The 238,494-nt window shown below is 46.8% G+C and overlaps 7 protein-coding genes and 1 long non-coding RNA gene across 43 annotated transcripts; 4 read left to right on the plus strand and 4 right to left on the minus strand.

The window, feature by feature from the left end:
• Nucleotides 1-2,913: 2,913 nt before the first annotated feature.
• Nucleotides 2,914-118,756, minus strand: RGS3 (regulator of G protein signaling 3). 12 transcript variants are annotated; one of them, XM_017648763.3, is made up of 23 exons: nucleotides 117,083-117,302; nucleotides 107,480-107,530; nucleotides 105,565-105,623; nucleotides 104,416-104,510; nucleotides 102,935-103,003; nucleotides 95,140-95,200; nucleotides 93,867-93,957; nucleotides 93,166-93,224; nucleotides 86,990-87,071; nucleotides 86,062-86,167; nucleotides 84,973-85,324; nucleotides 84,054-84,093; nucleotides 78,908-79,104; nucleotides 76,563-76,646; nucleotides 70,320-70,431; nucleotides 64,007-64,050; nucleotides 57,704-57,826; nucleotides 17,406-18,383; nucleotides 9,722-9,786; nucleotides 5,867-5,968; nucleotides 5,461-5,522; nucleotides 4,681-4,847; nucleotides 2,914-3,881 (listed from the first exon to the last, which is right to left on the minus strand). In XM_017648763.3, the coding sequence occupies exons 1-23, from the start codon at nucleotides 117,159-117,161 to the stop codon at nucleotides 3,696-3,698; spliced, it is 3,264 nt and encodes a 1,087-aa protein (XP_017504252.3). In that variant the 5' UTR covers nucleotides 117,162-117,302; the 3' UTR covers nucleotides 2,914-3,695. The 12 variants fall into 12 exon arrangements, with proteins under 12 accessions (XP_017504252.3, XP_017504253.3, XP_036846441.2 ...); XM_017648764.3 differs by having other exon boundaries at nucleotides 85,132-85,324; nucleotides 117,083-117,301; XM_036990546.2 differs by lacking the exon at nucleotides 76,563-76,646.
• Nucleotides 118,757-135,821: 17,065 nt separating this feature from the next.
• On the minus strand, nucleotides 135,822-150,361 carry C2H9orf43 (chromosome 2 C9orf43 homolog). Of its 7 annotated transcripts, none has more exons than XM_017648774.3 (14): nucleotides 149,893-150,360; nucleotides 148,237-148,432; nucleotides 147,987-148,137; nucleotides 145,617-145,674; nucleotides 143,934-144,034; nucleotides 142,657-142,723; nucleotides 141,255-141,427; nucleotides 140,466-140,616; nucleotides 140,041-140,101; nucleotides 139,689-139,756; nucleotides 139,379-139,466; nucleotides 137,245-137,318; nucleotides 136,520-136,586; nucleotides 135,822-136,313 (listed from the first exon to the last, which is right to left on the minus strand). In XM_017648774.3, exons 2-14 carry the CDS (start codon nucleotides 148,385-148,387, stop codon nucleotides 136,087-136,089), a joined length of 1,437 nt encoding a protein of 478 aa, XP_017504263.3. In that variant the 5' UTR covers nucleotides 148,388-148,432; nucleotides 149,893-150,360; the 3' UTR covers nucleotides 135,822-136,086. The 7 variants fall into 7 exon arrangements, with proteins under 7 accessions (XP_017504263.3, XP_017504262.3, XP_073081932.1 ...); XM_017648773.3 differs by having other exon boundaries at nucleotides 148,237-148,435; XM_073225831.1 differs by having other exon boundaries at nucleotides 148,237-148,435; nucleotides 149,771-150,360.
• POLE3 (DNA polymerase epsilon 3, accessory subunit) lies at nucleotides 150,354-152,951 on the plus strand. The gene is made up of 4 exons (XM_017648778.3): nucleotides 150,354-150,587; nucleotides 150,679-150,764; nucleotides 151,027-151,145; nucleotides 151,407-152,951. The coding sequence occupies exons 1-4, from the start codon at nucleotides 150,522-150,524 to the stop codon at nucleotides 151,577-151,579; spliced, it is 444 nt and encodes a 147-aa protein (XP_017504267.1). The 5' UTR covers nucleotides 150,354-150,521; the 3' UTR covers nucleotides 151,580-152,951.
• Nucleotides 152,952-157,833: 4,882 nt separating this feature from the next.
• Nucleotides 157,834-167,729, plus strand: ALAD (aminolevulinate dehydratase). 4 transcript variants are annotated; one of them, XM_037027454.2, is made up of 12 exons: nucleotides 157,834-157,983; nucleotides 163,051-163,229; nucleotides 164,212-164,262; nucleotides 164,769-164,865; nucleotides 165,216-165,351; nucleotides 165,471-165,554; nucleotides 165,653-165,741; nucleotides 166,031-166,086; nucleotides 166,173-166,260; nucleotides 166,348-166,434; nucleotides 166,793-166,922; nucleotides 167,572-167,729. In XM_037027454.2, the coding sequence occupies exons 2-12, from the start codon at nucleotides 163,117-163,119 to the stop codon at nucleotides 167,631-167,633; spliced, it is 993 nt and encodes a 330-aa protein (XP_036883349.1). In that variant the 5' UTR covers nucleotides 157,834-157,983; nucleotides 163,051-163,116; the 3' UTR covers nucleotides 167,634-167,729. The 4 variants fall into 4 exon arrangements, with proteins under 4 accessions (XP_036883349.1, XP_036883348.1, XP_036883351.1 ...); XM_037027453.2 differs by having other exon boundaries at nucleotides 157,841-157,974; XM_037027455.2 differs by lacking the exon at nucleotides 157,834-157,983 and adding an exon at nucleotides 158,078-158,281.
• Nucleotides 167,730-175,567: 7,838 nt separating this feature from the next.
• Nucleotides 175,568-176,737, minus strand: LOC140847055 (uncharacterized). The gene is made up of 3 exons (XR_012126657.1): nucleotides 176,610-176,737; nucleotides 176,423-176,518; nucleotides 175,568-175,810 (listed from the first exon to the last, which is right to left on the minus strand). It is a non-coding gene; the product is annotated as an uncharacterized lncRNA (long non-coding RNA).
• Nucleotides 175,815-179,546, plus strand: HDHD3 (haloacid dehalogenase like hydrolase domain containing 3). Of its 6 annotated transcripts, none has more exons than XM_037027461.2 (2): nucleotides 175,815-175,868; nucleotides 177,789-179,546. In XM_037027461.2, the coding sequence occupies exon 2, from the start codon at nucleotides 177,954-177,956 to the stop codon at nucleotides 178,707-178,709; it is 756 nt and encodes a 251-aa protein (XP_036883356.2). In that variant the 5' UTR covers nucleotides 175,815-175,868; nucleotides 177,789-177,953; the 3' UTR covers nucleotides 178,710-179,546. The 6 variants fall into 6 exon arrangements, with proteins under 6 accessions (XP_036883356.2, XP_036883355.2, XP_036883354.2 ...); XM_037027460.2 differs by having other exon boundaries at nucleotides 175,854-175,907; XM_037027459.2 differs by lacking the exon at nucleotides 175,815-175,868 and adding an exon at nucleotides 175,983-176,259.
• A 1,345-nt stretch (nucleotides 179,547-180,891) lies between these two features.
• On the minus strand, nucleotides 180,892-201,675 carry BSPRY (B-box and SPRY domain containing). Of its 2 annotated transcripts, none has more exons than XM_037027458.2 (6): nucleotides 201,414-201,675; nucleotides 197,966-198,064; nucleotides 189,099-189,329; nucleotides 187,941-187,963; nucleotides 183,531-183,655; nucleotides 180,892-182,317 (listed from the first exon to the last, which is right to left on the minus strand). In XM_037027458.2, the coding sequence occupies exons 1-6, from the start codon at nucleotides 201,606-201,608 to the stop codon at nucleotides 181,791-181,793; spliced, it is 1,200 nt and encodes a 399-aa protein (XP_036883353.2). In that variant the 5' UTR covers nucleotides 201,609-201,675; the 3' UTR covers nucleotides 180,892-181,790. The 2 variants fall into 2 exon arrangements, with proteins under 2 accessions (XP_036883353.2, XP_036883352.2); XM_037027457.2 differs by having other exon boundaries at nucleotides 187,941-187,966; nucleotides 201,414-201,672.
• Nucleotides 201,676-208,468: 6,793 nt separating this feature from the next.
• On the plus strand, nucleotides 208,469-223,224 carry WDR31 (WD repeat domain 31). Of its 10 annotated transcripts, none has more exons than XM_073225900.1 (12): nucleotides 208,638-208,821; nucleotides 210,426-210,521; nucleotides 211,520-211,577; nucleotides 213,243-213,386; nucleotides 213,832-213,964; nucleotides 215,453-215,527; nucleotides 216,217-216,361; nucleotides 216,446-216,546; nucleotides 217,753-217,820; nucleotides 218,818-218,959; nucleotides 220,636-220,798; nucleotides 222,290-223,224. In XM_073225900.1, the coding sequence occupies exons 4-12, from the start codon at nucleotides 213,340-213,342 to the stop codon at nucleotides 222,448-222,450; spliced, it is 1,035 nt and encodes a 344-aa protein (XP_073082001.1). In that variant the 5' UTR covers nucleotides 208,638-208,821; nucleotides 210,426-210,521; nucleotides 211,520-211,577; nucleotides 213,243-213,339; the 3' UTR covers nucleotides 222,451-223,224. The 10 variants fall into 10 exon arrangements, with proteins under 10 accessions (XP_073082031.1, XP_073082001.1, XP_073082012.1 ...); XM_073225911.1 differs by having other exon boundaries at nucleotides 211,520-211,571; XM_073225909.1 differs by lacking the exon at nucleotides 211,520-211,577.
• Nucleotides 223,225-238,494: the final 15,270 nt, after the last annotated feature.

The following is a 238,494-nucleotide window of genomic DNA, read 5'->3' on the forward strand; positions in this document are numbered from 1 at the left end:
GAGTGAAACCAGAAAATGGGGCAAGCCTATGGGGGCTGCCTGGCAGAAAATCTCTGGGGTCTATGGCTGACCACCTCCATTGCCCCTCCCCACCCCAGGACTCCAACTTCAGGGAGAAAGAATTTTGGTACCCCTGAGAGTTTCCCAGGCCCTTCTGATAAGCTATGGGAGATAATGAGCTCCCTGTCACAGAAGGGATGCAAACAGAAGGGAGCCAAGCACCCGGCAAAAGTTTGGGCCAGAAGGTCTCTTCCAGGCTGGAGAGTCCAGGAGGTCATATCTACGCCAAGCCAGACCAAGAGTCCAAAAGCGTGAGGGGCCTCGCCTGTCCCTGAAGGACTCTGCTGAAGTTGGCACCGGCAGGCCAAAGCTGAATTCACTCCCACTGGTATGTGAGTTGCATGACTGTGTCCTGTCCCCTTTCCACCCTGACACCCTATTTGCCAGCTGACCCCAACTGCTTCAGCCAGGCCACCACTGGGCAGCAGTGTGGGGACAGGCTGTTTCTGACTTACTCCCTGGAGCAAAACTGTTCCTGGAAGGACAGCGATCTGAGGTCTGAGACTCAAGGCTCCCTGTCCACGCTGATCAGTAAGAGCCCAGGCCTGGACAACTGGAGAACCAGTTTGCCACCTCCCTGTGACCCTGGATAATGTCACTAACAGCAGCTCGTGTTGAAGGAGCACATACACTAAGCTAAACTTGCCACAGGCACAACCTGACATAATCATTGTGACTCTGGGGTAGGTGAATTTATAGGTGAAAAAAACTGAGGCAAATTGCAGTCACATGATTCCTACAAAGATTTGTAGCTAAGTAGTAATTAGTGAAGTCAAGGGCTGAGTCCTAGAGCCCGACGCCAGGGCCTGGGCCTGTCACCTCTGCACAGTGGGGCTTCCTCCCCCGACCTCAGTCTTCCCCTCTGCGGTCGCAAAGGGACCTGGACATACTGCCTTCACAGCTCCCAGATCCCACACTGACCAGACTGAATCTGCCAGACAGAGATCAAGAAGAGGCCTGTCCCTTCCTCACATGGGGAAGAAAAATGGGGAGCCACCCCAGCACTGTCCAGGCGAGCGGACTGAGGCCTCGGGGATGAGGGCTGTGCTAAGGTCCCCAGGGAGCCCAGGCGGGGCCCAGAGCAGGAGGACGCGGGCACCTTTCCAGCCTGCTCTCCAGCTGCTCCACTCAGCCGAAGCTGCTCTGCTCAGCCGAAGCTGCTCTGAGGCCAAGGGACCCGGGTGTGAGTAATGGAAACCAGGCAGTGGGCCTTCGGAAATGGGAATTCCATCTGCCTGACTTTGTTCTTCTGGACTTTGGTTTCCATGGCAACTTGGGGGTGAGAAGGTAAAGGGGCTGGCATGCCATGAAATCCCTGGAACCTAAAGAAAGGGGAAGGTGAGTCTCCTCATAGGCGTGGGGTCTCCTCCAAGTGGATGACATCACAGAGGCCAGGCTGGGACCCAAAGTCTCAGACTCTGTCACCAGCTCTGCCACTAGCCATTCTGGGGGGAACGGGGGTGGTATTGCACTCTTCTCTAGGCCTCAGTTTTCCCAGCTGTCAGGTCCCAGATCTCAGGGTTGGACAACACCAGAGAGGTGCCCCTGCTCCAGATTAGGAGTACATCTCTGCTTCCCCACCCTTCTAACCTCATCAAGGCACTGGCAGCTGCCCTTCACTGTTTGCAAAGCCCAACAGGGCTCACTGGCCAGGCCCCTAGCACGTAGAAGAAGACCCAGTCCCACTCCTAGAAGAGCTCATACTCCAGTGCTTTAGGGAAAAGGCTTTAACAGTGATTGAATACCTACTGTATGCCTGGCTCCAGGCTGGGCCTCCAGAGGTCATCATTTCTGATGCTCTCCTTGTGCAGGGTGACACACAGAGGTGGCCTTGCCAGGGAGACCAGTGAGGGCAAGCAGGGAGGAAGGTGGCTCTGCAGGCCCATGTCCTTTTCATCTCCTAGGGCCTGGTGGGAAGACCTGAACCCAGGATCCCAGGCAGGGACCAAGATCGAAGAGGATGGTGCTCAGCCCCTCCTGCACCAGTTCCTTCCAGCTTCATCTAAGTCAGTCCAGTCGAGCCAGTCCCCCCACCAGCCCTGCCCTGGCCTCTACCCCTGGACCCTGGAAGGTTATGTATGTGGGCATCAGAGACTAGCTTTGGCTTCAGCTTGGCCTGGGTTCTGGGCTCTCTTCCACCCTCTTCAGGCAACTGGTCCAGGGCCTCCCCTGAAGTACGGCTTTGGACCAGATCTTCTCTAAATTTGTATCTGCTGTTAGGTACAGGAAAGGAAGCCTTCCCCAGGGCCACAGAAAGACTCTCTGTAAGCCCTAGTCCCTGTCACTTGCCCAGTTCTTCCTTCTGTCCTGGAGGCCTTTGAGGGCCTGCCCATCAGTAGCCACTGCCATGCCTGAGATGCTGGCCTCATCCACCAACCAGCCCTAGGCCACCTGAAAGTTCCACTAGAATCTCAGGGTGTAGCAAGGCAGAAAACAAAGAAACTTGCTGAAGGTCATATAGCCAGTTGATGGCCAGGCCAAGACTCCAGTCTGTAGCTGGTAGAGGAGGGCAATCCAGGGTATAGGCTTCACAGCCAGTAAAGCTTGAGCTGAACCCTGACTCTGCCACTTGCCGGCTGTGTGACCTTGGACAAGCCACCTTACCTGCCTGTGCTTTACTCTCCTCACCTGTAAAATGGAGAGAACCCCCTCTTCCTAGGCTTGTGGTGATGAGATGATGGAAGGAGGACCGTGGCTGAGCACCTGGCATAGAGGCAGCAGTTCTCCCTGGTGTATGGTGCATACGGCTCCGGCATGGGAGGCAGGTGACGGCAAGAGAAGCTGGACCGACAGCCCCACTACCAACCCTGCCAGGCCCTGGGAAGGCTCAAAGCCAGAAATACGCAGAAAGGGTTAAGAACAAGAAATAACACAGGCCTTTTATTTGCTCTAGAACTTGGCCACTGTGTGGTCTGACGGTGCCATGCTTTCCTGGATCCCCTGAGGGACACCTCACTCAGGGGGTGCTGATTTCTGCACGAGGTGAGACTACAGCGCCCACCCCTCCAGGCCTCATCAGTCCACAAGGCCCAGCAGCCCACCACTGATGCCCAGGACCAGCAAATCCCCTGCAACTGGGAAATGGTGTCCACCTTCTCTGCAAGGTGGCTTTTCACAAGGCGTTGGTTAAAATATTGCACTTGTAAATTAGGAAAACTGAGGAGGCAAAGGTTTCCTAGTACAGGACGACGTGCCAGGCATCCAACTACTGTTTAAATAAATAAAACTCACAGCAGGGGTCTGAGCTGCGAGCCCCAGTGGCCCCCCTGGAGAGCGCTGGAGCTCACAAATGGCCCCCTGCCCCAACAGCCAGTTCTTCAAGAACTTGGTCAATGCCAAGTCTCCACAGCAGAGAGCAACAGCTCCAAATCTGGCTCAACCAGGGCCCCTGACCTGCCAGGGCCCGTGGGCCCCCTCGTACCGGGGCAGTGGGGACCCAGCAGGGCCAGTCCTTCTATGCCTCCAGGGGCATGGGCCTCTCTTGGTCCAGGCCTCTCATCCAAATGTCCGTCTGTCTGTCTGGAGACGCAGCCTCCAGGGGCTTGCTTGCCCCCTCCATCACAGCAGGGAGGGAGGCAGGTGGGGAGTGGGCCCAGCCCGCCTGGTGTGAATGCTGAGCTCTACTCTAGTTGCCCCTAAAGTGGGGGACTCATCTTCTTTTGGTTAATGAGGTCCAGGTAGAGGTCAGAGCGGAGGAAGCGTGGGTATGAGTCCTTTTCCATAAGCCCAAAGATGCGCTTCTGCGCCAAATCAAAGCAACCCCGTGTGACGCTCTGCAGGTTGTCCTTGGTGTGCTCCCGTGTGTACGAGTCCAAATTCACCTGCAGAGGCAGAGGGCGTATAGTCAGGGCTGCCTGCAGGTGCCTGACCCTGGAGCCAGGAGCCAGGAATGGGACTTACCCAGCCTTCCCCCTTCCAAGCCCTCTGATCCATGTCTTAAGGTTCAGAATAGAGGCCCTCAGGTCAGCAGACTCAGTCCTGGCTCGGCCATTTACTGCAAGGGTGGTAGAGTTTATAGTGCCTAAAACACCACCTCTGAGTTCAGTCTGTCTGGTGTGAATCCCAGCAGGGTCATACCTAGGTGTGTGACCTTAAGTAAATCACTTACATGCTCTGAGTCTCACTGTCTTATCTATAGGCTAGGAATCACAGCACATCCCTCAAAGAGTAGGGAAGTAAGCAAGATCAAGCACATTAAACAGATGTGGATTAAATCAACAGACCGTCTACTGTGACTTTGCACACAGTTCCTGTCACTCAGTAGGCACACAATAGTTGTCAGCTACTATGATTAGGCTCTCTGAGACTGTCCTCATTTTTAACATGAAGTTAATGTTAAAAACCTATTTTACAGGTTGTCATGAGAATTAAATATGAGAGTGCATGCACAAAGTGCTCAGCACATACCTGGCACACAGTGCCTCCACAGTGGCCATTCTGTTACCAATGGAATTCTGTTCTTCCTTGGGCACCAGCTTGCTTCCTCTCCACCCTGGGCACATGGTCCCTAAGAGTCACTCTGGCCTCTCCCCTTCCTAAACATCTCCTTGAGGCTTCCAGGTACCCACAATCCCTGAGAGACCACTGGGCATGGGGACCACTATATGCCTGAGGCCATACCTCCTTGCATGCCTGGATTGCAATGTACTCAGCGAAGATCTTCTTGGCCTTGGCTGCCATCTTGGACTGTGACTTGACCTTCTTGAAGTCTTCACATGCCAGCCAGAATTCCAGGTTCTCCTCACTAAACTCAGTGCGAAGGAAGGCCTGGAACACTGCTAAGCCATCTGTGAGGAGAAGCCCAGACCCTGGGGTGAGAGACAGAAGCAGCAGCCTCCACCCTCTGGACCCCCAGCCTCCTGGAGGCCTCCAGGGTGCAGATGCTGAAAGCTTCTTAAGACGCCCCCTCCCGAGAGCCAGGAGCCCTGCGACGCAGTCCCACCCCTGCTGTTGCCTGTTTGTGGGCCTTGGCTAGTTCTCTACCTTATCTCGGCCTTAGTTTTCTCACTTGTAAAATGGGGATCATCTGCCCATCTCCTGGAGCCCTGGGAGGATCAGAGGGATCCTTCCTGAGCGTAAGGGCACATCTGGCCCAGCCTAAGCTCTCAGTACATGGAAATGTTTATTGTTATTCTGGGAATGTGGCTCTGAGCACACAGGTCCCAAAGGCCTCTAGCAGGCACTGCCAGCTCCCGTGGACAGGGCGGGGCTGCCAGAAGTGGACTCCAAGGCCAGACCAAGGCCTTGCCTCTCCCAACAGCAGGGACATCTGACTGGGCCCAGGAAGGAGGGAAAGGCAACCTCCCAGGACCAGATGCATTCTCTGGGCCTGGGAGAGCAGGAAAGGAGAGAGGGAGAAAGAGAACACAGGGAGGGAAACAGGCTACTGGCCCCACTTACATTTGTGAAGCAGCAGCTTCTCCAAGGACTCACCCCACTTGAGGGCTTCCTCCGAGGTGGGCCTGAGGGGCAAGGGAAGGGGCACTGTGAGGCACCAAAGGGGTTCGGAAAAGTGGGTAGCTGGGGCTGGGTGGTCTCTGTTAGTAGCCCTTAGCCCAGGCAGTGGCCGGGCAGGTTGGGGAGCCCAGGACCTGTACCCCCTTTCTTGAGGCTGGCATTTCCAGCCCCTACCTCCACCCTGCCTGGCTGCAGCTTGCCAGGTCCAGGACTCCCTCAAGGGGGCCTCCATCCAACCCAGAGCTGGATGGAGCCAACAAAATCCCTTTCCACTCGACCCCACCGCCAGGTCTGTGCACCCCTGCCCTCCAGGTGCCTGAGGGGTCCCATGGGTGCTGGGAGGACCTACTTGAATGACTTCGTCATTTTGTCTGCCTTGCCGGTTGGCTGGGCCCCAGGGGACTCGTTCCGCCGCCTAAAGATGCCCAGCTTGTTCTTCATGTCCTTGGCTCTGGGGGCAGAAGCAGAGAAGGGGGTTGGTCAGCCTGGCACAGTGGGCCCTGCAAATCCAGGGTGGAGAGGATGTGCGCTGGGACGAGGGGCACCTACTCCTTCATCGTGTGCCGCCTCTGTAGGTTTCCGTTGCGTGTGAGGTACATGCCTCGGAGCATCTCTGTAGGGCGCCCCACAGAGGGAGCACCAACGCTCCCAAGCTCCGGCTGCCCACCCCGCGTCCCGGGCAGAGAGCAGCAATGGTGCCGCAGCCCGGCGCTCGCTAGGATCCCAGCCGGACGACTGCACTCCCCGGTCGGGCGGCGGGGACTCACACTGGAGAAGCCAGGAAATGGGAGGGGCCAGGATGGAGAGCAGAAAAAAATTTCCCTCTCGGCCAACCCTGCGAGGGAGCCCGTGAAAGGGGCATGTGTCTGCGAGGGGCAGCCTCTGGGGCCCGCCCCGGCAGAAAGCCAAACCCAGTTATTTGTGACCGGCCTCTCTGTTGCCATGGCAGCGCCCAGGGGAAGGAGGAGAAAACAAGTCAAAAAATTGCTGGTACAGAGGGAGGAGAGGCTCTGCCCACCGGAGTGGCAGGCCTGGTTATTTTTAGCCCAGAACCGTTTTTAGCTTTGCCACTCCCCCAGAATGCAGCAGATTTCAGCACTGGCCGAAGGATTTGGCAAGAAAGGGGTTAAATCTCCCGTGCTCACCTTCGTCACCCCTTTGTCCTAGACCCTCTACACTGGGCACCTCCAGAGAATAGCTCCTGGCAGCTGGCTTCAGCCTCAGCGATTGGCTTTGGGGACAAGCATCCTTGAATATGCAGGATGTCCCAAAAATCTTAGTACGATTTTAAGTTTGAATAACTTCAGCAGTGCAAGTCTTACAAACTTTCAAAGACATCATTTGAAGGTTGAGTTACTTTCTCTCTGCACATTTAGTTCTGTGATTTTTGAATGATTAATTCTTTATTTTTTGGTCTCTGTCCTGATTAAAGATGAAAAATGCTGTCTGAAACCAAAAGTTAAAAGTGTATTATCAAAAATCACAAAGCTAAATGACTGTAAAAGAAATTTTACTGATTTAACTTTAATATGTGTTTTAAGTTTGTAGCATTTATACTCCTGAAGTTACTCAGCTTAAAGCAGCACTGAGACCTACAGGGACACCTATATAAGTCCAGCTGACCCCGAGCAACATGGGTTTGAACCACGTGGGGCCACTTACACGTGGATTTTTCTCCATAAATATATTGGAAAATTATTTGGAGATGTGTGGCCATTTGAAAAAACTTACAGACAAACTTCATAGCCTAAAAATATTGAAAAAATTAAGAAAAGATTGGATATGTCATAAATGTATAAAATATATGTAGATACTAGTCTATTTTATCATTTGCCACCATAAAATCAATAGTAGTCTATTAGCAGTTAAATTTCGAGGGAGTCAAAAGTTTTAAGAGGATTTTCAAATGTGTAAGGGCTCAGCACCCCAACCCCTGCTTTGCTCAAGAGTCAGCTGTAATGAAAGGAAGTGGTACCTGGTGGAGGTTAGGAGGGAGGCTCTGGAGCCAGACAGCCTCAAGCTCAAATCCCAGCTCCAGCTGTTACCAACTGTGTGCCCTTTGTCAAGTTACCTAACCTCTCTGAACGTGCAAAGTTTTCTCATCTGTCAAACTGGAAAGGTAACAGCACCTACCATCTGCTGGGGGTGGTTGTGGGAACAAGGAGAAAGTGTATATAAAGCTTCAACACAGTGCCTTGGGCAAAAGTGCTCAGGCTTAGGAGCTGAGATCCACATGGGGCTCTGGGGCAGCTGCCCAGGGAAGGGAGCCCTGTTCTAGCAGGTTCCAAGGCAATGAGATAAGGTCAAGAAGTCCAGGGATTGGCAGCCGTCTGGTTGAGGACTGGGACCCTCGGAAAGCCCTGGGATGGCTGGGAGTGAGCGTACCAGCTTCCTGGGGCAACTGCTCTGTCTGAGAGCCCTGGCTCCAGGCCCACCATCCAGGTAAGGATACAGAAGCCTAGAAGGGAGGGGGGAGCTTGCCTGCAGCCCAACCTGCAGGTTTCATCCATCCACCTGGGCTCCTTGGCTGCTCAGAACCAAGCCTTTCCTCCCAGATGCACAGCTTGAGAGGTCCTTGGAAGTCCCTGATTGCCACTTGGGCAACTCAAGAAAGGATAGCAGGGTCAGAGGGGACCCGTGTGTCCCCAAAGGACAGAATAGGGACCCACAAGAAGCTAAAGGAGCTCTTTCCTCCAACCAGAAATATGAAAAGATGGAATGAGTGGCCTCTGGGGAATGGGCTCCTATCACTAGGGCTCCCAGGCTACTTATCAGGAGTGCTGTGAACCTCCTTCAGAGTGTTTTGCACCAATCTTAAAATTAACAGGCTCTGAAGAAAAAAATAAATATTTATATATTTATATTTTTTAGTACCAGCATGGCAGCTTTCAGATCTTGGCTCTACCATTTAGTTGCTATGTGACCTTGGACAGTTAACTTCTTTCTGCCTCAGTTGACTCATTTGTTAAACAGAGTAAATAAGAAAAAAAGGAAATGCAAAATAATGCTAAAGATTAAATTAGATTTTATATGCAATTACACACAGAACAGTGCCTAGCACAAAAAATATATTTTTTTGTTATTATGCCAGATGCTAAGAATCATCAACTCAGCTTTTAAGAATGTGAGTTTAACATTCAAAAGGCAGCACCCACTCTGAAAGGAAGCTGGAGTTGGTGGACCAGGGGATGCCTGCCCTCCACTGCTCAACCCTGGGAGTGCTGTCCACAGCAGCTGTGATGCTGCCTGGACTTCATGGTCGGTGCAAAGGACTATTTCTCGGCGTTTCATCTTCCCTAGAAAGTGTGACTGCTCCTGGCTGCACAGTGAGAGAAGCCATCAGTAGCCGTGGGAAACAGGACAGGCAGCCAAGCCTGGAAGAGAGTTTCTAGGGTACTGGACCCCAGCAAAGTCCAGGCCAGGGAAAAAGTTGCAGAAGGCATCTGGGAAGGACTCCAGTCCTCCTCCCCAGGCCCAATTTGTGCATAACGGTGGGCACTACAGGACCCGAAGGACAGGGGCTTCCCCCTGGAAGGAGAGCCACCGTGGACCTACTGCCATCTCTCCATCCCTCCCCAGAGTGGGGCCAGAGGTAGAGGGAGACTCAAGGAGAACTCACAGACACCCTGCTAATATAATTGGCAGTTCTGACAAACATCCAACACCGAAGTTAAAGGGGCCCTAAGCTAGGTTCAGAAACGCTGGGGAGTGTGGGATATGCTACCTGGGCCAGCAGCGCCCCCTCCTGGCGATGCCTGAGAGAGACAGCATTTAAGAGCTTGGGAAATGGGAACCGGGTAACTGTGGGTTCAGACCTTTCTCAAAGGAAGCAAGTAGCTTGACAAGGCCACTGGCTACTGCTTGGCTCAGACACTGGACCAGGGCCAGGACAACCTGGCTGGTTACCTCTGCTTGGTTCCCTATGGCTTCCAGGTACTGAATGAGTGCCTTGCCTCACTGCATGGATGCTGAGAGCAATGCCAGGTGCTCAGGACCCTGGCAACCCCCCTTTCCCTCTGATGCCACTGCTAAGTCCTAAGATCCTGTTGTTCACTGGTGCCTGTCTGGGACAGGATAACACACAGCCCTTCTCCCTACCTATACCCCTGAAGAAGAGACAGCCCAAGGGCAGAAGAGGAAGAGGGGGACAGGGGGCCTCCCTGATCACAAGGTGAGGTGAGGGCTATGGATCATTCCAACATACAGGTTTTTGCTCTTTCTCTTCTGGGAGGCTTCATCATCATCCCCAACCGTGTCGGCCCCACTCATCTGTGGAGGAAAGACAGACAGGTTGCAGTCTGGGCATCCAGGGGCTGCTGCCTCAGCAAAGAGAGGCTCAGGATCCAAGAGCAACTGCAAACCAGCCCACCTCCACCCCACCAAAGCTCCCCCCACTCACAGAACAGGGGAGGGAGGGAGATCTGCTACTGGGGACAGCCTGTCCGTGGAACCCGGCTAGCTTGGCAGAGCCTCCAGCCAAAGGAGTCTCCTCCTGATGCAACTGGGAACCGGCTTGCAGGGGAGAAGCCAGAGACACATCACTAACGGCAGAGGCCTCACTGCAGGCAGTTGGGCAGGTCAAAAGCAGGGTTCCAGCTGGGTTCCATAGTGTGACACAGCCAATCACTGTCCCTCTCTGAGCCTCTATTCCTTAATTTCCAAATCGAGAGTATAATGACTGACTTAGGATTCTGAGGTTTGAAGGAGACCTGGGATTGGTCAGCAGTATGTAGAGAGAATTATTACACAGGCTGAGAGCACCTCTTTTGCCTTAAAGCTTTTTATAACTCCCTAGTGCCTGAAGGATAATATCCAAACTCCATAACATGATTTACAGCATCTCCCATGTTAGGATTTGGGCAGAAAGTCCCATTTTAACATAGTTAAAACACCTTCAGCTATCTCTCCAGCCTGACCTCTGCTCCAGCAACTTCCTCCAACCGAACCAAATGTCTTCACCTGAGCTGTCCCCTTACCTCAGGCTTTTGCACATGCTTTTGTGATTCTCCCATCTCCCTTTCCTCTTGAGACGCAGCCTCAAAAAAGACCTAGACCTTGGGTAAGCCGTTTAGATGCCCTCTTACCTGGGAAGCACTCCCTGACCCCTCATCCAAGGTTGTATCCCTTTACCTCTTTTGAGGTCCCCACCACATCCAACATAGCTTGTTCCAAATACATTCCTCTGCTTGACTGTGAGTTCTCAAAAGCAAGGCCTCTGTCTCTCTGGGTCACCTTCATGAGGCCTGGAGCATTAGGAGCTCAGTAAATATTTGTTGAATGAATGTGAACGTATGACCAAATGAATGAATGAATGAAGAGAGGGAAAGCAGACTGGGAAAGATTAGACCCTTACTTAGGAAAAGCAGGCCTTTACTGCTTGACTCAAGGCTTGTAACTCCAGCCCCCAGGGCTCCCCCGCAGCCCACAGAGCCCGTGCTGCCGTGCCCTCCTCTTCTTCCTTGGCCTGTGTTTTGCCCCTTTCTTGGAAGGCCCCCTTCTCTTCTGCCCAGTTTCCTTCCCCTACCAGTCTGCTCCTCCTTTCCTCCAGACCGCTCCAGACTCCCACCATCTCTAGTAGGGCTGCCCTCTGTTTCCCTAGCCCTGTCTGTGCTTGCCTGTCCTCCTCCAGGGGAAACCCAGGGCCCCAGCAGTGCCACCCCAGAACAGGAGCCCAGGAAACACTCCGAGATGGCAGAGGAGCTAGAGCTCAGAGTAGGCTGGCTATGGAGACACTCGGTCCCAAGACAAGACAGACCACCACCAGATCTCAGCTCTGATTCCTCATCAGACCTACCCTGGACCTCAGTTTCCTCATTTGTAAAATAAAGACGGGCTAACCCTTAAGATGCTGTGCTCTTAATCCTGGAAAGTGGCCTTATTCCATATATAGTCAGCAGGAGGAGCTGTGAGTCTCAGTGGGGCAGCCACCCACAATGAATGGATAGATGATGGATGGAATGGAATAGGTGGGTGAATTATAGCTTTATTTTTGGACCTTGTGTCAAAGGCCAGACCTGAAATGGGCATCACTGAGATTCTATCTCATTAATCTTTAAAGTAAGTTCATAAAAGTAAACAGAGGCTCAGAGAAGTTAAGTCACTTGCCCCAAGACCCCAGAGTTTAAGTGACAACTGGAATCAAGGTCTGTTTGAATTCAGGCCTGTGTTTCTCCACCAGAGGATGTTGCCTCTCAAATGCAAGGACAGGGCACATCTGGAATGTGTTCAGTGAAAGACTCAGGGGAAATACCACCTCCTTCCTGAGAAGGCTGCCCCACCAGGGCTGTAAACACGTGTGTGTACGTGCGTACAAAGGCACACACCCATCTGTGGTGTCCAGAGCTCGGGTGTGCAGGAAGCAGGTAGAGATCTTGCTTCCACCAACTTTGGAGAAATCTCCTAGCCTCTCAGCTTCAGGTCAGCAACAGCAGAGGTGTGGTGACAGCCACCCACCTGGATGTTGGAAGATTCACCAGGATGAAGTTTGAACCCCTGTGGCCCAATCCTGTCACCAGGGGATGTGGGTGTTCACTGCCCAGTGAGTGCTACTGTTGTCCCCCCATTGCACACACAGGCTGAGGTAGCACTGGCCAGGCTAGGCAGTACCCAAAGCCCCCACCCGTGGGAAAGGGCCTTGGGCGCTGGGCTTCCTCCCATTCTAACCTCAGCTTCCGCACTTTATCGGGCCCACACAATGGACCTGGGGGCCACTCCCGGCCCACCCGCCACCCTCAGCCTCTGCACTGCTGGGAAATGGGCTCTTCCTTCCACTACTGGGAGGGGGTCATCTTTGGCTGGGACCGGCCCACACCAATTGCCTGATGGAGGTGCTGAGCAGCTCTAGCTCTGGGAGTCAGCCCCCAGACTAGCCAGGGAAACCCAGGCACCGGGGAGTGGGTCGGGGGGCAGCAGGCCAGAAAGAGAAGAAACTGAGACCGGAAGTCTGGGTTCTGATTTCCAGCTGCAAAGTGGCCCCAAGGCTCCTGTCTGCAGGAGCTTCAGCGAGGCCTGCCCAGGGTCCAGCATGCAGAGACATTCCTTCCCATCTGCTCCCCGAGGAGGCTTGCTATACCCTGTGACCCTCCCTGCTGAAAGGCAACTGGGGGTGACCCAAAGCCACCCAGCCCTCCCTTCACTCCAGGCAGGAACCTCTGGGGCCTGTCCAGCCCCACCCAGCCACCTCCAGGGACTGGGAGCACACAGCCTCTTGGAATAATAATTATAATTCTTATTGTAATTACAACTATAGCAACAGTCGTGGTTAGGAGTGTAGATTGTAAACTACCTGGATTTGAATCTTAGCTCAGCCACTTACTAGCTAATTGATCTTAGCCAAATTACATACCCTTTCTGTGCCTCAGTTTCTTTATTCATAAAATGAGAATAATAATAATAAGACCTGCCTCGTAGGGCCGTTGTAAGAATTAAGTGAACACACGTGAAGTGCTCGGCACAGTGCCTGGTACATGAAAGTCACCAATAACTATCAGCTACTGTGTTTATTGCTAGTATGTACTGAGCGCTCACCATGCCAGGGACTATGCTAAAGTGCTTTAGCATATTTCATCTAATTTAATCGTCACAATATTCTAAGAGCTATTCACTGTTACTGGCCCCAGTGTACTTCTGAGGAGAAGGGCCCACAGCAGTCCAGTAACTTGCCTGAGCTCTCCGAACTGTGAGTAGCAGAGAATTTCAGGTCTGGCTCCAGAGTCCACCCATGACTGAGAGCTCTCCTGTGAGCAGGGCCTTACCTGGTTCCCCCATTGGTCCTGACCTGACCTCTGGGGCTGGCTGGCTATGCCTGGCTGCTCTCTCTGACCTGGACCAGCCTGGCAGACCCCATGGAACCTTGTGGGAATACTGGATCTAAACTCTACACTTACTCGTTTAGACATAAGAAATAATTCTTCTTGAGGCTTTTTTTTAAAACAAATACATGGAAGGTGTTACTATAGTTTAGAGCTGGAAAGCATCTTAGACGCTCTCAAGACCTCTGGCCTAGGCGGGAAGCTTAGTGAGGCAGGGCAGACACCCGCCTCCCGCTGACAAGCCACTGCCCAAGCCAGTCGCCTGCAGAAAGGGAGAAGGAAGCACAGCTAGAAGGGCCACAGCCTCTATCTTCTCACTGTTAAAGAATGACCTGTGATCCCGGGCTGAGCCAGGCCTAGCTGGGGTAGAATTCAAAGGCAGCATCCTGAACCCAGACACAGACACTCTCAGGGCTTCCCCTGCTCCCAGGATAAGGGCAGACACGGGCCTGTGGATCTGCCCGCAGGTCTCCAGGGAGCAGCAGCAAGGTAAGGGTCTGGCAGCAGAGGGCACTGTGACACAACTCAACTCAGCACAGGAGCCGGCCCAGGGAAGACCCACGGAATAACTTGGGGTGCTCTCCTCCTCTCTGGACCTCAGGCAGCCTGCTGGAAGATGACCAGGGCTGAGCAGACCATCTTCAGGTCTGTCTGGTTCAGACAGTCCTACTCACAGCAGAAATTGCTCAGTGCACAAGAGGGTAGGGTGACAGGCATGGGGAAGGGTAACATAGGGACTGTCACCTGTGACAGGAAGCATGCATTCCAGGCAGCCTCATCTTAGCCACACAGTAGCACAACTACCAGCCTGAGGCCACACCAGCTCTGTCTGGCCCTCCTGGGTCTCATCATCACAGGATCACTGCCATGGGCATGGAGATTTCTACATACTACAATCTTCTTGAACCTCTGGGACATGTCTGTAAACACTTGGCACTCCCATTTTATGAGAAAAAAATGAAGCTCAGAGAAAAGATATCACTTGGCCAAGTTCTCAGGACCAGGAATTAGGAGGCTGGGCCGAGACTTGAGCACAGGTCTGTCTGACTCCAAAGCCTGAAGGCTTCACCCCTCTCCTCTTCACCTCTTACGTGGCCCTGCCTGGAAATGGTGGCCTGTGGGCATCAGCTGACCCTTCCAGGAAAGCGAAGCCCAAGTCAGGAAGATGGAATTCACGGGAGAATCCACTGCCTCTCCTGGCTGTCAGGGCCCCATCTCCTGCCCCTCACCAGCGTGAGGTGTGCAGGGCCTGGGGTAGAGCCAGAAGGAACTGGACAAGCACGAGGCCACTGTCCAGCTCCATGATTATGCACAGTGTGGCCTGGGATGAAACGCTTCTCCTGGGGCCTCAGGCTCCCACTGTAAGATGAGTACAACTGGTCCCACCTTGCAGCAGCGCTGTGAAGGCTAGGAAAGGGGGCTGGAGGCACTTTGTGAAGGCTGGGATACCAGTCACCAGTGTGGCTTCTGTGATCCTCCTCCTCTTCCTCTTCCCATCGTCATCAACATGATTCCCATTTATGGAGCGCCCACCAGGTGCCTGTGCGCCAGGGACTGCCCTAAATACTTTACCTGAGTCGGGCTATCTAATCCTCTCAGCAACCCTACAGATTACCCCTTCCACTGATGAGGAAACTGAGTCTCAGAGAAGGGCAGGGACTTGCCCGAGGCCCACTACCTGTGAGGGCTGGAGTGCAACTAGGGTGTTTGTCCAACCTAGACTTCAAGGTAGGGTTCTTCCTGAAGCCAGCTGGCTGGAAGGAGCAGGGTATGAATGACGATGAAGGACTCAAGGCTTAGTAAGTGGAAGCCATCTAGAGGGGTAGCTACCACGGCGCTTGGGGCAGCCTCTGAGGCCTCTGCCAGCTCAGTCACTCAAGCCCAAGAAAGGAAGCAACAGGCCAAAAGAGGGAAGGGAAGGGGGATGCCAGTGGGAACCCTGAGCTCCAAAGGAGGAAGCTGAGACAGTAGAGAGCTGGTCCAGGCCTCTGGTCTCCCAGGCAGAAGTATCTGCCCTGAAATAGGAGCTGAGATCAACTGATTTGGGGAAACAGAAGTGTATGCATGAATGTGGGTGAACTTATCTGTGCATCAATATTTGTATTGGAGCAAGGTAGGGGTGGGGGGACAGAATTTGGAAGGGTCTGGTGGGGCATCAGGACTGGGAGGCCCAAGGCAGGCCCTTAGACTTCAGTGCCCTCCAGAGAGGAATGCGCAGGCCTGACTTAAGTGAGCCTGAGCCTTCATCTTGGTAGGACAGAGTTCCAGACTCTTTCTTGTAACAGCTGCATTAAGAAATGGCCTAAGATGGGGGACACTCAAACTATGGGGAATATCACAATCCCTGGGGACTTGTTTAAAATGCAGGGTCTGGGCACTACCCCCTGGGAATTCTGATTCCAGAAGTCTAAGACTAGGACTTAGAATTCTATGTATTAAAAACCTCCTCCTGGTGATTTTGGAGCACAGCAAAGTTTGAGATCCACACGTGTTTACAGATGAGGAAGCGGATCCAGTCCTTTGGGGTTTAGTTCTAATTCCTGGGCCCAAAGTTTAAGGCCCTTTTCTGGACGACTCCCACCTGCCCTTCTAGCCCAACCACCTTTTAGCAGAAGGTGTCCTCCCAAGGGCCGTGTCAGCCTTATTGTTAGTGGCCGAGAAGCTAAGAAGGTTTCCGAGGCTTTGTCCTGACTCACTCAGTGGGGAAGCGTGCTGGAATCCATTAGTCATGTCTGCCATGGGTTTGAAGGCAGGAACAGCAGCATGAGTGCCATGCCCCGGCCATCCCTGCACTTCAGGAACTCTCTACTCTGGCCAAACGCGCGTCCACACTTTTGCCCAGGTCAGGTCCTCTTTCACAGAATGCTTCCTCTTCCTCTCTGTTTGTTCTAAACCTGCTCAACCTGTGAGTCAAGCCGAGGGGCACCTTTCTCTAGAAGCCTTCCTTGATGGCCATAGGCCCTGGGGTTTCTCCTCTCTGAACTCCCAGGTCTCTGAGGGTCAGTGGCCTTCCAGGGGCACTGACCAGCTGCACCTGCCTAGTCTCACAGCAGCTGTCATGACAATCCTTCAAACAGCACTGGCTGTTAGCGCCTCAGCAGCATTCGCCTGGCATCTCCACTAATGTCACCCAGCACCAGGCTCTTCGGCTTCATCCTCAACCACCATGGGACATGAGTGCTTTTAATCTCTGCTTTTCAGAGGACACCAAGGCTCAGAGGAGCTGAGTGACTCACCCACGGCCACACAGTAAGCAAGGGACAGAGCCCAAACTCAAGCTGGCTAATGGGCTTCAAGGCCATGGCACCTTTTTGCTGCTAGGCCACCTTCCTGGCCCACACAAATAACTCATTCCTCACAGGCTGAGATCAGCCTCATATATTTCTGTGGCCTCTGCTATGGCACAGAGCACAGGCCTGGCACACAGCAGGAAATCAATAAACATGTATTCATCTATTTATAAATATTTGCAAGAGGCAAATAGCATGGTGGTTACAAGCTCCAGCCCTGGAGCCAGAAGCTAATTACAGTTCAGACTTTTATAAACTGTGCAAACTGGTACAAGTGAGATAACCTCTCAGTGCCTCAGTTTCCTCAGCTGTAGGGAACAATAATAGTATGTGCTTCATAGGGCTGTCATGAGAATCGATGAGCTAATGTAAATTGCTTAGGATAATTTCAGCCCAGAGTAAATATGTGTTGTCACTGCTTTTGATTGATGGATTTCTAGTCTGGCTAGGCCAGGATCAAGTCAAAATTTTAACTATTTCTCTAGCTACCATCTCAGATCTCTTAGATTCAGGTACACAGTGTCCTGGGCTAGGCCACACCTGCTCTATTATGTGGGGATCCTGTACAGCAGAACTATAAGAACACAGCATCTGGAGTCATAAAGTCATGGGTTTAAGTCCAGGTTCTGCCTTCTTGGCTCCTCCATACCTGTTTTATTCTCTGTCAAACTGGCAGAAGGCAGGGGTGGGTCAAAGTGAATGCTCATTCTCTGCAGCTCCTAGCCACCCCCAGCCTCCACCCAATCATCTCATGTACCCACTCCCCCTCCACCCTTGGCCTTCTCACCTTCCTGTGTCCTGTGAAAAAGAGGGAAAGGTGGTGCATTGAGCCACCATTCCGGCCCAGTTCCTTCTTGAGGGTGCGGGGTGAAGGCACAGTCCAGGGGGATGCAGTGCCCTCTCCATCCGAGCAGTGCAAGGTGGTGTCGGAGGCGAAGCAGGGCCCGCGGGTCTCCTGCAGCAGGCTGCCCTCACTGTGTGTCCGGCGCCGCAGCGAGTTCTGCACCCGCAGCGAGAGGCCGCTCTCAGCACCCGAGCCTGTCTCGATCATGCTGCTGCGCTTGGCCTCACTGCGCTCTCCATAGTTGTCATCACTCGTGTCCTCATCCTCCTCTTCCTCGCCCTCGTCCCCCTCATCCCCTTCCTCAGCCTCTTCTGCATCCCCCTCGTCGCCTGAGCTGCCCCCTTCCGCCCCTGCCTTCTGGCTGTAGGCGCTATCCAGCCGGACTTCAGGGATCACAAAGGTGGGCCTGGAGGCCGTGGGCGGGTCCCTGGTGGCTGTTGGTGGGTCCCCAGAGCTCACAGCCTCTTCAGCAAGGGCCTCAGCTGGCAGGGGGACCTGGCTGGGGGGCAGGGCTTGACAGGGCGGCAGGTCCTGGGCCGGGGGATCCTGGATGGCAGGGAGGTCTTGGCTGAGTAGAGGGTCTTGGCTGTGAGAGGGTACTTGCGTAACAGGAAGGTCCTGGCAGGGAGGGAGGGCTGGGGCTGCAGGGGGTTCCTGGCATGATGGGGAGTCTTCGCTTGGCAAGGGCTCCTGGCCCAGAGAGGGTTCCTTCCTGGAAGGTGAGTCTTTGCAGAACAGTGATTCTTGGCCAGGAGAAGGTTCTGGGCCAGAACAGGAGTCCTTGTTGGGAGGAAGGTCTTGTCCTTGAGGAGGCTCCTGGCCAGGGGAGAGGTCTTTGGTGGGTGGGGGGTCCTCAGCACCCAGCCCCTTCCCTTCCTCCATGGACATCTTCCGCTTCTCATCTGCCTCCGAATCAAACATCTGGGAAACAAAAACAAAAAACAGGAAAGGTTCAGAAGAGGAGGTTACAAGATGCCAGCTACTGTACACAAGCTGGTGTCACAGACCTGAAATAAAATCAAGCAGTGGCCTGAACCCCACACACCACACACCACAGTCTGAAAACTGAAGCACCAGATGGAAAGCTGAACATCCTTTTGGTTTAGCTGTATACAGTTCCCACCCTTATCTCCTTGCTTGAATTTTCTTTCTGCCCCATCAAAAACATGGTTGGTCATTTAGGAGAGAAGTGGGAGAGGTAACCACCATTATCTGGCTCCTGTTGTGTGTTGGGGACATGCAGATTAAACCCGCCTCTTACAGAATCTTCCCAATGGCTCTCTGAGGGAAGTGTCACGGTCCCTCTGTAAGTTCCCTCTGTAAGTAAACGAAGAGCCAGGCAGTCTCTGAGACCATGGACCAGAACCAAACCAAGCCTCAAGCCCGAGCAGTCGCAAAGTGGAAAAATCTTAGCCCTGGCCAGAGGGTATCTTCTATGTGAATCAAAGTTTTTTAAAAATCCTAGTGGATCACTCAAACAAAAACTTCAAAATATGGTCCACACCTGGACTAAAAAGATGTCAGACACATGTAACCTCACTGAGGGATCATCCACCCAGTGATTTTTAAACTGTGTTTGGAGGAACCTCAGGAGTTTCACACACATGAAAGAAAGCATTTCCCACCTGGCAGGCAAACCTCAGGACCCTGCAAGTTTTTGCTGGGTTCCTACAGATTTCATTTGCAAAGGGGAAAACAGTGCCCTTGATGAAGTCTTGAAAAGCAGCCATCTCACATGAAGACAGGGGTTCAGGGATGGTCGGGAGTGTCCACAGTGCCACAGCCACACGGGGCAGGCAGGTCTCAACCTGGGCCAGGTCCTGTGTCACACTCAAGGACTTGGAATGCTGGAACTAGAACTCTTTGGAGTCCAAGTTTTGCCCATCAAGAGGCCATGCCACTAATGAAAGAGAAAGTCGCCATGCATAGCCAGGAACTGTACAGACACGTGGGAATGTGCATGTGTACACACACTGGCTGGGAATTTCAGTGGCGAGTACCCCCAGAATATAGGTTAAGAGCTCTTGCTCTAAAGATCATTAATGTCCATCTGGCAGATGAAAAAGCTGAGCCCAAAGAGCAGGGATGTACCCATTACTGCACAGCTGCCCAGAGACTGAAAGGCTATGCCTGAAACTGTGAAATCTTTGAAACCCTGGGGAGTCTGTGATGGTGAAGCCCCAGCCAGGCCTCACAGCTGGAAGTAAGTGGCCCAGCCATGGTTTGGGGTAGCTGTAGGGTGCTACACACACATGTCAGGGGACACACTGGCATCTGGAAGCACTGGAGAAGATGTGAAAGCACGTGTGGGTAAAAGCCACCACCTGGGAGCATGAAAGTGAAAGCCCCCCACCCCTAGCCCAGCAGAGAGAATAGCTGAGAAGGGAGAGGATACCTCAGAGAACTCTACAATGGTGTGGCCAAGATCTGGTTCATGGGCACAAAAGACAGGTGTCACTTCACCTATGAACTCCCTATCTGGAGATCCTACCTGCCGCTGAGAGGCACCTTCACCCAGGGAGCCCTCAGGCTTCACGGCCTCAGACCTGAAACATCAGTGGTCCCAGCTCCCCACTGCACAGAGGGGAAGGCGGAGGCCCAGAAAGCGGCAGGAGGGCAACTGAGAACCACATGGTGGGGCTAGGGAGAGCCATTCACTAAACCTTCTGGGCCTCAAGGTCTCCACCTATTAAATGGGATAACCACTGTGTCCAAGGGACAAGCCAGGAGAATATACTATCAGAGGTATAAAACTCTTAAATAGGATAATGGAGGTGGTGGTAGCTGTGGTGATTCAAAAGTGGTTGGAGAGGGAAATGCTGAAGTGACCCACCTCAAACATCAGCATGTCTTTCTTGGGGACCCTGGAAGCAAACTCGTTCAAATACCCAGAATCAAAGTTGGCGATTGTGATGCGAGGCCGCCCCAATCCAGAAATCTTATCTGGAACCCAAGGTCTGTGCTTCAGCCCGGTCAGGCTGTTCCCCAGGAGACAGAGAGACCTCCGCCAAACTGACAGGATTGAGGGCCCAGGTTAGACCCAGACCTAGAAATGCCCGAAGGCAGCAGCACCAATCAGGGCTAGCCTGCAGTGAGCCTCCCTTCCTTCTTCCTAAGCCTTCCTCTACCTCAGTGACAAGAGGTGCCCGATCCCCCACCCGCTGCCCCACGCTCCATGGAGTGTTCTCAAGGAAAACAACAGGCGCAGCCAGCTCCCTGGGGCCGCACACTCACTCACCCTTCCCTCTGACAGACCCCCAAACCTGGAAGGACTGAGGAAGGGAAGGAAGCAGAACCCAGAGCCCTCAGGGCCTGGCATGAGTGGCTCTGAGAGGGGAGCAGGCAGCATTTCCCCTTTCCTGGGAGTGGGGTGGGGGTGGGGGTGGGGGCAGGGGTGGGGCCCAGGCCGTTCCAGCTCTGACAGCCACCTGAGCCCGCCCCCCTCCGGTAAGTGCAGCAACAGGCCCCAAACCAGAAATGCAAGTCAGCCTGCTCTAAAGTGAGGCCAAACCAAACAAGGCCAGGAGGGGAAGTGCCACTGTCCCCAGAGCGCCCCTGCCCCAGTGGCCAAGAAACCACCCAGGTCTGAAAGGCTCTCAGTGCGCAGGGCTCCACGTGCAGATGCCCAAGTTGGACTTTGGTTTTCACCCCAGTGGTGTCTCCTCCAGCTGTGCACGCTGGCCATGCCTCCCAAACTCTTAGAGCCCTATTTCCTCACCTAGAACTGAGTCCCTATACCACTCTGGACTCACACGACTATCCTCAGTGTCCCCCACAGGGTCTGGCCTAGGAGATGCAATTGTTAAAATGGAGGCTATTATTAGTCTAGTCTTACTTTAGAGTTGGGGAAACTGAGACCCCAGAAGCTAAGGGATACCTAATGCAGTAGTAGAACTCATGAATCCTGGCCAAAAGTTCCTGCTAGCTTCCTTGGGCCATTACACACAAGGGCTTGGGAGCCCTGGGGGCCTAGAGGGAGAGGCCACCTGAGGCCTCTCACAAACAAGGACCAGAGCTCTGGTTCTTTTCCTGTGCTCCTGGACAAGGCCTGTGTGAGCACCTGGGCAGGTTCGGTCAGGCTGTTTCCTGGGAGAGCTGGGGCTGGGGGTGTCTTGTAGGGAGGGAGCCTCTGAAGCAAATACAGGAAACCTCAGAAATCTGTGGGGAGGGCTGGCAAGTGAGAGAATTAGAACAGGAAAGGAGATAAAGATGAGAGCACATCACAGAATGGATGCCAGGCATGGGGTTGGCCTGCTAGCCACAGAATGACACATGCAGAGCCAAGCTACGTCAAAAGTACTCTGGGCAGTATGAGCAGGACAGAGACTTGCATGCGTGAATACATACATGGATTCCTTCATTCTCCAGGTACCAAGTGAGGCCCTGGGGGATAGCAGAGGACAAGTCAGACACACAATCCCTGCCCTCAGCTGAGCAGAAAAAACAGAGGTTTGGACAATTGATCTTGATGAATGTGGTGAGTGCTCTGATGGAGGAGGTGCAGGCAGCTGGGGCACACACAGTTAGGCAGCTGTTGCAACAGGTTGGGGTGACCGGGAATCCAGCCAAGGCACCCCAGACAGCCCAGCCTGCTCTCTCAGGGCCTTGGGTCCAGAGTGCTCTATGCAGCTGCCCCCTTCCTCGGGGGAGTGTATCCTGCCCATCCACCACGCCTTTGGCTTGCCTGGACCAGGGTTAATTCTGTCCACGTCTCGCCTACGAGAAGCACACAGGAAATGAACCAGGCCCTCTAAATGGAGCTGCTGTTTAGGATCTAATAAAATCCTCTCCCCAACCCAATTCAGAGCTCAGAACAGGCTGGGAAGGGTGGCAAGTATAACACCCACAGCACCTGCCCGCACCAGCTGGGGCTCCTGGGTTACAGACCTCCACCTGCTATTGGGGTTTGGGGTGACAGTGAGCTATAGGAAGTGACTTGCCCAATGTCACACAGCTACTAAATGTGGAGCCAGGTCTGCTGACCCCAGAGTTAACCTGCTGCGCTCACTCTGAGATGACTCATCACATCTACCACAGATGCCAGCTCTGCATTTGCCCTCAAAAACCACTTCCTGCGCTGGGGGTGGGGTGGGGGATTGGAGAGGAGGTGGGGGGTGTGAACTGGGGTTTGCTCCTACCTCAGGAGGGCCCTTATACAGCTAGGATTTTACAGAAATAGCACTGGTCATAAAGCCAGAGACCTGGGCTGGATTCTCACCCCATCATTTGCTAGCTGAGTGATCCCAGGCTATCACTTCTGATTTTCTCTCCTGTTCCAGAAACCTAAGGCACCAAGTCTGTGAAAGGACAGGAAAGCACCCTGTGAACTGGAAAACTGTCCAACAAAGGGAGAGGCCATTAGAGTTCATGCCCAGGGGTTGCACCTCCAGCCTTGCCTTTTGAGATGGGGTTGCTCCTTCAGTCCGACATATTCTGGGTCCCTGCGCAGCTTCTAGGTCCCTGGCCCCACACTGGCTTCCAGAACCTCAGCTGCTTGGCTGACACTTAGCTTCCCCAGGCCAGCTCCGTCCAGTTCCTCAGTCTGGCTTCTTGATAACCAGAGGCTGGAGCCAACCCCCCGCCTCTGCCACCATCTCAGGATCTCCAGACGGCTCTCCTCCTCCCCTGCCCACAATATGACAAGTTTGGCAAAGACCAGGAGAATGGAGGCAGCACCTTACAGGGGTGAGAGTTCTGGAGATCGACCCCACTTAACGGCCACTGGCTGGGTGACCTTGGGTGTCACCTCCCTGTGCCTCAGTTTCCTCAGCCATAATATGAGATTAATGATAGTTCATCACAGTGTCGTGGGAGGAGTGACTGAGCTTATGTGCATCCAGAGCTCAGCACCATTTTGGCACATGAAGCACTCAGCAGCCTGACCGCCACAGTGTAGCCTGGCTTCAACATCCCCCTCCTGGATTTCTTCCCACCAATCCAATGATCCCTTCTCCACCCATCATGGGCCTCTCCTGTTCATCGCAGCCTGTCCCAGGGCCCTGCCCTCTCAGTCCTGCTCACTCCCCTGTGCACTCATCTGCTCCCCAGGCTACAATCCCCATCTGTACCAGCTGGCCGCCAACAATGCCCAGTCCACAGTGCCAGCCCAGACCTGTCTCCTGAGTCTAGATCCCGGAGGCAGATGTTCACCAAGTACTCATGGGGCAGCACTGCTCCCAAACACCGCTCCAGGCTCTGGGGATACAGTAGTGAATGAGAAAGACTCCATCCCCTTCCCAGCAGAGCTCACCAGCCAGAGAGAGGAAGGACCGCCATTAACCAAGTCCTTGCCCGTAGAAACATGCAATGAATATAAACTGTGGTCTGCAATGTGAAGGAAAACTATCAGGTGCCATGAGAGAGAACAAAGGGGCGTGTGGGAAAGGCCACCCGCTGGGATGACACTGAGCCTGGAATCTGCTCAGTGGGCAGAAAGGGACTCACTGGGGAAGAAACAGCATATACAAAGGCCCTGAGCCAAGAAGGCTAGCACACACTGTGGAAAAGACAGCGTACCCATGTGGCTGGAGCCAAGGCGCAAAGATGGAGGCCTCCTTCTGGAAAACCCACTGTGCCCCCAACTCAAACTGCCCCAAGCTGAATGCATGAACCTCCCTGGAGTCCATTCCTCCTCTCAGAGTCTCTGTATCAATAATGCCACCATCAGTTACCCAAACCAGGGACCTGAATATCATTTTCTCTTCCTTTCCCTTCACTACCTGCCAATTGCCAAGTCCTCCTGATTGTTCCTAAGAATCATTCCACTAGGGGAGGTTATGGATGAGTAGAGACAGGGGAGTATAGGGAACTCTCTGTACTTTTCTCTGAAATTCTAAAACTGCTCTAAAAAAATCTAGTTTATTAATTTAAAAAAATAACCTTTCCACGCTCCATCTCTACTACCACCACCTCCCTCTAGACCACTGTCATCCCCCCTCAGGATAGATGCCCACCTCCCAGTGGCAATCCGGACCCCTCTGGCCATTCTCTGTGCCATACCAGGGGAGACTTCTAAATGCAAATCTACTCTTTCACTTCTCTGCTTAAAACCTTGACATGGCTCCCCAGTGCCCTCCAGAAGAAGTCCAAGTTCTGTAGCCCTGGAAAACTCCAGGCTCTATTTCTACCTCTGGCCTCACCTCTCACCACTCCCATGTTAAGTGTTTGATGAATGAATGAATGAATGAATGGGCAATCCAATGAACTTCATAGGACCATCTACACTCTTACTACTCAAAGTGCAGCCCATGAACTCTTAGGACAAAGCCAACATGCAAGAAAGAGGAACCCTTGAGGAGTGAGAAGGAAGGAGACCCCTCTTAGAAGCCTTCCCTACTCTGGGCACTGCCACCTGGCTAAGCCAGAAGGACATGCCCTCAGGGCTGGCCTTCAGAGCTGGTGCGATGTCCCACCACCCTCTGGATGCCTACCTTCTCACTGGGCAGATAGAGGCAGCTGCCAAGCTCAGGTTCCCAGCTCTGAGCTCCCTGTCAACACTCTGCCAAGACCTTCTCCTCTTCGGGGCTCAGACACCACTGCTTCAAGGTACATGGTGGAGGCCTGGACTTGCAGTCTCTGTCCACTACCGCACAGCCCTAAAGACCCTTCCACACCTCCAACTCTCTTCTCTTCTGGAAGGCACGAGAGTTGAGAGCAGGGGTTTCACCATCCTCTTCCTGTCCCTGTGGAAACTGATGTCTTCATCAGAAAGAGAGTCCCAGGCCCCATGGGCCTCTCCTGTCCCACCTCTGGGCTGTCTGCTCGGGAACCAGCTCACTTGTGGGCTCTGCCAGCCCTCCTCTTCCCACCTGGCACTGTCTTCTCCTCCTGATCTGTGCGTGTACACTATCTCATTTCCCTGTTATCTTTACTCCTCACGTCCATTTCCTGCCCATCCCTTGGAGCCCAGCTAAATGCTCCCTGGGATGCCTGGCTAGAGGGCTCTCTGCTCTCCTGCCAATGCCCAGCCTGCCCTATTCTCATGGCCCTGGGCAGGCCCTGCTTGGGCTCCTCAGGATTATGACCCTGGCTTTTTCACCCCCACTCCTACCCCCCAGAGTTCCTAAGCAAATAGCTAAGGGGCCCTAGCCACAGGCCAGGACATGTGTTGGGCCCTGGAGGCAAATAGTGGCATGATACATCCCCTTCCCTGAAGGTGCTAGGTCTATGGGGGAGAACCAGGCAAAGGGCCCAAACCAATCTCCCACCCACCCACCACCGTCCCAGGGGCTATGGAAGCACAAAGGCAGCTGGAAAGGCTGGGGTGGCTCTTGGAGGAGGTAATGGGAAAGGGGATGGAAAGGATTCCAGGCTGAAGCCAGGGACAGCATGGAACATTCAAGGAGGCGCTGGTGGTTCCATGGAACAGAAGCATGGATATGTTAAGGAATCTGCTTTACCATGAAAGCAGTGTTTGCCTGTTGCTGTAGCGATAGGGAAGGTGGAGCTAGAGATGGTGGAAACAGAAAACAATGAGAGAGATGGGGAGGGAGAAGGAGACAGAAACCATTACTTGAGTGTCCACTAAACACCAGGCATAGTGACCACTGCTTTGCATACACTCTCTCACTTCCAGCAACCTTATGTGGTCAGGATCATTGGCCCATTTTGTAAATAAGGAAACTGGGACTCAGAGAGGTTAAGTAACTTGTGCAAGATCAAAAAGCAAGTAAGGAGGGGAGGTGAATTGAAACTACCAGTTGGCCTGGCTCCAAAGTGCTGCTCTTTCTACTACCCCGTGAGCTCCTTTCCCGCCCCTCTCACTGCCTTTCCTCATCCCTCCCTGCCTCCCCTCCTTCAAAAGACCTTACCAGGCAGCCACTCAGAGCCAGGCACCAGGCTAGGCATGCACAAAACCGGATGCAGGGTCCGGGCTCTTACCCAGCATTGTTGGAGATTGAGGGGCAGGTGTCTGACTTGCCTGCCTGGTGGGTCGGGGGGTGGGGTGGGTGCAGAATTCCATACACCTGGTGACCTTCCCAAACTGTCTCCCTCCAGGGACCACTTCATGGGCAGGGAGAACCAGAAGCAAATGGCTTCTCTGTGATGTTCCAGGATTTGGAATCCAGCAGACCAGGGGAATCTCACTTCCCTAACCATGTGGCTGAAGCAGCATGGCCCCTCCCTTGTGGGACTGCCACCGCACAGGAGGGAGGGCCTACTGCCTAGCAGGCTCAGCCCTGGGGTGCCCTGCCTCTCCCCACTTAACTAACCTCACAGCAGGCACCAGGGACCAGCCCCAAATCTGAGGCTTAACTCCAACCAAGAGCCCAGAGATCAGGGAGCACTTCCAGAGCCGGGGGAGGTAGAGGGAAGCTTATTGCTGGTGAAGAACTGGGGTCTGGAGAGAGACAAACCTAGGTTCAAATCCTGGCTCTGCCACCTTCCAGCTCAGTGTCCTTAAACAGGCTGTTTAACCTCTTCAGAGTTCCATTTTCTTATCTGTGAAATGGACTGACATTACTGCATTCTTGGGAGATATCCACATAAAGGGGCATGACACCTAGTACGTGCTCCGTAACATTTGAAATTCCCATAATCACACTTATTATTCTCATTATCATCACTGATATCATCAGTCCCCTCCACCACATCCCACCCTGGGAGAGGGTACAAGACACATTCTGACAGAAGTCTGAGATGGGGACATTATTATCTGCATATTTCAGGGGAGGAAACTGAGGCCAATGCCAAAGGCCCTGGGGGTTAGAGCAGTAGCTGAGCATGTGCCCAGCTTCCCCTAGGCCACACGGGTCCAGCTCACTGCGTGGACTGTGTCAAGTGACTCCGCTCTCTAGGCTGCTCTCTCCTGGAGGGGGTCTGCCCAGCACTGAATCTTGGCCAGCCTAGAGGGGTCAGATCTCAGGACCTAAAGGGATCACCAGGTTTCCTCATGGTATATCAATAGCAGGAAACTCAGAAAGCACTCCCTTTCCAGAGGTACCCCTGCCTGTTGTCTGCTCCAGTTCCTAAAATATTCCTCCTTTGGGGCTGCATGCTGGGGGAGGCTCTTTCACTCAAGGACACTAAAGTGGATATCTGGCCACTGGACTCAGCCATAACCCTGTGGCCAAAGGTCACCCTCCAAGGCTCCAGACACACTGTTACCTCCACCTCTGCCTCCCTGAAGCAGACAAACTCTCTCTCTGCTAAGGGGTGATGGTAAGGTGGGTTTGTCTGAGTTTACAGTCAGCTCCAAACTCATCTCCTATCATCCTCCTGTCGTGGGACTTTCTCTCATTCCCCTGACACAACCTATGTTCCTCTCCTGCTTAAAACCCTTCCAAACCTCTGCGATAGTCCCAGCAACTTAACCCTGTGTGTTCCACCCCTATCAACTGGCCTCTCCACCATATCATTTTCTTCCCTCTTCCTTCCAGCCAGTCTGAACTATCTGTAGCTCCCAAACATATTCCACCTTCAGGAGCCTCTAGCCCTGTGTTCACTGTACTTCCTGCCTAGAACACCCTCCCCTCCCTTGTCTACCTGGTGAACTCCTACTAACTCTTCAAAACTTAGCTCAACTATACTTGTATCACCTCTTGATTTCTGACAAAGGCAATACTGCCCTACAATGAGAAAAGATGGCCTTTTTAATAAATTGGATATCTACCCAGAGGCAATGAGTCTTGACCACTATATATCTGTATGTAAGAATCTATTTCAAGTGGATTTTAAAACTAAATATGAAACATAAAACTATAAAACCTCTAGAAGATAACACAGGAGAATATATCCACAATCTTGTAATAAGCAAAGAAACAGGATTAAAGAAGCACTCCCCATAAAGAGAAAGACTTGCGACAAGTTGGACTGCATTAAAATGAAAAATTGTCTACGGAAGATACCCTGAAAAAAGTACAAAGGCAGCCACAGAGTGGGAAGAGATAGTGGCAATGTCTATACCCGACAATAAACACGTTTCCAGAATATTTTTTAAGCTCCCACAAACCAATAAGAAGAGAAACAATCCCATAGAAAACTGGGGAAAAGGCTTACAGGCACTTCACAAAAAAGTTACCCAAATGGCCAATCAACAGATGAAAAGGTGCTGAACCTCATTAGTCATCAAGGAAATGCAAATCAAAAGCACAATTAGATCACAATGTCTAACACAAATAATGTTGGTGAGGCTGTGGAGTAACAGGTGTTCTCACACACTGCTTGACGAGGGTGTGCTGGCATCACACTTTGGAAAATTATGTGATGGTATCTACAAAAGCTAATTATATACAACTTTATGACTCAGTAACCACAGGCCTTAGGTACGTACTCAACAGAAGAGTATAGATAGCACATCAAAGGACAGGTTGGAAAACATGCATAGCAATATCGTCCATTATCACCTCCACCTGGCAACGACTCAAATGTCCATCAAGAGTAGATGGGATAAACTGAGGTATACTCACAATGAAATACTGTGCAGCAAAGAGAACAGACGAAATAAAACTTCATACTGTAACACTGACAAGTCTCACCATCAAAATGCGGATCCACAGAAGTCAGCATGAAAAAACTTATACTCAATGATTCCATTACCAATTCAAAAACAGGCAAAGCCTCACAATGAGAGAAGTCCCCACAGAGGTTTCCTTTGAGGTGGTATCGTGGCGGGTATTCCCCAGCATACGAGGATGGTCTATTTCTTGACCTGGGAAGTTTGTTCACTTTATGCTTCTGATCTTTCCATAAGTGTGGTTACGGAATTTAAATTTAGAAACAAAAGCCCTCATCGCAGAGCCTCCTCTGCTCCATGGGCTGAGTGGCTCCTTCCTCCATGAGACCCTCTCCTTTGTACGCATCTCTGACAGCACATGCCAACTCATCCTCCTGAGAAAAGCTGCATACACCACCCACTTTCTGAATGCCTACTGTGTCAGACCCCCTGCCAAGCACCTCCCTTCACCCACATCCTCTCATTTGATAAGGGCCACCACCTGGGAGGCAAGGTGCTGGTGGCACTCTGCTGCCTCCATGACTCCATGTCAATGCACGCAAAGCACGTCATGTACGTGTATCATCTCATGTAATCCAATGAGACTGGGCCCTTGCCTGAGGAAATGGAGGCACCAAGAGGTTCACTGTCTTGCCCAAGGGCACGCAGCTGTAAAGTGGGAGAGCCTGCCCTCAAGTGCAGAGCCCGTGCATGCACCTACACACATCTATTATATGGCCTCCCCTGGGATAAGCAGGAATATGTGGCTGGATACATACATGCAATTTCTATGGTCAGGCAGGAATTACGTCTACACCACAAAGGGGTGGATGGACCAGGATAGAGATCTGTTCCTTTGATGGAGAAGCATCCAGATTCAGGTTAACCTCCTGCAGGAGGCTCTGCTGAGGCTCCCAGGCTGGATTGGAGGCTTCCCCAGGGATCCCCTTCTCTGAATCTCCCCATCATAGCTGTGTTGTTACCATCCATCTCATGCCAGTTCCTGGCACCAGATTAAAGATTGGGCCTTTTATGTCTGTACCTCCAGTACCTGCCTAGTACATTTTACATAGTAGGTATTTAACTCATGTGGAAGGAAGGAGAGGAGGAAGGGAGGCAGAAAGGGCAAGTACAGAGCACTCTTTGGATCAGCCAGAAACTCCACTAGTCGAGGTCTGAGCAGTGAGGGTTTCAGTGTCCTGGATGTACTCTGGTTACAACCCTTGACATGAGGAGTTGCAAGACCACGCCGCCTGCCATTCTCTGGTCTACCCCTGGCTGTCTCTAGCCCTTTTCCAAGGTTGTGGCCAGCCATCTGGCTCCCAGAAGCTCTGCCCAGCTCTTTCTCTGCCTCTCCCCATGTCTCCCACCCTCTGCCACCCAACCCAAGTGCCTGAGTTCTGCTATTAGCCTGAGACTAAACCTACCAAGAGGTAACTGAGGACATCAGGGAGAGCCCTGGCTACATGGGGAAAAACATGCCCAGTTCCAAATGACTTACTACACCCCCCACCTTTCTAAGTTGGGAGCTGCTGACAGTTCTCCGGCAGCAGCCTGAGCCACAGTGCCAGGTGCAAACAGGCTGGCCCATGCCTGGCAGGGAGAGGGGACAAGCCCGGGGCCATCTGGAGCAGAGAGCACACCTGGCAGCTATCCACACATCTTGAATGATGACCGAGGCCCATTGTCAGAGGAAGAGGACATCCTGAGACCCTTTCCCCTCTCCTCTGTGCCTGGAAGTGCCAATCTCCCAAGTGGCTTATGGCCCCAGTACCCTTCTCCCAAATCCCATCCCTCCCCCTCCCCATCCCCAATCCTGGTGCAGCTGGTTATGCAGGGATAAAGTGGTGGCTCCCTGGGGCTGAGCCTGGCTCGCCTGCTGTGAGTGGCTCCAGCCTCTCTGGGCTTAGCAAACGGAACCATAAGCAGGCTTGTTTATCCCTGGGAGGAATGATCATTTTCCCTGAGCAATGACATCTTGGAAACGGCCTGGCTCTGCAAACAACAAACCTCCCAGCCTCAGCCTGCGCTCCAGCTTGCACGACAAGCTTTCTGATCAGGAGGGCCTGAGTACCAGGTTAGGGACTGCTTCCTTGCTGAGCCAGACCCTGGTCTTGACTAATAAATCTTGGAACCCAGGAAGAGGACAGAGTCTGCTGAAAACTGAAGAATCAGATGGCTGGAAGGGTCCTGGCAATATCTGGTCTAGTCCCTGATTGCTACAAAGGGGAAACTGAGCCAAAGAATAAAACGTATTTGCTTGAGCCCAGATCCAGTGAACAGGGACTAGAATGTGCCTTGGTGTCCACCCCAATGACCATACAAGGGCTTTCTCTATTGTATGCACTGTTTTTTCAGAGATAGCCCAGGTTCCAGCCAGAAAGCCCTAGGGGTCCTAAAAGGGAGCAAGATGAAAGCTGGGTACCCTGAGTCAACCAGTTGGTGTAATGGACAGAGACCTGGCTGGGGGAACCCAGACATGTGGGTTCTCGTGCCCTCTTTGCTGCATGTAAGTTCAGGCAGGTCCATCCTCTCCAGCTTTAGCCCCAGAAGGCAAACTCTCAACCTTCTCCAGGGCCTTGGGAGACTGAACGGGTAGAAGCTCTAAGCCCGGATTGACCTCCCTAGTTGGTACCATCCCAAGGTTTATCCAGGCTGAGCTCCAAGCCACAGTAGTCTGTGCAAAGGACCATCAGCACTGCATTTTCAAACTACCCGGGGCTGCCCCTTCCCCACTCTGTGGCTACCGCCATGATGTAGACACCACACAGCAGCAAGACCCCGCATGGGCTCTCACTGTGGCCTCAACCAGACTGAAGCCAAGATTCTCCATGCTTCACTCCTGTCAAATCCTACTGGACCCCTTGGCCCTATAGAAGCACCCCTTACAAGAAGAAACTAGGGCCCCTTCAAAGGGACTCCTCATCAGGCCCTCAAGCTGTTAGTGCCCTCTCTGCCAGGCAGACAAGGAGATGGGGAGAAAGAGCTGGCCTGAACGTCAGTGTCTGTCCTCAAGCAAAACCTATCCTAGCCCTCTCCTACCCATGCCCTGGGCCCTCAGGAGCAAGGGATGAACAAGGCCTAGATCCCACACAAAGACTACGTGAAGCAGTTACCATGGGTGCCACCACCAATGGACAGACAGATTCCAATTGGAATATCAAACTCCAGTCTTAGAAATTTGGGTAGAATTAAGACCTAGAGAGAAGAGAAGAGACAGGCTTTCCAGGCAGTGGGAACAGCACGTCTAAAGGCAAGAAAGCTGGGGATGCGGTGGTTTCGTGGATACCAAGCACTACCATCAGAAACCCCATCAGTGATTTTTGATTCAAAGCCCTGGAGACTTCCCAACAGGGGCTCACTTGCCTCTGTGACCTCCTTCAGCAGCCCCTGCTGCTTCAGACTCCAGGCAGCCCTGCTGTGGAACTTGGCTCCCCAAAGGGCCCGCCCTGGGCTAAGCCATGCCACGTGCTAGGGCTGGGGAATAGGGAGGTGCCCCTTGGCTGGGCACAGAGGACTCAAGGGGCCCCAGTGGAAACTTTGAGTGTGGCTGCAGTGCCTGGCTGGGATCCCATGGCATTGGTGGTGCAGACACTGCATGTCCTCCTTCCAGGACATATACCCACTCCATCTTGAAAGGGGAACCAGAAAGCCCCCAGTCAAAAGGCCTGAGGGCAGCAGGATGTGGAACATTTTCAATGAGGGGCCTAGTGGCCCTATACTTAGTACATGTCTCAAGTCAGGAGTGCCAGATGCAGAGCCGAATTACATAGCCCAGCTTGGGGCAATGGAACCCAGGCATCCTGTCCTCACTGTTCCAGGCAGCAGAAGTCCTCCACCCGGGTCCCAGCCAGAGACCTGCTGTGTGAACTTGGACACGACCCCTCCCCTCTCTGGACCCAGGCTCTTTGTCAGCCCTGAGGTCCCACAACATTCTTCCTGGATACCTCAGGACAGGAGTAGAGACATGGAGCCTCTGAGTTGACAAAAGAATTGGCCTCTGTCCACTCAGAGTGGCTAGCTTGTGAATGGGGATGAACCATTACCCCCTTCCTTATGGGGCTCAGCTGGAGTCAAGCAAGCAGGTTCAAGACCTTTCCCAGGGAGCTCAGGAGGCACAGCATCTGTTCCCAGTGGCCATTTCAGTAGAAGTCTTAGGGTCAGAGGCAACCCCTGAGACCAGCCCCTGAGACCACCTCCTTCCCTGACCTGGAACTAGGCAAGAGCGGCCATCCATGGTGCCTGGCATCAGCTGGTACGGTCAGCATCTCTGACCAGATCACCCCAATCCTGCTGGCTGAGCATTCCTCCCCATGCAGAGTCCCCACTTCTAGTCACCAAACATTCCTTTCTCCCAAAAGGAAAAGACATCTGACAAGCCTAAAAGTGGGGAGCAGCACACAGTGGAAGTGTGCCTTTCCCCTGCAGGTCACCCACCCCCTCACTCACACACACACACACACACACACACACACACAGCTATCTGAGAGCAGAACACACACAGTTTGGTTGCAACATGTCTATCAATGGCTGCCCTGGGGAAGAAACAATAGAAACCGGGGCACGGGGTAGCCTGGACAAGAGCCCCCCACCCAGCACACACACACCCTGTCACTGAGGCACCTACCCAGCACACTCCAGCAGAGACCCAGGCGACTCCTGGCTGCCCTTCCTGCCAGCCCGCCCGCCCGGGTCTCCGCCTGGCTGCTCCTGCAGGCGGGCAGGCGGGCGGGCGGCCGTGGTTGTGGCAGCTCCTGGAGGCCGTGGCAAGCGGCTGCCTTCCCCAGACAGAGCTCCTTTGTGTCAGCAGAGCTATTTATGGACTTACCCAAGTTCCCTAGGGGAGCGATACCTGCTGGGAAAAGCAGAACCAAATGACCAGGTTCCACCTCCCACATCTAGGTAGCATTTTCAAAACCCTTGCATCACTTGTCCCTCCTCTTCCTCCTCCTCCTTCAGCACCCTTTCCAAACACACACCCTGTCCAGCGGGCCACCACCACTCTGCAGAGAGGCTGAATTTCTTTCTTCCATCAAATAGAAAACTCTGTGATTTCCCAAGCCACTTTCCTCTGAGAAGGCGTCTGGGATGTCTCGAGGAAGAGTCCTCAGCCAGCCCGTCCTTCAGCCTGCAAGGGCTGGCTGGCTCCGGGGTTACGCGCTCACACACTCCCTCGCGCGGGCCCTGGCGCCCCTGCTGCCTGCCCCGGGGGCCCCGGCTGGCCCCTGAAGTGCTGCTCTGGAGAGAGAGGCGTCCATCGCTCTCAGCGGCATCCCCTGGCCCTGGGACTGCGAGCTGACTGCACCCCACACACATCCTGAGGGCTCCACCGGCTGGGGCAGTGCAAAGCCAACACCACCTCCCTGGCAGGACAGAGCCAATCACCGAGGCTTCCTGTCACACCCCCACCCCCACACTGCTCACATCCCAGTGGGCGGCTTCAATTTAACCCAGGGTCCTGCAGCCAACACACACGGATCTGAGAATGCAACCACCCCGGGGAGGGGGAGCGCCTGCTGCAGTCCCCGCCCAGGAGCGACATCAGCGCAGAAGGACACACAAGGCTCTCTTCAGCACTTTTATGCCGAAATGGGGAGTCAGAGATGGACAGAGAGCTTGGGGCTTCCTCCTCCCAAGATGATGGCTGAGAGGGAGGCATGTTACAACAGCCCAAGAGTCCGGGCTGTAGCAAAGGACACGTTCTTAACAGAGGGACGTTGGGAGGCAGAGTAAAAGCCTTGGAGGCAAGGATCCCCGATTCAAGTTCCAGCTCCAGCACTGGCTGGAGGAGTATCACTGGGCAAGTCTGCACCCACCTCTGAGCCTTGGTTTCCTCATCTGTAAAATGGAGCTGACAACCCTTGATCTGCCCACCTGTGGGATTAATGGAGGACTCAGTGATGCTGTGCCAGGCATTATTCCAAGAGCTTGGCCTTCATTAATTCACTTAGTCCTCACCAGCACCTTGTGAGGCAGGGACTATTGCCCTGTTTATAGACGAAGACTCCAAGGTACAGAATGGTAGCGAAGTTACCCATGGTCACACAGCTGAGAGGCTGTGAAGCCAGGACTGAAGACCAGCTGGCCCAACTCCAGGGTGCCTGCTTCTAACCACCGCACAGCCCCACCACTGCAGGAAGCAGCTTTGCCAGCGCAGAGCTGCTTGAGGCTGCGGCTGCAGCTGCTGTAATTGGTTGTCTGATCAACAAACGCACCCTGGTTGGTACCTGGGGCCCAGGTTAGAAGGGCCCACTCCAGAGCCAGCTCCAACCTGAACAGGCCTACTGCCAATGTGTCAGGCACCCTGGCATGTCTGCACAGAAAAAATGGGGCAGTCGGAGCCCCTGTCCTCCTTTCCTGCCTCACCCCACCTCACTCAGTCCCCCTGGGTTGAAGTGTTCTCCCTCTGCTTCTTCCTCCCCCAATATTGGTCTCAATGTCTGCATGTCTATCTCTGCCTGTCTCTCCCTGCTCCTGTCTCTGACTCTCTATTCCTGCCTCTCTCACACATACTATGCAAGCTGGTTTGAGAAAACATCAGGGTCAACTTGGAACAGCCCTCATCTGAGCCAGTCATTTACAAATTCCAAACAACACTTTGTCTTGTCCCTGGGGGTAGATCCAAGGCAGGCCTTGCAGGGCCCAAGAACCTTCCAGAATGGAAGGCTGTCATCCTGCAGGCTCCGGGGAAACAGGAACCACACTTGTCCTAGGAAACTAAGAAGGTGAGTCTTGACAGAAGGTCATTTCCAGTGGAGCTGACTGGTTCCTGGAATGTAATTTCTGGTGCTTGGGATAACATTTCTTAGGGTGGCAAGCCTGAAAAAAGGGGTTCCTTGAGATGAGAGGAACCCTCAAGTTTCAGCTGGGTCTTTACCTTTCAGTCAACAGATAGTTCCAGAGCACCAACTGTGTGACATGCTCTGTGCTGGGCCCTGGGGATACAGTGGAGAACAGACAGACCTGGGCCCTGAACTTCCAAAGTTCAGTGAGAAAGACAACATCAGCCACACAGACTAATGAGCCTGCAGCTCTACACTGTGTCTGACAGGCAAAGCAGCTCTGCCAGCCCAGGGCACTAGGTCCAGAATGCATTCATCAATGCCTCGGACCACAAGGAAAATGAGGAATGGGCATGGCACTTCAGTGCCCCAAGGCCTGGAGCCTGCCAGACCTGGCTAAGAGAGCATCTAGTGCCTGGAGGAGCCCAGGAAACCACACCCTCTGCCTCTCCATAGCTCCAGTCACAAATCAGCAAAGCAGGAGAGCCCTCCCAGTGTACAACCTGCAGCAAGATGGGGCAGTCAGTCAGGCTTCCTCAGCTGGAAGGCGCCTTGGAGATCTTTCATGCCTATTCCCCATTTATAGCCAGTGAAACTGAGGCTCAGGGAGGGAAAGTGACTTTCCCAAGGAAACAGAGCAACTGAGTGGCAGGGCTGGGACCAGGAAATGCTAACTCCCAGTCCAAGTCTCCTTCCATAGCATCCTAATACTTCTCAGACCTACATAAATGAGGGTGCTGTTCAGTACTGGGGGAATCGGGAATCTACGAACAGCATGACCCAGGTGGCCCCAAAGCCACAGGGATTGGTACCTGGGCACTCAGGGCCTGGGCCCCATTTATTGATCCACATATGTCATTTAACATTTACTTGACACTGTGTGTCAGTACTGTTTAAAGCACTTGCCAATTCTCGATTCAATAAATCTTCATGATTCTACCAGATATGATATCTAATGTCCCCGTTTTACAATTGAGTAAACAGAGGCAGAAGGATTATGAAACCTGCTCAAGGTCACACACTAGTAACACACACAGAGCTACAGACCAAGCCCAGTCCATTGCACAGGGCAGCCCATGGATCAGATGAGCTACACTGAGAAGCTGCTGGCTACACAACCCAATCACGTACGCAAATTACTTACTGTTTAGACCAGCTGCAGCAGCTCCCAGGGTTGGGACCAGGAAGGGCTGGCAATGAGCCAGTGTGTGTGCACCTCCTATCTTGGGGGGCCAGCACCCCCAAGCAGAGCCCTTAGGGCAATGCAGCAGGAAGCAGCCCAGGCGTCCTGGCCAGGTGGCTTCCCTGCAGCCACACCACCGCCAGGTTTCCACCATCTTCCCTCACTGCCTCCACTGTGTCCAGCCTGGTATACCTGGGCTTATATTCCTAAGAACCCATCATGAGCCCTGCGGATGGAAGCCTACGCACCCTCCTTCCCCACGCAGACTCCCTCCACCTGGGGAGGCCAAGCCTTGGCAACGCCCCTCAAAGAAAGGAAAACATCTGCCAAAGGCTATTTAATGAGCTTCCCCATCCTAGCTTCTGACCCAAAGTCCACTGGGATTCTGGTCTGGGATGGGGAGGAGCATCATGCTGCTATGGCAGAAACTGGATAGAAATCAGAGGGTGTGGTCCCACAAAGTCCAGAGTGAATGACAGACTAAGACCATCACAGCCCCCAAGCAGCAGCTCAGGCTTTCATTCCCCCCAGCAATGAAAGGGCCGACCTGGGCCTGGCTGGGTGTTAGGGGTAACGACTGTCAGGGCCTAGATACACTGGCCCTGCCTTCTGCAGAGCCCAGCCCCTGACCCCAACCTGTTACAGAAGAGGGTGATGACCCTGGGCTGCCCCGTGACACTGTGGAATTATCTGTCTGTATATGCTCACCCTAGCCCAGGCTTTGAATCTGCTAACCCTTTAGGAAGTTTTGGGCCTTTGCTCACTGGGTCTCATAGCCCTGGTTTGGGGGTCTCTGGACTCCATGCAGAAAGGCCCTCCCCATGGAAGAGTCAGCAAAGAAACATTAATTTGTTATTTCAATAACCAATGAATCCCTGCCTTGAGCTGGACCCTGTGCTCGGAACCATGGCTGCAGATGGACAGGGAAGCAGCCTAGGAGGGTGGGCACAGCTGACCCTGGCACTGATGCTGCAAGCAGGGACAGTCCTGTCATATTCTGGCCTCAGTGACCTTAACACTAGGGCAGCTATGGGTGTGCGCTTGGCTCTTCCTGGTGGCACTTGGGGCACATGCTGCAAGTGGTGGGCTGGGGCAGGACAGAGTAAGTATCCTCAGGTTCAGATCACATGGAGATTTGGCCTGTAGTCGGCGGGAACCAGAGTGAGTCCCTCCCTCCTTACCAGCCTCTGTCTTCCATCCCTAAAATGAGGCTGGAGAGGGGTGTCCAATGGGCCCAGTCCTGCTCTTCGTCTTCAACAGTCAGTCCCAGGCCCCACCAGGCTCCCTCACTAAAGGAATGGGCTCAGTCAGCAGTATTTAGAATGAGCACCAGCTTTGGAGTCCAAAAATCTGAGTGTGATTTATCTCGAGCTAATCACTTAAATGTCTCTTGAGTCTGAATTCCCTCATCTGTAAAATGGGGCTGTTAGCATCTGCCTCACTGGGTCCTGTGGAGACTAAACAAGATGGTGCATGTGGAGTGCCTGACACACAGTAAGTGCTTGATAAATGACAGCCATCATTGTTGCTGTACTGTCCCCTTGAGTTGTTGCAAAGAGTAAAGTTGAATGTGCAAAGCTCTGTTGAGGGTCTAACAGATGAGGGCTACCATGGCATGTACCAGGAGCTGATGTCCATGAGCATTTACTGAGCAACAGGCTATTATCTTCATCGCCATCTAACAGATGGGGAAACCAAGGTACAGAAAAGCCACATGGCAAGAGCAATAGGAAAATAGGCAGGTTGGTCCCCAAGTCTATGCTCTACCCCTACCTTGCATTCCCTAAATGACTCTCCCCTTGCCATCTGCCTCTTCCTTAGCAACTTCAGGCAAGGACAGTTCCGGTCTTTCCATGGGAACTGTCTCTCACAGGGATAGCAAGAAGAAGTCTACATGAAGTGAAAGCCAGGAAACCAAATGTGCCCCTGGAAAGCTGACCCTGGGCACTGTCCCTGGCTGGCTTCTGCTCCAGCCTGGGGCCCACATCACAGCACCACCCTGACCTTGGGCAGCTGCAGTGACTCAGATGGCCAAGAGCCATGACTATCTCCCTCCCTGGCTCCAGTCCAGCCAGCCACAAGCTGGACTGAGAATTCAGGCTTTTAGGAGCAATCCTCGACCCGCAGCACTTGTGCCAGCTCCAGGGTCAGGCTGTGTCCTGACTACCCAAATTCCTGGGGAGTGTTCAGCACAGAGCCACCAACTCAGATGCGTGGAGGCCAGCCCTGGAACCTTGTGCAGCCAGACACAGTTCCTCCTGAGTCTACCCCCTGCTAGGGTGTGAGCCCAGGCCACCAAATCAGAGGGTCAGCAGAGGAAAGACTGGACTGAAACGCTGGCTTTGCTGCTGCCTCCTGCAAGACCTGGTGCTCAGCCAACCCCCATTCTGAGCCTCAGTTTCCCTGGCTCTAAAATGGGCACTGGGGTTTGACTAGGCCAGTGCTACTCAAAGTGTCATCGGCAGAATGGTACTGATCACAAACTTCTTGTGACTGGTGTGCAATGGTATAAGCAGAAAAATCAAGAGTGTGTGGACACTTTTGCAGCAACCTGACATTGCCATGATACCCAAGAGCAAGACAAGTAGATTGATCTCCCTGGACAGGGTGCAGGCTGGTTCAGGCGCTATCAAACCAGCATGAGAATTCACAATTACTGTGAGTTGTATAAAAAGTATAAGGCCCTTCACCACAGCTGGCTTAAGAAGCGCTGGTCTAACTATTCCTGTTTCCTTGAGAACTCACAAACTTGGCCTCTATGGCAGTACTTACAGTTACAGTGGAACACATGATCCTGTCACCAAACTGTTCCCTGGCTTCGAGAATGCCCCCATTCACCTGTTTGCCTGGACCAGACTCCTGGGTGCCATGCCTCTCCCCGGTACTCCCTATCCAATTAATCACCAAGTATTATGGATCCCACTTCTTATCTATTATCTCTCTTAGTCTTTATCTCTTTCAGTCTCTCTCACTGGTCTTTTAGCTCTCTCAAGTCTGCCGCCTCCACCCTAGTCCAAGACACCATTGTGTCTCCCTAGGGTGAGAGCAACCTCCTCCTAACTGCTCCCTGCCTCTGGCCTTGCCCTCTTCCAAGCCATTTTCCTCAATGAGGCCCGTGTAAGCTTTCTCCAACACTAAACTCCCAACACCCCAGGATGAAGGTCAGACTCCTTACACAGCCTCTCAGGCCCTGAGCACCCCTCCAGCGTCAGCTCATGCTTCATCCCCCTTCCTGGTGCCTCCACTCACCTAGAATAAGCCTTTCTATATTCCAGCTCCTGCCCCTGGCACAGAAACTTCCCTAATGCCCCTGACCAGGTCATCCTGACAGGTGCTGTTACTGGGCCCTTTGTCATAACTGTCATCGCTTCATTACGTATTGTTTCTCTTTGGTTGGCGTCTGTCTCTCTTCCAGATGTCCTCCCACCACACCAGACTATTTGCTGTATGGGGATGAGGACCACATTGGTTGATGAGCCACAAAGAAGAGGACATCTGAGATTTTGCCTAACAGGCCCTTATTCACTCTTTGCCATCTGAGGAAGTACTTCCAAACCAGGTGGTTCATATGGACTTGACTTATTTCCCACTCCAGGGATGGGCATGGGACCCAGGCCTTAGCCAACCCATCCCATTGTCCTCACTGATTGGGGTGGGCACATAGTCCAACTTGAACCAATGAGACTCAGGCCCAGGAATATTGTTGAAATAATTGAGGGAGTCAACCTGAAAGGCCACAGCTCTGTACTTCCGGCAGCTATACTGTCACCACTAAGGGAGTGAGCTGACGCACACACACGTAGAATGAAGAAATGGCGAGGGGCAGCCAATTCTTGGTGATATGTCTCAGGCTCTGAATCCAGCTATGCCTAAAGGCTACCCTCCATGATCCAACAAATTCAGTTTCCTGGCTGAAGCTAACTGACTTGGGCTCTTGTCACTTGCAACTAGAAGATTCCTATTGCATACCTTATCACCAGTACTTAACACAGCACCTAACAGTAGGCACTCTGAAATTATTTGTTCATTCGTGCAGTCATTCAACAAACATTCATCAGTGAGAATGACCAGCTTTAATCTACAGAGCTCTCTTGGTTGCTATTCAGAGAGGGGACTAAGGGGACAGGAGTAGGAATGGGATATCCACAAGGAGACAATACAGTAGACCCAGGAACAGAAATGAGGCCTGAAGAGGGTGGCTGAACAGAGGGAGGGAGGGGAAGATTCCCAACTTGAAATTCACTGGGGAACCTTTGACTACCCTATCTCCTCTCTGGTCCTTAGTCTTCCAGTCTGCTTCAGCCATCACTCTAGCATCCCCATGTTTTCTCCACTGCCAACACTCAACTTTTCCTGAAGGGCACTGGGGTCAGGGTCAGGGTAGGGTTTGGGGGTTGGATTTGACAAGCAGAGAGTATAGCGTATTAGCTAAGAACACAGGCTCTGGAGCCAGATGCTTGGACTTGGATCATGTTCTACACCTCCTAGCTATGAGACCTTGTATAATCTACTTATTCTTTCTATTCCTTTGTTTCCTTATTTATAAAATAATAATAGTATCAGACAGATTACATATTATAGCAGAAGGAAAGCATATTTGATAAATATTAGGAGCTATATTACAGTGAATATTATGATTATTTTTAGTAGGAAATCCAGAAGAATGAATTAAACACATGGAAAAGAAAGAATTCCAAAAATTAATAGAAAAGTTCCCTGACTTAAGGACTTGGGTCATCAGTCTAAAAAGGCTTACCTAATAAGTACGAGGAAAAACCGCCAAAAGAGAAGAAACAACTAGAAATTATCTGAATTCCAAAGATTGGAAGGATAAATCTTGCTTGTTTCCATAAATTTTAGAGAGTCCAGCAAGCAGTATGTTTCTTACAACACTAAACGCTGGGATGATGTCACTGGTCTCAGGTTTCTCGGGGAGAAGGCCTGTGAGACCAGAATTGTCTACTTAGGAAAAGGATGATTCAAACATGAAGGCAAATATTTTCAGACTTACACAGACTAAGAAAGCATGCCACCCACAGACCCTTTCTGGAAAAATTGCTCAGGAAAGCTCTCCTGAAAAAAAAAAAAAAAAAAAGGAATCAAAACCAGGAAGTCAAGAATGAGATGATGTGGTATACAAGAGAGTGGCAAGCAATGAAGCCGGAAACGTTTATACACTTAACTACTGAGAGCATAATTGAGATATTGAATGCAATTTATATAAATAATTCTTAAAACATAATAGAACTAATATTTGAAAATAGTAGCAATCAGAAACTAAAGTTCCAGATGATTCCAACAATAGCTAGAAGGCATGGAGGAAAGCAAAGAGAAGCAGGGGCCAGCTGACGTACTCATTATGGGTGGTAGGAGGTGCGGACAAACTATGCCGGATCTGGTGTTGTTACTGATATGTTTGTGGCAAAAGTAAGGGTAAAACCACAGGCAGACTAGGATTAGGGTGATAACTTCACAGGATTTTACAGAAGAGCAAGGGAAGATTAGCCTTGGGATGTTCAGGATTAGCCTGAAATATATTCTGAAGCTACAATAATTAAGTCTCAACCTACCATAGGAATAGACAGATCAACAAAGGAAATGAGAAAATTCAAAACCAATGTGGGGAAATTTGGTCTATGGTAAGTGAGAAAAAGAAGGACAATTTAAAAAAAAGGTTTGGAAAAACTGGTTACCATTTGGGGAAAAAATTGAGAGTTCCCTCACAGATGAACTGGAACTATGAATGTAAAAGGTAAAAGGATAAAATTACTTGAATAAAATATGGAAGAATATTCATTATAAACTTGGAGTGGGAAAGGTCTTTGAAAATATAGCCTTCTATTTCCCTGTAGCCCCAAAAAAGACTTGACTACAAAATATGTTAATTTTTGAATGGTTAGAGAGACAGTAAATAAAGTTAAAAGACAAATGGAAAACTAGGAAAAAACACTTGTAACCTATATAAGCAATGGTTAATATGTTAATCATATAAAGGGCTCTTACAAATAAGATAAATACCCCCATAGAAAGTTGGGCAAATGATATAAACTGACATGACAAAGAAGAAGAAATATAAATGACTAATAAACAAGCCCAATCCCACTAATAATGAAATAATTGGAAATTTAAATGAAATAAAAATTTCACTTATCATACAAATGAAGAATTAATCCAATATTAGGTAGGGTGTAGGGCAACAGGCACTCATTCACTGATAATAGGAATGTGAATTGTGTATCTGCTTTACCTCTCTGTTCCTTTGTTTTCTCATCTCTAAAATGGGGGTATATCAATCGTGTTGGGCAGAAGGAAAGCATTTGTAGAGCACCATGGTAGTGTGAGTCTCACTCTATCCTACGAATAAGTGCAGCATGATGTAACATACAGGGCATTCTTTGGATGTTTATTGCAACATTGCTCATAATATCAAAACACTGGAAACAACCTGGGTGCACATCAAAAGGGAAGTAGTTATATAACCTGTGGTCCATTGGCTACTTAAAAGAAAGAAGGAGAACTTTGTCAAAGATTTATATCATATGTTAAGTTTTAAAAAATGAGTTATAGACTAAACTATGTTTTCTACCTTTATCTTGCATCTACCTACCACTTCAGCAGTTTATTAAAAATAAAAATAATAATAATAATAAAGGGAGAAATGTGGGATTCACATATAAATTAAGTATAAAAATCAAACAAATATTCATATTTGACCTGATTGTTTATAGTTCATAATGTGTGATTAGAACCGAAAGTTTCTGTGATGACTGCCCTTGTACTGTTCACCATGTAAGAACTTATTCACTATGTAAGAATTCGTTCACCATGTAAGAACTTGTTCGTTATGCTTCAGAAGATTGGAGACTGACAAGAATTAGGCTTGGGGTGGATTAATGACTGTGCATTGAGCATTGACCCCCCTATACAGAATTTTATTGCTGTTAACAACCATTTGATCAATAAATATGAGAGATGCCCTCTCAAAAAAAAATGATTTATAGAAACTTTTGTACGATCTGATACTATTTAGTAAAATAACATATAGGATATATTTATATGTGTGCCTGGAAAAATATTTAGAGGGACCACACCAAATTTATAGTAGTGGCCAGGAATGGGGAAGGCCTTAGAGAAGGGGGAATTTTATTTATTTACTCTATTCTGTTCACTAATGTGTAAGACTTTCTGTACAAGTATATTATCAGTTGAAGAACATATGACAAATATATAATGATAAATAAATGATAAATTATAATGATAAATAAATAAATATTCCCCTTCAGAATATAAATAAAAACTTTCAATTTCTCAAATAAGTTTAACAAAAAAATGTGAAAGACCTATAAGAGAAACATGTTTTTTTCAAAACTTTACTTGGGAAATCTTAAAAGAAGACTTCGTAAGTGAAGAGATATAATCCTATTCCTGGATGGGAAGACTGTTTTGAATAGACTTCAATACTCCCCTTTTTGATGTATATTTTTAATATAATTATACCCCAAATCTCAATGATTTGGGGGGAAGGTCAGGGGAGAGGTAGGGACTGAAAAAAATTATACTGGATTTTATGTTAAAGAATAAAGATGTGAGAATAGGAAAAAAAATTTTTAAGAAGAGTAATGAGAAGCTACTTATCCTAACATAATGTACAAGCATTGCATCAAATAACTGGGAAAAATGAAAAAGCATTTTGTCTCATACTATAAGCCAAAGTAAATTCCAGATAGACTCAAGTGTACAAGCTGAAAAATAAAATCATAAAGTTCAAGGTGTATTAGTGAATATTGTATGATCCTGGGGTGAATACCACAACACCACGGGCAAAAAATATTTGTTTAAATTTATATATATGATAGTAGTCATCAGAAAAATGCAATGCAAAGCCACAGTGAGATACTATTTCATACCCACTGGCATGACTGTAATTTTAAAAACGGGAGAACAACAAATGGGAAAAACACTGATGATAGGACTATAAAATGGTGCAGCCACTTTAGAAAACAGTCTAGCAGTCCCTCAAAAAATTAAACACAGAGTTACCCTTTGATCCAGGGATTCCACTCCTAGGTATATACTCAAGAGAAATGAAAACATGCCCACACAAAAGAATTGCACACAAGCATTATTCATAACAGCCAAAAGGTGGAAACAACCTAATTGTTTCTCAATGGAGGACTGGATAAATAAAATGTAGTATATCCATATAATGGAATATTACTCAGCCATAAAGAGAATGAAGTGCTGATACATGATATAATATGGATGAACCTTGAAAATATTATGCTAAATGAAAGAACCCAGACACATAAGACCAAACATTATATGATTTCATTTATGTGAAATGTCCAGAATAGACAAATCTAGAGACAGAAAGTAGATTAGTGGTTGCCTAGGACTAGAGGAGATGGGGGAGCTTGGTGGATGACAGACAAAGGGCATGGTTTCTTTTAGACATAATGAACATGTTCTAAAATTGAATTGTGGTGCAGGTTGCACAAGTCTGTGGACATACTAAAAAACCACTGAATTTTACACTTCAATGGATGAATTGTATATGTGAATAATAGCTCAATAAAACTGCTACCAAAACAATCTACAGATATAATTACCTATAATCAGAAACATCTCTAGATTAAAAATACAATGAAAAATAAAAGGCTAACACACAAAGAGCTCTTGTGAATTAATGACTAAACTATAAACAACCTAAAAGAAAAATGGGCAAAAACACTTGAAAACACTATTTACAAAAGAAGAAACATAAGTGACTAAAAGTCACATAAATATTCAACATCTCTACTAATCAAAAAAATTAACCTACCAAAAAGTGCAACAATGCAAGGTGCTGGTGAGGGTGTGGGGAAATGGGTATTCTCTTCCTAAGGCTGTCTTAGTTTGCTTGGGACTGAGGGGTTTCCCAGGAAGCAGGATTTACCATGCCAAGCAAGATGAATCAGTCAACCTAAAGTACCAATTATAAAAGGGTACAACTGTTCTGGACAGTCACCTGGTAATACGTATCAGGAACATTTTTTACAAAATATATGCCCTTTGACTTGGAATTTGTACTACCAGGAATTTATTCTAACAAAATGTTCATTCAAAAAGTATTTGTAGAGGGCCAAATATCTACACTGGATGTTAGAGATGCTAAAATATACCTACAAGGATTTTTATCCCAGGCTTTTTTAACAATGAAAAATTGGAAATAACCTAAATGTTGAACTATTAGAGATTATTTAAATAAAGGATGCTTCATCTACATAATGAACTACTTTGCAAGCACTAAAAATGATGCTGTAGATGAATATTTATTGACATGGGAACATGGATACACTACATTGTTAAATGGAAAAAAGCATGTTAGAAAACTGTATACACCAGTAATCCCAATTTGCAAATAAGATATGTGTGTATAAACAAATGCCTCACCAGATAGCACCCCAAAATGTTAACAGTAGTGATCTCTGGGTATGGGGATTAAGGGTGAACATTTCCTTCAACTGTATTTCATGTTTTCTTTCTAATAAACACGAATTACTTTTATAACAATGCAACAAAATTCAACTACATTAAAAAGAAAAAACACCTACCATGCCCCCATGGGTGGAGGTCCCAAGGAAGGGGGTTGCAGAGAGTCAAGCACAAGTTCACACTTGACTGAGCAACAACCCCATTACTGAGTACCTACTACATGCCAGGTACACTGCACAGACCATCCCCTTTAATCCTCACAAGAATCCAGTAAAATGGGTGTCCTTTTCTTATTTGACAGATGCTAGATGACCCACCAGGAATCCCACAGCTGGTAAGAAGCAGAGCAGGGATTTGAACCCTGGCCTGCCTGTCTCTAAACCTAGGCCCTTCTTTTACCTTAGCTCCCTCTGCTTATTCCTAGGGAAGAGCAGAAAAAGGTCTCGAGCTATACTAGGCCCTCTGGTCTTGAGGGCTGGCTCTGTGCCGGCCCTTGTCCACCCTCCCTGCAGACAATCCAAGGGACAACAGACGGACAAGTCAGTAAGGGTAGGGACAGCAGCAAAGGGAAGGCGTGGTGCTGGAAGGCCAGCTGGCAGAGGTCAGCACTTGGGGCAGACTAGCTGGGGACTCCGCGCCCGCCAGGCGACTCTCAGGAAGCCCAACCACATCCGGCCCCAGGAGTTCCCAGGCCCGGTGCACACCCAGAAGCAGCCAGAGAAAACCTAGCAAGACTTGCGGCTGCTCTGTTAAACAGCAGGAGGAAAATAGCCTGCCTTCTGGGACCTTTGCCCCAAGCTGTGACGGCTGGCCAGTCCTTTCACCTCTCTGGGCCTCCAGGGCCTCCTCGGCCTCCTCTGCTGTATGAGAAGGGGGTGTGAGGGCTGACAACACCAAGACCCTCCCAGATCTAGATTCTCTACAGCTAGGGCACATCCTCACATAGGGCCTGGCAGGAAGAGGAAGGGGCTGAGTTGCCCCACCCAACTCCTGAAGGAGCCCCCTTCTCTTCCCCTCAGTTCTCTCCGACTACTATTTTTAGAATAGACCACAGCAAGCATCTCTACCAGTCCTGCTGTGCTCGGAGCTCCAGGTAAAACACAGCAGCCCCATTCATTCTGCTCCAGCAAGAACACACCAGGAATTTATAGACAAGCAGCTGACTAGACAACCTCTGCCCACGCCATTAGTCAAGCCATTTCTCACTATTTCCATTACAGCCCAAAGTGGTGACTGACTTTTCCTAATGAGTGAGATGACAAGATCCTAAGGCACTCTGCACCCCTCCCTGCCTCCAATCTGGCAGACGCTTCAAAGCCCCTGAAGAGCAGCGCTGGCCTGGCAGGTAGGGATCTGGGTTCTTCCAGCTCTAGCAACATCTAAGCTCTGGCCCTTCTATAGTCTTGGTTTCTACAAATCAGCTTGTTAATCAATTGATCTGGTGGTGAAAGAGGGAGGCTTTTCAGTTCTACATTCAAAGGTTCTATAGTTCCATGAAAATTCTAGTCACTCATAAAATAAATACTATATTCTCTGCTTTTGGATATGTAAAACTGGGACCAAAACCATAAGAGCAGTTCTGATTAGGTCTCCTTTCCCTCCAACATGCCAGGAGTCAGCATGGAATATGGTGGTATCCATGACCCCGAAGTGAACCTGGACAGCTTACTTAATGAACCAGGTGGGGATCCAGGCTCTGGTCCCACAAAGCTGAGGTGCAACAGGAAAAGCATTGAGCCAAGAGAGTCAGGACACCTGATTTCTAGTCCTGACCATGCCACTAATTTGTCCCATAACCCTGGCCAGGTCACTTCCCCCTTTTTGAGCCTCAGTTCCTCATCTAGATTCTAAAACATGAAGGCCTTCAACTGTAGGGCCCAATTCAATTCTATAACATCTACTGAGCACCTACTAAGGATCAGGAAGTAACAGAATAAAAAATAAATAAGATTTGCCTCCACTGGTTCCCAAGGAGCTCTGAGTCTTGCAGGTGAGACATATCTATCTAACATGTTATAGGTGCACAAAACACTATGGGAATGCAGAGGGGGAAGCAATGACCTCTGATGCCTAAGACAGGTGTCTCAGGAGAGCCAAGCCGTGAAGATTGAGGATTGCATCCAGCAGGGACAACGAAGAAGGGCAGACACATCAGCCAGAAGAAATAGCCTAAACATGAATGCACACAGAGAGTTTGGCAAAGGAATAATCCAGTGTGGTCAGACTGTGGGTACAAAGCAAGAACTGTGTGGAGCAACCAGGGAGAACCTTGAGAGCCACGCTGAGACCTGGGCTTTATTCTGAAGACAATGACCTCCCACATGGTCTTGAGGCAGGAGTGAGTGTGACTGTTTAGCCCCCTCGGCCCCTCCCAGCTTGGATGGTGCTTGATTTCAAGCTGCAAAGCCGGAGAATAGAGCAATCAAAAGTAGATGCTCTGGAGTTGGGCTGCCCGGGTTCCAATCCTAGCCATCCCCTAGCTGTGTAACCTTGGGCAAGTTTCTCTAAGACTCAGCAGCTTCGTCTCCCAATTGGATATAATGAGAGTAAATGTGCAATGGGGATAATGCACCTCATGAGGCTGTAGTGAGGATTAAAGAGACAATGTAGGTCAAAGCCTGGCACCATGTCAGGCTCACAGTGTATATGCTCATTAAATTACCTAGTGTTATTATTCCGCCCTTAACAAGGATCTGGGAACAATATGGAGGATGGTGGCCCTATTCAGAGAAAGGCTGAGAGAAGGTAAAGTCAAGACATGATAGAAGATAAGGTTGTGCTGTCTTCATTGAAAGTCAAAAAAAGAGAGCAATATGGCCGAGACCATGAACATGACACAGAGAAGGAATCTGTCCACAGCCAGAGGGGCAGCAAGGAAGGAGGGGGAGGGCTGGAGAGACTGGAAAATTGTTGCACATTATAGGGAAAAGAGTCAGCTTAATTGGGGGATGTCTGAAATCTAATCCAGTTGATTCCCAGTTAAGTAATTAGGGCTGAAATTTAAAACCAGTCAATTAGCAAAATACAGCCCCAGAACTGGGCTCACCCGCCTACTTCAACAGGGCTTGGGTCAAAGCCCTCCTTCCAGGACTCCTGCTCAGCCCCCTTGGACCTGGAGCTGAAGCTGTGGCCATGGTTCCATTGCCGCCAGGTACCCCGAGACCATGTCTGCTGATCCTCTTGAACTCTGGACTCAAAAGGGAAAGGGGATACCTGACTGTCTCCATTCCCCTGAGAGCCTGTCCTAAGGAGCCCCACCTTATCTGTCATATCAGACTTCTCAAATCTTGTGAAACTATTGATCTTTTCAGCCTGGGCCACCTCCCCCAGGAATATGAACTCTGGAAGTTTCTTCCCCAGTGTGTAGAGAATAAGGCCTGTCATTTATTTGTTCTAAAGTACCCCCACCAGAGTTTAAAGGACCACAGCTTCTACATGTGGCATGTCCTCCTCCTGCCTCTTCCTGGAGGAGATGATTGATTTTTCTTAGTTCCACCCCTAAAAGGCTACCTTTACATCTGAAAAGAGCAGTGGTTTTGGTTGAGAGGCCTTAGCTTGAGGACTAGCTCAGCCTCTTACCAGCTGTGTGACCTTGGATAAATCATTTAACTTCTCTGAGTCTTAGCCCTTCTCACCCATAAAATGAGGCTGCTGGGAGGCCTGGGGAGGTAATACTCTGGGCCCGGTTGCCCTCCCTGAAGCCCATGCTCTCACTGCAGGGAACCCTCCCACACTGGGAAACTGTCTCGGCCTTCCCTTTGCAGAGCCCCCTTGTTGCTGTGTGTGAAAAATGAGGGCTTTGGTGGAAGAATTTATGAAAAAAAAATTTACATAAAGAATTAATAAAAACAAGACATACATAAATAAATGTCATCATTATTTCCAACAGGTCCCAACTCCCAAAGGGTCATAGACCCAGGCCAGCAGAAACCAGGCGTGACCACTTCCAGGAGAGACAGAGTTTCCGAAGGCCCAGAGCCTGAGACATGAGAAAACACCAGCACAGGATCAGAGGGTATGCAGGGCACTAAAAGGATCACTTTGTATTCAAATCGCACAGATGGCCTTTTCAACAATAAATGGTTGTGCTCCCATCCTCCCAGCTCCTGGGCCCGAGACACCAAACCAAGACAATTGGGCCATCAGGAAAGAGACCATTGTGTGGGCTTCTTAGCGTGATTTATGTGGAGGGCGGGGCCAGCAGCATTTCCCGTGATTATGACTCTCAAATGCAATTTTGAAAGCTTGTTCATCATCCTGAATGGTTGGGATGCCCTGGGACGCTGAAGAGCAGTGGCCACCCGGTCATATTTCATCTTCTCGAGCCCATGGAACCAAATTAATTGTTTCATTGATTTGAGAGGCACAGCAGCAATGGCAGCGTGGATCACCGCAGTCACAAGGAAGACCGACCCAGGAGCTAATGTCTGTCCCAGTGGCCAGCCAGGCCTAGGGCCCTGAAGTGAGCATTCACTCGACTCGGCAGCCTCCCGGGACAAGCTGGGAGGAAAGCCCTGTCCCCAGGGATGGGTGCTGCATTCAGATTCTCCGTTTCCCTGTGGCCAGAACTCTTGTCCTCTGCATCTGTCTGGTGGACAGAGGTAGGTCACCAGGTCCCAGAGAGCATGGCTTGCTACCTTCCCAGACAGGCAGTTCTCCTGTGCCTCACATTCCCCTTAATGTCATTTTGTAAGGGACTCAAATGAAATCAAAGTGCAGCTTGCTGTCCTTGTAGACCCAGCTGCTCCACTGCTCAGAATTAACCCTGCAGACTGATTCCTGGCTGACAGGCCCTGTATCACTTGCCCCACTTCAGGCCATACCTGTTCCCCTGCTGGGTGGGGGCATGAGCCTGGTCATAGGCAGATACATCCATCCCCTGTTAGACTGCTGATGGGATGTGTCTGACCTTGCCGAGGCTGGGAGGAGGGAAAGTGGGAGGTGAGGAACATATTCTCTTTTAGGCCACCCTTCTTGGAGTTCAAGTGGCCAGAGAAGCTGTGCAAACTCACCAGGGCACAAGAACCCTCTCTAAAGACACTGAGAAGGTCTTATAGGACTCAGTGCAGAGAGTGTCCAAGGTCCAGGGACTTCTCTGGCCTGAACCATCTCTCCAGCCTCTCTGACTCCCTTTTTCTTTGCAAGCAACACTGGTCCTACCCATTCTCCTTGTGTGTGAGCTATGTCACTCAGATCTGTGGCCTTGGGCTTCCCCTGATCTAGGGCTTGGCAGTTAGAAAAGGGTGTGAGTGCTGCCCAACCCCAGGCTCTGGTGGCAGGTGCAGCAGTGAGCAGACTGAGCTCTAGTCACTGTCCCCTTGGCAGGTCTTCCTTTATCCTTGTGGCAGGAACTGTGTTCCCTGGAGTGCTGAGCCACACCTAGCCCTGGTCCCTGACTCTTAGGAGCTCTGCAGATAGCAAATCAAGTCAGTTTCTAAAAGGCTGTGTTCCAACTTCCTATAAGACCATTCAGCATAGGATGGAGGGAGCACACAGACAGCCCTTGCTATGGCCTGGGGGCTGTGAACTTTCCCGCCTTGACCAGGCCAAGAGCACCCTGCTCCCAACTCCCAGGGACACTCTCAGAGCTCAGCTCTGGTCCCTACAGAGACCTGGCCCAGAGGAGCCTCTGTGAGGAAGGCCCCAATCCTCACTTGCACCCAGCATGGAAGCAAGACACAGTGGAGGATGAGAGCAAAGCGGGTGGAAGGACAGAGAATTATCTCTTCTCCTCCCAGACTTTCTACCATATACCAGACTCTGGGCATTCCCATACCCTGCTCTGCAGCCACTGCCCAGAGGGGCCACCATCACCCCTCACCTGGAAGATTGAAGGGAACCCCTAACTAATCTTCCCACACCTACTTGGGCCCCTTGTTGAGCTCTCTGATCTTCTAGAAATGTACCGAGACTCTCTGAGTCACCTTCTCAAAAGCCTTCAGTGGCTTCCCACTAAATCTAGAATGAAATCAATAAAACATTAACCACCAGAGCCCTGTGTGATCGGGAGCCCATGCACCCCATCCATCTGCCTCCTCACTAAGCCCAGCCTCACTGGCCTGGCCTTCGTTGCCCCAGCCAGCCAAGCTCCTTGCCATTTCAGGTACTGTCCTCCGGATGTTCCATTGGCCTGGAACACTCTTCCCAAAGTCCCTGCCTGGCCAACTCCTTTCTGGCCCCCAGACCTCAGCTTAAAATTTATGACCTGCCCCTGCCCCCACCCCACCCACACATAGCAATCTAAATAATATTCTTTTCTTAAGGAATCTGTTCTTTTCCTTCATAACATAGTTTGTAATCACATGTGCATGTGTGTGTGTGTGTGTGTGTGTTGGTGGTGATTTATTTAATGCTCACTCCCCTACATGGACTGTGATCTTGGTAAGCTCAGAGACCTCGTCCATCTTATTCTCCACAGTATCCCTAGCTCCTAGCACAGAGCCTGGCATAAAGTAGATGCCCCCAAAATATCTGTCGAATGGAAGAATGAATAAAAAGTGAGTGAATGGGTGGCGATATCTTCTGGCAGCGGAGGGTCATGGCAATGTTCTCCATCAGAGCTGACCTCTCCCAACCTCTCCTGCTGCCCCAAGGCAGACGCTGGGACCACCAGAAGCTGAGATGCTATTTCATCAACTCCTTCCTTGTAAGGAATCAGTTTCTGAGTCTTCTCCACTTGGGACTCTCTGATGCCAGTCTGCACATGCCCATAGGGCCTCTCACGCCACTGCGGTCCTTCTGATGCCAGTCCATACACACCCACGGGGCCACTCCCTTCAGATGACTTAGGCCCACCATCTTGGTCCTCCGTTTTGGCTCCAGTTGAGGTGTGGTTACTGTGCGGTAGGGGATGCCCAAGAAAGGGTTAAGTTGCCAGAAGCAGAGTCCCGCCCTGGGTTTGCTCAGCCAATCAGAGTCTGTTCTGATGAGGTAAGGCTTCTATCCTGGGTAGAATTGGTTGAGTTGGCAAGCCCCATCTCCTGCTGGAGAGAGCCATAAGGGTGGAGTTTCTGTGGAACCAGACAGAACTGGAATTAGGTCGCTGTCTACTCAGGCCAAGGCTGCCTGACTCCAGGACCTGTCCCTGCTACTTTCTAAGGTCCTCAGACAGACCTTGGCATCTCCAGGGCCCTGTCTCTATCTGCCAAGTGATGATGATGACAAGATGGCATACACCTCGGCGTCACATCTGGGAGAAGTCCTACAGCCAGCCAAAGCAGATGCAGGAGCCTCAGTTTCCCTGCCTGGGCCCTGGAACATGGCAGGTGGTTACCAGCAAGTGATATGGAACAGTCCTCATATGTGCTCAGAGCAGCAGCATTCAGCTTCAATAAACAAGGCCACTAGAGGAATCTTCCTATATAGGAAGATTAAAATAATAATAATAGCAGCTAATTCAGAGTTCTTCTTGTGCGACACTTCACTAAGCACATTACATGAATTTAATCCTCATGAGAACCCTGTTAATCCATCCATTTCACTGATGAAAAAAACCAAGTCTCAGAGAGGCTGGGTGCCTCGCCTACAGTCACAGAGTGATAAGAGTTTGCACCTCCCAAATCACTTACTATGTCATTTTTGATCTGTTGGCATATCTGTCTCCGCCACTGGACTGTGATCTCCCAAAGAAAGAGTGTGACAGACTCCTCTGTGCACCCCCACCAGGTAAAGCGCCAGGCTGCTCTGCACACTCCTTATCCCTGGCAGCTCGGCCGAAAGCCCACTGTCCTCAGAGGCTTCCTGTTGCCCTGGCCAGCGCTGGGCACACTGTGCAGGCTCAGTGAAGGGTCACTGAGTGGACGGCGAATGTGCAGCCAAGACCCCCCACACTGCACTTAGGACCCGACAGGCACAGCCTTTAATGCTTGGATTGTCACTCCAGCGCCCTTGAACTTCTGTCCAGTTATAGGAGAATTCCATAAGGACAAGGACCAGGTCTCACCCATCTCTGTGACCGAAAAGGACCTAAACTAGTGTCCAACACAGAGCAGGCACTTATTACATATGTTTGATTGAATAACCAAAATAATATGTGTCATCCGTCCCTCCCAGGTTAGAACCTCACTGGCCATAGGTAGGACCACCCATGAGTCATTCTGCATTAGCTGAATGTTCTGAGGCCGAGAGTTCTGTAAGTTATCCCAGGCAGAAGAAGAAAGGTAGGTTCCCCTCCAGGGCAAGGGGGCAGAGTTCTGATGAGGAGGAAGGGAGTGATGAACAGAAGGAAGCTGGGCCACTGAGTTCTACAGAAAGAGGGGGAGTGCACAGGCCAACCCACAGCAGCCTCCTACCTACCATGGTCAGCCAGAAAATGAGCTGAAGAAAGGCAACGGAGTCCCCAGGCAAGAAGAGCTGCAGTCTGGCTGCTGCTGGCCTTGTTCTATCCACCCTGCCTCAGGTGGGACCCCCATCCTACAATCCACAGGTACCTCGGAGATGGTACAGAAAGACTGTAACTCCCCCCACCCCAAAGAGGGGAACAGATCTGTCCCCTAATGGCAGGTTTCACAGGCAGTCAAATTATGCAGAAGTCTTCAACGTATAGTTCTCTGATGGAGACTAGACAGAACCCAGGCCCTCAGCTTTCATGGTAATCACAAAGCTTGAAGAGCTAGAATGAGCCACCTGACCAATGTGCAAATGGGACCACTGAGGCCATGCGGAGGCCATGCAGAAAGTGGTTCCCAAGCGTCAAAGCAGACAAGGGCACACCCACCTCTCTATTGTTCTTTGAATCTATCTTCTTCTAATCCCCTCCATCCTTCCCAATACACATGTCATATTCAAGGCATATCATATTTATTATGATTTGCAAATTTGGGAAGAACTTTGCATTCCTTAAGATGTTTGAAGAATCCCCCATTCCAAGGTATCAGCAAACACTGTTGAACATAGTTGAGAAAGGGCAGCATGGGAGTTCAGGGAGTTGCCTTGCAGACTCCTCTTTCCCCAGAGAAGCATTTGAGTTGGTGTGGAGGGGTTAGGGAGTGGCTCGGGCAGTGTTTTCCATTGTGCATCAGAAGGCAGAGCATTCACAGAAAAAACAAAGAAAAGGCATTTAATAAAGACATGCTACTCAGTCAGGACAAATTGATCAAGCAGGACTCTGCCTGTAAAGCAAGAAGCCGGTGTCCGAGCTCTGTCTGGCCTTCCCTCTTCTGTCTTCCCTGGAGGACAGCAACCTCAGTGGAAAGGCTATGGGCCAGCCCTTGGCAAAAAGGTTCACATCACCTCTGAGGCTGCCAGGACCTGACAAAGCTGAGCACTGTGGCCCAGCTGGACAGCCACCTGGGCCATGTTGTTAAGATTGTTAAAGCACTCCTGGAACTACTGGCACTGGAGAAATCATATCTACCAGAACTTCTCTTGGGGAGATTTCTGTAAGTGACCTGGTCCTTCAAAGGAAGAAGTTGCTAAAACCCTGTAAGTGTGTAGGGGTGGGAGAGTGGGAAAGTTAGGGCAGTGAGACCCCCAAGAGGCCTGCCTAACAAAAGATGGTTACAAAACCGCCTTCTAAGGAGGATCTGCCAAGTGGGCTGTGCCAGGGCCCAGTTCTCAGCCGAGGGGGCAATCCTGAGGCTGTCCCAACCGTCAGACCCTCCTTCACCCTTCTCCGGCCCAGTACATACCTTCTCCATTATATACACATTAAAGAGTTTTGATCTGGAAAGGTGTGCAACTGTTGCTGGCCCAGGGGTCCCATATATCTCAGTGTGATCCTGAAGCCAGGCCCTAAATACTGGGTCCCTTCCAGGGTCAGCCAGCCAAGCCTGCAACCCTGCAGGAACCAAAACCTGTCTCACAACCTCAGCCTACCTTCAGCCACTCAAACTGTCCTTCTGACAGTTTGGAGAGACCCATCCAAAGACACTGAGAAGGCTGTTGCAATACGCTCCAAAATCCTCAGTCTCTGAAGTTGACACAGAAAGAACTCTTCCCCCAGACCAGAAGCTGTTAAGCCCAATACAAAAGAATGTTGCAGGACACAAGTCAGCCATGTAACATCCTAGGGGCAGCTCCAGTGACAAGGGAGTAGCCTGGATACTGACTGAGACCAACCTGGGTCAAGGGCACAAGGTGGTGTTGTTGACACCTGTGGTGTTGGTGACAGGGTATCTGTTCAGCAGAACCTGCCAGCCTGACACAAGCAGCCCGGTGGAGGTGGGGGCAGTGAGATCAAAGCTAGGGTTGATTGAGTGCCTACTGCATGCCACAAAAACCCTTTGGGGGAGGAACCTTGTCCCCAGACGGGGATACTAAAGCACTGAGTAGCACAGTGACTTGCCCAGTCAGCAGCACAGTGTGACTCAGAAGTCCTTGCTCTTCCCTCTCCTCCCTCATCAAAGTTATTCTTGCCTCTGGCTAGTGTCAAACAAGATAACTTTCAAGCCTGAGATGATGTAATTCTCACACGCTCACTTGTTACTTAGGGAATAGCTGGGGAACTGCTGTCCACCACTGCCCCTCCAGAAGCAGCAGCTCCGCCGCCTACCCTGCAGGTGCCCTCAGGAGGCCGGCCCCCCGCCCCCTGCCCATAGCACAGGGGGCCTGAATGAGCCAGAAGGAGCAAGAAGGCCAGCAGGTTTTCTGGATGCCTCTCGGTTTCATTTCTCCTCCTCCTGCTGCCTCAGCAGATCAAGCACCTCAGCTCCCTCCGCAGCCAGCCAGACCAACTCCCAAAATGGCCAGTGCTTTTAGCAGAAGGGACCTGGTGACTCACAAATGGGAAATACCACTGCGCCTCGTAGTTGACATCCGAGTGACAAAGGGCAAGGCTGTGTGGTCCAGCTCCCAACTCACTCCCCTCCACAGGCACCAGACCAGCTGAGGGGTGCCTGTCCCAGATCAGCCTCAGCTGGGAGTCTGATCTTCCCTGAGGCTCCAGCTGGCCAGCCCCCAGTCCCCAGCAAACACGCGTTGGCACCATTTGGCTGGGGCCTGCATCAAACGAGAACAGCTTCTGCCGCAAACATCTCCTCCCAATTACGTCTGCCTTGGGCCAGTGTTAAACACCAGTGTGCTACCCCTGGGCATGACCTATCCAATGGCAGAGGGGGACCACATGCCTGGCAGCAGCAGGGAAGCTGGCCCAAATGAGACCTTGCCAGAGAACAGGGCTGAGAACTGATGGGTCATGCTCAGTTTGGCTCTGTCGCTCTACCTGAGCAATGCGAAGCCCACTTAGTAGACCCAGTGAAATGCCAAGGGGGAGAGGATTCAAGCACACGCCTCTGCGCCAGGAGATCCAAGTCCTAAGCGCCCAGATCCAAGTCCTAAGCGCAGGCTGGTCCCAAGCTCAATGGGGAGGCTCCAGGCTGGTGGAGGCGCCCCCAGGCAGCCAGGGCTGTGGCCCCTGGAGAGGCCTTACCTTGCTCTCCGGGGGGGAAGCTGCCAGCTGTTGCTGCTTAGCGATGTTCTCCGACAGGCGCCAGCACACTCTCCTCTTCTGCTCCTGTGAGTGCGCCTCCAGAGTGAACAAGCACTCTGCCTTCTGACGTCAGGGAAAATCGAGAAAGGGATGGTCAGGGCTGCTCCCTGGTTCCGGGGGGTCCCAGGCCCAAGCCCATCCCTGGGCTCCAGAGGGTGAGGCTGCAGCAGGGAGGGGAGTGCCTGCTAAAAGCCACAAATGCACACCAATCCCCAGTGACGTCAAGGCAGCCAGCGGAGCAGGGAAGCTGGTTCAGGGGCCAGCTGGTGAGCCATGTGCCCCTGGGTTGAGGGGAGGGAAGGAGGCGGTGATTCCCAGGACCATGGAGTCCCATGGAGAGCCACAGGACAGAAACGGTGAGGTCACCCCCAGGGACAGGCAGCACAAGGCAGCAGCTGGGAGAACATGTGCGAAACCCAGAGGGCCTAGGTCTCTGGCCTTCTGATGCTCTGTGGAGCCAGGACCCCCTCCCCAAGCTCACGGAACCCCCTCCCCAACCTCAGCACACCATCTGACCACAAGGCCAAGGTTAGACAGGTGGTGGGACAGACATAACAGACTCAAACAGAAATTCACGTCCCTTTAGAAAGTCTTTGGCGGCTCAGTCAGGCAGCCTTCCACAGCCCCACTGCTGCCTGGCACGTGAGCTGGGGCTGATCAATGACTGTTCAGCTCAGATGAGTGCAATGACATCTCAGCACTAGTACTTCTGTCATTTAAATCTCACTTTGCTCTTTAACCTCGCAAAGTGCAGTCTCATCTCCCAACTAAACTAGCAACTCCCTCTAGGAAGAACTTTGTTTTTGCATCTAAGCCTAGCACAGCACTTGACAAGTAATGGCCTTGGTAAGCTCTGGCTCCCTGGAGGACTTCTGGGATGAGGTCAAATCCAGGTCAGCTTTGGCACAAGCACCAGGGAGCTGCCAGACCCAGGGAGTCAGCCCTGAAGCAGTCAGAGTGTGCTGGTGGTGGGCGGGAGGAGGGGGTCAGTACAGCATGCCCAGCCCAGTTATCATCCACTGTAGCATGCTCTGATCAGGGGATTGCAAGCTCTTTCTGACTCTGCTGGAATTTGATTATAACCCCACAGGGCTGTGATTAGATGAGCTCAGCCAGGCAGCTAAGAGCATGAGCTGGGTGACTAGGAACAGAGAAAAAGACAGTGTTTCCACACAGTCCTTCCTTGTTTTGCAGCTGGGAAGGCCTGGTTTGAATCCCATCTTTGCCACTCCCTCGCAGCTGACCTCAGGAAAAGTTTGTAAAATGGGAATGACAATGACATCACCTACCTCTCAGGGCTAGCAGGAAGCCAAGCAATGAGGACAATATGAGGCCTCAACAAACAGCAGCTATTGTTGTCATTACTCTGAACTCCATTTGCTTAATAAGTATTTATTGAGCATCTGCTATGTGTCAGGGACTGTACTAGACCCGGGGGGTAGAGGGAAATAAGAGAGATGGAGTTCTTGCCCTCAAGTTGGAGGAAGAAACAATAAGAAGCCAAGAAGATGGCTAGAGGAGGCCTCTCTGAAGGGACAGCACACAAGTGAAGGCCTGAACAGTGAGGAGCCAGTGAGGAGAGTGCTCGGGAGAAAGTGTTCCACGAAGAAGGAACAGAAAATGCAAAGGCTCTGAGCTGGGGTGTTTCATCAGCATCACCTAATAGCATTTGGGGACGTTTTTCTACTCTGCCATCCAACCCCACCCATAGGGATGCTGCACTTCCGAGCCGGGCCACCTCCCATGCTAAGTGTTCCCAGGTGCCAGCTGTGTGACTCCTGCCCCAAAGTGCTCAGAAGCTGATCTCCTAGAAGCATCAGAGGGGGACTTAAGAGAACTGAGTGGACGTGGTGAGGCAACACTGCCACTTAACAGATGCCCTCCATTACCCACCGCGGGGGAAGGACACACCCAGCAAAAGACCCCAAGATTCCCCAGGGAGAAGCTGGGTGGGGCAAGTAATGCAAGGACCCTCTGTTCCTTGTCTCACTGTGCCCCCACTGCAGGGTGAGGCATGAGGCAGGCACTATGGTCCCTGCCAGCTTGGAAAGGCCATCACTCCACAAAGCTGGCCCTGGCCCCAGCCTCCCAGCCCTGTCTCTACCTAGCTGTTTGGGTTTCAGCAAAACCCTTAATCTCCTTGAGCCCCAACTTCCTCTCTTTCTGTTCTGAAGCAGGCACTCTGCCTTAATAAAAATTCATTTCATCTAATTGTCAATTTTAAAAAATATTTCTCCATCCATGATCTCATTTTGATCTTGACAGTTCCTTGAAGATGTAGGGAGGGCTTGGATCATTACTCCCATTCTGTAGAAGGGAAAAACCAAGGTTCAGATAGGCCACGAGCCGCCTGAGATCTTACTGCCAATGAGCAGCAAAAGGAAGACTCTCAGCCGTGGAGAACCAACTGCTGAGATTTCATCCCCCAAACCTGGGAGCCTCCGTGGCGGCTGTCACGGCACTGGCTGGCAAGAATGCTCCCCTTGCAGACTGTGCCTGGAGGCAATCAAGTGCAAAGGCCTTCAGAAGGATTCTGTGGGCAAACGGGCCTCAGAGCAGCTGCAGAGCTCACTGGTGGCTTTTTGGGCACCTCTGCACTGCTGAGGTCTGGGAGGGTGGACCCCTCCTACAAAGGGCAAGGAAGCCTCCCTATGCTGAAGGGACCTCTCACAGGAACAAGGCCACCTGCCCCCTGATCCTGACACATCGTCTCACATACTGAACCCACACAGGGCTAAGCACTTCACCAGCAGTGCCTTGGCCTGTCTTCCAACAACCTGCAAGGCAGTGGCTGTGATTATCTCCATTTTACGGGCAGACACAAGAACCACCCTGCCCTTCCTTGCTCTGTGGATAATCTCCTTTGGAAAACCACATTTTTCTACCCAGGATGGCGGCCATATTACCTGTCTCAGCAGTAGAGTTCAGGGCTGGGTCTCTGGCTCTGAGAACCTGGAGCTGAAAACCTCAGAATGCTAGAGGACCCAGACTTCTGAGGCACCAAAGACCTACACGTGGACTGGCCCGGGCAGGGGCTGGCTGCCTCAGATGGGCCAACACTCTGGGGAGGCCCGTGCTCCCAAGCCTCCTCTCCGTGCTGCCTAGAGCCTTGGAGGCTGGCCTGGCCAAGAGAAAGACCACAGAGCCAGCTCCCTCCAGGGAGGCAGAATTCCCATCTGCCTAAATCCGTCGAAATCAGGGGTGCCCATTGCCTGACTGGCTGCCCGTGTATGAACAGTCTCTCTGAATCCACTGTGATCCAACTCATTGGTTTCTCCACTGTTGCACACTGTGCTCTCAGATACCAGGCTCCAAGGTCAAGGCTGTCCGCAGCCTAGAAGACATCCTCATGTCATTCACAGACAGGCAGGGCCTCCTGACTCAAGGGTGGTTAGTGCTGACCTCTCCAGACGCAGCAGCTCTGGGCTTGGACGTCTGCATCCAAACATGAGCACCCCCAAATCCAACCAGAAACCCAGCTCCTCTTGGCCTCTTTAAAACCCCCATCTTGCCTCACCTCCTTGTCCCTGAAGTATTGGCATCTCTGTGAAAACTAAAATCTCCTATGCTGTGACTGGTTTGCTCACTTGCTTTGACAAACATCCTCTCATTTAATTCAATTCTGATGGCCCTGTGACATAGGGAGGGAGGGAAGGCACAGCTGGCACCTTTTTTCAGATTGGAAAACTAAGGCTCACAAAGGTTAAGGCAGGGACCTCAGGCCATCTCAGGAGAGGAGATTCAAAGTCTGTTTTCTGCCTCCTCCAGAACCTGACATCTTGCTACATTTGTATAAGTATGTAAGTACATTACAAAGAATGTGAGCTACTCCTCTTCCTTCTGAAAAGATCAATAAATCATTGGTGATGTCTCTAATGGAAAGTAAATGAATATGAAAGGCTCTCCTCCTGTTATGAAGCTGACAATAATAATAGCTACCATTTATTGAGCACTCACTGTGTGCCAGGCTCTGTACTAAGTGCCTTGGACACAGTATCTTATTGAATCTCATTTAATCATTACAACTACTCTGCAAGGCAGGCCTCATCTGCCTTGCTTCAGAGATGAGTATGTGACTTGCCCAGGTCACTCAGGAAATGGCAGAGCCAAGATTCAAACCTAGGTCTTCCTAACCCCTTAGCGCAGACTTTTAAATTAATGGAGCCAGGATCAGATTCTAAGTTAGAGAATGGTCTCTGACCAATGTGCCCTTTGACCCGCCACCCCCAGTGCTCTGAAGGCAGTAGCAGGGTGCATCAATCTTGTGGATTTGCAGGGGCTGAGTGACACCTGTCCAGGAGAATAGAGACCCCAGGTCCAAGAACTGTTTAGGACCATCCTACCCAGGACCTATTCCTGGGGAACACTCAGAACTGTTACCACCCAGACAATCATGGCTTTCTGCATGCAGCAGAAAACCCTCTCCAAATCCTGTTCTTTCTCTGGGTGCCTCCTGCACGTTAGGCAATGGAGGGAACCACTTGTCAGAAGTTCCAACTAAGAAGTGAGTTGGGGGATCTTAATGGGAACCAAAACTATCATGTCAAGCCTGTTTCAGGCTACAGAGCATGCAGTATCTTGTTTTCCCTGCGTTACCAATATGCCTCTCATTAATAGCAGCCCATTAAGAGAAAAGAGAGTCTATCGGCTGCTTGTGAGCTTCAATCCCTGTTCCTTAGGGTCAGATCACCTAGCACTTGAGTGAAATAAAAGGCCCTGGATCAATATCCCTTCATCAATCTTTGGAGGGCTAGGAAGGAGGTCACAGCTCCCTGGAAACCAATAAGCAGAAGTGGTTTTCTGTGGAAAAACAAACCCAGCCTGGCAGAAAGTTCTTTTGGCATCAAAGAACTTGGAACTTCATTTCAGGACCTGCCAGAGAAAACTGGAATCCAGAGGGAACCCAGAGGCTGAGAGGGCAAATGCTCTGGCTCTTCCCAGCCTGGCTCAGCTTCTCAGATGCCCACTGGGCTCTGGGGAACTGAACACCTGCTGGCTTTCAAGTGCCTCTGCCAGTTACTTACTGTGCCCAGTGGGGATGTGTTGGCAAAGGGAGGATAGCCAATGCCTTCTTGGCCCTCAGGGTGCCATTCTAGGCAGTCAGGATCCCCAGCTCAGCTCCAACCATGTCCACTAACTACCCTTTGGAACTCTCTGCTCTTCTCTGGAGCTGACCTTCCACTCTGTCTTCTCCCACAGGGGTCTGCTCACCCAAGGGGACTCTCTTAAAGGCCTACACCTCTTATCTTAGCCAGGAACCAGAGAACTGATTTTCAGTCACAAGGAACACACACACTCCTTCTCAAAAGGGTGCACTCCTCTTAGCCAGCCAGTGTAGACCATGCCCCACCTACAGGGTCTTGTCCCACAAGACAGGCCAGTTCCCAGGACTGTCGGGTGGGACGGATAAGCAGAAGCAAAGGACAGGAATGGGTCCAGTGAATCCCTGCTTGGCACATATACTTCCCCTCCTCATATTAGTACAGACACAAGGTTGGGAATAGATTCACTTAAAATTGAAAAGAATTCCTGTGGCTCTGTGGCTCCCAAGGACTTTTTCATCACCAAGGATGTCTCTGATTAAGCCCCTGGTTTAGTGATATACAATCTCCCAAACCGTATCAAGCAATAGGTTCTTTGTCTGATTTTGCTCAGCAATGGCAGAGCACACCCATCCACGCTTCCAATCAGACTGAGATAACCAGGAATACCAATCACACTGAGTGGGTATCATTCCAGCCCAAAACACAGACACCCATGTCTTTGGCCTATATTATCTGGCCCAAGTAAAGGTACAAAAGCCTTCAGGCCTTTTGAAACACTGATGAGACCCTGTGGGAGGAGTGTCAGGTGGTACCTCCTGGAAAAAGTGGGAGAAAGAGGTATGCACAAGAAACAGGGCACTCTCCAGAGGAAGGTCTACCAAACAAATAAATTGGTGATGCCCAGGTATCAGGCCACAGCCTCCCTGTAACTCCTGCTAGAGAGCAGGAGATCCTGAGTGGAGGTCAGTCTCCCTCTGTCCTCTCGAGGCACTGCCATGCCACTGCTCTTCCGCACAGAGGTAGGAGACAAAGGCGGGGACTACTGTTCCCACGCCACAGAGCAGGGAAGTGCCATTCTAGACCTGCCCCGAACCACCAAAGGAGAGGCCAAGAACCTGGACCAGAATCCGGCCCATTTCTTCTCTCTCTAGTGCCAGGTCACAGATCTCTCTCCTCGAACTCCGAGACAAGGACTCACCTCTGCTAGATACAGCACACAGAACTTCAGGTCTTCCGAAGAACCTTTGAAGGAACAAAAAGTAAGACTGGCATTAGAGTTGGCTCCAGGGTCTCAGCAATTTGCTCCAGCACAGCCAGTGTTCTCACCAGAAGGCTTTGTGTGGTAGCTCCTGGGAAAAGAGGAAGAAAGGTGCAGGCACAGAAGCCAGAGAAATCTCTGGAGGAAAGCTCATTTAGTAACTAACCAGGTTGAGGCACAGCTGTAAGGCCTTGGCCCGCAGGTCAGCCATACCCAGGGGATGCTGAGATCTCACCCCCATGAGAGGTAACCCGGAGCACCCTCTGGGCATCAACCAGCCAGTGCAGAGAGCTGTCATCCATTCCAGGAGGCCTCCTCCTTTCCATGCTTCCTGTAATGAGGGGCACAAAGGCAGCACACATATGAGTTGGAGTTTAAATACGCCAACTGCCTTCACCATTTTGAAATTCAACAAGGAGCCACTTAGTCACTGGGTGGGCCTTGTTTCCCACTGAGGAATGTGTGGGTTGTGCAGGGGCATCCCAGTCATGGGCAGGGTGGAGCCCAGGGATGGCTTTCCAGCCCAGCCCAACCCCTGGGTATGTTTTCCTAGAGCCACCTCACCCCTTGTCTAGAATCCCAGAGTGAACTGCTCATTAAGTTCCCTCCACATGGGAGGCAGCTGAGAGGGACTATGGGCTGCTCCCTACTCCTCCAGCAGAGGAGCTAAGGTAGAATCCCTACAAAAGACATATTTGGGCAGAATGCTCCAGAAACACAAAGCCCAAGAGATGTCCCCCAGCTGGTGGGGAAGGCTTCTGGATGAGGATCTTTTTGAGCTTGAACTCCAAATGGGAAGGGCACTCCAGGAGGTAGGAACAACATGGGCAGAAGCATAGAGGCAGAGAAGCACAAGTTGTGCTCAAGGGGCAAGTGTGGAGAAGGAGCCCTGACCTCCAGCAGCATACCTTCCCTGACCACTGCCAGCCACCGCTCAGAACTGGGCAGCACTCCCCACTGGGGCATTCACATGGCACACACGGCGATAATTAGTAGCTGCCTTTATTTCTAGCAGTCGACCTCTCTAGGCAGGTTGTCATTTTGGGGGGAAGCAACTATACATGTAGAACAGCAAATACAGTGCCACAGAACTTAGAGAACCACAGTACCATGTGCCAGCCATGGGGCCCAATGCTTTTACATGTGAAGCTCAACCCCCAAACAGCCCTGATGAGGCCGGGCTTGTTATCATCCATGACTCAGGTGAGAAAACAGGTACAAATGGGTGGAGTAACAAGCCCAAGGTCAAAGGGAAAACACAGGATTTATACCCAGGCAATCTGGCTCCAGGGCCCACATCCCTAACCACTATAGATCCGACTCCCAAATACCCACCGCACAGGCCCTACCCAGGCCCTCTGCCCCTCAAGGAAGCAGGCCCAGGCTGAGCTCAAAGCAGGTCCCTCAACACATAACTGAATCAAAGAAAGTGTCCAAGAAACCAAAATGTGTTGCAAAGTAAAGGTGACACGGTAAAAAGAGTCAGTGGGTCAAGTCAATTCCTAAGAAAAGTAGGAAGTGGAGGCCTTCAGGTGGATGAAGGCCAGGCCTGCAGAGGCAAGTATGTGGGTGGTTTCCTGCACCAAACTAGCCCTAGGGCTGGTGGCGCTACCAAATGCCAGATAAAAATAATCCATAAGTAAATGGGGGTTCACTTTGGGCTTAGAATAAATTCTTCTTCTCCCCACCCAGAAGTGGGTTGGAAGGGAGAGAGGAAGCCCCGCCTAAGAAGCCTATCATGTTTAAGAAACCCCTCATTTCAAAGCTTCTGCCAATTCCTTGCTTTGCTGAGGGTGGAGACAAGGGGAGGTGGTTTTTTTTGTTTAAAAAAAGCACTCTAGACATTCCCTTGACTTTCCAGAACCTGATCTTAAGAGCCAAGGGAGAAACAAAAAGATCTCTGTAAGAAAATAGTACAAATTTAGGTTTTAGAAGCTGGCAGTGAGAGAAGTGAAGGCTCTAGAAGGGAGGGGAAAGCCAAGGAGATGGGATCCTCAGGTAGATGGTAGGTGGAGGTTGGGAGAATGCAGCCTATGACACCTTCCCAATGGCAAGGAATGGCGACAACTGCCCTGACAACTATTCTATGCTATGACAGCCCCCACCACCACCCTCCTGCAGTACCTCAAACCTTCACTGAAATCAGCTCCACATCACAGCCTTGTGCCGGCAGCCCTTGGAGAGAAGGGCAGGATGGGGGCAGTGCTCAGCCTGGCTCAGAGTCCCATAAAAGGACAACAAGCCTCAGGAGTCTCGGGGGCCAGGAGGGAGCCACAGCTGTGGGAAAGAAGACTGCCAGGTATCTGACCCAGGAGGGAAACCTCAGCCCCACCAGAAACCTTTCTGCGACGTTAGGTTGGGCTCTGGACTCTCCAGAGCACGGAAACAGAGGTCAGTGTAACGGAAAAGAGACATAAGGTGACACATATTTGGGTTTTCCATCCAACACTCCCACTGCTTTTACCATTTTGACATCTCACAGGGAGTCATTTGGTTCCTGGGTGAACCTTGTTTCCCACCAAGGAATGTGGGTTGTGCAGTGGGGGGGTCCAGAGATGGCTTCACCATCCAGGTCTCAGCCCAATGACCTCTTTCCCAGAGCCCTCTCAAGCCTGGTCTGAGATCCCAGACTCAACCATTCACCAAGCCCTCTCTACCCTGTGGGACAAGCCAGGAAGATTGCAGAAACTGAGGCCTAGGGAGAGAAAACATGTACAAAGTATTCGGTGAATAAATGACAGAACTGAAATTTGAACCCAGGACTGCCCACACCCAAAGCCTGTGTTCTGACCACTGCATCACCCTTCTGCCCTCCACCCACCACTCATTTACTCGTCCGTCACTCCACCAGACAGTGCACTCCAGAGGTGGCAATGTGTCTCTTCCACTGCTAGCACCCTGGAAGCCAATACTGAGGTGGGCTCTTAGGGTGTGCTCAGCAAATGTCAACCAACTACATTTAACTCCATGCATTCCAGCAGCTGGGACCTAAGCAGCTGTTTCCAAGACTGAGCACCTGGCTCTCCAGGGCAGCTGGAGAGCCCAAAAATCAGCTGGATGTTTCCAGGCCATCCTGAGAGACCAGAGCAGGCCAGGAAGACATGCTGTGGGTGGAATGCTGGCCTGCCTGGGAGGCAAAACACAAAGCACAGCAAAGCCAGTGGGCGGCAGAGGCAGGAAGAGCCCACAATGGGCCCCGGATGACCGGAGATGTCCCAATTGTTAGCACCAGTTCTCCGCCTGTTCCCATTATAGGGCCGTTCAGCCCTGCTGAAGCACAGGGGAAGCTGGGTCAGAGGAGGGCAGGCAAGGCTGAGTGGCCACGAGCTGGAAGCCTTGCAGGAGGAGTGCACTCCAGCCCCCACGTGGTGCTTCTGGTCTCCTTTCAGTTGCTCATTCATTCACTGAACAAACATGTATTAGGCACCCATGATGCTCTGCGCCTCATGCTAGGCCCTGCCAGTATGCTTGACCAGTGGAGCTATGCACCCTTCAGACAAGCCACACAGGGAGACCTTAGGCCCAGTGTGGGGCAGATTCTCCCCTGCCCGGAAAAAAACCCTCACCAGCCCCAGCCCACGGGGAAGGCTGGGTGTGCTCCTTGTTTACCATCTTCCTTGCCCCAAATTGAACTCACTACACATTGATTTGGAAAAGAGAAACCTAGGGGTCTTGAGCTATGTTAATCAGAAACCACTCTGCTGACAGAAGCTCCAGGCTACGTCACCAATGCATCTCTTAAAGACTTCACTCAAACCCCTGTCGCTGCAGCAGGTCCCTGGGGGCCCCTGGGAGGTGGAAAGGAAATCGGGCACCAGGACTCAGGACACTGGGTCCTGCAGCTCCAACTCTGACTGCAGGAGAAGGGGTCACTGGACTTCTATGAACCTGGGACCCACAAGCCTGTCTCAGGGGAGCAGGGGTGAGAGAGGAGGTAAGGGCTCCACCATGCCTGGGGAGAAATCTAAGGGGTGGAACGTGCACCTTGAGTGCTCAGTGTCACTGAGCCTTTTCCTTCACTCTCAGCAGCTCCTGGGCTCCCTGAAGAGGCTCGTTCACTGTGCCTGCTGACCGACACTGCCGGAGGAGAGCAAGACTATTTGCCCCAAACCATCTGCCCAGCAAGCCCAAGACAGGCACACATGTGCAGACACACACACACACCCTATCCCGTGCCAACCAGTGTTTCCCAATGGCCACGATTATCTTCCCTGAGGAATGCGGGCCTTGGTCACCCTGAGCCCGCCATCTGCAGGGAGAGGATGTGGTTTCCAGCCCAAAGAAGCTGTGCCTGTACAAGACTGTCACTCCTATGGGCTTGGCATTCGGAAAGTTTCTCTGCAACACCTCGGGCCCCATACATACCACACCCCACAGTCCCTGATCAGCTGCCATCCAGTGGAGGATGGAGCTCACCCTGACTCCTGACTTCAAACCTTGGGTCTGGGGCCTCCAGGATGGGAAGAGCCAACCAGTTTCCAGTCAAGGACCTCCTGAGGAGGGACAGCAGGACATGTAGGTACTGTCCAGCTCCTCACAGCAAACCCAGGGTCTGTCTAAGGATGTCAGAGCTGGGAGGGAACACAAAGGGCAAGCCCAACCCTTGCTTCCCAGTCAGAGAAACAGAGCCCAGGAAAAGGGAGAGGTCCACTGAAGTCCCACAGCAGGTTAGCAGCAAAACGGGGTACAAAACTACTGTCCTCAGCTCTTTCACTGCCCTCTTCTCCAGCCCCATCCTCACCCCAAGAACGGTCAGTTTGAGCCCCCCTTCTTTTCCCTCCCTCCTTTTAGCAGGAGGCTGAGCAGACCAGGGACCTGGGCTTGCAGCCCCAGACATAAGTGATGGACACATCAGAGTAAGGATTTAGTTCTTAGGAACCTCTTCTCAGTCAGGGCATATTACTGAGCACCCCCGCAGTACTCCTCACAGCTGACTGGGCCTAGACTGTCTGAGCTGGGAGTGCAGGCCCTCAGAGGAAGGGAGGGCACCGTGTGAGCACGTGTACGTGAGTATGAGCGCAGGGGGTGGGAGGGACGGGAGAATGAGTGTGCAAGGGAAGCTAATGGGAGGGGGAAAGGGTAGGGCAGGGCAATGCCCACTGTAGCTCCCACCTGCCCCCTCTGGGGGCACAGGGCAGCTTCCTGGACTGCCGGGATCTGAGCTGAACTTGCTCAGAGGGTGGCTCTTTCCCTCCTTGGTCAGGCTGAGCTGCCCCGAGGGAGGGGCTCGCCCCAAGAGAGCTGACTTGCTTCTTTCCCTGGTCAGGGAGCAGGAGAAAGCCAGAGGCAGAGAAGAAGCTGTAAGTGACTTCCTGTGGGGCAGCCAGAGCAGAGGTTCTCACACTGCCTGGGTTTCTAAGGAGGAAGAACAGCGGGGGCGCCGAGCACACAAGAACACAGGACGGGTTTTGCAAACAGGCAGGAAGTTTTCCTGGAGCAAAACCCGTCAAAACAGAATTCTTTCACTGGGTAATATTTTCCTCCCTGCCCCTGTCACCCATGCTCAAACAGGTCTGTTGTTGTTTTCATAATCTGGGAGAGGAAACTGACCCCCTTTCAGCAAAGACCTCAGGCGCCAAACCAAACCGCTCAACAGATACTCCCAGCTGGCTTCCCGTTCTGAGCCGACGAGGCACGATGGAAAGTTTGGAGTGGAGATTCACTTCATGCTCCCACGTGGTGTGTGCCAGCCCAGCCACACTTGCTCTAGCTTCCTCAAACACTGGGCTGGGCGGAGAAAGAGCAGTGGTCTCTTGTCCTGGACATGTGTGATGTGTGGGGTGGCAACTAGCATTCACTGGGCACCTGGTGTGGGCCAGGCACTTTGCATTTATGACCTAATTTAATCTTTACAACGACCTTCTGAGATACTAATGGTATGCCCAGTTACACACGAGAAAACAGGCTCAAAGAAATTGAGTAATTTGCCCAAGGTCACACAGGTAGTAAGGGGCAGGTTTGAGATTTAAACATAGATCTGAGTCTGAAGCTCTTTCCATCCCACTCCATAGCCTCCCTGAATCATCTTTGGAACAGAAATCTCCCAGCCAAGTTCAGGTTGTACAGTGAGTCTTGACGGCCTAGAATGGAATGCCAGGGGCTGCGCCTGACTGCACATGCTCACGTGCCCCCTGATGGCTGCCAGCTCAGCTGCCAGATGGGCTGCATCCAAACCAGGCATCCATGCTACCCAGAGCAGTGGGACTCAGGGCAAGTGGTGGGGGAGTCCAGAGCCCCTTGGGCATGCACTCACCTTCCTGCAGCTTCACACTCTGGAGGTAGAGGGGGTTCCTCAGGACATTGCAGCGGCCTGGCTCATCCTCCTTGGTGAAGAGCAGCAGATCCGAATACGCAAATAGAGTCACCTGTATCAGAAGAGGGCAAACAGAACTGGCTGCCCCGCTGTCCCAGAGGCCAGGAGCCACAACCAATCCTGGAGGTCCAGGTAAGGAGTCCTAATTATCCCAGCTGAACCAGAAGCACTCAGTGTGGCCTCAGACAAGATCAAGTACCTCACATGCAGTTGAAGCCGCCCCTTAGCCCTACAGTTTTCTATACACACACTCGTTATCATAGTAGTAAAAACAAACAGAACAGAAAATGACACTCACCATCCATGACCAATGGCCCACATGCCGCTCCACAGCCTGACACCCCCACAGCCCACCTTCTGACCAAACACCCCTGGAATCTCCAGCCCAGCACCCTTGGCTTGAAGCCACTCTTGAGCTGCAGAACATTGCTTGTATTCTCCTCTAAATGTCTGGCTGAAAGAGCACTGGACTTCGAGTCAGAAGTCATGAGGCTCCTACCCTACTAATTAGCCATGAAAACTTGTTAAGCTCTGAACCCCTCAGCCTAAGTTTGCTCATCTGTACAGACAGGAAAGAGTCCCTACTCGGCTCCCTCACAGGCTTCTTTCACAAGCTCTGTATAGACTGAATTGAAGCATCTTGCAGTGTGAGTTATTACTACCAAATCCCTTGTGGATCATTTTAACTGCATTAATGCACAATCAGTTCAAGAAAAAGCCAGTTTCATATGCTCCAATACAGACATGTACAGAACTTTTATCTCTTTTATGTACTAGCTGCTCCAAAAATAAAGGAGTAAGCTATTTTTAGACATTATAGGTAAACCAACTGGCATGCTCAGCATATTTTTATGCTAAAAAAAATCCACTGATCCCCTAATGCCACTAAAGACTACACTGTTCTTTGTTTTGTAAATCCTGCAGTGGCCTTTAAGTTAAAGGCGATAAAATCCCATTTTGGATTCTCTGAAGAAAACAAAATATTATTAATTATGTAAACTTCCCTCAGAGGTGTTAAAACCTGACATCTCATCTCTTTTGAAGTAAGAAACATCAACCAGGGACCTCAGTGTATGTGTGTTGGGTGGTTGCTGAAGTTTAAAAAGTCAACAGGTTGACATTTAGCTATCAGACCATTAAAGATTACCTAACAACCCCACCTCTGAGATTCTGTACTACAGAAATAATTACAAGGATATATAAATGTGAACCTATATGGTTCTCAGAAGCATTTGTGTAATTTAAAAAAAAAAGAATATAAATACCCATCAAGAAAAGATGGATAAAGTTAAATTATTCTACCTTCACATGGTGGAATTTTACACAACCATTAAAAGAATAAAATAGAGCTATGTGGGCACAAAGAGAAATCTGTCCATCACAAGTCAAAAGAGTGCAATGTGCAAAAATACCTAGAGTATAATCCAATTTTATAAAATAAAATTGTAAATCTGTTTATATTTACACATTTTTTTAATGTCTGAGTTATTCATCATACTCTTCACTCCAGGGAATGGAATTTCACTTCATACATTTCTGTATAATATGCATTATATTGCAATAATACTCAACTTTTGTGATTTAAAAATATATGTGTTTTTCAAAGGACTTCTTGGCCTCTCCAGCATAGCACAAACACAGAGGGAATCTGAGCCACAGAGACAATGGCAGTTGGGGCAGGGGGGTCCTTGAGCAGTAGGTGTTCAGGGGCTCTGGCTTCTCCAATGGGACCACACTCGAGGGCTCAGGAACCCTGGGCTAGAAGGGATCCTGGAGGTGACTCTCTCCAGTTCCCTTCCCACCACAGCCCTGACCCAGCACAGCCCAACAGAAGCCTCTGTTTGTTGAGTGTTTACTTTCTGCTCAGTGGACCCTCATTTATAAATAACATAACTACCCTCATTTAGAGATGAGGACTCTGCAGTTCAGGGGAGTTAAGTAACCTGTCCAAGGTCACACAGCCAGAGACCATTGCCCAGGTCTGGCTGATCCCCAAACTCTCACTATACAGAGAGGCAGCAATATGCCTACAGCTACCCTGCCCCTGAATGTGATAGAATCCAAGGAGGGACCAATGAAGAGGAGCAAAGGAGACCCAAAAATGAAGTTCAGGGAGGGGAAGAAAATGACCTGAGAGCTAAGGAAGAATTGAGGAGTTGGTTGTCTGAAAAGAGGACTTCAAAGTCCAAGTGGTAGAAAGAAGACTCAAAACCAGCCGAACAGAAGGCAAACCCTCATGATACCCCGACCCAGTCCAGGGAAATCTGGCAGTCACCTCGAGACCCACAGGGAAGCTGGTCTGCCAGGAGCCCAAAAAAGTAAAAAAAAATGTCCCAGGCCCAGAAAGAGCTGGATGGACAGCAAGTGGGGAAGCGCCATGGGCAAGGTGGGAAAAGCCTCAGGCAGCTGCTCTGGCCCCAGTTCCCAGAACTGAGAATGTGGTCTAGACAGGAAGTAATTAAGGCATGAATGAAGAATTTCCCCAAAGATTGGGTCAGGGAAAGGACAGAGCTGGCACACAGCTGGAGGCAGGGCTGAGGGGCAAATGTGCCAGGGGAAGGCAGGCAGGGGGGCCTCTTTCTCATCTCACCAGCATCCTGCTGGCCTCGCTTCAGCAGAAGCCACAGTGGCCCACAGTGGAGTGATGCCCATCTCCACAGCCCAGTTACCTGCTCTGCTGCCTTCCACAAGAGGCCACGGGGGCCACCAGGTGTCTTCCCCGCTCCAAGGCATATCTGTTTTCCCAAAGGGTCAGGCTTGAGGGATCATTCGGTGCTTGGTTAGGAAATCCGTGCAATTTGGTGGGTCGCTTCTTCCAAGTAGCCCTAAGGGAACTTCCTCCAGGAACCTGGCCTAAGGACCCGCTGGCAGAAAAGACCTTGTTGCCTTTGTTAATAGTAAACTTAATGAGTCAGTGTGAAAAGTGAGGGTGTGTCTGTCTTGTGCCTCACAGTACCCTGAACCTCTAGCACAGGGCCTGGCTACATTGTAGATGCTCAGTAGCTATTGTTCGAATGTACAAATGAGGCTACTCCATAATGCGGATTTGATGTCCAGGCACATTCATCAGGTCCGTGACTTGTGGGAGGGGGTACGATGAGGGCAGTTCCCAGGGCGGGACTGGATCAGCCCACAGACATTAGCAAACTGGAGCATGCTCAGAGAAGAGACGAGACAGAACCAAGGGGAGCACTCCAGCAAGAGCTCCTTCTGAGCATAAAGGAGAACCTTTTACAGTTTAGCACTCTCCAGTAATAAAACCAATGCCCAGAGGAGCTGCCTTTACAGACTCAGAACTGGCTGGAAAACCATCAGTGGGAAAGTTAAAGGGAAACAATCAGAATGGATGACACCTGGGGGCCCAACCAACACTGCAATTCTACAAGCTTATCCAAGCCCCTCTTGAATTGGCTCATATTTTTGGCCTGAATAACATGATAGACAAGATCCACATATTCGCTTGCTAGCACACTTGAAGAAAAAGAAATATTAATCTTATTTGTTTTCAAATCATTTCTCTCAATCTTTAAAAGGGGTCTCATAGTTCTAAGCTCCAAAGATCCACTAGACAAGGATTTTTGGACAGACTATAACTGTAATTGGGATATGGTTTCAGCTTATATTTACCAGTTTGTTTTTAAGCAAACATACCAGAGGCAGCATGGGATGATGGAAGGCACCGATGAGCCAGAGATCCGAGTGCTAATCCTGGCTCCATCCCTGATGAGCCTGAGACCCTGGTTAATCTCACTGGGGTCTCAATTCCCTCCCCTACAGAGTGGAGACAATTGTGCCTCTCATAGGGGTGCCACAAGAGCTAACTGGGATCTAGTATGTAAAATGCATGCACAGAGAGGATACACAGTAAGTGCTCAATGTCTGCAGGCTTAATAGTGAGCAAACAAAAGAGAAAATTTAGACAAATGTATATATTACAGGGTGGCTGCCATTTCTAACTGCCTTCTTCTGAGTCTTGGATATTTACAGCCACACTGGACTTCATTTTCTTTTTTTTTAATTGAGGTATAATGGCATATAATATTATATAGTTTCAGTCATATAATACTATATGTATATTATGAAATGCTCACCTTGACAAATGCAGTTACTTGTCACCATACAAAGGTATCACAATATTATTGACTATATTCCCTATGCTGCACTTTTCATCCCCATGATTTATTTGTTTTATAATTGGAAGTTTGTATCTCTTAATCCTCCTCACCTATTTCATCTATCTCCCACCCCAGCAACACCAGTTTGTTCTCTATATTTATGAGTCTGTTTCTGGATTTTCAGTGGGGGAGGGGGATTTTGTTTTTTTGTTTGTTTTGTTTTTTAGATTCCATATATAAGTGAAATCATATGGCATTTGTCTTTGTCTGATTTATTTCATTTAGCATAATACCCTCTAAGTCCATCCATATTGTCATGAATGACAAGATTTCATTCCTTTTTATGGCTGAATAATATTCCATTCTGTGTGTGTGTGTGTGTGTGTGTGTGTGTGCGCGCGCGCACGCGCCACATCTTTTTTATCTATTCACTTATCAGTGGGCACTTAGGTTTCTTCCATATCTTGACTGTTGTAAATAATCCTGCAATAAACATAGGGGTGCATATATCTTTTTGGATTAGTGTTTTCATTTTCTTTGGGTAAATACCAAGAAGTGAAATTACTGGGTCATATGGTACTTCTATTTTTAATTTTTTGAGGAACCTACATACTGTTTTCCATAGTGGCTGTACCAGTACACATTCCCAACAGTGTAGGAGGGTTCCCTTTTCTCTACATCCTCACCAACACTCATTACTTCTAGTCTTTATGATACTAGCCATTCTGACTGGTATGAGGTGACATCTCACAGGCACACCTAACTTTCTTGACCCTTGGTCATTGGACTTAGCTCTACCACACAATCACCAAGCACAGATCCAAGTGACTTCTTGCTCCTAAAACTCAAATCCCCCTCAACAGATGAAGTTTTACTCCCACTGAGGCAATTCAGAAGATATTCCAAGATTCTTAGGAAAGTTCCCAAAGAGGAAGTCCAGAAATGTAGTGCGCAATGCCAGCATGATAGCAATAAGCATGCCATATCCCCAGGAAGCTCCCTTGAAAGAGACCATTCACTTGGAATGCATGAGCTCCCGGTGTGCTTGCTTGAAAACAAAACAAAACAAAAGCAGCCTCCTGCTGTAGCCACAATTATACATAATGTCTCAGAATGCTGAGGCTGAAAGTGCCCTTAAAGTTCAGCCAGGCTCAGCTACTCAAATATACACACCCACTGTTCAGATAAGAAGACTGAGGAAGGAGGAAGAAGTCACAAGTAAGTCAGCACCAGAGTGGGAGGTGGCTATATGCTTCCTGCCTCCACGTTCCTATCCATCCACTACCCCAAGCTGCCACTCAACTCAGTAAGCCATGCTGCCAGGGTAAGTCAGGGCCTAATCTGCAGTGAGTCCCCCACCCTCTCTTCAAGCCCCCCAGGCAGTCCAGTCAGATCCCAGGAACTCCAACTTCTATGCCCAAGTAGATTTAAGCTCACAGGACTGAACTGGAACCTGGCCAGCTCTGGGGGGCAAGGGAAGCAGGAGGGGGCGTGTGGTGAGGGAAATTCCCCCATTTAGAGATAGCAGAGACCAGCTCCCAGGAAGAAGGACATGATCTCCACATCCAGGCCTCTGTTGGCAGAGCTAGAGCCCAGGAGAAGTCACAAACTTAACTGTCAGAGAGGATTTGGGATTTGGGCTAGGATGGACCCAGAAAACCTGGGTAACTGATACCCCTCTAAAAATTCTCTTTGGCTAACAGAGTTAATCTTCTTACCAACAAAGTCATCCATCACCACTGAGGTGAGCTACCATCTCTTCTTCCGCTCCTTAGAGAAGTTGGGATAAACAATGGGATATCTTTAGGGGTTGGGAAACTTTCTAACTACAAAGATGGACTAAACAGCTTTGAGAGGTGGTGAGTTCCCTATCACTGAACATGTATAAGAAAAAGCCAGGTAGCCATTTAGTAAAGAGGGTGTGAAGCAGATAGACTTTTTAGTTTGTTTTCTACCCTGAGATTGTACAATCCTAAGACCCTCAGAAAGAGAGAACAGCTAGGGGCCTGGAGGCTAGCTGCTGAAGCCCACCAGGAAACCCCACCTGGGAAACATGTGGGAATCTTACCTCTGCAGCTTTGTTCCTCCCCTCATACAGCAGCAGCTCCTCTGATAACAAGAGGGTCCGGGCAGGGTTACAGAGGTCTAAAGGCTGAAAACAAAGTGGGCAGTTCAAAGGCGCCTGATGGAGATGGTGGGCGTGGGGGGAGGCAGCTTGTCAAAGCCAGCCACAGACAATCCTCTCCGAGCTTCTGAGAGAAGACGGCCAGCCCTCCCTCACCCCAAGAGCCCACACACCCCCACATACACAGATGGAAACAGAAAGACAGATTCTCTTGTCCTGGGCCAAACTACTGCTGCCACCTTCCCAACCAACCCCCACTGTGAGAGCCACACTTTCTGGCAGGAAGTCCAGCCACAATTCAGGCCTTTCCAGGCCTCCCCACCAGCTCTTCCACTACACTGGGCTCCTGGGCCCTTCCAGTCCCACTCCCCCATCTGTCCTGTTCATGCCTCACGGGAAAGTCCCTGCTGTCAGGCTCAAGCTCTTATCCTGAAAATCTTGTGCCAGGTTTGGTCACTTGCAGCCCTTCAAAGCCAGGCCAGTCCCTGCTCTATATTTATAACATGCTTGAATTAACTGACTCCTTCTCAGCCATCAGTTCCCAGGGACCAACTCTCACCCAAACCTCTCACTCCACCCCATCACCCTGCCCCTGCCCAGCCCAGCCCAGCCCAGCCCACAGAATGCTGGCTAAGCTGTAGATTATCCTCATGAATGTATATTTATAACATGGCTTCTAGGTGCCTGACACCAAGCAAGATACCAGAAGAAAGATAAACAACATTAATGACACACAGCAACCTGGATGAATCTTGCAAAGGAAGCAGGCACGAAAAGAGGCCAGACAAAACATGCTATTTAGGAAAGCGTACATGATGACAAAACAAAACAATAGCAAGGAGATGGTTATTTTAAAGTCAGACCAGTGGGTATGTCTGCTGGGAGTAGAGCATCACCATTAGGAAGAGAGAGGCATGGCCTCTGGAATAGGACTAACGGTCTATTTCTTTATCTTAGTGGAGATCTGCTTTATAATTATTTATTAAACTGCACACTTAAGTGTTATGTCATTTTTGGTTTACATATTTTATAATTTAAAAGTCTGTATAACTATAAAAAACTAGTTTTAAGTTTTGGTAAAAATTAAAAAACCACCCCTGTGGATGCCAAGACCTCTGTGGTTTACAACCTAAGAAAGAGACCAAGAGAAAGACAAAGGGCAGGCCTTGCCAATGAAGTTGTCTGGGGAGAGGCATGTCATTGGCCAGAAATAAGTTGCATCCTAACAGAGTGGAAATTCTAAGATCCCCTGGACAGGGACAGGCCCCAAGTGGGATGCCAAAGAGACCAGAGAGGGAATGTCTGGTCAGAAATTAAGCCCTTGGGACTATGTCACCTCAATGTTGCTGACGAGAGGCTAAACCAATAGTCTTGCTGGAAAGCAATTTGTCAATACGTATAAAGAGCCTTTAAATTCTTTATGACCCATGACCCATTTCACTTCTAGGAATCTCTTCCAAGGAAAATAATCAGAGAGGCAATTTGGGCCCAAGGACTTTCACCACAGAGTTATTTATAACAGCAAAAGAAGTAGACATAAGTATCTGAACAGAGAACTGGTTAAACAAACATGGTTCAACCACACGATAGAAACCACTACAAAATAAAGGTTCAAAAAATATTTCATGATGTGGGAAATATTCATGCTGCAACTTGCATTTAAAAACAACAGGATATAAAATGGGTTTGGGTTTTTATTTTTTAATGTAGGTATGCACACAGAAAGACACATAAATGTTTATACTAGTTATATCTGGGAGATAGAAGAAATAAAGGTTTGGAAGTGGGAAGAAAAAGACGGAAGAAGAGAGAGAAACAGAAGGGAGACCTGAATGGATCTCAGACCACCAGCTAATCCTGACCAGACCTGTCTGCTGAGACCAAGGATACCAGACAAGATGCCAGATCTCAGGCTCTCCCTCGGTCATTTCCAAATAACAAACCAAGAGAAGCCAGGAAGCAGGTGCCTCAGTAAACAGGCCCTGAGACAACACAGAAAGCAACTGCAGAGTGCCTGCCCTGTCCCCAGAGAAAAGGGAATTCAGGGGGACAGGGAGGCACCCCCCTGTTGCTCAGCATCCCTATCCCCACTGTCCTATTCCTGCTCCTGGGAATCTCTGCTCCCTAGTAGAATCCCCAGAAGCCTGAGCACCTGAAGCTATTTATTTGTCTTTACCCCAAAGCGGACCCTCAGTATGCAACGAGGCACCATCCTTGAGTCCTGGGGTAAAGGACCCTCCTTTGTCCTCATCTCCTGCAGAAGACCTCAGGGCCAGCCACCGGCTCACCTGAACGAAGACGGGGAACACCAGGACTTTGGGGGCCAAGGTGACATATGTGCCATAACTTGAGTGTGAGGCATGCGGCCTCAGGACCGAGCAGTTCTGATAGTTCCCATGGCCTTTCATGGTCTGCACCGTCTTCATCAGCCGGGACTTCTTCCCCAGGCCCGTGGAGGACTTCCCTTTACTGGGACTCCCTGACTCTGTGGAACAGAGATGGGGACAGTGAGGCATTTCCATCACCCCTGCAAAAGCATCCCCTCTGCAGAAACAGGGAGCAACACTCAGTCAACCTCTATTCACTGAGCATCTGCTACGTGCCAGGCCTGCACAGTGTGCTGAGAATATAGGGAGGCTCAGAAGAGTCTTTGGCCTTGAGGAATTCCCTCACACTCTAGTGAGAAATACACATAAACCAGGAACTTCAGGGCTCAGATGGAGCTGGAAAACATCAGCTATGATGGAAGCAGCAGTTCCTGTCTAGTAACCCGGGGCCTGAATCTGACCTACCAGTTTGACCTTGTGCTTTTAAAAATCAGGAGATGTCTAATATCTGAGAAACCAGAAAATCTAACCTCACTGGGCCCACAGTCCCACACAGAACTATCAATCAGTTGGACTGGCCCATGTGACCAAACACATGCTTTCCCCCAGCCACTGTCCCCACAGCTCCCTGTGCATGCCTAACTCAGCTTGCCTATTCTATCGTCTCCCAAGTCCCATGGACAATGGGACTGGAAATCCAGTCTCTGCAGTGGTATCAGAGACAGTGTGCTTTCCCAAGCTCCACCAGCCTGAGCATCTGAAAAATCAGAGTCCACCCTTTACCAGCCAAGCGAGCCAGAGTGGCTGGCTCCCATGAGTCAGGCTAGAATAAGGAGTGGAACCTGTTGGGCTCAGGAAAGAGCACCAGCTCTGAAGCCAGATGGCTGTGCCCAAATCCCACTCCTCTGCCTACTAGTTTAGTGACCTTTGGCAACTTACTTCCTCCCTCAGAGTCTTGGTTTCCACAACAGCCAGAAAAGGACCAAGCTCACTGGGTTGCCGTAGGATTAAATGATACGTCCCAAGTAAAGCCCCTAGGACAGTGCCTGGAATCTGGTAAGTGCACAACAAAAGTTAGTTGCTAATTTATCATGGTTCTTGTTGTGATTCCTCCACAGGAAAAGCTAGTTAATCAGGTGCCCCAGGGACTGTGGGAATCCTGGGTTTCACAGAAGCCAGGAAGCACTCCTAACTTGGCCACCAACTCACAAATGATTCTAATCAGAAAAAGGAGAAACTCTCCCAGGGAAGAGAGCAGAAGCTTGCAACAGCAGGGGCTCCTCTTCAAGGCGACAAGACTGGACACATACCCTCTCACTGAACAAGGGGTGGGCACACAGGTCTCTGTTATGTCCGGACCAAAGAGCAGAGATGCAAGCTCCAAAATAGCTAAAAAGTCAGGGCTTCTTGGACACAAGCGGGCAGGAGGCAAACTCCAGAGCATTCAGGCTCCACATGCACCTGAGCTCCCCGGCCAAGGGGTTCTTGCTGCCAGGGCAACTGACCAGCCCTCCCTGACCTGGATGTCCAGCCCATGTCCCAGGGCTTAGATCTCCTTCCACCACCCCCAGTCCTGGCAGCCAGGGGCTGAACAGGTGACCTGACCCCAGCTACATCTCAGGGAAGCTCCCCACCAACGCAAGGTCTGCAGCTTCAGAGGAAAAACTCAGCTCAGAAGATTTCACACTTACTTCCTCCGCCTACCCCATGCCCCCTCCCCTCAAGTGGGGTGAGAAAAACAAGTTGACTCCCCACCACAAGTGACCACCGGTCACAGTGTATCTTGGGGCCACACTCAAACCATAATAACTTAAACCACTTCCTGCCTCTTCAGAGTCACTTAGAGAAGACCAGGGGGGCAGGTGAGTCAGGGGACAGATGCCTGGAAGTAGTTACACAGCTACTTGCCTTGTCTGGCCATGAACAACAGCCCTAGGGGGGTCTGTGCTGCCAGGCCCTGGCCCCTTTGCTCAAAGAACCCCCCTGGGTCCCACCATCTGCACTGGATTTGAGTTGAACAAGACACCTGAACTTGAGCACTGGCTTCCCGGGACTGGCTGTGTGACCTGAAAAAGCCCTTCCCCCTCTGAGCCAGTTTTCTCCACTGCAAAGTGCAGATGATACAGGATCAGGGCCTCGCCTGCCCCAGGGCTGGAGGGGTGCTCACACAAGAGACCTGATGGGAAAGGGCTTAGTGGGTGGTCTGGAGTGTGAGTACACACGGGATTATTACAAACCTATGCCAACAAATAACCCACCTGTCAGGGCTGGCATTAGGACAGGGCTGCCGGGCCTCCAGCCACACTGTGGATGGCGTCACAGGGTCAGCCTGGAACTAGACAGTCTAATTTAATGCAAACAAGCCTAGACCAGAGGGGGCAGACCACATGGGACTGACAAGCAGGGGACTAAGGCAAAACAGACTAAAGTTAAAGAAGAGTACTATTTGCTGATGCCAAAATCTCTGCCTCCAACCCCCAGCCTCAGACTTTTAAAAGCACCCATTCCCTCCCATCCCCAGCCTCTCTGCCCAGGGCTGTCACAGAATCTTCACCTTGGGCCTACAAAGTCATAAAGAAGCCACTCTGCCTTCAGGTGGGAAAGGCCTGCTCAGCCTCATTTTATAGAAGAGGCCACTGAGGCCTCAAGTGGTTGAGTGGCGTGCCCATGGTCATTCAGCCAGTTAGTGGTACAAGCAGGATCAGCCAAACCCACGTGGCAATCATGCCAAGTGCCCTGTCTCCACGCAGCCCTGGTAAAGTGTGGCAAGTCAGCATGGCTCACCAAACTGATCTTCTGAAGTATCTTATTTTTTTAAAAAAAACAGTCTCGGTTGCAATCCGGCCACTAAGCTCTGTAAGGCAAGATCCTTGACTTCCCACCTGCTACCTCTTCTACCCTCTGGTCCAAACCCCTCCCTCACCCCTTTTCTCTGTAACACCTGCTTCACTGAGCAAACACAGTAATTACTCAGCTTTGCTCCAGCTTCTGAACAAGCCCTGGCAGCCATTCCACCTGGCAGTGGAGAGTCTGAGGCCAGGCTGCCTACACAGGACAGGAGACAATGTGGAGGGCACCAGTGGCCTGAGGGAACGTGCCAACCACAGGCGGCAAGTGCCCCAGGACCCAGAAGTGCACCAGAGCCTATTCAACTCAGGATGGCTCAACCCTCCCTCCCAAAAGGACGCCAGGCTGCCCAGCCAAGGGAGGAGACAGAAGTCGACACCCTGGGAGAGCCTTAGCCTCTGGAGACCCCCATGTGTGGTTAAGGGAAGCTTTGTCACCTGAATTCCACCCCTTCGTCTGCAACCCCAGGACTGAGCTGTGAACAATTGATATCTGGTAAAGAGCAAAGATGTCCTTGGAAACCAAAATAATTATAATCATGAAGAATAGGCAAAGCAAGGTCAAGTTCTTAACACAAAGCTTTCAAAAAGTTACCATTGTTATTAACACTATCATCATTTCCTTACTTTTCCCTCTCCCACAGCTCAGATGACTGTGCCCTTCTGGGTGCACTAAGTACTGTATTCTCAAAGGGAAATCAGAAAGTGGACACAGTTTGGGAGGACACCAAGAGGCATCTCTTGTGTGGAGAAGGAATCACTCCCCAACCACTAGCCCAGTGCAGGCAACATACCTCTCCAGCTCCCCTATTCCATCCATGACCAGCCTTTGGACCCTTCAAGACAGCTAGAGTCAGCCATTCTCCTTCAGTCACTTAACTGAAATTCTACTGAGTCCCTTCTCTGGGTCTGGCATTGGACACACAGAAATGAGCCAGCCCAGGCCCTCCCCTTAATGAAGTCACCATTTAGCAATAACATCTCCATTTCAACCTAATGCACCAACTAAAAGCTTTTTAAAAACTCAGTGTTGAATCACTTTCAGACTCCTCTGCAGAATACAGATTCATTTCTGACAGACCAGTCCCAGCCACCCAAACATCTCAGCCTGGAGAGAATGAAGATGCCTTCTATCGGCAGCTCTGAGCCTGGAAGAAGCCCCTTTTACCCCCAAAGCCACTGGCATTCTTCCAAGTACCTGCTCTAAACAAGCATCATCTTCACACTCTGACAGAGGGGGACAGCAAGGAAGCAAGTCTGCCTGTGGCTGCGAGAAAGACAATCTCAAGGGCTCAAGCACAATCAAGGCAGGCATCACGGACCACCAGGCAAGGCTGGTCTCCACCTTCCAGATAGGCGCATAGAGGGCCTGAAGGAATGCCCAGCCAGCTCCAGCATCAAGACTAACAGCTCAGGCTTCCTAGGAGAAGGAATTGGTTTTGAGCTCAGCTTCTCTCCCTGGCCCTTAAAAAATCAGGCCAGGATTTGAAGGCCAAAGGAGAAGAATCCATTCAAGCAGCAGAGTGGTCTGTGCACTTCAAAGATAACTACCCTCTGTGCAGCATCTCTCAGTGTACAGGCTACTACTCACAACTGTTATCTCCTTCGATCCTCCCAACAACTTTCTGAGGTAGGAATTATCAGCCCCATTTTAGAGATGAAGAAACTGAGGCTCAATGAAAATACAGCAGAGAGAATATAGTTCATAATACTGCAAATCTTGCTATGTTTTCAGATAATAACTACACTTATTTAATAATGTAGATAACTGTCAATCACTCCGTTGTACACTTGAAACCAATATAATTTATATATTAACTATACTTTTATTTTTAAAGGAGAAAAAAAAAGAAACTGAGGCTCAGTGAGGGAACGTGGGTTGTTCAGAGTTAAATAGCTCCAATTTCAGACCTCCTAGCTCCAAATGCCATGCCTCGCTTCTGTGCAGGCCCGATCATATTGCCTACAGCACCTAACATACATTGGTTGCATGGTAAAATTGGATGAATCTCAGTTGAATGCCTGGGTTCTGAACACTGTTTCTTACACTGCTCTGTGAATATCCCCTCTCTTCTTTCTTAGTTCAGGCCCCAAGTTAGAAAGACACTGGTTCAGTGAGGGAGAAAAGGTACCAAGAGGAAAGAGACTGTCAGTATGCTGGGGAATCCTGCCCTGTTAGGAAGACCTCTGAACTCAGAGGAGGCTGGGCCTGGTGTCCCCATGACCTGGGGCTTGGAGGGCACAGCAGCCGACAGACTCACCTTCGGGGATGGCATCCTCCTGGTACACAGGCCGCAGCAGCTGCAAGGGAAAGACAGGAGACCCACCTCAGCCTCGAGAACAGGGCAGGACAAGCAGGCAGCTGCTCACCCCCAGCCTGAGGATAGGAGGGGGCACCTCAGGGCATAAGGGAAACACACAAGCTGGGGACAACATGGAGGGACTGCAGACTCCAGAATCCTCCTGGCTGTTAGAACTGAATGAGACTTTAGCTTTCAAGTCTAACTCCCTAACCAAGTCCCTAGCATCCTTGATGGCAGCTTGCTCCAAGGTGCATTCCATGGAACACTGGTACTGTGGGACAAAAACAACACTACCACAAAGCGTTGGTCATCAGGGGAGTTTGGGAATGCTGGGCTAAACAAGGTTAAACCACCCCCTTTACCACAGGATGCCCTCAGAGTCCCAGAGAGGCTAATATACATTGGGAATATCCCAGAAGAGGAAGAAAGTTCAGAATATTTGTTAAACTTAGTTAACCTCAAATCACTTTATTCCCAGAGCATCTCATGGGACTAATGTTTTGGGGCACCCACTCCATTATCCCACCAGATCACCATGCAGTGTCCGCTTTCACACCTCCTATGGCAGGGACTCACCGCCTGCCATGGCAGCCCATTCCACTGTAGAAAAGCACAGACTGGCAGAAAGCTCTTCCTTCTTTTGAGGCAAAATCTTTCACTCTGCAACATTGCATGGTCCTGGATCTGTCCTGAGACCGCAAAGACCCATCTGCTCTCCCTACCCAGGACAGCCCTGCAGCTAACACATACCCCACCTCCTGCCTCAACACCCCTAGCTTCTTGCAGGTTCTTCCCAACACAATTTTGAGTCTTCGCTTCTTCCTGGCCTCGCACAGGGACCCATGCCCTTCACCTTCCCCAGACCAGCTGTTCATACCTGGCTCCCAGGGTTCAGTGGGGCCAGGATGATGTAGTTGGGGTCGGTGGGGGCAGTGGCACGGGACAGTGCAGGCAGGGTATGCTGGCCCCCATGCTTGGCCACCTCGGTGTAGCGTTCCCAGCCGCCAAGCAGCAGCCCATCTGAGCTGTCACACACCAGGTGGCAACTGTGGCGCTGCTCGGGCCGGGCCTGGGCTCCATGGGTGCAATTCTTCTCCCGCTTGTTGGGGGGTGACTGGAGGTCATGTGTCGACTTGCAGGAGGCCCTCCGCAGGACTCCACCGTCTGGCCCCGGCTTGACCTGGGGGACCATGCGCCACACAAGCAGGATAATCTCGCTGGGGCAGCTCCTAAAAGTTGGGGGGTCACACAGAGAAGTTGAGTCTCCGGGAGACCAAAAGACCAAAGTCAGCCAGGGTAGGGGCCTTCAGAGACAGAGAGGAAGTGTTAGCAGGAAGGGAGATAGGAGGCCATCTAAAGCAGAAACAAAAAAGGGGTCTCTTAGGTCAACTCTAATTGATTGGCAGTGGCTGAGAAGGACACTGAGGCCAAGGCCAGGTTAAACCAAAGTACAGTCGCAGTGAGATCTGTCGTGGGCAAGGTATAAACAAGGAGAAGCAAGCAAGCCACCCACATGCAACCCCTCATCCAGTCATTCTAGAACTTAAAGTAGGCCATGAGGCTTTTACCCCAGCATGTCAAAATTTAGGAGACTTGAAATTTTTTAAAACAATTTTTAATTATACAACTGAAACATTTGCAACATCTACTCATCCCTTAAAAAAAAAAACCAAGAGGTTTAGCTCTGAGGTAGCAGAAGTAATTAGCTAAAGTGGAAAGGGACCCCCTGGAGCTGCGTCATGAACCAGTGTCAGTTTGAGAGCCTCTTCCCTGCTGTTTGCTCTGGGATCTAAAATTGCTGTGAGCCTGAACCTTCCATTTTCAGGCTGAGAAACGGATTCCCTGAGGGGCAAAGTGAATTGCTCACAGCTGGGTGAAGGAGGGAAGGGCAAGGCTACATGCCAAGGGCTGAGTGGGGAGGTGTGCCATCAGCCTGAGGCCCCAGGCCGCCCGCTGCCCCTGTCACCGGATCTCATGCGCCAGCTCCACGCATTTCCAGTGCTCCACAGGCCGCTCGTTCAGCTGCAGCACCGTGTCCAGCTGCTGCAGCCCTGCCCGCTCTGCCGGGCCACCTGCAGGGACAAAGAAAAGCCATTTAAGAGCTCCTGAAGCTCACGACCCCCTCGAAGGACCTGAAGTGACCTCAGACAAGGACTGCCCCACTCTCTTCCTTCCTCTGGGAAATGAAGGGCTAACCTTGGTGGCTTTTGGGGGCCTGGAAGGGAGGCACACATTTGCCATACCTCCTTCTTACCTGCTCACCCATTGCTGGCTCACCTCTCTGCTCTCTACCCTTCCAGCCAGGTACCATCCCTCTGTCCCCACAGCCTCCTATCCCTTGAGAACTCTTCATTGTTGCCAGGCTGTCACACTTCATTCATTACTTAAGCATTATTTATTGAACTCCAACCTCATGCCCATCTCTGTGTGGGCACTGGGAGATACCCAGATCACTGAGCCCCGGCTTCTCCTCTTAAGATGCTCATTCTCTGGCCAGGAGAAGCCTTAATTTGTGAAAAATAAGGAAGTAATGCCTATTTTTAAGTGCTAATCAGGCTTGTGAGAGAATAAAATACCATTTCCAAATAGAGTTCATAAACGACTCTCACTTTCCCATGCAGCCGTTACTGAAAATATAGGTTTAGTTCCTGTTTGAAATGAAGGGAAACAAAATATAAAAATCTATTTTCATTTTGATAAAAAAATATATGAGTGGATATATTTTCATAAACCTCTGTTACATCTGTGGTCATCAAAAAATATTATTTTTGTTTTGAAAAACCAGAACACTTTGCTCCAGTTTGGGGCTCCTCTCTCAGTTCCAACATCTTGTTTGCAAAGCCCGGATGCATGATGGGCGATTAGGGCTGCCATCACCAGAGACACTCACTTACCAGAATCTACAGCCTGTACTCGAACCGGAGAGTCACAGCAGATGGTGAAGCCAAAGCCGTCCTTCCCCCTTGGAATGGTGATCTAGGACAGTTACTCTCTGTTACTCCCAGAAGCCATGAGCCTGCTGCCTCTGCTCAAGGTCGGGAAGCCCACAGGCCCCACCCCAGGGCCACCCTCTCCAAGGTTGCTGGAGCCAAGAAGGAGGCTGGCCAGCCCTTGCCATTCCTATCTCAGCCCAGGCAGCTTGAACACTGGGTTGTGGGCCAAGCAGGAAGGCTGGGAGCTCAGGAGGTAACCCCAGGCCAATGCAGGAAGCCCAGGATGGAGAGAGCCTTGGAAGAGTGAACTTGGCCTTCTTCAGACCCAGCAGGCATGTGGCCCAGTCCTTTACCAAAGGGGCCACTGGACCTGCACATCTCCACATGTGATACACAGCTGGGTCCATTCCTCCTTTCCCCCAGGGGTTCACAGAGCATCTGCGCAGGCCTGGCCCTGTGCTAAGGGCCCCGAGATGAAGCTAACATTGTTGCTGCCCTTCCAGAGCACAGGGGAACAGGGACACACATACTCACAACCTCAGGCCACAGGTCAGGGGACAAGTGCTGGCTTCTCAGGGCAGGCCATCACCAGGCATCCAGTGAGGAATCTCAGGTGAGGTGGCAGGTAAAGGCACAGATAGGCCTCCTGGCTGGACCTGAGCTAGCCACTTACCTCACTATGCCTGCTGAGGCCTGTGGGCATGGCAGGTCCACACCCCTACTTTTCAGAAGTCCCCTGAAAGGGCCCTGACACCGGGATGCTCTTTTCAGAGTAATATATAAAATTACTGAGGCCCTACTGCATGCCAGACCCTGCTGAGGTTCCAAGGCATGAAGCCCTGGTCTCTGGCTCCCAGTGGGGTACAGGGATACACAGATCTCTCCACGGCAAAGTGGACACTACAGGCACCAAAGCGAAGTGTGAGAACTGAGTTGGGAACAGTCTTTTGTGCTTGACCTTGGGTGACAGGCTTGGGGCACTGCAGGAACTAGCAAGCACTAAGTTAGTGAGAACAGCCCAGCAGCACCCCAGTCCCACCAGCAGCAGGAAGCCATGAGGGTGCAGCGCGGTCTGCTGGCTCAGTTCAGCTGAGCCATGCTGCACTCCCCGTGTGTGTGCCCTGCAGTTAGGCTTTGGGTCAGGCACAGAAAGCCCTGCCCCTGCCCACCCAAAGAGCAATTCCAGGCTGCTCGGAGCAGGTGTACGAGAGCAACAGACCTGAGGAGGCAAGAGTCAGCAGAGAGCTTCAGTGGGGTCCCAAGAGGCTCCCTAGAGGAAGTGAATGTGGAGCGGGCCCTGATGAGGCGTGAGGGAAGGTGTCCCAGGCAGGCTGAGGAAGAAGTCAGCTCAGCAAACCTGGGGAAGGTCAAGAGTTGTGGGCATGACAGGAGACTTCTGTCTCCATCCTTTAGGGTCTATCTCTCCAAGGCTGGGTGTTGGCATTCACCTGCTAGCTGTCCCAAAGACCAGGCATGAGGAAGGAGTGAGCTAGGGGGCCCAGGGTGACCAAAGCCTTGGAAGCTGCCGAGGAGGCCCCTGAGGCTCTGCTTCCCACCAGCCCTGGGCCTGGATTCAAAGCGAGTTTGTAAAACAGGAAATCTGACAGACAAGGGGAAGGGGGAGGGGGCAGGAAAATACCCTGTTCCCATAAGAATTCTGGGAAAACACGCAGCTAAGACAGGAAGAGAAAAAAATGGAAAGAAAGAAAGGAAAACAAACTCTGGAGTGAGTGTGAAAAGTCCAGGTTGAGGCTGAGGGAAGATGGCAGGCTCCTGGTCCACTCCATGCAGACAATGGGGATTTCAGGGGTCTTGTAACCCACCCTCAACCCAGGCAGAAGCTGGAATCCCACAGTCTTTCTATCATTTCCCAAGTCCTACCCAACCAAGGGCCACCGCTCCTCCTGCCTGGAGTGGCAGCTCTAGAAACAGGTCCCCGCACCCATGGGCTCAGTGCTAACAGTTTGGGGACTGGCCCTAGAGTTGAATCTGGAGAGGAGTGTGCTCCAGAAAAAGAGCCTCCCCCTCCCACAGCCTGGTCCCCTCATCCAGGCAAGGCTGTGGACTGGAGCTCCCTCCACCATCCTGGGCAGCATTGCCTAAGAAGAGCCATCCCAGGTAACAGTCCAGGCCAGATGGGGCCTGGAAAGCAGGGGGCAAAGAGAGGCTGTCAGGCAGCAAGCTCCTCTCCTGGCTCAGTGGGAGGGGATGGGGCCGTACGAAGGAAGCATTACACTATGCCCATCACGAGCACTAGCCATGCTGAGAGGACGGTGTCCAAAGAACCTGATCATCACCGCAGCCCCATTTCACAGAGAGGGACACCAAAGCCTGAAGTGAGGAAGCAGCAGCCCCAGCCCTCAGCCCTCCTCCCTGACTTCAGGGTCAGGGGTCAGGGGCAAGGAGCACAGCCCTGTCCTGACTCTGGGACCCAGGCAGCTCCTGGCAGAGGCCATCCTTCCTGGGGATGGTTCTTGCTCTTTCCTGTCCAGGGCAGGAATTGCCACTGCTCCCAGATCTCACCCATGCCAGCACCTCACTTCTGCCCTCCTGCCTGATCATCTGTTGTGCCTAGACTTCAATCCAAATCCCTAAATGTCACCACTAATTGAACACTTCCTATATGTATGTACACACCAGGCCCTGCACCAGGCACTTTATATACAACATTCCATTTACTGTTACAGTATCATCAATGGACACTGTCATCCCAGTTCCACTGACAGGGAGACTGAGGCTCCGGGAGGTAAAGTGGTGTGTTCAAGACCCACAGGTAAAGAAGGGCTGAGCTGGATTTGAGCCTAGGTCTGGCAAAAAGCTGGTGCTCTCAACCCTGAGCTGGTTTCTAGCACAGGATCTATTTTGCACTTGAGTCCCAGAGCCCCAGGCTAGCCAGTACTCATGTTTTCCCCACTCTGACAGCCAGCATGCTGGGACTTCTGGTCAACAGTCCCAAGGGGACCACGGACTTCTCAGTCTCCCATCTAGTGCCTGCTCTGCCTCATGGCTCTACCACCCACTTGCTGGTGTTGCAGGAGCCACTCTGCCCTGCTCCAGGGGGGTGCAGAGGGTAGAGTGGGGTAGGTCAGGGTGGGGCTGTGCTGGGCAGGACCTGAGAGCTGGGGAGGACTGGAGGAAGAACACCTGGGGTCCCACAGAAGCAGGGCCACCATGCAGGAGGCCCCTCTAGACATCTCCCTGGGACCTAAGGCTGGCTGAAGGTGTCAGGACTCAGATTCTAGTCTTGTCACTAAAATACACAGAGGAACTTTTCCATACTTTTAAAATTCAAACCATTCCTGAGCTACCATCAGCTTGACAGTCCCCAGATCTGGACATCCTTTGCCTTTATTCTCCCTCGCACCATTCCTTTCTTAAGAAAAAATGCCCATCACCCTTACTGGCTGCTAATGGATTGTCACTCCCACTCTGCCCCACATCCCAGGACTGGAGGCTAAGAGGCCAAGCCCTCTCAGGGATACCGGGCTCCAGAGGACTTGGGAGCCACCTCAAGGCATCACAGTCACCAGGGAGGAGAGCCGTGTGTGTGCATATACACAGAAACATCCCATCTCATATACAAGCACACACCAACACATGCCAAAACACACACCATCACACACACCCCACACAGGACAGGCACTGCTGTCCCATGAGAAGTAGGGCAAGTTGGCAAAAAACACAAAACTCAGCTGTTCAGCAACCTAGCCACTTCCCATCTCAGGCTTGGGATGCTTTTTCTAACCCATATTCCCCCAAAATAAAAATAACAGAAAACCAACCAGATAATCTCACCAAGGATACCACCCAGCCTGTGGTTAGGTGACACAGAGCTGGGCCCCATCTGCCCCCTAGAAAGGGGCAGTAGGTGAAGGCTCGACCTCAGATTCAGCTCCTGCCTCTATCCTCCCCCAAGATCAAAATGGACCTGCAAGGAGCAGGAGGCAAGGAAGGCCTCGTGGGGAGAGAAGTCCTGCTCGGGGGAGCTCCCATCTCCAACCCCTAGCAACACCCCGTGCACCCCCCAAGGGGCCAAGCACCCACCTGGCGGTAGCGGCGCTCCGAGCACACCTTGCAGAGCCCATTGAAGCGGTTCATGGCTGCGGGTCCTGCCTCAGCTGCCGCTCCATGAAAACCCAGCTCTCCCCCCCAGCAGTGGGAGCCCGCACTGCGCCCCGTCAGCCTGGCATGACCGCCCTGGGAAGCCCGCCCCGCAGAAGAATGGCAGGAAATCACCTCTCACCTCCCCAAGCCCTGTCTGTGCTGTGTGCCTCTGCACGATAAGCCCGAAGGCTTCCTGAAACCTCAGAATGACAAGGAAGAGGGAGAGTTTTATATTAAAATTCCTGTCAACTAGTTAGTATTCCCCGGGCCCCGGCGGGGAGAGGGCGCCTTTGTTCTGGCTGCATTCTCCGCCATGGGCCACTTTGTGACTCCAGTGTTCTCACAAACACCCCTGGCTGGAGCAGAACCCAGGCAGAAAACGCGGCCCACTCCATAACAACGCTGCCTGCCCCTGCAAACCCCAGTGTCCCTGGTAGCAAATCCAGGGGACTAACCCAGCCTAAAGCATCCAATGACCCCTTGGGGAAGTGCACTCACAGACACATCTGGAGTCTGAGGACGTGCCTGCCACTCAGAAGCTACTTACAAATCAGTTTCCTCATCAGTGTCTGTGGGCTGCTTTAAGGATTTGATGGCAGAGACCACAAAGTCACATTGGAAGGGTTTCCAATCACGGGAGGATCTAGTCTCCTCATTTTACTCATTAAACCACCTAGAAACCTACAGTGTTGATGTCCATGATTCCCACTAACCACCAGGGAGGCTCCCTGGTCACTCCCCTCTGTGCTCAGCAAGGACAGAGAGAGAGAGGGAGAGAAAGAGAGAGGGAAAGACAGAAAGGTCTTTGAGGTTCTCCGATTGAAGCTAGAAGTTTTAAATTCCTAATGAAACTACAGAAAACAATAACTGGCAAATTACCCTTAATACTGTGCTATCTAATACAGTTGTGACTAGACACATGTGCAAGGTAAATTTAAGTTCTTCAAATTAAATAACATCTAATATTCAGGTCCTGAGTCATTCTAGCCATGTTTCAATAGCCACAGGTGGCTCGTAGCTACCATATTGGACAGTGCGCCTCTAGAATGCACAGTCCATGAGGGCAGGGACGTTGGACTCGTTCACAGTGATAGCCTGGCACCCAGCACAGGGCCTGGCCCGTATAGATGGTCAATAATACTTAATGAATGGATGAGTGAGTGAATAAATGAATGGAGTGAAAAAAGTGAAAATTTTTTTGTAGATGATAATACACGTCTATTAAGATATCATGGAAAACATCATGGTCATATCTGCCCAACCAGACGTAGGAGGCTGGATGGCACAGTGCACTTAGGAGGTGGCCAAACCATGCTTTAGATCCTGCCCCAACCAAGGGCAGGTTGTGTGGCCATAGAGAGTGACCTAACATCTCTGAACTTTGCATGTCCCCTTATCTGTGAAATGGGAAGTAACAACCACCTCCAAGGTGGCAGTGAGCATTCAATTAGACAACAGCACCTGGCACAGAGGGGCTACTCAACCACTGAGGTTTGTTTTTCCCTCTCTTCATTGCTAGAGAAAACCATGGATCACTTGTTATGTCATGCAAAGAGATAGAATGAATTCTAGGGAGCCCTCCAAAATCCCTATGTAATGGTTCCTTTCTAGATTCAAAATCCAAATGGAGTGAGACCACACTGGCCTCGGGTTCAGATGCATGGTTTAAACCTGAGAGGGCAATTCGGCCACAGTGCCAGGGTAATGAGGGGCCTGAGGGGGACTGTGGGAAAGAAAGGACTCAGCTTCAAGAGACCAAAAGATCCAGATTCCTCCATTTCCAGGGGCCAGGCCTGGCACTCTCCACCTTGCCAGGAGTATGAATAACATGAGAAAATCATAAGAAATAATACCATGAAAATACATGACTTGTTGATTATCCAAGGGCCAAGTGACCCTGAGTCCCAAGCATCAAATGCTGCCCTGTTTAGGGGTTTTCTGGGCCATGGGAGTGACCAGGAGTCGGTTAGAGTCTAGAGCAGTGCTCTGGTCCCCTCAGTCCTGCCCAGGCTTGTCCCCACTTACCCACCTACCTTAAGTTTCTCCTGATTCTCAGGGTCCCCACCTCCTCTGAGCATTCTCATTAGCGGGTCTGGAAAGTGACAGAGCAGAGTCAAAGTGTTTCTGCTGGCATATAAGGATATAAGGGTCCATCCCACAGACCACCCAGTGGGTGAGGCCAGGACGCCAGACCCATGCAGCTGCCCAGGTCACTCTTGGCCCCAGAATGTGGGGTGGTACAGGCCAGGCAGGGGCTCAGGAGCCAGGACTATGGGTGGGAAGGTCAGAACAGAAGGGAACACGAAATCCAAATCCTGAGCCTTAGGAATCTTGGCGGGGCCCACATGGCCTGCCCCAGCGGTGGGCACCCCAAGGTTAGCAAGTTGGCCTTTGGCATCCTTAGACCATGGAGCCTGGGAAAGGGATATTCAGGAAGCTCCTGAAGCCCAGTGCTCCATGAAGTAGTGTGGGGAGAGCTGAACTACATGAAGCCAGGCCCATAACCCACTCCAAGGAATGTCTAACCATGTGAAAAAGGTGCCGTGGGCAAGATGTTGTCTGCAGCCTGCATTCGAGCAGGTGCTTATGAGAAGACCCTGGACCCTTGGCCTGATCGCAGCCTGGGGTGACAGGTGTCACAAAACATAGGGGAAGTGCTGCGACCCAGGAAGGGAACAGGGAAGTCATGGGGACACAGCCTGCATGGCAGAAGCTGAAGGCAGTGTGTACGCACCTCTCCGGGGCTGCAGTCGCCGTCTGGCCACCTTCAGGTGCTTGGTCCGGCCCAGGGTTTCCCCCAGAAGGTAGTACCAGCCACTGATCTCCTGTCATGAGAGAAGGCGTGACATGCTCAGACAAAGGAGGCAGAGGGCACAGGTCAGGCAGCCACACCCCCACTCAAAAAGCAGCAGCTAGAGAGTCTCCCTCAGGAGCAGCATCTCTGCAGAGACAGCCACTCCAACCCCCCAACTCCAAAGGGAGCTGCCATGCCTGTACCTCCAGAAAGCCTTCCCTGATGCTCCAGGCAGAGCTGGTCCTCCCCTCTGCTCAATCCCCACAGCCTCTTGCCGCTGGAGGGCAACTATCGACTTGCATGACTGCTTCCCCAACTGGGCCATGCACAGGCTTTTCCAGGTGCCCAGCACTGTGCTTGGTATACAGTAGAAGCCCACTGAATGTTGACAGAACAGAAAGAAAGGAGTGAAGGAGGGGTGGGGAGGTCAGAAAGTAGGCATTCTGAGGTTCTTGAGCAGTTCCTATGGGGAGTCTCTCCTCCCAAGAGGGATGAGGCCAGGGCTGTAATCAAGAGATGGTATCTGGGACCCTCATGCAGGGTAAAGTGTCCTCAGCCACTCTACCCCAGACTTCACCTCCAGAAAACAACCTGGGCAGCAGGGCTGCCTGGCAACTCCACACAGCAGGCCACCAGGACATGTCTGGGAATGTACAGAAGGAGCACATCCCTCCTCTGTTCAGAAGCCTCTAGTTTGGTTGGGGGTGCAGGGCAGAGTAGAGATGAAAAAGGGACTGGCTACGCAGAGGGAGCGGTCTCTCCATCCCAAAGATTCCTCACGCAGCCTGAAGGAAGCTCCATAGAGGATGCTGCTCACTCCATCTCCGAGCACATGCTAGACCAGGAAACATTAGGCCTGGTAGACAGTGTCAAGAGGACCCCTGGAACAAACTATGACCTTCTCCAGGACAAGCCCAGAAGCGCTCGAAGCTCTGAATGTCCTTCTTAATGGCAGACAGCAGACCCAGAGCTTCTTGGGAGGACTTGGGGCTGTCTAACTACTCTCTGACAAGAACAAACCAAGAAAGGTATCTAAACCCTAGGTCAGGCACATGATAAACACAGTGCTGTTATTCAGGCCAAGGGGTACCTGTCTCAGCAGGGCACCATCTCACAAGCAGAAGCCCTACCCAAGGGCTTGCAGACAAAGGCCTCTGCCTGTACTAGCCCTGGCCTGGGAGATGACCCTGCCAGAAGCTTCCCTAGGACCCACCTTGTCTGGAGTCAGGAGGGACTTCACCCCAAAGCTCAGGCAGCCGATGAGTCCACTCTTTCTAGGAGAACAACAGAGGCTTGAGTCAGCCCCTTTTCCCTGGGTTGTATCAGGAGGTCGTTCAGTGTATCAGGGTAACATAAGTATGCCTGATGCACCGCAGTTTACCAAGCATTTTCACCTGCATCATCTCGTGTCATCTTGCCAACTTTGTGAGTTGGGCTAGAGAGGAATTATTCTCTCCATTTCATAGGGGGAAAAGCTGAGACTCAGAGTTCATCCCCTCCCAAGGTCACAAGACTAGTGAGTAGCAGAGTCCTGTGAGAAACCCAAGTGTCCTAGGTCATGGGGTGCAACTGACTCCCCAGTCACAGAAGCCCAGAACTACCTCACAGGTTTTGACTGTTCTGGTGCTAGATAGGTCTGCAGAGCTGGTCCCCACAGGGAATTTCAGCTCCTCCACTGATGCACAGTCAAAGGGAAAAGTTATGGGACCTCAAGTTCAAGATACTTTGTCTCAGGTCCAGGTAGGACCTGGGAAGTTCCTGGATAGTTTCAGAGCGAGGTCCACACCAACCCAAAAATCATCAAGACCAAACTGAGCTGGCTGGTCAACTAGGCATGAGCTAAAGGTCTTGTGGGGATATCACACTGGGGCAACAGGCTGAGATCAATTGTGTCCCTCTTGGCTAAGAGTAATTCAAAGTTCCTGAGGATTGTTTACCATTGAGCCCCCAGTGCCTAACTCTCAAGAACTGATACTTTCCAACTTCCAGAAATAATGACATCAATTAATATCAGTGAAAGGCAAGAAATAACTTCATTACTAGAATAGAAAAAGAAGTCTACAAATCTATAGTTTAATGAGAAAAAGGCCCACAAAAATATCAGCAATGATTGTTAATGAGAAAGACACCCATGAAAATAATAATAATGATTGTATCTGGTAGGTGGGCTTAGAGGAGTTTTTGTTTTCTTCTTTCAGTTTTCAGTGTTCTCAAATTTTCACAGGAGAGAAGCACTTTTTTTGTAATCAGAAAAAAGAAAGCATAAAAGTATTTGAAAGTATTTCTTTCTACCACATCTATCCTAACACTAGAGTTGATTTTTTTCTGCTCTCCTCTCTCTTAGCACATCCCCAATTCAGACCCCTTCAGAGATCGCTTAATAGTTATTGATCAAAAAACAATACGGGTATTTAGACTGGAGTATAACCCTGGTGATTGGCTTCAGTATTTGAGGGACCCACATAGATGAGGGACTGGCATGCATTGTGGAAGGATATCAAAGCCAAAGATGGAATGAACTGGCTAGATGGGTAGTGAGCTCCCTGGAGATATGCCTCCCCAGAACCTGGTCTAAAGGGGCCTGAGAAAGGCCAGTGGCTCTAGCCAGGGGTGCATGACAGAACTCCTTGAAGAGCCTGTCCAAGTCCTGTGCCCCAGTGCCTGCTCCCAGGGATCCAGGCACAGGAGGTCCAAGATGGGATCCAGGCATTCAAGTCTGGAGAAAGATGTCCAGAGGATCCTGCAGGGCACCCACCCGTGCCTGCCCAAGTCAAGGTCCAGTGGTCTAGAAGTTCCCTATAAATACATACTGTTTGGATTCTCCAGAAAGGGTGGCAGCTTCCACCTGACAGTCCTAAGCAAATCGAAACTGGTTTCTCACAGACAGCCAAATCAAGTGAGGGGCAGGGATGCAGAACGCTAGGGACTGATCCTCAGAACTGGTGCCCTTTCCCTGCAGATGCACACTCTGCACCTGGCAGTGTCTCAGCAACTGCTCTCACTCTGCCACTCCCCCCTGCCCTCTCTCCTCCCCCATGTCCTACACCATGTGCTCCACCTGCTCCCCCACTTCCTTGCCCCCTCCCATCACAGAAGGCCACATTAATCATCTCCCAAAGAAGACAGTGCAGTCACCCCAGTAAAGGGATCTTTCCATTCTGCCTTCCCAGCCCACCACCGAAACCAAACACTCCCCCCTCCCAGGAAGAGGCCAACTCGCACTAATGGAGAGGCAGCTGCACTGACTGTCATAAGCAGCAGACACTGATCTGAGTCACCTTCCAGAAAAGCCTTGTCAAGACTGTGCCAAAGTCCTCACCACCAATTTAATGTTGTTTGTCAATATGTTCAGGATCAAACCAGCCAGTACCGAGGTGCCCACACTGCCTTGTACGCTTCTCTTCCACCACGGGCATGACAGTAACTTTCTAATCTCCAGGCACACGCTTTAGCTGTGATAAAGGTTGCCTCTTCCTGCTCTTCAGTAACTGGAATTTTCATTCCCTGGTGCTTGGAGAACGCTAAATGGTCAATAGCCTCCCATGAGTTTTGCTTCCTGCTAAGGGGCCTCCAATACTTCATGATAATTCAGGCCAAGTAGATAGTCACAATTAATGTCCATAAGCAGGAACCTCTAAGTGTTCTTCGATTAGCTACTTCATAAGCCTGCTTTTGAGAAAATCTTTGGAGGAAGAAAGACTTCTTTCACAGGCAACCTGAGTGCCCGGCAATATAGGAGTCAGCTTAGAAACTTGGGAACTAACACTCATCCGGGAGACTGCCTGAAATTTTACGAGGCACAAGTGTCAGGGGCCAAGCCTTGATTACTTCTGAATACTGAACCCTGAGCTCAGGGCCTGGAGCACAAAGTGAAGGCTTGACAAATGGGTGAATCCATCATGCCCATGGTTGGCAGGCACTGGGCAAAGAGCCGCACCATTAAGGAAACAAGACAAATATGCAGGAATTTAAATAGCAATTCAAGACAGCAATACAAGGGATGTCACTAGACAGGGCAAGATTGACAGACGAACAGTGCGGGCGACAAATGCTGAAAGCTCAGGGAGGCAAGAGGTAGTTTAGGGCTGAGATGCTCAAAGAAGGCCTAAAGAGTGAAGCCAGAGAGAACAAAAAGAGGAGCATTCCAAGCAGAGGGAACAGCCAGTACAAGGGCTTAGAGGTTCCGCTTCATGGAGCACTCAGGGAGAATAGCACTGTGCTCAGTTAACTTTTGAGCATAGGGTAGGAGTTCCACTGCAAAATGAAAATGCATTATTTTGAGGAAATGCACTTTAATGCTCTCAGGGACCTTAAACTATTTCTGTTACAGGTTCTGCTATTTAGTCTCAATTTATTTTTAATTTGATGGCTTAAATTAAACACACATTTTTCCATTCGTTTTTGCTTTCCTTAGGCTCAGTCTCCATTTCTGGTCACAAGCTTTCTAACATTATGGCACTGTACTTGGCATTTACATCCTGTTTGTAAAACAGATTAAAGGACAGAGTATGCTTACAGTGCCCAGGACAGCAAGCAGACTCCATAAATGTAGGTACTGTTCACAGAAAAGATCATGTTCTTCAAACACATATATATGTGTGTTTTGGTTGTTTTTAACATGGTGCATAACATTACAATTCTTTGATTGTTCTCTGGCCACAAGTTCTGAAAACATTGTAATTGGTCCTAGAAGGTTCAGTTTGGCTTTCACCACATCATCACACAAAACATTTAAATAGCTCAGTACCATAGTCAATGATATTAAGAAATTACTTAATTTTTAAACATGAGAATGGCATTGTGATTGGGTTTTTTTTAGCCATTTCTCAGAGACATATGTATATATATATATGATGAAATGAGATGTCTGAGATTTGTTTTAAAATAACTCACTGCAGGAGGGGTGACTGAGTGCAGACATCCATGAAATAAGATTGGCCTTGTATTGATGACTGATGAAACTGGGCTATAAATATGTGAGAATTTACTATATTTTTTTTCTTTGCATATGTTTAAAAATATCTGTAATTTTTGAAAACTGAAAGAAACCTTAGAGTCTTTCACTGTATTTTACAGATGAGGAAACAGGCCTAGAGGTAAAAGAACTTACCCATGGTGTCAGAGCAAGTTAGAGCTAGACCAGAATCTGCAGCTCTAAGGCCCAGTTCTCTCAGCTCCCAATGTGATCACCATGAGGAGAAATCATGCAGCCTTTCCCCAGAACTTCTCTGTAAATCGTCTTGTTTCTCTAATACAAGTTCACAGCCATCACTGCAAGGCTCTTGAGGATTTGTGAAACAGATATTTCCCTTTTATCTCCTGTCAGTTTCAAAATGTAACTGCCACATACATGGTCAGCAGGACGATGTATATAAAACTACATTATAAATGCCATGGGACGTAGCCCAAGCCCCAAGGAACAAATGTATTGACATAGAAAGAATATGGCTTTGGAGTCATTTATCACCGCTGTGAGATGGTTAAGTGTATTATAACGTGGTAGTCTGGCACCAGACTGCCTGCATTTGCATCTTTTTACCACATCCCAGCTGTGTCACCTTGGGCAAGTTACTGAACCTCTCTGTGTCTCCATTTCCTCACCTGTAAAAGAGTGACGACAATAATACCTACCTTATAGAGTGCTGTGAGGATTAAATGCATGGAATAATAATAATAATAATAAATGCAGATAATGCATGGAATAGGCTTGGACTAATGTCCAACACATAGCGGACATTGAGTGCTTAATAAATGTGAGCTGTTATGTAACCTCAGGCAAATTCCCTCGCTTTCATAAACCTCCATTTCCTCTTCTATGAAGAGAGGGACGATCATAATTCCTCCCTCTCAGGACTGTTATGAGGATTAAATAAGATAATGTATGTAAAGTGTTTGGCACAGAGAAGAGTTCAATAAATGTTTGTTTCCTTCCTTCCGTAATTGTCTTTCATATTGATAAGTTGAATGTCTGTCCTTTGGAGAAGCACAATTTGATTTGAGATCATTCAGCAGGGCCAAAGTTTCCTGCAGTCGCTCTGTCTGCCTGTCCAGCTCTGAGGCTTCCCAGTCAGAGGCGATTCTATACCCTGCCTCCATGCTGAGCTCGTCTCCATGGCGCTGGCAGCTGCAGCAGGGCCCGCTGTTAGAAAAGCAGGCCTGTCTGAGCCGGCTCTGTCCCTCTGGAGCTTTGGGTTGGGACTGTGACCACAAGTTCAACTGTGTTTTGTTTAATAAGGAATCTCACTTTCCCAAAATAGGCAACAAGTGGAGACACTGCCTCTGTCAGGCTGCCTTGCTGGGTGCTGACTCACTTTCCCCAGCATTACTCTCTTTTCCAAAAACCGTAAACTGCCCTGCTGCTTCTGCACCAGCTCCCTGCCGGCTAGCTCTGGCCTCAAGGGAGGGCCGCTTTGGGCAGGAAGGGCTGGGGGAGCAACTCCCAGTCTGGTGTCTGCCTCCAGCACCTGCTCCCCTCCTTGTCTCCGCCCAGTGGGCTCACCAGAAGTCCTCAGACTGTCCTCCTCCGGCTCCTTCACGGCTTTCCCCTCAAGAAGACTCTGACCCTTGATCCTTGGCACTCACTGTCTACCAGGGTGGTCTCACTGCTCAGAATGTCACCCACAGCCTTGGTGGTCACGGCTCCTACGTCCCTACTGCGGGTACAGCCCTCTCTCTCCCCTGAGCTCTGGGTCAGCAAAGGCAGCCTCCTACCCAGCTCCCACACGGCTGCTCTGCAGGCTCCTCCATCTCACCCTATCCAACACTGGCTCCCCTTCCTCTCCAGGACACTCTGGCTTAGCTGGGGACACCACCCGATACCCAGGAGCCATCCATGACTTCTCCCACTGCTCTCACAGCCAAATCACCACTAAGCGCTATTGACTGAACCTCCTAAATATGTCCTGGGTCTATTTCTTCCCCTCTATCTATATATCATCTCCCTCACAGATCACAAGAATCTCCTAGCTCCTCCCCAACCTCCGAAAGACCTACCAGAATGATAGGTCATTCTACTATTCCCTCCTCAGCACCCTTTAATATCCCCCTATTGCCAGATTCACACACACCTAGTTGGCTGTGTGGCGTTCACCTGAGAACTTGTGTAAATGCAGATTCCTAGGCCCTAGTCATAAAGATTCAGATTTAACCAATCTGATGTGGCATCAGGGTACCCGTGTCCCTCACAAGCATTCCAGGTGATTCTGGTGCATATCTAGGATTGAGAACCACTAACCTTAGGAGAAAACCCATACTCTAAAGCAAACCTACAGAATCATACAATTGTGCTCATGCCAATCTCGTTACCTTATCTCTGGCCAGTCCCTACTTTGTACTTGACCCTCCAGTGAAACCAGTGAATTTGCAGATCTCACCCCATTCTTGCCCTGTCCTCTGTACCCTACTGGTTTTTTCTTCTGTCCTTTTGCTGGCACACCCACGAGGTAATACAGTGATGAGAGTAGGGGCTCTGGGGTCTAACTGCCTGGTTCCCCTCCTGGCTCTACTGTTCAGCGGCTCTGTGACCTTTCACTAGTTACTCCCTTTCTTAGCCTCAGTCTCCCCTTCTGAAAACCTAAGACAAAAACATACTCCTCTTAGAGCTGTTCTAAGAGTCAAATGAGATAATGAGATAATGCACAATTAACCCCTGGATTGTTGTCAACACCCAGTAAATGGTTGCTCTTGTTATCACCATGATCTCCTCCTCACCTGCACCCCCAAGTTTCTATTAGTGATCCTCTCAAGAGCAGGACAGTCTCTGACAGTCCCCTGTGTCCCCAGTACCCAAAACAATGTTGCCACATCCGCACCTAGGAAATGGCAGCTTAATGAACAAGGTCTACAGTGCCATAAGCACCATTCATGATAAATAGTAAATGTCCTATGAAAAGACAAATCCTTCATTATGAAGGTTGAATAAGGCTCAGCTATAAAGAGCAGACCAGCTATAAAATCTAGGGTAACTAAAAACCATTCAACCCCAAAATACCTGTGGGTCTCAGCTGGTAAGTTGAGATTATTTTCCTTCTCTTGGCCACAATTTAGTTCTGTGATTGCTTGACCAATGTTACTGGCTAAATCATGTTCTGGGTTTCTTGGGCTGTACCAGGTAAATGAGCCCCACTGTTCACAGCTGGCCATGGCTTTCAGTCAAGAGCTCTCAGCCCCCTTCCTTAGTAGCAAATTCTCTCCCCACCTACCGAGCACTCCTCCTCTGCTCTGTACAAAATGCCATTCCAAATGACCACGTCTGGCCTCCTGTGTCATGGCCTGCCTGCAAGGCCAGACTGTTTAGACTCTCCTAAAGCAAACCTTCTACCTCCTAATGTGGCCTCTCGGGAAGCCTGAGCCCACCATGCATATTCCCAACTCCTTGCCTTTGCTCATGCTGTACCACCCTGGAATGCCCTTTCAAACCTTCTTCCCTTATCTGATTCCTGATCTCTGCCCCAAGTTCAAGACCCCCACTTTGTCCATGAAGCCTTCCTTGATCACCTCAGCCCAGAGTGAACTCTCCCTCTTCCCACATCTACTCTCCCTGTTACTCACTTCATCCTTTCTTTCATCCAGCCAATGTTCCCTAAACTTCTATGTGTGAGACACTGGGAAGAAGGGTGACTAATGGTGGACCTGGTTTTCTAGGGGCTTCTACTCCCATGGAACCGAGCCTGTGTATATTGTTACTGTAATTTTTCTCCATGGAGCACCTGGTGTCCCTTTCTGAAAATAGGTGCCTTGAGAGCAGAACCCACATGTAGGCTGGCTGGCATCCCTAGTGGCCAACACAGTGGCTTGTTGATACCAGGAGCACAGCAAAAGCTCCTTGATACAATGAGCCTCAGCATCACCCAGAGTGACAGGAACTCAGGGGTGAGGCTCCCAAATTTACTGTTGCCTCTACTACTCATTCATCCAACAAGTACTAGGTCCTACTGTGTGCTGGTCGCCTGGCTGCCACCCACCCGCCCAGAGTGGGATCTCTCCTGCAGCCCTGCTGTTCCCCTCACCTGGAGTCACCTGCCCTGTTCCACACAGTGAACAGAAGGCGCTTCTGTTTGTCTTCCTCTTGGATGGGACTACAAAAGCAAACCAGACAGAAAGAGTGTTAGTAGGGCTGAGCTCCAGGCCAGACCCACAGAGTCCATCATAATTGCAAAATTTGGAAATAATGTAAACACCCAAACATAAAGAGCTGGTTAAATAAACTCCAGCACAAATAATGTGGGAGGTGCGTATTTACATACATAGAAGAGTTTACATTACAAGGTTAAGGACAAAAGGGAGGTTACCACACAATATTAAGGAACTATTCCATTTTTGTAAACACACATACACACAGATTCAAAGGTCTGAAAAGAAATAAATCAAGGCACATCAGGGAGTAGTAGTGTTAGGGGTGTTTTTCTTTTCTTCTTTTTTCTTATCTATATTTTCTTTTTTTTTTTTTTACATCCTCTATTTTATTTTACTATATATACAGTTGTATTTGTTGCTCTTTAATGTAGAAGACTAGGTGCAGCCAAAAGACATCTAATTTTATTCAACATGCCAAGGCTGCATGAAATTGTGGTGAGAATTGGGTCCAACTTTGGCAAGTTTTCCAACTGCATTGAACACAAGCATGGCATGAACCAGGTCGATGAGAACATAGGCAAGGGAAAGGGCCATCTATGGTTAGAGAAAAGCTGGATGTGAAGTAAACAGTGCTGGTTTTATTTTTCTCTAAGTTTTTTATTTTCTCCAAATTTTTCATTGGAAAGATGGTTTCTTTGAATTTTTGCATAAACTGAACAGTTAAAAAATTACTGCAGTAGCATTTACCAGTAACATCTTGACTGGGCCCTTGGGTGGTCTTATCTATATTTTCTATCTTTTGACAATAAGCAAAATTGCCTTGTGTAGTTTGAGGGGGTTAGGAAACAAATTTATTAATTTTCACTAATAGGAAAATGTAAAATGTCCATTAGCTTCCCATTAGCCCCAGAGAATAAATAAAAATAACAACAACAATAACAGCTGACCTGTGTCACACGGTCTCATCTACACCTTGGCTCTCAGAGGGTGGTACTATTATTAGCCCCATTTTACAAATAAGGCTGAGGCTCAGAGAGATTAGCAAGTTTTAAAGGGAACAGGGGCTTTACAGGCCGAGAGACCAAATATCCTTCAGCTTGGAAAATTCCTTCTGCTGGAAGAGAAAGCTTGGCCCCAGGCTCGGTGGGAAACTGCCTACTCTTCAGGGGCTGCCAGCCTCAGGCTGGGCATTTTAGTTATGAGAACCAGCCAAGTGATACCTTATCACTGTGGACCTCACTGCTGGGCCAGGTGCCAGAGATGCAAGGACACAAATGAATGAGAAAACAAAGACATCCTTTAAAAGTCACTGTTTTTCTGCTTAGATCTACTTCTAGATTTGGCAAACAGAGCTGTTTCCAGATAAACACTCCTTCGCTCTCCTCTTGAGGACCTGGCTGCCCCAGACTCTTACAAGAAGAAGTGCTCGTGGAAGACTGGGTCTCTGCAGTCTGGGATGGTCTGTGTCTTCTGACTGCGTAGTCGGTTATCTTCTGGGATCAAAGACATCTTGAATTGGAGAAAAGTAAGCATTCGGTGATTACTCATGGCAATGGAATCACCTAAGCCCAGCAGCTGACTGTGCACACCTCCCAGTTAAAGCCTTCCTTCAACCCAGCCTCTGCAGAAAACAGACTGAAAATCCTCAGTCAGGTGCTGGGAAAGAACGAGGAGCCCTGGGCTGGAAGCACTGGAGTCAGATGCCAGACAGGGCCCTGTAGTGACAGCCATGGGCCCAGCCACAGCTGGGGAACAACTTGGCCATGTCTGCTCTTCCTCCAAGCAGGGAGGTAGCCCCCAAAACACAAGGCCTCATCTCTTCTAAGCTCCCAGCAGCTGCTGAGTGCTCCCTTTCAAGAGGCTTCATGTCAGCCTCTGCCAAAGCCTCAGACCCATGTGCTCACCCTAGTGCTGTCTGTCCCAGCCTCAGCCTCCCATCCTGTCCCTGACCAAGTCCTTGACCACAGGGACCTCTGACCAGCCTAGGGGCTTGGGAAGAATGCAGAGAGGTCCATCAGGGCCTGCCCCCAGCATCCCGGCTACCACATTCTAGGAAGCATCTGGCCTTTGGCTCTGGCTGGAAGTAGGACCCTGCCCCATGGGTCCTCTGTCTTCACTGCAAGGGTCCCGCTCAGACAGATCTTCCAACCCTCAGAGACACTCTCTCCATTCTGCCACCCAAACCTGGCCATCCTGAGTCTAGTTTTGGGAGACAGCAAGGTAAATATATTGGTTTCCATAAGAGGGTTTGGGACTATCTGTGGATTTACATCACCCACACACTTACTATGCTTGCCTACGTGGCTGGCCAAGATCACCTGTAAGATTCCAGCTCTTGCAGGAAGTCCTAGGGACCAAGCCAGGCTACCATAGCTCAGAGCCTCCCCACTGGGCCTAATAAATGCCTGCTGCCCATATGACAGGCACATTGATCAGTCACTTCCACCTCAAATGGACCCAGGCCCATAGGCGTGCTGGGACTTTGGGACTCAGCCCAGTGACATGGCCCCTCACCACCACCCCAGGCCCCCATAGCCATGCCCACCTCCAGCTCATCATATACCTTCACGTAGGGATCACACATGCCAGGCTCTTTGCTCATCAGGCCTTTACCTTCTATAACTAAACAGAGAATTAAAATGTTGGGGTGGGTGGATGGGAAGGTTTATTACCAGGTCCCTAATCTGCATAACAACCATTGGATACTAACCCCTCTCTTGTCTAGTCCATTCCCACCATCGCCCACACTCAGGCAGCAGCCTCACTGAGACATTATAGGGTGCATTTGATTCCCTGAATCTTATATCTGGAAAGGAATGTAAAATTTACATTCCTGAGCCAAGACTCTCACTTAATGGGGAAGGTAAGACTACAAGGGAGGTCCAAAGACAGTAAGAAACTTGCCCAAAGTCACAGATTGATGGGAATGTCAGAGCTGGGTTTAAATCTATGTCTCCTGACTCCCAATACAGTGCTTCCTCCACCACACAAGCCTGCCTCCCAGGATGGAGGGGCCCAGGTGAAGAAGTCACCCTGCACAGCCAGCTGCTCTGTGGCTGACAACAGCAGAGCACAGCAGGCCAAAGCTCAGGTCCAGAGCAGCCAGACTTCATGAAGCCTAGCTCTACCCTCTACCAGACATGTGAGCTACAGCATGTTGCTTTACCTCTCTGAGACTGAACTTGCCATCTGTTAATGGGCAAGTGATATCAACGCCCACTTCACATGGTAGTTGTGCTGATTAAAAGAGAGAACTTGCCTAAAGTGCTGAGTAGTGTGCCTGGTAAATAAGTAACTGCTCAACAGAAGTGTGCTAAAGAAAAAAATAATAAATAAAGGCAAGGAATAGGTGGAGGATGGGGAGCAGGTCTGATCATGGAGTGAGCATGGCCATGTGCCATAGATCTGCAGGAATCAGACAGTAGACCTGACAGAGGCTGAGCCTTTTTTCTATTTTCTTTTATGTTCAGTTTTGATTGAGCCCTAGGGTTTGGCTCAGTTGGAACTTCTGTAGTCTGAGCATGAGGCCTGGGAAGCCAAAGGAAAGAGGGGACCAGGCTGGAAGGGATGAAGGGCCTGAGACTGGGGTGAAGCCAAAGCAAACTGTGCAGGACAAATGGAGTGGCACAGGCCAAGATGCATTCTGCAAAGAGTGTTTGCACAGCTGGAGTCAGGCTCTGGCAGGGAAAGAATCCCCCTCTGCTGGTCCTTGGGAACTTCACCTTGGATCCCCCAAGGCCAGGGCCAGAGGACCCCAGGCGCCTGCTGGTCTACTCTGCCTGGTGTCCTAGTTACAGTTCCTGTGTGCATCCTTCCCCTCGGGGCGTAGTCTCTGAGGGCAGGATCCGGGCCTTATGAACCCCCGGCTCCCCCTGGCCCCCATGGAGCTGAGGCAGACATGGCTCCTGCCCATACTGACTCCCAGTCTGGTGGGGAAAAGACCCTGGACAGACTAGGGTGACACAGTGTAGTCAGGGCTGTGATGAGGACACAGAGGAGGAAGCCACAACCTCAGCCCAGACAGGTAGGTCAGGGGGTGATTACTGGAGGGGAAAAAAAAAAATTAGCCTTCCTTCCTGAGTCTTAATGATAAATAAGGCAGGCATGTTTCTTGCAAAATCAGAGGGAATTAGAGTTATTTTCCAAAAGAAAAGTTCAAAAAGGAGGAAGCCTGTTTCAAACACAAGGAACAGTAAGTGCAAAGTTAAAGACATGAGCAAACATGAAGCATTCGGGGGTGGGGTCATTAACTGGACTGGACAGGTGGAGGGTGACTTCAGCAGCGAAAGCCAGGGAGGCTGGGGAAATGCAGGGAATGCTAGGCTGTGCAGAAGAGCCCAGGCCATGAGTTCCACCACAGAGGCTCAGGAAATATTTGTGTACTGGACAGGAGGCTGAACGAATGGATAAATAGCCAGGTGAAATGTAAAATCCTCTGGATGGCACAGAGGACCTTCATCGTGTGGCCCCATACTCACTGTGGAGCAGCAGAGCCTGGTCCTGGGAGTCAATCGACAGCTTCAGCTGACCTGAGGAAACAGCAACAGAAACAACTTCCCCTCACCTCCTTGTTGGGTGAAAAATGAAGTAAGAGTGACAGGAATGCTCTTTTGTTCTTGCAAAGTGATTCAAAGATTCATATTGTCTCTCGATTGGAAGGGAGCTCGGAAGCCACATAGATAGTTCAACCTCCTCACCACATCAGGAGTCCCTTCTGCAATACCTCCAGCACTGGTTCTCCAGCCTAGGCTTGTACCCCTCTGTTGATGGGGAGTTCACGACTTTACAAGGCAGTCCAGATCAATGCTGGGGAGTGCTCGCTGTTGGACAGTTGGAAAAGCTGTTGCATTCACATCATGGTGAGTCTAGACTAGAGGGTTAAGGATACTGGCCATGGTGGGGGAGGCCAGCCAAACCCCTCCAGCTGTGACAGACAGCTAGCTATACTCTGGGAAGGCAGTAACAACACTAGGACATAGGACAAGTGAGTTTGAGAAAAAGCGAAAGAAAAGAGATCAGCTGTGGGTAGAGACCCTTCAAAAGCAATGCTACCAACCTCACCCTTCCACAGAATCCTGACCTCCCTAAAGAAAGGCTAAGGTTTTCTACAACCTTGGCATAGAGCCTTGCTACTACAAGTGTGGTCCACGACCAAACAGCATCAGAAGCATCTGGACAACAGTTAGAAATTCAGAAGCTCAGGCTCCACCCCAGGCCTACTGAATTCGAATCTACAATTTAATAAAATCCCCAGGGAGTCACACACACACACACACACACACACACACACACACACACACACATTAAGGTTGAGGAGCCCTGGACTAGAGCACACTAAGAGCCTCTGAACATGTTTATAAGCTTGGAGAAGGCCCTCTTAAGCAAAACGCAAAGTGCAGAGGCCACAGGGAAAGGAGATAAATCTGACGCCACAAGATTTTTTCAATGTCTGTTACAATTCAAGATATCATAAACAAAGTTAAGAGACAACACAATAGAAAAATAGGCAAAGGTCATGAACTGGGTACTCAGAGAAGACAAAATGGCCAATAAACCTACAAAAGGATGCTCAACATCGAGATCTGGGACATGCAAAACAATAAAAGACCATTTTCCACCAATCTGATGGACAGATCGTTTAAAAGATAATGTCAAATTTGATGGTAAAGATGTCAGAAAACAGGTATTCTCATACCCTGTTGAAGGAGTATAAATGGAGGGTAGATTTTGGCATTTTCTATTCAATTTAAACATGCATATCCTCCAACCTAGCAATTGTACTTCCACGTAACTGTCATAGGCAAAAACTCACACATGTGCACCAAGGTTGGCCCTACTACAGCCTTGTTTAAAATAAGAAAATACTGAAAACCCCTGAAAAGTCCATCAATATGAAAATGGTTAAATAGAACCATCTATAGTTGTGCTATGGAATAGCACAGGTTATAAGGGATGGGGAGCGCCACATGTCCTGACACGGGAATATTGTTGAGATACATTTTTAAGTGGAACAAGCAAACTGCAGAACAATGCATTCTGTATATATTTTTCCCTGTGTGTGTGTGTTCTGAGAGAATGTCAAATTAAAAACAGTGATCACCTCTAGGGAAGAGACTGAGACTTGGGAGGGAGGGAAGTCAAGAGGAATTTAAATCTATCACCACTGTTGTTGTTTTAACAATGAAAATATATGAACTAGAGCACCTCTATAATTAAAAACAAACCAAAGGGGGAACAAAGAAAGAAGGGAAGGGGAGAGAGAAAGGAAGACAATGAGGAGGCAAAAATGTGAAGGTAACAGGACAAGGGCTAGAAAGCAGGTAAAGGATAGGAGCCTGGATGAGGTTTTCCCCCTGACTTTCCAATTTTTATTTTTTTAAAAACACAACATAAAAACAAAACAAACATCAGGTCGTCCTCATGGATGCCCAGTAGCCCTACAGCATGGACAGAGGACAGAAGGACCACACTCCTCTTCCTCAGTGACATGTTGAAAAGTTTTTCCTAGAAACTTAAGAAGCCTCTGAACTCAATCCACCCAGTGAGCATGAACTGGGAAGGCAAGGAAGGCAGGGCAGGGCCTCTGTGCCAGCATCACTGCACACATCAGCCAGGAAGCCCTTGCGTCTGCTCCATCCATAACACCCCTGTTTAGCAATCCTCTGCCTCTGCTTGATCACTTCTGGTGATGGGGAGCTCACTTCTTGCAATGGGAGCCCTTTCTCTTTTGAGATAACTGATTGTTTAGGGCTCTCTTTTACTGAAGAAAAGTGGCCTCTGAGTGACTTACATTGATGGGACTTGATTCTGCAGTCTCGGCACTCCCTCCTCTAGATCAAGTCTAAAGTCCTTCCACCATTCCTCATGGCACAGGGAGACATCCCCTTATGATCTCAACTGTTATCTCCGGACATGCCCCATGAAACTGAGACGATGGCTGGGGTTTGTGCTTTGTTGTGAGCTGGAGGAGGGCCAGGCAGGGTTCAGAGAACAGGAAGGAGGGAAATTCCGCAGCAGTCCACCAACCACTGTGACCCGGAAACCACTTGCTTTTTGTACTCTGGGGCATTTAAGCTATAAGCCCAAGCAATTCAGACTCCAGCAAAGCCCGGTCCAGCTCTTCACTCATCAGAAACCCCTGCTGCTCTTCTACCCAGCACATGGGTCTCAGAAGCCCAGGAGGCCTGGTCCAGTTCCAACCCTGACTACACTCCTCTCTCTCAGAGCCACATTGCCCACAGCAGTGAGGTGGAGTTAATAATAGGCGTTATCAGACTGTCGAGCTGTGTGGGGATCAGATAATGTTGGAGGGTGAAGAGGTCCTTGGATGAAAGGCACCACGAGAATCCAGGATATTATTAGCTCAAGGTCTTAGCAATTACTACTTTGGGGCTCCCTGGAGCTGAGAAGCCTCTTACGAACATTACGCCTGATCAGTGTGGGGTGGAAGAAGGAAGTTTGGAAAGAAACAGGGCCAGCAGTCATGTATGGTATCTCATCAACCCAAAGGTGTCTATATTTAACAGGAACCACTCCTTCTGAAATATTACCAGTGCAAAGCCACCTCCGGGATGAGCACATTTGGCTTCCCAAAGCTGTGGGAACCACTGCACAGCACAACTACCACCTACCAACTGTCCCCCAGACATCAGGACCAAGAAATCTCTCAACACAATGGCCACTGATTCCATTTGACAAACACTTGTCAGGCACCCTGACAAGGCCCTGAGTGAGGAAGGGCAGATCTGAATGGCCTGGTACTTGCCCTCAGGGAACTCACTTCCCAGTGGCTAGGACAGGGCCATGGGTAAGGAGGATGGACCAGGGGCAAAGCCTGACTTGGAAATCAAATGCGTCTGCACAGCTCCATGCAGCAACCCTTCCAGGCCCTGCCAAGCAAGTCTCCCCAGGGAGGACCAGCGTGTCCTATACATTGTTACAGACAGAAATCAAACCCAGGAGATCAGGCTGCAGGCTCCCAGTACAGGCGACACCCTACCCACGTCCACCCTCAGGCTCACAGATGAGGGCAAGATGAAGAATGGGACCTTCCCTCAGTGATGCCCATCCCCTCTGTCCTCCCTCCTTGCTCACTCCATCAAACGTGTCTGTGACTCAAGGGCCCTGAAGTCACCTGCACAACTTCCTCATTTGGTAGCCCGAGCAGTCATGCTCAGAGATGGAAGGTGACTTGTCCTGGGCCCCGAGTGACCAGGGTAGGCCAAGCCAGAATTGCAGACCAGAACTCTCCCTCAATTAGAACACTCACAGCCTCTAATGTGTACCGTTGCACCTGCCAGAAAGATAACAGTTCTAAATTTCTATGCTCTTAATATTGCTTCAGAATATATAAAGGAAAAACTGACAGACCTATAATGAGAAACAGACAAATCTATAATCATAGTAGTAATTTTAACATACCTTTCTTGGTAACTGATAGAACAAATGGGGGAGGGGATATCATTAAGAATATAGAATACTTGAACAACATAATTAGCAAACTTGACGTAACCCTGACATAAACAAAGAATATTACACCAAACTACTGCAGATATTTTCAGGTACACACAGAACATTTATAAAACTGACTATATGCTGAGTCTTCAGAGGACTGGAAGGATGCAGAGTATATTCTCTGACCAAAATGTAAATAAATAATAAAAATATTACCTGGAAATCCCCCATAGCTGGAAATTAAGAAATACACTTCCAAATAACCTATAGGTTCAAAAAGAAGTAACCATGAAAATTAGAAAACATTTTGAGCTAAATGATAAAGAAAAAAACTACCTATCAAAATGAGGCTTCTGATTATTAGCAAGTTTGACCCTAGTAAACATTACGCAGGTATTTATTTGCTTTGTGATAAGTCACTGAACCGCACATCATTTGGGGGGATACTTTTCTATATATGTGTTATATTTCACAATAAAAAGATTTTTTAAAAAAAAAGAATATAGCTAGTAGGATTGGAAAAGTGCTACCTACAGGCCAGAAACTTTGAGCACATTCCCAAGCAAATGGACACCAAATGACAGAAAAGCCAATAAACGCTAAAGACCCTGACCAGCAAATGATGAGTTCCTGAGAAATAGTTGAATGGGTTTCCCAGCCATGCGCAGGGAATGCCCCAGGCTCAGGGCATCAGGACGAGCCAGGGACAGCTGGCAGGGGCATGTTGTAGGCCTCCAGTTCAGGGCCTGACTTCACATTGCCCAACACACCAAGCAGCTGGCTGGCATCTGTTCTCAAGCTTTACTCTCACCAATAAAATGGGTTTTCTTTTACCTCTGTGGCTTGAAATGAGAGGCAGAGAAAGGAATGGGAGGGGCCACAACTAACATTATACTGCCACAGCAAACAGAGAAAAAAAAAAGATGTTCAGCAAATTAATGACATTCTCTCATCTACCCCACCTTCAGAACCACAACTTCCTGACTTCCTTCCGGTGAACTGAGGATCCCAGGCACTCCTCTAGAGTGTTCATGCAGAGCTGCTCCCCAAAGCTTTCATCTTGCAGGTTCATTTGGGGATAACAGTTCTAAAGAGAGTTGGGTTGTGTCACCCACTGTCCACTACCTGCAGACCTCAGAAAGTGTCCAGCCTGCCTATCATTCTCTGCCCCAGACACCCTGGAAGAAAGGCAACCTATTCTCCCCCAACCACTCACATCAAGGCACCAGACCAGAAATCTCAGGCAGGTTAATAATTTGTTGCCCAGTCAAGCCAATAAGTTGGTATTCCTTCAAGAAGATATTCTTTAAATATTTATCAAACATCTTTGTGAATTTGGGTTTATATTTTCTACATAAAATATGTCTGAAATTCATGTGAAAACTCAAGGAACCCAGAATAACCAAAACAACCTTAAAAAATAGAAGAAAATTGAAGGTTTCATACCTCCCAATTTCAAAACTTAACTACAAAGTAACAGAAATCAAGACAGGGTGGTATTGGCATACGGATAGAAATATAGACAAATGGAATTGAATTGAGAGTCCAGAAATAAACTCATGTATGTGCCATCAAATAATTTTCAACAAGGGCACGAGACCATCCAATAATGACATAATAATATTTTCAACAAATGACGCCAGGACAACTGGATAGCCACATACTCAAAAATGCAGTTGGACCCTTTCCTCACACCATATATTAGAATCAACTCAAAATGGATCAAAGACCTAAATGTAACAGGTTAACTATAAAACTCTTAGAATAAATCATAGAGTAAATCTCTGTATTCTTGGATTTGATGATGGATACTGAATATAACATTAAAAGCATAAGAAACAAAAGAAAAAATAGATAAATTGGACTTCATCAAAATTAAAAACATCTGAGCCTCAAAGAACACTATCAAGAAAGTGTATCAAAAAACCCACAGACAGAAAATATTTGCAAGTCATGTTATCTGATAAGGGACTTGGATCTAGAATATATAAAGAACTCTTACAACTCAATGATAAAAAGACAAATAGTCTAATTTTAAAATGGATAAAGGATCTGAATAGATGTTTTCCCAAAGAAAATGTACATATAGCCAACAGGTACATGAAAAGATGCTCCATATCACTTGTCATCAAGGAAATGCAAACAAAAACTACAATAAGATATCACTACCCACTACGATAGCTAGAATCAAAGGGTCAGATAGCAGCAAGTGCTGGTGAAGTTGTTGAGAAATAAAAATCTCATACACTGTTGATGGGAATGTAAAATGGAGCAACCACTTCAGAAAAGAGTTTGGCAGTTCATAAAATAATGAAACATAGAATTTCCATTTGACCTAACAATTCTACTCCTATGTATATACCCAAGGCAACTGAAAACATTGGCCCACACAAAAACTTGTACATGAATGTTTAATGCAGAACATTATTCACAAAGCCAAAGAATGGAAACAATCCAAATGTCCATCAATTAATGAATGAATCAACAAAAGATGTTGAATGAATCAACAAAAGAATCAACATATGCATATAATGGAATATTATTCAGTCATAAAAATGAAGTTCTGATACATGCTACAACACGAGTGAACACTGAAAATATGGTGCTAAGTAAAAGAAGACAGTCACAAAAAAAATTCACATTACATGACTCCATTTATGTGAAATGTCCAGAATAGGCAAATCTATAGAGACAGAAAATAGCTTAGATTGCTTAGGGTTGGCAGGCAGAGGAAACTAGGAACTGGGAGATAATAAGCTGAAGGGTACAGTATTTCTTCTTGAGGTGATAAAAATATTCTAAAATTGATTTTGGTAATGGTTACACAACTCTGAATATACTAAAAACCATCAATTGCACACTTTAAATGAATGAATTGTATATATGTTAATTATATCTTAATAAAGTTATTTTTTAAAACATGTTATCAAATAAAACTAGAAGATATAATCCTAAAAAAAATATTATGTACAGTTTTAGTGGCTTCTTCAAATTGCACCATTTCTCATTAAAAAATCCCTCTGGAATAGTTAGGTTCTAGACCCAGTTTACATGTTGCGCTTCCCCGAAGCCAGACCACCTCCTGCTAAGGCAGTATATGTCCAACCAATGTTACCTGAGCATGTTCCTTATTGGGGGACATGCATGCACACACACAAAATATAATAACCACAACATATACCATATAGTACTCTCCCTGAAAGGAATTCTGGTCAGAACAATTTTGTCTTTTCATCGTTTCAGAGATGCTGGCTATTTAGCTCTCTTTAAATGTTTGTGCTCAGTAAACTGCCAGATAGGCAGCACCATCACCTGGTTCTACCAGGAAAATGTCCACTGCTGAAGGCCAGGGGCTACCTGCCATGCTGGAGAAAGGCCAGTGAACTGAGAAAAACTTAGCAAAGACCTTCACGTTCAGGGAGTACATGATGGTTACCAAAACTGCCTGGATCTATAGCTTCCAAACCTGGCTGGTTGTCAAAATACTTTCATGGCTTCTGAAACTATAAATTCTCAGGCTCCACCCCAGCTCTAATCAACTGGAATCTCTGGGAGAAGAGCCTAGGAATCTGTGTTTTTAACAAGCTCCCGAGGTGCTTCTGAAAATTGGCCAGGTTCAGTAACCAATGGTATGAATCTTACTCATGAGCAAACAAGCAAAGATCACTTAGGGTATGAAGAGAATCAGCAGCCTGAAAGAGGGGTGGCATTTGTCAAGGAAAGAGAGTCAGTACAGGAGACAGAAAGGAACTTTTCTAGGGTCCATCATTATCCTCAGAAAGATCTGAGAGGAGAGATCATACATAAGGGGAGCAGAAGGCTCCCCACCCCACCAGGTTGGCGCCTGCACGCTGCGCACTCCAGTCACAGTCAAGTTTCCAGCAGCAAACTTCCCTGATACCATCTGACCCAGCCCTGAGGCCATGACTCCCTGTTGGGCTGGACCCTCCCCAACTTCCCAAACTTGGCAAGATGATTAATTCAATATAAGAAAATGGACTGATGCAAGGAAATAGTCACATCATACCAGTAAGGAAAAGAAATGGATTACAAAACTATACATACTGTATGATCTCAGTTTTGTTCAAATTAGACACACACACACACACACAGAAATAAGTATGGAAGTTTGTAAAACAAAATGTTAACAATGGTCTTCTCTGGGGAGTCATATTATAAGTGATTTTCACTTTCCTCTGTTCACTAAGTTTTCAACAATGAATACATTGTGTGGTGTTAATGAGGTGGGAAAAACAACAAAACGCATCTTTACTTTTTAATCAGGACACAGCAAAGGTAACAGGGCCTCATGGTTCCCTAACACTCTTTACTAGTCATACCAGGTCCACCAACTTAGATTGTCCCAGAAATCTCTCGTCTGGTAGAGTCCCTCATCCCAGTAGGGTTAACAGGAGTTGCCTCCAGGGACTGGGAGGATTAAATGAGATAATGCAGGTAAAGCACTTGGCACAGCCATGGCACATGGTGGGTGCTCAAGAAATGGTGGAAGTTAATTACTCATTGTTATCCTCCCCCAACTGAACCAGTGAATTACAGAAAGCCAGACACAGGCCATTTCTAAGGTCCAAGCCGCTGCCTTTCCGTCACTCCTACCCCCAGAGAAAAAGGCAGGCTGAGAAGAGCCAAGTGTGCTGACACAGGTAAGCCTGAGAGTAGGAGAGCCAGAACCCCAAGAGGGGCCTAACTCCTCGGCAGCTCTGTCTCCTAAATCTGAGCAAAGTCCAGGTATGGTGCAGGAAATGCCACAACCTCCATAAAGAATATTATATACAAATTCAAAAAAAAATGTGCTGGATGTCTCAGAAGGCCTGAGCCCAAGTATGAACTCTACCACTGGCTCACTGGGAGACCTTCCTCTCTCTGGATCTCAAATCTTCACAGACAAAATAAAACCTCACCTCACAGGAAGTTGCCAAACCAGTGAGGAAGAGCTGAGAAGGACTGTGTTCTAGGGCAGTGCTGTTCTCTTACTGTGGCTACTTGGAAGGCTGGGCCTGTTCAGACCACTGGGGCAGCTGCTACCCTGCTGGTATTTGGGGGAACCCAGTCCTGCTCTCTAGCGGATGGGTAGCAGGACCCTACTCCTCAAGTGTCTGGAACAGCCCTGTGACCCTGCTATAGGTCAGATATCCACTGAAGCCATCACACGGCAGCTTCCCACGTGAGCCCACGAGGGGCCAAAGCCACCTGGGCTGACCCAGCACCTGTCGGGTCCCTGAGCCAAAGGAAAGAGGACCGAGGAGGTCTCAAGATTTAGTAACAAGACCTTGATTTTAACCCTGTGCTGCTTGCTAATGGGAAGCTCAGTGGTGACAAACAGTCTCTGAAAGATAACTGGGGCGTGATTATTCTGGCCCAGTGATTCAGAACCCACTGCACTTAGCACCAGTGGCCAGGCAGCAGCAGGGATGCCCAGCGGGTGCTGGGCCTGAGCCTGTGCCCTGAGCTCCTCAGTGGCCACCACAGGAGGAAGGGGCCAGAGAAGGTGGCCCCGAACAGAAGGATCGCCTGCTCCCAGCCTCACCTATCCCCATGGGGGCTGTCCTGCCAGGGAGCTGAGAGCAAAATGAAGCAGCCCCTGGCAGCCGGCTGGAGCGGGCACTTACCAAAGGTGGTGAGATAGAAGGACAAGTCCTGGTGGCCGTGCCGGCTTCGTACGGAGACTCGGTGCAGGGAGCGCTCCATGGCGCTGGTAACCCGAGGCGTCTGTGTTGCTCCCCAGTAACCGAGGCAGCAGGTTCACCCGCTCCCCGCCCCAGTGAGCCCCTGGCGCGGGGCGGGAGGCCGGCTGCACCGCGCGTTTGAACTGGCCGGCGCGCCAGGCCCTGATTGGCCCGCTCGGGTTTGAACGCGGAGATTTCCACCTGACGGAGCAGACGCGGGCCAGAGGGAAGGCGGCTCCTTCCCCCCTTCCCCCCTTCCCCGAGCTGCAGGGACAGCAGCCGTCCCCCAGAAGCCAGCAGGACGCTGCGGCCACACTGCAGCGGCTCTAGGCTGTAAGTGCCAAGCTGGGCTTGGCTAGCTCCCCCAGGCCCGCAGTTAAACCAGGTTTGTGACCTGCCTTGAAGCTCAGACCTGTAATCACCAGACCCAATCAGCATCCTCCTGGCCCAATGCAGTGGGTCTGGAAAAGAGTTCTCCCCACCTGGACTGGCTGCCCTGAGGCTGCAGCCCCTTCCCAAACCCTGACTTCTCCTTCGTCCCCTTGAGCCTCCTCTTTATGAGAGCAGCCAGGCACAGGCCCAGACTAGAGCAGCTTGTTTCAGCCAGCCTCGGGGACCCCCATCCTCAGCCTGGTGCCATGGGACAGGAGGACAGGCCCCCAGCCTCTCAGGGGCAGAAAGGCACAGTGTGCAGAGGGAGTAGGTGCTTTCAGTCTCCAGAGCCCGCAAAGAGGCAGAGCTGGAAGGAAGGTCAACCCCTGCGCTGCTTTGTGGGTAAACATTCACGGGAAGCCTCCTGGGAGCAGTTTCACACCAAGACATCTGCTCTGCAATGTTGCTGCTGTTGGAGGGAAAGCTGCTGGTCTTATGTAAATCTAAAACTGGGAAGTCTCAGAAATTGCCAAATGCGTATTTGTGGCTCATCGATCCACTCAAGACAAGGTTGGGGGTATGCAAGAGAGACAGTGGGGAGAAAAGTTCTATGTATTGAGTACCAGGTGTCAGGGTCTGAGCTGAGCAATTTGCATCCATCACCTCATCTCATCTTGATAGTAATCCTAGGAAGTATTAGCCCCAGTTTGCCAGGGATAACTCTGAACCTCAGGCAGAGAGAATAGGTGACTTGACCAGGTTCGCAGAGCTGAAATTTTAACCCAGGCCTTCTGCCCAGAGGCCATCCTCATTCTGTTCTTCCTTGGACTCCACTCCTGCCCCATGGCCAACAGCAAGTGAAGATAGCAGAGCCATGTTCTTGGGGCAGGTAAGGAAACTAGATCACAGGGCCAGCTGACCATCACTGGGAGCAGCAATGGGAGAGGGATCCCTGAAATTAGCAAACTAGTGGTCAAGGGCAAATGAATTGCATAAAGGCTAATGGCCTGTTTCAGTCCTGTCACTTTGTGAAGCCCTGCTCTACTCTTCCCTCACCCCCACACCATAAGCACTGCCCTTAGCAGGGGCAAGCCTACTCCTGGCCCCAACCCAGAGGCAGATAGACTTACCTGCACCCTGGATTTGAGTGTGCCCAATCTTCCTCCCAACTGGGGAAGTCTGAGTCCAGGCATCCTTTCTGAGCAGGGAGGTATCCTGACCCTGCCACTCTATCCAGCCAGGGAAAATGGCACAAGCCACAGTCAGGATATTGAGGCTTGAGGTGCTGTAGACCTGCAGGAGCAAGATGGGAGCATGAGTTATGCATGGCCTGAAAATGCCTCACAACACACTTAAATATACCATGAAACATACACACATTCACATACACGGATTGATTACAAGACTGACTCTATAACTAATCTTTTCTAATTCAGTAGGAATTAGAAAGCATGGTGTTCTGGAGCCCTGGGTGACAGTGGCCCCTTCACAGCTCTGCCAGGGACTACAGTGGCTCCTGCACTAGAGACCACCTAGCACTCAGGAAGCTGTGAGCAGACTGCAGACGCACACTCAGGAAGGCAGGACCGGCAGGAGAGCTGGGCAGAGCTGCACTTTCTGACTGTGGCCTGGGAGAGAAGAGACTGAGGCCCATGCTGGGCATGTCTGCCTGACTCAGGACAAAGGTCCCACTGCCTTGCACATTCCTTCCTGCAATGGCTAACCTATTCAGTTAGGAGGCCCCAATGCTACTCTGATCCTGATCTGGCCCCTCTAAGTGGCACCATCTCCACTGCTTTCACCACCAGCAGGAAGGACCATTTACTTAGTAGAGTGCTGGAAGCTTCCTTCTCTTAAAGGGGAAGGTTGCCCTTTTCTCAGAGGGAGAGAAGGAGGACAGAAGGGAATGGGAGCCTGGGAGTGGCCCTGCAGGAAGACTGGCCATATTAACCCATACTGCTGTCCACAGGGGACATCCAGAAAGGGTCACAGTTATGGTCCTGTTTTCCCCAGGGAAACAGGAGAGTTGGAGAACAGCTCAGCTTTCTGACATATACTGAGCACTATGGCAGCCTCTGGCCATGGGCCTCAGAATCTCTCTTACACCTCACCCCACTCCACATGTGGCATAAATACACTATACACTCAATGCAAACACACACTGCACACATACACATACATACCATAGCACTTCCCAGGTGCACATATAAATATACCATATATACAAACATGCCCTACACATACACACACACACACACACAAATGAACATACCATATTCACACTTCACTCACATGTACAAACACACCACACAGGGTAAAAATGCATCCTGGGCACATACACAAGCACATAGACACACACCACACACTCATACAACACAACACACTTAAATACACCACATACATACACCACATTCCCATACACAGATTGGTTACAGGTATTTTTTTTTAAGACTGACTCGGCAACTAGAATAAGGGCTGCTTGGATTTGGAGAAATGGACTTAAGGGATTTATTTGAGTACATTTCCACATTAGCTATCAAAGAATCTTAGTTCCCTTAAATATCATCTGGCCCAATATCCAAAAACTTTGAAAAGTAATAATAAAGGCACCTAGGACTACCAGATATTATATGGTATTAAAATAATAGCATAGTACCAGAAAGAAGATGAACAGAACAATGAAACAGAATAGAAAGTTTAAGGGGAAAAATAATTTTATTTAGAAAACAAGAAAGATATTTAAAGAATTTCAGTAAAGACTCATTTCAAAAAGTTACAAGAGGAACAAGCTACTTCAGATGAAATTTTTACAGGAAATAATAAAGCTAAAGTTGAAATTTACTTTTTTTAAATAGGCTTCAACAAGAAAACCAAAGTCTGGTTCTTTGAAAAGACCAATAAAATAGAACTCTGACAAAACAAAGAAAACTACAAATAAACAAGTTTAGGAAAGAAAAAGATAACCAAAATACAAAGTTAATCCTTTATAAGAAGAGAAAACATTGCAACCTTATTCTATAAATTTGAACATCTGGGGAAAAACAATAGATGATTTTCTAGGAAGTATTCATTACTAAAATTGAGACAAGGGTTTGAATTTTTAATAGATCACTAACCAAAGATAAAATACAAAAGAAAATCAAACTCCACTTGACAAAATTAGAGAAGACCCAGATAGTTTTAGAGGTCAGTTCTATAAGACCTTAATGCCTATGTAATTTAAACTCTTCAGAACTAGAGAAACTAAATTTGTCAGAGCTAGGTAAAAGGTTAAGACAAAAATCAGATAAGGTTAACAATACAAAATTACAGACCAAAGGCCAAAGATAAAAATAAGAGTAGAAATGATAAAATAGAAACATACGTTGAGAAGGTCTATTTAAAATGTTACAAAACTGGGCCCACATTCTCTCAGTTTGCCACATTTCTTTTTTTAAAGAAAACCCAGAAATCTCAAATTTTTTATATATTTCTCCCAATGTTTTAACTTTGGTGATTCATTCAAAAAATTTTTAAATATTTTGTAGGCCAAATAAAACAATCCTCTTCCCTATAACTAGTTTCAAATCTCTGCTAAACTAATTTGATTTATGAATATAGACACAAAAATCCCAAATAAAAAATTAGCAGATCAAATCCAGCAGTATATTCATGATCAAGTGGTATTTATTCCAGAAATGCAAAAATAGTCTGAATTTAATGAACATTCTAGTGCAGGGGTTGACAAACTATGCTTACAGGCCAAATCCAACCCATTACCTATTTTTGTACAGAAAGTGAGCTAAGAATGGATTTTACATTTTAAAATGGTTTTAAAAAGTTTGAAAAAATTAAAAGCTTTTCTGTGGCCATAAGATTTTTAAATATCTAAACTAAAAAAAAAAGTGAATCTAGGATATTTCTAAAATATATGGCAAATAGGTATATATGTACAAAGAAGTCTTACAGATCAGTAAGAAAAATATAAATGTACCAGAGAACATGAATAATCATTACACAAGAGAGGAAATGTAATTGACTAATGCATAAAAACTAGTAACCAAAGAAATAAAAAAGAAATTTTAAAAGAAGGAAAAAAAATGCCTTCAAGAAGTTCAAGCTTTTGTATTTACAGATGAGACAACTAAGGTTTAGACTTGTTAACTGAATCAGGTTGCTAAAGTAGGAAATAAAGAGTAGAGAAATAAAAATCCAGCCAAAAAATGATGCCCACCCTCCTGCAGAGTAGCTGGGCTACAGATCTAGTGGGAGTGAGACCTACATGGCTACACACTAATATTCAACAAACATTTGCTAAGCTAAGTACCTATTTTGCTAAGTACCTATCTTGTGCTGAGCCTTCCACTGAGCATTGAGGACACAGAAGTGAACAATATGGAGTTTATAACCTAGTGGGAGATTGGATGAGTGTTCAATAAAGGAAATATGTCAACCTGTGGCTACACAGATTAACATCTCACTTAGTCTGGGGAGCTCGGCAGACTTACATGATAAAGGAAGTCATTGAATATTTCTCAAAGGAAGTGACCTGAAGGATGAGTTAGCCAAGCAAAGGAGGTGAGAGAAGGGTTACAGGCAGAACGAACAAAACACGCAAAGGCCAGAAAACGAGAGCGAATCATTGGACATTTGAAGAACTGAACAATGGGAAGTGTGGCGGGAAACTTACAGTTTGAGGGAGGGAGTAACATGCAAGACAGTAAACATCATACAGGGCTTCATATTTTATTAAAAGGAGTTTGGTAGTTGGTGCTCCAGATGAATATCCAGATACTGATCCCCCATCCCTAGATAATTGGAAAGGGTGCTAAGTGAGCAGAAACTCATCACCCAGCGGAACTATCAAAAGTGTACCTCTTACAAGCTTTAAGATTTGTATTTCTGTAGAAAGGAAATGTATTTGTTCCATTTGAGTCCATGCAGCATCATCCCTGGAGATTTTTAAGAGTGGGTTAAACCCAGCTCTGAAAAATTGTAGGTCTCTAGAATAATTTTCATCTTTTATAAAAAAATCTTCAACCCATTTTAGGAATCTAGTGCTGTGCTGGAGCCAATTCATACAGGCCTATGAGAACACATTGCTAAATTTTCAGGACTTTAGCAAAGTCCTGATTGTTAGAGCCATTATTAAAAAATTTCATTATATAAACTAACAGTTAGACTCAAATTCTCAAAACTCATCATTTCCTAATTATTTTACTATACTTTATTATCTGTGCTCTTGGGGGTTACCTACATCTATTGTATCTGTATAGTATGCTACTGTGCAACTATTCCCAACTCCGTGTTCAGTGATGTCACACTGGTAGTTTAAACCAGCCATGCTACGAGTATTTGCACTAAGGAGATTAGCAAGTACTACAAATCAGGGCTTTATTTGATTTGTTGATTGTCTAGATTGGGATGCAATTCCATTTGTCAAAACACTGGTGACAACTATAGGTTGACTATGGATACAAGAGTTCAGAAAAAAATCATTGGAAGCATTCTGTGAAACTCAATTTACTATATGGAATTTGCAATAGAGTTTTTGTATATTATTTAAAGGAGTTTGGGCTTTATTCTAAGAGCATAAGGCATTCATTAAAAGATTTTTAGCAAGATCCAAAACAGCCTTTATTTGTGTCTTAGATCACTCTGGCTAGAGTGGGATGGGTAGTAGTAGGGTTGGAAACAGAAAAGTACTATTAGGTGAAGTCTTTTCCAGTAGTTCCAGGTAAAAGATGACAGTGGCCAAACTAGTGTAGTCGCAGTAGGAATAGAAGAGGTAAAATCAACAGGACTTGGTGATTGATTGGAAGATAAAATGCAAGGAATCCTGGCTTGAGAAATTTGGATGTTTAGAAGTGCCCTTTACAGAAGTGGAGAACATGGGAGAGATCCCTTTACAGAGATGGCCAACTGAGGGGAAATTTGATGAGTTCGACTTGATGAATCTGCTAAGGTTGAGTTACCAATGTGCTGTCCAAATGGAGATGTCAAATGAACAGAAAGCTTAGGCTAGACATACAGATTTAGAAATTGCCAATGAAGCCATGGCACAGATAAGAGAGCCCAAGAAGAATATTCAGTGTGAGAAAGCTCAGGAAAGAACCAATAAAAGTACCAACCAAAAAAACGGGCAGAGAAAGAAAGACCAGAAAGGGAGAAGGAAAGCCAGGGAGTGTATTAAGAAGGAGATAAAAGTCAAGAATGTCAGATACTGTTGAGAGATCAAGTAGGTTAAAAACTAAGAAGTGTCTGTTGGATTTAGCAACAAGGCAGTCATTGTTGACCTTCCATCCCAGAATAAAATGCTGGAAGGCAACAGCTCCACATGAATGAAAATGTAGCAAATTCACTTGAAAAGGAAAAATACCCTGGGCTCAAAGCCAGAGAATATTCTTGGGTCAGGTTTTTTTCTTGTCCTAAATTTAACCAGCTGGAATGCTTTGTTAAGTGGTATTTTATGCACTCGTGAAATGCAGGATTTGCCTTTAAAAGTATGTCTGCAATTCATCTTCAACTTAGAACACAGTATCTTTGGGTTGGTGGTTCTCCACAGGAGCAGATGCTGGTTGCTGTAAATACCACTGAGAAACTTTAATTTGCCTCACATGGGGAAGATTTTGGTGACCTAAATATACAAACAGAGTGTAAGTGGGAAGTAAATGAAAAAATTCAAGATTTCAATTGACCCAAGAGGTGTTGTTTCAAAGTAGAAGTGAGCAAAACCTTTACTGCCCGCAGAATGTGAAATAGTAATCTGAGTCTAAAGATAAAAGGCAAAGACTTAGTAAGAGCCAGAAAAAGCAGAGTCCTCCATCTCTCCTGGAATGGCTCTGGGTCCCTGTGGTCACTTGGGAAGCCCTTTTCAAGAAGCACCCCTTTACCTGGCCTGATAACAAGCCACTTGGATTAGCACAGTCAAGGGTTCCAGAGGCCTTCAAAAAGTTTTCCAAACTCAAAATATAATATAAACTTTTGCCTCCAACCAAGATGGAGTAACATCTTGGGACCAGATCCAATCCAGGCACAGGCTTTTCCCTCTCACCTGAAGCAATTAGAAGATTGGACAAAATATATGAAGCAGTAGTTTTCAAGATACTGGAAATTACAAATAAAAGGATAGTGATCCCTGAGTAACAGAAAACCAACAAGGTGAGCCCTAAGATTGTCCCATTTTATTGGCTGGAGACTTTCTAAAAGGGAGAGGGAAGGAAGGCCAACTTCAAATCTCTGAATTGAGGGGTTCTGGAGCCAAAGCAGCTACAGTTCACAGAACAGAGTATCAGAGAAGAAAGAGCTACATGAAGAGAGAGCTCCAGAGATCTGCAGAGAGTGTCCCTTCACATCTTTAGCAATGTACTGATGAGCTCATAGCTATGAGGAACATACTCCAAGGCTGGAGAAAGAACCACTCAAAAGGATGTTTGAAGCTCACACTGGGCCAGGAATAATTCTTACTCTCATCAGCCAGAGTAGAAAGACCTTCACAGAGCTTTGGGTAGGTACTCAGACAGTTTTGCCTCAGTTGTGGGGAATATTAGCCCTAGACTAAATGTTGTTCTAGTCCTATCAAAAAAGCTTAAAAGCAAGACCCAGCATGATCAAAATGTTTCTATATAACTTAAATACATCCCAGAACAAGCTCAAGCATATTTATAGGAATACGAAAATATCCAACACCCAAAAAGGTAAAACCCACAATATCTGGTATCCAATAAAAAGTTACCAGGCATTACACTGATGGACAGTGACTGTAAAGGGGTAGGTGGTGGGACTTGATAATGAGGGGAGTCTAGTAACCATAATGTTGCTCATGTAATTGTAGATTAATGATACCAAAATTAAAAAAAAAAATTTTTTTAAGTTACCAGGCATGCAAAGCAGAAAAATGTGATCTATAATAAGGAGAAAAATCAATCAACAGAAACCAATCCAGAAATCATACAGATGACAGAATTAGTAGATAAGCACATTAAAATAGTTAATACAACTGTATTCTCTATGTTTGAGAACACTTTAAGAGAATGTTAAATACAGACATGGAAAGTATGAAAAAGACCAAATACCTAGAGTTAAAAAATATAAATATCTGAGATGAAAAAATACACAGAATGGGATCAACAGCAGCTTAGACACTGTAGGAAGAAGACTATTGAACCTGAAGACATAGCAGTAGAAACCTTTAAAAATAAAACACAAAGAGAAAGAGCATAAAAAAAAGATAAAAAGAACTTCAGTGAGCTGCAGGACAACTCCTAGTAGTCTAAAAGATTTGTAATTGGAATCCCTGCAGGAGGTAGGGGACAGAAAATATATTTCAAAAACAAAGCTGGGGGTATCATGCTCCCTGACTTCAAGCTATACTACAAAGCTATAGCATTTAAAACAGTGTGGTACTGGCACAAGAAAAGACCCATAGATTAATGGAACAGAATAGAGAGCCCAGAAATAAGCCCATGCAATTAATATATTAAAATTAACATATGACAAAGGAGGCAAGAATATACAATAGGAAAAAGACAGTCTCTTCAATAAATGATATTGGGAAACTGGACAGCTACATGCAAGAGAATGAAACTGGATTGTCAAACACCATACACAAAAGTAAACTCTAAATGGATTAATGACCTAAATACAAGACACGAAACCATAAAAGTCTTAGAAGCAAACATAGGCAGGAAACTCTTGAACATCAGCATGAGTAAGTTTTTTCTGGATACATCTCCCCTGGGCAAAGGAAATAAGAGCAAAAATAATCAGGTGGGACTACATCAAACTAAAAAGCTCCTGTACAGCAAAGGAAACCAACAACAAAACAAAAGATAACCTAATGTATGGGAGAATATAGTCACAAATGACACATCCAATAAGGGGCTAATATCCAAAATATATAAAGAACTCATATGACTCAACACCAAGACAAACCCAAATAACCTAATTTAAAAATACACAGAGGACCTGAGTAGACATTTTTCTAAAAAAGACATACAGGTGACCAAAAGACAGGCACACAAAAAGATGCTCCACATTATAATCATCATGAAAAGGCAAGTCAAAATCACAATGAGATATCACCTCACACCAGTCAGAATGGCTCCTATCCAAAAGATAAGAAATAACAAGTGTTGGCAAGGATATGAAGGAAAGGCAACCCTCTAGCCACTGTGGAAAGTAGTGTGGCGGTTCCTCAAAAAACTGAAAATAGAAATACCACACAACCCAGTAATTCCACTTTTAGGAATCTATCCAAAGAAAACAAAATCACTGATTCAAACTATGTTTATTGCAGAGTTATTTACAATAGCCAAGATATGGAAGGAACAAAAGTGTCCATCAGTAGATGAATGGATAAAGAAGATGTGGTACATATATACAATATTATTCAGCCATAAAAAAGAAATAAAACAACATGGATGGACCTAGAGGGTATTGTGGTAAGTGAAATACACCAGGAGGAGAAAGACCACTACCATATGGTTTCACTTATATGTGAAATCTAAGAAAATCAAAACAAAACAAATGAACAAAACAGAAACAGACTCATAAACACTGAGAAGTGACTGGTGGTTACCATAGAGGAGGGGTTGGAAAGCATGGGGGACGGGGAAAGGGAGGAGAATAAAGGGGCACAAAAATTTTCAGTCATAATATAACTTGGTCATGGATGGCAGTACAGCATGGAGCATATAGCCAATGATTCTGTAACATCTTTCTATGTTGACAGATAGTAACTGCATTTAATAGTATTTTAGAAAAGGAAAGAATGGGTGAAATTTCCCCAAATTTGATGAAAACTATAAACCCACAAATCCAAGAAGCTCAATCAACCCCAAACAAAAGAAACATGAAGAAACCTATACCAAAGCACATCATGATCAAATTGCTTGAAATCAGTGATAAAGAGAAAATCTTGAAAGCAGCCAGAAAAAAAAAAAAAACATTACACAAAGAGGAACAAAAATGACACTGGACTTCTTGTCAGAAATATGTACCATCAGACAATGAAATAACGACTTGAAAGTATTCAAAGAAAAAAGTGCCAACCTAGAATTCTTTACCCAGCAAAAATACCTTCTTTCAAAAATGAAGGTAAAAATAAGTATTTTTCTCAGACTTACAAAAGTTGAATGAATTCATCAAAACCTACACTACAAGAAACTTAAAGTCTTCCAGGCACAAGGAAAATATACCACATGGAAGTCTTGATCTACACAAAGGCATGAAGAGAACACCAGAAATGGCAACTATGTGGGTACATATAAAAGAGTTTTTCTTCTTATTTTAATCTCTTGAAAAGAACAATGTAGCTAGGATAAAGAATCATCAACTAAAAAACACCCAGAGCTCCCTGCATCCTGGAATGAATTGTTACATATTGCCTTGTCCAAATTCTGATGAAGTAATTGCAAGGAGCGAACTCCAGGGAAGCAATTAGCAAGTTAGCATTAGCAGTCATTGGGGACTGTGGATTCTACTTATGGAAGAAAATAATATAGATATGTTTAAGTATAAAATGCAGCAACCAAGGCTGAGACCTGTGGCTCAGCTGGATTGAGCTCAAGCTTGAATACCAGGCTTATGTAAAGCAATGCCTATTTCTGGCTCATGTCACTCTGATGGTGATGTGCCCTTCCAGTGGACAGCAGTAGATCATACTGAGAGACAAAGGACATGGCATCCAGAGATCCCAAACATTCTCTGGGGAAATTTCACTGGGAACTAGGGAATATATCTAGGCTGCTTTTACCAGAGCTATAACAGAGAAGTGGCATATATTCCTTTGCCTCTAGGTTCTTACCAACCACTCTTGGACCCCTTTTTCTTCTCCCATCATCCTAATGAAACTGTTCACTCAGAGGTCACCATCAATTTTCTAATTATGAAAATCACTGCTTATTCTCAGCCCTCATCCACTTTGCCTTAGTTTTCCTCCCACTTCTCTGATAATTCCTGTTTCATGGCTCTCGCTGCCTTCTAGAGAGAAGCCAGCCCTTCAGTCCCCCTTCGTCAATATTCTCTCCTTCCAAGATCTCCTGTCCTATAGCTACTGTCCCCTGTTCCAATGATGACTCCCAGAACTTCCTCCAACCCCAGGGCCCAGGGCCACCTCTGCTTTGCCACACTACCTAAAAATCTCCCTCCTCTCTGCACCCACCCTCCCTGTGACTGCTCATCGATACTGTGGCCCTAATTGTCTGTTTCCATATCTTTCTATCCAACTAGACTGTGAGCAACTCTAATGCCGTGAATGAGATGTATCATGTTATTAGCTATCTCCTGCCCACCCTAGTGTCAGGCACACATTTTAAAAAGCCAAATTTTGCCAGCAAATCCAGATCTAAAATCAGCATATATGGCATAGATTGTGAATAGCCAAAATTGCCCTCAAATAATCCCTTAGTCACTCATAAAATATACATGGTATTGTAAATCAACAGCAAATTCACCTTCCCCATCTTGCACTCCCTCTGGGATGTATTTTCGATGAGTGGCAGAGCTAGAACAGCCCCTGTCAGTTGCATTTTATTCTCCCTGTCACTCCTTCCCACTTGTGCTTCATTTTTTGGCCCCACACATTGTTTCAGTTTTCATAAGTGAAAAGCATGTAGAACCATAACTCCACTGTGAAGGTTTGATGAATGAATTCTTTTATCTTTCCTTAACTTGGTTTTTCCTTTTGTCTTCATAGTTCTGATAAAAACAGCACCTTGCTGAATCAAGCAGAAAATTCTTTGATTCCTCCCTCTTCCTCACTCTCTCTTTCCAGGCCGAGGCTCCTGTTTTTCTCCTTTGCACAGCATCCCTTGGTCTCCATTCCTATGCCACCTACACACCCCAGGCCCTGATTTCCCTCCCATCTTGACTTTGATGATACTCTCCTAAATCTCACTGGTCTCGCTGGACTCTTTCCAACCCATGTTTCACTGCCATTAGATTCACATTTTCTAAAGCACGAATTTGGTCCTGTCACTCCCCTATTCAAAAGCCATCAAGGGCTCCCCATTGGCTATCAAATAGAGTCCACTCTCTCCAGTCTAGAATTCAAGGCCCTGAACAGTCCAGTCACAAGCTGTCTCCAGTCCCGCCCTCCACTCTTCCCAGATAGGAACACTACACTCCTTGCCTATCCCCAGACTTTACCACCTGTGCCTCTTCCCTCCACCTAAAGCCCCCCACCCCCACCAAACACCTCCACTTTCTGAAACCTAACTCAGCCTCAGGTGGTAACATCCAAAGTGTCCCTCCTCCTTCTCATCACTATAGCTTATTCTTGTGCCAGTCAGCTCCCCCTGCTCCATTATATGGACCCTAAAGAAAAGGAGAGATGTCATACATGTTTTCTATTCAGTTGTTCATGCAGCACATGTTATGGAACATTTATGATGTGCCAGCCAGTCAGCCAGGTGTTGAAGATACGCAGTGAAGACAGATGACACTCACAGAACTCATGGTCTGGCAGTGCAGGATGGTAGCAGACAAGCTGTGAACCCCACAGAGGCTGGGATAGGAAGAGTGAATGAGGGTAACCTTACTCTGACTATAGTCAGAGAATGCTTCCCAAAATAAGAAATGTGTAATCTGAGACCTGAAGAATGAGTAGAAAGTAGTCAGGGAGAGCAGAGAAGAAAAGTTTTACAAGTTGAAGAAAAAGTACAGAGGAAAAACGTCTGAAGCTATAAGAGGACAGGACTCATTAGAAGAACCGAAAGAGAAAAATCATGGCTGAAGCACATAAAACAAGGTGAGAATGGGGGGAACTGGGGCTCAGGAGACAAGCCGGGTCCAGCTAGGCCAAGCCCTACCTTATAAGCCTTGCAAAACAAGCAAAAGAGGTTGGGTTTGATCCTGAGGGCAAAGGAGAGTTTAAGGAAAGGAGTATCATGATCATATTTGCATGTTGCAAAGATGGCAGAATGAGTGGCTGCAGTAAATACCAGGGGTTGATACAGTGTCCCAGATGGAGGAAGGCCTGGACTAGGGTAGGAGCAGGAGAAACAGAGAGGGGCATGGATTTGGATGCTCTAGCTAATATGATTTGATGATTCACTGAATTCAAAAGGGCCATGAGAGGAAAAGCTCAGAGATGATCTAACAACCTGTGCTTTGCACATAATAGGTCTTCATTTAATATTTGTGGAATGAATGAGTTAATAACAAATAACAAATGAATGAACAAATGTACCAATGAATGAAAGGCAGAGAAGAATACACTAAATTAGGGGATTGTGAGGTATCATGATTGGTGCACATGGTGTGTGTGGGGTCACAGGGAAATCAGTATAGCTCAGAGAAGACAAATAGGGACTCTGTGGCATCTTACTACACTGATGGACAGTGACTGCAATGGGGTATGGGGGGGACTCGATAATAAGGGTGAATGTAGTAACCACCTTGTTTTTCTTGTGAAACATTCATAAGAGTGTTTATCAATGATACCTTAATAGAGAAAAAAGGATGCACTAAATTATTTTTTGAATCCCTTCCAAGACAGAGCCATCCTTAAAAGTAATATAGACTAAAAAAAAGTCTGAATTTATTGGTTTTACCCTTTCTATATTTTTTAACAGGTGAAATGTGGTCAAGATAAATTTAGGAGATGTAAAGCAGTGTAAGAGCTTCAGATTACTTTTGGTATTTTTGTCTCCCTGAGTCTCTGTCCAACTGATAATTTGTCGATTCACAATAGCTCCCAACTTCCCAAAATCCTAGGTCTCTGCGTATGTTTCAGAATTTTCTGCACTTTTGAAACAGTTCTTCCAATGACAATCTAAATTGTTCAAAGACTAATTCATTTGTTTATCAAGTATATATTGAGTGCCTACTACATGCTAGGGCTATAACCTGGGAGTACAACCATGACAACAGACTGCCCCATCCTTCCAGAAGCTACTGTTCCCTTGAACATTTAAATTGGATCATACATATAAATATTGAAATGTGGGGGTTTTTCTCCATTTACTCACAAATTAGTGTTTTTGGCTACAAAGACTGGCCTCAGAAATAACCACAGGCCTCCAGTCTCTGAAGAGTATCATTTTCATGATGTAATATTGCCACCTAGTGGTCCCCAGCAACATTACCGATTGATCCAGGAAATTTTCTAGCTATATTCCTGGAAATGACTATCTACCCAGAACTTTTCCTTTCTCTATCATTATAACCTAGGGGTTGATTCTCGAACATATAATAGGTACTTGATGTTTGTTAAATAAATGTATAAACAGAAGGACAAATTGATTTCATATCCTGGTACCTGAGAGCAACTGGAAGAGAAAATGAAGAAAGTCTTTCCCATACTCATCTAGACTCCAGAGGGCCTCTAATCATTTCTATCTAAAGGCCAGAGTTATTTCTGTCCTTAATTTAACAAACAATTCTTTTAGATGCATTTGAATAAACTGATTTTTTTAGAGGTCACTGCTACCATGGATGAAACACTGACTCTCTCCCACCAAAAACAATCAAGAACAGATCGATTACCCCAGATGCCGGGACCAAGACCAAAACAAAAGACAGCTGGCTCTGCAAGGAAGAGTGTTGACACAGAAGGTCTAAAAGTGCTTTGATGGACTGCTTCTACACACAGGTCAGACTGGATCAGGTGTCACTCAGAGAACTATAGTGAACTAAATGAAGTGGCCTATCCCTAGTAAGGATAACAAAGAAAGAAAAGAACAAAGGGAACCAGAAACTAGTTTCTTAGGCATGTAGAGTTCCTAGGACAATATTCCAACAGGCTAAGCAGACAGTGGATCTCCAAACAGTTCTGGCTGGAGCCACCTGACTGTTAGGCCTAATTCTCCTGATTCCTAAGGCCCACACGATGGAGTAATGGCCGTTGGCAGCAGTTACCTGGCTCTTCCTCTTTCAGAACATTGGAAGGTGAAGCAAAGGGTTCCTGAGGGCTCCTGCCAGTCAGTCAATTCTTTTCTACATGGTCTCATTCTTCCTTTCCTATTAAGACTGTCCCACTGTGAGCTGGGCACTAAACAGAGGCAATTGGAGAAGCATCGGAGTGCAGTGGATGAGAAGAGCAAGGACCCAGGTTCTAAGCCTAGCCCCCTTCACTGGATGGCCTCGGTGTTTCTGGCAAATTACTTAACCTCTCCAGCAAGGCCACCAGATACTATTATGAAGGCTGTGGACCAACTCTGGGGGTGATGTTCTTATTGTAATCATTTTAGATGTGTATATTTATTAATTTTTCAGCAGATGGTAGCAAAGTGTACTAAAGGGTGCCTTTTTTCCTAATTCACTCCAAGACCCTATATGGGCTTTTATCAGCCCTGTATTCTGAGCCTCAGTTTTCTAATCTATAAAATGAAGATAGTTCACATCTATGGACATAGGTGGCCATGAGAACCAACCAAGGGATGTAAAATGCCTTGAAAACTCTACTGTAGTATAGAGATTGTATTTCCCTTAATTCTGCTTGTGATCATCCAAATGTGAGGAATTGGTATTACAAAGGTGAGAGGTTTCAGCCTGCCAATGTTTGTCCTCCCTCTGAAAACAGAAGCTAAGGTTAGTGTTGAGATAACAAGTATCTTCTCACTCAAAACATGCCATAATTCAAAAGGTAAACTTTGTACTCATCAATAGAGTTAAAAGAATGTGCCGATTTCTGGGAGTTATCAAGTAAAGGAGTTGAGTTGAATTGGTTATCAAATAGTTAGACCTCTGAATCTTCAGATAAAATGAGCAAGTGAAAGCTCAGCCCTGACCCATCCCCAATCCCTCTATTAACCACTGGAAGCCAGCTTTGCTCAGATGGACATGTCTGGGGGTATGCTAAGGAGAAGTGAAAAAAGTCATATATTTTTAAGTTAGCCCACAGAAGTCATTCTGCAATGTAATGTACATTCAAGAAATAATTATTTCCAGGAAAACTGCCCACATAAACACCTCTTGGATTTCTCTCATCATGAAGATTGAGCTAAGTATAGTTCAGTCTAGTAACACAAATGATGTCATATAATTTTGATTTGGCTTGGAAAACAGGAATGGGTAGGCAGCAGTTTTAGCTTTCTAAGTTGGTCTGTTTTGAGAGAATGACATTTACTCTGGAGTTGAGTGTGAAATCTGCCTTTCTTATACAACCTGTATAAGCGTTCAGTTACGTTATTACATAATTTGGGTATTAGCATAACTAAGGTAGGGCACAGACATGGGACAAGCATCATGATTGACTTTTCCTGCCTATGATGAAAAATGCCAAGATCTAACTAGTATAGTAAGGACAGGAGAGACTCCATCTTAAGGCTAAGATTCCATTTTAAAAACCAGGGAGTTAGGAGGTAAGATTCCTAACATACTCTTTGGTAATCAGCCAACAACCTATCTTATGGCAAGACAAGCAGCCCTAAATAACAGGTTCCCAGAGCTCGAGGGTAACCACTCTCTTGGAGAACAGGATCAATAAATTCCTTATGTTGTTTATCTTAGAGAATTATCTAGAGGGCTGACCGCAGAGGGTGACATAATGTCTCTCACTGGAGACGTTTTTGAAAGCCTTAAAAGACAGAATCCTAATCCCTTAAATGTGCCTCCTCTCTGAGGGCGCCCACCCTCCCCTCTTCAAGTGTGTACTTTTTGCCTTAAAGACTTCTTGCTGCTCAACTTATTGCGTCTTGTCGTGTGCTCTTCCAGTAGTAAGCGTCTTCGTTACTTCACTACTTCATTCAATTATCTGGACTTAAGCACAAGTCTTCCATCTGTCCTATTTCAGACAAGTAGGGAAGGCTACTGAGATCTCTGACTGGGGCTTCCAAGCTCCTGTCACCTGGTTGACCTGGAGAGGACTGCTGCTGTACAGTCATGCTCTTTAGTTGCCTGCCTGAAAATCTCTTTTCTTTGCCTTTGGCAAGTTCTCAGAACATCATCTCACTCCATCCAGTGCTCTGTAGCTCCCCCAAATCCTGGGGTGGTAGGGGCTTAGTTCCCACGCCATGCAGATCCAAGTGGATATTGGACGCCAGGTGACCCTGGCCTCAGGAGTTGGCGAGGGATTTGTCCTATGCCAAGCAGGAGTTCAATGAGCTTCCCTTTCCTCCCCCTGCTCTTCCTTGCTCTCTGCTGCCATTCACTGCTACTCTCACTTTCATGAATTCCTTCCCTATCAACCTGCTTGTCCATCCTGCTTGAGACCTCTTGCTTGTTCAGAGTCAAGAACCCAGCCCCGTCCAGGTTGAGGTTTCACCTAGTGCACAGGGAGAGACCTCCCCAGATGCAGCTGCCCAGCAACATAATCAAAATTGATGAGGGGTAAGTTTCGCTTACAAAAAATATCTCAGACTCAGTCCACAGCTTCACTTCCAGCTTAACAGTGTAAGGAGCCCTGCAGACTGCTCTCCAGTGAAATTGGTGAAAAAATATTTTTTTCATTTTTTAAGTCTCTGAAAATGGCCCTAAGGGCATATGTAAATGAAGAGACATTTGTTCAAGAAAATCTACAAAAATACAGTAAGAACTGCAAGAGTCTATGGTATGTGACCCTAGACCCATGCCCTCTGCCCCCCTTCTTCAGCGAGACAGAAACTCTACTCCAGAGTGCTGCAGCCCAGGAATACAGGGCTCCCTCTCCCCCAGCTCCAAAACAAAGGGCTCTCTTCCTAGGAAGGACAGAATGTCATCATTTCTCCTGCCCACTGTGGTTGAGGCTAAGTACAGACAATAGGTGGGGGCCCTCTTCCACCCAGCTCCCACTTGTGGGAAGGAGGCTCGACTTTGGGTGCAGCGCTGCATCATGCTGGGGCCCCAAGGGCCTTGCCCTGGCTCATGGGACATGGAGCCCAGGGCAAGGACCTTTATTGTCCACATCTAAGATACTGGGTATGTGAAAGTCTCATTATGTTAGCCTCTTTACTTTAATGTAATTTTGAAATTTTTCTGTATTAAAAAGTTTCAGAAAAATTTGAAAAAAAAGTCCTTCCAAAAGCCCAAGGTCTCCTGAGATACTGAAACACTGAGTCTTTATGGAGCACCACTGAAACTTTCCCACACTCAGAAACTTAGAAACTGGGGCTTTAGACTCTTATAGGTTAATATGCATCCCATACCACATACACAGGAATACGTACACACACAACACAATGAATGGTATCTGATAATGATGCAGATGCCATCCCAAAAGAAACCATTTTCAGAGAATGAGAGTTTCCTCTCTCATTCTAGGAACACACTAGGGGATCCCACAGGCCAAATTCATCTTCCTACAACTGTAAACCTTTCAAGAGTTTCAGAAGAAAGATAAAACTAATCCAGAAAACAGATACCAAGAAACCTTTCTTCCCTCCACCCAGAAACAGAATGAGTCTTCTGATTAAGCAACAGCTGTGTTTAATCACCCAAAATTATTCTGGCCCAGATGGAAGAAAAACATTTTAAGTTTAAAAAGGGTGGGACTTTTTTCCCCTCACTTATTTTAGAGGCAAGTAGAAATGAATGAAGAATACAGAATCCCTATGGTCAGGCCCTGATAAAGGTTTCAGGGAGAAGTTCCTTTATGCCCTTATGTCCAGGGTCACACGTGTCAGGATTCCAAGTACCCTGTTCTGGAATAAGACTGCCCCAGTGATGTCTTCTGCCTATGCCTCCATGGACTCTTCAGTCTGTGACCCAGAGGTTTGGTTCCCTTCATCCTCATCATGAGTGGCCTGAAGAATCCTCAGGAGTTTGAGCTCAGGGTTCCAGGTGGCTCTAGATATAATGGCTGAATGGTCCTTTGGGGTCTCCTTTTGGGCTTCCAGTACAACATCCATCTGAGCACTGATGTCCCCCTCATTGGTGGGTTCTGTCATGGATAATTCAGGATCTAAAAGAAGGTCCAGTCATTAATTGCACCTGTGGCTTTCTTCCACATAACTGTGACAAACAGAGAACAGGAAAGGAATGGCTGGGTGTCTTTAGGACCCTTCTGAGGGAAGGGGATGTGTCCCCCAGGGAGGTGAACCATCTGGTCAACAGAGGCTCAGCAATCTGTCTCAGTCACTTACTAAGGTTCCTCCATACAGTACTTACTCTCTTCAGTGGGACAGGAATCCAGGTGGTCCTCAGAGTCATCCCTATGTGGTCTCTCATTGGAATCCTGAAATTCATTAGCATAAGTATGAGGACACTTGAATGAAGACTTCAGGAAACAAAGGATTTTTCTAAAAGTTGCTTTTCTTAGAAAAATTAATAACTAAGACATGACAAAATGCCATCTCTTGAGACTGAAAAGAGGAGCTTTTATCATACATTCTTTGCTCTCCAGGCTGACCAGATGAAACCAGAACCCACTTTTCCCCATTCCCAAAAGTCAACTAAGTATGACTGCCTCCAAAGGTGGCTGCCAACAATTCCTGCCATTCCTGTATGAGCACACCATCCCCTCCACCAAGAGATGAGCTTGATTTCCTCTCCTCCAAAATCTGGGCTACACTTGTGACTTTTCACCAATAAGATGTGGCAGAACTGACACTGTTCCAGCCCCAGGCCCATCCTCAAGGAGTGCTTTCCTGAGATTACTACGCTGTCAGGAAGCCCAAACAAGCCACATGAAGAGGTGTGCCCCGTGGAAGAGAACTGAGGGAATGCGGCCAACAGCCCCAGCCCAACCTCCGGGTGGATACAGCTGCATGAGCAACACAAGCAAGACCAAAAAAACTGTCCAGCTAGCCCCCAGAATCACGAGAAATCACCAACCACCATGGTCTCCACTGGGGTGGTTTGCTGCACAGTGAGCGGTAACTGAACGCTCTCACCTGTTTCAAGGTGAGGCCTCCTGTGCTCCTCCGCTGCTGCCTGTCACCTTCCCGAACAGGGAGAGCTGTGCGACCTAGTGACCACAAAGTCAAGTCAATTCTCTTCTCACTGGTATTTCATATCCCATTGTTGGGCTTCTAGTTGATCCCTAGTCTATAAGTGACTCCCCATCCAAGACAAGACAGGACCTTAAACACAGGTAAAAGGGAGTGAGGCCTTCTGAGTTCTATTTGTGATTCTGTTCACCTGGGACTGTGACCACATCAGAGATTAAGGTAAAGTATGTATTAAAAGACCCAGGATTCCTCCAAGAAAGCTAAGGGGCAAGTACCTGTGTATCATAACTGCAACAGAAACTCCAACTCTACCCTTCCAGTTTGTGAATATTCCTCTTACCCTCTTGTGCCATCCTTAAAGTACTCGTGGGCTTCTGAAAACAAAACCCCTCCCACAAAAAGCTCTAGTTCTATGATTCTTTTGCATCAGCTGTTTCTCCAACTAGTCCCTAAATGCATTCATTCTTTCCTTTCTCAGTCTTTCTCTAAATGAATATCTTTCAAATTGCCACCAGAGATACTACACTATAGAACTTCCTTGCTTAACACTTCCATTGGCTCCCTACCAGCACTAGCTCTCTGTGTCACCTGAGCTGCACACTGGAAGCACTGGGGATTCTAAAAAACACACTGAGATTCTGACTTAATAGGTCTTGGTGACAGCCTGGGTATTAGGGTCTAAAAGTATGCAGTGCAGTCAAGGCGGCACATGGCTCATGGGGATGATAAAGGTCAAACTATCCAAGCCCCTACCTACCTGTTCGGCCTGATTTACCACCCTCCCTTAAATAACTAACTCCACGGCCACAGTGGACTACTCAGTGTTCCCTGAGCAGCCATGCTCCTCCAAGATGCCTTTGCACAGGCTCTTGTCATTTCCAGGAATTCTCCTCCACATCATGAAAACTCTCACACATATTCCACAGCCAATGCAAAATTCATCCCATCCATAAGGCCTTTCTCTGTTCCACAAGGCCTCTCAGTGAGGAGAGGCCAGTGCTCTAAGAACATAATGCAAAAGGGCACTCCAGCCACCCAGGAGAAACTGCTCCTATTGGAGGCATCAGGAAGAGGGACAGAAGGCACGGGAATGGAATTCAGGCAAGGACTGATCACTCCGGATGGGATGCTAACCTTGGACAAGTCACCTCCTGCCCTGGGCTGCAGTCCTGGTTCTGCCTACCTCACAGGAGAGGTCAGGAAACTTCTTAGATCCTCAAGTTAAGTATATGACAGCTCAGCGGAATTGGAAATAAACCAAGAGAGCAGCATATTTCTCAGGGAACATTTCACCCAAGCCCTCCCAGCACCTCAGGACTGGAGAGTGAATTCTGATGATGAAACAGTTATTTTCATACTATAGTCAGCACTGTCCAGACTGAGTAGGGCAGAAGAATCTTCTAAGGTTTAGTGGGATTCTTTCTCCCTCCCTCCCGTTCTTCACTCAAGCTGGAAAATGTCAGAGGACCAGGGTAAGTATATCCTTCAGCTCAGGTGTGACAAGGACTCCAAAAGCAAGGCTACCCATTCTCCTCTCTGGCACAAACACTACAGGAAAAGGATTGCCTGGCAAGGAGTATCTACCTGTCTTCTGGATGGGACTAGATAGTGTGCTGATCTTAATCTGAGGCTCCAGGGACTTCCACCTGCGGCTGGGAGGCAGAAGGCCCTGAGCCCTGCTTCCTCAGAACTCTCTTGGGGCTCTTATGAGGGCCCCCGGTTCTTCCCTGCCTCCTTGGGCAGTGGGCCCTCAGGGGTCTTCTCCTCAGTGACCTGGCCTTGCACTTCATCCTCAAGCTGCTCTGCCTTTTGTCAGGTAGGACCTGAGGAAAACTGACTCCGACTCATGCCTGTGGTCCTCTCCCCAGTCTCCACGTGAGGCAAACATCTGGCCCAGCCTGCTTGCTTAGTACATGCTTGAGGGAGGGGTGATGCACGGCAGACCAACCAAACCGAAGCACTCCAAGGAGAATTCCGAGTGCCTGACAAAGGCAGGCTCCTAAGTGACAAACACAGCATTTCCTGCCCTCAGCTACCTCCTGGGATTCCATCAGCCCCAAACCCACAGTCTCCTTACCATGGCATGGGTCATAAACCAGGGTACTTGAACGTTTATGCAAAGTGTTCTGGCTCCCTGGATCACTCTTGGATTTCTTTTTAGTCTCCTGAAACCCACATGAGGAGGAAATGAATCACGACTTTTGGAATCAATGAAAACTTTTCAGAAGGAGTCTAAAAGAAGGAAGCTAGTGTCTCCACCCAGAGGAGCTGTGCATCTATTACCAGACAGAACAGGGAGAATCGCACCTCTCAGGGACCTTCCTGTTCAGGCCGCACCCATCACGCCAGGCCCAGCGAGTCCCAGGGCTCCCCCGCTGCCCCCCTACCTGTTTCTTAGCAGGTGTTTTCACCTTCCTCTGTTGCTGCAGCTGACACTGCTGAGGCTTCCTGCGACCTGGGGGCCAGACAGCCAGCTCAGTCCTCTCCCCTGACTGCTCCCCGACCCCCGGGAGTTTGCAGTGCCCTGCTCCCCAATGGCAACACTCTGTCTCAGATGAGGACCAGCCCAGGGGGTGGGGATGGCAGGATGCCTCCTGGAATTGTGGTTTTCCGAGTTCTGAGTGTGAGCCTCTATGCCTGTGGCCACAAATACAACTGAACTGGGACCCAGATGAGGTATGAAGAATGGGAGCAGAGGGGAAACGGTACCTGGAGATCTAGCAACACCAGAAAATTTACCTTCTGTATTCAGGTTATAATGTAATTTCCTCACATGCTCAGGGTATCTCAGTGCTGGTCTCTGGGGAACACAAGAAGAAAAGCTCTACTGTAGGTCTTCCCTTTTCCCAAACTGTATCCCCAAATGCATTTATCCACCTAGTCAACGAGCACTTTCTGAGCACCCAGTGTGTGTGGCATTGTACCAGGGGCTCTAGAGGGAAAAGGTGTGGGAACAAAGGGCCGAAGAAAGGGGGGACGTTGCTCTCCTCAAATCCCTCCCCATGTTTGTGTTGGCCTACATACAGCCCAGCCCTTCTGGGGGGCCTGGGTCCAGTATGGAAGGAAAGAAGAGACAGAAGAAACAGTCAATTCTTCCAGTCTTGGTGAGAGATGAGTTTGAATTTGCGTCTAGACATCTTTCTCCAAGGCTCCCTCGCTCTTACTTGCAGGGTGAGGCGGTGTACAGATAAAAACATCTTAGCAGAAATGGCGCTGTCAGGTCGGCTCCTTCCCAGGGGAAGTTTCTTTTTCATCATGGCCAGTTGTGTCTTCATCTTCAGACAAGGCATGGTTTTCCCTTCACCCGGCAAAAGGCTGAGAGGAACAGAGACAGCCAGTCAGCAACAGGAGAAAGATGAGAAGGGCTCCAAAGGGAAGGAATTTCCAGTCTAGGCCTGACAAGGCCTGTACCTTCGGGTGTTCATTCAGGAACAGCTTTCAGATGTAACTATGATATTTACAGCTGTATGGAGTTAAGTGTTTACCACACATCAGGTTCGTGTCCCTCACATCCTTACAACACCCCAGGTACCTTAACAACACTGTTATCCCTGTTTATTTAGTGTAAAGAGGCTAAATAAATTACCAAAATTCACAAAGCCAGTTAATTTCAATACAAAATTCAAAGGCTGTCTCACTCCAAACCACATAGCCATTCTGCCTTCCACTTACCCATAACTCACCTATAAAGTAAGCATGTCTACTCCTATGGACCGTTAAACAAGAGAATGTATGTAATGTGCCCTTGAGCACAGGGCCTGACAGGTGGTCAGCACTTGATAAATGGTGGTGCTTACTGTCGTCATTGCATATCTGTTAAATCCAAGAACCAAGTGAACAAGTAAGGCGACAGCTTCTACCCCATCCCCCACACTTGGAAAAACACACTGCTTCAACCCCCTTCCGCTTCAAAGAGAAGCCTCTGGCTTTCCTTAGGCTTACATGATACTTACTCTTTCAACAGAACTTGAGGTAACACATCAAAGTGGTTCCACGAAGATATGGATTCCGGATGTAGTTGCTCAGACACGTGTACTGGGGAAGGCGGAGGCACAGGCATCCCGGAAAGTCTCCGTGGTGTTTCTGTGTTCTGCTTTCTGGGCAGAACCAGAGATGACTTGCCTTTCTGGAAAAGAAACAACGAAAAGAACTCCCTGAAGCCCTCTCTTCAATGCCGCTTCTTCCCCTCAGAATTCCAGGCTCCCAGCACAACCCCAGCACACAAAACTCCTGGTTTCCAGACCTACTCCAGGAGCAGTCCTACCCCTCTGCACTATGAGGGCCACCACAGGCTCCCCGTGGCTTCCCGACCCTATACTGCTGAATTCGGATCACACAGGGATTAGTTGCTTTGTTTTTTCCCAAAAAGGTTATTAATTTATATGCTGAACAAACTGAGCAAATATTTATCGCCCAACTATGTGCCAGGGACAGGGCTAGGGCTGGGGATTCAGCAATGAACAAAGTGGACCAAGGCACCCCTCTCATGGACCCAGCAACCTTCTAGCTCTGTGACTTATCCAAGACTACATTGACCCAGTACATGGCAGAATTAGAAGTCGAGGTCTGCTAGAACTCCTCATCCATTGAAATTCTATTCCCATCACACTGGGAATTAGTTTTTAGTTGACCACAAATTACCCTGAATACCCAACAGTTCCTCCTAATATCTCTTTAAGGTACCTTTCACCTTCCTATAGGGAGAAGGTAGGGAAAGAGAGTCTCCAACTAGAAGATGACTTGGTAATTATTTCCTAGAGTGATTTTCTTTTGCAGATTTTCTTTTGCAGCAGTAGCCCTCCAGAAGGGTGTGAGGCCACAAGTGAAAGACAAAAAAAGAAGAAACAGCAAAAGCCCCAGAAGGCTCCTCAGGAGAATGGGATGGAAGAGGACCCATCTGTCTGTTTCTCTAAGCTCAGGAAAAAGAAATCTTTTTCCAAGGAGAAGTTTAGTAGTGATCTTGAAGAGATAGTTGTCAATTAGGAGTCTTCCCTCGAGGAAAAAATCTCCCTCCAAAGGAGAACCAGGTAGTGGCCCCGAAGAGGCAGGAAATAGGAATGTCCCCAAGAAAGAGGATACTGTCTTCCAAGGAGGAGCCACTCAGCAGGGGACCTGCAGAGGCTGCTGGCACCAAGAGCAGCAGCTCCAAGAGAAAGGAAAAATTGCAAAAACAATCCCAGGAAGATTAGATTGGACATTTCCCTGGTGGGGCATAACCCATGGTGATATTTCAACCCTACCTCACCCCCTAATTCCAATAAAAACAAACTTACAAGAAAAAAAAAGAGGGAAGGTATCTGAAAGGAAAACAAAAACTCTACAGAGAAATACTATAATTTGGCCAAACATACTTACCACTATAAATTCCATTCTTTTCTTCTTCCCATCCTGGCAGGGAACAATATGCTTCTTCTCACCTGGACTTGAAATAAGAATAAACACAATGTATTCCCAGACATCTTAAACAAAAGCACCACAAATATTTGTGAATGAAGACAATGAAGATTTCTATCCTCTGTTGAGCACTCAAAGATGGCTGATTGAGGGCCCAGAGGCTGCTAAAAACAATACCCACCATCCACACATCTAAATTAGGTTCCCCACCATTCTCTCATACAACCCAGTTATTACTTTCATAGCATTATTCCAAGTGAACAATTATATACTTAAGTGTGGTGATGTCTGTAATATCTGAATCGCCATAGGACTCCGGGAGGATAGGGACCAAAGTCTCTCTGGTCCTCCACTGAATTTTCACTGCTCAGCACAGAGGAGGTGCTCAAATATTTCTTGCTCTGCTGTCTTCCTCCTCCTTCTTGCCTGGAACATGGGTATGATGGCTGGAGCTCTAGCAAGTCAACTTAGACCTTAAAGGTCCCCCTGAAGCATCGTAGAAGATAGAGGTCATGGGCTAAGGATGATGGCCCAAAAAGCTAGGAGGAGATCTGGTTTCTGGTTTCTAACGGAGCTGACATTCTAACCCTGGCCCACCTACCTCTGTGCTTCATGTGCATTTGTTGGCACTATATATATATTCATATACACATACATACACAAAAGCATATATAGAGACACTCACATGATTGTTTTTTTAAAAAGAAATTCTCAAGTCTCATCATCTCTAAACAGTCACTTAACAAGATCTGAAAGCCTCAGCAGTCACAAAAGAAAAACTAAACACTTTCTTCCAATGATTGCCAGTATTAGCATGCCTTTGGACCTTTGCCAAATAATCTTTGTCTCACTCAGCTTTGTACACAAGTTCTACATGCTTCATTTTGTACCACTATGCTAGGCCTTGGGGTTGAGACCAAAGATTCAAGTGCTTCACTGTTAAGTTTTTTCACCAGTTGCTGATAGCTAATAAAAAACTGAGAGTCAGAAAGCATTTGTTTCTCAGCCAAACTCACAAATACATTCAGTCATATCTTGTATGCTATTTACTGCCATGCAGAATTTGATGTAGAGAAGTCCCACAGCATGAATCCCAAAGTCATTAAGGTAGAATTCCAGAGTAACAAGAGGGAAGGGAAGGGTGGTTTTAAAGGGATCACAAAAAGGCCTGCAGAGGCCAGTAGGGACTTGTAGGACACAAGAGTTCAAGACCCCTGAGTTAGAGACGTGACAGTTACCTCACATGCTTCTCTGGTTCTTCTGGGATCCAGATTACAACAGTATTTCTAACATCCTGAGGGCAGGGAAGTTGTGTCTCATTCAAATTCAGCACTGAAAGCTAAGAGAAAGATGTAAGGCCTACGATGGCCTCAAAGGGCCCGCTCCTGATGGTATTCAGTACCAGACTCAGGACTGAAGAACCATGCTAATCTCAGAAGGGATCAAAGAGACATTTTTCCATGCCCAAAACATCTTCATAACAACCCCCAAGAAGCCGGGCATTGTACAGGTACTGGGCAAGAGTGAGCATTTGTACGTGGATAGCCTCCCCTGTCTCCCTGTGACATAAGGGTGACATTTCACAACTCCCAACCCCTTCCCTATGAGTATACCTTGGGGCTCACCTAAGAGAACACTAGTCACTCTGCTCACTTCACTCCAAAGACTTAGACCCCTGCAGATCATGCAATACAAGAGGGGGCAGGGAGGGAATTGGGAGAGACTAAAGCAAGTTTCTACCTTTACAAGCTGTCTACAATTATAGGCATCTACATAAAAATCATAACTCTTTCCACATCTAGCTATTTAGTATACTAGAGCAAGAGTGTTCAAGGAAACCTTATAAACCATCTAGTCCATATCCCTGGTGGGATTCAGGCAGAAGGAAAAAACTATTAAAAAATAAGGTTGGCCCTGTGCAAAAGAACTGATTGGGTTAGGGGACAGGAGGAACTTCTTTGTGCTGTGAACCTTTTTATGCTTTAGAACCTGAATTTAGAATCATGTGCATGTATTATCTTCAAATAGTACATTTAAACTAATTTAATCTAGCCTTCTTCAAAAAGGTAAGTGATTTGTTCATTCATCCATTCAAACCCATCTACCTTCTCTTAGTCCCTTACACTCTCTACCACATGACATAAAAAAGTGAAGTATCCCATGAAAATATAAAAGGCAGGAGGATTACAAACAATAGTAAATCTGCCTTTATTGCAGATAAGCAGAAGGGTTCTTCTTCCTAAACTCTAATTTACTTCTTTCCCTAACTAGCTATGTGCTTTAGCAAATCACGTGTTATCTGGTCCTCAATTTCCTCAACTGTAAGATAGATGAGACAGACCATAGTACTGTTCTTCGAATGGCAATTGCAACTTATTCCTAGGTGATAAAATCAAATTTTGTGAATTGCAACCTACATTGTTTAAAAATGAAATAAAATAGGACATGATAGAAAAATATCACAGTACCTCAGCCATAGTTAACATAAGGATTATTCCATGTTTTGTTGTAAAATGTATTTCTTACCATAGCGCATAGCTAAAAAAAGTTTGAAGGTCATCAGAGTGGATGTACTTAAAGCCCACTTTAGGTTTGACATTCCAGCATTCTAATTTCCCTGTATTATGAGATTCCAGTGTTTACTAAGTAACTGAACATGTTCCATGCAGGACTGAGACAGAGACAGGAAATTCTATACCAAACTGCCACAAGTCAATCCTGCTTGTATCTAGGTTTTCTGGAAACAGTACAGCACATAGAGGCATTAGCATAGAGCCCAGTACATATTAGATACTTATCATCATCATCATCATATCATTATTCAGGTTATAGTCTTCCCGAATGTTAAATAAAGGTAAATATTTATTTCCACTAGTAAAGAGAAAATGCTGAGGAAGTACCTTTTCTAATCTGTGACTTACTTTAGGAGATCTATTAGTACAGTTGATTATATTTTTTTCAGGTAAATTCTTCTGAGGCCTAAAAAATGAGAGTTTCCAAACATGAGACAAAGACACAAGCCTTATTGGGATGATGAAGTTAGTATTATGAGGAAAAACCTTCTACTTACCTACAGAAAACCATGGGCATAATGCTTACTGAATAGAGGGTCTCAACAGCTCCTTAGTTTTGTTTGTTTTTCCTGGAAGAGCTCCTGAACAGACATTGCATGTTGCAAATACTTCACAACTATTTGTTACATCAAACTGAATTCATAGTCTATGTCTATGTCTCTCTCTCTCTCTCTCTCTCTCTCTCTCTCTCTCCTACTAGTTACATCTCCATCAATAAAAGCTTATGAAGTACCCTTGATGTAGATATTCAAAAACATGTTAAATAAACAAAACCTGGACATACATAGAATATTTTTCAGCCTTAAACAAGGAATAAAATTCTGATACTTGCTACAACATAGATGAACCTCGAAAACATCATGCTAGGTGAAATAAGCTAAAGACAGGAGGACAAATATTGTATAATTTCACTTATATGAGGCACCTAGAATGCACAAATTCAGAGAGACAAAAGTAGAATAGAGATTACCAGGGGCTGGAGGGAGGAAGGAATGAGGGGTTATTATTTAATAGGTACAGAGTTTCTGTTTGAAATGATGAAGTTCTAGAAATGGACAGTGGTGATAGGTATACAACATTGTGAATGTACTTAATGTCACCATATGGTGCACTTAAAAATGGTTAAAATGGTAAATTTTGTTATGTATATTTATCGCAACAAAAAAAGAAAATCATCCCATTACATTTTCATATTACCTGCTATTTTATTTATTTTTTAAAAAACATGCTAAATGTATGTTGAAAGAATATTGCAGAGGTGTAAAACAAAGATCCAACTCCTTGGCCTCATTTATGAAGTCCTATGTGATGTGGGTCCCGCTTTTACTCCAGCTTCCAAGCCTCATCTTTGACCACTCTCCCATTCCTGTTCTGTGTTCTAGACACAATGAACTATTTTCCTGATCCCTAAAGAATTTCCTCTTGCCTCCATGCCTTTGCATATGCTGTTTCTGTAGTCTAGAATGCTCTTTCTGTCCACCTCCCACCTGCAGCCCCACTTCACTAGACTGTTCTCATTTCAGGTGTAGGCACAGATGCCGCCTGTACAGAAGACGGTTCCCTGGGTTAGGAACCCCTCCTGTGGGATCCCACACACCCAAGGAGCACTTGTTTCACCGCACTCCTCACACTGAATGGCTCACCTCCCCAACGAGGCTGAAATCCCCTTGGGGGTTAAGACTGTCCCCAAATGTCCAACAAAGTGACTCCCACTAAAACACATTTGTGAATTCAGTGAGTGACGGAATGAATGATGTCATAGTCTTTGCCTTCATAAGCTCTGACTGAGAGAAGCCAGGGTTCAAGTCCTAGAAAAACAGAAAGTCATCTTATCCTTTCCTATGCTATCTTGAGCCTAACAGAATCATCAAGGGCTGCTTAAATTGAACAGGAGGAAAAAAAACCACTACAAAGGCCACCACTAGTGCTTTGATTCCAGGCAACAGGGTCTTTGGATTTAAGTCTGTTTTCCATAGATACCAGTCGCTCAGCTTCCTATATCAGCAATCACTAACCAGCTGCCTTAAACTTTGAAGGAGAGTCAAAAGGAAATTACAGCACCTGCCTTTGAGAGCTTAGAAATAGTTTCATACCTAAAAATAAAGGAGAAAAAGACAGCATGTGTGGAGACAGCTTTCTGATGACCTATAGAATCTGATGAGATCCCCTTATGGGCTAAATTGTGCCTCCTACCCCCACCCCACCAAACTCTTAGGTTGAAATTCTAACTCTCACTACCTCAGAATTTGACTATTTGGAAATAGGGTCTATTTGGAAATTAAGGTAAAATGAGATTACAAAGTTGGGCCCTAACCCAGCACGACTGGTCTGCTTATAAGAAGAGGAGACACACACAGAGGAAGACAGTACTAAGACACAGGAAGAAGACAGCTACCTACAAGCCAAGAAGCACTCAGAAGAAAACAATTCAGCCAGAACCTTAACCTTAGACTTCTAAGAAATAAATTTCTGTTAAGCCACAGTCTATGGTACTTTGTGACAGAAACACTAGAAAACTAACACACACACCCATTTTAACCAACTCCTACAACATAAATAAGAAGGATTTCTTTTTGTTTCCCATTGCCTAAAATAACTACTTCTTTAACCGATTTGGTTTTATTTTTTAATCCAGGTTACTCACAGTCATGGGTAAAGGAAGCCAACCCAAAATACTGAGATAGTAAGCTCTTAAAGGAAGATTCCATGATAATTTACCTGCCTTGAAATTTGGAGTCAAACTTTGAACCTCGAGACAATAAAGAGCGAGACTTGGTGAAGGAAAATCCTGATAAATGATGATGAGCAGGTCTCTTGGCCCGGAAGCAGGAATTTGAGATGTTTACAATGGTGAGCACTGGGAGTTTGACTGAGAAAGCAAACCAAAAGAAAACAGGTAACCTGTCAAGGGAGCCAAACAAATAATTCAAGTATCTTGTAAGGTAAGGGATAGGGCTGGCCAATTCACCTTCAGCATCCAGAGGAGTTTTACAAGGGGTGCCCAGGATTCGAGGGTGGCCCCTCTCAATCCGGCGAATAGTTGCCCAACATTGTGGATGCTGACAAACAGCCAAGTCACAAGTGGTTTCATCCCACTGGCTTTCATCTGGCAAGTCCATGGCTATAGTGGTTCAGGACAAAAGCCAATCTTGAAGCTTTCCAGCCTTCTGGAGAAACAACCACCACATATTAGGGAGTACTATACATTACCCATGCAGACCAAATATTAATTTGGACTCAAAGCATAAAATAGTTTCACTAAACCCGTATAGGTAAATGGTGGTCACAGAGTAACTAAGAACTGAGTACAAGTAAGTATAAAAACATCTCAGTGTGAAGTACAGCGGCAAGAGTTTGGGAGCAGACTGACTTCAGAGGGTCTCCTAACTGGCCATCTAACAGCTAAGAGACCTGGGACTTAGCCAGTTTGAGTTTGAGTTTTCTCAACTACAAAATGAAGATAAGCCTATTTCACAGGCTCATTACAGGTAAATTACTTAATGGGTACTAAAAAGTCTGGCATATAGCTCAAAGTATTAGCATCCTTTCCTTTTCTCCTTCATAGTCATTAGCATCTCTCTCAGCCTATTTCTTTATATAATGCAAGCAAGGGGAAATCCCTAAGTAGGACTGCAGAAGCGTTAAATGAGATAGTGTACTTTATGTATGATGATATCCAATAGGTGCTTGACAAATATTATCATCTTTCTCGCTCTAGCAGTGTTTTTGGCAACCTGATCCCTAATAACTTTTTAAGGACAGTGTCTATTTTTTCTTCCTTTTACTCACTTATTGACTACCAAATACATGAAGGGACTTGTTATGGGCCTAGAGAACAGTAATTAACAAAATAATTCCCTGTTTTAAAGAGCTTTTATAATTCAGACCAAAGATACCGAACTATTGGCCTGCAATTGCACCTGGCCCATGTCTTGTTCTGTTTGGCCTGTACTTTGAGCTATTATTTTAAATGGAATTAGTCCATACTGTCCAGATTTCTGGCTCCTCTTAAAGATCAAAACACCTGACAACACGGAGCCCAATTCCAACCAGACAGCAACTAGCTGGAGCAGAGCATCTCCTGACATTTTTAACCAGGTCTGCTCTACCCAAGTGGAAAGTCTCCCACCAAACCCCATAGCCTCTGAGTTAAAAGAGATTTTGGTTCCCGTTTATCATCGCGTTTGCTGTTGTTTTTCTCAAAATAAGTATTTCTCTGTACTTATGTCTTCATTAAAATTGGGGAAACCAAAGGTAACTTGAGGAAGCATGTTTCAAGAAAAAAGTTTTAATACTCAAGAGTGAGGACAATTTCTACCTATGTAATAAGAAAACGATACAACTTTAAAAAGCCACTACAAAACCATGATTGGGAGAGATGAAGGACGAACAATTCAATTAACTAAAAAATAAAAAATAATGTAACAGGGTTTATTAGTGATTGCGAATGTAATGCTGCGTTCTTCTTACATTCGCAGCTTGTTGCAGTTTTATTACCTGACCTGCCCGGGTTGAGCCCCGAGGTCTAGTCACGCCCATCTCTCGCCATCATTACCGCTGTGCTCGCAAGTAGATTGCGTTAAAAAATTCTACTTCAAAGAGTTATTCTTAATACAATTATTACAGAGTTAGGAAGGGTGACATCAGCCTTCTTAACATCAGCTCCGATACAGCAGGAAACAGAGTCCCTCCTTCACTTCGGAAAAGAGAAAACGGGAGAAACTGCCCTCAGAAAGTCATGTTTCCGCTGAAACAAAGCCGACGTCCAAACCGTTAGAAAGCCGAAGCCCACTAGGAAATCGCCCACCAAGCCCCGCCTCTCACGCGAAGGGCCCCGCCCAGCCGGCTCACTCCAAACTTTCTCCCACGCCAGGCTGCGGCGCAGAGCACTATGGGGAAGGGACGGAAGCTTCAGTGAGCCATAACTAATTCGGTGAGAAAGGTGAGGTGATAGCGTGAGGCAGGGAAACAAGCCTGGGGCGGACCGCCGGGTGCTGGTGAGGCCGGACGGAAGTCTCGGCAGGCCAAAACCATAGTGGCTTGGAAAGTCTGGATTCACCGACGACTGGAGGAGAGTAAGACGGGGCTGGAGGAGGTGGGAGAATATGGCCGCGGGGCACTGTGGGATAGTGTGGACAACGTGGGGCGGGACGGAAGCCTAGTTGGGTCAGCCCGTGGCGACGCGGGAAGTCTGGACGCCGTAGTGTCCTGAAGAGGAACCCTGGGGCGGAGGCACGGCCCCCGGCGGCGGCAATGGCAGAGAGGCCCGAGGACCTAAACCTGCCCAATGCCGTCATCACCAGGATCATCAAGGAGGCGGTGAGCAGGGGACGGGCCAGGGGCGGACCAGCGGGCGGAGGGGAAGCAGGTCCTGGGCCCGCAGCTTTGCTAACCCCCGGTCTTGTCACAGCTCCCGGACGGTGTCAACATTTCCAAGGAGGCCCGGAGCGCCATCTCCCGCGCTGCCAGCGTCTTCGTGCTGTACGCCACATCCTGGTGAGGCGGGCTAAGCTAGCCAGAGGTGCAGATAGACCCCCGGCCCTGAGTTCGTGGGCTGGAACCCACAAACCCCAATAATGGTGTCCTACACCAGTGGAGGGAGCTTCACAATCCTTAACCAATTCCTGCAGTGTGTCACAAAAACCCACGCATCTAAGACGTAGACTCTCCCATTATATATCTGGGTGATCCTTTTCCTACTCCATACGCAGAAAGTGGGGTTCTGACAGCCTCTGATATTCCTTAACTTTTTTTTCAGTGCCAACAACTTTGCCATGAAAGGAAAACGCAAGACACTTAACGCCACTGATGTGCTCGCAGCCATGGAGGAGATGGAGTTCCAGCGGTTCATTACCCCATTAAAAGAAGCTTTGGAAGGTAACGATTCTTTTTTCTCAGCCAAGTATAAGAGGTTCTTCCTGTGTGCCCTGCTCACCTGGTTCTGAGTCTTTCTCAACTTGGGCCCCTTAAGTCCAATAAGCAAGTATTGGATATGACTCAGAACCAGTTCATAAGGCACCACCTCAGGTCTCTTCTGTTCCTTTTCCTTCTGTGTCTCAGCTTTTCAGTTATACAATAGAATTAGCTGCTGCAGTCTGGTTTAGCCCTGCCTCCTAATCTTCTCCTTCCTCCTTACAGCATATAGGAGGGAGCAGAAAGGCAAGAAGGAAGCTTCAGAACAAAAGAAGAAGGACAAAGACAAAAAACCAGATTCGGAAGAACAAGACAAGAGCAGGGATGAGGACAATGATGAAGAGGAGGAAAGGCTGGAGGAAGAAGAACAGAATGAGGAGGAGGACGTGGACAACTGAATAGAGTGGGGAGACTGGCACCTTGGAAGGTACCACTCTGAAATGTGGTACCCGTTTGTGAGAACCTTTTCCCTGCTGGTCGGAGTAGTCATAGGCAGAAGAGCCTGACATTGAAGTAAAGACTGGAATGATCATCAAAACCAGTGCTTCCCAGACTCAGAGCATCTAAGTAGCAGAATCCTGTTTTGCTTAATCAGTCTTAAGGTTATGTAACTTGTAGGCAAAAGAGATTCTGAACAGCTAATTTAGTTAGTCAATATGATCTCTCTTGTTTACTTATATATATGGGTAGGCAGTTTTTGATCCCCAGTTCCCTCTCACCCCCACCTCCAAAAAAGTAATCACTTCCATGCTGCTTCCTTGTTCCAGATCACAGAAGCAGTCAAGGCTCAGGAAAAATTGAGGCTTTGATCATGGTCAGCTTGTTTAATTGTACAGTATTTGGCAATACTATCACAAGTCATCAGAATGGCTTAGCTTTAGGAAACTAGTAAAAGGCTGTGGGAGAATAATGAAATCTGTTCTGTTGTCTCTTCACTTGACAGTAACATTAACAGACCCACTTGGCTTGGAGCCCACCCTTCTGTATTGCCTAAAGGGATTTGATCTGCTGGGGTGGCTGCACTCTGGGCAAATACGCTTTTAAGTCAGCAATGTAAAGTTGAAATAAGTGCCAGTGTCTTCCTCTTACAAAACAAGTGATAAAGTCTTAGATGTACCTCACTGCCTGTCACTGTATAGCTTTAGAATTTATCATCTCCTGGAAGGCATAAAATTTCAGGCTTTTTCTTCATAGAGTCCATTTCCCAGGCTTGTGATTATGACTTCATTCTTCCACTTAATGACAAGTTCCAAGCTTTATTTTTTCTAGGCACAACTTTCTCCATCTGTGCTTCTTCCTTCCTGTCCCTCCTGTGTTCCCCATTCCACTTTCTCTCCCCCTCCTTTTCACAATTCTACCAATCCAGGAACTTATATGATAACCTAAATATTCCAGTGTGTGGGTTCCTTAGATTTCTTAATTCTAATCTCATGTCTTAGAAATGATTTTGTAAACCTCTCAACCTTAAGGGAAATCTGATGGTGCTCAGGAATCTAATTTGCCTCAAAACCATCCCCTGTAACTGCTTCAAAGATACCTCTGTCGAACTTTTTTTTTTCTCTTTCCATTTGGTGCTCCAAGCACTTACATATTTGTCTCTAAGTTGAGGGCTTGGAGGTTGCCAGGTAGTGAAGTATAGTTTGATATTGTTGACTTGTTACATGAATTCAATAAAAAGTTTGTTGATAAATGAGTGAAGAATATTGAGAAAATCATAATGCTGTGTACAAATAAATAACATTCATATTAAAAGTGATGACTCCTGTTTCATCCTGCTTGTTTATAGTGTGTATTTGAGGAGGACCCACCGATCATACCCTGTACAGTATTTGGGATGTAGACTAGACCAGACCTTTGTAAACACGGGATCCTGCACCACCTTGGGTGACCAGCAGATGCTGCTTCTTCACAGGCAAGGGCACAGCTCTTCAACCATGAGCTTCAACCAGAACTTTCCATGGCTCTGCTGGGCACCTTATACATGGTAGATGCTCAACAACTCCAAACATTCACTGAGTCCCTGCTGTGTCTGGCACTGTTATAAATGCTTTCAAGTATTAACTCTTAAACCATATGAAGGAGTACTATTATCACCATAATCTCAACCACAACACTGTATTACCTCTCTAATCTATACATTTCAAATCATAAATTCATAACATTTCAAAAAGATACAACCACAGTAGTCATTAGAACCAGTGGCTTTTTCCTTCACAGCAGAAACATCCTTAATTCCCATGAGCAACACTCAGCTAATCCCTGAAATACCATCTGGACTCTTGGCCTCTTTTGAACTCAGCTTCCTGCCTCTTCTCTGCTTCCCCTAGCTTCCCTTGTGTACTGCTTGCCAAGTGGATCTTCCTGGAACACTGCTATGTTACAGCCCCTCACTGCTTCCTAGTAAATCAAATCCATACTTAAACCTGTGATTCAAAGCCTGCTTAAAGAGGGCTCACTTTACCATCTTTTCTAATCTGGTTCTATTTCAACAAAAGGCTCCAGTCAAGAATGAATCACCAAAAGAACTCTCCTTCCACACGGCTTTAGTTCTTACCAAACTTTGACTACCTTAGCAAAATGTTTGCTGAGAGGGGGGACTATGACTTAAAACTACAGAATTTAAGAACTGTGAGGAATCTTTGAGGTCATCTGCCAGTTTTTCCCAGCCACACCTCTTACCATTTCTTTATTATCTAGATTTTGAAGTTTCCTTACTAGGCTTGTTACTGGGTGGTAGATTGTGGAATTGCTCAGTTCTTGTGGTCTGCCAGGAAAGAATTCAGTGGAGACGCCTGTGATGGTGCCTGCCTTCAAGTCGAACAGTCCGGAAGTGGAGGCGTGGAGCTGAATGAATATACAAATCACTCTGAGAGGACGCCCCACGTTGGATGCCAGATGTAGTGTGCCGCACATTTTCTTTGGGTTAAATGAAAGAACAAAACAGACAGACCGACAGTGGCTGCAGCCCCGATGTGGCACAGCACCTTTATTTTTATACTGCCTTTCTCGGACCTCAGCCAAGTGCTATACTCATCTTTACCCTTCTCAGGGGGGGCAGGCCAGAGCACCTTGTTGATTTTCTTAGAAGCTGCCTGGTAAGCAGGGGTGGTGTTTTCACACGTCCTCAAGGTCTCTCTATTTTCAGAGTGAGGCGTCTTGGCTCGTCTTCGAGGACAAGATATGTTTTTGTGGGCAAATAACTTCCAAGGACTGCACCAGTTGTTCTCAAACTGGTGCTTTCCCGTGCTGCGTTCAGACGTGGGGGAAGGTGCTTTCCCATTCTGCCTTCAGACATGTGAGAAGACAAAGGCCGTCCCCTACACGCCTGATAGAGGGTTAAAGCTGCAAAGGAATTTTTTATGTAGCAAAGCAAAAGGAAAATACGTTCAAGAGACACTGACCCTGAGGGTGGGTAAAGACCTGCTGAGTTTTACACTGTGTCCTTGATGGAGGTTTATTTGGTTTCCTCCCTCTCATTTTGTCATTCTTATATCATCCTTTGGATTTGTCTTGCTTCCTCTCCTTCAGCCTCTTTGTGCAAGTTTGTGATCATTTTTCCCATGAGTGCCTAAGAGAAACCCATGGTGGGGCCAAAACCATCATGTAAATTATATACTATTATGATGGCCTCAGGGTTATTAGTGACAAGGTCTTCTTTAAGTGTGTATGCTCTAAAATCAAGAAGGTCCCAGTGACCCGTATTTTTACTTATCAGTTTGTGCTGAACCTAAAAAGGGATTGGCCTAAGGAAACAGGGGGGCCTCTGGATGGACACAGGGTGGCCTGTCTCCCCCTTTCTCCCCTCCTTCTCACATCTTACTGCCTACTCTTTTCTTTTTTGATAGACACTCTTATGAAGGTTTCACATGAAAAAACACTGTGGTTACTACATTTACCCATATTGTCAAGTCCCGACCCATACCCCGATGCGTCACTATCCATCAGTGTAGTAAGATGCCACAGATCCACTATGTGCCTTCTCTGTGCTACACTGTTCTCCCCGTGATCCCCCACACCATGTGTACTAAACATAATACCCCTGAAACCCTTCTCCCTCCCTCCCCACCCACCCTCCCACACCCCTCCCCTTTGGTAACCACTAGTACCTTCTTGGAGTCTCTGAGTCTGCTGCTATTTTGTTCCTTCAGTTTTGCTTCATTGTTATACTCCACAAATGAGGGAAATCATTTCACATTTGTCTTTCTCCACCTCTAACTGCCTACTCTTAACAAACTAAGGTAATATTTCTCACCCTTTTTTTTTACCCATAGCCCTTCATGCCTAGACATTCTGATCTGGATTTGGATGGTGGGAAGGTCACCATCTTTACCCATGCAAAATTACTTTTGCAGCCCAAACTATTTTTACAAATTGAAGTTGAAGCTCATCAGAGAGAACTGACTTGCTCAAGATCTTACCACTGATTTATGAAAGCACAGAGCTGTTCCAGTGGCCCATGGCCTTGTTTGTATTTATTTTTTTCTAATAAGATTTCTATGCTGAAACAATTTTAGATATACAGAAAAACTGTGAAGAGTGCAGAGTTACCATACAACCATCACCCAACTTCCCTTCATGTTAGCATCTTACATAATCACACTACATTTGTAGAAACTAAAAAAAAACTATCAAATACCAAACTAATTATTTTTCTACTAACGTCCTTATTTGTTCCAGTATCCAATCCAGAATACCGTATTGCATTTGATGAACCAATTATCTTCTTTGAGATGAAGCTCACAGAACGTAAAATTAACCATTTTATAATGACCAATTCAATGGCATTTAGCACAAATACAATGTTGTGCAACCACCACTCCTATCTAGTTCCAAAACATTTCATCATCTCAAAATAAAACCCCACACCCATCAAGCAGTTACCCCATGCTTCCCTCCCCCAGGCCCTGGTAACCACTAATTTTTCTCTTTTTAAGCTCTTCACAGCATTTAGCACAATAACCTATACCCATCTGGGAGGCACCCACAATGATTTCATGGGGTTTTAAATTTTTGTGGGTTGTTTTTCTTGTTTTTTTTTTTTTACTTTTTATTAAGTATAATATGCACACTAAAAGGTTCAGGTAAGTATAGAACTTGATAAGTTTTCACAAACTAAACACATCCACATAACTCACCCTCATATAAATAAACAACATGACCAGCACCTTAAAAAGCCCCTTTGGTCTCCTTCCCAGTGGTAATTGCTATTCTGACTTCCAACAACACAGATGAATTTTGCCTGGTTTGTATTTCATACAAATGAAACCAGACAGTATATACTCCTATGTCTGACTCCTTTTGCTCAACACTATGTTTGAGATTTATTCATATTGTTACCTTCTGTCAAGAATAAGAGAGAGACATGAGAAAAACAGATTACACCAAACAGCAGCATTCCTAAATTTTCCACCCTATGTGGGTTCTTAGAGGTAAACTGTCCTGATTATTTTTAGTTATCAATAAATTCAAAGTTGACACAGGTGTCATGAAAAAATTGTGGAAGGGATCTAAACTGTGAAGGGTGGGTGAGGGAACAAAAACAGTAATTACCCCTATGAGTTGAAGGAGCATGGTTAGCCCGCATTGCAGAGAAATCCCAGTGTAACATGGGGCAAATTATTTCATCTCCCTAGCAAATCTTTGCCAATGTGTAATATACAGATAGTAATATAGCAGTCGCCAGAATTGGATAAGTGAATGTGAAATGCATGGTACTGTCCCTGACTCTTTAATGCACACACAAAAAAAACGTAACTTCCTTTCCACCAACCTTCCTTTTTTGACCAGATTAGAACTCCTGTGTCATATTTCCCTAGCATTAACCCTCTTTAACTTGGAATACAGAGGTATAAAACAGGTTTGGGGTACAGATTTTGAGATACGAAATCTGATAAAAAGTGTAATACATGCAATCCACTGGCATTCTATACAGTTCAAACTCAACTCTTCAGTAATCGCTGACGCACCTTTATAAAGGCATTCCTTTGCTGGTCATGACCCCTACTTCACCTACCCAATCCTAACAGTTCTCCTAAATCCCATAGACTTATCAGATCCCCTCTGCCCCTGTACATACTCACAGACCTTTGGTCAACCTCATTATACCCAGCATAGACAGGTCTGATGTCCCAGACCTGCACTTTTCCAGAGTGCCCATGTCTTTCACATCACATCTCCACAATCCAATCCACAGAGTAGAAGCTGAGTAATCACGTTGGAATTGATTTCTCAGAACTTTGGACCACAGCCTGGTACTAAACTCAACAACTTTAAAATGCTCAGTCCGCAAAAATGTACTTAGCTATTGTATTAGGCATTACGGTGTTGTTATAATGTCCTTGCCTTCAATTATGCTTTCAACAATTAACCAGAGCCAAGTATGCGGTAGGCTGGAGAGAGGACTATGAGAACGTCGGAGCCTTAATCTCGCCGGAGGGTGTCTCACACCACAGCGACCCTCCCGCGCCGCTCCCCAGTGCCCGCTTCGGTTTCCTCCCGCCTTGCCCCCGCCCTCTTACGCGAGCCCGACGCAGGGACAGCCCCTCGGCACACCGGATTGGCCAGGCCTCGAGCCCAACGTGGTGGGCGGGGCCTCTGCAGATGTTAACCAACCACCCGGCGATATGCCGGCAGGGGCGTAGCCTGCATGCCGGTGGGGATGGGCTGTGACTGGGGGTGGAGCCGTTTCCGGGCGAGTCGCCCCGCCCCCACGTGGGCCCCGGGAGTCTAGAGCGCGCGAGAGCGGTGGCGAGAGCTGTGGCGAGAGTGGCAGCTCCGAGACCTAGGGAGGCCGGTGAGCGAGGTGGCTGGACTCGGGGAGATGGTGGACTTGGGAGGCGGGGGTTTGGGACACCAAGGGTTCCGTGTCCTCCGACCTAGTTTATGCTGTGCGCTTGAACCGCTGGAGGAGCCTCTGGCATTCTGCCGTTGGCAGTCCCTGTGGGGCCCCTGTTTGGACTCTTAGAGGTAGATTGTCCTGCTGCAGCCGAGATTGGGGTCTCCGCTGGACGTAGCCCTTTGGGGCCAGGCTCCTCGTCTCTTCCCTGGGGTCCAGCCTTTCGGAGATCGCTAATACAGTCTCCGTCGGTGCAGAGCCCGAGGTACCTTACAGAGATGGGGGAGGGAGGTGGAAACAAAATAGCTGCTTTATGCTAGGCTTGTACGTACGTTACATGCATCGACCCATTCAGTCTTTACAACAGCCCAGTGAGGTCGGTTCAAGTCCCCATTTACCAGATGAAACCAGATGACACAATTTGAAAATGACAGAATCAGGATTTGAACCCATATCTACAAGCTCCAAAACCCACATACTTAATCATCATGCTGCCAGCTGCAGCCAGGTCCAGAGTCACCAGCCTGCCTCTTCTTCCATCCCCTTCACTCAGCTCTCCACAATTCCAGATCTGCTGGTAATCAGCTTTGAAAGCTGTACTTAAAGTATCAAGGGGTAATGGTGCTGGAGACCTGGATTCTAGCCCCAGATCTGCCACTGACCCCCTGGGTGATCTTGGGCCAGTGTCAGCTCTTCTCTGAGCCAAGTTTCACCATCATTTCAATGATGTAATCAACAAGCTGTAAGGAGCCTGTTAGCCAAAATGTTCTAGGAATCTGTGGAACTGGCAAATTTTCCTTATAGCTCTAAATGGCTAAGCCCAGAGGAAACGGTGCTCTTCAAAGCCCTAGGTCAAGGCATGGTCTCATTCTTCTCTTTAATGTCTTTATCTAGCCCTGGGGTAGGCCCAAAGTAGGTATTCAGAAAATATGGGTTGAATAAACAAGTAGCCAACCTCGTCTGGGGTTTCTGCATCATCCTTTTTCCAGAACTACCTGACAGCTGCTGTCTTGGACCCGTCTAGGGCTTTGGATTTCTCAGCCCTGGCCACCTTCTACTTAAGCCAGTCCTCCTAACTGCCTCTTCTTGGGCTACTGGCAGAGACCACCAGAGCTGGCAGCAGCTGCCAACCCCCTATGCCAAAAGCACAGCCTCTGGAATCCTCAGAGGAATGCAACAAAGGGGTTCAGACCTTGCCAATCTTTCTCAGCCCCTCCTGGTGGCAGCTCTCAGGACCTAACTTAGGTTACTTCCACGTGGGAGAAGTTGCCTTCCAAGGAAGGAGATACCTTGCAATCAATCTGAAAAACTACTTATCCCTCATGTCCTCTCTTCTGTGAAGCCATCCCTGACTCCCAGAAACACAGGTCCCTCTCACAGCACCTATGTGGTGATTATTGCTCTTTCCAGGTCACTTCTACTCCTAATCATAAAATGGCCACATGTTTACTGAGTGCCAGGCATGTGCCTCTTCGCTGTCTCCAGTTTTCTCTGGCAGCTTTGCAAATTTGGTGGTTTCATTCTCATTTTTTAGATTATAAAATAAAGATGCTGAAAGCCCAGCAACCTTGCCCAAAGTCACCCAGAGCACAGACCAGACCCTGGACTATTTGATCCTCGAGCATGGTTCTTTCTGCATCACCCTATATTGCCTTCCAGCTAAGCTAACCTGTTCTAATGTGGGTAAGCATAGGTGCTAGGTCCCCTGGTGACTTGCTCTTGACCTCAATGGGCTGCCCCAGGATTTAAGCTGACTTGCAGGCTCCGTTGATTTGGAAGAAACCCTCCCAAGTGTGAAAATCTCCCAATCTTTGAGGGACTTCTTGTAAAGTAAAGCACCAGGCTGGATTTGGCTCTGCAAGCAGAGATGCAACTCTGTTGCTCAAGGGTATTTTTCTATTTCATAGACATTTACTGAGCGCCTGTTGTAACAGAACGTTTGTGTGGTGTCAGTAATAGGGCACTGGGCTACAAGCTGGGATGCCCATGGTGAAGCCCAGCCCTGTGCCTGACTCAATGTGTCATGTCAAACAAGTCCCATCGCCTCTCTGCACCCCATTTTCCACGTCAGAATGTAGAGACAAATGGGATTGGTGACTTTCAACTTTCGAATTTTTTCAGCACTGATACTCATTTCTCAAATCAAATCTCTCCCCAACCCTAACATTTTAAAAACAGGTAAGAGATGGACAGTAACTAATGGGGTATGTGGGGGGGACTTGGTGAAGGGGGGAGTCTAATAAACATAATGTTCCTCATGTAATTGTAGATTAATGATACCAAAATAAAATTAAAAAGAAAAAACAGATAAGAGTGGAACTGCCCCAGTGAGCCACACATCTCCCCCCTAACTAAGCACTCTCACCCTCTTCCCTGGACTCCGCTATCCCAGCCCCCATCCCCTGGGATTAAATGTGGACAGCAAAGCTCCTAGGCATTCCCACCCTTCTAATAAGCAGAAGGCATTTGCTCCGTCAGCCTGCTAAAGTGAATGGGGAGCTGATGCCGGTGGAATGCTCTGTGGATTCTGCAGGAGCCTGCTACAAAGGTTGTTCTCTGGGAAGTGAATCAGAGACAGTAGTCCTAACTAAAATCTGACTTGACTCTCCAGGATGACATTGACTTAAGGCTTCTGAGCCTCCATTTCTTTATCACTGAAAGTTACAAGTCTCTGCAATTAAATAACACATATACAAAATATCTAGCCCAGTGCCCAGCACATAACATACATTCACATATTTTTCTCTCACATCCTCCGTCTCTGCAGCCTGCAAGACAAAGATAGTATAGGCAGAAAGATGCCTGTTGAATCAAGTGTTTATCAGTGGCATATAGTAAATAAAACCCTGCACTCATTGTCTAGAACAAATTAAATTTCTGGCTCATTTACTAACTAGTTGTGTGGTCTTAGGCAAGTGACTTAACCTCTGAGCTGCGCTAATCCCTGGCAGACTTGAAAGAAAATCTTACACAAAATGGGTACTCAGGACTTTGTATCTGCTGAATGATTGCTCATCTGGGGGTTGGGACATTTTTGGTGAGGCCTGTCTTGCCTCTGTGTCAGATGATGGAGCTGGCGCAGGGGTGTGGTGGCAGGTCGGTGTCACTGTGGCTCCTGATAACCCCAAACATGACAAGGAGGAGGACTGGATAAAATGGGCCCCTGAGCTGGTTGGGACGGAGCTAAGGGGGCCTGGGAGACCATTGGGATGAAGGCACCGTCACTGTACTAAAGGACTCCCTGCCTGGGAATGGACACACCAGGCTTCCAGGCCTGCTGGTTTAGCCTCTAATTCACTGTGTTACATTGGGTAAGTCCCTGTCCCTCTGGATCTTGAGGTCCCATTCCCATTCTGTTACAAGGAGAGATTGGTGGCTCTTTTTTTTCCCCCTTCTTGGCTACTGGGGGTTCCCCCAGGAACCTCCGAAAGGAAGTATCTAGAAAAGACCTCTCCACCTCCTCTCAAGCTCTGCTCCACACTGTCTTCTTTCTGCCTTGTCCCTGTCTCTGTTGCCCTCTGGGTCAGACAGGCGCAGAGGATCAACCCCAAGAGGTAGTCTCTGCCTTCTGATGGCCCTTCCTTCTCTGCCCCTCTGACCCCACAGCCTCTGTGCTCCTCTGCTTCCAGCCTGCTTTGCTCAGGCTGCAAGAATTATCTTCCTACACCAGGCTTTGACCCGGCCGCTCCCCTGTCCCCTTCTCAGAAACCCTCCATGTCTTCAGTCTGGCCCCTTTGTCCCCTCTCCTCCCCTCCATGCACACAGTGCCTCCTCGGTCTTCAAAGGAGTCCACAGCCCTTCCTGCTTCCCCACCTTTCCCCTTCCTGCCTTCCTAAGGGAACTTCTCTCCTTTCCCTCTGCCAAGCTGAACCCGCTCATCCTGCAAAAGCAAATTCAAGCCCCTGTCTTCTTGGCAAGTTTCTTCTGACCTCCGAACTCACGTGAGAATGCATGGTCATCTGAGATAGGCTCCTCTCTGAGGTGATTTTAATCAGCCTGACCTCCTAGGACTGCAGTGCTAACTTGATGAGTTATCACATGTACAGGTGCCCAGCACAGACTGGTGCACAATAGGTGCTCAGAAAACAAATGTTAATGCCCCTAATTGCCTCTGTCTTAGTCACATATTTAGGGCATGTTATCTTGTATGTCATGTAATTAAATATTTACTGTGTGGCAGAGTGCTGTGGGGGAGGCAAAAATGAACAAACTGTGGACCCTGCCCTGCAGAAGCCCTGTCTACTGGGACAGGAAAAGATAGGTCCACAAAGAACCGTTACGTAAGAGAGGTTGTGATCGATCAGGGCAAGAAGAGAAGCTTTAGTGGGAGAGGGAAGTGGGGGCACCTTGTGGAGAAGCTGGCAGGGTATGGGGATGGGGAGGTTGTTGAGAGGACACCAACCTTCTGGGTAAAGGGGACAAGGTGAGCAGAGCCAGAAAGTGGCCAAGTATGGCTTCTACATGGGGAGGGCAGGAGCCTCTCAGGCTGGAAAAGACAGCTTCTGCAGGGGATCTCTGTCTGTGTCTGTCAGGCAAAGTGCTATTTAAATGTGTCATGCCTCACAAGAAGTCCAAGGTGTTAACAGTGCTTTTCTCTAGAGGTAGAATTACAGTTTTTTTCTCTTTTGCTTATCTAAAATTTCTGCCAAGCACATGGACATTTTTCATGGAATAAACAAAGTGCAATGTCGGCTAAATCCATGCTTCTCATGCCAATCTCCAGTCCCACACCAATTGATTCTTTGATAAAATACAATAAAAATGAATTGCCAAAGAAATGTTACTTTAAAAAAAGAGAGCGCCCATATAAAATACAAGCCCAGATTGTTTATTGCCAGATTCAAATGGCTCTGGACGTTTCTGAAGGTCTACTTTCATTTGTCTACTTATCTTGTGATAGACCATCAGGGCTTGGCAGACCACACCAGGAGTGGCACTGGCTAGACAGCAGGGACTCAAGAATTTGGAACAGTGGGGGTATGTGACCATCTCCTAGGGACAGAATATTTCATGTACCTCCCATTGCCCCCACAGAGCAGCAGACATCTCAGCAGCCCTCAGTTCCAACCAGCCAGCAGCCCCGTGCTCTCGTTACCTACCATGCAGCCCCAGTCAGCTCTGCACAGCGGCTACTTCCACCCCTTGCTTCGGACCTGGCAGGCAGCCACCACCACACTCAATGCCTCCAATCTTATCTACCCCATCTTTGTCACGTGAGTCTCCAGGAATAGCCAGGCCTCCTACATACAGAGAGAGAGAGAGAGAGAGAGAGAGAGAGAGTGTGTGTGTGTGTGTGTGTGTGTGTGTGGTGCCAAAGCAGGCATCTGTGTTGTGGGTGGTAAAGTGGACTGTCAACTGGGAGCCACAGTGCTGCAAGTGGCCTACTGGGTTTAAGAACAAAACCACCCTTCAAAAGAACTCAGTCTTCCCATTTGGAAATTAAGAAAAATAACCCTTGCCTGCCATCCTGAGTTTTTGCAATAAGACAGAAGCCAAGATGGTGTCTTATAGATTATAAAGCACTAGGTATGTGTTAGAGCTGGCGGTTGTGATTATTAATAATAGCAATGGCTGACATTTATTGAGTACTTCCTGTATACCAGGTACAATGGCAAGCACTACATATACGGTCTCATTCATTCCTGAGTTTGTAAGAAGAAGGCATGGATATTATCCCGTAGAATGTCAGTCTTCACGAAGGCAGAGTTTTTGTCTGTTTGATTCACTGTTATATTGCCAGAGTCAAGAAGATATACCTGGCACATAATAAGTGCTCAAGAAATATTTGTTGAATGAATGAATGAATGAATTTACCCAGGATACAGATGAAGGGCCTGAGGGTCAAAGAGATGGTACAACTTGGCCAAATTTCACCAAGTCAGTAAGTGGCTTAGATAGCAAGCAAGGACCTTTTGACTTCAGAGTCCAAGTTCTTAACCACTTGACTCCTTCCTATGATTAGCATTCTTTTAGTATAATTGCTCTTGTCACTGTTATTCTTGTTGTTCCTATTGTTATTTCAGGCTTGAGCCAGGCTTGGCCAGCCAAGGGAACCAGACACTGGATCCCATCCTCTTCCCACCATCTCTACTTGTATATTCCTCCCCAGCTCCCAGCCATCCCTCTGCCAGTCACCCTGTCACCACTGGCCCTTCCCACAGCTACCAATCCATAGCCCACTCCCCACTCTTGCAGGGATGTTCCTGATGATGTACAGCCAATCGCCAGCCTCCCAGGAGTGGCCAGGTAGGAGACATGGAGGGGAGGGCAAGGGAATGATGAAGGGAGAGATTTCCCAGGTGGAAGTGCTAGGAAGCAGAAGCAAAGCCAGGAGATAGGAGATCCAGAGAGGCTGACTTCATCTTTAGTGAGAAGGGTATTCTCGGGGCCCACACTGTTCCGCAACAGTAGAGGCAGCCTCATAGAGCAGTGGGTGACCCATCACCAGAAACATCACAGCTGAGTCTGTTGCAGAAGAGAGCTGAACTCCAGTGGGAGTTGAAGTCAGGATACATGTAAACCTCAGAGGGGCCTCACACAGCTTATATTCCATAGCTCTGCTACTTGGGGCCTTGGGCTCTCATCTTTCTGGTGGGTACCCTCCTGTCCCTCCCTGAACTGTGGGGCTTGAGCCCTCATGGTGCCTCACGCTTGGCTCTTAACACAGGCACAGTGCAGAGGGTTGGCAGGGGTGGGGGGACCCTTGCCTGGGATCTGCATCATTTCAGCCCCTTTACCTCGCCTGCATGCAGGTATGGTGTGAACCGGCTAGAAGAGATGCTGAAGCCCCTAGTGGAAGAGGGCCTACGTTGTGTCCTGGTGTTCGGAGTCCCCAGCAAAGTTCCCAAGGTGAAGAATTGGAGGCAGAGTTAGAGAGGAGGGGAGGGGAAGGGAAGGTTGGGTGAGGATGAGCTGTTCCACACTGACCACACCCTCGTTACAACCTTGTGCTGGCCCTGGGGCACAGGTGAATAGACATGGCCCCTGCCGTTAAGATCGCACCCATGTAGGGTCAAGAAGCTAAGTAGGGCTGTGACACCCTAATCAGGTTCCCTCTACAAAACGGGGACAGTCCTCACTTCCTCCATTTTGGTTATAAAAGGAGAGGGCCAGGGCTGCAGTCTCTGAGAGCTGGCCATCGTGCCTCCTGAAGGCTTCGTGTAGCAGACTTAACTGCTCTGTCCTAACCCTGCCACTAGGATGAGCGGGGCTCTGCAGCCGACTCCGAGGACTCCCCAGCCATTGAGGCGATCCGTCTGTTGCGCAAGACCTTCCCCAGCCTCCTGGTGGCCTGTGATGTCTGCCTGTGCCCCTACACCTCCCATGGTCACTGCGGTGAGCTTCCTCCCTCTACTGGCCTGGCAGCCATCTCCATTCCCACAGCCTAGTTCTACCCATTGTGGGACATGCCAGGGCCCAAGATGCTCCCCCAAACCCAGCTATTTGTCCTGCAGGGCTCCTGAACAAGAATGGGGTATTGCAGGCTGAGGAGAGCCGCCAGCGGCTGGCAGAGGTGGCACTGGCCTATGCCAAGGCAGGTGAGTGAACCACCAGCAGAGATGAACACCTTGGTCAGGGAGGTGGCAGAGAGGATAGGAAGGTCCCAGAGTTCTGAAGGCTACCCTCTGCCCCTTAGGATGTCAGGTGGTAGCCCCATCGGACATGATGGATGGACGGGTGGAAGCTATCAAGGAGGCTCTGATGGCGCATGGACTTGGCAACAGGGTAGGGGCAAGAAGCACAGGGAGGGGCGTGGGGAGGTGAGGAGAAAACCTGGACCGGCCCTGCTCGCATATCTGTCAAGAGCCACAGAAGTGAAGACAGCATTGGACGAGGCCTTTGGGATCCATCTCAACCTCTGTTCCTCAGATGGGGAATCAAGGCTCAGAGCTCCAATGGGACTAGACCACAGGCACCTACTTCCCAGCCTACGTCCTTTCTCTTCCTGTCACTTCACCCTGGTACATGTGGAAAGGGCTGCCTGAGCCTTGACCCCCATTGTCGGTCCACATAGGTATCGGTGATGAGCTACAGTGCCAAATTTGCTTCCTGTTTCTATGGACCTTTCCGGTGAGTTGGGATAGGCAGGGTCTGCTGTTAAGTCTCTGACCCATTAATCCAAAGCTGGAGCCCACCCTGATGCCTCTGTTTCCCAGGGATGCAGCTCAGTCAAGCCCAGCTTTTGGAGACCGCCGCTGCTACCAGCTGCCACCGGGAGCACGAGGCCTGGCCCTCCGAGCGGTGGTGAGAGAGCCCAGCTTGAGCCCCACCCAGCCTGTCTCCCTCCCACCTGGCCTCCATGCACAACCCACACCATGCCTCATCCCTTAGGACCGGGACGTACGGGAAGGAGCCGACGTGCTCATGGTGAAGCCAGGAATGCCCTATCTGGACATTGTGCGGGAGGTGAAGGACAAGGTGAGCACAGAGCAGAGACAAGAGGGGGCTCAGGGAGATGAGAGAGTTTGTCCACAGACTCTGGGACCTTAGATGGAGCAACTGCAGAATCCTGGAGTTGGAAGCAGTATGCTTCTGAACAGGAATCCTCCCCTTCACATCCCTGCCCCGCAACCACCGTGGGCTTTTGTACCAGGGCTTGAAGGAGCCTTTGAACAGCTCTGCTCTTAACAGTTCAAGGATGGGCCAAGCTGCCAAGAGCAACAGCTCAGGGCATGGAGCTCAAAATGGCCACAGATTGGGCGTGGAGGGAGGGACACTCGCAGAGGCACACCCACCCTCCATTTCAACCTGTCTGCCCACTGCTGCTTCTCTGCAGCATCCTGAGCTCCCTCTGGCTGTGTACCACGTTTCTGGAGAGTTTGCCATGCTGTGGCATGGAGCCCGGGCCAGGGCATTTGATCTCAAGGCTGCTGTACTAGAGGCCATGACTGCCTTCCGCAGAGCAGGTAAGCAGGCAGGGTGGGGTTTTTTGACCTATACCACAGGAACTGATAGGCACTTTGGTCAGAGAGAGAAATGAAGTCATGAGACAGCCTAGAGTCTCATGCTTGGAAATACCAGGGATCTAAACAGACAGAGGTTAAGGAAGGAACTTGGAATTGCAGAGCAGGACACAGAACATTGAAGAAAGCAGAACCCTCTATTCCTTTTTGGTTTTGAGACCTTAGCTGAGCCCCTCTGAACTTCAGTGTCCTCATCTATGACTAGGGATAAGAGACCTGGCGCATGGTTGTCAAGAGGGTTAAATGAGATGATACATGTAATTTGCATATGCATATCACTCCATAACTGGGAGCTGGTTTTGTTGGTATGGAACATAGTGTGAGAAGAGAACTGACAACTTACCTATTGCCCCAACTGTATTTAATACATTGGTGGCAAACTGAAACCCAGAAAATGACTTGCCCAGGGTCATACAATGTACAGAACTATAACTGACCACAGCTGGGCTCAGTCTTACATTGTGACACCCTCAAGCTGTGGCTCTTCATGGTAGCCTTCTCCCCACTGCCCACAGTTGGCCCTCATCTCCCAGAAAGTGTTTCCAGAACTGATGCCCAGCCCCTCCCCTGCTTGCTGCTTCTCTCCTGACAGGTGCAGACATCATCATCACCTACTACACACCTCAGCTGCTGCAGTGGCTGAAGGAGGAGTGACAGAGAGAGTGTTCAAGACCCAAAAGCTAGGACTTCAAAAAGGTCCCAGGGCCTTGGAGAAATGAAAACCAAAGTAAATGCTGCTTTAGAACTGTGCCCTCGTGCCGTCTTCCTGCTTACATGCCAGCAGGGGCCCTGCAGCCCTGGCTGGCTTCTTCCAAGAGGCCAAATCTTACCCCTCACAGCGACATCCTCATAGGCTCTCCCAAGCTTCCCCTTTCCTCCCCTGGCTCAGCCCTGAGGCTCTCCTCTCTTGTCCCCAGCTCCTTTGCTGTAGTTTCAGCTCAAAGCCACTAGGAGTCACAGGCGCAGGCTTGGTGGGGCCTGAAAGAGGGGCTTTGGAAATAGGGGAAGAAGAGGGCAGTTGGGTCATGGATCCTGAGAAGCTCTGGGAAGCCCAAGGCCTCTGGCAGCAGAGCTGGGTGCTGGGACTGAGGACTAGATTAACATCCCCAGGTTTAGAGTTGAGATTCACTGCACTTTTCCTGGAAGGTGATTTTCCCACACAGTCCAGGGGTTGCCAGGCTTCTTAAGATCTCGTGTTCTACTCCCAGCCATAAACCTAAAGAAAAATTACTCATTAACAAGCAGAAACATTGCCTGAGGATCAACATTCAGAAGCAAAAAAAAAGTTCCTGACTATCAGAGATGCCACCACCACAAAGGCTTTTTATCGAAGAGAGATTTTTTTATAACATCTGCTCTGTGCCTGGACACAATGCTGAGGATATATAGCAAGACATACCTCAGCTTGTCTCTCTGCCTGGGATCTATACAAGGAGAATAGGGGAAACAATAAGAAAACAGACTAAGAAAGCAATTACAAATTGTAATAAGTGCTTTGAAGAAAAGAAAGGGTGTCTGAGACAGAATAACAGACGAGGGCCTTTCTTGAGAGGACAGTTGAGAAGCCCCCCCTGAGGTTCCCTCCTTACAGTGAGCAGAGGGAAGCGCACCAAAAGCCACGGATGACACGAAGCTTTCAAAGATCTTGCAGCAGGCGGAGCTTGGCAGGGCTGCTGGCATCGGTGACGAAGAGGAAGGTGGCTGACAGGACTGGAGGGTGGAAGGGTAGACACTGCACCTTGAAGGAAGCATAGATCTTATTTTGCATCTGACAGAAAGCCATGTGAAGGGTCTTAGCCAGATGTTACGTGTGCTCTAATTTCCCACAGTCTGCTGCTATGAAAAACTGGAGGGCAAGAGAGAAAGAGCCTGGTTGGGAGGCTCTTAGAGACCCTAGTGAGTGATGAGGGTGGCCGGTCCCAGGGCGGTGGCAGTAGGGAGAGGAGGAAGCAAATGTATTCAGGATGCATTTTGAAGACAGAATTAGCAGATCTCGCCAAAGCTTTAAATCTGAGACTGGGGAGACAGGTGTTAAGGGTGAGGAAAGAAACAGATGCTCCATTGGTTTCTGACTTGAGCATCTAGATGAGTGGTTTTACTTCATTCTTCTGAGACTGACACCACATGTTTCCCCCTAATGAAAGTTAAGGTCCATCTAAGTAGGGGCCAGCGTGCAAGTCCACCTGCCTATTTGCAAAGTGACAGGACATTCCAACTCTAAGGGGCCCAAACCATTAATCGAAGATGAGCCACCGATGGGCCTTGGGGCTTTGAGCAAACCAGAACCTTCCACCATCTTGATTTCCTGGCTTCCTCTCTCCTGGCCCCTGAGCTCATTTCTGGTTAGTGTAGAAGGGAAGGTTCTTCAAGGCCATCCCAGATTTGTCATTGCCAAGCAAATAGGGGACCTGGCTCTGCTCTAGGCACAGAGAGACAGTAGATAGACACTGCCCTTTAGCTACCAACAGCAGACAACTCTGCATCCAGACTCCACCCCCCAGGGTAAACATTAAGGATTTATCACAAGGATGTGTCACCCTGAGGAGAACCAGGAGACAGATGTGTCACCAAGTGGCACCTCGATAGGTGCTGTGGTGGTCACCAGGACCTGACCTGGTCTGAAGAACCAGAAAATGCTTCCTTGAGGGAGTGACATTGAAGTCTAGACCTGAAAGATAAGCAACCATGCTGACATATCTGGTGAAGAGCATTCCAGGCAGAGGGACACTTGGGGTGAGATGAGCTGAAAGAACACAAGGCTGGTATGACTGTAGTTCAGGGAAAGATGGAGGAGGAAGTGACCTGAACCGAGTGAGGAGAGATGAAGGCCAAACCATAAAAGGGCTCAAAAGCCATGCTTAAGGAGGATGGAGAGCCTTTATTCCAAGAGGAAGGGGAGCCATTTGAAGGGTTTTAAGCAGGGGAATGACTTCACTCTGATTTCGCATGTTATAAAAGCATTTTGACAGTGCTTTGGCAAGTGCAGATAAGAAATTTTGTGTCCAGGACTAGAGCGGAGACAGTGGGGGGTGGAGAATGGGATGGATTTAGGAGGTAAGTTAGAGGTGAAAAATGACGTTGGCTTGAGCTCCTGGATTGCCTGGGCCATTTAATGAGATGTGAAGGCTTAGAAGAGGGTTGGTGGAGGGGGAATCCTAAATTTACCTGGGTTTGCAATGAAGAAGCTATATCTAGACAGCTTATATGACTTTCCCCAAGGCCACTCAAGAAGTCTGGTAGAACTGAATCTGGAACCCCAGTCACGGAAAACATTGAGCTAGGATTTGAACCCACATAGCCCAACAATAAGGCCTTTACCCTAACCACTATGCAATACCAGCTCTCAATGTAGTAGCAAAATTGTGGGTCTAACACGATGCTATTATTAGCTCCAGTTATAGGGCAGACCAAGGGGCTGAGTTGCCTTCAGAGATCATGGTCTGTATGAGTGGTGGCCTCTGGAGTCAGGATTTGTCACCAGAAGTGCCAGCCTAGTGTCTTCTCCGGCCCCCCTTGTTTTGTTTACAGAGGCAGTAATGGAGGGATTTGGGCAGTCCATGGGGTACTAGTTCCTCCACAGGCGCCTGCTTGTCCTGTTCTCACTAGTAGTAATTTTATCCTTGGGCAGAGAGAACTCAGCTTTCACAATCAGCAAGGCATATTGTCCTCAGACTTCCAAACATCACAACCAATTGGTGAACATTAAGGACGTTTCTTCCTCAGACAATTTTTCTTATTTCCTTCCCAGATGTGCCAGCTTGGGCTGTAATGTATCTTGTTTCTTGTAGGCCACAACAAATCACCAACACATTCCACCATCCTCACTTTTTGTTTCACTAATACCCTAAAATTACAGCCTCAGTGGTCATACAGTCAAGGGTCTCAAAAAACAACAGGCTCTTGAACCAACCACTTTACTACAATTTCCCAACGAGAGTAGGAGAAATCCCCACCTGCTCCATACCCGATGTGGACTCTGCCAATTCTACATATTAGGGCCTGTGACATGCAGCGCTGTATATTCTGTATTGTTCTGGGTACTCTTGGCTGCAAGAACAGAAGCTCAATTCAGTAGCAAAAAGGAAATAATTGGTTTTCATAACTGAATAGTGATGCAGTCCGGTGTGGTTGGGTCCAGGGTCCAACCCTCTCGTGGAGGCTCTGTCCCTTCCTAGTTCTCACCTAGTTTTGGTTTTATTCTAAGATGGGCTTTTGCCACTAGAAAGCAACATGATCCCTAGATAGTCCTTAAAACTTAGAATCCCAGAGAAAGATAGATACCTTCAGTCCCATCATTCATATAACAAGTCTCTGGAGGTCTCTGATTGGCCTTGCTCAGATCACATGACCAGCTTCTTGGTTTTAGTCACTAAACAAATGCATGGGAGATACGGCACCATGATTGACAGGGTCTGCCTCATTACACAGAAGTCTGGCGGGGTCTCAGAGCTTTCGTACCAGTGGTCCCCTTTACCTGGAATGCTCTTCCCCCAAATCTGTATGGCTGTGTCCTTTTTGTTAAGATCTTGGCTCAAATGTCACTTCCTCAAACCTGCCCTGACACCAAATTTAAAGTCATTCCCCTGTCACTCTGTATTAGTCAGGATTTAACCACAACCAGGATAGTGATAGCTTTTTAAGAGAGGAGTGTTCCTCCCTAAGCAGTACAGTCTATGTCAACACATAGTGTAGGGGGTCATGGCTTCTGCCTTGTTCTGTCTTCCTCAACATATCCTGGCTTCCATCTTGTGATAAAGATGGGGGATCCAGTTGCCACCACTGGGTCCTCTTTTTAGTCAGCAGAAGGAGAAAGGCAAGTGGAGGGCATGACACTTCTTTATAAGGGCATAATCCAGAAGTTGCACACATCACTTCTGTCCACATGCCCTTATTTAAATTTAGTTACATGGCCATACCTAGTTGTATAAGGGAGGCTGGAAAATCGAGTCTAGTGGGGCAGCCACATGCTCAGTCAAAACTCAAGGATTCAATTACTAAGGAAGATGGAGATAATGTATGTGGTGATGAGTGGCCATCCCCACCACCTGGAGTTCCCTGCAGTCACAGAAACAGTGGTCAGAATGTCCAAAGAAATTGGTCCTTAGAACTAGGTAAACATAGTTTTTTATATGGGAGACAGACCCAGAGAGGCTACTTGTTGAACTTCACAAAAGTCAGTGGCAGACCAACGCTGGGATTCAGGTGTAACTCCAAGCCCAGTGCTCAAAACTGGGGAAGGGATTGTAAAGGAGTAGGGGGCAAGGGGTTGGTTTTAGAGGAACTTTAGCTTTTTATGTATTACCTAGCTTCAAATGCATTTTTATATCCATGTATTATATCTAACAAGGATATACTTGTGTTACTTAAATAAAAATAAATGAAAACTTGGCCAATACATGTATGAAGAGGTATTAATCTTCATTGGTCAACAGAGAAATTCGAATTAAAACCACAATGAGATACCACCATATATCCATCAGAATGCCTAAAATTTTAAAAAGGGAGACGATGCCAATTGTTGAGAATGTGAAACAACTGGACCTCTTAGCTGTTACTGGTACAATCACTTTAGAAAACTGGCCCTATCTACTAAAGCTGAATATATGCAGAACTTATGACCCAGTAATTCCACATCTAGGTATCTACCAGCAGAAATGGGTACATATGGTCACAAAAGACATATTCAAGAAAGTTCACAGCAACATTTTCTAATATTTGTAATAACCAAAAATGAGATAACCCTGGCATTTTTTATGAGAATGATGAGATAGTGCCTGGCAACAGTAAAATATGGTATATTCATATAATGGAATATTATGGGTATGAGAATGAATGACCTATAATTACATATGGCAACATGGATGAATCTTACAAATAAAACTTGAGCAAAAGAAGCAAGACAGAAGAGTGCATGCTGTATTCTATATACAGTTCAAAAACAAGTAAAACTTCTATTTTGTATACTTTCTATACAAGTAAAACTGCAAATGAGGATAGTGGTTACCTTTTGTGCAATAAACAACTGGAAGCAGAAAGAGTCCTGAAAATACTTTTTCTTGGTCTGGGTACTGGTTCCATAGGTATGTTCACGTTATAGAAATTCAATTACATGTACACTTCTTTGCATTTTTTTCTGTGTATGATATATTTTTTAAAAAAGCTTGAAAAAAAATGAATGAAAGTTTAAAAGTAAAGAAAGGGAGATGTGTGATGTGTGTCTGGTGTGCCCAGCCTGAGCTTACTTTTTGAGAATCTCAAAAGAAAAAGCTTTCATGTAAAACACTTGGTTTCTCAAATAGAAATAACCTAAGCCAGCATCTAGTAGAGTGGCATGCCAGGTGTCTCCTGCAGCAAGCACCAGGCCAGAGTCCACACAAGGACAGGTCAGGGGATGAAACCCTCTGAGATTTCGGTCATCTGACTTAGGGTTGAAACTATACCCATTAGATGTACCTGTTTTGAACTGGCAAATCAAAAAGATGCTTGTTTGGATTAACAGGGACCTGTCAATGGCTTTCCTGTGACTCACAAGCTCCTTTTTATCTGCTAAAGAGAAAGAAAGGCAGAACCTAGAGGACAGTTAAATCAGGGCCACAGGGGACACATTTGCATAGATTAAAATGAAAATGCCCCCCTTGTGCAAAAATGAGTGCCCTGAGTTGAAACAGTGATATGACTGAACAAAACCCTTCACCTCTCAGGAGATTCAAATACCTTATCTGAAAAGAATCATGTTCTCATTTGCCCCTGATACAAACTTTGGTTCCATTGGCAAAGTTAATTACCTTGGAATTTAACATAAACTAGCCTGGACTTCAGTTGGTAATTATTTTGTCCAATCCCCTAATTTTGAATTTTGGATACTGAGGCCCAGATAGGAAAATAATTTAATGGAAGGTTCCCACAGGATCAGGTAGCAGAGGCGGGACCGGAACCTCAGAGGCTGGGTCTCAGGTTGAGACAGGGACCGTGGATGTAGTCAGAGTAGGGTGAGAGCCTCTAGAGGGGGCAAGGTGGGATATTTGCAGAACCCCCCCTGCTAAAACTCTTAAACATTGAGCTCTAGAATCATTCTTCAGTGAAATCAGTTAATGTTTCCCAGATAAAGAAGAGTAGCACATGTTTTATTATGCTAATCATTTGTAACCATGTGTAAGATTCACTTTAGCATACTAAAAGGCCCAGGCCTATGTGCTGTCTTTCCTCCTTCAGATCTGACAAGGTGATTTTGCAAACTGAGCAACTAACTTAGTTAGCATGCAGACCCAGCTGCAGACGGCATAGTAAAAGGCAGGAAGAATTCTATCTTGAAAGTAAGATTGCATTTTAACACCCAGGAAGTTCAAGAGGCAAGATGCTTTAGCAAGTAGACAATACCTCAGCCCACCTTGAGGGCTGGGCAGGCAGCCTTTTGATGTGCTCCCAGACCAAGGCGCCAGTGTCCCAGAGAGAAATCAAAGCAGGAAATTCCTTACAGTTAAGTTAAATTTTAATATTCAAGGACCACTTAACAAGTCCCCACCCCTAAGTTTTTCCATGTTCTCCTCAACTGCCTATAAAACCCCCTAGACAAGGCACCACTACGGACTCTCTTGTCCCCTCCTGGCGTGAGCCGGGAGCTCTATCCTTTCACTTTATCTCTAAATAAAAGCCTGTACCTTGCTCTCCTACCTTGACTGTTTGTGAAGCTCATTCTTCAGCTCCGCAAACAAGAACCCCAGCATCATGGTGACCCTGAAAAGTAGACAATCTCAGACATTCTCGAGTGCTGTGAAATGCAGATGGATCTCTGGCCTCCCAATCACCGTTTTCACTCTCACTTGTAACACAGAACAATTATTTCTGGCGAGTCCCTGGAGTCAGGCTCCTTCCCTTGCTGCCTCAAGCTCTGAGGCTCTGCACTTTGTATTTCCCCAGGCCTGAGCCCAGTGAGGGTGAGGTAGTTCTGAATTAAGTGAACAGACCAGTCCTGGAATACAGGAGAAAGTTCTGCTTAAAAAAAAGAGAAACAGAAACATCGGTATAAGGGAGGAAGAATGAAAATTATATGCATATTTGTGTGTTCCTAGAAAATGTCTGCTAGCATAATAACCAAAACTGCCCATGCAGCAACTGCTAGGAAGTGAGAAGAGAACAGAGACGCCCTCCTTCTTCACCCCCAGCTCCCCGCCCCGCCCTCCACAATTGCTCTTGCTGTATAAGCAGGTTTGGGCCCCAGCATCTATGCACTTTCCAGTTCCTCACCTGGGGTATTCATCTATTAATCTTTACATGGCTGCGTCTGATCTTTGCTCCTTCCCAACCTTCGCATCCAGAGAGGGCCCCCTGTCTCTGCTGATGAAACGATTCTGTTTTATTGCCTCCATACCACTCCTTGCTACTTGAAATCTTGTTTGTTTACATGAGTTTTGTCTGCCCCTCCCATGTCCCATAAAAGCAGGAACCCTCTTGTTTCCCACCATAGCCTCAGTGAAGGGAAGGTTCAGACACAGAGCAGAAATGCTCAATGAGTAGTTAGTGAATGATGTAGGGCTTTTGTTTTTTACTTGTACACTTTGTATTTTTAAACATTTTTTATATAAGCATAATAATAATTATTATTTTAATCAAAGAGCTAGGTTACTGCAGAGGACTCTACCCTCAGCAAAACATCTTGGTTCAGACACGTTCCCACCATGAAAGCAATTCCCTCCTGGTACTACTGATTGGAGACTCAAACCAGAGAGGGGCAGCGTCTTGCCCAAGTCCACACAGCACTCAGCAAGCCCCCTCTTCCCAAGTCAGCCTGAGCACCTCCCAGGGGTGTCCAGATCCAGGGGAGGCAAAGGAGCCTGGGAAAAAGGGAAGGAGGAGCGGAGGGAGCTCAGAAAGCTGGGGGAGACGGCGAGGGTAGGTCCGCATAGAGGACGGGAAGGGTGCAAGGTGACGGTGAGACGTGGCGAGGGGGGCAAAAGGGGGCGGGATGGGGAACTGAGAGGGTGGGGTCTCACGGAGGGGCGGGGAGGGTGACAGAACGCCCTGGGAATGAGGAGCGCGGCGAGGAGAGCGGGAGCAGCAAGGGCAGCGAGCGGAGAGGGCGGGGGGCAGCGGAGGGGCGGCAGAGGCTGAGGCAGCGAGAGCAAGAGGGCGGCCACGGCGTAGGGGCGGTGCGCAGGCCGCGGAGGGCAGCGGGCGCCGCGCGGGGGGCGGGCCCAGTGGCTGCGTCGGCGGCTGAGCTCTGCTCCTGTCCTGGGTCGGGTGCGGCTGCGGCTTCCTTCCTGGCGGCTTCCCCGCGCGGCAGGTAGGTCCTGGGCCCGGAAACCGGCGGCCAGCCGTCGGAGCGTGCTGGGGCTGGGAAGGGCACCCGGGAGCCGGGCCGCAGCCACGGCAGGCGTCCGCAGGACCCTCCCGCCCCGCTCCCCCGCACGGGGCAGCTGTAGAGATTTCGCTGAAGGGCAGGCTACCTGGATTTTGCCGCCGCGGAGCTCCGGAGGTGGGGGGGAAGGCTGAGCGATCCTGCAGTGCAGAGGCCGCCATTCTGGCTCCAGAAATGGAAATCGCTGTAGGTCGGGAACCCTTTGTTCTCGTCTTAGCTGTGCCACAGACCCCGTGTGACTTTGGGCGAGCTCCCCCCGCCCTCCATCCACCCACCTGCAAAGTGAGAGGGTGTTTGGATAGCGCTCCCTAGTTTCCAGACTGACTTAAATTGATATCCTTGGCCGATTTCCTCTCAGGCTTGTCCCCAGATTCACTGGCCCCATCCCTTCCTCAGCAACAACTTGGCTGCCCTCTGAACTCTGGCCCATCAGGTTTCAACTAGACAGCCTTGGGCTATCTGTAAGTAACTAGGCGAAAAGAAGCTGCATCCAACCTCTGGACAACAGGCTGAGGAATTTGTTTTGTGTGCACTGAGGACCCATTTCCTTGGCTCTCCACCCAGCCAGACACTGCCTTCAGTAAAGATGAGGCTGGGGCTCAGAGAGGCTTAGAAACAGGTAGGGCTAGGCTGCTCTGTCCTGCCTTTTACCGTGTGCTATACAGGTTCACCAAATTCAGATTCTTTAAAAATCCAAATAGGTCTAAGCACGAGGGAAGAGCACATGGGCCAGAGTCTGGAAGTTTGGGTTCTACTGGTGTGCCACTGATTCTTCTTAGGCAAGTATCTGCCCCTCTCTGGCTCAGTCCTCCCTAAAAAGAGTCAGGAAATTGGTCATATGGTCTGCAAGGACCCTTCTGTCTTTGACATTGCTAACAATACTAATAGTGGACATAATAATTGTTTCCTTACCTACAAAGCCCTGCCTTCCCAACGCACTGGACTTCTTGCCCTGCCTCAGGGCCTTTGCACTTGCTGTTTCCAGGGTCAAGAACACTTACCCAACTCCATTTCCTGCACTGCCATTCTTCAGATCCCCACTGAAACTTCTTCACTTTGGTAGGAAGTTCCCTGACAAGAAAAGACTAGATTGGGTCCCTGGATTTATATCCTTGTGGTACACGCTGCCTTCTTTATGCTTAAGTGTTTATGCAGTTCTTTGTCTAATATCTGTATCCCTATTCTTTAGTGCCTATAAACACCATGAGGGTGAGAATCTGTCCTATTCCCTAGCATCTAGCACATAATAGATACTCATAAATTTGTTGTGGAATGAACAGATGGTCTCAGTCCAGTTTTGTGAGGCTGGGTTATTGTGCTCCTCTTTGACATGAAGAGACAGATTCAGTGACACTTCTAGGGTGACACAGTGAGTTGTCAGTGCCAGAATTTTAACCCAGTCTGTCTCTGACTGCAAGGCCTGAATTTCCACCTCACCTGCCATCTCATTCCAGGATCTGCTGTGATGATGTCAGCCAAGTGCCAGGAAATCTGACCCATGAGACCCGGAAAGAGAAGACCTTTAAGTTGTGGAGGGGTAATCTGTGTAGCCGAGTTTCCCTTTGGCTTCTGGGACCTGAGGCAGACCTGGAGTAGACTTGGCCCCCTCCTGCAGACCCATGATACACCGGCTACAGATAAGACTGCTGACATGGGATGTGAAGGACACACTGCTCAGGATCCGCCGTCCTGTGGGAGAAGAATATGCCACCAAGGCCCGGGCCCATGGGCTGGAGGTAGAGGCAGCCACCCTGGAACAAGCCTTTGGGCAGGCATTCAGGGCTCAGAGCCACAGCTTCCCCAACTACGGCCTGAGCCATGGTCTTACCTCCTGCCAGTGGTGGTTGGATGTGGTCCTGCAGACTTTCCACATAGCAGGTATTCAGGATGCTCAGACTGTGGCCTCCATTGCCAACCAGCTGTACAAGGACTTCAGCAAACCCTGCACCTGGCAGGTGTTGGAGGGGGCTGAATCCACCCTGAAGGGGTGCCGAAAACGAGGTCTTAGGCTGGCAGTGGTCTCCAACTTTGACCGGCGGTTAGAAGACATCCTGGTGGGTCTTGGCCTGCGGGAACACTTCGACTTTGTGCTTACTTCTGAGGCTGCCGGCTGGCCCAAGCCAAACTCCCGCATTTTCCATGAGGCCTTGCAACTTGCTCAGGTGGAACCGGCAGTAGCAGCCCATATTGGGGACAATTACCACTGTGATTATAAGGGAGCACAGGCTGTAGGCATGCACAGCTTCCTGGTGGTTGGCCCAGGACCTTTGGACCCTGTGGTCAAGGATTCTGTACCCAGAGAACACATCCTCCCTTCACTGTCCCATCTCCTGCCTGCCCTTGACCGCCTGGAGGGCTCACCCCCAGGACCTTAGCAAGGGAAGTGGCTGGGCCTAATAAACACTGGAGACAGACGCCTTCCTTTCTGAGATGGGGCTTTTGCCTTCCTCTGCAGCCTGTGTAAGGTATTCTAACTACAAAGCAGTTCCTGGTCTCCGAAATGGTTCATCACACCTGTGTCCTTTTTCCACCACGTGTTCCCCTCAGTATGAACAAGATTCACTGAGGGCCCAACTAGTTTCAAAAACAGCCACTTTCAAACTTCATTTTAACAGCAGGGCCCTTTGGTCATGAGAGATCCTATGCAGAACTCCAATATGCAAAACAGGAAAAGCCAGAAACTGCCCAGGTAAAAGTGGAAGTCCTAGAGCCCCTAGGTCAGGCCCTGAAGCCTCTCCAACTCTACCCCTGGGAAGCCTGTCAGAAGAGCTTAGTTTGGAAATCAGGATGCTTAGTTGTGCTGTAGGGACATGTCCTCTAGGACTATAGTCTCCACAGATTTTTATTTCATTAGCTCAAGAGGATTTAGAAAAATTGTTTACTGATGTATATTTGATACACAATTAGTTTCAGATATATAACTGATTCGACAATTATATACATTACAAAATGCTCACCATTGTCAGAGTGGTTAGCATGTCACCATACAGTTATTACAATATCACTGTTTATATTCCCTAAGCCGTACTCTTCATCCCCATAACTTATAATTGGAAGTTTGTATCTCTTTATACACTTCACCAATTTTGCCCATCCCCTAACTTTCCAACCCTCTGGCAACCACAAGTTTCTTCTCTGTATTTATGAGTTTATTTGTTTTGATGGATCATTTATCTTGATTTCGTATGTAAATGAAATACGGTATTTGTCTTTCTCTGACTTATGATATCCTCTAGGTCCACTGAACGAGACTAGACAAAGAACACCTTAATTATAGTATCAGAAGAAACTTTTTTTATGCCTGCCATGTCTAAAGTAGTGCACTAGTCCTTTGTATAACACTCAAAACTACCTAGTGAAGTACATAGTATGACGTCCCTTTATACATGAATCAGATTCAGAGGTTAAGTAGCCTGCCTGAGGTCACAGCTAGTATGTGAGGGAGCCACGGTTCCAATTTAACCATGTCTGACTCCAAAGCTCATTAGCTTGATCGCTAGGTTGTAAGTGGCAAGGGCTCTATGTCCTGTGAGATACGGTGCAGTGGAGATCCTGGGAGAATATGGAAGGTGTCCTAAAGGATGTCAGTCTTGAAGGGAACCCCAGTCATAGGGACTAGTGTGAGAGAGGCAAGCATGGGTAACAGATGGAGGCTCAAGGTGGCCGGAGTGCAGGGAATTTGGGGGTCACTGGAGACTGAAGTAGGCTGGGTTTTTAAAATTCCATGTCTCTTTTTGCCTTTCGTGTCCTCACACCTACTTTACCAGACACCTCTGTGCTCAGTGCCAGGCATAGGAGATGCCATAGGTTTCCCCAACCAAGAACTCTGTGGAGTGACCCTGAACTGGGAGTGGCAGCAGGCCTATGAACTGTGGACCGAAGGCTGCTGTGAGGAGTTAGATGGGCCATTTGGGAGCATGGCATAGGAGCCTTGAGGTGCCATGCAGAAGAGCTGGGCTTTGATGGAGGTTTTGGGGCACAGACTGCACCCAGGCAAAGGCAGGGACGTTCTCTCTTGGTCAGACCTCTTCTGGGTCCTTCCTTGGGCTTGGTTCCAAGGCCAGGTGACTCAACATTAATTCTTGAGTGTCAGACAGTGGGGATATGGGTCGAGCTGTGGTCTCTGAACTGCAAAGGCCTCAAAAGTCATCTCAACCAAAGAGGTAGCTAATAGGTCTTTGGATTGGATTCAATGCCCCCGACGTTTCAAATAAATTACTGAACAAACTTAGGAGTGGGGAGGGCTCCAGCCCCCATCGAGGCCAGGAGTCTGAAGTTGTAGATAAGATCGCCTTTGAACTGTGTTGTCAGACGAAACAAATGTGAGGACTGCTGTTCTAATGTGACCCTCAGAGAACAGGGAGGAACTGGTCCCAGCACTGGAGCGCACAGGACCATCGTCAGGCTCTTTCAGCTCTGTCTGCTGAGCTGCCACCCGCTTATAGATGGAAACATGGGTGACAGTGAGGAAGACTGACTTCCAGCAAATGTACCTCCAGGATCTGAGCTGGTACTTGGGGGACTTGCCCAAGGTACCAACAAAGAACATGGAAGAAATTTTTCAATCTTTTAAAACTTTAATCACATACATGCTCCCTAAGGCCCTCTTACTCAGCTTTTTCTGGCTTGTAGCCTTCACTCCAGGTCTCCACATTATGTCAGAGGGCCCACTCATCAGCTGAAGTCAGGGGAAAAGTTCGTCCCAGTTGCCATGGGTGGTCACAGGCTGGAGTTCAGCTGCAGAGTCTGAGGCAGAGCTGCGGACAGGTGTGCTGCACGCAAGTCAGCTGGAGGTAGGACCCCCCTCAATCTTCCAAGTGACCGGCAGGACCTGGGGGGCAGGCACAGTGCTGCTGCCCGCCTTCCAGGCCAGAGTCCTTTGGCCAGGAGCAGCCTGGCAGTAGTTCTAAATCCCTTTCAGATTGTCCTTGTATGAGAAAAATATTTTCTCTATGTGCCATGTCATGAAAAGGATTGAGAAGCACTGAAACAAGAGGATGAAAGGGCTTCAGCCACAGGCTTTTCCGCCAGAGAACTGCTGCTACATGCTCAAAGCTGGGGGAAGGGAGCTGGGAGGCAGTGCTTCTCCAGAGGAGTCTCCTACATGCACCCAAGTCACCTGTCCACCCACCTATCCAGCCAGCCAGCCACTCGCTCACCAAATACTTATTGCATACTCAGTGTCCACGGGGCACCATGCTGGATGCCAGAGATAAAGTGATGAACCGGACTCCCTCAGAGGCAGATGCATGGTGGATTCGGGAGACCAAGGCCTAGGGAGTAGCAGGTTCCTCACAGACACCCAGCATTTAATGGTTGTACCCAAATCTGAAACAGATCCCTACCCCTCAAAAAGCTGCCCATTAGGCAGAGGCACCATTTGGGAAAAGGACTCAGTGGGACCACAGCCTGAAAGGGCAGTGGGAAGGTAGATCTGGGCTCCCTGTGGCCACAGGTCAGTGGATGATAGAAATGGTCTGGTCGGCCACAGCAAAGACTGGGAAGAGGGGCCCAGGGAAGGATGCGTGGTGGGCGTGCAGCACTGTGCCTGAGGCTGGCTCATAGAAGAGCAGTTCCTGTGCCTGTAAGTCCAGCAGCACACCCAGCCGGGCTGGGCAATGCAGCAGCCCCAAGGGCTCATGCTGTCCATTGTGTGAAAAACAGAACTCCTGGGCATAGCGGGAAAAGACCCAGGAGAAGGCATTATGGCCCAGACGAGAGTCATTGCCAGAACCCTTGCGGGGCAGCTCGCCTAAGGCCACGCCCACCTTATAGGCACAACTGTTCTGGACGTTCACCATCCATGTGTGCAGCCCAGCCTGGAAGGAGGTGGCAGCCAGAGCATTGGGCCAGTGGTCAAAGTGTTCCAGGCCATCTGCACAGGACTTGGACTTCTTGGCATTGAAGGTCAGGGTCCTTCGATCGTCTGACAATTGCAAGAAGGGGCCGACAGTCCTCTCGTCAATACGCACATCCTCCGTGCCTGCCAGAAAGAATTCAGAGTTGCCCAAAGTACCCGCCTCAGTCCTAACCTGGTGCTGCCAGGTACTTAGGGCTTCCTCACCACTCACTGGTAATGTGACCATAGGTAAGCCTATAGGTAAGTACTACTTACTCTCTGAGTCTCAGTTTCCTCATCTGTAAAATGGGTATCAAAATAGTACTTGTCATAGGGTAAACATAAGAATCAAATGAGATGATACATGTAAAGGCCTAGCACTAATACATGCTCAAAAAATTGTGGCCATGGTAACAGTAGCTGGTTTTATATAAGACCATCTGAAAATTCTGATTGAAATAAGGCCCAGAGAAGAGAAGCAAGTTGGCTAAAGTCACACAGCAAGCTGTAGCAGGAGCAAAATGAAGATCTAGCATTTTGTTCCTACATCTAGCACTTAGCACTCCTCACTGCACTCTAGCTGGCCTACCTGCAACCTCCAGATCAGACTTGTCCTAGGGACAAAGCCCCTAGAGCCCAGGAAATATCAGATATACGGTTTCCAATAACTGACTCGGTGGGCCTGCTGGCAAATCAAGCATTATGTGACACCAGAATCTAGAGACAACAAACTATAACTTGCACTAACATTTTAAGGATAATATGCAGGATACAAGGGTTAAAATTAAGAAAAAAGTCAATCCCTTGACCTAACCTTCCAGTGAATTATGTAAATAGCACAACTGGGAGTATGGAAGCCCCTGTCCAGCTTGGGGAGAGCCTGCTTTGATAACCCCAGCACTAAGTGGGAATTCCTGAAGGCAGGAGACTGTCACCTTCACCTTTGGGGCCCCAGCACACAGCACAAGGCCAGGCCAGCCTGAGTGAATGTTAAGTGAGGGAGGCAGATCCAGGCAGCTCAGTTCTTGTTCCAGATGCTCACTGTTTGGCCATTAATTATATCTCCTTGAAGAGAAGCTAGGTTTCCAAGAAACAATATTGAAGGACATGATTTACAGGAACCAATTTACCCTAGCCCCGACCACAGAACAGGTTGGTCTGGCAACAGGAAGGACCTGGCCCAACTGCCCCAGGCCTGTTCAGAACCTTGGCCCCACTGAGCAACCTGTATCCAGCACCACTGGTTGCTTAAACTACCATTGCAGAAGCACTGGTCTCCAGTATGGTCCAGCAGCAAACCCAAGACAGACAGAGGCGCAGCTGTTACAGCTGGGGCTGGGCTCCAGACGCTCCTAACCTGAGAGGGACCCAAGCACCGCTGTTGCCCAGAGCTGGGTCAGTAGTAGGCTTCGAGTGCACTTCTCATTGAAGTTTAACTTTTCCGACTCCTGGGGATCCAAAATGCCCTCTGCTTCCTCAGTCCTTGTGCAGGAAAAAAACAGAGATTCAGGAAGATTCTGGAAATGTATCTGGATCAATACAGGGGGACAGAAGGGGTACAGAAGTAAAATCCTCTTCCCATGGAGGTGACATCAAGATTGGCAAGCCAGACCCCACATAGGAGGCCCCTAAATGGGGCTTGAGTCAAAAGGAAGGGTGGGTGATCTCCCTGTGTACCCCAGGAGTCTTAATTCCAGCAAGGCACTCAATTTCCAGGGAGGCATATACTTGGAGCCGGTATCAGAACTTGGGAGTCAGTGTGCTCTGTTGAAGCAACCTGCTGTGTCTCTCAGGAAATCAGTGGCAGAGCTGGGACTAGGGCCTGAACATCTGGGCACCAGTCTTCCCACTCGACCATCCTGTGTGGAGAAAATCTCACCTCCCTTCAAAACTTTTGGCAGTGAAACCTATCGGTTTGGTCAGAAGGCTCAGCTGCTCCCTGCTCTTAATGCAAACACCCATGAGGGGTCACACAGGAAGGGACTACCAGTCATCACCCCAACTATAAATCAGTCACGGCACTTTGCTCCCAGTCACTGCCTCTCCCCAGCTCACAGCGGGGACTGGGTTTTGTGGAGGGTTTGGGGAAACATGAGATACCTGGGAGGGGAGAACTGGCTTGGCATTAAGCAGTACGAAGCAGCCTGACTCTGCGCTTGCTGTTTTCTCACAGAATCTCACACAACTGTTGCTATAACCTGGGAGGTAGTTGCGATCCCATTTGACAGGAAAGGACAGAGATTCAGAGAAAGTACTCATCTAAAAAGGGGAGCTGGATTCAAGTGTTATCTCCAGGCAAAAACAGAACAAACTATCTATGGACGACTGGACAACATTCAACACAATTTTTCCTTCAACCTGAAGTAAAATCTCGAAGGGGTGTAGGGCAAGGTGAGGATTCACCACAGAGCTTTGCAGAACTTTGAACCGGTTCCTGAGGAGAAACTTTCCCGTCGCCTCTAATCCTGAAGATGGCTTTGGGATCAGGCAGCCGTTCGGAGAGCAAGCTCTTTTCAACTCTCTTCTCCAAATCTCATGGCTCCGCCCATGAGTTAAGGAACAGGGAGCCGGGGTGGCGCGTCTCCTCTTGGATGGGAGCTCTTTGCAAGCCTGTTACTGACTGTCCTGGCTTGGGAGGAAGGAGGGGGAAAGAGCTCCAGGAAAGCTGAGCCCAGGCTCTGGCAACAAAGGCTCTTTGTGCTCAGGACAAGAGAGGGTCTCTTGCCATCCTCTCAGAGCACTAAGGCTGGCCCTGCAGGCGCCCCAGCCATTAGGTGGGGAGTATAGGGGAGCCAGTGTCAGGAGGACAAATCTGAGGCCAAGTGTAGACAGTAGAGTCTAGAGAACCAGCTGGACCAGCTACCTCCTGGTACAGAATGGAAATCTTGTGAGCCCAAAGGGGTGGAAATTAAATGGGGCTCAGACACAGCTGGGCCTTGGCTGGGATCAGAATGCCCCGTCTGCGCAGCAGGACCCGTTGCCGTGGCCAGCCAGAGCTCTGCCCAGGCATGGATGCGGAGCCAGCACCGGAGCCAACAACGGCGTTTCTCAGACAAATGACTTCTCAGCTAGAAGGGGCTTTTTGAACACAGTATTCTGGGAATATACACCTGCAGTCTCAAGAACTACAAACAGATCTTGAACTTTTTAGTAGGTTTGTCAGTAGTAGTGTAAGTTGAGCAATTCTCAAACAACTTTGTGTGTATTGTAGGATTGGACAAATGAATAAACATATTGATGTTTTTGGAAGCCAGGGGTCCTCACTAAGAAAGAAGAAAGATAAAAATATAGAATGGGGGAGAGGCAAAGAAAAAACCCTGTGGTGTTCAAATGGGATGAGAAGTTGTGATACAGACTCATGAATAAAAAGATTACACACACACACACATACACACCTCCCAGCTGTCTGCTGTCCACTGAGAAGGCCTGAAAGCAATGACACATTAGTAGCAATGTGCACACCTAAGGCCCAGACCTTGGTTTTTAAATGATTCCCCACCAAAAGGAACTCCCTGGAGAAACGGCTAATTCCAGGTTGAGGCAGGAAAAGAACAAGTTGAGTCTGGAATATCTTCTTGGGCTGGAAAGCAAGAAAATTCTCAAAGAATGATGGAACTTGTCAAAAGGACACAGGATTCAGCTTGAAGGGGCTTCTACTGGCCAAATCTAGAACAGTTTTAAGAACAAAATTAATGACAACACTAGCAGATTATAATGCTTTGCATAAAATAAGAATCCATGAGTCCATATTGATGCTAAACATGTGAATGAACAAACAAGCAAATAGAAAAATTATTCCTGTTTGAGTTATTCCTTTATTTGCTTGCTTGTTCATTTATTTAGCATCAATGGATGCTAAAACCATTGAGTCAAAGGGTAAAAGGCTACGTACATAGAAAATATATCCTTAGTTGGTTATTAATTACAAAAGGGAAGCTGTAACTCTAAAATGAAGAAACCTGGCACGTACCACTATACCCAAGTGATCAAAATTAAGATCCTTAATAATGGGACAAAGTGACATCACATGTCCCCTGAAATAATGGACAAAGGACACATCACTCATGAGATATTCCTTCCAAAAATGCATAACCTGAACCTAATCTTGAGGTGATGTGATAAACCCAAACTGAGGAATATTCTATGAAATAACTTTCCTAGACTTTTTTTTTATATGTGTGTGTGTGTGTGTGTGTGTGTGTGTGTGTGTGTGTTTTAGTTAAGGATCAATTCCAGATTAAAATAGGCCAAGTGGATCAGGAAAAAAAAAAACCACCACCAAACACTGTTAAGAACCCTTTTGGCACAAGCAGTAACATTTGTACATGGACTATATATTAGACAATAGTCTTATATCAAAATTAAATATCCTGACCTTAATAATAATTATACTCTGGTTATCTAAGAGAATGTCTTTGTTCTTAGGAGATAAGTGCTATAGGATTCAGGGGAAAAAACTCATGCTTTTTGCAACTTTCAAATAGGTCAGAAAAAAATGTTTTTTATATATGTATTTAAAGATAGGAAGAGAGAGCAAATGTGACAAAATGTTGACAATTAGTATTTCTAGATGAGGTTCATTATACTGTTTTTGTGCTTTTCTATAAGTTTGAAATATTTCAAGACAAAAAATTAAGATCACGATTTTTTTTCAAAAACCAGATCAGCTTGATATTGAAGACAGACTGTATTAGGGTAAGATGAAGAGAAAGAGAAGACTAGCACAAATGTGGAAAGGTTGTAAGGGGAAAAGTGGGAACAAGCCAAGCACACAAAGGAGACAGTAAATAAATTTAGGTGCACCCACCCTGTGGAATACTTCATAGACTTTCCAAAAAATGAGGTAAATCTATATGTACTGACATGAAAAGATTCCAAGATAGCCAAATACAAAACAATCTTATCTGTATTTAAAAAACAATTTTTTAAGAGGCAATCCCCCCTACCCCATACTCTCCTATGACTATATACAGGAAAACCCACAAGACACACATCTAACTGTTAAAACTGACCACCTCTATGGAATAGGATTACAAAGGGGTGATGCAGATATGTTTTATTTTAAATAGTTTTATACTGGTGGAATTTTTTTTCTTTCTCTCATGCCCAGGTATTGCTATTGAAACTTAAATATAAGGATGAGAATGGACTGTGCTCCCCAAGTACTGCTCTGAAACCTCACACAGAGGATGTAAAAATTTAATTTGTTTGCCTGGCAAATTATATCCTCTTGGCCACTTCCTCCGGCTCTTGGCTCTCCAGGTAGGGCCTGGTGAAATCCTGTTATTACTACTGCATAATTCAAGTGAAATTTTGAGGGGCATTGTAGACTTACATTTTAAAGATTTTTTCATCAGAGAAAGGGGGAGTGACATAGAAGACAGTACTGGCCCAGGTGTCTGCTGGGGTCCAAGTCCCAGCCCTGGTGCTTAGCGAGTTCCTTCCCCTCTTTGAGCCTTGGCATTCTCACCTGTAGAGAGGGTGATAAAATGCTCCAACAAGGGGCCTATACATTTTTAAACAGGATAACCTTTAAGAAAGCCTGTGGCAAGCCTCTGATTGATAAGTATTTATTTCAGTGCCCTTCCACATTGGGTCTACGGCAATTCTCCAAGCTAGGGGTAGGAAGACCCCTGTCTGGGGAAGCCACTCAGCCGCACACCCTGGGCTTTCTCCCAGAGCAGCAGGGCCTGAACGCAGTGAACTAGCAGAGGCCTAAGGGCCATGAGCTCTGTGACCGCCTGAGCAAGTTACCGGCCATACTCACTTCTCAAAAATCTCCTGCTCCTTCTGCTGTGAGAAAAGAAAACAGAGTCAGTCTTAGGACCAGAAACCCAGCAGGTAGTCAAAATTTGAATATATTCAACTGTTGTAGAGGTCTCCACATGGACGGAGACTCTAGAATAAAAAATTCAACTCCTTCTTTAAGACCCAGCACAAAGCTCTATGGGTTCTTCTCTGCATTCCTCCCCCATCATACAATCAGAGATAAGTCACTGTCCCCTGTGCCTGGGGACATCCTGAGTCTCCCTCAGCTATGCCTCAGGACAATCACATATTTACCCCCAACAAGACTGTCAGCTCCTAGATGGCAGGGACTCTTTCTGAATCTTCTACTGTGACTGTCCCAGTGTTTGGAACGAATGTGCTCATATATGGAAGCTGTGTCACTAACTGAATGCACGATCTAGGGCAGTTATGGAAACTGCCCTACTGGACTGCAGTGGGACAGCTCAGTTGTCCCATATTCACATTCCTCTGCTTGGCATATGTACTTAGATGTCACACTGTCCCCTTAAAACTGCGGCTATCAATCTGCATATCTATATAAAATACTTGGAAAGGATATGTACCAAGATATTAATCATGGTATGTGCAGGTTGTAGGGTTAAGGATGAGCTCCATATTTTCATATTGGACCCCTTGTCAGCTCCCCTGAGTGCAGAACTGTTTCTGTGCTTCTGAACTCACTCTGCCTGTCCACTTGCTTTAACGTAGTTGCTACCCTTAGCTTTCAGGCATCAGCTTCTAAGCCACTTCCCCACACCACCCTCAGGTCTGGATTGTGGGGTCCCTATCTCCCAGTCCCAGTGATGTCCTCTACCATAGGACCTATCCCTCCACATCTTAATTATCGGTTTATACATTCATCTCTTTTTAAGGCTGTGAGTTGCTGACAGCTATATCCTACAACTCCACCCCATAGCACAATGCTTAGCACATAGTAGGCATTCAGGAAATATTTGCTCACTATTGAAAGAAGAGTTATCAGGTGCAAAAAAAATCTGTATAACTTTATTCCCCTGCTTCATCCCTGCTCCAAATTATCATTATCTACCCACCTTCTACCAATAAACACTCTCCATGTTTTCAGACCCTGGGAAGTCTGGCCAGCTGGTCATGCCCCAACCCTTGCCTGACTTACAATCAGCTGAAGGTCATCCAGATGGGTGAGCATGTCCACCAGGCTAGTGCGGATGGTGTCGAGTTTCTGCAGTGCCTCAGCCCAGTGTACTTTCTGTGTCAGGATACTCTGGTGGGCCCGCTCCTCTTCACCATGCACCTGTTCCAGCAACCGCTGTTCCTCACTCTCACACAGACTCCTCACCAGACTCAGCCGCTGGATGACCAGGTCCCGTGCTGCGCTGGCCGTACTCTGACAAGGGATGAAACAAGGAGCTGGGTCCTGGCAAAGTCCCAGTCAAGATTAGAGGGTCTGCATTCAGTGGGAAGGAGTGCTGGGATTGATTAGCAATGTCTGCCACAGGCACAGTAATGGAAGTAATCGTGTTTAAGCCTTATGAGTTCCCAAATATGGTCTAAGGTAAAGAAATTTGAGATCCAGACATCCAGGTCATATCTCATGGAGCCAGGATCACAGGAAGAGCTCGGCAGGGCCTAGAAACCAGTCAAAATTTGAATATATTCAACTGTTGTAGAGGTCTCCACATGGACGGAGACTCTAGAATAAAAAATTCAACTCCTTCTTTAAGACCCAGCACAAAGCTCTATGGGTTCTTCTCTGCATTCCTCCCCCATCATACAATCAGAGATAAGTCACTGTCCCCTGTGCCTGGGGACATCCTGAGTCTCCCTCAGCTATGCCTCAGGACAATCACATATTTACCCCCAACAAGACTGTCAGCTCCTTGCTTATTTTATAGTTGGAAATACCAAGGCCAAGCTCATCTCCATCATCAGGATCTGAACTAACAATAGTCCAGCTGATATTTTGACCATATCTGAGCACAAAAAACTCATTTTTTCCTGGATTTTTCCTAGCCCATTGCATGTGCTTCCATAGTAAAATTCTTACTTGCCATGCAGGAGGCCTGAAATCAATTTCTCAGCCAATGAAGTTAACATGTGTCTCCTAGCAATTCACACAGTGTTTGGCACACCACAGGTACTCAAATATTTATTGAATGACTGATGGGAAAGTTTTTTCCAACTTAGTCAAAAGTCTCTTGGTAGTGTTCTTATGTCAAGTCACTGACAGAGCTGGGACTAGATCCCAGGTCTCCTGACTCTCAGTCCAACACGATGTCCTACACCAGTGCCAACTGGTAACCCAAAGTTACCAGGACTGCCACCAGTCCTCTCCAAAGGCATCTGGTACATGAAGCATCTGTACTCCTGCCAGACATTTGAGAGTAGAACAGTCTCCTTCATGCCAGGAAGTCAGATAGCCAGAAGCTTTCCCTGCCCAGCCCCTGAAGATCTGCTTTGTAGTGTGCAGGAGACAATTATCCCTGTTTTTTTTTTTTGGTATCATTAATCTATAATTACATGAGGAACATTATGTTTACCAGACTCCCCCCTTCACCAAGTCCCAACATACCCCATTAGTCACTGTCCATCAGAGTAGTAAGATGCTGCAAAATCACTACTTGTCTTCTCTGTGTTGCACAGCCCTCCCTGTGCCCTCCCACCATTATACCTGCTAATCGTAATGCCCCCTTTCTTTTTCCCCACCCTTATATTTCCCATCCCACTCATCCTCCCTAGTCCCTTTCCCTTTGGTAACTGTTAGTCCATTCTTGGGTTCTGTGATTCTGCTGCTGTTTTGTACCTTCAGTTTTTTCTTTGTTCTTATATTCCACATATGAGTGAAATCATTTGGTACTTGTCTTTCTCCACCTGGCTTATTTCACTGAGCATAATACCCTCCAGCTCCATCCCTGTTGTTGCAAATGGTAGGATTTGTTTTCTTCTTATGGCTGAATAATATTTCATTGTGTTTATGTACCACATCTTCTTTATCCCTTCATCTACTGATGGACACTTAGGTTGCTTCCATTTCTTAGCTATTGTAAATAGGGCTGCGATAAACATAGGGGTGCATCTGTCTTTTTCAAACTGGGCTGCTGCATTCTTAGGATAAATTCCTAGAAGTGGAATTCCTGGGTCAAATGGTATTTCTATTTTGAGCTTCTTGAGGAACCTCCATACTGCTTTCCACAATGGCTGAACTGATTTACATTCCCACCAGCAGTGTAGGAGGGTTCCCCTTTCTCCACAACCTCACCAACATTTGTTGTTTGTCTTTTGGATGGTGGCGATCCTTACGCTGTGAGGTGATATCTCATTGGGGTTTTAATTTGCATTTCTCTGATGACTAGCGATGTGGAGCATCTTTTCCAGTGTCTGTCGGCCATCTGAATTTCTTCTTTGGAGAACTGTCTGTTCAGCTCCTCTGCCCATTTTTTAATTGGATTATTCACTTTTTGTTTGTTGAGGTGCGTGAGCTCTTTATACATTTTGGATGTCAACCCTTTATAATTATCCCTGTTTTACAGAAGAAACTGAGACCCACAGTTTGCCCAGTGGGGAAGAGAGAGTGGCTAAGAGAAAAGCCAAGTGAAACCAGAGTTTATACATTCCTGGGGACTCCAGCTTCAGTGTTTCCCTGAGGCAGCTTAACAATATTGGCTAGGAAATTAGGCTTTGGGGACCGTGCCTAAGTTTAATGCTTAGCTGTTCCCTTTACTATCTGTGGAACTTTCATCATGTGACTTATCTTCCCTATGCCTCAGTTTTCTAATCTGTCAAATGAGGGTAATAACAGCACTTATCCCATAAGGCTATTTTGAGTTAATTAAATGAGTTAATATGCATAAAAGTAATAGAATAAAGCCCAGCACAGAAGTGTTCAATAACATTAGCTATTGCTCTTCTCTGTCCCACCTTGATGCCTTCCCCACAGGGATGGGGCTCTGCAGCCATGTTTGTACTAGTAATCAGGATCAAGAACAGACCCTGACCCAAGATGTATCAGGTATACTCCCTGAGGAGAAGACTGCAGTCAGTTTCAACAAATTTCTTGAGTCATTCCCAGAAAGGAATAACAGAGGAGAACAGAAAACTCCCCTTTCCAAAGATATACCAGAATAAACAAAAAAACCCAACAAGAACAAAACACAGAACTGCTGGAAAATCTGCCCAAAGCATCCTCTTAGAAGTGAAGCTGCTCTGCAGACTCCCAGACTCCAAGAAGGGACTAGCAGTTATCAAAGAGGAGGGGTGTGGGAGGCGGGTGGGGAGGAAGGGAGAAGGGGATTGAGAGGTATTATGATTAGTACACATGGTGTGGGGGGGATCATGGGGAAGACAGTGTCGCACAGAGAAGACAAGTAGTGACTCTGTGGCATCTTACTACACTGATGGACAGTGACTGCAATGGGGCATGGGGGAGACTCGATAATATGGGTGAATTAGTAACCACATTGTTTTTCACATGAATCCTTCGTAAAAGCGTATATCAATGATACCTTAATAAAAAAATAAAAAGTGAAGCTGCTCTGACAGCTCAGTAAAGGAAAGTCCCTAGAGCCCAACAGTGGAAAGGAAACTGAAAACCAGCATAATCAAGAGCTGAGGACTCAGCTGCCCTGGGCGGGGCTTGTGATTTACTTCAGAATTTTATACTCATCTAACCATCATACAAACATGAGAGCACAATAAGGACCTCTCTAATTGGAAAAGGAATATTTCCTATGAATGGGAAGAATTTATTAAAACATGAACTAAACTAAAATACTGAACAACATGTGAGACCAGAGGGGTTATAGGGGTAAAGCATTCTTACAGTACTTGTATTATTCACTGAGATTCATTTTAGACATTACGTATTTGTTGTTAAAATCTGAATGGTACCGAAAGAAACCATAAATAGGATGTATGGCTTCCAGACAAGCACAGGAGAAAAGAGGGAGAAGGGGTTGATCACCCCAAAAGAAGACAGTAAAGGAAAAAAAAAGATATAAAAAGTAGACCAAATAGATAACATAAAACAAAATGATAGCTATAAATCCAGGTATAGTGATAAATGAATTAAACTCCCTAGTTAAAAGGCAGGAATCATAAGATTGAATTTTTTTAATAAAGTGAAACAAAATCCAGTGACTAGAGACTCCTAAAACCTAAGAACATAGAAAATTTTAAGTAAAAGGAAAGAAAACCATGTATCAGGAAAATACTTGTTGGTATAGTAATGAATAAAGGACAAATTAGACCTTAAGGCAAAAAGAATTCCTGGGCATAAAAGGTCACTAGCAAGTGATTAAAGGAATGGTTTACCAAGCCCATATAACAAATTTAAATTATACATAATTAATAAATAGCACCAAAATATAAAAAGAACATTGAAAGAATTGTAAGGAAAAATAGACCAGCCCACACCATATAAGAACCTGTAAATGTCCCTTGCCAGTAATCAATATATCTGGCAGATAAGAAATTAGTAAGTATAGAGAAGATTTGAACCAATTAATAAGCTTAATTAGTAGACATATAGGACCCTATACATTTTTAAGTGAATGTGAAACATTCACCTAACCTGACCATATATTAGGACATGAAGCAGTCTCAACAAATTTCAAGCAATTGGCATCAAACTACAATGTAGTGAAGCTGGAAATCAGTTAAAAAATATATATAATAAAAATGATGATAATAATTTAAAAAGTAACACCATACATTTGGATATTTAAAAATACATCTTTAATGACTCAAAGTAAAGAAACAAATCATAATGGAAATTTTTTAAAATGCATAAATGAAGGAAAATGAAAATACTACATCAAATTTGTGGGGTATACCTCTATCAATATGTAGAAGGAAATATATGGTTTAAATGCTCACCTTGAGAAAGAGGAAAGACTAAAATTAGTAGAATGTGTTCATCTCAGGAAGTTAAAATACAACTGAATATATCCCCCCAAAATTAGAAGGAAACAATGATAAAGTTAGGACAAGATGATAATGAAAAAAAATTTAAAGATACAAAAGAGAGGATCAAAATACTAAAAGCTGGTTCTTTGAAAATACTAACAAAATAGACAACCCTGTAGCAATTTTGACCAAGAATAACATAATAAATATAAGAAAACATAAAAAATTTACTAAAATGAGAGAGAAAGAATACTACAGTCATAGAAATGAATCAGTGGTTAATAATCTACCAAAAAAAATATCAGCAAGCCCAGACAGTTTTACATGGGTGTCACCCAACATTCAAGGCACAAATAATTCCAATCTTATATAAACTCTTCCCATGAAAATAGAGCTCTGTTTCGCAACTCAATGAATGGGGTTTATGCAACCTCAATATCAAAAACTGATATGGACTATATAAGAAATGAAATTCTTTAGGCTAATCTCCCTCCTGAGCACCAAAGAAAAGTCCTTTAAAAAGCACTAAATTATGCTTTCTATCTTTATCTTGCACCTACCTACCACTTCAGCATTTTATTAAAAAAAAATAAGGGAAAAATGTGGGATTCACATATAAATCAAGTATAAAAATCAAATGAATAATCATATCTGACTTGATTGTTTATAGTTCATGATTCGTGATCAAAACCGAAAGTTTCTGTGATGACTGCCCTTGCACTGTTCACCATGTAAGAACTTATTCACTATGTAAGAACTTGTTCACCATGTAAGAACCTGTTCGTTATGCTTCAGAAGATTGGAGACTGTTGAGAGTTAGGCTTGGGGTTGATTAATGATTGTGCATTGAGTCCCCTGTACAGAATTTTATTGTTGTAAACAACCATTTGATCAATAAATATGAGATGCCCCCCCCCCAAAAAAAGTCCTAAACTTAGATCAGCAGTCCAAACCCAGAAATTTTGTATAACCATAATACAAGGGAAGGAGTATCAGGGAGGGGCTATAAAAAGGTAGCACAAGGGATCCTCACTATGAAACTGTTCTGTATCTTGATGATGGCAGAAGTCACACAATCTATCCATGTGGTAAAATTGCACAGAATTAAATATATGTACAAGTGAGTGTATGTACAACCAGTGAAATCTGAATAAGGTGGGTTGTATCAATCTCAATTTCCTGGTTATGATATTGTACTATAGTTAGACAGGATTTTACCACTGGGGGAAACAGGATGAAGCTTATAGGACACATCACTATATGATGATCTCTTATAACCATATGTGAATCTATAATTATATCAAAAGTAAAAGTAAAAAAAAGCATATATATATATATATATATACACACACACACACACACATAAATATATAGGTATGTATACGTGTGTATGTATATATATATAAAAAATGATTAAGTTAGGTTGCTGGTTTACCCCAGGAATTCAAGGATGGTTTAGCATTAGAAACTCTCTAAATGTATTACATTAAGAGATTGATGGGGAAAAAAAATGTATCTATAAACTGACAAAAGGCATCATTAAAAACCTACAGCAAAGGTGATAAATAATGGAAAACAGAAACAATGAGAGGAGAACTTCCACACACTCAGCCCATCACCTACCCATCTACCCGCACCTGGGCCCATATACTCTACTTCCTGTCTCTGTGGATGAACTGCCCATGCTCTTACCTATGGCCAACCCTTCCCCATGTTCACTAGATCCCTCTCCCTCTGCTGTCCCTGATTATCCCCTTTCTCCTGCATCATTACTTATCCCCTCTCTACTGGACAATTCCGATCAGCATACATAGATACATATGTAATTTCTCCCATCTTACAAATAAAACAACCCTCTTGATCCCCAATTCCCCATCCACTATCATCCCTTTTCTCAGCTCCCATCCACAGCAAAGCTATCTGTGGCAACTATCCCAAATTGTTCTTCTATTCTCTCTGAAACCCACTTCAATCAGGCTTTCACTCCACCGCTCCACAAAACTCCTCTCATCAGGATCTCCAATTATAGGCAAGTTACTAAATCCAATGGTCCTTTCTCATTTCTTACCTTGCTTGATATCTCTGCCACATTCAACATCTCCCCCATCTCTTTGAAACTCTCTGTGGGACACAACACCCTTTAGTTTTACTCACTGATTGCACCTTCTTGGTCTATGTTGCTGGCAACTCCTATCTTCTCAATGGTTAAATGTTGAGGCGCTCTCCAGCTCAGTCCTTGAACCCTGCTTTTTCCTATCTATACTTACTCACTTAGTGATATTACCCTTTCCCATAGCTTTCAATTTACACTTTCATTTACACACAGATGAATATCAAATTTTTCTCTGCAGCTCAGCCCTCTCCCAAGTTGTATATGCAGTTTCCTGCTCCACATCTTCACCTGGATATCTAGCAGGCATCTCAAGTTGAACATGTCCACAACTGAGCTCCTAATATCCTCCTTCACCAACCATCACTCCACACACAGACCTTCCCCACCTTGGTAAACGGCTGCCCAACCTTCCAGTTGCTCAAATGAAAAAACTTAGAGTTATTCTGACCCTTCCTCCTTTTCTCTCACAGCCTACATCCAACCAATCAGCAAATCCTGTGTTGCTTCCTTCAAAATATATGCAGAATCCAGCCACTCCTCAATGTCACTCAGGTACAAACCTGGATCACTGCAACAATTTCTTAATTGGTCTCCCTGCTTTTACCCTCCCTACCTACACTCACTTCTCAACACAGCAGCCAGAGTGCTCCTTTTTTATCTTCAGTCATATCTTACTCTGCTCAGAAATTCTTTATGATTTCCCACCTTACCTAACTAAAAGGTAAAGTCCCTATGTGGTCAGTGAGGATTCTATCCAGCATCCCCACCTCCTCGCCTGACTTCATCTCCTGTTGCCTTCTCACATGTTTACCTCTTGCTGTTACTCCAACATACCAAGTACACATACACTCCCACCTTCGGACTTTTGCACTGGCCATTCCCTCTGGAACACTCTTTCCCCAGATATACAGTCCACTCCCTCACCTCCTGTCAATTTTGTGCAAAATTTATCTTCTTAAATAGGTCATTCCTGATCACAGCCTATGTAATTGCAACCCCTTCCTCAACATGTCCAACCACCCTTCCTGTGTTGTATTTCTCCACAGCACTTAGCATCTCTTGACATAGCATATATTTACTTGTTATTATTCCCTCTCCCCTGACTAGAAAACAGGCTTCACAAAAATAGGAATTTGCGGATGTTTTGTTCGCTGCTGAATCTCTCGCAGGCAGAACAGTGCTTGGCACATGGGAGGTGTTCAACAGGGATTTGTTACATAAATGGACTCCTAACAGCTTTCTGTTTCCTGGCTCTAGTCCCCTTTAGATTCTGAGAGACTCCTGTATCCTGCCAGGAGATTCCCTGTTTCACTTGTGCCAGTTCATCAATGGAGTTCTGTTCCATGATAGCAAAAGAACTTGACTAAGACAGTGCCAAGCCTGCCCTATGTACTACTTGGGAAGGAGGGAGGGCATGTGCAGAAAGAAACTCAAAGCCTCTGCCCCTGAAGGGCATACTTGACAGTAAGATGTAGCTGTGGTAATGAGTCAACTGAATGAAGGGTCAGCAATAGGCTGTGACAGGAGCACAGGCCTGGAGTCAGAAGATCGCAGCCATAGAACTGACTCTGATAGGAGGATGTGGGACTTTGAGCAGATTAACTACCCTCTATGGAACCCATTTCCCCATCTGTAAACAGGCATGTTGCTCCAGCTACTGCATAAGATGGTCATAAAGAATACTCAGTGTTACAGTCGATAGGGTATTTTATAATTCTGGAGAAGAACACAAAATAATTAGATGGTAGAAGAATGCTATCTTTTCTGGTCCTTTACCACATACATTTCTAGCAGAGTCTTTGTAGCCAGTGTGATACTGGGAATAATCCACTTTGCCCAGATGGTGAAAACAAGGCTCAGAGATGGGAAACCTCCCTTCCTGGGAGCTGGTAACACAATGAGCCTGTGAGTTTGGGAGGGAATCGTAGACTGGTCCAAGTTCCTAAGGCTAAGGTTTATCCTAGGAGGGGACCCAGAGTTGAGGGGAAAGGGGAAGAAATACCTACCACTGCTCTCTGGTTCTTCCCTGGCAGTACCTCAGCCACATACTTGGTGATGCTGGCACTCTGTAACTGCAGCCTCTCGCACTGGTCCACGATCCTGTTCTGCAAAACAAACACCTACATGGCATCTTGATCCACATTGATCCATTCACTTATTCCATTGATTATTTTCCTTTTAAACCCTACTTTAGCCCCATGGTCACATCCCAGACCTCATTACTATTGAAAACTACACCACCTCCAAAATCTTCAAGGATCCCACACCCTGCCCACTACATCTTACCCTTCTAGATCACTAACTCTAATATCCCCATTCCAACAAATCTTAGCTTAGTTGGAGCCAGCAGCACATTACCTTTACCACTTTTCACTGTCCATCATCCCCTTTTGTGGCCTCACTTCCCTCCTTACCCTGAAACCCCGTGGCCCATCAGTATAATCACGTTCTTGTATACACTCCCAACCCTCCTTCACACTCAGCTCCCTGAATCTCCACATGTGCACCTGCACAGAAAAACGTGGCTTCCCAAACCGTTCTTCCCCAAGTTATTGCCATCCATGAAACAGTACCATCAAGCACCCACCTCACTGCCCTGAGCAAAAACCCAGGGATTACTTTCCAAGCCCACATCTAACCCACCAGCAAGTCCTATCAGCCCTTCCATGAGAGGCTCTCTCCCCCTGGACACTCTGACCTCCTCTCCTGCCATTCTATCCAGATCACCATGTTCTCTCACAGGAACAGCTGCTAGAACCTCCTAACTGGGCTTCTCTGTTCCTGACCACTCCCCAGTCAGCCACTATTGCCTTCTGTAAGGAAATCTGATCAGGTCACATCCCTGATCGAACACCTCCAATAGCTTTCCAGAACACCCACAGTGAGATCAAGCTTCTTACATAAGCCAGCAAGGCCCTACCTGATGTGACTGCTCTCTCTCCAAAGTCACCTCCTATCACTCTCCATACTGGCCTTCATAAAGACACCAAACTTGTCCTGACCTCAGTGCCTTTGCACCTGTTGTTTCTTCTATTTCTAGCAGTCTTCACACACATGCCTCGCCTGCCCCACTCCATTCAGATGTCACCCCTTTAGGAGCCTTCCCTGACCATCTTCATACCTTATTACCTTACTTTGTTTATTTTGCTCCCTTGTGCTTATCACTGACTGTATATTATGGGTCTGTTTATTTTTTCTTTTGTATCTTTCCCTCCACCACTGGAATATAAGCACCATGACTTTGTCTTGTTCTCTATATGCCACTACCTAGAAGAAACTTTCTACCCACAGAGGCCCTGCATAAATATTTGTTGAATGAATGTATACCCACCTCCTTGACCACAAGAGGTTCAGCAATTCACAGCTCCCAAAGCTGTGAGCCACACCCATGAAGGCGGGTGAGATTTTTACAAGTAAAGAAACTGAGGCCCACTGAGATGTGACTTGCCAAGCAGCTAGGACCAGGACCCTACTCTTCCACTCTATTTCTCCAGCTAACAACTGGAGCCCTTACAAGCTGCAGCTCCTCCACTATTTCCCCTGAGAGCTTTGGCCCCATTCCATCTGCCACAGGACAACTCAGCTCCACTTCTAGACAGCCTCTGTAAAGCATTCTCTGCACATTTAGGAATTAGCCTTACACTTCACTGGTTCAAATACAAAGTTTTAGGACTGAGGTGACTGCAAGGAAGCTGTGATCACCACATCCCACAGGACTGAAGGAACTGGATTCTGAAAAGCTACAGAACAGGAATCCAGAAGGTAAGAGAGAAATTGAACTGGTGCTTTTTGTGCCCAGTTCATTAACAATCTTGCCCTAGGGCAAAATTTCTTTGCCGGCTACAAAGATAAAGGAAGGGGTGTGCAAAAGTAGTAACTTATTCAAAAATGGAGGGAAAGAGGGCAGGCCACACCTCCCTCCAGGCAACGGAGGATGAAAATGCTGAGAACTCCAGAGGGTACAGGGAAGGTGCCCAAGGCAGAGTGCATTCCAAAACAAGCACCAGGCCTGCTACCCTGCCCCAGCTTTCACCCTTTCTGCCACTCAAATTCAGCCCTGGTGGTAAATCTATTTAAAGGTTTTTATTAAATTCTAACTCCCATTAGCATCACTTCCTCCCTCCAACCACTGAAGCAAAGAGGTGGTTTTCACTGGCCTAGTCAATGACTCCCCTGGTCCAGCCCCTGAACATTAGGTATCTTGGATGAGTTACTGCTCTAATCTGGAACTCAGTTTCCTCATCTGTAAAATGCAGGCAGGAACACCACTTCAAAAGCTTGGTCTAGATGGAATGGGATAATGGATATTTAAGTGCTTTGGAACTAGCAAAGATTCTGTTCATCATGCAAGTTTATTATACCACATTATCCAAGTTTATTTTCATCATTACTATCATGGACAGGACCAACCAGGAGCTTTTGTTTTCTGGTGTTGAGTAACTGAACCCTTGCTGCCCCCTCGGGTGTTTATTACAGTTCAGTCTGAGTGGGCAAGTCCCCAGGAGAACCCTCAGGCTCAAAGCTGGACAGAACCTCTCTGTGAGGCTGGGAGAATTGAACCACTTAATCAAATGGCAAGGAAATCCCGAGGGCCCACAGCTAAAGTGGAAGGAGGGAGGAAGCCCCAGGGTGACTTGGATTCTTCAGTCTCTGCAGCTCTGGGGAGGAGTGGTGACAGGAAGGTGACCAGCCTGGAGCTACCTGGAAGTGAGGGTGGGGTGAAATCTAGGTGAAGGACCCTAGTTGAAGGGTTCTCCAGATACCCTCCCCACCCACTGTTTACCTAGATAAAACTATTATGAAATACAGTCAAGGCCAATGCTGAATGCCAAAAAGAATCACCTCTCCAGGAAGCCTGAAGGGTGGATGAGGGGAGAGGTTTTGAGCTTAGGGCTGGGGAGTGGGCAGAGCTAGGTTTTATCGGATGTCAGCTTCCCCTGGAACAGGAGTTGAGGCACACCTCGGCCAGGACAACTGCAGCAGTGGAGCCCTTCATTGCCCAAGGCCAGGCCTGGCTCTCGAACCTCTCAACAGAGCGCTGGATGGGGTAGGGTGGGGTGGGGTGGGGCGGGAGGTGTTAAGCGATAGGCTAAACAGCACTTCACCCACTATCTAATCTACATCGCACAACGACTTAAATGAATGCATGCTATAATTGCCCCCGGAGTACAGCTGAAGGCACTGAGAGCAGAGAATTATTAAATTCACGGGAGGACAGACGGAGGCGGGATTCGAACTCACAGCACCATGACTCCGGAGGCCACACCCTTAACCTTTCTTTTCTACAGCCAGTGCGACCGCGAAACCTAGGTTCCTAGACCGGCCACGGCGTCCGCCCGGCCGCAGGCTCCCGGGTCCCACCGGGTCTTGCCCAGCACGTGACCCTGCCCCCCACTCCCTCCGCAGACCCCTCCTTCCGGAGCCCCCCGCCTTCCGGGGCCCACGCCCGCTCACCCGCAGCTCTTCCGCGCGCTCCTCCGCCCGGCGGATGCGGTGCCCCCGGCAGCGGCCGCCCGGCCCCGCGCAGGCGACGCACACTGGCCGTCGCTCAGAGCAGCAGAACCAGCTCAGAGCCTGGCCGTGCTCGGGGCACAGCGGGCCCGGCTCGGGCGCCGGCCCGGGCCCCGATCCCGCGTCCTCCGCAGACATGGCCGAGCGCCCGGCGCCCCGCGCCCCACCTGTCGCAGGTGGCTGCTGGGCGGGGCCTCCCTGACCCCGCCCTCCGGCCCCGACCGGCTGCCCTGCGCTCCCGCCGCTGCGCCTCCTCTCGCTTTTCTGTGGTAGCGTGGGGGACGCCCACCCCGCACCCCTGACTCGACCCCGCTCCAAAGCCCTTCCGCTTTAGACGTCTGTTTGATTTTTTTGGCTGAGTTAAATCCCGCTGTATGCGTGTTTGTTTTATAAGAAACATAAAACACCAAATAATGTGACCGGAGGAAACTTAGTTGAGCACTTAAGTGCCGGGCTTTTGCCAAACGCTTAATAAGAGTTCTGTCTCCTAATGCCACAGCGCTTTCTGAGAGGCAGCTTTAGACAAGGAGCTTAAAGGTAGGTTTTGGTGTCAGACTGCCTGGGCTCAAGTACCATTTAGCTGTTTGCTGGTTGAGTACCCTTGAGGGCCTCAGCTATAAAATGGGGACAACGAGGGTACCTAGATCCAAGACTTGCGCTGAGGATTAAATGAGTTAGAAAACGGTATCTGGAGCACAGGCAAAAGCTGCAATTGCTAAGCTTCTGCTGAACACAGCATAGGGAAAATACTTATATGATCCCCATTTTTACGAAGGTTAAGTAACTTGCTAGGTAGGGGTCACTGTTACTAATTGGTAGCAATGAGACTGGAACCTAGAGTTTAATGGTTAATATGATTAATGATTTTAAAATTGCATATTAAGACCCAATGAGGAACATCTGTGTTAGGTTGGTTCCCCCAAAGTATTTACATCTAAATTTTCTTAATTTGAAAAAAAATTTTAATATTGAGAAAAATAATACATGTTTATGAAGAAAATAGAATATGCAAATAAACATGTGGATACAAAACCCATGCGCCCCCAAAAAACACTGTTAATATGTATTTGAGCTGTCTTGGGGTTTTTCCTTAGGAACTGACAAGTCAGTATGAGCCCAGATTGACTTCTCTGCTGGGGCACGAGTCCAGTCTGCCTGGGTATGCAAGGAGAATGCTGAGCCCCCAACCTCAAACTCCATTTTAGGAGATCTTGGCAGAAAGCTAGGGAGAGAACTCTGCCAAAGGGAGAAGGAGCCAGGCCTTGGGTGTCAGAGGGCATTCTGAGTTCACCAGAACTGGACGCTTGTGAGAGCAAAGTCTGAAAAATAAACATCTCTATATCTTGGACATGTTGGGACTCAGGCACCTCTACCCTGAGGCCCCTATGAGAAACAACTACAAGAGGGAAGAGAATCCTTCCCTTTTGTCAATCCCTACAGCATCAGCTCCTGAGGGTAAAGGCAGCAGATAGTCCCGAGATACACCTCTTAACAGCTATGGGACCTGGGTCAGATTATTCAGTCTTTCTGTACCCCAGCTTGCTCATTTCTAAAATGGGAGTGAAAAATTAATGCTTTTTGTCCCTGAGGGCTGCTTCAGAAATTAAATGAGATCTTGACTGCAAGTTAGCTTGGGTGTATGGCATAAGCTAGGGGCTAATAAGTTTTATTATATGTGTGAGAATCTGTAAATATACTTGTAGCAGGTTTTCAGAATATAAATTGTGTGAGGTCCCTTAGTGAGAGGGATACAACATTCCTGGCATCAAAAGAAGTTTCTAGTTCATTCCAGTGGGTGGGTACGGGCCTCTTAAAGGGCATTTACCCACTTTTGGGGGTAGGGATGGAAACTGGCTACCATAATTAGAGATTGTTGTTAGAGTTTATTTGTTCTAAGGGCTGGGGTTATGGAGGGCTTTTAAACCTTACAGTAAGAACAAAAGAAACAGGAGAAGGTGACTTTGTGTGAAGGGAAAAAGATTGTGGAGGGCAGGGGGGATGGGGGAGGAGAAGGGTTAAGATCCTTGGGGAAAGTGGGACCACTTCATTGGGTGTGGCCCTGCAGCAGTCAGTGGCCTTAGGTGGGCTGGAGTCAGGAAAGCCCCAGAAAAATGGCAGAGAGATTCTGAAAAGAGTCTCCAGGCAGAGGGACTGAAAAGTGCAAGGAACTTGGGTGGGAATGGATTTACTTTTTAAAAATTGAGACCATCGGTTCCACCACTCGGGCTGAGTTGGACTGGACTGGAAAATCAGCCCTTTCCCTTACTGTGCATGGGGCCCTGCCCTGTACTGTCCCCTGGAGAGGCCTCAGGATACTTATAAACTCCCAAGTAGTGGCTCTCAAATTTTATCAGGCTTCACAGTCACCGGAGGTGGTTAGAGGAGGGGTTGCTAAGCATGCAGACTTTCCAGGAAGATTCTCATTCACCAAGTCTGTGATGGAGCCAGGAATCAGCCATTGTGGCAGTTGCCCTGAGAGTAGGATACAAATGAGCAGTTTTCTGACTGCTCCTAAAAACACTGCCGTAGTGACTGGCCCATTAATAGTGGAGAAATCTTTTCAAGGGGTGGAGACAAGCATCTTTAAAAATAAAAAAAGAAAGAAAAAAATCGAAAATATTGCTCATAGAAAGGGCTTTTTGTTTGTTTCAGTCACATGTATATGTACTTGTATGAGCACTGGGGATTGAATGTATTTCTTACTAACGGTCACAGTCATTTAAAAAGTTTGAAAACTGCTGCTCTAAGGTGACCCCTGGAGCCTTGGTAGGAGTCGGGAGGGCTGTTCTTGAACTTTAGAGCTTGCCTAAGCAGAACACCCTCAGCTGAGGATAGGGAAGAATGGACACCTTTGTTATATTTTAGTCATTTTTACAGATTTATTGGGCACCTACGTATGTGCTGGGCCATATAAAGATGCTGAGAATACAACCATAGAGAAGAACAAAGTCTACTGTTCCAGACAAATAAAATAAATGAATATGTAACATAATGTTAGAAAGTGATAAGAGCTGTGAAAAAGATTCAAGCATTATAGGAAAGAGGGCTTGATGGAGGTGCTAATTTAAAAGGAGATAGAGGAGTGGCTCTGAAACTGTCCTGGATAAAGACAGCAGGGTAACTGTGAGACTATCTGGGGGAGTTTTCCAGGCAGAGAGATTAGCAAGGGCAAAATTTCTTTTCATGCCATGAACTCTGCTTACCCTCTCATCAAAGAACACACAATTTACATCCTGAAGAGGTGCTACAAGTTTATTTACAGATCCTCATGCACCTGACAAAATATTCATTAACCCCTACTGAGTGACATAGGTAGAAATGTATTTATTTTTTATAAAATTGGGATTATTGGTACATTTCTGCTCTGAAACCTGACTCTTTGCTTGCTTGTTTATTGCATTTGGTTTTGTTCCTTTTTTAATTTTATTCGATGACTTTTTATAGTGAACATTTGGGAAAGTCCACTGGAAAGGACTACCTTTCCCTGGCCTTTACTCTCCCTCAAGCCTCCTTTAACTGCAGGCCCAGCTCTTGTCTGCCCATCTGGCAGTGGTCCTGGCCTATCACCAATCTGGCTTCACCCTGTCCCCAGGCCTCCTTCCTCCTCAATCCTTATCCAGCCAGTCTCTGGTGTCAGGGCTGGAAGTCATCTGACAGGTTTGCACAGTTACTTGCACAGAGTAGCAAGACTATCAACTCCATGGCTTCTTTTCTCTTGTGATATTTTCACAGCACAGTAGCTTCACTGTCACCTTTAAGAAGGACTTGGCAGCTTGCCGGTGCAGACAAACTCAGACCACATGTGTCTCCTGTGTTGAATCCTCTTTGCTCAGGCCAGGCCAGACCAGACAGCACCGGACCAGATGAGACCAGATCTTGTCTCCCCAGGCTCTTAGGACCAGCCCCCTTCCCAGGAGCGACAATACCAAACTGAGCAAATTCAGGACAGAATAACTAGTTCAGGCAGTAAAGGCCAAGAACTAGGACTGTAGTTACATAAAGCAGAGTTGGAGGCACTGGTATTGTTAGGCTGGGAGAATGAAAGGTGAGGGGAAAGGAGAGAGTACATGAAGTTATGTTGCTAACCTCACAGACACTGAGAAGTGACTGGTGGTTACCATGAGGAGAGGGGTTTGGGTGCGTGGGTGGGAAGGGTGAGGGGGATTAAGGGGCACAAAAATTATCAACCATAATATAAGTTGTTCATGGGGATGGTAGTACAGCATGGAGAATATAACCAATGATTATGTAGCATCTTTCTATGTTGACAGTAACTGTACTAGTGGGGAATGAAGTTTAATAATATGGGTAACTATTGAGCCACTATATTGTATACCAATATAAGATGGTATATCAACTATACTTCAATTAAAAAAATAAATTATGTTGCTTACACCCATAGCATTCTGTCTTGTGTCCTAATTGGCTGGCTGCGACTTTTCCTTTCCTTCTTTATACAAAAATACTCAATGAGAAGACAAGTAATAATTCTATAGCATCTTACTATGCTAATGGACAGTGACTGTAATGGGGTGTGTGTTGGGGGGACTTGATAATAGGGGGAGTCCAGTAACCATAATGTTGTTCAAGTAATTGTACATTAACGATATAAAAAAAATACTCAATGAGCATCTGCTGTGTACTAGACCTGAGCTTTCCAATACCATAGACACTAGCCACATGTGGCTACTTCAGTTTAAAGTTAAATTAAAATTAAATACAATTTGAAAGATTCAGTTCTGCAGTTGCCCTAGCCACATTTAAAGTGCTCCATAGCCACATGTGGCTCAGGGCCAGCATATTGGACAATGCAGATACAGAACATTTTCATCATAGTACAAAGTTCTGTTGCACTGCTGTGCTGGACCCTGGTGTTAGACACCAACAACGGATACAGGTGTAAATAAGACTCAGTCACTGCCCTTATGGAGCTCACAGTCAAGCAGGTGTCTCCAAGTAAATTAAAAAATCTTGCTATTTGGGGAAAGTATGGGGCTTTGGGAGCAGAAAGGAAGGATAGCTACCTTGGTGTGAAAGTGGAGAGGGCTGGTTAGGGAAGGCCTGAGGGTAGAGAGGGAGATGGCCTTTAAGCTGAGGATAAATAGCTAGCCAGACAAAGATAGGTGAAGGGATATAAGAGAGATGCCCTGGGCAGAGGGAATGCTATATACAAGGATTCAAAGGTGACAGCAAAGAATGCTGCAAGCATATAGTGTGGATCGCAGAGGTAGAAGATGAGGCTAAAGAGAGAGATACCACAACTTACAGACCTAACGAAGGAATTTGGACTTCATTTTGGATATCAGTTATCTGCTTGATATATATACAATGTTATAACAAGCCACCCCAAAGCTTAGTGGCTTAAAATGATGACATGATAGTAAGTGCACTAGTGGGGGTAAGGATTTAATAATATGGGTAACTAGTGAAACCAATATAGGATTGTATATCAATGATACTTCAATTTAAAAAAAATGACAACTGTTAATTTACTCACAAGTGTGGGCTGGCAAATTGGGCTGGACTCATCTGGGCTGTTCTGATGGTTACCCATGTGGCTGCAGTCATCTGATGGCTCAGCTAGGGCTGGATGGTCTGAAACAGTCTCACTCAAATGTCCAGTATTTGATGCTAGCAATTGGATAGGCCATGTGTCTTAAACAGACTAACTTGGGCTTCTTCCCACAGTGGCATGAAACCAGAGACTACAAGACCTTTTGAGGCTTAAACTCAGAAGTAGCAAAATGTCATTTCCACTACATTCTATTGCTCAAAACAAGTTACAAGGGCAGCCCTGATGGGAGAAGCTACAAGAATTTGTGGCCATTTTTAATCTGTCACGTCTTGGGATGAAGATAGCTTGAACCAAGGTAGCGGGTAAAGAGATATGGACAGATTTTTGTTTTTAGAAGATTTAGGAGGCAGAACTGAGAAGTCTTGGGGATTGTTCTGGAACAATGAACAAATGACTTCTAGATCCCTGACATGAGTGAATAGTAATGCCCAGCACTCAGAGAGAAAAAAGGAAGAACAAGTTTAGGGAGAAGATGATGTTCCCAGTGTGAATTGGATCAAGGATGAGGTGTTTTTAGACAGCCAGGTAGAGACAGGCAGGAAATAGGTGGATATACAGGTCTAGGGAGAAGTGCTACAGGGCAAAGCAGTCAGTCTTTCCTGGTTGAAGATTGCCAGGCTGTTATGTGGAAAAGGGATTACATTAGTAGGGAGAGCCCTCAGCTCTGAACAAAGATCAGTGTTGCAAGTGGCATGTGGGTAGATCCCAGCACCTGCCAGGAGGAAGTCTCCTAACAGGCCACTGGCACAGAAAGCAGTGAATACATCATCACTGAGGGAGGTCAGTAGGGTGAACGAACCTATCAGGGCTGCTGTGGATGGGAATCTTTCTCTGGGTTGGAAGATAGACCCAATGGCCTGCCCTGATATTCTGTGAAGGTAAATGCCCTCACCACCTGTAACCCCATCCCCACAGGCACCCAACTTTCAGAAACTCCAGAGATCCTTACTGAAGACTGTTCTGCTGGGAGGTCAGCACTGCAGCAATTACCTACTAGGGTGCCAAAGAAATGTTGGCTAGGATTCCTGCCATTCATTCATTCAACGAACATTCAACAAGCCTATTCTATTACAAGACCCTACTCTGCACCAAACCCTGGGCGCTAATACAGAAATGAATGGACTCTAGAAGCAATTAAACTGCAGCTACAAAAACTTTGTCGTGTAGCTGTTGGTAGTTTCTGGAACTGTCTTCCCATTGAATCTCAAGAAGGTACTAAGGGGGTCTCTTTGTTATGGTGCTGAGCTGTAAAGGTTTGATGGAAGAAAAAAAATGGGACTGGTGGCACCTGGGGAAGTGTCCAAAGGAGGAATTTCTGACTGGGTGGGATAAGGGAAAACTACAGAGAAATAAAGCAACACCTCTACGTGGCAAATAAAAATTTAAAAATCGGCATTGTTAAGTCACGCTTTCTGAGTGACTATTACGGTGGTGCCCGGTTTTCTTGCATTACACGGAGTCTCTGGCAGCGTGGTCTTGGGCAGGCACACCGTTCCTCTTCTCTGGAATGCCATCGACGCATTGTTACGGTAAGAAAGCAGGGTAAGGCGCTGTCGGCTCGGCCCCCGGAAGACGTCAGGTGAACGGAACCTTGGTTCAGTGGCCAGCGAGCGCTCCCGGAGGCTTTTCGTGGGCACTCCCTCCCTAGCGACGCGCTCCTCGTTGCTAGGGGCGGAGGCGCGTGGAGCGCTGTGGTTGCGGACGCCCTATGGTACCGCGCCCCCGCCAGCCTCAGTTTCCCTCCGGGCCAGCCAGCCGGTGGGTCTGGAGCCCGAGGTGGGTGGAAGGGGCCCAGCGGGCAGGCAGGGAGGTGGGAGCCCTCATGTTCTGCAGACCGCAGCCGCACACCTGGCCAAATTGGGGAGGGAATTCCGAAGGCCGGTCTGGGATTGGGTGGCGCTACATCCCCATCTTGGGTGAAACCCCTCGCCTTGTCCCCACACCCCACCCCCGCCCCATAAAAAATAAGACCTGGCTGGCTGGCTGGACAGAACTAGGGGCATTTGTGATGTGAACATACAGAAAGAAAAAACTGCACTCAGGTAGTCCCCGCAACCTGGGGCAGCCTTGGGGGTTCACCTGGGGCAGCCTTGGGGGTTCTGGCCGCATCTATTCTCGCAGACTATGCCTAAAGCACAGCTACAAAAATGAAGACATTGGCCCTCCTCTCAAGTATATTACATGTTCACAATATAAGCAGTGAAAGATAACTGAATAGTATTTTCATTTCTTCATTCTCAAGATTTAAATTGCCTTGCTATATAACATATAATGAATTCTTAGCCTGAGTATGATCAATGTTATGTTTAATATATGTGTATTAAGAGTAGTATTTAATAAAGATGAAATTGCTAGTTTCAGTATTGCTATCACTGTTAATCTAGTAATCATGCGAGTAGCCATCATTTAGTATCAGCAGTTTGCCAGAACTGAGGGTTTACTATGCACTGAGCTTTTGGAGAGATGCAGTATAGTCTGCTGGGCAAGGACAATGCCTCTGGAGTCACACTGCCTGGATTCAAGTTTCAGCAGTGCCGCTTAGAGGTTTGTGGAATAAATTAAATGAGTTAATATAAAGCACAAAGAACAGAAAACCTTGGCACATCCTAAGTGCTATTTTTAATCTTCACAGAGGCCAATGATAGAGTTATTATCCCATTTTACATGTAGGAAACTGACACTTAGGCTCAGCAACTTGCCCAATGCCAAAGGAGAACTATAATTCAGACCTAGTCCTAATTCCCATGTTAATGCACCTAGTCAAATGTTGTTCTGACTCTTTTGTGTTTTTCTTAATTCTTAGAATAAACTACACTGTCAAATAGAGTTGTTAAAATGCAATAAAACTGTTTCTTCTTTGTAGATGTTTATAATGGAAATTCTGGACTAGAAGTCAAGAAATCTACCTCATTACAATTTTGAGCAAATAATATTTCTGCCCAGTTCTTTTAAGAGTTTATATGTGATGATTTTAAAAAGCTCTTCTATCTCAAATTCTGTGATTCATGCTTTAATTAAAGTATTATTTTAAACAAGGGAAATTGCCTTTCTCACAAAAACAGTAAGCTCTGAAGTAAGCAGTCAACTCTGAAAATTTTTGATAACGGAAGTCCAGTTATAATAAAAATGTTTATGATGCATTTAAATATACCCTACTTTGTATATTTAAAAATAGATGCATAATTAACATTATATACTTTCCCTATTTGTTGGAAATGTGTGAATTATATGATCTTGAAATTTTGTAAGATACCTCTTTCTTTGTGAGGGAAAACTATGCTTAATCTCTTTAATTAAATAAGGTCCTTATTTTGTGAGTCTTTCAGTGCAAACATATGCTTAGACAGAGAAGAGATTAAGTGTCTTTTCAATAATTACAGAGATTAGGAAGTGGCTGCCTGAACTATTTTCCAAAGGATAAACATTATAAAGCATTGAATACAGCAGCTCACCAAAAAGATACTGTTGGTTTGGGGGTAAGTAATTCTAAAAGTTGTCTATTGTGTAGAATGTCCCATGAATTCTCTTCAGATGGGGAAGTATGGCTCTCTGAAGATATCAGCTTAGAATACAGTAAGTTTTAAGTAAAGCCAATCCGTTTATACCATCTTCTGTTTCCAGTGACCTAGATCTATGGCTGGCATCTCTCCTTATTTGATGAGAATGTTGAAAAAAAATGGGTTAGACTGGCAGATAGGAAGCCCTGCAACCTCTGCCTGTCTATGAGCTTTTTGAAAACTATTCTGACATTTTTCCTGTCAGACGTCTTGTGCTTATTCTAGAGAATCCTAGAATATCTCAACTGAAGTGACCTTAGATTCACTACTTCACAACAAATGTTTTTGTGCAAACCATCTGAGGCACAAAGATGAATATGACAGTGTCCTTCCTCTTATGGAAGCACATAGTCTACTAAAAATAATTTAATTTGGTGTTCTCATTTGTTGATGGGGAAGCTAAGGCACAGAGTGGGGAAGGAGGAAGTCCTGGACACACTGAGAGGAGGTAGAGCTCAGACTAGAACCCAGGGCTCTTGATGCCACACACAGTGTTCTTTCCAATGCACTGTGCTTCTGTCCTGGTACCTATTCTTATTAGGAGGTCAGTTCTGGCAGCTTCTCAAAATGTAGGCTGAAATTCTTGTAGAAAACTATTTTTAATGGTAGGATTGAGAATACTTGCTTAGTGACTTTTAGCTGCTGTCCTCCCTATAGACCGTTCTTCCTAGAACTAGCATGGTGGTGCACATAGGAAACTTGTCTCCTACAACTTTTTTAAGCAGAACCCCAGAAGAGATGGGGACTGTGTATTCCCTTCTCCCCATTTATTTTCTTCTATCCTCTGGCTTCTTGGAATAGCTAATTGCAGAGAACGCATGACCCAGAGGAGCTGAGATTAGCCCCAGTCAGATACCTTCAGTCCCAGCAGATGCCCACACTGGCCACATCTTCTGGTCTTTTTTCTGTTTCATCAGCAACCAGAACAGGACCAGCATTAAGGGCTTAGGAGGTGTTTCCTGAATGAAGGTATCGGTGAGCATCTTTAAATGTATAATTTATTATCTCTTTCTCTTTACTTCTAGCCTCATTTGTTGTTGGGGATGATGCTAGTAAATCTGGAAACACTTAATTCTTTTTATTCTAATATATTATCACCCATTATTGATATTGTTCAAGTCCTAGGCAAGTGGTTCTCTGACTTTTTGCTTCTGGACTCTCTTTCAGTCTTAAAAATGATTGGGGACCTCAAAGACTTTGTTTATGTAGGTTATAGGTTGGGTTCTACTCTACCACTTCCTATTGACATTAAGGTAGAATTTTAAAAATATTTACTATTAATTCCATAAGAAAACAGTAAACCTACTGCATGTTAACATAAATAACACAATTTTATGAAGAATAAATATACTTTATAAAATGCAAATAAATTTGGTTGGAGAAGAGTGGCATTGTTTTATATTTTTGCAAATCTCTTTAATGTTTGAGGCTTAAACAGAAGACAATTGAATTCTATCTGCTTCTGCATTCAGTCTGTTGCAATATATAGTATGGGCTGTAGTTTAGGAAGACAGAGTTGGAGAAAGGAAGACCTCACAGATTCCCTGAAAGGGTCTCAGGAATCCCCAGGGGCCCTCAGATCACACTTTGGGAACCACTTGTCTAGGTCATGACCTATATTGTCTCTTTTAGTATCATTATCTCTCACATCTCATTCTTATTACAGAATAATCTCATGACTCTGGCACACCAATTTAGAAAAGTGTCACAGTGAAATTATTTAAAAACAATCCAATAAGTTAAGAAGGTTATAACCCCTCAAAATAGCTAAGGTTCTCTTTCAAGAAATTCACTTGTGTAATTTATTTATTTACTTATTCATTCATTCATTTTCAAATACAGCTCTTAGTATTTATTGTGATAGAATACACATGACATAAAATGTATTATCTACTATTATTATGTAGTGCTTAGTGTCATGCAACCATCGTCATTATCTAGTTCCAGGACATTTTCATCACCCCGAAAGGAAACTCTGTACCTATTTTTTATTAAGTAGCCACTCCCCATTCCCCCATCACCCCAGCCCTTGGCAACCACTAATCTGCTTTCTGTCTCTATAGATTTGCCAAACTATGGATATTTCATATAAATGGAATCATACAATATGTGGCCTTTTGTGTCTAGCTTATTGCAGGCTTCGTATATTTTCAGGGTTCATCCATGCTATCATATGTATCAGTACTTCATTCCTGCTGTATGGCTGAGAAATAGTCTATTGTAAGTATGTATATACCATGTTTTGTTTATTCATTCATCAGCCATTAGTAATTTTCACCTTTTGGCTATTGTGAACAGTGCTGCCATGAACATTCATGTATAAAGTTTTGTTTGAACACCTGTTTCCATTTCTTTTGGCTGTATGCCCAGGAGTAGAAATGCAGGATCATATGCTAATTCTCTGTTTAACTTATTGAGGAACCTCTTGGTATTTTTTAAACAGGGAACACAACTTTCATGTGCTAATGCTTTATTGGAGGGTGCACTTCCAGGGCCATAAAAGCAAGTCAAGTCAGGAAAAAGAAGGAAAGCAAATGCGGACAATTAATTTTTTTCAAAAAAGGGTTTATTTTTACGTAAGCATACCATTACTGTGCCTAACAAAATTAACAGTATGTGTTCTTCTTTTTTACTAAACAGGGAACATAACTTCCAGCAGCCACAAGGAATGCTGCTGCTCAAGTGCTATCTGAAATGAGCTCCTCCTCAGAAGGTTTCATGTGGGTTCCATGCCACCATGGGGAAACTGCAAAGCAAAATCAAACACAGCACTTACAAATACAGGTACTGCAATCCTACCTTGGGATCTCAAGTTTTATCGTGCCGCATTAAAATTCTCCACTCAAGAAAGAGAAGGCAGTCGGTCAATTTGAACAGTTTGGTCTGTTTTCTTTTGGATGAGAAACAGCTCAATTAGCTAGCATCTGCGGCCACACAGAGAAGGCCCCTACATCTTTGGGACTAACTCTAGAGTTAGCCAAGATTTCTGGCTTCTTGGCTTCCGGATTCCCCCTTATCAGACTCCAATCATTCAGTCAACTCAGAATTTTCAGAGTTAATTATATAATTTCTGGCAGTGACAGAAATAATACAATTGCTCCTTTCTCCACCCTGTTTCCATCTCTCTCCTCAGCCTGGCCTGAGTTGCTGTCATGGCCCCCACTCCTTCCCTTTGCTCCACAGTGCACTCCCATGCCACTGGCCCTCTCACTGGCCATCCTCTCTTTAGCAGGCCCGATGGAATTGTAGCAGAGAGAATGCCAACTAAAGCCTGTCCAGAGTATAGCCCAGCTCACACGGATACCGTCTCTGTTGTTGCCACTCTGAACTCGGACCTGTGCATCTCCGGAGGGAAAGATAAGGTGGGGTTTGCAGTGCTTCCCAGAGAACTAATCTGCTGCTGAGAAGGAAAGATATTTGGAAAGCAAGTGCTGGATTTGAATTTCTGGCAGCAGTGCTGCGCAGTGTAAAAACATGGGCTTTAGAGTTAGAAAGACTGGGTTTAAATCCCTGCTCTGCCACTTCCTCTTACTTTGGGCAAGTCTTTACATTTTCTTGCCTTCAGTCTCCTTATCTATTAAATGGTGTGCTAATGCCAAGCTCACAGGCAGTGGTGAGAATTAAATTGTAACATCTTTAGCACTATGCCAGGCCACCCACGTGCTCTTTGTAAATGACAAGTATTATTGTTCCAGCCAATCCCTTTTCACACCTACAGGAGTGACTTGTCATCAAAAGGAGCTTTTTAGTCTCTTCTTTTTGCCTCTGTTTTGTCAAAATCTCTACATTGGTGTACATTGTGATTCCTCCCTTCTGTGCTTTTGTCCTTCCGCCCACTGTCATTTTGACCTGGTTGCTTTCTGTCCCCCATATTTGGACCTATCATAGCCCTCACAGCTCAGATATTGGTAGCAAAAATATTGATTCTCTTGTAGTAAGTAATGCTTCTCATTTTCAACAGGCTTTTAGCATCTTCAAATTCCATTTTCATACTACAGTTCATGGATTCTAAGATATTTTCATATTTCAACACCTTTGAAATCACTGTGCATATAAAAATATACAATAAAACATGATATCATCATTTAATTGGCAGCATTTTGTCTTAAAATCTACTCAGATGTATACAATTTTATTTATATGATCCCCAACTGTGAGGGGGCACTAGGACAAGGATTATCCTCTTCATTTTGCAGATTAAGAAACGGGGGGTCTAACTAGGTCAGGTGCAAACATGCTCCTCCTCATCTCTAGCAATGAGCTATGGAGACTGGGCTAGAGTGTGCTTTAGAAATGTTTAGGTGAAGAATGCTTACAACAAAATACTACAGTATACACCTGGGGAAAGGCTGGACAGCAAATTTTAACAGTGAGTCTCTGACAGATGGGATTGTGAATGAGGTTTTTTGAAATTCAAAAAGGTGCGATCTGTTTCAGAACAAGGAATATGCTTACATCACTGAAGTGTATACCTAAGAATGATTAAAATTGTAAATTAAAAAAAAACTAAAAGTATGATTCAGTTAGGGAGAAAAACTCTAATCCCTCGTAGAATTCTCCTTCAGCATCTACAACCAGAATCTCAACCTGAATCAGTTCCCCTTGAGTGTTAGTTATCCTAAAAAGCTTACAAGAGTGGCCCAATGTCTTGAAGAGACTCAGAGGCACCATCAGGAGGAAAGAAAAGAAACTCCATGTAGGGGGATATGAGGAGGGATACAGCAATAAAACACAAATGCTTGATGTAAGTCCCTCCACAGAGAGAAATAAAGTAGAGAATGAAGTAATGACTTATTGTTTCAGTAAATGAAAATGCAATTAAACTAAAATATTCTAATGACTCTCTGCAGACTGTTGTGGCCTATAATTGGAGAACTGGAAAAGTGGTGAAAAGGTTCAGAGGACATGATCGTGAAATCACCAAGGTAACTGTCAACTGATTATTATCATGGAGGGAATTTGGAACTGGATGAAGGAGTATCTAATAGCTCTAGATGGTAAGAGTGACTGAACATTTGGTCTTCAGGAAAATTTGATTCTCTGAAGCCTCCTCCAGGCAAAGCAGAGCAGACCATCTGTTTGGCTATTGTTACGGTATATTAGGCACAATTTTCCTTTTGATATTAAACCCTTAATAAATGGCTCAGTAGCAAATAGAGAACAGCTGAGAATAGTTCTTGCCATCTCATGCTAGCTTAGCAGGGACATCTATTGAAGGCTTACTGTGTGTTTACTGTAGCTAAAAAAAATGAACCTTCTAATCTAGTTGGGGAAACTTTTTAAAAAGCCAACCACCGTTAAACAAAAATTAATTTGTTAAATAGCATTACTGAGTAGAGTGAGCTTCCAACAAAAATGACAGAGAATGACAATTTATCTGATTCCCCTGTCTGAAGTCCACCTAAATGAATCAGAAATGAAGATGCAGACTCCATCCTAATGAAATTAGGCATCAGCCACAGTCCCATAGCATGAAATATGATATTTCCCTGCCAGAAACAGCATATTTTGAACCAGACAAAGAACAACAGGCTCTAACACTTTTATCCCATGGCTTTTTCCCATTTTAAAGTCCAGTCAAACAAGCACATCAGAGCTTTTTTTTCTTGAACAGATAGCCTGTATTCACAAATCAAACCAGTTCTTCAGTGCCTCTCGCGACAGGATGGTCATGATGTGGGACTTGCATGATTCCTCACAACCGAGGCAGCAGTTCTGTGGCCACGCCATGGTGGTCACCGGATTGGCTGTGAGTCCAGGTAAAGTAAATCTCTTCCCACCTTTCTGAAAAGCCCTATCCCAGGCCCATCATATGGACCATCTTCTTGTCATTGTTTCCGAAGACTCATCACAGCTGTGCACTGGCTCTCGGGACAACACCATGCTTCTGTGGGATGTGGGGACTGGACAGTGTGTGGAGAGAGCTTCAGTCTCCAGGAATCTGGTAGGAACTCAAACTGGGTACAGAGTAGGACAGCAGAAGGGAGCCTGGGAGAGATCAGGAGACCCACGACCAGGCATTAGAGGCTTGGGTCCTAATTACCGCTCACCCCTAAAACTCTGTCAGATGCCAACCTCTCTGGAGTATTGGATCAGATGATCTCTGGAGGTCGTCTGCTCCAGAGAACTATTCTACTAGTTCATACTGGAATTTTAAAGGGTGTCCTCATTTGTTCCTTCAAAATATAGTTATTCCATGTCTTGTGTGGGCCAGAAGAATAAAACAGAAAGCACAACTAGAACTAGCACAAACTATGCTGGGAGCAGGGTTAGTGACTCTGGACACAGTCCCTGTCCTCCAGGAACCCATGGCTCATGCTTGTTGTGTGTTCTGTATATGTAACATTATGCAGAGGAATAAGCATGACCTTTTGCTTTATGTACATTTGTTCTGTTTATGAAGGCCAGTGTTTTCTGGTAGCATTCTGGTATATAAACTCTGTAGCCTTTGAGGTCAGTCATACCTGGGTTCAAATCATGGATCCATCATTTTTTAGCTCTGTTACCCCAAGGAAGTTACTTAGAGTTTCATGTCTTCATTTATAAAATAGGGAGAATAAATCCTATCACCTGACATTGTAGATGTCCCTGTAGTGGTCATCAAATGTCAGTCATAGTCATCTTTTCCAGTTTTGAAGACAACTGTCAATGGCAGGTTATGCTTGCCTTATGTGCTCCTTATTTGTAAAGGTTGCTGGAAGAAAATCCTGTTACTTACCTTGGGTTGTTTTGAAAAATTGTTTCACGCCTGTCCAGTAGGGGGCTTCAGGGATTAATAAGAAAGAACACTTCCTAAATCCATAAAGCCTTAAACCAGGGTTTCAGTGGGCCCACCTTAGGACAGGGGTTTAGCTGCCACCCAGCTAGCAGTCCTCTACAACATGTTTGGGTTTCAGACATTCTAAGAGTGCCTGCCCACATTCTGGTACTCACAACTGGCTCAACAGCCACCATTGCTGCTGATAACCTAGGAGATGCGAGTAGAACATGGCTGATGGGTATCTGCAGAACATTAAATTCCTCTAAGTCAAATTTACTAGTTCAGCATCCTTGAGAAGTGGTGCAGAGATGCTGATTAGCACAGTTTACAGGAATTATGGCAGAGGAATGACTTGGAATGGAAAAGTTCAAGACTTTTTGCTACTTTTAGGTCACTCACCTGTGCTGGGTCCCCAGAGAACCATATATACTACAGACATCTGAAGATAAAACCATCAGGTGGGCTTACTGAGCAGCATGAAGGTGTTTCTGGTGAAGGTTTGTGGGTGCTTACGTGATTCTGTTCCCACTCTGCTTCCCCACATTGTTGTGCCCTTCCCAGAGCCTTCCGCCCCTCTGCCCTCACTGCTGCTGAGGTCTCTCTGGTCTGGCCCTGTGGTTCATCTGGTTGGACGTTGAATGCCAGGAAGTCAGTCCAGGGAAAAGCCCCAGTTCTGGGTGGTTTCAGAGCAACTGATTCCACCCATCCCCACTGTGTGAATAGGGTCTGATTAGCCTCAGGATCGGTCACTTGCTCCTGCCCCCTGGCTGGCGCCTGGCTCTCTTTGCTGCCCCTGCTTGGCTCCAGCTGTTCTCAGTCACCCAGAGCTTAGGTGAAGCTCCTGGGGAGAGAGGCAGAACCACCATCAGGGTAGTCAAATGAAGTAAATCGTTCTTAGAATAGAAAGCACAACTAGAAACTTTGGGTTCAGAAAAGAATCTACTTAGAAAATGGTAGTGATGAGGTCAAGAGGTAAAAATGAGACAAGAAGTAGAATAAAACACCCCTGAGTGGACCTTGTGGCCCAAGTTGGCCAAGTCCTATAAATCTCTTGTATCTGATTCTGGAATGATGACTGCTCCTCTGTATCATAATAAGTATCTTTTTAAATATTTTAAATCACAGGCACAGAAATACCCTCTTGTGCATTGAAAACAGCATCCCAAAGGGCCAAATTAACAATTAACTTGTACAATTAAGATGCTTGGTCTAAATTCCTATTAACTAGATCTCAAAATAGAAAGAAGTCAGATGTCACTCACTCTGGTTATTTCCTGCCAGCTTTGGAGTCTCCAAGATTGATCTGGTTCATGCTGCTGTTTTTAGGTAAATCATGACATTCCATTTTGAGTGACTGAAGCAGCAAAGAGCCAAGATTTTCATGTTAATGGGCTATTTCAGGTGTATTTCAGACACATTTACTACAAATTCATTTCCTGCTGTAATTTCTTTCAGATTATGGGACAGTCGGGGACTGCAGGTAGCTCATATGTTTTCCACAAAACAGCACATTCAGACCTACTGCGAGGTCAGTGAGGATGGACACACATGTATCTCCTGCAGCAACGGCTTTGAAGGGGAAGGCTGTGAAGCCACAGTAAGAGATGATGTGGGGCCCGGCTGTCTGGTTTCCCAGGAGCAAATTATACTCTGGCCTCATGCTTGTACTGAGCTTCACAGGCAGGCTCTACTGATGACTCAGGCCTATTCCATTTGCACACTGTTAAGTGATCCTTTACATTCTAGATGCTTCTTTCAGGAAATATCCGTTAGCCTAGGGCTCTCTGAATTGATAGTAGAAAGAGGAATGGAATGAGAATCAATATAGGAAGGTGCTAAACACAGAACTGTCCTGCTAACATCCCTTCTCCCAGCAGAGCTTAGAAAGGGGAGGGACTGTTCAAAGAGCCAAGGATAGTCCCATTGTACATGTGGTCATAGTAGAGGAGGTTCAATCACTTTAGGAAGTTTGGAACTCTGCACCCCATCCCTTACCTATATGCCTTTCCCTAAAATTAATTTTGAGATAGATTTCCTTGGCTCCTCCAAAGCACCTTGGATTGCTCATTGTAGAATATCAGTTAACAGGGTTATCAGTGTCCAAATAGAACAATTAAAGCTGCCATTTTATCAAACATTTATTATGCTGTAAGCACTGGGAGAAGCACAGTACATGCATTATCTCATTTAATCCTTAAAACAACCCTGTGCGTTAGGTACTTTTATTATTCCTATTTTACAGATGAGGAGATAGAGTCATGGCAAGTTGAAATCTCATGCAAAAGATTACACCTCTAGGGTATTATGTTTAGTACACATGGCGTGGGGGATCACCAGGAGAACAGTGTAGCACAGAGAAGGCACATAGTAGATCTTGGCATCTTGCTGCACTGATGGACAGTGACTGCATTGGGGTATGGGTGGGGACCTGATAATATGGGTAAATGTAATAACCACATTGTTTTTTCATGTGAAACCTTCATAAGAGTATATATCAATAATACCTTCATAAAAATTTTTTTTAAATATACCTAAAAAAAAGACAACACCTCCAGTAAGTGGTAGGTTGAGGTGTTGAATCCCAGGCTGTTGAGATGTAGCATCTCTTCATCAAGCTAAGCATTTCTAGCTACTACAACTGTTCCATGGATGACATGGGATCCAGTGATTTCATTATTTTTTGGACACAATTCAGTTTGCTCTCCTCCCTGAACACTATATTCTCCAGGTGTGGTCTGATCTATATCAACGAGAGTTGGACTAGTGGGATTGTTACCTCCCTTGTTGGTAGACTCTCGTCTTCATATACCAAGGTTCATCATCTAGGCAATAAATCAGGAGGTCTGTTCTTATATGTTCTTAAGAGAATATGCTCCTAACTATAGGGTCCCCACTGGACCCAAAGATGCCAGAGGCTGATATAAGGCAGGTTTTAGCTGTCATAGAAAGTAGGCAACCCCATACTGTACTATCGTGCTGTAGGACTTAGAGCTTTCACTTCCCTAACCATGACGACAGTGAGGAAGACAACAGCCCTCTGGCACATCCTGAACCAGATTGTTCGAGACATAGTTGATGCTTAAAATAATCACTGGATGGATGGATGGTTGGGAGTACAGATGGGATGGGTGAAGATTAAGGGGTGGCAACATGAGTAGATAAGTAGAGAGAATAGGTGGATTGTGAGGGTGAGGGGATTGATATCAATAAATGAAGCATGTATGAAGCTAGAAAAATATGTATGTTGAGCTAGCCTATGTCACTACTTTGCAGTTGTGGGACCTAAGGCAGACACGGAACAGAATATGTGAGTATAAAGGACATTTCCAGACTGTTGCATCCTGTGTCTTCCTACCAAGAGCATTGGCCTTGACACCTTTAATTGCTACCTCATCACATGACTGCAAAGTGAAGATTTGGAACCAAGACACTGGAGGTAGGTACTTGCTGTTGGTGTTTCTGAAAGGTACTTAAGTCCTAAAGCCTTCCCTAAAACTCTTTCTTTCCATTACTCAGGATATACAAAGCCACCCACATCCTGCCACTGTCCAGTCTGCTAATGGTTAAAATACGATACCAAAATACCAGAACCTCTGTTCAATCTCTGGTTAGAAGCTATCACCACCTAACCCTAGTACCATGTTACACAGACTTGTTCCTGAGAGCTCAAATATATTTGGCTCTTTTTTTTTTTTTGAGAGGGCATCTCTCATATTTATTGATCAAATGGTTGTTAACAACAATAAAATTCTGTATAGGGGACTCAATGCTCAATGCACAATCATTAATCTACCCCAAACCTAATTCTCGTCAGTCTCCAATCTTCTGAAGCATAACGAACAAGTTCTTACATGGTGAACAAATTCTTACATAGTGAATAAGTTCTTACATGGTGAACAGTACAAGGGCAGTCATCACAGAAACTTTCGGTTTTGATCACACATTATGAACTATAAACAATCAGGTCAAATATGAATATTTGTTTGATTTTTATACTTGATTTATATGTGGATCCCACATTTCTCCCTTTATTATTATTATTATTTTTATTTTTAATAAAATGCTGAAGTGGTAGGTAGATGCAAGATAAAGGTAGAAAACATAGTTTAGTGTTGTAAGAGAGCAAATGTAGATGATCAGGTGTGTGCCTGTAGACTATGTGTTAATCCAAGCTAAACAAGGGTATTAAAACATCCACAGATGCAGAAGATTTCTCTCAAAACAGGGGGGGTGAGGTTCTAAGCCTCACCTCTGTTGATCCCCAATTTCTCACCTGATGGCCCCCCTGCGACTGTGCCTGTCTTAGCTTATTCCTCCCTTGAGGAATCTTACCCGTCTCTGGCTACCCAGTCATCTTCCGGGGCCATACAGGGAGATGTAAAGTTGGTAAGTGAGAGAGAAGCCATATTGTTTGAAAAGGTTAGCTTTTTACTTCTTTGCAGATTTATGCCCTGTGGCTTCTATGCCCAGCATTTGTCTTGAGGTATCTTTACCACTTGGAGGAATTATGATACTTGGTAAATTTGATATGAGGCACAAATTCTATTTAAGGGTTGTAATATATTTGGCTCTTATATTCTTTTTACCTGAAGTTCCTCATCAGTTTTAAACTTTTGATGCTCAAAATGTCTGGTAAAGGGAAGAGGAATTGCCATTTTAAAATTTAATGTGCTCCTTTTTTGTATCTAAATAATATTCTGATCTACAAAAAATATGTATCATCAAGATTTGTTTATTCATTCACCTGTTAATGAAAATTTGGGTAGTTTCCATAAGAAAGAAAGAAAGAAGTAAATTCACTTTTCAAGGACTAAAGTGAGAGCTGAGCAGAGCATGTGCCTTATGTACACGGATTTCTTACAAAGACATCGTGTTTTATGATACTGCACTCTTGGCCTCAATTGCCGGTTTCCCCTGCCTCCCCCAGCCTGCCTTTTCACCATGTCTTTGGATGGATCAGGACCTTTGACTTCCCTGGCTGTTGGTGACACCATCTCCTTACTGTGTGCAAGTTTCAGCAGAGGGATTCACTTACTCCGAGTGGACCGCAGCCGAGGGCTGGAACTGCGAGAAGTGGCAGCATTCTGAGGCCAAGAGACATTGACCGGACAATATCAAACTGTGGCCCCCTCCTTTGTCAGCATGGCTTTGTTTTTCCATGTTACCTTGTGGGGAGGGTGATGTGGGACTGGTATTCTTTGCTTAGATTCACTTAGAAGGTTTAACAGTGTTAGAAATCAATTTAAGTCCTGTGGTTCAAATTCAGGTGTGGAGTTTAGGAACATGGACTAAACATAAGGTTCTCAATCTAAGTTAAATACAAACGGAATTTTTGGTGAGCTGTTGGGACTCCTTTTCAAGAAAAAGTTTATGGCTCAAAGTGATGACCCATAGGTAAGGGAGTGATAGGCCTTTCTGTGAGAGTCAGAGCAAAGCTTGAGTCTACTGAACTGATCTATTCCATGTCTCCAGAAAAGAAAAAAGTACATGGGGAGAGAACCTCTGTTCTGGTTCATAGTTGCCTAGATGGGAAAGCATAATGTGGCTCTGTTGAGGAAGTGGACGGTAGACATGAGATGAAGCTGCAGTCACTAATCCTCAGCAATGTGAAGAATCAGGGCAAGGAGAACAAAAGCCTTGGCTTCAACTCAAAGCAGTAGCAGAGTGGAAGGTGGCCTATCCCTGCCTGCTCGTGGTCGCTTCTTTGGCCAGTGCTGACGTTGCATGAAAATAAGAATTGAGATCACTTGAAAAGGCTAATAACCACAGGCCCTTGCCCAGAGTTATAGGAGTTATCAAATCTGTGCTGTGGATAAGAAAATGGAGAGGTTCCAAGATTAAGACTATACAAACTTCATTTTTACATTTTAGTGCTTTTATTTCATTTTATATAAACTCTTTCTTGGAAATGGCCAGTGTAAGGCAAAGGGAATCTCTGCAATAACAATAGAATATGTGGAAAAAAGTAGAGGGATGGACTCAACTGTGTGCCAGCCATTGAGTCCCCCTCAGTGAGGAGGGGTGGGGTGCTTAGGTCTGCCTGTGTGGTCCCCAGATCAGTCCCTAGCCTGGTGCTCACAAGCCCATTTTCTTCCTGGGAAAATAGATTCTCCCTGCCTTCAGGCAGGCCTACACATAAGGCAGCCGATGCCTGGAGATTCCCTTTTCAAGGAGTCCTAGCCAAAGAGAGACTGCATTTATCTTCCCTGGCCCCTGCCTGCCCCTGATACGGGCTGACAGCCATCTTCCTTGTCTCCCGCCCGCTCCTCTAGAGCCAGCGCCCCCATGCCATCTCCAGCTGCTGACGAGGAGAATCTGAAGCTAGTGCAAAGCAGGGTCAGACTGGAGTTTGAATCTCCACTTCTGCATTTAGCTGGATGACCTTGGACAAGTTATAAAACCTGTTTCCTCACAATATGGAGCTTATAATATTACGTTCCTCACAGAGCTTATCTGAGGATTGGCCGTAACTATAGTAAATGCCGAGCCAAGGTAGTGGGTGTTATAAGTGGTAGCCATAGTTACTTACTGCCCTCTCTGTTCAGACTAAGCACTCTCCCTTCCAAGTGAAATGTTGACCATTCCTTTACCCATTTTCTTTAATCTTACTTTCTAACCTTCAGTCATTGTTCAGCCTCCTGTGGACTCCTGATGTTACAGATGCTTGAGCTCTGGCAGGACAAAGGGGTCGTCAGAGAGGAAGCTACTTCACTGAGCACCTACAAAGGGCTGAATACGTTTGTTCTCACCACAGTTCTTGTTATTCCAATTTCACAGATGATGAAGCTGAGGCCCAGGGATTTCCAGTCCTTTGCCCAAGGTTATACACATAGATTGGAAGGGTAAGACTGAGATTTGAACCTGGGTCTGTCTGGCTAAAAGCCAAATAATTTCCTCCCCACCCCTTTGCCTTTGCATGATGTCACAAAGTTCATTTTAGAAATTCATAGACCATGACATTCCTAGTGTATTTTCTAGGTCAGTTATTGACTTTTTGGCTCCAAGGAGATCCTTCTGGCCAGGTGCCCAGGAGCAGTACCCAGATGTCTCAAGGAAAGCCATAGCGTATGCTGAACTGTTCGTGCTGCAGCTGACCCTTTCTACTAGAAGGAAAACAGGCAGTGAGGCAGGAAATGCAAGGGAGTGGGTTGGGAGGAGATCCCAGGGAAAGGAACACAGGAACATATGTGAGAAAACAGTTGACTTCTGATGAATTAGCAGGGTTCTATTACCAATAAAATTGTTGCCCTAAACTCTACATGTGTGCTTGGTATAAAAATGCATTATCTGTGCATTTTAAGTAGAAAAAGATTAATAAATGCCAATGTTTTTATATGATTTTTAGTCTTACATGCCCTAATCAGGTACTCTGAGCACCTAAGATACAGTCTGCTAAAATACATCATTTGTCCATTGAACATTAATTGAACACTTCATTTTAGATGCTCTCCCTCTAAAATACTATAAAGGAATTTTCCAAAGACAGTTGCCTTTTTTCCTAAGAAAGTATATATGCCCTTGGAATCTGGCCAATTACATATTTAAAATTAAAGAAATGTATATATTTGTGTGTAAGTTAAATATGTTTATATATTTAAGAAAAATGATTGATGATGATTAACAGCCATCTCTTTTTTTTTTGGTGGCTTAGACTGTCTTATAAGAGGATCTTTATTTTTATTGAAAGGTTAAAAATGCCCTGGAAAAGAGTGAACTATATTTAGGTCAGTGGAGTACAATTTGAGTTCTATTCCTCACAGATAATCTAGTCTGTATATAATTTAGATCCCAATTTGTATTCAAAATACTGTTTTCTTAGGATCCCAGCCTAAGAAATTACAAGGCAGTGGATATCATTGGGATCATGAAAGCCTCAGAGAAGTCCCGGTGATCACTATACTCCTGAACAATGATGGTTACAGAAAGTCCCCCAGGGGTTTTGAGTTCACAGTCACTAAGAAATGCTTCTAATACTTTTTGCTCTTTTAGTTGGTAGCAGCAGAAATGTCCTTTCAGTTGTATGTGTTCATCACTGGTACTGAGAGACGTGTTGTTTTCAGTCTGTAATGGCTTTCATTTTGACCCAGGAATGACAAGAATAGAACTCAGCTCACTTGGTGTTTTTAATCTTTTAACACTGAGAAAAAGGAACTTAGTTATTTTTGAGTGGCTTTTTGAAAATGTAGGTATTAAAGAACAGCTTCATCAAAAAAAATGTGTGAGACTGCTAGTTGTTTCCTGAAATTGGTACTTCCTGGCACAGGCTGCCCAGCTAAGACTGCATTCCCAGCCAGGAGTGGCCATGAGAATAAGTTCCTGCCAGTGGGCTGTGAGTGGGAGTGGCACGTGTGCCTTCCATCTTACTAGCTCGAAAAAAACGTATTTGTCCAGGATTACCCCTCTGGGTGCCTTCCCACTAGAAGGAGTGCAGAATGTCAACAGCGGCTCCAACTATTTAGATGAGGAGTATGATGGAACAGCAAGGGAGACGGAACCTGTGGCTCCAGTGGCCTTGAGGAGCTGAGTTGCTCTACCAGATGGACCAGCTGGGCTGTGAGCTGAAAGAGAGGTGAACTTCATTCTTTTAAAGTCTCTCTCTATACATATGTATATATATACATGCACATATTCAACTTTTAATTCAAGTATAGCAATCATGAACAACCTTAAGTTTATAGCCTGTTGAGGTGAACACACTCTGGTAACCAGGACGTATATGAAGAAGTGTAACACATCCGGGAACTCAGATGCTCTTCACATACCTCTCCAGCCCTACTATTAAGGAATTTGTAACAGCGTAAATTGGTTTTGTCTGCTTTTCTATTTTACGTAAGTGAAATCATACTGTATTATAGTAGATGGAAATTATGGCCACAAATTTCTCCTATCCCTGTATGTGTGACCCTTTGCAAGGTGACTTCCCATCACTAGGTAGGGTCTATTCCCCACCCCTTGAATCTGCACTGGTCTTTTGACTTGGTTTGACTGATAGAATGCAGAGAAATGAAGGCTTTGCAATTTCTGAGGCCTTGCTTTACCCTCTTGGAATGCTGCCATGTCAGAGAGGAGAACTGGGCCACATGGAAATGAACCAGGCACCACCAGATATGTCAGTAAGGTCACCTTGGACCTTCCAATGCTGAAATCAGAAGATAAATGGCACAGCTATCCCACATAATCATGAAAAATAAATTGTTTTAGACGCTAAGTTTTGGGGTAGCTTGTTATGCAACAGTAGGTTTAAGTGAAATGAGTATACTTATTTTTGGTCAGGTTTCTTTTGTTCAACATGTTTGTGAGCCTGATTCATGTTGTTGCACATAGTTGAATAGCATTCTTTGTCATTGCTGTATAGTATTCTATTGTATGACAGTATTATAACTTATCCATTTAACTACTGAGGGGTGTATGGGTGGGTAGTGTCTAGTTTGGGGCTCTTACAAAGAGTGCTTCTATGAACATCCTAATAATATGTCATTTGGTGAACATGTGCATGCATTTGTATTCATTATATAACTAGCGGAGGCCTTTCTGGGCCAGAGTAACTTGCATGATCAACTTCAGTAGATGCCGCTTTCCCAAAAAGGCCCCAGTTCACATTCCTACCTGCTGTACAGGAGAGTTAGCACAGTTTCTGTTATTCCATACCCTTGCCAATACTTTGTGTTCATAAGCTTTGCAACCCTCAGTTTTAAAGATGAGTGTATAGAAATTGAAAAGTAGGCTAGGGAGGTGTTAGCTCCCCAAGCCAACATCACGAAGAAGCTGAGCCAACTGGTTTTGATGTCTCCCTTTCTTCCTGACACCTCCAGTTAAGAGGCCAGAATTTAACAATAAAACCTTACATATTAAACAGTGTTCTATATTTAAATACTACTTTCACAATTATAATTTCATCCAAGTCCATTAGTCTCAAACCTGTGAGATAAGCAGCATGAAGATAACTATCTCTGTTCTGCAGACAAGGACAGGGACTTGACAAAGACCACACAGCATGTGGCAGATCCCAGGTGGAAGCCCAGGTCTTTGGACATGCAGATTGGTTCTTCCCACCAAGGCCTTCTCCTTTCAGTGGCATTATGCTGCTGGAGATGGGCAAGAAGGCTGAGGGGAACGGGACAGGTGGGAAGTGTTTGCTTTGCCCCTATGGAATAGGTGACATAGGTTAAACATCACAGACAGGAGGAATGTCCAATCCATTCCCAGATGTTATCTCTCTAGGGTCTGGAACACAGCATCCTGCTTATTCGAGGTCTTGAACACAGCAAATTGGAAAGCCCACATGGGTGATGGGGATTAATGTCAGCTCACACGGAATGTCCAGATGCTGGACTCTCGGTTCATCCAGAAATAGCCTTTTGGAAACTGGCCAACGTGATTAATAACCATGCAGACGTTTAAAATGAGGCTGCATGGAATGTTACCCATGATTTTCCCTAAGTGAAAAACAAAGGTAACAAAATGGCACCATCATCCCATTTTGGTAAAAATGTATCCTCAAATATGGCTATCTATTTCCGGACAGATAAAGGTCCAGAAAAAAACAGCAAAAATGTTAACAGTGTTACCATGGGGTACTGAGTTTAAAGATGAATTATTTTCTACTTTATGTTTCTCTGTATTGTTTCATTTTTTCTGCAAAGAGGATGCAGCAGCTTCATTTTTTTTTTTTTTTTTTTTTTGAGAGGGCATCTCTCATATTTATTGATCAAATGGTTGTTAACAACAATAAAATTCAGTATAGGGGGGTCAATGCTCAATGTACAATCATTAATCCATCTCAAGCCTAATTCTCGTCAGTCTCCAATCTTCTGAAGCATAACGAACAAGTTCTTACATGGTGAACGAATTCTTACAGAGTGAATAAATTCTTACATGGTGAACAGTACAAGGGCAGTCATCACAGAAACTTTCGGTTTTGATCATGCAATATGACCTATAAACCATCAGGTCAAATATGAATATTCATTTGATTTTTGTACTTGATTTATATGTTGATCCCACATTTCTCCTATTATTATTATTATTTTTATTTTTAATAAAATGCTGAAGTGGTAGGTAGATGCAAGATAAAGGTAGAAAACATAGTTTAGTGCTGTAAGAAGGCAAATGTAGATGATCAGATGATCAGGTGTGTGCCTATGGACTAAGTATTAATCCAGGCTAGACAAGGGCAGCAAGACATCCACGGATGCAGAAGATTTCTCTCAAAGCAGGGGGGGTGAGGTTCTGAGCCTCACCTCTGTTGATCCCCAAATTCTCACCTGATGGCCCCCCTGCGACTGTGCCTGTCTTAGGTTGTTCCTCCCTTGAGGAATCTTACCCGTCTCTGGCTAACCAGTCATCTTCCGGGGCCATACAGGGAAATGTAAAGTTGGTAAGTGAGAGAGAAGCCATATTGTTTGCAAAGGTTAGCTTTTTACTTCTTTGCAGATTTATGCCCTGTGGCTTCTATGCCCAGCACTTGTCTCGAGGTATCTTTACCACCTGGAGGAATTATGATACTCGGTAAATTCGATATGAGGCACGAATTCTATTTAAAGTTTGTAATTAGGAAGGAAGAAGAAAAGCTATAGATGTAGCATATGAAGGAAACTTGGGAGGATTGATTATTTCTTTGACATATCTTCTTGTATAGTACCTTAAGTATGTATAGGTTTTAAACTACTAACTAATTTGCACACACATATTGACATAATAGGAATACGGTGACATAAACAAAGCAAATCTATAATTACCAGCCATCTCCAGTGAAGCCAAGAAAACCATTTAGGCACCCTAGGCATTTGTGAAAATTTATCTATGATATGATGGATATTTTCCAACTGTACTTGAACCATCAGACAAATTAAAGCAGCCCATTTCTGGGATCTGTTCACATCCCATATGTTCTTTTAACCATAGATAGTCTATAGTCATGAGATTTTGGGGTGCTACAACTTGCACCCCTCCCAACTCCTGGTTGAGTTCCAACAGTACAGATCCAGTCAAATTCGTTGTCTCACTGTAGCAGCAGCTTCATTTTTAAAACTTACTTTTGAAATAGATAATCATTCACATCGTCACAATCAAGAGTACGTAATTTTTTTTAATATTCCCCATTTATTTTTTATTTTTATTTTTATTTATTTATTTATTATTTATTTATTTTTTTTTTGAGAGGGCATCTCTCATATTTATTGATCAAGTGGTTGTTAACAACAATAAAATTCTGTTTAGGGCGGTCAATGCTCAATGCACAGTCATTAATCCATCTCAAGCCTAGTTCTCTTCAGTCTCCAATCTTCTGAAGCATAACGAACAAGTTCTTACATGGTGAACGAATTCTTACATAGTGAATAAGTTCTTACATGGTGAACAGTATAAGGGCATTCAGCACAGAAACTTTCGGTTTTGATCACGCATTATGAACTATAAACAATCAGGTCAAATATGAATATTCGTTTGATTTTTATACTTGATTTATATGTGGATCCCACATTTCTCCCTTTATTATTATTATTTTTTTATTTTTAATAAACTGCTGAAGTGGTAGGTAGATGCAAGATAAAGGTAGAAAACATAGTTTAGTGTTGTAAGAGAGAAATTGTAGATGATCAGGTGTGTGCCTGTAGACTATGTGCTAATCCGAGCTAGACAAGGGCAATAAAACATCCATGGATGCAGAAGCTTTCTCTCAACACAGGGGGGGGGTGAGGTTCTAAGCTTCACCACTGTTGTTCCTCAATTTCTCACCTGCTGGCCACCCTGCGACTGTGCCAGCAGGGAGATGTAAAGTTGGTAAGTGAGAGAGAAGCCATATTGTTTGAAAAGGTTAGCTTTTTACTTCTTTGCAGATTTATGCCTGGTGGCTTCTATGCCCAGCACTTGTCTCGAGGTATCTTTACCACCTGGAGGAATTATGATACTCGGTAAATTCGATATGAGGCACGAATTCTATTTAAGGGTTGTAATTAGGAAGAAAGAAGAAAAGCTACAGATGTAGCATATGGAAGGAAACATGGGAGGATTGATTATTTCTTTGACATATCTTCTTGTAGAGTACCTTAAGTATGTATAGGTTTTAAACTACTAACTAACTTGCGCACACATATTAACATAATAGGAATACGGTGACATAAACAAAGCAAATCTATAATTACCCACCATCTCCAGTGAAGCCAAGAAAACCATTTAGGCACCCTAGGCATTTGTGAAAATTAGTCTATGATATGATGGATATTGTCCAACTGTACTTGAACAGTCTGAGAGAAGTCAGACAAATTAAAGCAACCCATTTCTGGGGATCTGTTCACATCCCATATGTTCTTTTTTTTTTTTTTTTGAGAGGGCATCTCTCATATTTATTGATCAAATGGTTGTTAACAACAATAAAATTCAGTATAGGGGGGTCAATGCTCAATGTACAATCATTAATCCATCTCAAGCCTAATTCTCGTCAGTCTCCAATCTTCTGAAGCATAACGAACAAGTTCTTACATGGTGAACGAATTACAGAGTGAATAAATTCCTTCATGGTGAACAGTACAAGGGCACTCATCACAGAAACTTTCGGTTTTGATGATGCAGTATGACCTATAAAGCATCAGGTCAAATATGAATATTCATTTGATTTTTGTAGTTGAGTTATATGTTGATCCCACATTTCTCCTATTATTATTATTATTTTTATTTTTAATAAAATGCTGAAGTGGTAGGTAGATGCAAGATAAAGGCAGAAAACATAGTTTAGTGCTGTCAAATGTAGATGATCAGATGATCAGGTGTGTGCCTATGGACTAAGTATTAATTAGACAAGGGCAGCAAGACATCCACGGATGCAGAAGATTTCTCTCAAAGCAGGGGGGGTGAGGTTCTGAGCCTCACCTCTGTTGATCCCCAAATTCTCACCTGATGGCCCCCCTGCGACTGTGCCTGTCTTAGGTTGTTCCTCCCATATGTTCTTTTGAGAGAGAAGCCATATTGTTTGCAAAGGTTAGCTTTTTACTTCTTTGCAGATTTATGCCCTGTGGCTTCTATGCCCAGCACTTGTCTCGAGGTATCTTTACCACCTGGAGGAATTATGATACTCGGTAAATTCGATATGAGGCACGAATTCTATTTAAGGTTTGTAATTAGGAAGGAAGAAGAAAAGCTATAGATGTAGCATATGAAGGAAACTTGGGAGGATTGATTATTTCTTTGACATATCTTCTTGTATAGTACCTTAAGTATGTATAGGTTTTAAACTACTAACTAATTTGCACACACATATTAACATAATAGGAATACGGTGACATAAACAAAGCAAATCTATAATTACCAGCCATCTCCAGTGAAGCCAAGAAAACCATTTAGGCACCCTAGGCATTTGTGAAAATTTATCTATGATATGATGGATATTTTCCAACTGTACTTGAACCATCAGACAAATTAAAGCAGCCCATTTCTGGGATCTGTTCACATCCCATATGTTCTTTTAACCATAGATAGTCTATAGTCGTAAGATTTTGGAGCACTACAACTTGCACCCCTCCCAACTCCTGGTTGAGTTCCAACAGTACAGATCCGGTCAAATTCGTTGTCTCACTGTATGCACATGCCAGCCTAGACATCTCCCTCCTCATTCCAATGGCAAGTCCAGGAAACGGCGGGGTGGATGCAGCCACAACCGCAGCATCGCCCGGATCCCTGTGGAGGCTTTTTGATGCTCATCCCCCTGCACGAGTCCTCCAGAGAGTGCTGATGCCGGAAGCTCCTCCTCATATCGTATCTTAGTTCATTTTCTGGGTAGCCAAGCTAGGCCTTGATCTTCTGCACAGAAACAAACAGACCCTTTGCCCACACTTTGACATGCCCTCTATACCACTGTGTAGAACTCATTGGAGGTCAGCACACAGGAACTGATTTTTTTTTTATCTTTAATCTACACTTACATGAAGAACTTACATGTTTACTATGCTCTCCCCTATATCAGGTCCCCCCTAAAAACCACCTTAGGGTCACTGTCCATCAGCATAGCAAAATGTAGAATCACTACTTGTCCTCTCTGTGTTGTACAGCCCTCCCTCCCCTTTCTCCCTCCCCCCATGCATGCTAATCTTAATACCCCCCTTCTTCTTCCCCCCCTTATACCCCCCTTCCCACCCATCCTCCCCAGTTCCTTTCCCTTTGGTACCTGTTAGTCCATTTTTGGGTTCTGTAATTCTGCTGCTGTTTTGTTCCTTCAGTTTTTCCTTTGTTCTTATACTCCTCAGGTGAGTGAAATCATTTGGTATTTCTCTTTCTCCGCTTGGCTTATTTCACTGAGCATAATACTCTCCAGCTCCATCCATGTTGCTGCAAATGGTAGAATTTTTCCTCTTCTTATGGCTGAGTAGTATTCCATTGTGTATATGTACCACATCTTCTTTATCCATTCATCTACCGATGGACATTTAGGTTGCTTCCAATTCTTGGCTATTGTAAATAGTGCTGCGATAAACATAGGGGTGCATCTGTCTTTCTCAAACTTGATTGCTGCGTTCTTAGGGTAAATTCCTAGGAGTGGAATTCCTGGGTCAAATGGTAGGTCTGTTTTGAGCATTTTGATGAACCTCCATACTGCTTTCCACAATGGTTGAACTAATTTACATTCCCACCAGCAGTGTAGGAGGGTTCCCCTTTCTCCACAGCCTCGCCAACATTTGTTGTTGTTTGTCTTTTGGATGGCAGTTATCCTTACTGGTGTGAGGTGATACCTCATTGTAGTTTTAATTTGCATTTCTCTGATAATTAGCGATGTGGAGCATCTTTTCATGTGTCTGTTGGCCATCTGTATTTCTTTTTTAGAGAACTGTCTGTTCAGTTCCTCTGCCCATTTTTTAATTGGGTTATTTGTTTTTTGTTTGTTGAGGCGTGTGAGCTCTTTATATATTCTGGACGTCAAGCCTTTATCGGATCTGTCATTTTCAAATATATTCTCCCATAGTGTAGGATTCCTTTTTGTTCTATTGATGGTGTCTTTCGCTGTACAGAAACTTTTCAGCTTAATGTACTCCCACTTGCTCATTTTTGCTGTTGTTTTCCTTGCCTGGGGAGATATGTTCAAGAAGAGGTCACTCATGTTTATGTTAAGAGGTTTTTGCCTATGTTTTTTTCCAAGAGTTTAATGGTTTCATGACTTACATTCAGGTCTTTGATCCATTTTGAGTTTACCTTTGTATATGGGGTTAGACAAAGGTCCAGTTTCATTCTCCTACATGTAGAGGTCCAGTTTTGCCAGCACCATCTGTTGAAGAGACTGTCATTTACCCATTGTATGTCCATGGCTCCTTTATCAAATATTAATTGACCATATATGTTTGGGTTAATTTCTGGAGTCTCTAATCTGTTCCACTGGTCTGTGGCTCTGTTCTTGTGCCAGTACCAAATTGTCTTGATTACTATGGCTTTGTAGTAGAGCTTGAAGTTGGGGAGTGAGATCCCCCCTACTTTATTCTTTTTTCTCAGGATTGCTTTGGCTATTCGGGGTCTTTGGTGTTTCCATATGAATTTTTGAATTATTTGTTCCAATTCATTGAAGAATGTTGCTGGTAATTTGATAGGGATTGCATCAAATCTGTATATTGCTTTAGGCAGGATGGCCATTTTGACGATATTAATTCTTCCTAGCCATGAGCAGGGGATGAGTTTCCATTTGTTAGTGTCCCCTTTAATTTCTCTTAAGAGTGACTTGTAGTTTTCAGAGTATAAGTCTTTCACTTCTTTGGTTAGGTTTATTCCTAGGTATTTTATTCTTTTTGATGCAATGGTGAATGGAATTGTTTTCCTGATTTCTCTTTCTATTGGTTCATTGTTAGTGTATAGGAAAGCTACAGATTTGTGTGTGTTAATTTTGTATCCTGCAACTTTGCTGTATTCCGATATCAGTTCTAGTAGTTTTGGAGTGGAGTCTTTAGGGTTTTTTATGTACAGTATCATATCATCTGCAAATAGTGACAGTTTAACTTCTTCTTTACCAATCTGGATTCCTTGTATTTCTTTGTTTTGTCTGGTTGCCGTGGCTAGGACCTCCAATACTATGTTAAATAACAGTGGGGAGAGTGGGCATCCCTGTCTTGTTCCCGATCTCAGAGGAAATGCTTTCAGCTTCTCGCTGTTCAGTATAATGCTGGCTGTGGGTTTATTATATATGGCCTTTATTATGTTGAGGTACTTGCTCTCTATTCCTATTTTGCTGAGAGTTTTTATCATGAATGGATGTTGAATTTTGTCAAATGCTTTTTCAGAATCTGTGGAGATGATCATGTGGTTTTTGTCTTTCTTTTTGTTGATGTGGTGGATGATGTTGATGGATTTCGAATGTTGTACCATCCTTGCATCCTTGGGATGAATCCCACTTGGTCATGGTGTATGATCCTTTTGATATACTGTTGAATTCTGTTTGCTAATATTTTATTGAGTATTTTTGCATCTACATTCATCAGGGATATTGGTCTGTAATTTTCTTTTTTGGTGGGGTCTTTGCCTGGTTTTGGTATTAGGGTGATGTTGGCTTCATAGACTGAGTTTGGGAGTATTCCCTCCTCTTCTATTTTTTGGAACACTCTAAGGAGAATGGGTATTATGTCTTCTCTGTGTGTCTGATAAAATTCTGAGGTAAATCCATCTGGCCCCAGGGTATTGTTCTTGGGTAGTTTTTTGATTACCGTTTCAATTTCTTTGCTCGTAATTGGTTTGTGTACCTTTTGTGTTTCTTCCTTGGTCAGTCTTGGGAGGTTGTATTTTTCTAGGAAGTTGTCCATTTCTTCTAGGTTTTCCAGCTTGTTGGCATATAGGTTTTCATAGTAGTCTTTAATAATTCTTTGTATTTCTGTGGAGTCTGTCGTAATTTTTCCATTCTCATTTCTGATTATGTTGATTTGTGTTGATTCTCTTTTTCTCTTAATAAGTCTGGCTAGAGGCTTATCTATTTTGTTTATTTTCTCAAAGAACCAGCTCTTGGTTTCATTGATTTTTGCTATTGTTTTATTCTTCTCAATTTTGTTTATTTCTTCTCTGATCTTTATTATGTCCCTCCTTCTGCTGACTTTAGGCCTCATTTGTTCTTTTTCCAGTTTTGATAGTTGTGATGTTAGACTATTCATTTGGGATTGTTCTTCCTTCTTCAAGTGTGCCTGGATCGCTATATACTTTCCTCTTAAGACTGCTTTCGCTGCATCCCACAGAAGTTGGGGCTTTGTGTTGTTGTTGTCATTTGTTTCTATATATTCCTTGATCTCTATTTTGATTTGTTCGTTGATCCATTGATTATTTAGAAGCATGTTGTTAAGCCTCCATGTGTTTGTGAGCCTTTTTGTTTTCTTTGTAGAATTTATTTCTAGTTTTATACCTTTGTGGTCTGAAAAATTGGTTGGTAGAATTTCAATATTTTGGAATTTACTGAGGCTCTTTTTGTGAGCTAGTATGTGGTCTATTCTGGAGAATGTTCCATGTGCACTTGAGAAAAATGTATATCCTGTTGCTTTTGGATGTAGAGTTCTATAGATGTCTATTAGGTCCATCTGTTCTAGTGTGTTGTTCAGTGCCTGTGTGTCCTTACTTATTTTCTGCCCAGTGGATCTATCCTTTGGGGTGAGTGATGTGTTGAAGTCTCCTGAGATGAATGCATTGCAGTCTGTTTTCCTCTTTAGTTCTGTTAGTATTTGTTTCACAAATGCTGGTGCTCCTGTGTTGGGTGCATATATATTTAGAATGGTTATATCCTCTTGTTGGACTGAGCCCTTTATCATTACATAGTGTCCTTCTTTATCTCTTGTTACTTTCTTTGTTTTGAAGTCTATTTTGTCTGATATTAGTACTGCAACCCCTGCTTTCTTCTCACTGTTGTTTGCCTGAAATATGTTTTTCCATCCTTTGACTTTTAGTCTGTGCTTGTCTTTGGGTTTGAGGTGAGTTTCTTGTAAGCAGCATATAGATGGGTCTTGCTTGTTTTATCCATTCTATTACTCTGTGTCTTTTGATTGGTGCATTAAGTCCATTTACATTTAGGGTGACTATTGAGAGATATGTACTTATTGCCATTGCAGGCTTTAGATTCGTGGTCACCAAAGGTTCAGCGTTAGCTTCTTTAGTATCTTCCTGCCTAACTTAGCTCGCTTATTGAGCTGTTATATACACTGTCTGGGGATTCTTTTCTTCTCTCCCTTCTTATTCCTCCTCCTCCATTCTTCATATGTTGTATGTTTTGTTCTGTGCTCTTTTTAGGAGTGCTCCCATCTAGAGCAGTCCCTGTAAGATGCCCTGTAGAGGTGGTTTTTGGGAAGCAAATTCCCTCAGCTTTTGCTTGTCTGGGAATTGTTTAATCCCGCCATCATATTTCAATGATAGTGGTGCTGGATACAGTATCCTTGGTTCAAGGCCCTTCTGTTTCATTGCATTAAATATATCATGCCATTCTCTTCTGGCCTGTAGGGTTTCTGTTGAGAAGTCTGATGTTAGCCTGATGGGTTTTCCTTTATAGGTGACCTTTTTCTCTCTAGCTGCCTTTAAAACTCTTTCCTTGTCCTTGATCCTGGCCATATTAATTATTATGTGTCTTGGTGTTGTCCTCCTTGGATCCTTTCTGTTGGGGTTGCTGTGTATTTCCATGGTCTGTTCGATTATTTCCTCCCCCAGTTTGGGGAAGTTTTCAGCAATTATTTCTTCAAAGAGACTTTCTATCCCTTTTCCTCTTTCTTCTTCTTCTGGTACCCCTATAATACGAATATTACTCCCTTTGGATTGGTCACATAGTTCTCTTAGTGTTGTTTTGTTCCTGAAGATCCTTTTATCTCTCTCTATGTCAGTTTCTATACGTTCCTCTTCTCTGGTTTCTATTCCTTCAATGGCCTCTTGCATCTTATCCATTCTGCTTATAAATCCTTCCAAGGATTGTTTCACTTCTGTGATCTCCTTCCTGATATCTGTGATCTCCCTCCGGACTTCATCCCATTGCTCTTGAATTTTTCTCTGCATGTCATCCCATTGCTCTTGCATTTTTCTCTGCATCTCTGTCAGCATGTTCATGATTTTTATTTTGAATTCTTTTCAGGAGGACTGGTTAGGTCTGTCTCCTTCTCAGGTGTTGTCTCTGTGATCTTTGTCTGCCTGTAGTTTTGCCTTTTCATGGTGATAGAGATAGTTTGCAGAGCTGGTAGGAGTGACAGCTGGAAGAGCTTTCCTTCTTGTTGGTTTGTGGCCTTCCTCTCCTGGCAGAATAGCGGCCTCTAGTGGCTTATGCTTGGCAGCTGTGTGCAGACAGGGCTTCAGCTATCTGCCCGGTTGCTATGGAGTTTATATCTGCTGTTGCTGTGGGCATGGCCTGGCTGGGGCTGCTCCTCCAAAATGGTGGAGCCCTGTTGGAGGGGGAGCGGCCGGGAGGCTATTTATCTCCGTAATGGGCCTCTGTGCTCCCTGTTACCCAGGGGGTTAGAGTGCCCAGAGATCCCCAGATTCCCTGCCTCTGGGCTAAGTGTCCTGTCCTGCCCCTTTAAGACTTCCAAAAAGCACTGTCCAAACCAAAACAACAACAGCAACAACGAAAGAGGGAAAAAAAAAAAAAAGGAGAAAATGCATGATTTTCTTTGTCCTCAGGCACCAGTCTCAGGCACCTGCTCACTGGTCTTGCTGCTCAAGAGTACATAATTTTATGCGCTAAAGTCTCCCTCTCATCCATGTCCGCCTTCCATGTGGCTCCCCCCAGAGGTGACCTGTGTTACCAGCATCTGATGTGTCCTTTCAGAGACTACGCGTATACAAGCAAATACGTGTATTTGTAATTTCCTTGATCATTTTCATAATCAAAAAGCAAGACTTTTTGATTTCTTCATTTTGAAGAAAAGATTGTAGAAGACTATTTTATGTAAAACAAAATTTAAATGTAAAAATATAAGTTAAAAAGGCTACAGAACAGTAAAGTATGACATTTTATAATAATTCATGAAAAAATATTTTTATAATTAAAATACTTAAAAGAGACAGCAAGGCTATACACCCAAATGTCTCCATGGTTATCTCTGCCTGTAGGATTTTGGGTGAGTTTATTTTTTCCTCATAGGTGGCAGTATGGCCTGGAGGTTTAGGGTGTAGACTCCGGCCCCACGTTGCCTGGTTCAGATCCCAGTCTGCTAC

This window comes from Manis javanica, chromosome 2 (genome assembly GCF_040802235.1).
Source record: "Manis javanica isolate MJ-LG chromosome 2, MJ_LKY, whole genome shotgun sequence".
NCBI classification, from domain to species: Eukaryota; Metazoa; Chordata; class Mammalia; order Pholidota; family Manidae; genus Manis; species Manis javanica.

What these genes read in the sequence shown, in the direction of transcription:
- BSPRY (XM_037027457.2), bottom strand. Translation starts at nt 201,608, where the DNA reads ATGTCTGCGGAGGACGCGGGATCGGGGCCCGGGCCGGCGCCCGAGCCG. An exon ending in AGCGCGCGGAAGAGCTGCGG is followed by an intron (nt 198,065 to 201,413) that starts GTGAGCGGGCGT and finishes TTTGTTTTGCAG; the next exon opens with AACAGGATCGTGGACCAGTG. An exon ending in GAGCAGGAGATTTTTGAGAA is followed by an intron (nt 183,656 to 187,940) that starts GTGAGTATGGCC and finishes TTCCTGCACAAG; the next exon opens with GACTGAGGAAGCAGAGGGCA.
- C2H9orf43 (XM_017648774.3), bottom strand. Translation starts at nt 148,387, where the DNA reads ATGGACTTGCCAGATGAAAGCCAGTGGGATGAAACCACTTGTGACTTG. An exon ending in GTACTAATAGATCTCCTAAA is followed by an intron (nt 144,035 to 145,616) that starts GTAAGTCACAGA and finishes TCTTTCTCTTAG; the next exon opens with CTTTCAGTGCTGAATTTGAA. An exon ending in AAAGAATGGAATTTATAGTG is followed by an intron (nt 141,428 to 142,656) that starts GTAAGTATGTTT and finishes TTTCTTTTCCAG; the next exon opens with AAAGGCAAGTCATCTCTGGT.
- ALAD (XM_037027454.2), top strand. Translation starts at nt 163,117, where the DNA reads ATGCAGCCCCAGTCAGCTCTGCACAGCGGCTACTTCCACCCCTTGCTT. An exon ending in ATCTACCCCATCTTTGTCAC is followed by an intron (nt 163,230 to 164,211) that starts GTGAGTCTCCAG and finishes CCACTCTTGCAG; the next exon opens with GGATGTTCCTGATGATGTAC. An exon ending in TCCCCAGCAAAGTTCCCAAG is followed by an intron (nt 164,866 to 165,215) that starts GTGAAGAATTGG and finishes CCCTGCCACTAG; the next exon opens with GATGAGCGGGGCTCTGCAGC.
- RGS3 (XM_017648763.3), bottom strand. Translation starts at nt 117,161, where the DNA reads ATGGAGCGCTCCCTGCACCGAGTCTCCGTACGAAGCCGGCACGGCCAC. An exon ending in GGAGGATGCCATCCCCGAAG is followed by an intron (nt 79,105 to 84,053) that starts GTGAGTCTGTCG and finishes TCTGTTCCACAG; the next exon opens with AGTCAGGGAGTCCCAGTAAA. An exon ending in AAAATGACGAAGTCATTCAA is followed by an intron (nt 5,523 to 5,866) that starts GTAGGTCCTCCC and finishes CTTGCCCCTCAG; the next exon opens with GCCCACCTCGGAGGAAGCCC.
- HDHD3 (XM_037027461.2), top strand. Translation starts at nt 177,954, where the DNA reads ATGATACACCGGCTACAGATAAGACTGCTGACATGGGATGTGAAGGAC.
- POLE3 (XM_017648778.3), top strand. Translation starts at nt 150,522, where the DNA reads ATGGCAGAGAGGCCCGAGGACCTAAACCTGCCCAATGCCGTCATCACC. An exon ending in CCAGGATCATCAAGGAGGCG is followed by an intron (nt 150,588 to 150,678) that starts GTGAGCAGGGGA and finishes GTCTTGTCACAG; the next exon opens with CTCCCGGACGGTGTCAACAT. An exon ending in ATTAAAAGAAGCTTTGGAAG is followed by an intron (nt 151,146 to 151,406) that starts GTAACGATTCTT and finishes TCCTCCTTACAG; the next exon opens with CATATAGGAGGGAGCAGAAA.
- WDR31 (XM_073225930.1), top strand. Translation starts at nt 213,340, where the DNA reads ATGGGGAAACTGCAAAGCAAAATCAAACACAGCACTTACAAATACAG. An exon ending in TCTCCGGAGGGAAAGATAAG is followed by an intron (nt 213,965 to 215,452) that starts GTGGGGTTTGCA and finishes GACTCTCTGCAG; the next exon opens with ACTGTTGTGGCCTATAATTG. An exon ending in ATGATCGTGAAATCACCAAG is followed by an intron (nt 215,528 to 216,216) that starts GTAACTGTCAAC and finishes TTTCTTGAACAG; the next exon opens with ATAGCCTGTATTCACAAATC.